Source organism: Mauremys reevesii, linkage group 6 (assembly GCF_016161935.1).
Source record: "Mauremys reevesii isolate NIE-2019 linkage group 6, ASM1616193v1, whole genome shotgun sequence".
In the NCBI taxonomy this organism is placed as follows: domain Eukaryota; kingdom Metazoa; phylum Chordata; order Testudines; family Geoemydidae; genus Mauremys; species Mauremys reevesii.
In genome coordinates this window covers 33,154,162-33,442,519 of record NC_052628.1, presented here as the reverse complement: position 1 = coordinate 33,442,519, position 288,358 = coordinate 33,154,162, and the positions used below count along the sequence as shown (strand labels likewise).

Here is a 288,358-nt window from a genome sequence, read left to right as displayed (position 1 = left end):
ATGCGACAAGACAATTGATAGGGGACCTGATCACAATCTTTAAATATGTTAAGGACTGAAACAAAGCTGACATGTTGGCTGAAGTTAGGACAAGACATAGTTTAAGCTGCAGTGACGGAGGTGTAAATTACATATTAGGAAAAGCTTTTAACTAGCAGGGTCGTTAAGCTCAGCAACAGGCTCCCAAGGGGGCTTGTTGAATCCCCATCCATTGAGGTTTTTTAGGAACAGGGTTGGACAAACACCTGTCAAGGCTGCTCTAGGGTTACTTCGTCCTGCCACTGTGCAGGGGGCTGGCCTAGACAATCACAAGAGGGCCTTTCCATTCCGGGGATAACAGGAAGAGGCTCCTGCCCAACCCGCTCTTAGGGGATGGGAGTCCCATGCAGAAGGTGACCATGCATCTGGGAGTGTGGGATGCTCTCAGAGTTCAGGACAGGTGCTGCAATCCCAGCTGGGTTGGCTAAATGAATTCAGCCTGCAGCACTGATTGGCCACAGTGGGTTTTTTTTAAATAGAAGCCTGGCTTTGGGATGAAATAGTCATAATTAGGCAGCTAATTGAGGGATGTGTTTGCTAACAAGTGCTGAGCAGCTGCTACTGCCTCCACATCTACCTGTTAAGATCCTGGCCCTACTCACTGCAGCTGCTGGGAGTGGGCAGGAGCCTCCTGTTCTCCCTAGTGACAGATCCTCCAACCTGCACCAGCCTTTGGATCAGGCCCAGAGATCCCACACCAGCACCCCCTCCCCATCTCCTTCCCACACAGAAGACCATCCCCTTCCTACCTTCCAACTCAGAGCCCTCTGACTTCCCCCGCAACTTTCCTTTCCTTGCTCACCAACCATCTCCCAGTGACTCCCCATATCCCCAACAGGTTCATCACAGATTTGACTGGCTGCCCTTCAGGCTCTTATCCGTCCCTCTTACCCACTAGCCACCCATTCCTGCTGCTATCCTCTTAGCCTTCCTAACACTCACTCAGCTGGGTTCCCTCCCAGCCTCTCACCATTCAACTTCCTTGGCATCTGCCCATCCTCCCTAGCTCCCACCCTCCTTCCCTGCCACCCAACAATGACGTCCCTGCAAAGTTTTCCAAATCATTGTCCAGGCAGCTGTTGGCTCCCGGAAGTGCTCCACAGTGCACCCATGCTAATTGTGACACCACTCACCTAAGCCCATGCCGGCCGGCACAACAGGGCCCAGGATTACCATGTTGAGAATCAAGTTGCACTAGCACCTTCTCCCCATATGAAGCCCTGCCCAAAAGAAGTCATGGAATAGGCAGGCCAGACACAAGAAGCCCCCACCCATTGCCATGCTGCCGGAAGGGGAGCAGAAGTCATAGGCCAAGCACCCTCTTCCCAGTCCAGTGAAACAACAACTTGGGGCTCCTGGCCTCTCTAAAGTGGCAGTAGGCCTGTGCCTTCTCCAGCAGCCCCACTCACTTATGCCGGCAATCCCAACCACCCCCACTGGGGAGCAGGCCAGTGCATCCTGCCGTGCAGGAATTGCCCCTCCCTGTCCCATCTGCAGGATATCGAACGCACAAAAGCAGCTGAGTCTGGAGATTCCATATGAGATTTCCCACGCACCAGCTTGCCACAGATGTGCATATCTATATTTAGCCTTGATGGTTTGCTTTTGCCATCAGCCAATGCATCACAGGTCACAGAGCTATGCTTTGTTGCCTCCCCTTTCAGGCACTAATCTTTTTAATTTAGCACACGTGTGTTCAGTTCTGGACAATGCCCACAGAGCTTATTTCCTACCCTGAGGCGCTGGCAGTTAAAATGAGGTATGGCTGGAAGCCCAGACCCATATGGGAATAATTTAGAAGGGATGTTTTGGTTTTGGTTTTAAACAAGCAATGTTTAAAAAAAGTCACTGGGGTCTGGAGTTCTTGCAAGACACAGGATGTTTACAAGGGACTTGAATGAAGAGAGGGGTGTCAGTAAATGGGTTTGAAGAAGATATTTCATCCACTGGAATAAAAGAGACGAAAGCGCAATGCTGAGTGTGGGCAGGAGGCACACCCCAGCCTTCAGCCTAGCGTAACTGGTTGAGCCGAGGATGTGGGCACCAGTGACAGTAGCTCAGGCTCAAGTCTAGAGGATCTAAGATCCTGTCTAGAAATGCAGGACTCCTCTGCTGACCTGAGTGCTAGAATCTAGTATAATGCTGGACGGTGCTTACTGTTAGGAGAAGCAGTTCAAAGTTAATGTTGTGCTGAAGGGGGAGCCTCCCAATGTAAGGAATCAAAGAGAAGGGCTGGTGACTGCAGCTTCAGAGGATGCCTTTGGTTAGAGGTGATAAGTCTGGTGCTCCTGGGAGATTGCATGAGAACACAAACTTGCAGAAGACCAGGCTTTAGATAACTAACAACGACCAGCTTAGCCTCTTGTAAGTGGTTTGGTGTCTTCCTGTTGATTTAATTTCTACAAGCCCTTGCATGGGGGTTTTGTATTCCTTACTGAATGACGGTGACTTCCATTTGTCTTCCTGCTGGACCTGTTCCTTCTGTCCATGAGACTCATGGATAAAAACCATACTAGGTGGGTCATATATAGGTCATAATACATGTTCCAGTGGGTCTATTTATTTAGTAGTATATATTAGGTCATTTGAATTACAAAAACTAGTCCGTTGCTGTTCACATAAAATATACAGAATAAGACTGTCACCGAGATTGCTGTGATGGGGCATAACACCATATCCCAGTTACACACAGACAACAAGCATGGGTGGAGAGTGATCTGGAGAGGCTAAAACATGGTGACATCTGACTTCCAGTGACAATGCCATTAGGAGTTGTAATCTCTGGGTTGCATTTAGTGTACTATTTATCATGGCATGGGTGATTTGTTCCATAGGCTGTGGAGTGAGGAGGCAAATTGTGCACAGCTAGACAGACCTATGGTTGCCTTTTTATGTGAGTTATGTACACACAGCCTGCAACAAGTGTGCTGCCTAAACTAGCAGCACACCCTTTCAGGTGGAAAGTTGGGAATGGCCAGTGCTAATGGCTAATAGAAGACAAGCAACTGTTCGCATTCTCGGATGGCACAATAGCTGAACCCATTTCTGGTGAAGATAGACTCATATGCAGTTTCACTTCCCGCCTTCAGCAACTAATATGAAATGTTATGTTGGGGGGCTGGGTGAAACTTTGATAGAGCTGATGAAATAACCAGTCACCCTTCCTCCAGGAGAAATGTAAAAGCAGTTATGCTCCTTTATGGACTAGATAGCAAAAACAATAGGAGCCTCTGCCCAAAACACAGGCCTCAGGCCAAGCTGGTTAGGAGTCTGAGCTAGGTGGGTGGAGGGCTTTCTCTAGGGGCTCACCAGAGGCTGGGTATTGTCTGGTGGAGCTGTGTGAGTGGGAGAGAGCAGCACCAGAAACACCGCTGAAGGCAGTGAGGTAGCACCAAAGACTGCTTGGAAAGCACTTGTAGCAGGCCCTTGAGAGAAAGTAAAGATAAAAAGCTTTTTAAGAAGAGTGCTGGCTAGAAAGAGGCATAGAACGGTGAGCAAAGTAAGTGTTTCCTGATATTTTATTCCTACTGTGTTCCAGGGAAACAGGACTTTGTACATTCTTTGTAGATAAACAGGGTTGCATAAAAAAATTAAGTGACCATCCTCAATCTCCCCTCCTAATCTGCCAGACCCCCAAAATTGGGTAACTGCTTGGTTTATAAGGGGTGACAGAAGCATAATCTAGACACCTCAGCTAGATATAGTAAAAAAAGTCTCCAATGAAGCAGATCAGTTGCTAAAATGTATTGCTTTATTTGGTACATTAGTGACAAGAAGTTCCTCTGCTTTGTAATTCTAGTGTTGTGCAATCTGCTATAAAATCAGCTTTTCATCCTGAAATATTTATACTTCTCCCTCCCTTGCCCTCTCAAATAGCTTCGATAAGTGATTTGTCTCATTTCCATACTCACCAGTGCGATGAATAGTTTCTATGGGTTTGTCTACACTAGAATTTTTTACCAACAAAGTAAACCAGGGGGATGGAAGGTTAATTGGGATGCATTTAAAAGATGAGTGCACTCACCAGATTGTGAGAGGGGGGAAGGGAGGGTTGATGGACAAGTGATGGAAGGAATGGGGTGAAGGAATGGCCTGCTGATTTTCCAACCCACCTCCCTTAATTTATTTAACCAGGGGAGTGATGAGAAGTTGCACCTATCAGAAGCTTTCAGTTGCACATGGCCTCCTGGGATGGCACAGTTGCCACCAAGAGGCAGTCAGGTTGGGTCTGGATTGACTTGGTAAGCCTGCCTCTGTTCCTTCCCCTTTGCCCAGCCTTGGCCCTTATCTATGGCATACTCCAAGTTTTTCCTTGCTTCAAAAGGCCACCACCCATACCTTTATGCCACCAGACATGCTAGAGCTGTAGACACATACACTCCTCTCTCCACAGGCCAAGAAAATCCAGACCCTTTCTCCAAGAGCAGGGATTCTCACCCTTCTTTTTTTCTGAGACCCCACCCCGCAAAAGGCTACAAAAACTTCACGACCCACCTGTGTCACAACAACTGTTTTTCTGCATATAAAACCCAGGGCCTACATTAGGGGGTAGCAAGCAGGACACTTGACCAGGGCCAGTGGTGAGCTGGAGCAGATTCCCACAGGTTCCCAAGAACTGGTTGCTAAAATTAGACCTCCGTGGAGAACCGGTTGTTAAAGGGCCAGGGGGTGGGCAAAGAACTCCTTTCTGTGGGCCGGACCATCCTGTTGCTCGAAGGATTCCCAGCTGGGGAGGCTGAGGCTCCCCAGTCCCGTCCCCCCGCTTCCACCCAGCTACAGTGGGACCAGCCTCCGGCACCAGCTGGGCAGCTCAGCTGAGCTCCTGAGACATTCTGCTGCTTTGAGCTGCCGGCAAGGTAAGGGGGGAGGGAGCTGCAAGCTCTAGGGTTGCCGGGGGGAAAGTGGGGCAATTTGCCCAAGGCCCTGCAGGGACCTCGGATCCCACGGGTATGTCTCCCCCAGGCCCGGCCCCTCACCCACTCCCCGCCCTTAAATCAGAACTTTTTAAAGTGAACCAGTTGTTACGATTTTCGCAGCTCATCACTGGGTAGGGCACTTGGAGCTAGGTTAAGGGTTCCTAAGGGTTGGGCACTTGGAGCTAGCGTTAGGGTTCCTATGGGTAGGGCACTTGTAGCTATGTTAAGGGTTCCTATGGGTAGGGCTTCCCTCCCTAGGGTTAAGGTTCCTACGGGTAGGAATTCCCGCCCTAGGGTTAGGGTTCCTATGCGTAGGGCACTTGGAATTAGGGTTAGAGATCCTATGGGTAGGTCTTCCAGCCCTAGGGTTAGGGTTCCTATGGGTAGGGTTTCCCGCCCTAGGGTTAGGATTCCTATGGGTAGGGTTTCCCGCCCTATACTTAGAGTTCCTATGGGTAGGGCACATAGAGCTATGCTGAGGGTTCCTATGGGTATGGCTTCCCACCTTATGATTGGGGTTCCTATGGGTAGGGCTTCCCGCCCTAGGGTTAGGGTTCCTATGGGTAAGGCACTTGGAGCTAGGGTTAGGGTTCCTATTGGTAGGGCACTTCGTGCTAGGGTTAGGGTACCTATGGGTAGGCCTTCCCGCCCTAGGGTTAGGGTTCCTATGAGTAGGGCACTTGGAGCTAGGGTTAGGGTTCCTATGGGTAGGTCTTCCCGCCCTAGGGTTCGGGTTCCTAATGGTAGGGCACTTGGAGCTAGGGTTAGGGTTTCTATGGGTAGGGCAGTTGGAGCTACCGTTATGGTTCCTATGGCTAGGGCACTTGGAGCTAGAGTTAGGGTTCCTATGCGTAGGGCTTCCCTCCCTAGGGTTAGGTTTCCTATGGGTAGGGCACTTGGAGCTATGGTTACGGTTCCTATGGGTAGAGCTTCCCTCCCTAGGGTTAAGGTTCCTATGGGTAGGGTTTCCCACCCTAGGGTAAGGGTTCCTATGGGTAGGGCCTACCGCCCTAGGGTTACGGATTCCTATGAGTAGGGCACTTGGAGCTAGGGTTAGGGCTCCAATGGCTAGGGACTACCCCCCTAGGGTTAGGGTTCCTATGAGTAGGGCACTTGGAGCTAGGGTTAGGTTCCTATGGGTAGGGCTTCCCGCCCTAGGGTTAGGGTTGCTCTGGGTAGGGCACTTGGAGCTAGGGTTAGGGTTCCTATGGGTAGGGCACTTGGAGCTAGGGTTAGGGTTCCTATGGGTATGGCTTCCCGCCTTATGGTTAGGGTTCCTATGGGTAGGGCTTCCCGCCCTAGGGTTAGGGTTCCTATGGGTAAGTAACTTGGAGCTAGGGTTAGGGTTTCTATGGGTAGGCCTTCCCGCCCTACGGTTAGGGTTCCTATGGGGAGGGCACTTGGAGTTAGGTATAGGATTCCTCTGGGTAGGGCACTTGGAGCTAGGGTTAGGGTACCTATGGGTAGGCCTTCCCGCCCTAGAGTTAGGGTTCCTATGGGGAGGGCACTTGGAGCTAGGGTTAGGGTTCCTATGGGTAGGGCACTTGGAGCTAGCTTTAGGGTTCCTATGGGTAGGGCACTTGTAGCTATGTTCATGGTTCCTATGGGTAGGGCTTCCCTCCCTAGGGTTAAGGTTCCTACGGGTAGGGATTCCCGACCTAGGGTTAGGGTTCCTATGGGTAGGGTTTCCATCCCTAGGGTTAGGGTTCCTATGGGTAGGGCATTTTGAGCTAGGGTTAGGGTTTCTATGGGTAGGGCACTTGGAGCTAGGGTTTTGGTTCCTATGGGTAGGGATTCCCTCCCTAGGGTTAGGGTTCCTATGGGTAGGGCACTTGGAGCAAGGATTAGGGTTCCTATGGGTAAGGCTTCCCACCCTAGGGTTAGGGTTCCTACAGGTAGGGCATACCGCCCTAGGGTTAGGGTTCCTATTGGTAGGGCACTTGGAGCTAGGGATAGGATTCCTATGTGTAGGGCTTCCCGCCCTAGGGTTAGGGTTCCTATTCGTAGGGCACTTGGAGCTATGCCTAGGATTCCAATGGGTAGGGCACTTGGTGCTAGGGTTAGGGTTCCTATGGGTAAGACACTTGGAGCTAGGGTTAGGTTTCCTATGGGTAGGGCACTTCGAATTAGGGTTAGGGTACATATGGGTAGGCCTTCCCGCACTAGAGTTAGAGTTCCTATGGGGAGGGCACTCGGGGCTAGGGTTAGGATTCCTATGGGTAGGACACTTGGAGCTAGGGTTAGAGTTCCTACGGTTAGGGCTTCCCACCCTAGGGTTAGGGTTCCTATGGGTAGGGCATTTGGAGCTAGGGTCAGAGTTCCTACGGTTAGGGCTTCCCACCCTAGGGTTAGGGTTCCTATTGGTAGGGCACTTGGAGCTAGGGATAGGATTCCTATGTGTAGGGCTTCCCGCCCTAGGGTTAGGGTTCCTATAGGTAGGGCACTTGGAGCTATGCTTAGGATTCCAACGGGTAGGGCACTTGGTGCTAGGGTTAGGGTTCCTATGGGTAAGGAACTTGGAGCTAGGGTTAGGCTTCCTATGGGTAGGGCACTTCGAATTAGGGTTAGGGTACCTATGGGTAGGCCTTCCCACACTAGAGTTAGAGTTCCTATGGGGAGGGCACTTGGGGCTAGGGTTAGGATTCCTATGGGTAGGACACTTGGAGCTAGGGTTATGGTTCCTATGGGTAGGTCTTCCCGCCCTAGGGTTAGGGTTTCTAATGGTAGGGCACTTGGAGCTAGGGTTAGGGTTCTGTGGGGCACTTTGTAGCTATGTTTTAGGTTCCTATGGGTTAGGTTAGAGTTCCTATAGGAAGGGCAGTTTGAGATTCGGTTAGGGTTCATATAGGAAGGGCACTTGGAGCTAGGGTTAGGTTTCCTATCGGTAGGGCACTTGGGGCTAGGGTTCGGATTCCTATGGGTAGATCTTCCCCCGCTAGGGTTAGGGATCCTAATGGTAGGGCACTTGGACCTAGGGTTAGGGTTCCTATGGGTAGGGCACTTGGAGCTAGAGTTAGGGTTCCTATGCATAGGGCTTCCCTCCCTAGGGTTAGGGTTCCTATGGGTAGGGTTTCCCACCCTAGGGTTAGGGTTCCTATGGGTAGGGCCTACCGCCCTAGGGTTAGGGTTCCTATGGGTAGAGCACTTGGAGCTAGGGTTAGGGCTCCAATGGCTAGGGACTACCCCCCTAGGGCTAGGGTTCCTATGAGTAGGGCACTTGGAGCTAGGGTTAGGGTTCCTATGGGTAGGGCTTCCCGCCCTAGGGTTAGGGTTCCAATGAGTAGGGCACTTGGAGCTAGGGTTAGGGCTCCTATGGGTAGGGCTTCCCTCCCTAGGGTTAGGGTTCCTACGGGTAGGGCACTTGGAGCTAGTGATAGGGCTCCAATGGCTAGGGACTACCCCCCTAGGGTTAGGGTTCCTATGAGTAGGGCACTTGGAGTTAGGGTTAGGGTTCCTATGGGTAGGGCACTTGGAGCTAGGGTTAGGGTTCCTATGGTAGGGAACTTGGAGCAAGTGTTAGGGTTCCTATGGGTAAGGCTTCCCGCCGTAGGGTTAGGGTTGCTCTGGGTAGGGAACTTGGAGCTAGGGTTAGGGTTCCTATGGGTAGGGCACTTGGAGCTAGGGTTAGGGTTCCTATGGGTATGGCTTCCCGCCTTATGGTTAGGGTTCCTATGGGTAGGGCTTCCCGCCCTAGGGTTAGGGTTCCTATGGGTAAGTCACTTGGAGCTAGGGTTAGGGTTTCTATGGGTAGGCCTTCCCGCCCTAGGGTTAGGGTTCCTATGGGGAAGGCACTTGGAGCTAGGGTTAGGTTTCCTATGGGTAGGGCACTTGGAGTTAGGGTACTTATGGGTAGGCCTTCCCGCCCTAGGGTTAGGGTTCCTATGGTTAGGGCACTTGGAGCTGGGGTTAGGGTTCCTCTGGGTAGGGCACTTGGAGCTAGCGTTACGGTTCCTATGGGTAAGGCACTTCTAGCTATGTTTAGGGTTCCTATGGGTAGGGCTTCCCGCCCTAGGGTTAGGGTTCCTATGGGTAGGGTTTCCATCCCTAGGGTTAGGGTTCCTATGGGTAGGGCATTTTGAGCTAGGGTTAGGGTTCCTATGGGTAGGGCACTTGGAGCAAGGATTAGGGTTCCTATGGGTAAGGCTTCCCACCCTAGGGTTAGGGTTCCTACAAGTAGGGCATACCGCCCTAGGGTTAGGGATCCTATGGGTAGGGCATTTGGAGCTAGGGTTAGAGTTCCTACGGTTAGGGCTTCCCACCCTAGGGTTAGGGTTCCTATTGGTAGGGCACTTGGAGCTAGGGATAGGATTCCTATGTGTAGGGCTTCCCGCCCTAGGTTTAGGGTTCCTATTCGTAGGGCACTTGGAGCTATGCTTAGGATTCCAATGGGTAGGGCACTTGGTGCTAGGGTTAGGGTTCCTATGGGTAAGGCACTTGGAGCTAGGGTTAGGTTTCCTATGGGTAGGGCACTTCGAGTTAGGGTTAGGGTACATATGGGTAGGCCTTCCCGCACTAGAGTTAGAGTTCCTATGGGGAGGGCACTCGGGGCTAGGGTTAGGATTCCTATGGGTAGGACACTTGGAGCTAGGGTTAGAGTTCCTACGGTTAGGACTTCCCATTTGGAGCTAGGGTTAGAGTGCCTACGGTTAGGGCTTCCCACCCTAGGGTTAGGGATCCTATTGGTAGGGCACTTGGAGCTAGGGATAGGATGCCTATGTGTAGGGCTTCCCACCCTAGGGTTAGGCTTGCTATTGGTAGGGCATTTGGAGCTATGCTTAGGATTCCAATGGGTAGGGCACTTGGTGCTAGGGTTAGGGTTCCTATGGGTAAGGCACTTGGATCTAGGGTTAGGTTTCCTATGGGTAGGGCACTTCGAATTAGGGTTAGGGTACCTATGGGTAGGCCTTCCCACACTAGAGTTAGAGTTGCTATGGGGAGGGCACTCGGGCTAGGGTTAGGATTCCTATGGGTAGGGCACTTGGAGCTAGAGTTAGGGTTCCTATGGGTAGGTCTTCCCGCCCTAGGGTTAGGGTTCCTAATGGTAGGGCACTTGGAGCTAGGGTTAGAGTTCCTATGGGTAGTGCACTTGTAGCTATGTTTAGGGTTCCTATGGGTAGGGCTTCCCACCCTAGGGTCAGGGTTCCTATGGGTAGGGTTTCCCGCCCTAGGGTTAGGGTTCCTATGGGTAGGGCACTTGGAGCTAGGGTTAGGGCTCCAATGGCTAGGGACTACCCCCCTAGGGCTAGGGTTCCTATGAGTAGGGCACTTGGAGCTAGGGTTAGGGTTCCTATCGGTAGGGCACTTGGGGCTAGGGTTAAGATTCCTATGGGTAGATCTTCCCCCCCTAGGGTTAAGGTTCCTAATGGTAGGGCACTTGGAGCTAGGGTTAGGGTTCCTATGGGTAGGGCACTTGGAGCTAGAGTTAGGGTTCCTATGTGTAGGGCTTCCCTCCCTAGGGTTAGGGTTCCTATGGGTAGGGCACTTGGAGCTAGGGTTACGGTTCCTATGGGTAGAGCTTCCCTCCCTAGGGTTAAGGTTCCTATGGGTAGGGTTTCCCACCCTAGGGTTAGGGTTCCTATGGGTAGGGCCTACAGCCCTAGGGTTAGGGTTCCTATGGGTAGGGCACTTGGAGCTAGGGTTAGAGTTCCTACGGTTAGGGCTTCCCACCCTAGGGTTAGGGTTCCTATGGGTAGGGCACTTGGAGCTAGGGTTAGGGCTCCAATGGCTAGGGACTACCCCCCTAGGGCTAGGGTTCCTATGAGTAGGGCACTTGGAGCTACGGTTAGGGTTCCTATCGGTAGGGCACTTGGGGCTAGGGTTAAGATTCCTATGGGTAGATCTTCCCCCCCTAGGGTTAAGGTTCCTAATGGTAGGGCACTTGGAGCTAGGGTTAGGTTCCTGGGTAGGGCACTGGGAGCTAGAGTTAGGGTTCCTATGCGTAGGGCTTCCCTCCCTAGGGTTAGGGTTCCTATGGGTAGGGCACTTGGAGCTAGGGTTACGGTTCCTATAGGTAGAACTTCCCTCCCTAGGGTTAAGGTTCCTATGGGTAGGGTTTCCACCCTAGGTTAGGGTTCCTATGGGTAGGGCCTATCGCCCTACGGTTAGGGTCTGTATGGGTAGGGCACTTGGAGCTAGGGTTAGAGTTCCTACGGTTAGGGGTTCCCACCCTAGAGTTAGGGTTCCTATGGGTAGGGCACTTGGAGCTAGGGTTAGGGCTCCAATGGCTAGGACTACCCCTAGGGCTAGGGTTCCTATGAGTAGGGCACTTGGAGCTAGGGTTAGGTTCCTATCGGTAGGGCACTTGGGGCTAGGGTTAAGATTCCTATGGGTAGATCTTCCCCTAGGTTAGGGTTCCTAATGGTAGGGCACTTGGAGCTAGGATTAGGGTTCCTATGGGTAGGGCACTTGGAGCTAGAGTTAGGGTTCCTATGCGTAGGGCTTCCGTCCCTAGGGTTAGAGTTCCTATGGGTAGGGCACTTGGAGCAAGGGTTACGGTTCCTTTGGGTAGAGCTTCCCTCCCTAGGGTTAAGGTTCCTATGGGTAGGGTTTCCCACCGTAGGGTTAGGGTTCCTATGGGTAGGGCCTATCGCCCTAGGGTTAGGGTTCCTATGGGTAGGGCACTTGGAGCTAGGGTTAGAGTTCCTACGGTTAGGGCTTCCCACCCTAGGGTTAGGGTTCCTATGGGTAGGGCACTTGGAGCTAGGGTTAGGGCTCCAATGGCTAGGGACTACCCCCCTAGGGTTAGGGTTCCTATGGGTAGGGCACTTGGAGCTAGGGTTAGAGTTCCTAGGGGTAGGGCTTCCTGCCCTAGGGTTAGGATTCCTATGCGTAGGGCACTTGGAGCTAGGGTTAGGGTTCCTATGAGTAGGGCACTTGGAGTTAGGGTTAGGGTTCCTAGAGGTAGGGCTTCTCGCCCTAGGGTTAGGGTTCCTATGGGTAGGGTTTCCCACCCTAGGGTTAGAGTTCCTATAGGAAGGGCAGTTTGAGATTCGGTTAGGGTTCATATAGGAAGGGCACTTGGAGCTAGGGTTAGGTTTCCTATCGGTAGGGCACTTGGGGCTAGGGTTAGGATTCCTATGGGTAGATCTTCCCCCGCTAGGGTTAGGGTTCCTAATGGTAGGGCACTTGGAGCTAGGATTAGGGTTCCTATGGGTAGGGCACTTGGAGCTAGAGTTAGGGTTCCTATGCGTAGGGCTTCCCTCCCAAGGGTTAGGGTTCCTATGGGTAGGGCACTTGGAGCTAGGGTTACGGTTCCTATGGGTAGAGCTTCCCTCCCTAGGGTTAAGGTTCCTATGGGTAGGGTTTCCCACCCTAGGGTTAGGGTTCCTATGGGTAGGGCCTACCGCCCTAGGGTTAGGGTTCCTATGGGTAGGGCACTTGGAGCAAGGATCAGGGTTCCTATGGGTAAGGCTTCCCACCCTAGGGTTAGGGTTCCTACAGGTAGGGCATACCGCCCTAGGGTTAGGGTTCCTATGGGTAGGGCATTTGGAGCTTGGGTCAGAGTTCCTACGGTTAGGGCTTCCCACCCTAGGGTTAGGGTTCCTATTGATAGGGCACTTGGAGCTAGGGATAGGATTCCTATGCGTAGGGCTTCCCGCCCTAGGGTTAGGGTTCCTATTCGTAGGGCACTTGGAGCTATGCTTAGGATTCCAATGGGTAGAGCACTTGGTGCTAGGGTTAGGGTTCCTATGGGTAAGGCACTTGGAGCTAGGGTTAGGTTTCCTATGGGTAGGGCACTTCGAATTAGGGTTAGGGTACCTATGGGTAGGCCTTCCCACACTAGAGTTAGAGTTCCTATGGGGAGGGCACTCGGGGCTAGGGTTAGGATTCCTATGGGTAGGACACTTGGAGCTAGGGTTAGAGTTTCTACGGTTAGGGCTACCCACCCTAGGGTTAGGATTCCTATGGGTAGGACACTTGGGGCTAGGGTTATGGTTCCTATGGGTAGGGCTTCCCTCCCTAGGGTTAGGGTTCCTATGGGTAGGGCACTTGGAGCTAGGGTTAGAGTTCCTACGGTTAGGGCTTCCCACCCTAGGGTTAGAGTTCCTATGGGTAGGGCACTTGTAGCTATGTTTAGGGTTCCTATGGGTAGGGCTTCCCACCCTAGGGTCAGGGTTCCTATGGGTAGGGTTTCCCGCCCTAGGGTTAGGATTCCTATGGGTAGGACACTTGGAGCTAGGGTTAGGGCTCCAATGGCTAGGGACTACCCCCCTAGGGCTAGGGTTCCTATGAGTAGGGCACTTGGAGCTAGGGTTAGGGTTCCTATCGGTAGGGCACTTGGGGCTAGGGTTAGGATTCCTATGGGTAGATCTTCCCCCCCTAGGGTTAAGGTTCCTAATGGTAGGGCACTTGGAGCTAGGGTTAGGGTTCCTATGGGTAGGGCACTTGGAGCTAGAGTTAGGGTTCCTATGCGTAGGGCTTCCCTCCCTAGGGTTAGGGTTCCTATGGGTAGGGCACTTGGAGCTAGGGTTACGGTTCCTATGGGTAGGGCTTCCCTCCCTAGGGTTAGGGTTCCTATGGGTAGGGTATCCCACCCTAGGGTTAGGGTTCCTACGGGTAGGGCCTACCGCCCTAGGGTTAGGGTTCCTATGGGTAGGGCACTTGGAGCTAGGGTTAGAGTTCCTACGGTTAGGGCTTCCCACCCTAGGGTTAGGGTTCCTATGGGTAGGGCACTTGGAGCTAGGGTTAGGTTCCAATGGCTAGGGACTACCCCCCTAGGGTTAGGGTTCCTATGAGTAGGGCACTTGGAGCTAGGGTTAGGGTTCCTGTGCGTAGGGCTTCCCGCCCTAGGGTTAGGGTTCCTATGGGTAGGGCACTTGGAGCTAGGGTTATGGTTCCTATGGGTAGGGCTTCCCTCCCTAGGGTTAGGGTTCCTATGGGTAGGGCACTTGGAGCTAGGGTTAGGGCTCCAATGGCTAGGGACTACCCCCCTAGGGTTAGGGTTCCTATGAGTAGGGCACTTGGAGTTAGGGTTCGGGTTCCTATGGGTAGGGCACTTGGAGCTAGGGTTAGGGTTCCTATGGGTAGGGCACTTGGAGCTAGGGTTAGGGTTCCTATGGGTATGGCTTCCCGCCTTATGGTTAGGGTTCCTATGGGTAGGGCTTCCCGCCCTAGGGTTAGGGTTCCTATGGGTAAGTCACTTGGAGCTAGGGTTAGGGTTTCTATGGGTAGGCCTTCCCGCCCTAGGGTTAGGGTTCCTATGGGGAAGGCACTTGGAGCTAGGGTTAGGTTTCCTATGGGTAGGGCACTTGGAGTTAGGGTACTTATGGGTAGGCCTTCCCGCCCTAGGGTTAGTGTTCCTATGGTTAGGGCACTTGGAGCTGGGGTTAGGGTTCCTCTGGGTAGGGCACTTGGAGCTAGCGTTACGGTTCCTATGGGTAAGGCACTTCTAGCTATGTTTAGGGTTCCTATGGGTAGGGCTTCCCGCCCTAGGGTTAGGGTTCCTATGGGTAGGGTTTCCATCTCTAGGGTTAGGGTTCCTATGGGTAGGGCATTTTGAGCTAGGGTTAGGGTTCCTATGGGTAGGGCACTTGGAGCAAGGATTAGGGTTCCTATGGGTAAGGCTTCCCAACCTAGGGTTAGGGTTCCTACAGGTAGGGCATACCGCCCTAGGGTTAGGGATCCTATGGGTAGGGCATTTGGAGCTAGGGTTAGAGTTCCTACGGTTAGGGCTTCCCACCCTAGGGTTAGGGTTCCTATGGGTAGGGCATTTGGAGCTAGGGTTAGAGTTCCTACGGTTAGGGCTTCCCACCCTAGGGTTAGGGTTCCTATTGGTAGGGCACTTGGAGCTAGGGATAGGATTCCTATGTGTAGGGCTTCCCGCCCTAGGTTTAGGGTTCCTATTCGTAGGGCACTTGGAGCTATGCTTAGGATTCCAATGGGTAGGGCACTTGGTGCTAGGGTTAGGGTTCCTATGGGTAAGGCACTTGGAGCTAGGGTTAGGTTTCCTATGGGTAGGGCACTTCGAGTTAGGGTTAGGGTACATATGGGTAGGCCTTCCCGCACTACAGTTAGAGTTCCTATGGGGAGGGCACTCGGGGCTAGGGTTAGGATTCCTATGGGTAGGACACTTGGAGCTAGGGTTAGAGTTCCTACGGTTAGGACTTCCCACCCTAGGGTTAGGGTTCCTATTGGTAGGGCATTTGGAGCTAGGGTTAGAGTTCCTACGGTTAGGGCTTCCCACCCTAGGGTTAGGGATCCTATTGGTAGGGCACTTGGAGCTAGGGATAGGATTCCTATGTGTAGGGCTTCCCGCCCTAGGGTTAGGGTTCCTATTGGTAGGGCATTTGGAGCTATGCTTAGGATTCCAATGGGTAGGGCACTTGTTGCTAGGGTTAGGGTTCCTATGGGTAAGGCACTTGGATATAGGGTTAGGTTTCCTATGGGTAGGGCACTTCGAATTAGGGTTAGGGTACCTATGGGTAGGCCTTCCCACACTAGAGTTAGAGTTGCTATGGGGAGGGCACTCGGGCTAGGGTTAGGATTCCTATGGGTAGGGCACTTGGAGCTAGAGTTAGGGTTCCTATGGGTAGGTCTTCCCGCCCTAGGGTTAGGGTTCCTAATGGTAGGGCACTTGGAGCTAGGGTTAGAGTTCCTATGGGTAGTGCACTTGTAGCTATGTTTAGGGTTCCTATGGGTAGGGCTTCCCACCCTAGGGTCAGGGTTCCTATGGGTAGGGTTTCGCCCTAGGTTAGGGTTCCTATGGGTAGGGCACTTGGAGCTAGGGTTAGGGCTCCAATGGCTAGGGACTACCCCCCTAGGGCTAGGGTTCCTATGAGTAGGGCACTTGGAGCTAGGGTTAGGGTTCCTATCGGTAGGGCACTTGGGGCTAGGGTTAAGATTCCTATGGGTAGATCTTCCCTAGGTTAAGGTTCCTAATGGTAGGGCACTTGGAGCTAGGGTTAGGTTCCTATGGGTAGGGCACTTGAGCTAGAGTTAGGGTTCCTATGTGTAGGGCTTCCTCCCTAGGGTTAGGGTTCCTATGGGTAGGGCACTTGGAGCTAGGGTTACGGTTCCTATGGGTAGAGCCTCCCTAGGTTAAGGTTCCTATGGGTAGGGTTTCCCACCCTAGGGTTAGGGTTCCTATGGGTAGGGCCTACAGCCCTAGGGTTAGGGTTCCTATGGGTAGGGCACTTGGAGCTAGGGTTAGAGTTCCTACGGTTAGGGCTTCCCACCCTAGGGTTAGGGTTCCTATGGGTAGGGCACTTGGAGCTAGGGTTAGGGCTCCAATGGCTAGGGACTACCCCCCTAGGGCTAGGGTTCCTATGAGTAGGGCACTTGGAGCTACGGTTAGGGTTCCTATCGGTAGGGCACTTGGGGCTAGGGTTAAGATTCCTATGGGTAGATCTTCCCCCCCTAGGGTTAAGGTTCCTAATGGTAGGGCACTTGGAGCTAGGGTTAGGGTTCCTATGGGTAGGGCACTTGGAGCTAGAGTTAGGGTTCCTATGCGTAGGGCTTCCCTCCCTAGGGTTAGGGTTCCTATGGGTAGGGCACTTGGAGCTAGGGTTACGGTTCCTATGGGTAGAACTTCCCTCCCTAGGGTTAAGGTTCCTATGGGTAGGGTTTCCCACCCTAGGGTTAGGGTTCCTATGGGTAGGGCCTATCGCCCTACGGTTAGGGTTCGTATGGGTAGGGCACTTGGAGCTAGGGTTAGAGTTCCTACGGTTAGGGCTTCCCACCCTAGAGTTAGGGTTCCTATGGGTAGGGCACTTGGAGCTAGGGTTAGGGCTCCAATGGCTAGGGACTACCCCCCTAGGGCTAGGGTTCCTATGAGTAGGGCACTTGGAGCTAGGGTTAGGGTTCCTATCGGTAGGGCACTTGGGGCTAGGGTTAAGATTCCTATGGGTAGATCTTCCCCCCCTAGGGTTAAGGTTCCTAATGGTAGGGCACTTGGAGCTAGGGTTAGGGTTCCTATGGGTGGGGCACTTGGAGCTAGAGTTAGGGTTCCTATGCGTAGGGCTTCCCTCCCTAGGGTTAGGGTTCCTATGGGTAGGGCACTTGGAGCTAGGGTTACGGTTCCTATGGGTAGAGCTTCCCTCCCTAGGGTTAAGGTTCCTATGGGTAGGGTTTCCCACCCTAGGGTTAGGGTTCCTATGGGTAGGGCCTATCGCCCTAGGGTTAGGGTTCCTATGGGTAGGGCACTTGGAGCTAGGGTTAGAGTTCCTACGGTTAGGGCTTCCCACCCTAGGGTTAGGGTTCCTATGGGTAGGGCACTTGGAGCTAGGGTTAGGGCTTCAATGGCTAGGGACTACCCCCCTAGGGTTAGGGTTCCTATGAGTAGGGCACTTGGAGCTAGGGTTAGGGGTCCTATGGGTAGGGCTTCCCGCCCTAGGGTTAGGGTTCCTATGAGTAGGGCACTTGGAGCTAGGGTTATGGTTCCTATGGGTAGGGCTTCCCTCCTTAGGGTTAGGGTTCCTATGGGTAGGGCACTTGGAGCTAGGGTTAGGGCTCCAATGGCTAGGGACTACCCCCCTAGGGTTAGGGTTCCTATGAGTAGGGCACTTGGAGTTAGGGTTAGGGTTCCTATGGGTAGGGCTTCCCACCCTAGGGTTAGGGTTCCTATGGGTAGGGTTTCCCACCCTAGGGTTAGAGTTCCTATAGGAAGGGCAGTTTGAGATTCGGTTAGGGTTCATATAGGAAGGGCACTTGGAGCTAGGGTTAGGTTTCCTATCGGTAGGGCACTTGGGGCTAGGGTTAGGATTCCTATGGGTAGATCTTCCCCCGCTAGGGTTAGGGTTCCTAATGGTAGGGCACTTGGAGCTAGGATTAGGGTTCCTATGGGTAGGGCACTTGGAGCTAGAGTTAGGGTTCCTATGCGTAGGGCTTCCCTCCCAAGGGTTAGGGTTCCTATGGGTAGGGCACTTGGAGCTAGGGTTACGGTTCCTATGGGTAGAGCTTCCCTCCCTAGGGTTAAGGTTCCTATGGGTAGGGTTTCCCACCCTAGGGTTAGGGTTCCTATGGGTAGGGCCTACCGCCCTAGGGTTAGGGTTCCTATGGGTAGGGCAATTGGAGCAAGGATCAGGGTTCCTATGGGTAAGGCTTCCCACCCTAGGGTTAGGGTTCCTACAGGTAGGGCATACCGCCCTAGGGTTAGGGTTCCTATGGGTAGGGCATTTGGAGCTTGGGTCAGAGTTCCTACGGTTAGGGCTTCCCACCCTAGGGTTAGGGTTCCTATTGATAGGGCACTTGGAGCTAGGGATAGGATTCCTATGCGTAGGGCTTCCCGCCCTAGGGTTAGGGTTCCTATTCGTAGGGCACTTGGAGCTATGCTTAGGATTCCAATGGGTAGAGCACTTGGTGCTAGGGTTAGGGTTCCTATGGGTAAGGCACTTGGAGCTAGGGTTAGGTTTCCTATGGGTAGGGCACTTCGAATTAGGGTTAGGGTACCTATGGGTAGGCCTTCCCACACTAGAGTTAGAGTTCCTATGGGGAGGGCACTGGGCTAGGGGTTAGGATTCCTATGGGTAGGACACTTGGAGCTAGGGTTAGAGTTTCTACGGTTAGGGCTACCCACCCTAGGGTTAGGATTCCTATGGGTAGGACACTTGGGGCTAGGGTTATGGTTCCTATGGGTAGGGCTTCCCTCCCTAGGGTTAGGGTTCCTATGGGTAGGGCACTTGGAGCTAGGGTTAGAGTTCCTACGGTTAGGGCTTCCCACCCTAGGGTTAGAGTTCCTATGGGTAGGGCACTTGTAGCTATGGTTAGGGTTCCTAGGGGTCGGGCTTCCCGCCCTAGGGTCAGGGTTCCTATGGGTAGGGTTTCCCGCCCTAGGTTAGGATTCCTATGGGTAGGACACTTGGAGCTAGGGTTAGGGCTCCAATGGCTAGGGACTACCCCCCTAGGGCTAGGGTTCCTATGAGTAGGGCACTTGGAGCTAGGGTTAGGGTTCCTATCGGTAGGGCACTTGGGGCTAGGGTTAGGATTCCTATGGGTAGATCTTCCCCCCCTAGGGTTAAGGTTCCTAATGGTAGGGCACTTGGAGCTAGGGTTAGGGTTCCTATGGGTAGGGCACTTGGAGCTAGAGTTAGGGTTCCTATGCGTAGGGCTTCCCTCCCTAGGGTTAGGGTTCCTATGGGTAGGGCACTTGGAGCTAGGGTTACGGTTCCTATGGGTAGGGCTTCCCTCCCTAGGGTTAAGGTTCCTATGGGTAGGGTATCCCACCCTAGGGTTAGGGTTCCTACGGGTAGGGCCTACCGCCCTAGGGTTAGGGTTCCTATGGGTAGGGCACTTGGAGCTAGGGTTAGAGTTCCTACGGTTAGGGCTTCCCACCCTAGGGTTAGGGTTCCTATGGGTAGGGCACTTGGAGCTAGGGTTAGGGCTCCAATGGCTAGGGACTACCCCCCTAGGGTTAGGGTTCCTATGAGTAGGGCACTTGGAGCTAGGGTTAGGGGTCCTATGGGTAGGGCTTCCCGCCCTAGGGTTAGGGTTCCTATGAGTAGGGCACTTGGAGCTAGGGTTATGGTTCCTATGGGTAGGGCTTCCCTCCCTAGGGTTAGGGTTCCTATGGGTAGGGCACTTGGAGCTAGGGTTAGGGCTCCAATGGCTAGGGACTACCCCCCTAGGGTTAGGGTTCCTATGAGTAGGGCACTTGGAGTTAGGGTTCGGGTTCCTATGGGTAGGGCACTTGGAGCTAGGGTTAGGGTTCCTATGGGTAGGGCACTTGGAGCTAGGGTTAGGGTTTCTATGGGTAGGCCTTCCCGCCCTAGGGTTAGGGTTCCTATGGGGAAGGCACTTGGAGCTAGGGTTAGGTTTCCTATGGGTAGGGCACTTGGAGTTAGGGTACTTATGGGTAGGCCTTCCCGCCCTAGGGTTAGTGTTCCTATGGTTAGGGCACTTGGAGCTGGGGTTAGGGTTCCTCTGGGTAGGGCACTTGGAGCTAGCGTTACGGTTCCTATGGGTAAGGCACTTCTAGCTATGTTTAGGGTTCCTATGGGTAGGGCTTCCCGCCCTAGGGTTAGGGTTCCTATGGGTAGGGTTTCCATCTCTAGGGTTAGGGTTCCTATGGGTAGGGCATTTTGAGCTAGGGTTAGGGTTCCTATGGGTAGGGCACTTGGAGCAAGGATTAGGGTTCCTATGGGTAAGGCTTCCCAACCTAGGGTTAGGGTTCCTACAGGTAGGGCATACCGCCCTAGGGTTAGGGATCCTATGGGTAGGGCATTTGGAGCTAGGGTTAGAGTTCCTACGGTTAGGGCTTCCCACCCTAGGGTTAGGGTTCCTATGGGTAGGGCATTTGGAGCTAGGGTTAGAGTTCCTACGGTTAGGGCTTCCCACCCTAGGGTTAGGGATCCTATTGGTAGGGCACTTGGAGCTAGGGATAGGATGCCTATGTGTAGGGCTTCCCACCCTAGGGTTAGGCTTGCTATTGGTAGGGCATTTGGAGCTATGCTTAGGATTCCAATGGGTAGGGCACTTGGTGCTAGGGTTAGGGTTCCTATGGGTAAGGCACTTGGATCTAGGGTTAGGTTTCCTATGGGTAGGGCACTTCGAATGAGGGTTAGGGTACCTATGGGTAGGCCTTCCCACACTAGTGTTAGAGTTCCTATGGGGAGGGCACTCGGGGCTAGGGTTAGGATTCCTATGGGTAGGACACTTGGAGCTAGGGTTATGGTTCCTATGGGTAGGTCTTCCCGCCCTAGGGTTAGGGTTCCTAATGGTAGGGCACTTGGAGCTAGGGTTAGAGTTCCTATGGGTAGGGCACTTGTAGCTATGTTTAGGGTTCCTATGGGTAGGGCTTCCCACCCTAGGGTCAGGGTTCCTATGGGTAGGGTTTCCCGCCCTAGGGTTAGGGTTCCTATGGGTAGGGCACTTGGAGCTAGGGTTAGGGCTCCAATGGCTAGGGACTACCCCCCTAGGGCTAGGGTTCCTATGAGTAGGGCACTTGGAGCTAGGGTTAGGGTTCCTATCGGTAGGGGACTTGGGGCTAGGGTTAAGATTCCTATGGGTAGATCTTCCCCCCCTAGGGTTAAGGTTCCTAATGGTAGGGCACTTGGTGCTAGGGTTAGGGTTCCTATGGGTAGGGCACTTGGAGCTAGAGTTAGGGTTCCTATGCGTAGGGCTTCCCTCCCTAGGGTCAGGGTTCCTATGGGTAGGGCACTTGGAGCTAGGGTTACGGTTCCTATGGGTAGAGCTACCCTCCCTAGGGTTAAGGTTCCTATGGGTAGGGTTTCCCACCCTAGGGTTAGGGTTCCTATGGGTAGGGCCTACCGCCCTAGGGTTAGGGTTCCTATGGGTAGGGCACTTGGAGCTAGGGTTAGAGTTCCTACGGTTAGGGCTTCCCACCTTAGGGTTAGGGTTCCTATGGGTAGGGCACTTGGAGCTAGGGTTAGGGCTCCAATGGCTAGGGACTACCCCCCTAGGGTTAGGGTTCCTATGAGTAGGGCACATGGAGCTAGGGTTAGGGGTCCTATGGGTAGGGCTTCCCGCCCTAGGGTTAGGGTTCCTATGGGTAGGGCACTTGGAGCTAGGGTTAGGGCTCCAATGGCTAGGGACTTCCCCCCTAGGGTTAGGGTTCCTATGAGTAGGGCACTTGGAGTTAGGGTTAGGGTTCCTATGGGTAGGGCACTTGGAGCTAGGGTTAGGGTTCCTATGGGTAGGGCTTCCCACCCTATGCTTAGGGTTCCTATGGGTAGGGTTTCCCGCCCTAGGGTTAGAGTTCCCATAGGAAGGGCAGTTTGAGATTCGGTTAGGGTTCATATAGGAAGGGCACTTGGAGCTAGGGTTAGGTTTGCTATCGGTAGGGCACTTGGGGCTAGGGTTAGGATTCCTATGGGTAGATCTTCCCCCGCTAGGGTTAGGGTTCCTAATGGTAGGGCACTTGGAGCTAGGATTAGGGTTCCTATGGGTAGGGCACTTGGAGCTAGAGTTAGGGTTCCTATGTGTAGGGCTTCCCTCCCTAGGGTTAGGGTTCCTATGGGTAGGGCACTTGGAGCTAGGGTTACGGTTCCTATGGGTAGAGCTTCCCTCCCTAGGGTTAAGGTTCCTATGGGTAGGGTTTCCCACCCTAGGGTTAGGGTTCCTATGGGTAGGGCCTACTGCCCTAGGGTTAGGGTTCCTATGGGTAGGGCACTTTGAGCAAGGATTAGGGTTCCTATGGTTAAGGCTTCCCACCCTAGGGTTAGGGTTCCTACAGGTAGGGCATACCGCCCTAGGGTTAGGGTTCCTATGGGTAGGGCATTTGGAGCTTGGGTCAGAGTTCCTACGGTTAGGGCTTCCCACCCTAGGGTTAGGGTTCCTATTGGTAGGGCACTTGGAGCTAGGGATAGGATTCCTATGTGTAGGGCTTCCCGCCCTAGGGTTAGGGTTCCTATTCGTAGGGCACTTGGAGCTATGCTTAGGATTCCAATGGGTAGGGCACTTGGTGCTAGGGTTAGGGTTCCTATGGGTAAGGCACTTGGAGTTAGGGTTAGGTTTCCTATGGGTAGGGCACTTTGAATTAGGGTTAGGGTACCTATGGGTAGGCCTTCCCACACTAGAGTTAGAGTTCCTATGGGGAGGGCACTCGGGGCTAGGGTTAGGATTCCTATGGGTAGGACACTTGGAGCTAGGGTTAGAGTTCCTACGGTTAGGGCTACCCACCCTAGGGTTAGGATTCCTATGGGTAGGACACTTGGAGCTAGGGTTATGGTTCCTATGGGTAGGGCTTCCCTCCCTAGGGTTAGGGTTCCTATGGGTAGGGCACTTGGAGCTAGGGTTAGAGTTCCTACGGTTAGGGCTTCCCACCCTAGGGTTAGAGTTCCTATGGGTAGGGCACTTGTAGCAATGTTTAGGGTTCCTATGGGTAGGGCTTCCCACCCTAGGGTCAGGGTTCCTATGGGTAGGGTTTCCCGCCCTAGGGTTAGGGTTCCTATGGGTAGGACACTTGGAGCTAGGGTTAGGGCTCCAATGGCTAGGGACTACCCCCCTAGGGCTAGGGTTCCTATGAGTAGGGCACTTGGAGCTAGGGTTAGGGTTCCTATCGGTAGGGCACTTGGGGCTAGGGTTAGGATTCCTATGGGTAGATCTTCCCCCCCTAGGGTTAAGGTTCGTAATGGTAGGGCACTTGGAGCTAGGGTTAGGGTTCCTATGGGTAGGGCACTTGGAGCTAGAGTTAGGGTTCCTATGCGTAGGGCTTCCCTCCCTAGGGTTAGGGTTCCTATGGGTAGGGCACTTGGAGAAAGAGTTACGGTTCCTATGGGTAGAGCTTCCCTCCCTAGGGTTAAGGTTCCTATGGGTAGGGTTTCCCACCCTAGGGTTAGGGTTCCTATGGGTAGGGCCTACCGCCCTAGGTTTAGGGTTCCTATGGGTAGGGCACTTGGAGCTAGGGTTAGAGTTCCTACAGTTAGGGCTTCCCACCCTAGGGTTAGGGTTCCTATGGGTAGGGCACTTGGAGCTAGGGTTAGGGCTCCAATGGCTAGGGACTACCCCCCTAGGGTTAGGGTTCCTATGAGTAGGGCACTTGGAGCTAGGGTTAGGGGTCCTATGGGTAGGGCTTCCCGCCCTAGGGTTAGGGTTCCTATGAGTAGGGCACGTGGAGTTAGGGTTAGGGTTCCTATGGGTAGGGCACTTGTAGCTATGTTTAGGGTTCCTATGGGTAGGGCTTCCCACCCTAGGGTTAGGGTTCCTATGGGTAGGGTTTCCCGCCCTAGGGTTAGAGTTCCTATAGGAAGGGCAGTTTGAGATTCGGTTAGGGTTCATATAGGAAGGGCACTTGGAGCTAGGGTTAGGTTTCCTATCGGTAGGGCACTTGGGGCTAGGGTTAGGATTCCTATGGGTAGATCTTCCCCCCCTAGGTTTAAGGTTCCTAATGGTAGGGCACTTGGAGCTAGGGTTAGGGTTCCTATGGGTAGGGTACTTGGAGCTAGAGTTAGGGTTCCTATGCGTAGGGCTTCCCTCCCTAGGGTTAGGGTTCCTATGGGTAGGGCACTTGGAGCTAGGGTTACGGTTCCTATGGGTAGAGCTTCCCTCCCTAGGGTTAAGGTTCCTATGGGTAGGGTTTCCCACCCTAGGGTTAGGGTTCCTATGGTTAGGGCACTTGGAGCTAGGGTTAGAGTTCCTACGGTTAGGGCTTCCCACCCTAGGGTTAGGGTTCCTATGGGTAGGGAACTTGGAGCTAGGGATAGGATTCCTATGTGTAGGGCTTCCCGCCCTAGGGTTAGGGTTCCTATTGGTAGGGCATTTGGAGCTATGCTTAGGATTCCAATGGGTAGGGCACTTGGTGCTAGGGTTAGGGTTCCTATGGGTAAGGCACTTGGAGCTAGGGTTAGGTTTCCTATGGGTAGGGCACTTCGAGTTAGGGTTAGGGTACATATGGGTAGGCCTTCCCGCACTAGAGTTAGAGTTCCTATGGGGAGGGCACTCGGGGCTAGGGTTAGGGTTCCTATGGGTAGGACACTTGGAGCTAGGGTTAGAGTTCCTACGGTTAGGGCTTCCCACCCTAGGGTTAGGGTTCCTATGGGTAGGGCATTCCGAGCTAGGGTTAGAGTTCCTACGGTTAGGACTTCCCACCCTAGGGTTAGGGATCCTATTGGTAGGGCACTTGGAGCTAGGGATAGGATTCCTATGTGTAGGGCTTCCCGCCCTAGGGTTAGGGTTCCTATTCGTAGGGCACTTGGAGCTATGCTTAGGATTCCAATGGGTAGGGCACTTGGTGCTAGGGTTAGGGTTCCTATGGGTAAGGCACTTGGAGCTAGGGTTAGGTTTCCTTTGGGTAGGGCACTTCGAGTTAGGGTTAGGGTACATTTGGGTAGGCCTTCCCGCACTAGAGTTAGAGTTCCTATGGGGAGGGCACTCGGGGCTAGGGTTAGGGTTCCTATGGGTAGGACACTTGGAGCTAGGGTTAGAGTTCCTACGGTTAGGGCTTCCCACCCTAGAGTTAGGGATCCTACTGGTAGGGCACTTGGAGCTAGGGATAGGATTCCTATGTGTAGGGCTTCCCGCCCTAGGGTTAGGGTTCCTATTGGTAGGGCATTTGAAGCTATGCTTAGGATTCCAATGGGTAGGGCACTTGGTGCTAGGGTTAGGGTTCCTATGGGTAAGGCACTTGGATCTAGGGTTAGGTTTCCTATGGGTAGGGCACTTCGAATTAGGGTTAGGGTACCTATGGGTAGGCCTTCCCACACTAGAGTTAGAGTTCCTATGGGGAGGGCACTCGGGGCTAGGGTTAGGATTCCTATGGGTAGGACACTTGGAGCTAGAGTTAGAGTTCCTACTGTTAGGGCTTCCCACCCTAGGGTTAGGATTCCTATGAGTAGGACACTTGGAGCTAGGGTTATGGTTCCTATGGGTAGGTCTTCCCGCCCTAGGGTTAGGGTTCCTAATGGTAGGGCACTTGGAGCTAGGGTTAGAGTTCCTATGGGTAGGGCACTTGTAGCTATGTTTAGGGTTCCTATGGGTAGGGCTTCCCACCTTAGGGTCAGGGTTCCGATGGGTAGGGTTTCCCACCCTAGGGTTAGGGTTCCTATGGGTAGGGCACTTGGAGCTAGGGTTAGGGCTCCAATGGCTAGGGACTACCCCCCTAGGGCTAGGGTTCCTATCAGTAGGGCACTTGGAGCTAGGGTTAGGGTTCCTATCGGTAGGGCACTTGGGGCTAGGGTTAGGATTCCTATGGGTAGATCTTCCCCCCCTAGGGTTAAGGTTCCTAATGGTAGGGCACTTGGAGCTAGGGTTAGGGTTCCTATGGGTAGGGCACTTGGAGCTAGAGTTAGGGTTCCTGTGCGTAGGGCTTCCCTCCCTAGGGTTAGGGTTCCTATGGGTAGGGCACTTGGAGCTAGGGTTACGGTTCCTATGGGTAGAGCTTCCCTCCCTAGGGTTAAGGTTCCTATGGGTAGGGTTTCCCACCCTAGGGTTAGGGTTCCTATGGGTAGGGCCTACCGCCCTAGGGTTAGGGTTCCTATGGGTAGGGCACTTGGAGCTACGGTTAGAGTTCCTACGGTTAGGGCTTCCCACCCTAGGGTTAGGGTTCCTATGGGTAGGGCATTTGGAGCTATGGTTAGAGTTCCTACGGTTACGGCTTCCCACCCTAGGGTTAGGGATCCTATTGGTAGGGCACTTGGAGCTAGGGATAGGATTCCTATGTGTAGGGCTTCCCGCCCTAGGGTTAGGGTTCCTATTCGTAGGGCACTTGGAGCTATGCTTAGGATTCCAATGGGTAGGGCACTTGGTACTAGGGTTAGGGTTCCTATGGGTAAGGCACTTGGAGCTAGGGTTAGGTTTCCTTTGGGTAGGGCACTTCGAGTTAGGGTTAGGGTACATATGGGTAGGCCTTCCCGCACTAGAGTTAGAGTTCCTATGGGGAGGGCACTCGGGGCTAGGGTTAGGGTTCCTATGGGTAGGACACTTGGAGCTAGGGTTAGAGTTCCTACGGTTAGGGCTTCCCACCCTAGGGTTAGGGTTCCTATGGGTAGGGCATTTGGAGCTAGGGTTAGAGTTCCTACGGTTAGGGCTTCCCACCCTAGGGTTAGGGATCCTATTGGTAGGGCACTTGGAGCTAGGGATAGGATTCCTATGTGTAGGGCTTCCCGCCCTAGGGTTAGAGTTCCTATTGGTAGGGCATTTGCAGCTATGCTTAGAATTCCAATGGGTAGAGCACTTGGTGCTAGGGTTAGGGTTCCTATGGTTAAGGCACTTGGATCTAGGGTTAGGTTTCCTATGGGTAGGGCACTTCGAATTAGGGTTAGGGTACCTATGGGTAGGCCTTCCCACACTAGAGTTAGAGTTCCTATGGGGAGGGCACTCGGGGCTAGGGTTAGGATTCCTATGGGTAGGACACTTGGAGCTAGGGTTAGAGTTCCTACGGTTAGGGCTTCCCACCCTAGGGTTAGGATTCCTATGGGTAGGACACTTGGAGCTAGGGTTATGGTTCCTATGGGTAGGTCTTCCCGCCCTAGGGTTAGGGTTCCTAATGGTAGGGCACTTGGAGCTAGGGTTAGAGTTCCTATGGGTAGGGCACTTGTAGCTATGTTTAGGGTTCCTATGGGTAGGGCTTCCCACCCTAGGGTCAGGGTTCCTATGGGTAGGGTTTCCCGCCCTAGGGTTAGGGTTCCTATGGGTAGGACACTTGGAGCTAGGGTTAGGGCTCCAATGGCTAGGGACTACCCCCCTAGGGCTAGGGTTCCTATCAGTAGGGCACTTGGAGCTAGGGTTAGGGTTCCTATCGGTAGGGCACTTGGGGCTAGGGTTAGGATTCCTATGGGTAGATCTTCCCCCCCTAGGGTTAAGGTTCCTATGGGTAGGGTTTCCCACCCTAGGGTTAGGGTTCCTATGGGTAGGGCCTACCGCCCTAGGTTTAGGGTTCCTATGAGTAGGGCACTTGGAGCTAGGGTTAGGGGTCCTATGGGTAGGGCTTCCCGCCCTAGGGTTAGGGTTCCTATGAGTAGGGCACTTGGAGCTAGGGTTAGGGTTCCTATGGGTAGGGCTTCCCGCCCTAGGGTTAGGGTTCCTATGGGTAGGGCACTTGGAGCTAGGGTTAGGGCTCCAATGGCTAGGGACTACCCCCCTAGGGTTAGGGTTCCTATGAGTAGGGCACTTGGAGTTAGGGTTAGGGTTCCTATGGGTAGGGCACTTGTAGCTATGTTTAGGGTTCCTATGGGTAGGGCTTCACACCCTAGTGTTAGGGTTCCTATGGGTAGGGTTTCCGCCCTAGGTTAGAGTTCCTATAGGAAGGGCAGTTTGAGATTCGGTTAGGGTTCATATAGGAAGGGCACTTGGAGCTAGGGTTAGGTTTCCTATCGGTAGGGCACTTGGGGCTAGGGTTAGGATTCCTATGGGTAGATCTTCCCCCCCTAGGTTTAAGGTTCCTAATGGTAGGGCACTTGGAGCTAGGGTTAGGGTTCCTATGGGTAGGGCACTTGGAGCTAGAGTTAGGGTTCCTATGCGTAGGGCTTCCCTCCCTAGGGTTAGGGTTCCTATGGGTAGGGCACTTGGAGCTAGGGTTACGGTTCCTATGGGTAGAGCTTCCCTCCCTAGGGTTAAGGTTCCTATGGGTAGGGTTTCCCACCCTAGGGTTAGGGTTCCTATGGGTAGGGCCTACCGCCCTAGGGTTAGGGTTCCTATGGGTAGGGCACTTGGAGCTAGGGTTAGAGTTCCTACGGTTAGGGCTTTCCACCCTAGGGTTAGGGTTCCTATGGGTAGGGCATTTGGAGCTAGGGTTAGAGTTCCTACGGTTAGGGCTTCCCACCCTAGGGTTAGGGATCCTATTGGTAGGGCACTTGGAGCTAGGGATAGGATTCCTATGTGTAGGGCTTCCCGCCCTAGGGTTAGGGTTCCTATTGGTAGGGCATTTGGAGCTATGCTTAGGATTCCAATGGGTAGGGCACTTGGTGCTAGGGTTAGGGTTCCTATGGGTAAGGCACTTGGAGCTAGGGTTAGGTTTCCTATGGGTAGGGCACTTCGAGTTAGGGTTAGGGTACATATGGGTAGGCCTTCCCGCACTAGAGTTAGAGTTCCTATGGGGAGGGCACTCGGGGCTAGGGTTAGGATTCCTATGGGTAGGACACTTGGAGCTAGGGTTAGAGTTCCTACGGTTAGGGCTTCCCACCCTAGGGTTAGGGTTCCTATGGGTAGGGCATTTGGAGCTAGGGTTAGAGTTCCTACGGTTAGGGCTTCCCACTCTAGGGTTAGGGATCCTATTGGTAGGGCACTTGGAGCTAGGGATAGGATTCCTATGTGTAGGGCTTCCCGCCCTAGGGTTAGGGTTCCTATTGGTAGGGCATTTGGAGCTATGCTTAGGATTCCAATGGGTAGGGCACTTGGTGCTAGGGTTAGGGTTCCTATGGGTAGGGCACTTCGAATTAGGGTTAGGGTACCTATGGGTAGGCCTTCCCACACTAGAGTTAGAGTTCCTATGGGGAGGGCACTCGGGGCTAGGGTTAGGATTCCTATGGGTAGGACACTTGGAGCTAGGGTTAGAGTTCCTACGGTTAGGGCTTCCCACCCTAGGGTTAGGATTCCTATGAGTAGGACACTTGGAGCTAGGGTTATGGTTCCTATGGGTAGGTCTTCCCGCCCTAGGGTTAGGGTTCCTAATGGTAGGGCACTTGGAGCTAGGGTTAGAGTTCCTATGGGTAGGGCACTTGTAGCTATGTTTAGGGTTCCTATGGGTAGGGCTTCCCACCCTAGGGTCAGGGTTCCTATGGGTAGGGTTTCCCGCCCTAGGGTTAGGGTTCCTATGGGTAGGGCACTTGGAGCTAGGGTTAGGGCTCCAATGGCTAGGGACTACCCCCCTAGGGCTAGGGTTCCTATGAGTAGGGCACTTGGAGCTAGGGTTAGGGTTCCTATCGGTAGGGCACTTGGGGCTAGGGTTAGGATTCCTATGGGTAGATCTTCCCCCCCTAGGGTTAAGGTTCCTAATGGTAGGGCACTTGGAGCTAGGGTTAGGGTTCCTATGGGTAGGGCACTTGGAGCTAGAGTTAGGGTTCCTATGCGTAGGGCTTCCCTCCCTAGGGTTAGGGTTCCTATGGGTAGGGCACTTGGAGCTAGGGTTACGGTTCCTATGGGTAGAGCTTCCCTCCCTAGGGTTAAGGTTCCTATGGGTAGGGTTTCCCACCCTAGGGTTAGGGTTCCTATGGGTAGGGCCTACCGCCCTAGGGTTAGGGTTCCTATGGGTAGGGCACTTGGAGCTAGGGTTAGAGTTCCTACGGTTAGGGCTTCCCACCCTAGGGTTAGGGTTCCTATGGGTAGGGCATTTGGAGCTAGGGTTAGAGTTCCTACGGTTAGGGCTTCCCACCCTAGGGTTAGGGATCCTATTGGTAGGGCACTTGGAGCTAGGGATAGGATTCCTATGTGTAGGGCTTCCCGCCCTAGGGTTAGGGTTCCTATTCGTAGGGCACTTGGAGCTATGCTTAGGATTCCAATGGGTAGGGCACTTGGTACTAGGGTTAGGGTTCCTATGGGTAAGGCACTTGGAGCTAGGGTTAGGTTTCCTTTGGGTAGGGCACTTCGAGTTAGGGTTAGGGTACATATGGGTAGGCCTTCCCGCACTAGAGTTAGAGTTCCTATGGGGAGGGCACTCGGGGCTAGGGTTAGGGTTCCTATGGGTAGGACACTTGGAGCTAGGGTTAGAGTTCCTACGGTTAGGGCTTCCCACCCTAGGGTTAGGGTTCCTATGGGTAGGGCACTTGTAGCTATGTTTAGGGTTCCTATGGGTAGGGCTTCCCACCCTAGGGTCAGGGTTCCTATGGGTAGGGTTTCCCGCCCTAAGGTTAGGGTTCCTATGGGTAGGACACTTGGAGCTAGGGTTAGGGCTCCAATGGCTAGGGACTACCCCCCTAGGGCTAGGGTTCCTATCAGTAGGGCACTTGGAGCTAGGGTTAGGGTTCCTATCGGTAGGGCACTTGGGGCTAGGGTTAGGATTCCTATGGGTAGATCTTCCCCCCCTAGGGTTAAGGTTCCTATGGGTAGGGTTTCCCACCCTAGGGTTAGGGTTCCTATGGGTAGGGCCTACCGCCCTAGGTTTAGGGTTCCTATGAGTAGGGCACTTGGAGCTAGGGTTATGGTTCCTATGGGTAGGGCTTCCGCCCTAGGTTAGGGTTCCTATGAGTAGGGCACTTGGAGCTAGGGTTATGGTTCCTATGGGTAGGGCTTCCCTCCCTAGGGTTAGGGTTCCTATGGGTAGGGCACTTGGAGCTAGGGTTAGGGCTCCAATGGCTAGGGACTACCCCCCTAGGGTTAGGGTTCCTATGAGTAGGGCACTTGGAGTTAGGGTTAGGGTTCCTATGGGTAGGGCACTTGTAGCTATGTTTAGGGTTCCTATGGGTAGGGCTTCCCACCCTAGGGTTAGGGTTCCTATGGGTAGGGTTTCCCGCCCTAGGGTTAGAGTTCCTATAGGAAGGGCAGTTTGAGATTCGGTTAGGGTTCATATAGGAAGGGCACTTGGAGCTAGGGTTAGGTTTCCTATCGGTAGGGCACTTGGGGCTAGGGTTAGGATTCCTATGGGTAGATCTTCCCCCCCTAGGTTTAAGGTTCCTAATGGTAGGGCACTTGGAGCTAGGGTTAGGGTTCCTATGGGTAGGGCACTTGGAGCTAGAGTTAGGGTTCCTATGCGTAGGGCTTCCCTCCCTAGGGTTAGGGTTCCTATGGGTAGGGCACTTGGAGCTAGGGTTACGGTTCCTATGGGTAGAGCTTCCTCCCTAGGGTTAGGTTTCCTATGCGTAGGTCACTTGGAGCTAGGGTTATGGTTCCTATGGGTAGGTCTTCCCGCCCTAGGGTTAGGGTTCCTAATGGTAGGGCACTTGGAGCTAGGGTTAGAGTTCCTATGGGTAGGGCACTTGTAGCTATGTTTAGGGTTCCTATGGGTAGGGCTTCCCACCTTAGGGTCAGGGTTCCTATGGGTAGGGTTTCCCGCCCTAGGGTTAGGGTTCCTATGGGTAGGGCACTTGGAGCTAGGGTTAGGGCTCCAATGGCTAGGGACTACCCCCCTAGGGCGAGGGTTCCTATCAGTAGGGCACTTGGAGCGAGGGTTAGGGTTCCTATCGGTAGGGCACTTGGGGCTAGGGTTAGGATTCCTATGGGTAGATCTTCCCCCCCTAGGGTTAAGGTTCCTAATGGTGGGGCACTTGGAGCTAGGGTTAGGGTTCCTATGGGTAGGGCACTTGGAGCTAGGGTTACGGTTCCTATGGGTAGGGTTTCCCACCCTAGGGTTAGGGTTCCTATGGGTAGGGCCTACCGCCCTAGGGTTACGGTTCCTATGGGTAGGGCACTTGGAGCTAGGGTTAGAGTTCCTACGGTTAGGGCTTCCCACCCTAGGGTTAGGGTTCCTATGCGTAGGGCACTTGGAGCTAGGGTTAGGGCTCCAATGGCTAGGGACTACCCCCCTAGGGTTAGGGTTCCTATGAGTAGGGCACTTGGAGCTAGGGTTAGGGGTCCTATGGGTAGGGCTTCCCGCCCTAGGGTTAGGGTTCCTATGAGTAGGGCACTTGGAGCTAGGGTTATGGTTCCTATGGGTAGGGCTTCCCTCCCTAGGGTTAGGGTTCCTATGGGTAGGGCACTTGGAGCTAGGGTTAGGGCTCCAATGGCTAGGGACTACCCCCGTAGGGTTAGGGTTCCTATGAGTAGGGCACTTGGAGTTAGGGTTAGGGTTCCTATGGGTAGGGCATTTGGAGCTAGGGTTAGAGTTCCTACGGTTAGGGCTTCCCACCCTAGGGTTAGGGATCCTATTGGTAGGGCACTTGGAGCTAGGGATAGGATTCCTATGTGTAGGGCTTCCCGCCCTAGGGTTAGGGTTCCTATTCGTAGGGCACTTGGAGCTATGCTTAGGATTCCAATGGGTAGGGCACTTGGTACTAGGGTTAGGGTTCCTATGGGTAAGGCACTTGGAGCTAGGGTTAGGTTTCCTTTGGGTAGGGCACTTCGAGTTAGGGTTAGGGTACATATGGGTAGGCCTTCCCGCACTAGAGTTAGAGTTCCTATGGGGAGGGCACTCGGGGCTAGGGTTAGGGTTCCTATGGGTAGGACACTTGGAGCTAGGGTTAGAGTTCCTACGGTTAGGGCTTCCCACCCTAGGGTTAGGGTTCCTATGGGTAGGGCACTTGTAGCTATGTTTAGGGTTCCTATGGGTAGGGCTTCCCACCCTAGGGTCAGGGTTCCTATGGGTAGGGTTTCCCGCCCTAAGGTTAGGGTTCCTATGGGTAGGACACTTGGAGCTAGGGTTAGGGCTCCAATGGCTAGGGACTACCCCCCTAGGGCTAGGGTTCCTATCAGTAGGGCACTTGGAGCTAGGGTTAGGGTTCCTATCGGTAGGGCACTTGGGGCTAGGGTTAGGATTCCTATGGGTAGATCTTCCCCCCCTAGGGTTAAGGTTCCTATGGGTAGGGTTTCCCACCCTAGGGTTAGGGTTCCTATGGGTAGGGCCTACCGCCCTAGGTTTAGGGTTCCTATGAGTAGGGCACTTGGAGCTAGGGTTATGGTTCCTATGGGTAGGGCTTCCCGCCCTAGGGTTAGGGTTCCTATGAGTAGGGCACTTGGAGCTAGGGTTATGGTTCCTATGGGTAGGGCTTCCCTCCCTAGGGTTAGGGTTCCTATGGGTAGGGCACTTGGAGCTAGGGTTAGGGCTCCAATGGCTAGGGACTACCCCCCTAGGGTTAGGGTTCCTATGAGTAGGGCACTTGGAGTTAGGGTTAGGGTTCCTATGGGTAGGGCACTTGTAGCTATGTTTAGGGTTCCTATGGGTAGGGCTTCCCACCCTAGGGTTAGGGTTCCTATGGGTAGGGTTTCCCGCCCTAGGGTTAGAGTTCCTATAGGAAGGGCAGTTTGAGATTCGGTTAGGGTTCATATAGGAAGGGCACTTGGAGCTAGGGTTAGGTTTCCTATCGGTAGGGCACTTGGGGCTAGGGTTAGGATTCCTATGGGTAGATCTTCCCCCCCTAGGTTTAAGGTTCCTAATGGTAGGGCACTTGGAGCTAGGGTTAGGGTTCCTATGGGTAGGGCACTTGGAGCTAGAGTTAGGGTTCCTATGCGTAGGGCTTCCCTCCCTAGGGTTAGGGTTCCTATGGGTAGGGCACTTGGAGCTAGGGTTACGGTTCCTATGGGTAGAGCTTCCCTCCCTAGGGTTAAGGTTCCTATGAGTAGGACACTTGGAGCTAGGGTTATGGTTCCTATGGGTAGGTCTTCCCGCCCTAGGGTTAGGGTTCCTAATGGTAGGGCACTTGGAGCTAGGGTTAGAGTTCCTATGGGTAGGGCACTTGTAGCTATGTTTAGGGTTCCTATGGGTAGGGCTTCCCACCTTAGGGTCAGGGTTCCTATGGGTAGGGTTTCCCGCCCTAGGGTTAGGGTTCCTATGGGTAGGGCACTTGGAGCTAGGGTTAGGGCTCCAATGGCTAGGGACTACCCCCCTAGGGCGAGGGTTCCTATCAGTAGGGCACTTGGAGCGAGGGTTAGGGTTCCTATCGGTAGGGCACTTGGGGCTAGGGTTAGGATTCCTATGGGTAGATCTTCCCCCCCTAGGGTTAAGGTTCCTAATGGTGGGGCACTTGGAGCTAGGGTTAGGGTTCCTATGGGTAGGGCACTTGGAGCTAGGGTTACGGTTCCTATGGGTAGGGTTTCCCACCCTAGGGTTAGGGTTCCTATGGGTAGGGCCTACCGCCCTAGGGTTACGGTTCCTATGGGTAGGGCACTTGGAGCTAGGGTTAGAGTTCCTACGGTTAGGGCTTCCCACCCTAGGGTTAGGGTTCCTATGCGTAGGGCACTTGGAGCTAGGGTTAGGGCTCCAATGGCTAGGGACTACCCCCCTAGGGTTAGGGTTCCTATGAGTAGGGCACTTGGAGCTAGGGTTAGGGTTCCTATGGGTAGGGCTTCCCGCCCTAGGGTTAGGGTTCCTATGAGTAGGGCACTTGGAGCTAGGGTTATGGTTCCTATGGGTAGGGCTTCCCTCCCTAGGGTTAGGGTTCCTATGGGTAGGGCACTTGGAGCTAGGGTTAGGGCTCCAATGGCTAGGGACTACCCCCGTAGGGTTAGGGTTCCTATGAGTAGGGCACTTGGAGTTAGGGTTAGGGTTCCTATGGGTAGGGCACTTGGAGCTAGGGTTAGGGTTCCTATGGGTAGGGCTTCCCACCCTAGAGTTAGGGTTCCTATGGGTAGGGTTTCCCGCCCTAGGGTTAGAGTTCCTATAGGAAGGGCAGTTTGAGATTCGGTTAGGGTTCATATAGGAAGGGCACTTGGAGCTAGGGTTAGATTTCCTATCGGTAGGGCACTTGGGGCTAGGGTTAGGATTCCTATGGGTAGATCTTCCCCCGCTAGGGTTAGGGTTCCTAATGGTAGGGCACTTGGAGCTAGGGTTAGGGTTCCTATGGGTAGGGCACTTGGAGCTAGAGTGAGGGTTCCTATGCGTAGGGCTTCCCTCCCTAGGGTTAGGGTTCCTATGGGTAGGGCACTTGGAGCTAGGGTTACGGTTCCTATGGTTAAGGCTTCCCACCCTAGGGTTAGGGTTCCTACAGGTAGGGCATACCGCCCTAGGGTTAGGGTTCCTATGGGTAGGGCATTTGGAGCTAGGGTTAGAGTTCCTACGGTTAGGGCTTCCCACCCTAGGGTTAGGGTTCCTATTGGTAGGGCACTTGGAGCTAGGGATAGGATTCCTATGTGTAGGGCTTCCCGCCCTAGGGTTAGGGTTCCTATTCGTAGGGCACTTGGAGCTATGCTTAGGATTCCAATGGGTAGGGCACTTGGTGCTAGGGTTAGGGTTCCTATGGGTAAGGCACTTGGAGCTAGGGTTAGGTTTCCTATGGGTAGGGCACTTCGAGTTAGGGTTAGGGTACATATGGGTAGGCCTTCCCGCACTAGAGTTAGAGTTCCTATGGGGAGGGCACTCGGGGCTAGGGTTAGGATTCCTATGGGTAGGACACTTGGAGCTAGGGTTAGTGTTCCTACGGTTAGGGCTTCCCACCCTAGGGTTAGGGTTCCTATGGGTAGGGCATTTGAAGCCAGGGTTAGAGTTCCTATGGTTAGGGCTTCCCACCCTAGGGTTAGGGATCCTATTGGTAGGGCACTTGGAGCTAGGGATAGGATTCCTATGTGTAGGGCTTCCCAACCTATGGTTAGAGTTCCTATTGGTAGGGCATTTGCAGCTATGCTTAGAATTCCAATGGGTAGAGCACTTGGTGCTAGGGTTAGGGTTCCTATGGGTAAGGCACTTGGATCTAGGGTTAGGTTTCCTATGGGTAGGGCACTTCGAATTAGGGTTAGGGTACCTATGGGTAGGCCTTCCCACACTAGAGTTAGAGTTCCTATGGGGAGGGCACTCGGGGCTAGGGTTAGGATTCCTATGGAAAGGACACTTGGAGCTAGGGTTAGAGTTCCTACGGTTAGGGCTTCCCACCCTAGGGTTAGGATTCCTATGGGTAGGACACTTGGAGCTAGGGTTATGGTTCCTATGGGTAGGTCTTCCCGCCCTAGGGTTAGGGTTCCTAATGGTAGGGCACTTGGAGCTAGGGTTAGAGTTCCTATGGGTAGGGCACTTGTAGCTATGTTTAGGGTTCCTATGGGTAGGGCTTCCCACCCTAGGGTCAGGGTTCCTATGGGTAGGGTTTCCCGCCCTAGGGTTAGGGTTCCTATGGGTAGGACACTTGGAGCTAGGGTTAGGGCTCCAATGGCTAGGGACTACCCCCCTAGGGCTAGGGTTCCTATCAGTAGGGCACTTGGAGCTAGGGTTAGGGTTCCTATCGGTAGGGCACTTGGGGCTAGGGTTAGGATTCCTATGGGTAGATCTTCCCCCCCTAGGGTTAAGGTTCCTATGGGTAGGGTTTCCCACCCTAGGGTTAGGGTTCCTATGGGTAGGGCCTACCGCCCTAGGTTTAGGGTTCCTATGAGTAGGGCACTTGGAGCTAGGGTTAGGGGTCCTATGGGTAGGGCTTCCCGCCCTAGGGTTAGGGTTCCTATGAGTAGGGCACTTGGAGCTAGGGTTATGGTTCCTATGGGTAGGGCTTCCCTCCCTAGGGTTAGGGTTCCTATGGGTAGGGCACTTGGAGCTAGGGTTACGGTTCCTATGGGTAGAGCTTCCCTCCCTAGGGTTAAGGTTCCTATGGGTAGGGTTTCCCACCCTAGGGTTAGGGTTCCTATGGGTAGGGCCTACCGCCCTAGGGTTACGGTTCCTATGGGTAGGGCACTTGGAGCTAGGGTTAGAGTTCCTACGGTTAGGGCTTCCCACCCTAGGGTTAGGGTTCCTATGCGTAGGGCACTTGGAGCTAGGGTTAGGGCTCCAATGGCTAGGGACTACCCCCCTAGGGTTAGGGTTCCTATGAGTAGGGCACTTGGAGCTAGGGTTAGGGGTCCTATGGGTAGGGCGTCCCGCCCTAGGGTTAGGGTTCCTATGAGTAGGGCACTTGGAGCTAGGGTTATGGTTCCTATGGGTAGGGCTTCCCTCCCTAGGGTTAGGATTCCTATGGGTAGGGCACTTGGAGCTAGGGTTAGGGCTCCAATGGCTAGGGACTACCCCCCTAGGGTTAGGGTTCCTATGAGTAGGGCACTTGGAGTTAGGGTTAGGGTTCCTATGGGTAGGGCACTTGGAGCTAGGGTTAGGGTTCCTATGGGTAGGGCTTCCCACCCTAGGGTTAGGGTTCCTATGGGTAGGGTTTCCCGCCCTAGGTTAGAGTTCCTATGGGAAGGGCAGTTTGAGATTCGGTTAGGGTTCATATGGAAGGGCACTTGGAGCTAGGGTTAGATTTATCGGTAGGGCACTTGGGGCTAGGGTTAGGATTCCTATGGGTAGCTCTTCCCCCGCTAGGGTTAGGGTTCCTATGGGTAGGGCACTTGGAGCTAGGGTTAGGGTTCCTATGGGTAGGGCACTTGGAGCTAGAGTTAGGGTTCCTATGCGTAGGGCTTCCCTCCCTAGGGTTAGGGTTCCTATGGGTAGGGCACTTGGAGCTAGGGTTACGGTTCCTATGGTTAAGGCTTCCCACCCTAGGGTTAGGGTTCCTACAGGTAGGGCATACCGCCCTAGGGTTAGGGTTCCTATGGGTAGGGCATTTGGAGCTAGGGTTAGAGTTCCTACGGTTAGGGCTTCCCACCCTAGGGTTAGGGTTCCTATTGGTAGGGCACTTGGAGCTAGGGATAGGATTCCTATGTGTAGGGCTTCCCGCCCTAGGGTTAGGGTTCCTATTCGTAGGGCACTTGGAGCTATGCTTAGGATTCCAATGGGTAGGGCACTTGGTGCTAGTGTTAGGGTTCCTATGGGTAAGGCACTTGGAGCTAGGGTTAGGTTTCCTATGGGTAGGGCACTTCGAGTTAGGGTTAGGGTACATATGGGTAGGCCTTCCCGCACTAGAGTTAGAGTTCCTATGGGGAGGGCACTCGGGGCTAGGGTTAGGATTCCTATGGGTAGGACACTTGGAGCTAGGGTTAGTGTTCCTACGGTTAGGGCTTCCCACCCTAGGGTTAGGGTTCCTATGGGTAGGGCATTTGGAGCCAGGGTTAGAGTTCCTATGGTTAGGGCTTCCCACCCTAGGGTTAGGGATCCTATTGGTAGGGCACTTGGAGCTAGGGATAGGATTCCTATGTGTAGGGCTTCCCAACCTAGGGTTAGGGTTCCTATTGGTAGGGCATTTGCAGCTATGCTTAGGATTCCAATGGGTAGGGCACTTGGTGCTAGGGTTAGGGTTCCTATGGGTAAGGCACTTGGATCTAGGGTTAGGTTTCCTATGGGTAGGGCACTTCGAATTAGGGTAAGGGTACCTATGGGTAGGCCTTCCCACACTAGAGTTAGAGTTCCTGTGGGGAGGGCACTCGGGGCTAGGGTTAGGATTCCTATGGGTAGGACACTTGGAGCTAGGGTTAGTGTTCCTACGGTTAGGGCTTCCCAACCTATGGTTAGGGTTCCTATTGGTAGGGCATTTGGAGCTATGCTTAGGATTCCAATGGGTAGGGCACTTGGTGCTAGGGTTAGGGTTCCTATGGGTAAGGCACTTGGATCTAGGGTTAGGTTTCCTATGGGTAGGGCACTTCGAATTAGGGTTAGGGTACCTATGGGTAGGCCTTCCCACACTAGAGTTAGAGTTCCTATGGGGAGGGCACTCGGGGCTAGGGTTAGGATTCCTATGGGTAGGACACTTGGAGCTAGGGTTAGAGTTCCTACGGTTAGGGCTTCCCACCCTAGGGTTAGGATTCCTATGGGTAGGACACTTGGAGCTAGGGTTATGGTTCCTATGGGTAGGTCTTCCCGCCCTAGGGTTAGGGTTCCTAATGGTAGGGCACTTGGAGCTAGGGTTAGAGTTCCTATGGGTAGGGCACTTGTAGCTATGTTTAGGGTTCCTATGGGTAGGGCTTCCCACCCTAGGGTCAGGGTTCCTATGGGTAGGGCTTTCTGCCCCAGGGTTAGGCTTCCTATAGGTAGGGTTTCCCACCCTAGGGTTAGGGTTCCTATGGGTAGGGAACTTAGAGCTAGGGTTAGGGTTCCTATGGGTAGGGCTTCCCACCCTAGGGTTAGGGTTCCTATGGGTAGGGCACTTGGAGCTAGGGTTAGGGTTCCTATGGGTACGGCACTTGGAGCTAGGGTTAGGGTTCCTATGGGTTGGGCAGCTGGAGCTAGGGTTAGGGTTCCTATGGGTATGGCGTCCCGCCTTAGGGTTATGGTTCCTATTAGTAGGGCACTTGGAGCTAGGGTTGGGGTTCCTATGGGTAGGGCTTTCTGCCCCATGGTTAGGGTTCCTATGGGCAGGGTTTCCCGCCCTAGGGTTACGGTTCCTATGGGTAGGGAACTTTGAGCTAGGGTTAGGGTTCCTAGGGGTGGGGGACTTGGAGCTAGGGTTAGGGTTCCTATGGGGAGGGCACTTGGAACTAGCATTAGGGTTCCTAAGGCTAGGGCTTCCCGCCCTAGCGTTAGTGTTCCTATGGGTAGGGCACTTTGAGCTAGGGTTAGGTTTCCTATGGGTAGGGCACTTGGGGCTAGGGTTACGGTTCTTATGGGTAGCGCTTCCCGTCCTAGGGTTAGGGTTCCTATGGGTAGGGCTTCCGACCCTAGCATTTTGGTTCCTATGGCTAGGGCTTCCGACCCAAGGGTTAGGGTTCTTATGGGAAGGAATTTTCGCCCTAGGGTGAGGGTTCCTATGGGTGGGGGATTTGGAGCTAGGGTTACGGTTCCTTAGGGTAGGGCTTCCCGCCCTAGGATTATGGTTCCTATGGGTATGGCACTTGGAGCTAGGATTAGGATTCCTATGGGTAGGCCTTCACGCCCTAGGGTTAGTGTTCCTAAGGGTACGGCACTTGGAGCTTGGGTTAGGGTTAATATGGGTTCCGCACTTCGAGCTAGGTTTAGGGTTCCTATGTGTAGGGCTTCCCGACTTGGGTTAGGGTTCCTATTGGTAGGGCACTTGGAGCTAGGGTTGGGGTTCCTATGGGTAGGGGACTTTTAGCTAGGGTTAGGGTTCCTATGGGTAGGGCTTTCTGCCCCAGGGTTAGGGTTCCTATAGGTAGGGAACTTAGAGCTAGGGTTAGGGTTCCTATGGGTAGGGCTTTCCGCCCTAGGGTTAGGGTTCCTATAGGTAGGGCAATTGGAGCTAGGTTTAGGGTTCCTATGGGTAGGGCTTCCCGCCCTAGGGTTAGGGTTCCTATGGGTAGGGAACTTGCATCTAGGGTTAGGGTTCCTATGGGTAGAGCACTTGGAGCTAGGGTTAGGGTTTCTGTGGGGAGGTCTTCCCGCTCTAGGGTTAGGGTTCCTATGGGTAGGAATTTCCACCCTAGGGTGAGGGTTTCTATGGGTAAGGCTTCCCGCGCTAGGGTTAGCGTTCCTATGGGTAGGGCACTTGAAGCTAGGGTAAGGGTTCCTATAGGTAGGCCTTCCCGCCCTAGGGTTAGTGTTCCTAAGTTTACGGCACTTGGAGCTAGGGTAAGGGTTCCTATGGATTGGGCACTTGGAGTTAGGGTTAGGGTTCCTATGGGTAGGGCTTCCCACCCTAGGATTATGGTTCCTATGGGTAGGGCACTTGGAGCTAGAGTTAGGGTTCCTACGGGTATGGCACTTGGAGCTTGGACTAGGGTTCCTATGGGTAGGCCTTCCTGCCCTAAGTTTAGGGTTCCTATTGGTAGGGCCCTTGGAGGTAGGGTTGGGGTTCCTATGGGTTTTGGCTAGTTTTGACACTTTTGGCTAGGTTCTGGGTTCCTATGGGTAGGGCTTTCTGCCCCAGGGTTAGGGTTCCTATGGGTAGGGTTTCCCACCCTAGGGTTAGGGTTCCTGTGGGTAGGGCACTTGGAGCTAGAGTTAGGGCTCCTATGGGTAGGGCACTTTGAGCAATGATTATGGTTCCTATGGGTAAGGCACTTGAAGCTAGGTTTAGGGTTCCTATGGGTAGGGCACTTGGAGCAAGGATTAGGGTTCCTATTGGTAAGGCACTTGGAGATAGGGTTAGGGTTCCTATGGGTGGGGCACTTGGATCTAAGGTTAGCGTTCCTATCGGTAGATCTTCTCACCCTAGGGTTAGGTTTCCGATGGGTAGAGCACTTGGAGCTAGGGTTACGGTTCCTATGGGTAGAGCACTTGGAACTAGGGTTAGGGTTTCTATGGCTAGGGCACCTGGAGCTAGGGTTAGGGTTCCTATGAGTAGGGCTTTCTGCCCTAGGGTTCGGGTTCCTATGGGTAGGCCACTTCGAGGTAGAGTTAAAGTTCCTATGGCTAGGTCTTCTTGCTCTAGGGTTAGGGGACTTATGGGTAGGGTTTCCCGCCCTAGGGTGAGGGTTCTTATGTGTAAGGCTTCCAGCCCTAGGGTTAGTGTTCCTAAGGATGGGGAACTTGGAGCTAGGGTTAGGGTTCCTATGGGTAGGGCACTTGGAGCTAGGGTTAGGGTTCCTATGGGTAGGGCTTCCCGCCCTAGGGTTATGGTTCCTATGGGTAGGGAACTTAGAGCTAGGCTCAGGGTTCCTATGGGTAGGGCACTTGGAGCTAGGATTAGGGTTCCTATGGGTAGGGCTTCCCGCCATAGGGTTAGGGTTCCTATGGGTAGGGCACTTGGAGCTAGGGTTAGGGTTCCTATGGGTAGGGCACTTCGAGCTAGGGTTAGGTTTCCTATCGTTAGGGCTTCCCGCCCTATTATTAGGGTTCCTATGGGTAGGGCTTCCCGCCCTAGGGTTAGGGTTCCTATGGGTAGGGCACTTGGAGCTAGGATTAGGGTTCCTATGGGTAGGGCTTCCCGCCATAGAGTTAGGGTTCCTATGGGTAGGGACCTTGGATCTAGGGTTAGGGTTCCTATGGGTAGGGCATTTGGAGCTAGGGTTCGGGTTCCTATTGGTAGGGCACTTGGAGCTAGGGATAGGATTCCTATGTGTAGGGCTCCCTCCCTAGGGTTAGGGTTCCTATGGGTAGGGCACTTGGAGCTAGGCTTAGGGTTCCTATGCGTAGGGCACTTGAAGTTAGGGTTAGGGTTCCTATGGGTAGTTCTTCCCGCCCTAGGGTTAGGGTTCCTATGGGTAAGGCACTTGGAACTTGGGTAAAGTTTCCTATGGGTAGGGAACTTGGAGCTAGGGTTAGGGTTCCTATGGGTAGGGCACTTGGAGCTAGGGTTATGGTTCCTATGGGTAGGGCTTCCCACCCTAGGGTTAGAGTTTCTATGGGTAGGGCACTTTGAGATTCAGTTAGGGTTCCTATGCTTAGGGTACTTGGAGCTAGGGTTAGCGTTCCTATGGGTAGGAATTTCCACCCTAGGGTTAAGGTTCGTATGGGTAGGGAACTTAGAGCTAGGGTTAGGGTTCCTATGGGTAGGGCACTTGGAGCAAGGGTTAGGGTTCCTATGGGTAGGGCTTCCCACCCTAGGGTTAGGGTTCCTATGGGTAGGGCACTTGGAGCTAGGGTTAGGGTTCCTATGGGTACGGCACTTGGAGCTAGGGTTAGGGTTCCTATGGGTAGGGCTTCCCGCCCTAGGGTTAGGGTTCCTATGGGTAGGGGAATTGGAGCTAGTGTTAGGATTCCTATGGGGAGGGCACTTGGAACTAGCATTAGGGTTCCTAAGGCTAGGGCTTCCCGCCCTAGCGTTAGTGTTCCTATGGGTAGGGCACTTTGAGCTAGGGTTAGGTTTCCTATGGGTAGGACACTTGGAGCTAGGGTTACGGTTCTTATGAGTAGGGCTTCCCGTACTAGGGTTAGGGTTCCTATGGCTAGGGCTTCCGACCCTAGGGTTAGGGTTCTTATGGGAAGGAATTTTCGCCCTAGGGTGAGGGTTCCTATGGGTAAGGCTTCCCGCACTAGGTTTAGGGTTCCTATGGGTAGGGCACTTGGAACTAGGGTTAGGGTTCCTCTCTGTAGGGCTTCCCACCCTATTATTATGGTTCCTATGGGTAGGGCTTCCCGCCCTAGGGTTAGGGTTCCTATGGGTAGGGCACTTGGAGCTAGGGATAGGATTCCTATGTGTAGGGCTTCCCACCCTAGGGTTAGGGTTCCTATGGGTAGGTCACTTGGAGCTAGGGATAGGATTCCTATGTGTAGGGCTTCCCACCCTAGGGTTAGGGTTCCTATGGGTAGGGCACTTGAAGCTAGGGTTAGGGTTCCTATGGGTAGGCCTTCCCGCCCTAGGGTTAGAGTTCCTATGGGAAAGGCACTTGGAGCTTCGGTAAAGTTTCTTATGGGTAGGGCACTTCGAGTTAGGGTTAGGGTTCCTATGGGTAGGCCTTCCCGCCCTAGGGTTAGAGTTCCTATGGGGAGGGCACTTGGAGCTAGGGTTAGGGTTCCTAATGGATAGGGCACTTGGAGATAGGGACAGGGTTCCTATGGGTAGGGCACTTGGAGCTAGGGTTAGGGTTCCTATGGGTAGGGCTTCCCTCTCTAGGGTTAGGGTTCCTATGGGTACAGCTTCCCGCCCTGGGGTTAGGGTTCCTATGGCTAGAGCACTTGGAGCTAGGGTTACGGTTCCTATGGGTATGGCTTCCCTTCCTAGGGTTAAGGTTCCTATGGGTAGGGCTTCCCGCCCTAGCGTTAGGGTTCCTATGGGTGGGGGATTTGGAGCTAGGGTTAGGTTTCTTTAGGGTAGGGCTTCCCCCCCTAGGATTATGGTTCCTATGGGTATGGCACTTGGAGCTAGGATTAGGATTCCTATGGGTAGGCCTTCATGCCATAGGGTTAGTGTTCCTAAGGGTACAGCACTTGGAGCTTGGGTTAGGGATAATATGGGTTCCGCACTTCGAGCTAGGGTTAGGGTTCCTATGTGTAGGGCTTCCCGCCCAAGGGTTAGGGTTCCTATGGGTAGGGCTTTCTGCCCCAGGGTTAGGCTTCCTATAGGTAGGGTTTCCCACCCTAGGGTTAGGGTTCCTATGGGTAGGGAACTTAGAGCTAGGGTTAGGGTTCCTATGGGTAGGGCTTTCCGCCCTAGGGTTAGTTTTCCTATAGGTAGGGCAATTGGAGCTAGGTTTAGGGTTCCTATGGGTAGGGCTTCCCGCCCTAGGGTTAGGGTTCCTATGGGTAGGGAACTTGCATCTAGGGTTAGGGTTCCTATGGGTAGAGCACTTGGAGCTAGGGTTAGGGTTTCTGTGGGAAGTCTTCCCGCTCTAGGGTTAGGGTTCCTATGGGTAGGAATTTCCGCCCTAGGGTGAGGGTTTCTATGGGTAAGGCTTCCCGCGCTAGGGTTAGCGTTCCTATGGGTAGGGCACTTGAAGCTAGGGTTAGGGTTCCTATAGGTAGGCTTTCCCGCCCTAGGGTTAGTGTTCCTAAGTTTACGTCACTTGGAGCTAGGGTAAGGGTTCCTATGGATTGGGCACTTGGAGCTAGAGTTAGGGTTCCTACGGGTATGGCACTTGGAGCTTGGACTAGGATTCCTATGGGTAGGCCTTCCTGCCCTAAGTTTAGGGTTCCTATTGGTAGGGCCCTTGGAGGTAGGGTTGGGGTTCCTATGGGTTTTGGCTAGTTTTGACACTTTTGGCTAGGTTCTGGGTTCCTATGGGTAGGGCTTTCTGCCCCAGGGTTAGGGTTCCTATGGGTAGGGTTTCCCACCCTAGGGTTAGGGTTCCTATGGGTAGGGCACTTGGAGCTAGAGTTAGGGCTCCTATGGGTAAGGAACTTGGAGCTACGATAAGGGTTCCTATGGGTAGGGCACTTGGAGCTAGGGTTAGGTTTCCTATGGGTAGGGTTTCCCTCTATAGGGTCAGGGTTCCTATGGGTAGGCCACTTGGATCTAGTGTTACGGTTCCTATGGGTAGGGCACTTTCAGCAATGATTATGGTTCCTATGGTTAAGGCACTTGGAGCTAGGTTTAGGGTTCCTGTGGGTAGGGCACTTGGAGCAAGGATTAGGGTTCCTATGGGTAGGGCACTTGGATCTAAGGTTAGCGTTCCTATCGGTAGATCTTCCCACCCTAGGGTTAGGGTTCCTATGGGTAGGGGACTTGGAGCTAGGGTTAGGCTTCGTATGGGTAGAGCACTTGGAACTAGGGTTAGGGTTCCTATGGGTTGGGCATCTGGAGCTAGGGTTAGGGTTCCAATTGGTAGGGCTTCGCGCCCTAGGGTTATGGTTCCTATGGGTAAGGCACTTGGAGCTAGGGTTAGGGTTCCTATGGGTAGGGCACTTGGATCTAAGGTTAGCGTTCTTATCGGTAGATCTTCCCGCCCTAGGGTTAGGGTTCCGATGGGTAGAGGACTTGGAGCTAGGGTTAGGGTTCCTATGGGTAGAGCACTTGGAACTAGGGTTAGGGTTTCTATGGCTAGGGCACCTGGAGCTAGGGTTAGGGTTCCTATGAGTAGGGCTTTCTGCCCTAGGGTTCGGGTTCCTATGGGTAGGTCACTTCGAGCTAGGGTTAGGATTCCTATGGGTAGGACACTTGGAGCTAGGGTTAGGGTTCCTATGGGTAGCGATTCCCATACTAAGTTTAGGATTTGTATGGGTAGGGCACTTGAGCTAGGGTTGGGGTTCCTATGCGTAGGGCACTTGGAGCTGGGTTAGAGTTCTTATGGGTAGGTCTACCCGCCCTAAGCTTAGGCTTCCCATGTGTAGGGCAATTGGAGCTAGGTTTAGGGTTGCTGTGGGTAGGGCAGTTGGAGCTAGGGTTAGGGTTCCTATGGGTAGGGCACTTGGAGCAAGGTTTAGGGTTCCTATGGGTAGGGCTTCCTGCCCTAGGGTTAGGGTTCCTATGTTTTGGGCACTTGGAGCTAGGGTTAGGGTTCCTATGGGTAGGGAATCCCGCACTAGGGTAACGGTTCCTCAGAGTAGGACACTTGGAGCTAGGGTTAGGATCCCTATGGGTAGGGCACTTGGAGCTCGGGTTAGAGTTCGTATGCGTAGGTCACCTGGAGTACTGGTTACGGTTCCTATGGGTAGGGCATCACTCCATAGGGTTAGGGTTCCTAAGTGTAGGTCACATGGATCTAGTGATAGGGTTCCTATGGGTAGACCACATGGAACTAGGGTTAGGGTTCCTATGCGTAGGGCTTCCCGCCCTAGAGCAACGGTTCCTCAGGATAGGGCACTTGTGTTAGGGTTAGAGTTCCTATGGGTTGTGCATTTGGAGCTAGGGTTGGGGTTCCTATGGGTAGGGCACTTGGAGCTGGGGTTAGGTTTTCTATGGGTAGGGCACTTGGAGCTGGGTTAGAGTTCTTATGGGTAGGTCTACCCGCCCTAAGCTTAGGCTTCCTATGTGTAGGGCAATTGGAGCTAGGTTTTGGGTTCCTGTGGGTAGGGCAGTTGGAGCTAGGGTTAGGGTTCCTATGTTTTGGGCACTTGGTGCTAGGGTTAGGGTTCCTATGGGTAGGGAATCCCGCACTAGGGTAACGGTTCCTCAGGGTAGGACACTTGGAGCTAGGGTTAGGATCCCTATGGGTAGGGCACTTGGAGCTCGGGTTAGAGTTCGTATGCATAGGTCACCTGGAGTTCTGGTTACGGTTCCTATGGGTAGGGCATCCCTCCCTAGGGTTAGGGTTCCTAAGTGTAGGTCACATGGATCTAGTGATAGGGTTCCTATGGGTAGACCACATGGAGCTAGGGTTAGGGTTCCTATGCATAGGGCTTCCCGCCCTAGAGCAACGGTTCCTCAGGGTAGGGCACTTGTGTTAGGGTTAGAGTTCCTATGGGTTGTGCATTTGGAGCTAGGGTTAGGGTTCCTATGGGTAGGGCACTTGGCGCTAGGGTTAGGGTTCCTATGGCTAGGGCACTTGGAAATAGGATTGGAGTTCCTAAAGGTAGGGCATTTGAACCTAGGGTTAGGGTTCCGATGGGTAGTGCACTTGGTGCTAGGGTTAGGATTCCTATGTCTAGGGAATCGCTCCTTAGCGTTATAGTTCCTAAGGGTAAGACACTTGGAGCAAGGGTTAGGGTTCCTATGGTTAGCGCACCTCACCAGAGGGTTAGGGTTTCTAAGCGTAGGGCACTTGGAGCTAGGGTTAGGGTTCCTAAGTGTAGGGCACATGGAGCTATGGTTAGGTATCCTATGGGTAGGGCACTTGGAGTGATGGTTAGGGTTCCTATGGGTCGGGCACTTGGAGCTAGGATTAGGGTTCCTATGGGTAGGGCCCTTCGAGCTAGTGTTAGGTTTCCTATGGGTAGGCCTTCCCGCCCTAGGGTTAGGATGCCTATGGTTAGGGTCCTTGGAGCTAGGGTTAGGGTTCCTATGGGTAGGGCTTCCCGCCCTAGGGTTAGGATTCCTATGGGTAGGGCACTTGGAGCTAGGATTAGGGTTCCTATGGGTAGGGCACTTGGAGCTAGGGTTAGGGTTCCTATGGGTAGGGCACTTGGAGCTAGGGTTAGGGTTCCTATCGGTAGGGCACTTGGAGATAGGGTTAGGGTTCCCACTGGTAGTGCTTCCCACCCTAGGGTTAGGGTTCCTATGTGTTGGGCACTTGTAGCTAGGGTTAGGATTCCTATGGGTAGCGAATCCTGCCCTAGGGTAACTGTTCCTCAGGGTAGGACACTTGGAGCTAGGTTTGGGATCCCTATGGGTAGGGCACTTGGAGCTCGGATTAGAGATCGTATGCATAGGTCACCTGGAGTTCGGGTTGCGGTTCCTATGGGTAGGGCATCCCTCCCTAGGTTAAGGGTTCCTATGTGTAGGGCACTTGGAGCTAGGGTTAGGGTTCCTAAGTGTAGGTCACATGGATCTAGTGATAGGGTTCCTATGGTTAGACCACATGTAGCTAGGGTTAGAGTTCCTATGCGTAGGGCTTCCCGCCCTAGGGCAACGGTTCCTCAGGGTAGGGCACTTGGGCTAGGGTTAGGGTTCCTATGGGTAGGGCACTTGGAGCTAGGGTTAGGGTTCCTATGGGTAGGGCACTTGGAGCTAGTGTTAGGGCTCCTATGGGTAAGGAACTTGGAGCTACGATAAGGGTTCCTATGGGTAGGGCACTTGGAGCTAGGGTTAGGGTTCCTATGGGTAGGGCTTCCCTCTATAGGGTCAGGGTTCCTATGGGTATGGCTTCCCGCCCTGGGGTTAGGGTTCCTATGGGTAGGCCACTTCGAGCTAGGGTTAAAGTTCCTATGGGTAGGTCTTCTTGCTCTAGGGTTAGGGGACTTATGGGTAGGGCTTCCCGCCCTAGGGTGAGGTTTCTTATGTTTAAGGCTTCCAGCCCTAGGGTTTGTGTTCCTAAGGATGGGGAACTTGGAGCTAGGGTTAGGGTTCCTATGGGTAGGGCACTTGGAGCTAGGGTTAGGGTTCTTATGGGTAGGGCTTCCCGCCCTAGGGTTATGGTTCCTATGGGTAGGGAACTTAGAGCTAGGGTCAGGGTTCCTATGGGTAGGGCTTCCCGCCCTAGTTTTAGGGTTCCTATGGGTAGGGCACTTGGAGCTAGGGTTAGGGTTCCTATGGGTAAGACACTTGGAGCTAGGGTTAGGGTTCCTATGGGTAGCGATTCCCATACTAAGTTTAGGATTTGTATGTGTAGGGCACTTGGAGCTAGGGTTGGCGTTCCTATGCGTAGGGCACTTGGAGCTGGGTTAGAGTTCTTATGGGTAGGTCTACCTGCCCTAAGCTTAGGCTTCCTATGTGTAGGGCAATTGGAGCTAGGTTTAGGGTTCCTGTGGGTAGGGCAGTTGGAGCTAGGGTTAGGGTTCTTATGGGTAGGGCTTCCCGCCCTAGGGTAATGGTTCCTATGGGTAGGGAACTTAGAGCTAGGGTCAGGGTTCCTATGGGTAGGGCTTCCCGCCCTAGTTTTAGGGTTCCTATGGGTAGGGCACTTGGAGCTAGGTTTAGGGTTCCTGTGGGTAGGGCAGTTGGAGCTAGGGTTAGGGTTCCTATGGGTAGGGCACTTGGAGCATGGTTTAGGGTTCCGAATTTGGAGCTAGGGTTGGGGTTCCTATGGGTAGGGCACTTGGAGCTGGGGTTAGATTTCCTATGCGTAGGGCACTTGGAGCTGGGTTAGAGTTCTTATGGGTAGGTCTACCTGCCCTAAGCTTAGGCTTCCTATGTGTAGGGCAATTGGAGCTAGGTTTAAGGTTCCTGTGGGTAGGGCAGTTGGAGCTAGGGTTAGAGTTCCTATGTATTGGGCACTTGGAGCTAGGGTTAGGGTTCCTATGGGTAGGGAATCCCGCACTAGGGTAACGGTTCCTCAGGGTAGGACACTTGGAGCTAGGGTTAGGATCCCTATGGGTAGGGCACTTGGAGCTCGGGTTAGAGTTCGTATGCATAGGTCACCTGGAGTTCTGGTTACGGTTCCTATGGGTAGGGCATCCCTCCCTAGGGTTAGGGTTCCTATGGGTAGGTCACATGGAGCTAGGGTTAGGGTTCCTATGCGTAGGGCTTCCCGCCCTAGAGCAACGGTTCCTCAGTGTAGGGCACTTATGTTAGGGTTAGAGTTCCTATGGGTTGTGCATTTGGAGCTAGGGTTAGGGTTCCTATGGGTAGGGTTCTTGGAGCTAGGGTTAGGGTTCCTATGGCTAGGGCACTTGGAAATAGGATTGGAGTTCCTAAAGGTAGGGCATTTGAACCTAGGGTTAGGGTTCCGATGGGTAGTGCACTTGGTGCTAGGGTTAGGATTCCTATGTCTAGGGAATCGCTCCTTAGGGTTATGGTTCCTAAGGGTAAGACACTTGGAGCTAGGGTTAGGGTTCCTATGGTTAGCGCACCTCACCAGAGGGTTAGGGTTTCTAAGCGTAGGGCACTTGGAGCTAGGGTTAGGGTTCCTAAGTGTAGGGCACATGGAGCTATGGTTAGGTATCCTATGGGTAGGGCACTTGGAGTGATGGTTAGGGTTCCTATGGGTAGGGCCCTTCGAGCTAGGGTTAGGTTTCCTATGGGTAGGGCTTTCCGCCCCAGGGTTAGGGTGCCTATGGTTAGGGTCCTTGGAGCTAGGGTTAGGGTTCCTATGGGTAGGGTTTCCTCCCTAGGGTTAGGATTCCTATGGGTAGGGCACTTGCAGCTAGGGTTAGGGTTCCTATGGGTAGGGCTTCGCACCCTCGGGTTATGGTTCCTATGGGTAGGGCACTTGGAGCTAGGGTTAGGGTTCCTATGCATAGGGTTTCCCGCCCTAAGGTTATGGTTCCTATGGGTAGGGCACTTGGAGTTTGGGTTTGGGTTCCTATGGGTAGGGCACTTGGAGCTAGGGTTAGGGTTCCTATGGGTAGGGCACTTGGAGCTAGGGTTAGGGTTCCTATGGGTAGGGCAGTTGGTGGTAGGGTTAGGGTTCCTATCGGTAGGGCACTTGGAGATAGGGTTAGGGTTCCTACTGGTAGTGCTTCCCACCCTAGGGTTAGGGTTCCTATGTGTAGGGCACTTGGAGCTAGGGTTAGGGTTCCTAAGTGTAGGTCACATGGATCTAGTGATAGGGTTCCTATGGTTAGACCACATGGAGCTAGGGTTAGGGTTCCTATGCGTAGGGCTTCCCGCCCTAGGGCAACGGTTCCTCAGGGTAGGGCACTTGGGCTAGGGTTAGGGTTCCTATGGGTAGGGCACTTGGAGCTAGGGTTAGGGTTCCTATGGGTAGGGCACTTGGAGCTAGTGTTAGGGTTCCAGTGGGTAGGGCACGTGGGGCTAGGGTTCGGGTTCCTATGTGTAGGGAACTTGGTGCTAGGGTTAGGGTTCCTAAGGGCAGTGCACTTGGAACTAGGATTGGGGTAACTATATGTAGGGCATCCCTCCCTAGGGTTAGGGTTCCTAAGGGCAGGACACTTGGAGCTAGGGTAAGGGTTCCTATGCGTAGGACACTTGTGTCTAGGGTTAGGATTCCTACCCGTAGGACACTTGGAGCTAGCATTAGGGTTCCTATGGGTAGGGCACTTGGAGCTCGGGTTAGGGGTACTATGGAATGTCTTCCCGTCCTAGGGCTACGGTTCCTAAGGGTAGGTCACTTGGAGCTAGGGTTAGGGTTCCTATGGTTAGCGCACCTCGCCATAGGGTTAGGGTTTCTAAGCGTAGGGCGCTTGGAGCTAGGGTTAGGGTTCCTAAGGGCAGGGCACATGGAGCTAGGGTTAGGTATCCTATGGGTAGGGCACTTGGAGCGAGGGTTAGAGTTCCTATGCGTAGGGCACTTGGAGCTAGGGTTAGGGTTCCTATGGGTAGGACACTTGGAGCTAGGGTTATGGTTCCTCTGGGTAGCGATTCCCATACTAAGTTTAGGATTTGTATGGGTAGGGCACTTGGAGCTAGGGTTGGGGTTCCTATGCGTAGGGCACTTGGAGTTGGGTTAGAGTTCTTATGGGTAGGTCTACCCGCCCTAAGCTTAGGCTTCCTATGTGTAGGGCAATTGGAGCTAGGTTTAGGGTTCCTGTGGGTAGGGCAGTTGGAGCTAGGGTTAGGGTTCCTCAGGGTAGGACACTTGGAGCTAGGGTTAGGATCCCTATGGGTAGGGCACTTGGAGCTCGGGTTAGAGTTCGTATGCGTAGGTCACCTGGAGTTCTGGTTACGGTTCCTATGGGTAGGGCATCCCTCCCTAGGGTTAGGGTTCCTAAGTGTAGGTCACATGGATCTAGTGATAGGGTTCCTATGGGTAGACCACATGGAACTAGGGTTAGGGTTCCTATGCGTAGGGCTTCCCGCCCTAGAGCAACAGTTCCTCAGGGTAGGGCACTTGTGTTAGGGTTAGAGTTCCTATGGGATGTGCATTTGGAGCTAGGGTTGGGGTTCCTATGGGTAGGGCACTTGGAGCTGGGGTTAGGTTTCCTATGGGTAGGGCAGTTGGAGCTAGGGTTAGGGTTCCTATGTTTTGGGCACTTGGAGCTAGGGTTAGGGTTCCTATGTTTTGGGGACTTGGAGCTGGGTTAGAGTTCTTATGGGTCGGTCTACCCGCCCTAAGCTTAGGCTTCCTATGTGTAGGGCAATTGGAGCTAGGTTTAGGGTTCCTGTGGGTAGGGCAGTTGGAGCTAGGGTTAGGGTTCCTATGTTTTGGGCACTTGGAGCTAGGGTTAGGGTTCCTATGGGTAGGGAATCCCACACTAGGGTAACGGTTCCTCAGGGTAGGACACTTGGAGCTAGGGTTAGGATCCCTATGGGTAGGGCATTTGGAGCTCGTGTTAAAGTTCGTATGCATAGGTCACCTGGAGTTCTGGTTACGGTTCCTATGGGTAGGGCATCCCTCCCTAGGGTTAGGGTTCCTAAGTGTAGGTCATATGGATCTAGTGATAGGGTTCCTATGGGTAGACCACATGGAGCTAGGGTTAGGGTTCCTATGCGTAGGGCTTCCCTCCCTAGAGCAACGGTTCCTCTGTGTAGGGCACTTGTGTTAGGGTTAGAGTTCCTATGGGTTGTGCATTTGGAGCTAGGGTTAGGGTTCCTATGGGTAGGGCACTTGGAGCTAGGGTTAGGGTTCCTATGGCTAGGGCACTTGGAAATAGGATTGGAGTTCCTAAAGGTAGGGCATTTGAACCTAGGGTTAGGGTTCCGATGGGTAGTGCACTTGGTGCTAGGGTTAGGATTCCTAAGGGCAGGGCACATGGAGCTAGGGTTAGGTATCCTATGGGTAGGGCACTTGGAGCGAGGGTTAGAGTTCCTATGCGTAGGGCACTTGGAGCTAGGGTTAGGGTTCCTATGGGTAGGGCACATGGAGCTAGGGTTAGGTATCCTATGGGCAGGGCACTTGGAGTGAGGGTTAGAGTTCCTATGCGTAGGGCACTTGGAGCTAGGGTTAGGGTTCCTATGGGTAGGGCTTCCCACCCTAGGGTTAGGATTCCTATGGGTAGGGCACTTGCAGCTAGGGTTAGGGTTCCTATGGGTAGGGCTTCCCACCCTCGGGTTAGGGTTCCTATGTGTAGGGCACTTGGAGATAGGGTTAGGGTTCCTACTGATAGGGCTTCCCACCCTAGGGTTAGGGTTCCTATGTGTTGGGAACTTGGAGCTAGGTTTAGGGTTCCTATGGGTAGGGAATCCTGCCCTAGTGTTAGGGTTCCTCAGGGTAGGACACGTGGAGCTAGGTTTAGGATCCCTATGGGTAGGGCAATTGGAGCTCGGGTTAGAGTTCGTATGCGTAGGTCACCTGGAGTTCGGGTTACGGTTCCTATGTGTAGGGCATCCCTCCCTAGGGTTAGGGTTCCTATGGGTAGGGCACTTGGAGCTAGGGTTAGGGTTCTTAAGTGTAGGTCACATGGATCTAGTGATAGGGTTCCTATGGTTAGACCACATGGATCTAGGGTTAGGGTTCCTATGCGTAGGTCTTCCCGCCCTAGGGCAACGGTTTCTCAGGGTAGGGCACTTGGGCTAGGATTAGGGTTCCTATGGGTAGGGCACTTGGAGCTAGGGTTAGGGTTCCTATGGGTAGGGCACTTGGAGCTAGGGTTAGGGTTCCAATGGGTAGGGCACGTGGGGTTAGGGTTCAGGTTCCTATGCGTAGGGCATTTGTAGCTAGGGTTATGGTTCCTGTTGATGGGGCACCACACCCTAGTGTTAGGCAAAGGGTTTGGCATATGGAGCTGGGATTAAGGATCCTATGGCTAGGGCACATGGAGATAGGTTTAGGGTTCCTATGGGTTATTCGCCCCGCCCTAGGGTTACGGTTCCTAAGTGTTGGGCTCTTGGATATAGGGTAACAGTTTCTGTCCATAGGGCGCACCTCCCTAGGCTTAGCGTTCCTAAGGGTAGGGCACATGTAGCTAGGGTTAGGGTTCCTATGGGTAGGGCACTTGGAACTAGGGTTAGGGTTCCTATGCGTAGGGCACTTGGAGTTAAGGTTAGGGTACCTATGGGTAGGGCATCCCACTGTAGGGTTAGGGTTCCTTCGGGTAGGGCACTTGGCGCTAGGGTTAGGTTCCTAAGGGTAGGGCACTTGGAGTTAGGGTTTAGTTTCTATGCGTAGGGCACTTGGAGCTAGGGTTAGGGTTCCTAAGGGTAGTGTACTTGGAACTAGGATTGGGGTAACTATATGTAGGGCATCCTTCCCTAGGGTTAGGGTTCCTAAGGGCAGGACACTTGGAGCTAGGTTAAGTGTTCCTATGGGTAGGGCACTTGTATCTAGGGTTAGGGTTCCTACCCGTAGGACACTTGGAGCTAGGGTTAGGGTTCCTATGGGTAGGGCACTTGGCGCTCGGGTTAGGGGTACTATGGAATGTCTTCCCGTCCTAGGGCTACGGTTCCTAAGGGTAGGTCACTTGGAGCTAGGGTTAGGGTTCCTATCTTTAGCGCACCTCGCCATAGGGTTAGGGTTTCTAAGCGTAGGGCACTTGGAGCTAGGGTTAGGGTTCCTAATGGTAGGGCACATGGAGCTAGGGTTAGGTATCCTATGGGTAGGGCACTTGGAGCTAGGGTTAGGTTTCCTTTGGGTAGGGCACTTGGAGCTAGGGATAGAGTTCCTATGGGTAGGGCTTCTCGCACTAGGGTAAGGGTTCCTATGGTTAGGGCACTTGGAGCTTTTCTTACTGTTCCTATGGGTAGGGCACCACACCCTAGGGTTAGGGTTCCTAATGGTAATGCACTTGGCGCGAGGGTTAGGATTCCTATGATTAGGCACTCGCAGCTACTGTTAGGGTTCCTGTGGGTACGTCTTCCCGCCCTGTGTTTAGGTTTCCTTAGGCTAGGGGACATGGAGCTAGGATTAGTGTTCCTATGGTTAGGACACATAGAACTAAGGTTAGGGTCCTATGGGTACGGCTTCCCACCCTGGGTTTACGGTTCCTAACAGTAGGACACTTAGAGCTAGGGTTAGGGTTCCTATTGGTAGGGTACTTGGAGCTAGGGTTAGGGTTCCTATGGGTAACGCACTTGGAACTTGAATTAGGGTCCTATGAGTAGGGCTTCTTGCTCTGGGTTTACTGTTTCTAAGGATAGGGCACTTGAAGCTTGGGTTAGGGTTCCTATACGTAGTGCACTTGGAGATAGTTTTAGGGTTCCTATGGGTAGGGACAGTGGTGAGCTGGAACAGGTTCCCACAGGTTCCCAATATCCTGTTGCTAAAATTAGACCTCCGTGGTGATGCGATTGTTAAAGGGCCAGTGGGTGGGCAAAGAACTCTGGTCCATGGGCCGGACCATCCTGTTGCTCCCAGAATTCCCAGCTTGGGAGGCAGAGGTTCCCCCGGCCCTTCCCCCACTTCCCCCCAGCTGCAGCAGGACCAGCTCCCAGCACCAGCTGGGCAGCTCAGCTGAGCTCCTGAGTTGTCCTGCTGCTTTGAGCTGCCGACAGGGTAAGGGGGGAGGGGGCTGCAAGCTCTAGGGTTGCCGGGGTGCAAGTGGGACAATTTGCTCCAAGGCCTGCAGGGGCCCCCGCCCCCACGGGTACGTCTTCCCCCGCCCCTTCTCCTCCCCCAGTCCCCCCCTCCTTACATCAGAACTTTTTGTAGGGAACCGGTTGTTGAGATTTTGGCAGCTCATCACTGCCCAGGGCCCCACACCACTGGAGCCCCTGCAAAGCTACATTGCTCAGGCTTCAGCCTCAGCCCCTGGTGTTGGGATTCAGTGCCCCAGGCATCAACCCTATGCAGTGGGGCTTTGACTTTCTGCCCTGGGCTCCAGCGAGTCTAATGCTAGCCCTGATTGGCGGACCCCTGAAACCAGCTCGTGGCCCCCCCAGTTGGCCCAGGACCCCTGCTTGAGAACCACTGTCCAAGACCACAAAGTAACACAAGGATGAGAGGGCGCCATGCTTGCATCACTTGTGAGAAAGGTAGCTGGTAACAGGAACACATGTAGCTGCAAACATGCTAGGTATTTCAAATAGGAGAAGGGGTTTTAGACACTGTCAGCAGAGTTCAAAACTTTGACCAGACAGGTCACAGCTGAAGGGACAGGTGCATTGTGGGATTGTTGTTGGAGGAACGTTTATAGCAGTAGGACACAAAATTAAGCGTGGACGCATGCCAGGTTGTACCAAACACAAGGCAAGTTTTGCCAGTCAAACTTTCTAGCGTAGACTCTGCCCCTCTCTGGGACTGCAAGCTAGGGCTCTCACTCTCTCTTTCCGAATACACTGCTATTTTGGGTTCACTTGTGCTCTCATATGTTTTCAATCTTTTTTCTTGTGTGGCCTGAGGTCACATTAATAGAACTGTTATTTACATTCTTTACCACAGTCCCAGACTCCATTAGACACACACTTTCACTCAGAGTCATGTTTCTCCTATAGATGTTTCTCTAACATAAATGCCACATTCCTAGACTACTCACTGTAGGCCCCCATTGTATAAATAATGTGTTCTCACAAATAGGAACTCAGGATAAAATGTTCCAACTTGGGTTTCTCAAGTCAGGCACCCAAGGCCACATCTGCCCCTAAACAAAGATTGGCCTGATGTTCAGAGGTGCTGAGCAGTTGCAACTCTCATTGATTTCAGTGTGTCGGGTCAAAGTACCTTGATTTGGAGGGCTGGTTTAAGGGTGAATGTATGGGGTTAGCTGGCAGACTTCAAGCACCCAAGTTTGAAAGTTTTGACCTCTTTGTTCTATTTGATTGGTTAATGTGTGAACAGCACTATGAAAATATGGTTATGGCTTTCTTAAGGAAGCACATAGATCACTCAGGTACTAGTGGCTAAAACAAGTTTAACTCAGCTCACCTTAGTATTCACATTACTCAAACCTTGCTTTAATTTGGGAGTATTTTCCACAGATACGCTCCTTGTAAAGAATTCATGAAGGAAGGGGAGACAAGAAAAGGACCAGGGGATTTTTAGGTACACCAGGAAAGAGTTGTATCATATTCAGCTTGTATTCTTTATACAATCTGGAGGGTAATGCCTTGGGAACATGTCTACACCATGTGTTTACACATCTGTTTTAGCCCATATGTTGACATTAAACAGTTTCCTTACAGAAGAGGCTCAGCCAAGAGGAAACTCCTCCTCTCCCCGCTCCCTTTAAAGTCTGTTTCCAGAGCTCATTTTCATGGTTTGATTAAAGGGAGATTTACATAACACCAGGGTTTTAATTAAATAGCAAAATGTCAATGCACTGGCTTTTCAACCTTGGAAACAAAAGGCAAATAACATAATTATCAAACAAGCATTGGAAAAGTTCATATACGTTTTAAAATTTTAAATACTGAAGCTCAATATACTTTGGCTACAGGACAGAAATTCTGTAATCAAATTGTAAAGATATCAAGTAACTTAAAGGAACTAAATGGGTATTATTTACTTTATGAACTGAACCAAGACAATAAACTAATCAACTGGAAGCACAAGGAATATCTGAGAAAGGTACAAAATTAGAATTCTGATAACAACTCGGGGTTCTGACTGAGAATAGTCTGTGTGACAATTTTCTTTAGGGTTGCCACCCATCTGATTTTTACCTGGACAGTGTGGTTTTTGGCTTATGTGTCTGGGTGCCATTTAGCATTGCCAGGTGCCTAGTTTTCAGGGATCTGGCAACCCTAAATGTCACCCAAACCAAAAACCTGGTTACCGCAAGGCAGGGGGAGGCACCAGATCATTAACTCACACCAGCTCCTGCTCAGCCAGGGCTGCCTCCCACCTGCAGGGCAGGTTCCTTGAGACGATCCTGCAAAGAGTTGGGGGGGTCGGGGAGAGAAGTGCGTGATGGGCAGGGCCTTGGGGGGGAAGTCAGAGAAGGGGGTGAGCCTGGAGGACGAGGCAGAGAAGAAGGCAGGACCTCAGGGGTCCAGTTACCAAGAATTAGAAAGGTACACTGGCAACCCTCATTTTTTTAGGAAATGAAAGATTATACAGGAGTGTTAGAACCTCCAAAGCCCATTGAGAATAAGGAGCTTTTATCTGGAAATGTTAACAAAGAGGTGACGAAGAGGAAGGACCAAATAAAATGGCAGCAAACAGGAGACACTAAGGAAACTAGGAAATCCAGCATTAATGTTACAAGAAACTTGAAAGAACACTAGTCTTGCAAACATTAAAACTATAGGAGCAAAGTTATGAAAATCATTCCAAATGATTTGAACGTAAGGAAATCCACAGCTCAGCTCAAACATCCCGAACTCTGCTCCCTATCTTCCCTTTATATTGGCTTGGTAAGGGTGTTATTTTTGGATCCAGGACATTTCCCTTAGAGAAGTCTATATCCTATGGCCAAGATGTGCAAAAGTTAGTATTGGTTTTGGCTGCCTCTAATTTTGGATGTCCAACTTGAGACTTCGTAAAGGGGCCTGATTTTCAGAAAGTGCTGAGTACCAGTGCCCACCCTCTGATAATCAGGTGTCAATTTGGGCAACCAAAAAGGGGAAATATGGTACCTATTCACTGTTGAAAATCCTGGTCACAGGCTACAGCCATCTTACATCTGGAGAATCACTGTACTGTATAATTTGTGGGTCACGCTTTTCAAATATGAACCAATTCATCGCTTTTAAAATTGGCTTCATACATAAATGTATCTGATAATAAGTGATATTTTAGCATGTAAAGATGAGGACAGTAAGTTCTGTAATTTCCTGATCCAGGCTATGGTTCCACTGATACACTAGCACCATGAATGAGGACACTCGTGTAATTGGTGGCACAGGCTGTTTGGATGAAATCCTGCCCCCAGTGTTTTGCCATTGACTTCAATGGGGCTAGGATTTCACCCTTGTGAAAATTTATAACAAACTGAATTATAAATGATATTTCTAAAATGTCTCACTTCAGAGTCAGAGCTGGTAGAGTAGCTTATTTGAATTTTACAATTTTACTAAAAGTGCTATTGGCAAAGAACAAAATATGGAATATAATAAAATATATCCAAAGTGGCAAACACTCTGTCACTACCAAAAATTACTTCCGTGTTAACACTGAAAAGTTTAGCATTCCAAAACATTAATACAGTTCACATTTCATATACAGAATCTCACATTGTGCTATTAACACATCAATATTAATTTTGTAATGCAACATTTTAAAACATAAGAATTATAATCCATGATCCAAAAATCACATGGCAATTATCACTGAGTCCCATTATTCAAACTCATTGAGGGTGCTTTCAAAATTACAGTGTTGGAGAAAGGGCTTCAGAGTTGGTTCTTTGAATGTAATAATAATGGGTGAATTCAACTATCATCATGCTGTTCGGGTAAATGGCACCTCAGGGCATGATGCGGAAATAAAATTTCTATCCACCGATAATGACGGCTTCTTGAAGCAGCTACTCTTGGAGTTCACAAGGGGAAAGGCAATTCTTGATTTAGTCCTAACTAGAGCAGAGGATCTGGTCCAACTGGTAACTAGTTGATCTGATTGATAATAGAGACCATAAAGTAATTAAATTTAGCATCCTTGTGGGGGGAGGAGGGGACCAAAAAAACCCATCACAGTAACATTTCATTTTAAAAGGGGAACTACACAAGAGTGAAGACTCTAGTTAGATAGAAATAAAAAAGAGCAGTCACAAGGGTTAAATGCCTGCAAGCAGCATGGAAACGACTTAAAAACACCATAATAGAGGCTTGGACTAAATGTATACCCCAAATCAAAAAGAAATGGGAGGATCAAAAGAATAACACCATGGCTAAATAGCGGAGAAATGGAGGCCATTAGAGGCTAAATGGCATCCTTTAAAATTTGGAAGTCAAATCCTAATGAGGAAAATAGGAAGGAGCACAAAGTCTTGCAAATAAGATATAAAAGTATAATAAGGCAGGCCAAGAAAGAATTTGAAAAGCAACTTGCGAAAGATGCAAAAATGAACAGTAATTTTTTTAAGTACATCAGAAACGGGAAGCCTGCCAAAGGCAGTGGGGCCACTACACATTAAAGGAGAACTCATAGATGACCAGGCCATTGCAGGGAAATCTAATGAATCCTTTGCAACAGTCTTCACTGCAGAGGATGTGGGGGAGATACCCACATCAGAGGTATTCTCTTTGTGTGACAAATCTGAACTACTGTCTTAAATTGATGCATCAAAAGAAGAGGTGTTAAAACAAATTGATAATCTAAACAGTAATAAGTCACAAGGACCAGATGGTGTTCCCCCAAAGTGTGCCAAAGGAACTCAAATATGACATTTTAGAAACACTAACGATAGTAAGTGTGGCATGTAGTATGAAAACACCAGATGACTGGACTGGAGCAAATATAACGCTGATTTTTAAAAGGGTCTCCAGCGGCAATCTTGGCAATTATGGACCAGAAAGCCTAACTTCAGTACTGGGCAAATTGATTAGAAACTATGTAAAGAGTAGAATGATCAGACATGTAGATAAAGATGATTTGTTGGGGAAGAGTCAATACGGCTTTTCTAAAGGGAAATCATGCCTCACCAATCTATTAGAATTCTTTGAGGAAGGCAACAAGCATATGCACAGGGGTGATCCGATCAATATAGTGTACTTGGATTTTCAGAAAGCCTTTGATACTGTCCCTCACCAAAGGCTCTCAGGGAAACTAAATAGACATGGGGTAAGAGGGAAGGTCTTCTTGTGGATCAGTAACTGCTTGAAAGATAGGAAACAAAGGTCAGTTTTTACAATGGAGAGAGATAAACAGTGGGGTCCCCCAAGGATCTGTATTGGGTGGAACCTGTGCTATTCAGCATATGCATTAATGATATGGGAAAAGGGATGAACAGTGAAGTTGCAAAGTGTGTAGATGATACAAAATTATTCAAGATAGTTATGTCAAAAGCCAACAGTAAGGAGTTAGAGAGGGATCTCACAAAACTGGCTGACTGAGCAACAAAATGACAGATAAGATTCAGCATTGATAAATGAAAAGTAATGCACAGTAGAAAAACTAATCCCAACTATGCATATATAATGATGGATTCTAAGGGCAGGTCTACACTAAGGGCGGGGGTCGAACTAGGGTACGCAAGTTCAGCTACATGAATAGCGTAGCTGAACTCGAAGTACCCTAGTTCGAACTACTTACCCGTCCAGATGCCGCGGGATCGAAGTTCGCGGCTCCAAGGTCGACTCCACCACCGCCGTTTCCAGTGGTGGAGTACCGGAGTCGACCGGAGCGCGCGGGGAGTTCGAACTATCGCGTCCAGATTAGATGCGATAGTTCGAACTCCGAGAAGTCGAACTCACCGCGTCGACCCGGCAGGTAAGTGTAGACTAGCCCTAAATTAGCTATTACAACCAATAAGGAGATCTTGGAGTCACCATACATGGTTCCTTGAAAACTTCCACTCAGTGCATAACAGCGATCAGAAAGATTAACAGTATGTTAGGAACTATTAAGAAAGGCATAGAAAATAATACAGAAAATTTCATAATGTCACTATATAAATCCATGATGCAACCACAACTTGAGTACTATGTTCAGGTCTGATCACCCCATCTCAAAAAGGATATAATGGAATTGGAAGAGGTTCTGAGAAGGGCAACAAATGTGATCCAGGGTATGAAACAACTTCCATAGGAGGAGACGCTAAGGAGGGATATGATAGAGGACTATAAAATCATGAATGGTATGGAAAAAGTGAATAAGGAAGTGTTATTAGACACAGACACAAAGAATGGGGTAGATTAGCTTGATTTTGCCAAACAAAATCCATTAACTACATAAAAATAAAACTTTACGCTAGATCAGATGAGTTGGAAAAAGCTTTCTGGGAAAACAGACAAATGGACCATCCCCTGAAGGATGAACTCACCATACAGAGCCTGCAGCTGCAGTGCAGCTTCTCAGCCATCACTGAAAGAAACCTACCGTTGAGCAATTAGTGGTGATCAGTCTCTCAGGCAAGTGCAGAGCTGTTAACTCATGCAATTATATTAAAAGTCTTATGATATTTGGTGGTGGGTGTTGTCATGCTTCTGCACCAGGTATGGAGTGGCTACAGAGATTGCTTATCCACACCAGATGTGTTCATCATAAGATCCTTCAGTGCTCTGCCAGGTTGCAGCTGAGGTTAGCTTAAATGAGGTGTTTTACAGACCGCACCAGCGAGTGGCTGAACAGTAATACAGTTTAGCATTCCATTACATCTCCCTTGTTAAGTTCAGTATGTATCAGTTTGTTAAGTGTGTCTCATTTCTAATTACATGACCTGAACATGCAATAACTGTGTCATCTGGTCGTCCATTAGCTGCAACGACTGGCTGTGATCAGTTTGAAATCCGAGTCACCTTGTTCTGCATCTGCCAGCTGTAGAATTTGCTCTGTTGACTGCTCTTTCCGAAGAACAAACTGTAGATGCCAACAGTTCCTGTTGAACTCTCCACTGTTGGTCTTGATCACAGATGGTGCATGCATTGAATTCTTTTTCTTTACAACAGTTGAAATTGTCCATCCCTTTTCTCCATCCAGTTTGACACACACAGTCACCAGGTTCTAGACCCAACAGTTCTCTAACTGAGTGATGTCTGTTGTAAAAGCTCTTTCAGCCTTTTAATTCAATTTGGTTAGTCTCTTCATTTTCTGGCCATTTTGGGCTGAGGGAGGGGCTCCTCTCCCCAGCAGCTCCGGTGGGCCTGGGCCGGGCTGAGGAAGGAGCTCCTCCCCTGGCTGACGCAGGTACATGCTGGTGCCGGGAGGCATCTCTCCCTGCCACAGCCCTAAGTGGGGCTTAATAGGCAGCTGCGCAGCCATGCAGCTTAGAGGGAACTTAGGTGCCAGGTACCAGGACAGGTGGGTCCATCCCGGGGGCTCAACTAGGCATGGAGGGGCGGAGAGCTCTGGAAAGGGAAGGTCAGGTCAGTCGGTTACACCCCATGTGAGAGAGGTGTACAAGAGAGTGTGTGTGTGTGTGTCAAGTATCAGAGGGGTAGCCGTGTTAGTCTGGTTCTGTAGAAGCAGCAAAGAATCCTGTGGCACCTTATAGGCTAACAGACGTTTTGCAGCATGAGCTTTCGTGGGTGAATACCCACTTCTTCGGATGCAAGCAGTGTGTGTGTGTGTGTGATCTCTCCCCATGTGTGCGTGTGTGGGGGTCATAGGGATGCGTATGTCACCCCTCCCCAGGTGAACCCTAAAGCCTTAAAGATAAGAAGGTAAATAAAAAGAATCCAACTATGCAATATTTCATTTTAACAGGGGCTCAGTCAACGTTATGTTAATTTGAACATTTATACAATTGATTGCCATTGAACTTGCTTGAATATGAGTAATTTTACCAGGTGTCCTGTACTCAGCATAGGGAAATATGGTCACCCAATCTTTAATACTCTCCCAGGTATGGCCGAGGTTCATTTCAATAAGATATTTTACACAAGGTGCCACCAAGTGGCCAAATAGTATAATACAGTTTAGCATTCTTTTACAGTTTGGGGGTTTGCTTCAAGTTTCACAAGGACTCATAGTTGCTGAAGTCAAACTCAAAACATTTCCTTTAGTTAATAGTGGCCATCTCCCATTACTTTCAGTGGGATTTAAGCCAAGCTGCCTATCAGTTCCCTGGTCTTTACACAAGGGTGCTCTAATCCAATGGTTCTCAACCGGGGTACACATACCCCTGGGGGTACACAGAGGTCTTGTAGGGGGGTACATCAACTCACCTATTGGCCTAGTTTTACAGCAGACTACATAAAAAGCACTAGTAAAGTCAGTACAAACCAAAATTTCATATAGATAATGACTTGTTTACAGGACTCTATGTACTATACACTGAAATGTAAGTACAATATTTATATTCCAATTGATTTTATAATTATAAGGTAAAAATGAGACAGTAAGTAATTTGTCAGTAATAGTGTGCTGTGACACTTTTGTATTTTTATTTCTGAATTTGTGAGCAAGTCGTTTGAGTGAGGTGAAACATGGTTTACACAAGACAAATCAGACTCCTGAAAGGGGTACAGTAGTTTGGAAAGCCACTGCTCTTATCAAGACAGGTGCTGCTCTCTGGCTACATCTACACTGTGAACTAAGAGTGTGACTCCCAGCTTGTGTAGACGTACTTGTGCTAGGTCTCATCTCAGCCAGTATGCTAAAAATAGTAAACGGTGTTTTTTTTCAAACCAGTATCTCTCTCTCTCTCTCTCACACACACACACACACACACACACACACACACACACACACACACACACCCTCAACTTGCCACCTCTGAGGTTCTCCAAGACTGAGAAGAATCTCAGGGAGGTAAAGTCACAAACACATATTACAAAAATGCTATCATGGCCTGTCTGAAAAATGAACAATAATCAGATTTATATCTATATCTATACACACACACACTCCAAAAGCCACGGCATCTGCAATGGCCAGGTCACCAAGGACAGGGCCTCTATCATATATGGAGTGCCTGGCCAACCTGAGGGGGCAAAAAAGAAAGTCTGGATGAGACATTTTCAGACTTCATAGCAGTGTCTTCCCCCAAAAATCAAAGCTGGGTGAGAAGTGGAGGCAGTACTGAGGACCCACTGGGAGAACGAAATGGAGCTCACAAACAAGACCGTGACAGTGGCCGAGGACAGCATTGCAATCACCAGGGAAAGCATTACCATAGCCAAAGAGAGCTTGGAAATGGACAGGGAGATACAGAGACAGCTCATGGAGGCTATATCAAGCCAACATTCACTGCTTCATCACAGGCTGATGCTAGGACAGCAGGCGCTGCAGCCCTGTGTACTGGGACCCAGCCATGCTCTTCAGTCCCTCAACAATACAATATTGGGACCACCCCGCAACTCCTCCCCAACCTACCCCTGCAGCAGTGATCCCAGAGGCCATTCTCCTTGTAGAGTCAACCTCTGGGCACAGAGGACAGTTGCACCTGGGAGGGACCCCAGCACCCCTGATAACTTTGCACCGTGCCACTCAATCCCAGAAGTCCTGTGAACAACAAGAGGCAGAACCAAGGCACGTACTCCCTGTGACTTTCAGGCCTTCCACCCCTTAACTGTTGTTCTGCCCTGTATTGCATCTTCAATTTTAGCTGCACTATTATTTTCTTAAATGTATGTTTGCCTACAAGTTGTTTTAATATTGGTTCTATAACAATTTTATTTTTGGTCTGTTCCATCACCGTTGTTTCATAATAAAAAATTTAAAATTCATACATTATGACTCATTACTGCATGAAAGTCAAACACTTTTAAACAAAGTTAAAATAATGTACAGGGTTTTTAAAAAGTACTTGAACAAGACCGCACTTGCATCACCCATAAGCAATGCACACAGTGAACCCAAATTCCACCTCCACGGGCTAATGGCTGATTGTACAGTCACACATTTTCAGGGATGAGACTCAAAATAAGAACAATAGGCATCCCTAACAATATTTCCCCGTGTGTTTCCATTTACTATGAGACATCTGCTGTTTTTACCACTGAGCAAATATCTGGACCACCCCCAGCAGTAAGGCTTTTTTCCCCTTATTCTCACGAATATCGTGCAGAGTACAACACAGTGATATAATGGTTGGCATGTTTTTTTCTGGTGCTTCCAAACTATTACACAAATAGCACCATCTCCCTTTCAGATAGCCAAATGCATACTTGACTATCATTCTGCAACTACTGAGTCCGCAATTAAAAAGTTCCTTCCTTCTATCCAGATGGCCTATGAATCGTACATTAACCAGTAGGGATTAAGTTAGGTCTCCCAGAATAACAGAAGGGTCTGGAGACACTTAATTCAAATTCATATGTCCCACCACTAAAACCTGGATCCTCAAAAACCATCAGTACAACTACATTTCTCATTGGAAATTAATGCTACTTTATATTTGACTTAGCACTTTTTATCCAAGGATCAAAACGTGCTTTAAAATTTAGTCTCACTACACATTTGACAAATGGGCATTTTACAGAGGAGGAAACTGAGGTATAGAGAGAGTCATCCAAGATTACACAGAAAGGGGGACAGAGCCAGGAAAAGAAAAACCCTGGTCTCCTAATTCCCAGTTCTGTGCCTTTCTCACTAAAATCCATCCTTCCTCACTTCTCATTGCTTAGAAAATTTAAGGGTGTGTATTCACATCCTCTAACAGTAAAAATAACGAACCAAACACAAAAACCCCACTACTGCCATAAAATTCTTACTGATTTATTTTTTCAAATAACCAATACAGAACAGATGCATTCAAAACTAAAGAAAAAAATCTGATTAAAATAGTGCATTAGATATGATAGTTGTGTGACTGCAGTCACACGGCATTTTTATACACAAGTATTTGACTGCATGGAAAGGGTTGCAGATTATTGGTCTTGTTCATGCAGTACATACATTAGTGCATGCAGTCCAGTATTTAATAAAGATTATGTGTAGACTTTCCTATGTTTTAGACCAGTTTCTCTAATTGGTCCATGAACCAATGTTGATCTGTGAAGCACTTACTGGTGGTTTGCAGAAAGCTGGTCACATGTTTATGTCTCCTTATTTCCAGCAGCTAAATTACATTAATACTTCCCTAATATCATTTCTCCATGTAAACAATTGATACAGATGCCACAATGATACTATTTGATGGTCAATGGGAGGGAGGATGTTCCAGGAGACAATCTCTGCATTCACAAGGAATAAATTTGAGCAACGTTCTAGGCAATTTCGTGTTTACAGGAATATGTTTTCAAAGTTTTTTTAAATAGTAAATGTTAGTATTCATTAATAATACTCAACAGGCAATGCACACCTTCCCCCAGTCTCAATAAGCAGCCTCAGCTCTGATTTGGAGGGATCCTCCCTAAGAGTAAGAGGATTAAGTTGACTCTCCATGCACATTCAATATCCCAGACCAAGAATGCCGGCAAGGGTGATGATTATGATGATTACTGTCGTGCCTAGGAGTCTTAGGATGCCAATTAATGCAAATTCTGGTAGCCAGCAGACCAACAATTCATTTCACATTGGTCTCCCAACCCTTTTCACATTGTAATAACTTCTGGGTACTGCTAATGTGGACAACATTCAATTCACTCATTTCAGAATTAATGGTTTAATAGCCCATTATCAGTCCCTGGCACCATTTAGAATTTATCTGCACTGCAGCTGGGAGCATGCCTCCCAGCCCAGGTAGACAGACACACACTAGCTCTGCTTGAGCTAGCATGCTAAAAATAGCACTGTGGACACTGCAGCACAGGAAAGCCACCCAAATACAAGCCCACCCAACCCCTTGGGTCTTTACACAGGTGACTAGCCCATGCAGCTACATCTGTGCAGCTATTTTTAGCGTGATTGCTCAAGGAGATCTAGCACATGTCTGTCTGTCCGTCTGGGCTGGGAGGAACACACTTAGCTGCAGTGTAGACATACCCTCAGTCATCTTTGTTGTGCTATTGGGATAAAAGACAAAGAAAATAAAAATGGTTAGTATTATCTTGAAAATGATCAAAGGACAAGCCACATATCTCATTAGGCCCAGCTGCCCAAACAGTGAATGGGGACTTGAACACTTGTCATTTTAAGTTTTAATATTTTTTACTGAGCTCTGTCAGTGTGCTTGGATCTATACAAATATAGAAGTCAGCTTGGCCTTTATTCTAACGGACTTTTTGATTCAATTTTTCTGGTCTATAAAGAACCAGTCCCCTTATGAACATTTTTTTTCTTTTGATTATTAATATGCCTCTGGTGTAACCACAAGAGTTTCCCTCTTCCGTGATCAATAGCTTTGCTTATTTTGATTTGTCATTTTTTAAATGTTTTTGCAAATCATCTAATTCTCATCAGAATTCTCTATGGGACTGATTCTGATCTCATTTCAAGAGTAACACTACTGAACTCAATGAAGTTATATACTGCAAAATTGAGCTCAGGACTGAGTCCTACTTGCCTGGACACTTCTAAAGATGGCCATGCTCAAAAAAAGATTCTAGGATTTCCAAGTGTAATTTCCAGAAATTCTAAGTTTAATGATCAGAGGGGTAGCCGTGTTAGTCTGGATCTGTAAAAGCAACAAAGAATCCTGTGGCACCTTATAGACTAACAGACGTTTTGCAGCATGAGCTTTCGTGGGTGAATACCCACTTCTTCGGATGCAAGAAGAAGTGGGTATTCGGCTTGCATCCGAAGAAGTGGGTATTCACCCACGAAAGCTCATGCTGCAAAACGTCTGTTAGTCTATAAGGTGCCACAGGATTCTTTGTTGCTTTTAAGTTTAATGAGATAATCTTCAAGGGACTCCTTTGACTACTCAGTTTGATTCAGCATTTTCCTTTAGTTAGAGGAGAAGCACTGTCTTAAATATAGATTCAGTGCCCTTTTCTACAGAAGAGGCTGGGTTCAGTTAAGCCATTTCAGTCAAGGAAGTCAATGCATCAACTGGAGAAGCAGCTGGAGGGCCAGGAGAGATCTACAGTGACAAAGGAGTAAGATGATAGAATGGGGCACACGGAGTGACAATGAGTGACAAATAACCAGGAGAAATGAAAAACAGAGTAAAATACAGAAGATAAAATCAAGAGAAAATGAAACAGGAGAGTGACAGAGAATCCAACCAAATCTATGGCCACAGACAAAATCTTGTTGACACAAACAGGAAGCATAATATCCAAACCAGATGACCGAAGTGGCAAGAGGAACAGCAGAGCCTCCAGTTACTTGACAAATAGCAGGAACACTACAAATAGAATTGAAAACAGAAGTTAAGGGAAGGAAGAATGGGAAAAGAGAAGTTCTATTTCTTGTAACTTTAAGAAAGAAGAAAGGAAGGGATTTGAAGATCCTGGCGATGTTTGAGTAAGCATGCCTGGCCTTAGCAACAGCCTGCTTCAGAAAGAGACTGTCAGGAAGGAAATCAGCATCCTGCTTGCACTGATGGATACTGTCATGGTAAAGATAAATTTGTTTTAATAAACTGGAAGGGGAGGGATAAAAAGAATTAAGTGTGATTCCTTTGCCTGGCTACTGGCGCATATTTCTCTATGTCTGTCTGTTAAAGAGAACAATAATATGAAGTCAAAATTAACAGATGATGAAATGCATTAATTCCTTCAAAGTAGTTCAAACAAACTGGTAGTTTTCAGTGAAGTAAGTGATGCTAAGAGAAATTGAATGCATTTCTGTATGGAAGGCAACACTCCCTCAAAGAGAAAGCAGCAGACCAGCGGGACAGTACAATACCTCAAAATGACTTTGCAGGTATGCACTGATCAGCTGTGGTCAGTCCAAACATGTCCAGTGTCACATATGGTTGCCCTATAGTGTTTCGCTGGAAAAGGGCTAAGACAAGCAATTGGTTTTTGGCTTCCTTATTGTATTCTGGCAAATTCTCAGAAATTAGAAATTCCCTTGTATTAAAGAATTCTTCAGATATGGATTGATTTTAGTTTCTTCTTCGAAATCTGTATGTTCTAGAACTTCCTCCTTTTCATTCTCTTTGGAATTCTCAATTGAAGAATGCAGGGACTCACATAAGCCTTCTTTTGATATTTCTAGATGCTGATGTTGGATTCTTCTGGTAGGCATCAAAGCTGAAAGCAACATTTGACTCCTGAAGTCTTGTTCTGTAACTATATATGGAATTGATGGTGATAGTGGTTTTACAACTTCATATTCTTCACCATACAAAATCTTTTTATGTCCATTACCCATCTCCTTTTTACAAACATTTGTATGTTTAGAATCATAGTTCTCATGACTCTCTACTAATAATGCAGTATGGTCTTCAGCAGGAAAGCATGATTCCAAAACACAGATGCCTTCAGGATCTACTGTTCCATCCTCAGATTGTACTTCCTTCAGAGGCGAATTATTCTGTCAGTACAAAAAGGAAACACTTGAAACTTACATCAGGACAAAGGAAGATACATTACAAAGATCTTTTAAAAACACCCGCACCACTTCAGCTCTGTTTAAGTCTGTATGTTTAAGAAGCCACTTAATGAAACCTTGAAATGCATTTCTCTTGAAATACAGTTTTCAGAAAAGTGACTATGAAAATGGCAATGTAAAGCTCCACGTTGATTGTCTCAATGAATCCATATCAAATTTTCTCAGTTTACTAGTAAAATGACTGTTTTCTAACTCACAAGCCCTTCAAACTCAATCTGTGCCAGGAATCACGTTAGAGTATTTTCATTTTGCATATGATGACCAGTAAATTCTACAGGAAAAATTTTCCCTGAGTTATACCCGCAACCCCATTGTCTTTAAATTACCCTTTTAGTGACATCTGTCCAACTCTATTAGATTTCAATAAATGAAAAAGGATTCAGTGACAAAACTGAAGCTATGATATGATAATATGATGGGCACTAAGAAGGAACAGGTAAGTTGGATTCACTCTGCTCTCTATGCCATTGGGTAGGGAAGGTGAGGGCTGAGGATAAGCAAGGCACAGACACAGCTCAACGGACATTGCTGGCCAAAAGATTCTGATCTCAAAAGAAAAATATACAATGACAGGCACTCAGAGAAGAACCTTTATCTTAGTCCTCCACAGGAAAGCTGAGAGGGGGCCTGGGAAATTGAAAACTGAGGACTAAGGGTGACAGAGAAGCACACTCAGACCCTCTCAGAGACAGGAATACAGACTCCTGCATACCTGTCATCTCCTGTGATGGGTCAGGCTAGGACATTTTTCATGGGCGTTTGTCAGTTTTTTGTTAAGTTTGTCTTTCTCTGCAACAAAACTTCCCAAAGTATAAACATCTGTCAGTTTTTGTAATATGGTTTTGTTTACACCTATTCTATATGAATTTTATCTTGTAAAAAAGAGTAATAAATGCTATAATTTTAAACATGCTACTCTGACTCATATTTTAGGATGTCAACTCTTAAGATACATTGTAATCTAATGAGGATGGGTGAATTACTTTAGAGATGACTGCCCACTTAACTGGGCAGATAGATGAGCATCTGGAACATAGGCCCCACCACAGGCAGAAACTCATCTCATTCAAGACAAGTTGGGGAAAATGAACTACAAGAGTACAACATATCATGCTATATAAAAAGTAGTAAATATAGGTGCCTATGGAGGTATCTATAAAAGAAGGTTACATTTGGTCAAATTCACTCCTGAGAGAGCACCATTATAATCATCACTGATTTAATGAATCTAGTCCACCATGCTTCAATTGTTTATCAGAAAATTTACTCTCATCACATATTTGTTTTTCTTAACAGGAATCTGATGTTACCTTAAGCTTGTCAGTAGGCCACTCCACAGCAATGCTCTCTGCAGGATTTGGTATATCAGGCCAGCAAACCTTTTTCAATCTGCAATTCAGAAAAGAGATTTGGCCTTTTGATGTAGGAATCAGATGACTGACATGATGAATGCCGTAGGAATACTGTACCAGTACATGAATGGATTCAATACAGAAAATGTTTAACCAGGAATAGAATGGCAAACATTTATCAAGGGAAGTCCTTTCCCTGTATTCATTATCTAAATTATTATAATAAGGGGAACTGCTTTCCCTCAAGTCAATTCTTACGGGCTAGAGAAAAATTGTTTAAAAGTAATAGCAGTGTGTTATCTGGGACCGGAGTTTTTGGTTTAAAGCAATGTTTACCATTAAATACAGAAAATAAAGCTGCAGTTGTAACTATTCAAGCTACATAAGCCAAATTTTTCTTACGACATGCCTACATTAGGCTTGGAATGAAGAGTGTCTGGGTTATTTTATAGAGTATGTCCTCATTGTAAAGTTAACTTAACTCCTCTTGAGTTAACCTAGCTCACGTGACAGCAGCCGCAGTGCAAAACAATACAGGAACTCCACACTGTGGTTTTATTAGCAGCTGATGAGTTGTGCTGACTTGAGCTGAAGCCATTACCTACGATTCTGTCACAGATTCTGGGCAGGGCTTGGGCTTTGGCTTCAGCCTCGGGTGCGGGGCTCAGGCTTTGGCTTCAGCTGAAGCCTGAGCCCCGCCACCCTTAACTTAGCTTCACAGGGTCCCCTGTGGTGTGGGGCACCAGGCAATTGTATTGATGTAGTGAAAACTGCATTAGTGTGTGTACATTTCTGTGATTATTGTTTATTGCCCAGGTCCTCTTCATGCCTTTTATTAAAAATACCCCGGGCCAAAATCATAGCCTTACCAATACCCCCGAGAGGCAAGCCAACTCGAGTGAAGGGTTTGTGTGTGTGGATGACATTTGAGTTAACTCTGCAGCAAAAATATGCCCATTGTTTTTTGTTTTTTTTAACTGCAACATAATTATCCGCCTATTTCACAGAAAAGATTGACTGCATTCAGGACACTGTCTCCAAATCAATACTGAGCAGACTGTGGCAGTCAGAAAAAAGTTTAAAATTAAAATGTACATGGGAACACAAGCTGAACAGTAGGATCTCCCAGCCAAAATAGGGCACAGCCAATTCCTGTATTTATATATAAAAAAAGTGCCAGAACGACTTTAATAAAAATTAGTAACCAAAATTAGCTTTGTGAGTGCTTTAAACAGAATTGCTGCCGGTACCAATTATATCCTTGAACCCACAATTATTTACATGTGTGCATAACTTTACTCACATGAGTAGTACCTTTGAAGCCTGTGGACTATACATATGAGTAAAGTTATGCAAGTATTTAGGTTTTTGCAGGCTCAGAGCCTCATAAACATATTAAGAGAGAGTGCCAAATATAAAAGACAAGAGAATACAACAGCGTTGAGGCTATATAAGCTATATGTTATAAGTACTATAAGTGGAGCTGGAATTGCTACCTAACATGACTCAAAGCTTCCTATTTTAACCCTGTTTTCAATCACATATAACTTTAACAAAATTTTAACATTTGGGGGCTGAAATTTTCCACATCAGGTGTCTGCCTTACGCAGATTTTTAAGTTTCAGCCTAAACAGCTCAGCCTTTTCTGACAATAAGTTTAGGGGGACAATATGGTGTTTTGCAGTGTTAAGAAGTCTTAGGACCATTTCTTTGTGAAGTTCTAGGAAGCCTGTGCTTTGGAGCAGAGACTTGAAATTTGGCCAGGGGTGGCCTTTATGTCAGGGATATGTTTTGTGCTCTTCATATGAAAATCTGCCCAAATTTGGCTAAATTGTAACCATTTAAAAAAAATCAGTTTGCACATGCTCAGTAGAGACTTCTAATGGCTTAGTAGCTAAAGTCTCCAAAGATTTTGTCTTCAGAGAGGATGTGCCACACCTCAAAGCATCTACATGTGACCAGACTGCGCATGCACCAGTCTCACAGAGCATCTGAGCATGTTCCAGCCCAGGACTTCAGGTGCAAAGCCACACTTTCCTTGTAATTCTGGTCCAGGCCAGGGTTGGGGCAGGCACCAAATATGACAGTAGAGAGACTCTCTTCTGTGCTCTCAATGACATCCTCATCAGCAGTGTGGAAGAGGACAGTGCCTAACGCAAATGCAGAGGACCAAGAACCAGACAGAAGGTGAGAGAAGGAGTAAATGGGGACAAGAAGTGTGAGGCAGGAATAACTGAGATTGAGGCTGGCAGGGGAAAAGAGACATTGGGACTGGTAGAAAGTTGCGGGGGGGAGAACATAGGAGAGGAACATATCTGATGAGAGGTGTGGTCCAGGCCAAGAACTGGGACTGGCTGGGCAGAAAGATTGGGACAAGGAGCTAGGAAGGGAGAACTGGGAGCCAGTGGAGGGAGAAATCAGGGACAGGGAGAGAGAGTTTGGATAAGGAGCCAGGAGGGGGAAATTGTGACTGACTGGGCAAAGAATCTGGGACTGGGATGAGGAACCGGGGTGGAAAAAGACTGAACTGGAACAACAACAGGTTGGAGGGGATGGGGCAGAAAGTGTGACGTGTGGTACGAATAGGCAAAAGAGTCTGTGCCGTTTAGAGCACACTCCCATTCAGAGACTGGAATGGAACCCAAGATTTCCGAGACTCAGCATTCCCCTGCTGTCAGCAAATATCTGGGAAACCCACTGCAAAGGGTGTGGCATTATATTCCCCTCCAGTGTTGGTCCACACAGAGGATGACAGCCTACTACTGCTATCAGTTATTCCATTAGCTGACGTGGCAGAGATGGAAATGTTCCTACCTTGCTTATGAACCATATGGGTATCAGTATGATACTACATGATAGAATCTCTGCTTTTTCCATTTGCTTTATTAAAAACCTAGGAAATTGAACAAACTATGTTAAAAGAATATGCCAGAATTAAGGTTGCCTGTGTAACCTTAATCTAATACCTTGTGTGTATGAATTATGTTACAATTTTAATCACATGAGCACTTACTACTTTCCCACACACACACAGTTCCCCAGCCTCATTTGGTCCATAGGATGGACAATGCTCACTTAATAAGGCGGCCCATTACAGACAGTTGACAAGAAGGTGTGAACTTCATTTCCCCAATACTAATTTCTCCCTACTGTTACTTGCACCTTCTTGTCAACTGTCTGTAATGGGCCACTTTCTTACCACCTCAAAAGTTATTTTTCCTCCCTTGGTATCCTGATTTCTCTCATTAGACTGACCTACCACTTGGTAAAGCACCCCCATCCTTTCATGTATTTATACCTGCTCCTGTATTTTTTACTTCATACAGCTGATGAAGTGGGTTCTAGCCCATGAAAGCTTATGCCCAAATAAATTTTTTAGTCTCTAAAGCCTGGTCTACACTAGGCGTTTAAACCGGTTTTAGGAGCGTAAAACCGATTTAACGCCACAACCGTCCACACTAGGAGGCACCATATATCGATTTTAATGGCTCTTTAAACCAGTTTCTGTACTCCTCCCTAATGAGAGGAGTAACGCTAGTATCGGTATTAACATATCGGATTAGGGTTGGTGTGGACGCTGATCGACGGTATTGGCCTCCGGGAGCTATCCCACAGTGCAGCAGTGACCGCTCTGGACCGCAATCTGAACTCGGATGCAGTGGTCAGGTAGACAGGAAAAGCCCCGCGAACTTTTGAATATTTCCTGTTTGCCCAGCGTGGAGCTCCGATCAGCACGGGTGGCGATGCAGTCCGAAATCAAAATAAAGAAAGAGCTCCAGCACGGACCATGTGGATGTGATCGCTGTAAGGGCAGGCAAATCCGTTCTATCAGCGCTCCGTTACAGAAGATGAAATTCAGAATCCTTTTAAAAAAATCTCCAGACAGACGCCATAGCAGGGACTCAGCGCACTGCAGCGTGACAAGCGTAACGGAAAGCCAAAGAATCAAATGGACGCTCATGGACTGGAGGACTGAAGCTATCCCACAGTTCCTGCAGCCTCCGAAAAGTATTTGCATTCTTGGCTGAGCTCCAAATGCTTCTAGGGTCAAACACAGTGTCCGCGGTGGGTCAGGGCATAGCTTGGCAATCTACTCACCCCCCCACCCACCCCCAGAAGCGAAAGGGAAAACAATCCTCTGACTCTTTTACATGTCACCCTATCTTTACTGAATGCTGCAGATAGACACGATGCTGCAGCCGTCAACACCAACATCCTCACTCCCCCCCTGCCATGGGTGGCTGATGGTACAAAAGGACTGGTAACCGTCCTCGTCATCAGCCTATTGGCACATGGGGCAGTAACCATGCTGACTAGCATCCGTCAGGTCGATCAAGGGCGCCTGGCCCTAATTTTTTCTGGTGGATGGTGCAGTATGGCTGGTAACCATCGTCATCATAGCAACAGGGGGCTGAGCTCCATCAGCCCCCACCCTTCATGTGTAAAGAACAGATTCAGTTGCCCCTGGACTAGCAGAGGGATGCTGGGCTTCTCTCCTACACACTGCTTAATGTCCTGTCTGGACTATCATAGCAGCTGGAGGCTGCCTTCCACTCATTTCTCACTAACAAGTCACCATGTCTTTTTATTCCTGCATTCTTTATTACTTCATCACATTCTTTATTACTTCAACAAGTGGGGGGACAATGCTACGGTAGCCCAGAAAGGCTGGGGGAAGAACGGAATCAACAGGTGGGGTTGTTACAGGAGCACCCCCTGTGAATAGCATACAGATCATAGTTTCTGCAGGATCTGACACAGAGCAGCTGTGCTCTCTGGTTCTATGATACAGTGGTTATCTAGTACACTTGCCTATATTCTAGGCAGGACTGATTCTATTTTTAGATACCAAAAAGGAGGGATTGACTCAGGGAGTCATTCCCAATTTTGGCTTTTGCGCCCCTGGCTAAGAGCAGCCAGGGGCACTTATGACAGCAGCAAATGGTACAAAAGGACTGGTAGCCATGATCATCCTTAGTTCCAATTTATGGAAGGGTTTGGATGGTGCAGTATGACTGGTAACCATCTCTGCTGTCATGCAAAAGCAAAAGCATGCTTCTGTGTAGCGCTGCTGAATCGCCTCTGTGAGCGGCATCTAGTACACATACAGTGAGAGTCACAAAAGGCAAAACAAGCTCCATGATTGCCATGCTATGGCATCTGCCAGGGCAATCCAGGGGAAAAAGGCGCGAAATGCTTGTCTGCCGTTGCTTTCCCAGAGGAAGGAGTGACTAACGACATTTACCCAGAACCACCCGCGACAATGATTTTTGCCCCATCAGGCACTGGGATCTCAACCCGGAAGTTCCAAGGGGCGGGGGAGGCTGCGGGAACTATGGGATAGCTAGGGAATAGCTACCCACAGTGCAACGCTCCAGAAGCCGACGCTAGCCTCGGACCGCGGATGCACACCACCGAATTAATGAGCTTAGTGTGGCCGCGTGCAATCGATTTTATACAATCTGTTTTACAAAACCGGTTTATGCAAATTCAGAATAGTCCCGTAGTGTAGACGTACCCTAAGTGCCACAAGGACGCCTCGTGTTTTTTTTTTTAGATGGAAAGTGTGAAAAATCAGGACGGGAGGGGGCGTAATAGATGCTTATATATAAAAAAAGCCCCAAATATCGGAACTGCCCCTATAAAATCGGGACATCTGGTCACCCTATTCAGCAGATCGAGGAAGTTCAGGATGAGACTTGAGGGCAGGATGACATGTAGAAGAGACTGGAAAATCAGAATGCTCTGGGGCCGACCAAAATGTCCATTGCTCTGTTTCATCAGCTCTTGTGCATCACTCCAGGCAAGAGTGGTAGTGGAGGGAAGGCATAGTTGACTTGGTCTGATCAGGAGTATAGGAACAATGGCCGAGGGCTCCCCAGAGCATTACGTGGTGCATCTGGGAAGCGAATAGGTCTCTGGTTGGAGTCTCCCATCATGTGAACATGTCATATACCACTGTAGCCCTGAGGATTAATCTGTTGGTCTGTATAAAATGTCTTTTTGATAAAAGTGTGTAGGCTGCATAGATTAATAGAATTATTTACAATAAGCTGTAATGCAAGATACCTAGAAGCTTCTAGGCCAGACATCCTGGCCAATTTCCTCTGTGACGCTGAAAGCAACCTTTAAGACCCTTACTCAGAAAAGTAATAATAGGATACAAACCTACGCAAATTGTCTAGGGACCTTTTGAATGTCTGCTAACCTTTCACCTAAATAGGGTGAAAACGGGGGAATTTCTGCCCACAAATTTCACACATATATACCGCAGATGCGTACATATCTGTCATCCATACGCACATAAAAGGTCAACCTATGAAAACAGGTACCCTCACCTTTCCATGGGCAAAGACAAATTTGGGCATAGGAGGAAGGATTTCTCCCTATAAAAAGGGTGATAATCCACCATTAGATGGGCGATACATCTTTTTATTCTTATCGTCTCAACCTACTTCGAAGCCTCTTTCTCCTACGAAAGCTGTCAATACTAAGTCGTAGTATTAATTCCTTTCACAGATGTAAGTATGAACAAATTCTTATTTCTGCTTCACCTCTAAGTATTTAGTTTATAAAGGGTTTAACTCATAACCAGTTTCTTTATAACTTCCTCTATCAGAGGTGTGAAATTCACTCTAGTGCTATTTGCTACAGAGTGCATTTAGAACTGTGATATTTGTAACTTTGTAATCTCAAAGTGCTTTTAACATTTTACATTTACTTATTGTTTCATTGATTTTAAATAAAAGGTCTTGATTGACTAAATTTTGTCTCAGTGTAATTTTCTGTCATATTCTCCCAATCTCCTTGTATAAATTCTGTGAAGCCTGATTCAAGACGAACTTTATCTTCTGATCACACATATTGGCGAGCCATACCCATATTATTAATATCTATTAATATATATTAATTATTATTAATAGTATTAATTAATTAGAAAAATTAATTATTAAATAAAACTAAATTAAGTGGATAAATTCCACTGTCCCTACTAACCCTCCCCAAATTAGGCTACACCACTGAATTGTGAAGTTCCCACCTGACAGTCAATAGTGTGTCTGATGAGCGAGTCTGTGACTACCTTCTGCATCCCAGGAAGATAGGCTGCAGACAGGAGGATCTGGGGATTGATGCACCAGTTTCAGAGATTGACTGCTCTATATGCAGAGGTGATCAATCTTGTTCCCCTTCTTTGTTGATATAGAAAACAGTGGTGGCATGGGTGTGCCACTCTGTCCTGGCTGGTTCCAGTATGGCTTCATTAATCAGTAAGGCTATTCTTGCCAGTCCCGATGACACTCATTAAAAAAATAATGCATTAATTAAATTTGTGACTGCACTCCTTGGGAGAGAATTATATATCTCCTGCTCTGTGGTTTTACGCACATTCTGTCATATATTTTGTGTTATGGCACTCTTGGATGATGACCCAGCACATGTTCGATTTAAGAACACGTTCACTGCAGATTTGACAAAAGCAAAAAAGATACCAATGTGAGATTTCTAAAAATAGCTACAGCACTTGACCCTAGGTTTAAGAATCTGAACTGCCTTCCGAAATCTGAGCAGAATGAGGTTAGGAACATGGTGTCAGGAATCTTAAAAAAGCAACACTCCAATGCAGGAACTACAGAACCCTAACCATCAAAAAAGAAAATCAACCTTCTGTTGGTGGCATCTGACTCACGCTCATTTTCATCATCTGTGTCAGTACACACTGCTTTGGACTGTTATTGAGCAGAACCTGTCATCAGCATGGACGCATGTCCCCTGGAATGGTGGCTGAAGTATCAATGGGCATACAAATGTTTAGCATATCTGGCATGTATATACCTTCCAACATCAGCTACAACAATGCTATGTGAATGCCTGTTCTCACTTTCAGCTAACACTGTAAATAAGAAGCTGCCTCCCATAAATGTAAACAAACTTGTTTGTCTTAGCGATTGGCTGAAGAAGAAGTAGGACTGAGTGGTCTTGTAGGCTCTAAAGTTTTACATTGTTTTATTTTTGAGAACAGTTATGTACATAAAAAAATTCTACATTTGTAAGTTGCACTTTCATGATAAATAGATACACTACAGTATTGTTATGAGGTGAACCAGAAAATACTATTTCTTTTGTTTATCTTTTTTACAGGGCAAATATTTGTAATAAAAAATAAAGTAAGCACTGTACACTTTGTATTGTGTTGTAATTGAAATCAATATATTTGAAAATGTAGGAAACATCCAAAAATATTAAACAATAATAGAATACTATTTATTTAAACAGTGTGATTAAACCTGAGATTAATCTTGATTTTTTTTTATGCAATTGATTGTGATTAATTTTTTTAAATTGTTTGACAGTCCTAATCTTAACGCATACACACAAGTAGGCCAAACTAAGGCAATCCTAGTTCTGACATTTCCTAACTTTTGATTGTCTGACTTTGCAACCTACACAGTCTTTAAACATAGGGTGAATGTGTGTGAGTGAGAGAGTGTGTTAACAGGCAGAAAGCCATTCAATTTCTCTTAGCTCTTTTATTCTGGCCTATCACATTTTATATAAATAGTATTTGGTTTTGCAACTATAGTGAAGAAATACATCTATTGGCTGAAGTCACAATAATTCTAAACATATGGCTATTTGTTTAATTTCAGCAAAACAGGACATTTTCTTATCTCCATACAGATTTGAGTCTAACAAGCCAGCATTGTTTTTAAATAAAGATACTAGCCTTTTATGTGTTAAAATGCATTATTTTCACCTTTAAGAAGCACACAAAAATTTACTTACGTGTGTTTTTTTAGAGTACAGGTTATCCCAAGGATTAATAATAAGAGCATACAGAATCCAAATGGTATTGTTATAAAAATAAAGTCTTCTTTACCTTTAGAGAAAGAACAAGCATTGAAATATTGCTCAGTACTGTATATTACACTACGGAGCAAATTTTCACTTTTAGACTATATAATTAAAGCCATCTTATTAGCCCAAGTTATAAAAGCTCTGATTGTCACATCCTTGACCAACTGATTAAGGTACCGTATGCCACTATACAACACATGCTAAGGCCTTGTCTACGCTATGGGGGGAGATCGATCTAAATTATGCAACTTCAGCTATGTTATTCACGTAGCTGAAGTTGACATACTTAGCTCTACTTACAGCGGAGTCCACACTACGCTATGTCGATAGGAGATGCTCTCCCATCGACTCCCCTTGCGCTTCTCATTCACGTGAAGTACAGGAGTTGACGGGAGAGCGATCTGCGGTTGATTTAGTGGGTCTTCATTAGACCTGCTAAATTGACTGCCGATGCATTGATCGATGTGCATTGATCCCCAGGTAAGTGTAAACAAGCCCTAAGTGATGTGTATTTTGCAGATCAAACCAGTCACGACTAGAGTTGGGCAAACAACTGATTTCTCGGTTTGGCCAATGAAAAAACAAACAAACAAAAAACAGAAAAAAATATTTGGTTCATTTCCTACAAATGTTCAAAATCTGTCATCAAACCGGAAAAGTCTGGGTAGCTTCAGCAAACTGTCTCTCGGCATATCCATCACTCATAATGTTTAGTCCAGTGGTTAGGGCCGTTCCCTGTGATGTTGGAGATCCAGGTTTGATTCTCTTTGCTGGAGCAGTAACTCAAACTCAGCATTCCCCACTCCTACATGAGCATCCTAATCACCAGGCTACATGCTAATCTGAAGTTGGTTTCTCTCAGTATCTCCTTTTGAAGCTGCTCTACATTGTATAAATACTTTAATATTCACAAGACCAAAGAAAGAGAGAGTGAGACTGACTCTATAGTCTGGTGATCATCTGGGAGGCAGGAGATGTAGATTTAAACCCCGCCTCTGAATCAGGCAGAGAGCAGCCCCCAAATAGCCTTTAGCATTGCAGTTAGACTGCTCATCTTGGATGGGGGAGATCTGAGTTCAAGTCCCTGCTCCAGAGTCAGGATTCAAACCTGAGTCTCCTACACTCTAAGCAAGCATTCTAACCACTGAGCTAAAGGTTATGAAAGGATAGACACATTCACCCCAACAGTTTACTGAAGCTGGCCCTGTAAACTTCCTCCCAGCTGCAAGTAATTGAATCAAATTTGAGAAGTCAACCAAAACGACATATTTTGGTGAATAATCTATTTGTCAAAAAATTTTTGCCTAGCTCTAGTCACAACTGCAGAGCTACAGACAATACTGTGTAATGGGGCTTTCCTAGGATCTCAAAACAGCTGCTTTCAGTTTTAGCTGCTGCTTTATTCCAGGAGCTGATCCAATGCCACCCCTCCTTCACCCTATGAAATGAACAGAAAGTCAAATACAGGGGACATGTCTCAGAGTGTTCTGCCAGCAGAAATGAGGAAGTGTTGGCATTCATTGTTTCTTCCATTTAACATCTTGATATAACAATTTTAACTTCAATTCATAGCTATCCTATGATATCCCTAGGAGAAAGATACAAATATAGACAGTAAGAAAATAAGAAAAAGATTATTTTATATTAACCCCAAGTGTGTATTGAGTATGCTACTGGCCATGTTCAATTCAGAGGAACATGCGGTTTGTTAGCAGGGAGTTTTTCCATATAGGGAGGGAAAAAAAAAAAGACAACAAGAAATCACAATGTATAAATATTTTGAACCCAGTTCCTTAGGGTACGTCTATACTACCCACCAGATCCGCGGCCAGCGATTGATCCAGCAGGGGTCGATTTATCGCGTCTAGTCTAGATAAATTGATCCCCGAGCTCTCTCCCATCGACTCCTGTACTCCACTGCCACGAGAGGTGCACGCAGAGTTGATGGGGGAGTGGCAGCAGTCAACTCACTGCAGTGAAGACACCGCAGTGAGTAGATCCAAGTACGTCGCCTTCAGCTACATTATTCACGTAGCTGAAGTTGCCTAACTTAGATCGATTTCCCACTCCCTCCACAGCATAGACCAGGCCTAAGATAGACATTTTCCCCTTCTGGTGACATAGTAGGCCCCAGTCCTGTAATTAACAGCACAGAGGCAGACTACTACATGTGCGCAGAGCCACAATCTTCTGTGGCGATTCATGCGAGCACAACCGTCTGCCTGTGCATCGTCACTTGCAGTATTGGGACCTTAGTTTTTAAAACTTTTAATCTATTGTAGATTTGGCTTACAATGTCTTCCAATGAGCTGAATTAAATTTAAACTAATTTTTGATTATTTTTCTTTGTTTTGTTCAAAAAGTCAAAGGCAGAGTAGACTAGGATTGGCCTAAGAAATGCCTAAATCAAAAAATGATATTTCTTACACAAAAATACTATAAAAGCAATCACAGTTAACATGGAAAATTACTTACTGAATTTCAAAGTGCTGAAGGTTATTCTGTTTCCATGGGTTCCGCCAGCTTTGGTGGCTGCCATGACATGAGCAGTATACTGGGTGTTTGCTTGCAGAGACTTCAGTCTGTATTGCAGAACATCAGAGTTCACAGTTTCATCTTTTCAGACAAAGATATTATATATATATATTAAAAAAAGATATACATATTAAAGAAAAGTAAGTGTTAACTACTACAATTTTACATTTATATAGCACTGGTCACACTGAAAGATCCTCAAATGCTTTAGAGACAAGCTGAAATACAATATAATCAAGGGGATCATCAGTGTGGAACACTGAAATAGTTAAACAGAGCATAACAATGCAACATCACAGTTCAGGACAGAAAGTGAATAATTCTATATCCAACTGAAAATTCACTATTGAGTTTAGATATGTAAAATATAATAACCAGAGCCAATATTTTACCCTTAATAAAAGTACTATGGCATCTCTATTATTGCAAGCTGTAGAACGTTGGTTTTCTGTCTGAACTAAAAGACAGCATTACCATCCCACATTTGTTCAGCACAGCACAGTCCAATCCAGACTCAAGAGGAAGATTACCACCCTACATGCTTGACAACACCATTATATGCCACACCTACGTGTTTCTTGGATGTCTTCCATCCAAGTACTGACACAGCCAAAAAAGTTTAGTTTATGAGAGCTCAGAGAATTACAGAAAAATGGTAGGACTGAAAATATTTAGACCCATTAACACAAGGAAGGTCAGGCTGAATTTCAGAGAAGAACTCAAAGAACTACAAAAATAATGATCGTTCATGTTTGTATAATTTCCTTTGTTAGACTATCCACTGTCTAAACATTAATTAGAAATGCAAAATTAAATTGTTGTTAGGGACAAGTGAATTGGTTAAGAAGCTAAGATTTTTAAATATTTGGTAAACTATGTGTTGTATAATTTTCACAATCCTGCAATTTAATTGTTTCTGTGAGAGATTCTGCAGTCTGCCACTGAACCACCCACAAGATGAGAACTCCAGGTCTGAGTAATGAAGGATGTGAGACATAGGTGCAGACTCTGTGGGTGCTCCAAAAAAATTAGTGGGTGCTTAGCATCCACCGGCAGCCAAGTTCCTCCTCCCCGCCCCCAGCTCCTCCGATCTGCTGTGGATCAGCTGTTCCGCAGCAGGTAGGAGGCACTGGGCCAGAGGGGAAGGAGTGGGGATGGGACGCACTCAGAGGAGGGGGAAAAAGAGATGGGGAAGAGGCGGGATGGGGCCTTGGGAGGAGGAGTGGAGTGGGGGCAAGGCCTGGGGCTGAGTAGGGGTTGAGTACCCCCAGGGAAAATTGAAAGCCGGTACCACTCATCTGAGAGTAACAGAATTGTCTTGAAAGCTGAGTGGTCTTCAGGGATAGCATGGCAGAGGGCATACTGCATAAAACCAGACAGGAAATAAGATAGCAAGAATAAGTGTGGAGAGATCTACATCATATAGTAATAGTTGCAACTTCCTTCTTCCATTTACATATTGGCAAGTGTACTCTTTGCCCCTACTGTGATTTGGGCATCCAGAAGCAAATGAAGTTCGAATAGGACCCACTAGTTTGAGATCTTAAAAAACAACAACAACAACAAAAACTAGAATGCCTGAAGCGGCTACAGACCAAGAGAGAAGCTTAAAGCAAAAAGAGGAAAGAACGCCTAGCAATGAAAATGGGCCTCGACATAACAAGCATTTCTGAAATATGGAATGACAAAAAGCAGTGGGATTCAGCAATACCTATCTACAAAATAGGCAGGAAGAATAGGCTAGGTCACAGAAGTCAGAGAATAGCACTATACCTAAAAGATTCCATTGAAGTTTATGATATGAAAATTTGAGTGGACAGGATCATAAAGAAGACTCTGTAGGGATACAAATCCCAAGTGAGAAAAATATGAATGTACTAGAATGGTTGTACTACCAGTCTTCAAAACAGGAAAATGTACTGAGTGTGTAATGTTTAGCAAGAGGGAAAAGGCATGTAAGTCTAATAAAAGAACTACAATTGGGTGACTAGTTCAGAAAAGCAATTTTTTGACAGCTTAAATGATTGCTTCTTGGATTGGCTAGTTATGAAGCACACAAGATGACAGGCTATTCTTTACTCAGTCCTAAGCAATACACAGGAGCAGGTTCAAGAAATAGCTACAGTTGACCACTACTAATACCGACCACAATATAAATAATTGCCACATCCTCAAAAACTGACATTGATACACCAAACTCTAGAAAGAGGATTTTTAAAAATAAGGAAGATTCCTATATTGAAACTCCAATATATATAGTTTTTCATTAAATCGTTACTGTCAATTTTTCATTTATTCATTCACTCTTGTATTTATAATACCATCTTAGAAGCCTGAAAATAAGTTTGCTCCCCATTTAGCTAACATCTTTTTCTATGTTACATTGCTGCAGGGGCCACTGACCCTTTTGTTGACTTCTGTGTCTGACTGATGCTAGCAGATGTGTAGAATTCTGAGTATAGCATTGCTACTCATCTATTGTTACCAAGCTGTAAGACTTGAGCAATCTGCTTATAGCTACTTAGTTTTAATATGTCACGTTAATGACTGGAGGTTTGGTTGGCTGGATTTTTTTTAAATATCTTGGCAACAGTTAGATTTGTTTATAGAAAAAATGTTTGTTTATAGAAAAAAATTTACCCTAATTGTGAGTTCAACTGTAAAAAATGACTAAGTTCATGAGAGGTTACAGTAACTTAACAACAAATGCTGATGGGAAAAGTTACGAAAGGGAGACAGAAAGACTGACTACAGTCCAAACAAAAAGGCCTGAAAAAAAAATCAAGGACTGTTTTAAGATCATGCTTAGTAAAAAAGAAAAAAGTGTGGAACCAGACATCAGTGAACCCAAATTGATGAGTCAGAAACAAGGCTTAATTGGTAGACAAAAAAATGAGGGGATGGGCTCTTCCACCCATCATTCCCTCTGTGGAAAATGAGACTTTGGCGAGAAAAATTGGCTATTGGAGCAAGCTTCGCCATCATGGATGCCACTGCCTCGTGGAACCCTGGGGCTTTGTCATCCTGATTCAGACAGATGTCCTGACCAGAAAGAACCAAAGAGAGAGGGAGCCAAATGACATTGCCACCTCCACTAGCTGAAACCCAAACACTTCCTGGGATGTGAGACTTTGTCTCTCTCTTTTTTTCCTCTCCCCTCTACTCTCTACTTTATTTCTTCTTTCCTTTCTCTCCCCTTTTTCCTTTGGCCTAATAAGATTCTGGCGTAGCTGTCCAAGACAGTGTATTTTGCAACATTGCTGTAAGCCTGTGATCAGACAGGCAACTAAAAGCAATACCATAAACAGCTGGTACAAGTTTGCCAGGTCTCAGAGTGGCTGGTCAGACCATGTGCTGTGCCTGTGTTTTTCCAGCAATGAGGTTGCAAGTCAGAGTCAACATCAGAGACAGAAGCTGCATTTTCTATTTTTGCTGTTTCCCCCCGCCCTTTTGTGGGTGTTTCTCTTGTTTTGTCTTCCAGGAAATGGATCCAGACTTTAACAGCAGCAACCTCAGTTCCAGCCCATCTCTACTCATGTCTGTCTCTTTCCCAAAAGGACAGTTACCAGAATCTTTGCTAACAGGACCGGCTCTAGGCACCAGCAAACCAAGCATGTGCTTGGGGCGGCACAATTCCAGGGGTGGTATTCCGGGAGGTTTTTTTTTTTGCTTCAGCAATTGCGCACTCAGAGGTTTGTTGTTGTTTTTTTTTCCCTTGAGGCAGCAAAAAACCTAGAGCTGGCCCTGCTTGCTAACACCTAAAAGACTGTCAAACAAGAGTTTTTTCCCTTCTAAAATCTCTCTCCAACTAACGGGAACAAGGAATGTTAAAATTAAAAGCTTATTCAATACTTTACATTTCAAATACTTTACCTGTTTTTCTTTACTGTATCTTTAATAAAAGGTTTAATGGATATTTAATGGTGTGTTTGCCATGGTATACAGCAGGCTGAGGTCTCTGTATGCCAATCCCCGAATCTTGTTTAAAACTATTTAATGTTGGACAGCGACCGGGTTATGTTAACGCTTTTGGCCAATATATTCCTCTAAATTAATACAACAGGTCATATTCTTCAACAGAAAAAAAAAACAAGATTCAATTTGGGCTTATATAAATTGAGTAGGTGCCTTTAATAAATATGTAGTTTAATCTAGAATAAGTAGCTAATCATACCGGACTAGATCATCCACTATACAGGAAAAATCCACGAAGTAGACAGCAAATACCACAAGTTCTGACTCACAAACTTTCCACCACATTGATCCAGAAACTAGGAGCAGCTTCCAAGAACAGGCAAGAAATTTCTAAACCCACTATTCCCAAGAGCCACATTAGATTCCTGAAAACAAAGAGGGTCTATATATTCTGGCCCTAACCTTTAGACATTTTACTGCTCTCATGAACATCTCCACTAACTGGGAGATGGAGGGGGGATGGTAATAGTGGTCACACACATCAGAGAAAATCTGTGAGTATCTGTATGAGAATGTCAAGTATCAGAGGGGTAGCCGTGTTAGTCTGGATCTGTAAAAGCGGCAAAGAGTTCTGTGGCATCTTTTAGACTAACAAACGTATTGGAGCATGAGCTTTCGTGGGTGAATACCCACTTCATGCATCCGACAAAGTGGGTATTCACCACGAAAGCTCATGCTCCAATACGTTTATTAGTCTATAAGGTGCCACAGAACTCTTTGCCACTTGTATGATAATGTTGACTGAATTAACAAAATCTTAAATAATTGATCCTTTACTGCTGTGTGGGTGAAGTTGCCACCAAAACCTCCCTAAACATGAGCTTCCATAGGTCTGGGGAAGGGAAGGAAAATGCTTTAGAGCCATCACACCCTACCACCACATTGCAGATCCATTAGCTTTGGGTCCTCTCTCCTTATGGAAGCAAAGAGGATAATCTGAACAGCTGTAATTATTACACTACTATAACAGAGATTCAGGTCCATTTCACCAGGATCAAGTGCAACTATGGAAAATGAGACAAACTAAGTAAGAAGAACTAAGACAGTCCTACATAATGTAATATTAAAAGAAAGAAATTAAAAAAAAACAAAAAACTGTTTACAGCAAATATTTTCCAAAAATTCTTCATAAATGGTGATTTTCTTTCAGTTACATCACTGACATACATGGAGACCATAAAATATACACAGATCCTGTAGGAATTATTTTGTTGGAATACCCCATTGTGAAGTATAATTCTAAAAGATATCATATCCTATAAACTTTAGGTATTATAGCAACAGATACTTTCAGATATATAGCTGTGACATGCATCAGCAAAGAGACTAACCGGACAATTTACGTAATGTTCGCCAGTGCAAGCTAGGGTTCTATTCTATTCAGGCTTTGTCTGAATCAGAGGCGGGATTTGAATCCATATCCCTTACCTCCCAAGGTGAGTGCCTTAATCACCAGGCTAGAGAGTCATTTCACTCGCTCTCTGTTTTGCCAAATGAATATTTATACAAAATGAAACAGCTTCAGCAGGAGAGACTGAGATCAAAATAGTCTATAGCCTGGTGATTAGGGCACTTACCTAGCAGTGAGGTAAGGGCACTCACCTAGCACCCAAATCCCTGCGCCCATGAAATATTTAAGTAGTTTAAGTAATATTTAAGAACAAAGTGCAACAGCTTCAACAGGAGAGACTGAGAGCAATACACCCAGTTTAGCCTATCAGCTGATGGTTAGAATGCTCTCCTGGAAGAGGAGAAGGTGGAGTTAAAGTCCCTGCTCCAGAGTGGGGATTCAAACCTCAATTTCCCATATCCCAAACAAGTGTGTATACACACACACACACGCGCGCGCACGCCAGCCCTGATAAACCTCTTCTCAGACAAAATGTGTGGAGTCAATCTCACTGATAATTTCCAGTCAATTGAAACTATGTTTTTTGGTAAATAAACTATATTAGTCCAGAAAATTTCACACAGCTTTAGTCATCACTTTAGTATCTGAATGCCTTCCAGAAGTGCATTAAGCAACATGACTACATCTCTCACATTTTTGTTTGTTTTGGTTTTTTTTACTATGTAGACATACTTTTAGATATTCTGGGCCTGGGTTCTACATAACTGAGCACTTAGCATTATATAATTGTGAAGAGAATGACAGAGAACAGCAAAGCGCATTCGGTGACCATGATAAAACACACAAATCATAGATAAACTCTGCTGCTCCCCCACCTGTAACATACAACATTATCTGGAAAGTGATCAGTCACCACTTTATCCTACAAAGATGTGAAATTCTCTCTGGCAAAACTTCCTGGTGTTGTAAGCGGCAATAGGTATTGTATGCTAATATCTTCATAAAGTAACAGACATCCTGGGTCAGCACACTGGTGTAACAGAGTGGAGAACTTTTACTTACTTAATTCTTTTCCACCTTCAGGTTTATAAAATATTGTATAGTTAATAATAAAGCCATTTCTTTTATCTTTTGGAATCTTCTTCCATTTTATCATAGCCTCATTTTTTCCCAGATTGTTTGTTTTAGCCACAGGACCAACTGATGGACCTACAAAAAAAAATACAGAAATGCAATAAATGTACATAAAGTATTTTAAATGGCACAACTTTACTAATCCATGCAGAGCAGTGATATGAGAGACAGGTATGATTTACCTAATATACCCTTTATCAAAGACCAGACACTATTCCTAGCTTTTCTCAGCTTTTCAGAAATGCCATCTACTCAGGTGATGTTTGCATCTTCTCTCGTTACTTACTATGGTGGTGATGGTATGTATCTGAACACCTCACAATCACTGAAGGATTTTATCCTCAACACTCATGTGAGGTAAGAAACTATTACATCCATTTTACAGATGGGAAACCAAGGCAAAGAACAGGTTAAGTGACTTGCCCTAATCACACCGGGCGTCTGTAAGTGGGGAACTGAACTCAGGATTACCAAGTCCCAGTTCAATGCTCTGTCCACAAGTTCAACCTCCCTACCTATGTAATCAAACCTCTATATGCACAATTCAAAAACTATTTAGCAAGATCTCTGTATGCTCCAGTCTACTCTAAAGGCATAATGTCTCCTCCCTCTCTCAATCAACCACCACTACCATCAAAGCATCTTAACAATAACTAAATAGCATTCAAAACCAGCCAGCAATTGTCCCTTCATGAATAAGCCAATACATCTAGGTTTCCTTAACAATTATATGCTCTATTATCATTGTACTGTACCCAGTTCCCTGGAGTCTTCACCAGTCCACAGCCTGAAATCTTGAATCTACTACCAAACTTGGTTCTTACAATTAGCTGTATAATTCATCCAATTCACGTTCTAGTTCTACTAAAAACAGAATCTGTGCGGAAATCATGCATTAAGTGAAATGGCAAGATTTTCTACTATTAAAAAAAATATTAATATCGCAGGAACGTATATTTTCCATTACACCGTAAAAAGAGAGCAAAACACAAATTTTTCAAACTAGCCATTTAGTCTGTTCCCCAAAATAACCCTTCTACTGGAAAAAGGAAATTTGAACATAAAAACGTTTACTCAGTTATATCCTTAAGAAACAGCATAAACTATGTCTAAATGAGACTGCAATTTTTAAGATTTGACCCATATTTACAATAAAAAAACAATTTTAATACATTTTGTGGCAGCTTTCTTCTGGTTCTCAAAGTGCTTTACAAACATTACTCAAGCCTACAACAAACCTGGAAATTGAGCTCTATACCCATATCACAAAATGGGAAAACTGAGGCACACAGATTAAATTACTTTCCATGAAATACACAGCAAGTCAATAGCTGAACTGAAAATAAAAACCAGGAATCCTAACTCATAGTTCTATGCACTAATCACTACTTCCTTCCCTTAATAACACAGGTCTTAAGCACATTGCACAGATGCTATTACAAGATAGAGAGTAATACAGAGGGTTTGACTGAATTGATCGTTTCATATACATACGTCCTTCTTGAACATAAGCTTGTATGGAATGTGGAGTTCCTATTTTATTTCCATAGAGAGGATACACTGAGATATTATAGCATTTGAAGGGTTTAAAGGCATCTGTAAGAAAAAAATATTTTTCAGATATAAATCTTAAATGAAGGACATGTATTTACATAAGGAACATAAAGTTATATTTTCTTGCTAGTATTAGATGAATTTAGGAATGCTCCTGATTGGTATTTTCCCTCAGTTTTGATAAATGCAATCTATGCTTATTCTCTTGCATACCCACTGATGTACTTAAGCATGGAGAGAAAACACAGAATGAACTTTATTTGGTAACTTTTCTAAAAGCATTTGAATTCAGACTAATTTTTCCACTATTAATATTTTGACTAAGGAATAATAATTATACTTTTTCTTACGTTGCAATTTACATGTTCACAGTATCTTACCATCACTAGCATTTGACAAGGCTAATTATTGTACATTTATTGAGTAGGATTGAGGATATCGAGTAGCTGATGATCCTTCAGTTCTTTTTCGGAAACTATTTCTATCTTTTTATTTTTATTTCTAATCAAAAAGAGGTATTCTTTAAGATGTAATAAAAGCATTTAAAAGTAACAAGGAAGCTCCTGTTGGCTCCAGCTGTGCAGAATGCAGCTGCTCATCTTGTAAGCAGCTTGACATCAGGACACCTGTAACTGAAGTCTCTACAGTGGCATCTTATTTCCAGGTATAATTCTTGGCAATTATCGTTCAAACCCTGATGGTCTAGCAGCCAGTGATGTGAGAGGGCATCTCCCTCCTCAACCCCTATTCAGTCAGTTGAAATTTAATGAGAAAGGCTTACCCCTGGAATTAATGTTTGAACACTCTGGGACAGATTCTCTAGTGTAGCCACACCACCAACCTAATCTTATCTAAATCTACAACCAGTTTATTCAGGTTAAGGAGGATCACCCCATGATTTATCATCAGTTGTGTAAAGCCAGAGCAGAGGCTCTTGCTCTGATGCCACTCCCTCTCTGTGTGTGACTAGTATAGCAGGGAAAAGTGGACATGGCCAGACCCTCGAACGATGTCAATTCTCCACTGCTTTTTCAGCTCATTGAATCCATTGCTGACCATCATAAATTAGAGCAGTCTCATGCTGCTAAAATGGTGCAGGGAGATGTGACTTTACAGAGTAGCACCAGAATCAGGGAAGTGCCAAGATGAGCTTTAAGCCACCTTTGCATACACAAGCTGACTTGTGCTCTGTGTATTTCAGCCATATGCACAGTTCTACCCCATATGCCTAATGGCAGGGCCTTTTAAATTGAGATCCTCCCTTCATGACATTTGCTCTTAACAGGAGTCTGTCAGTCTGAGTGTAGCAATCCTCAGAACAAGAATTTGGGACTCACTTAGCTTGTTTAACATTTGATTGACTGTTCTTGTTTTGTGTTGTTTTCTGTAATGGAAGCATCTAAAAGGACTTTATAAACTAGTAAAATCAAACAATTGCTTGGTCAAAGTGCTTTTCTGACAAGTCAGTGATGTCATTTGCAGTTGTGTGTTCTCATACTTTTAAAATCTGGAGTGCTAGTTTGCTGAAAAGAGTTTGCTATTTTTAATTGTGCAATTTTATATAATGGAAATCAGAAAAGGACCCACTGATCAATTAACAGATTTCCAATTTCAGTTTACCACCAATGAAGAAATGGTTTAAAAACTAAGAAATAATAACTTAATTTAATGATAACAGATCATATTCTTTTCACTATACTTCCCATACATGTAAAATAAAAGTACAGCAAGATTAGCAAGAATCTCTGTGGCCCTTTTTGCACCCACTTCAGTGAAGTAGTGGTTTTTAAAAATTGATTTAGTTCTCATTTATTGTACATAATATGAACAATACTGGGGAAAGATTTAAACAATCACAAATATATACACTAGACAGATAAATTTCTGTATCTGCAGATAAGGAGCATGAGTTATTCCAGATAAGACTGACATTAACATGGAAGATTTCCCCTTCACATGTTGGTTGATTTCAAATCTAGATACTATGATACAGATTAATGTTTTATGAGGATTACATATACTTATAACCAAGCCATGATTGTTTGGGGAAACTGCTCAGCAAAATTATGAAATAGAGCTCTGTTGAAGGGAAGGATCACATCAGATCTTAACTACTTATCACAGCTTTGGGCAGCCCCTAAATGCACTAAAACTTCTGAGATTTTTCATGTGGATCTGATGGTGTCATATGGCTTTAACTAGCCATGTACCAGATGGACCAATAATATTTCTTTGTTTCTTCTGGTCTTATTTTCACCCTGTAGCAGTAGTATGTGCTGTATTACTACTTCTCTTTCCTTCTTTGGGATCTATTTTTTAATCTCTTTGTTATTCTATTGCATATGGTTGTAATTTTCACTATTTGCAATTTCACTTTTGAAAATCAGGCCATTTAAGTGCCTAAACATGAACTTAGGAGTCTAACTTTAGGAACCCAATTTAAAAAATGTTGCCCTTAAATCACAGATGGATAAATTTTCAAGTGCATCTCCTAACGTGCATTAAAAGTACAATCTTGCAATAAGCATGATGTGTAAAATTGCAAGAGACGAAAAAATATTTTAGAATTATATGTACAGACTTCAATAAAACAAGGCAAATGTTTTTGTAGTTATTTCTTTTTATAAAAAGACCATATGACAAACTGCATGAGCTCAAACCCAATCAGACAAGCTTGTGAAAAAATGTAAGATCTTTTAAAATTAGTCCTGCTTTGCTTTAGTGTTGAGTCTGCACTAAAACCTTGATCCAGCAGAGAAATTTTCAAAACCACCAAGTATAGTTAGGTGCCCAACTCCGATTGACTTTCAATGTTTTGAAAGTCAATAGGAGTTGAGCACCTAAAACCCCATCTGAAGAAGTGAGGATTTTTACCCACGAAAGCTAATGCCCAAATAAATCTGTTAAGTCTTTAAGGTGCCACCGGACAACTTGTTTTTGTGGATACAGACTATCCCGGCTACCCCCTGATACTTAAATCCCCTTTATGCCTTTGAAAGTCTTCCCCCTCTTAAGTACATGCTTAACCTTAAACATATGAATAGTCAGTGGGACTACTCAGTTAAGCATATGTTTAAGAATTTTGATGGATTGGGGTTATTAATTACTTTCTATTTGACATAATAATGTGAGTTTTATTTTCAGTTTGACAGTCTGGAAATTCATTCTTCTTGATTCTGTTTCCTAAAGTTATTTTGACACTTAGATTAAATAGTTGTACTTTGAGGGTGAAATCCCTGCCCCACTGAAGTCAATGGGAATCCCCTGTTGTTACTGAACTGAAAGACATCAAAATATTTTTCATTTCTTTAGAACAGAGACAAGTATACAGACAGCAACAAAACTGCAGAAGCAGTTTACCAACTTACTGAAAGGAAAAAGGGAAACAGACACTCAGAACTGCTTAAAAAGAATCTTTTCATGCTGAGAATTCTGAATCACCATCACAGGAAGACAAAATATTGCATCAAAGGATTACGTCAAGTGAACATATTGAATGGGAGGAATATTACCACAGCATTTATGAAAGTAGTTCAAAACAAATGCCTCTTCTCAACCTAATAATGAGTTAACATTGAAAACACTGTATCAATGGATTTTTTTCACAAAGCAACTTTATTAAATATTCCATTTTTATAAATGTTTCTTTACCTCATTAAAAACACAATATAATGTCAGAGCATATGAAATGAAAGCTGTAGATAGGTCTTCTGATCCTAAAATATGTCCTGTTTTTCCTCTAACATTCCCAAGCATTCCAGCAAGGCCTGAAGAGCGATGAGGAAAGCCTTTTAGGAAAGCCCCAGAGTACAAGTCTTAATTTCCTTACAACTCCCCTATAGTGAGTTGGAGAAGACGAGTAGGAGAGGTCAATTGGAACTGCCTCAAGACTACCTCAAGGCACTTTTAGTAACTAACATATGTACCATCTGATGTGCTACTTTCCCATTCACCTCCCAAGCCTAAATCTATTTAGGTGGAGTGGAAGGGCAGCATGTTGGATTAGTAATACATTGTCACACAGTTGGACACCAGGATAAAAGTGGGATGGGTGAGATTTTAAGGAAGTAAAAAATTAAGACTAACAAAATATTTACAGGTTTTATATTTTGCTTCCTTGTTGTCTGCCTATTACTGTTTGTCTGTCTTGTCATATTTTCCAGATTTAAGATATGTGAGCAGCGCCAGATTAATGCAGGGGCTTTAGGGGCTGCAGTGCGGGGCCCCAGGCTAAGGGGAGCCCCGGCGCAGCAGGGCTCAGGTAGGCTGCCTGCATGCCGCGGCCCCAAGCCGCTCCCGGAAGCGGATGGCTGCTGGCACATCTCTGCAGCCCCTGGCAGTGGGGGAGGTGGTTCCACGCACTGCTCCTGCCCTCAGCACTGTCCCCCCAGCTGTCCCCCCAGTTGATCATCTTGTTTTAAATTAGGAAAAAGACTTGTATACAGGGACCCCGCAATTTCTAATAGCCCTGGGCCCACAGGAGAGTTAATCTGGCCCTATATGTGAGGCAAGGACCATATCTTCCTATATATTTGTACCAAATCTAGCACATGATGCTTTTAGATCTGCTTTTATATATATAAGGAGGAAGAAAGAAAAAGGATTTTTTAATTTGAACAAGCTGAAGAATCTTGAATATTTAGTAAAAAGACAGAATACTCAGTGTCATATTGTAGTTCTTGACTTGTGCAATTCTGTTTTTATGTTCAATAATTTCCTGCTGCCATGTGTTGCCAAAGAGATTCAAAAATATGTTCATTTCTCTTTAACTAGAATACAAATTTCCACTCCAAAACTACCTGTCTTCATTTCCCAAGAACTGGCAGGCATTCCATTTTGTATTTTCTTGTTGCACTCAGGTGACCACACCTAAAGAACTATATATTTTGTAATTGCCCCTAATAGTACTGAAGTTGAATTTTTATTAAATATCTGTTGTGTTGCTATTTTAAACTACTTTCTAGTGATGTCAATGTTTTGTTTATGTTTTCAAAAGATTAATTGAAATTAAAATGATTTATAAGTCACTACTTGTTTATATTAGTCAATTTATATGCAAAATAGCTGCTGCTACAAATATTGAATGGAAAGGTTCAAAGGCTACTATCCATTTCTGCTTCTGATTACAATTTTGTCCACTGTTTGCTGTCATGCACTGGTGACTCTCAGGCTTATCATCTTACTAAGCAGTGAAAAAAATTGTGTCTGTGTGTCACCATACATTAACTAGACACACGAGTATGTTGGCCACATCTCAGAGAAAGATAGCACAGTATAATATACAGCCTATGTTACATAGAGAAACAAAATACTTTTTCTTGATCAGAAAATCTGTTTTCTAGATTTAGGTTAAGAAGTAATTGATAGAGATGTGAAAATTATACGGTCACGCAAGCATAGTAAACTTACCTTTCTGAGCTGTCCACTTTGTAGTATTTAATATATATTGCCATGATCTACCCAAGGGCTCAGTCTCCAACTCCTCAGACCATTCAATGACATATCTGTTTATTTCTGAAACTGATGCTTCCCATTCCACAACGATTTGTTCATTTAAATTAAGTGTCCTCACTGTATCAATCCATTTGGGAGCTGCAAAATAACAAGACGTAAAAATTAAACAGAAATAGTTATAAAAATTTTAATATAGCAAACATCCATAATAGTGTAGCAATTCAGTGATGAGCGATTTAGATTTTTATTTATAGAACAGTGTTTGACTTAGCAAAAGTCAAACAAGAAATTCAGTTTAATTGTGTAAAGCATTGTTTTATTTATTTATACATGTACACACATACGCACAGAGTATCTGATAACACAGCAAACAATAATGGAATTGTTACAATAAGATGTGAAAGTAGATGGGGTGCATTCACAAGCAGAGACATGAAGAATTGGAATATATATCCATACAGAGACCTACTTTACATTTTATTGGCTGTAGTAGCACAGAAAAGTAGGTTTTGACTTGTGTTTTAATAGGAAATAAGGAATCAATGACCAGGGGCGGCTCTACAAATTTGGCCGCCCCAAGCAATCATGCTCGGGAGGCGCCCTCGAGCCGCGGGAGCAGCGGACCTGCCGCGGGCATGACTGCGGAGGGTCCGCTGGTCGCACGGCTCAGCTGGACCTCCCGCAGCTGCGGACGGTTCGCTGGTCCGGCGGCTCCGGTTGAGCTGCCGCAGTCATGCCTGCGGGAGGTCCAGCCGAGCCGCGGGACCAGTCATGCCTGCGGCAGGTCCGGTCGTCCCGGGGCTCCGGTGGACCTCCCGCAGGCATGACTGCGGAAGGTCCACCGGCGCAGCCTGCCGCCCCCCTGGGAAAGGGCCGCCCCAGGCGGGTGCTTGCCCCGCTGGGCTCTAGAGCCGCCCCTGTCAATGACAGAGGCCAATTAGTTATAATAAATAACATAATAAACATAAACATAATAAAACAGTGACTCCTATTAATGGCCTTATAAACAGGAAGCACTATTACTAATAGGAAAATATATGACAAGCTGAAGTACAATGACATACCAATGCTTTAATACATTCTCTTCCTACCCAGAGTATGCTGTTCCATTAATCTATTGCACTTGTGTTAAATAAAGTAGTGAAACTAGACAATCCTGTACTGACATAATGAGAATCTAGATGACTTACTAGGTCTTCTCCACCTGTAGAATCCAGGACAAAAAAAATCTCAACCACAATTTCACTTTCATTGCAACAGTACTTAAAACAGGCAAAATGAATAAGCACATGGATACAGAAAAGGCTGTTTCAGTGATCCAAGGGAATATCTACCAAACAATTTTAAAACAACGTACTTTTTTCACCAATAGATGGAATTCTTAGAGTAGCCTCAGGAGACTCTCCAACAGAGTTATATGCAACAACAGATATCACATAGGCTTCCCCCGTTAAAAGGAGCTTGGCCACCTTGTCAGTAGTGTTGTGTGTCATTTTAAAAGAAGCATTGTTTTCTGGACAGTACTGTATTTTGTAGCCAAGTAGACACTCCGAAGATGGATATTCTTTTAACACCTGTTTAAAAATTAATACAAAAGTTGTGTGTGTTTTGTAATACTGCTTCTATAATCAAAAGCACATTGCCAGGACTCCAGAATTTTTCCCTTCTCTACTTCTGGATTATTTTCAAGCAAACATATTTTAGTTTCTCAGTAATCTGTTTTCCAGTTTGCCTCATTTGGTTACTCAGAAAAGATTCCTGAAAAATATTTGGTGAGCCCATCAGAGGGTCAACATCCAGAATGTTCTTCCAACTGCTTCATAACAGAAATTCTGGAAACAATTTGAAATGTTAGAATATGCCAGTGGGTATATTGGATTACTTTCTGGATAATTAACAATGTTGAATTCTAAAAACAGATTTTATTGGATTCTAATAAATATAAAGGCTTAAAAAGTCTGTTAAAATTACAATTGGTCAAATAATAGCAGCTGAAAATATTTATACTATGAATATTACTGTTTTTCTATCAAATTTATTCAAGGAATTAAGTTTTTGGAATAAGTTGTTCAACAGATAACTGCAATACTCAAATTATTCATTTTTCTTGCATTTGACCAGCTCAAATTAAAATATATTTTATGAGTATTTCAATCAAGATTCTAAAAGCACAATGTTACCATTCAGTTCTTATCTCCAGCTTAGTCAAGTGGTGATAATTTAATGGAGGTTTCAAAACTGCAAATTAGAATAGAACAATGAGAACTTATATTAACTAACTAGCTATATTGACTATTGACCATCATGGGTTAGCAGTCAGTTTTTGTAGATCATGTTGAGTATGATGTCAGCATGGTCATAGGGTAAATTCTGACTGCAAAGTTGTAGTCAACATCGTGTTACTTAACAGAAAACTTCTGTAGGTTCTGTTCTAGCTTTGTATGGAGCTCATCTGAGCCAGACTTGACAGACCTTTATGTCCTATAACCACAGATGATAAAATGCAATTTCTACTGGAAGAGACAGTTTGGATTTTAAAATCATGGCTGTACATACCTTCCACATAAGATGCACATATCTATTTTCAGCTGACGGTGAAGGTTCAATTACTCTCCACAAATCCACTTTTCTTGAAGGAGCTAGTAAAACAAACGATAAAAAGTAGAAAACTTGCTGTTGTTTTTTAAAGAAGATTAACAGCAGTGTTGAATTTTTTTTCCCTTATTGATCCTTATATACCTTCTCTCTATGTTGCTATCGGTTTCTTATTTCCATTCTTTATGGTCATTTCGCAATTCTTTCCTAGCTCTAGATTTTTATTTCTTTTAAACAATCCCTTTTTTTCTCCTCCATTCCATATTCCTCACTGATCAGATCTCTCTGTCCCTTTCAGTTTATCTCCTTTTCTGCCCTCCCCCTTTCCTTTTCTGCCCTCCCCCCGCCATCTTTAATTGAATGTATTTGTTTTCACAATTTCAAAGCAAAACTATGACATCAACCAACTGACAATATGCTGAAAATAGTCTGCTAATATTAACTTCTGTGCCAAAAGATTCAAAATTAATCCTGTGAAAAACTATGTTGTAAACAATTAGCCTGCCTTGTTGTTCTGTTCTTCCTATTTCCTCTTCACTCCATTCACTCCAGATTTCTGATTCAACACCAACACATTGAATGGCAATAGCATACTCTGTAAAATCCCATAGATCCGTGAGATTAAATGATGTTCTTCTTTTATTTTGATTCATAGTGAAAGTAACTGTTTTCTAAAAGTGAAAATATGAACACAAAATATGTTGTCTTTATTAACAAAAAAAATAAACCTCAGCAGATACTTTATCTACTTAAAAACCTCAAAGACCATATCTATCATGCCTCCCCGATCACCCCTCCATTATAAATCAAAGGGAAAGCAACTCATCTTGTAAATAGTGCTTCTGGGTGTAGCTTTCTCATTTCTGGATCTTTGCAATTGTTTCACAAAATCGGCACCAGTTCTTAAGGTTACATTTTACCCTTAATGACAGTAGTAATGGAGTAGAGAGCATAAGCTAGGCTCTCTGTTGACCATTGCGCCCTGCCCTCTCTGAAGCATCAATGCTGCCCTACAACTGTGTCAGTCATCTCCAACTGCATGGGAACCAAAGGTCCCAGCAATAAGACAATCCAAAGATAATCAACATAGGATCAAAATATCTGTACCAATGAAAAAACAGAAAAACCAGGTGCCAAGAGAAACTCCCCCTGAAAAATTATCCTCTAAACTCTGAGGGGAAACATGTAGATGAGTGGCAATAATGATCACTTTGAAGAAGAAGAATGATATGGTTTGTAATTTTCACCTACTCTAAAGAGGTAATCAGAACAAGAGTCTCAGCCCAGGAAAGCAGGGAAGTTCCATGATTGTCCCACAATAAAAATGAGAGCAAAGCTAAAACATGCAGTAACCACGAGCCCGACACCAACAGTGGGAATAGGGTGGATTTTTTTAAAATGTATACTGAAAGGGGGTAAAATAACCTCTTAAATCAACATTGAAGAAGATAATGAAGTGTGACAATCAATAAGGAAAGGGGGAAACACTCAAATCTCAGCCAACTGAAAAGAGAAATGCATAAAACACTTTTGGGGTGGGAGTGGGGAGTTTGGCTACCCCTACGTTGGAGACAAGCTTCAGAGTACACAGAGTCTGAAATCAAAATTACCACCTGGAGGGAAAATCCAAGAAATAATGCTTTGTAAATCTGTGGAGAGAGGACCAGAAATCTACAACAGCACCCCTGGTGGCTGCCTTGTCTCTTATTAAGTGAGCCTTGATATGGCTTCTTTGTTTCAGCTCAGCCAAATAATAGCAATACAATCTGACAGCCCTGAAATGGTCTCCAAAACAAAGAAAGTTTTGTGGATCTTCTACAAATTTTAATTCACTCCAGTTAGAACCCCAAAGACTTAACACTGAGCATATGAAAAAGCGCTTCCCTGGGGAAGGACATGTGATTATAGGAAGAATGTTGGCTGATAGGTTCATTAACAAGTGGAACTTCAACACTACCTTGGAGAAGAATGTCAGTTAAGTCCACAGCCCCATCTCTGTCCTATAAAATCTAGTTAAGGTAGATCCATCACTAGGGCATGATGCTCACTCATTGTGCAGATTGAAGCCATTGCAGCCAGGAAAATGACTTTCCATGTAAGAGACTTAAACTCACAGGAACTGGGTGGTTCAAAGAGCTTTCTTTCATCAGCTATGTCAGGACCACATTCATAACCCCGTGACAAAAGGGTTTTTTTTTAATGGAAGGTTTTAAAAGTATCAAGCCATGCAGAGACCTTCAGCTAGTTTATGATAGGCTCAAATAGCTGCTAAATGTATCTGGAGTTATTTTTATAAGTTGGACTCAAACAGGTGGACAGCATGGACAAGCTATTTTTGTGAAGGGCAAACAGAGGGGCCCACAACCAACCATTTCCACTTAGAATTGTAGGTCAGATGGATTGTGAGATGCCAGGAAGACATAAGCCACCTTCTCGAACACACTGCTTACACATTTCTACCCTGCCAGGAGCCAGGCTGTCAGAGAACCATCTCCTACTTTTGTTCTAATCTAATCTAGAGTAAACATAACTACTGTATTTGCCAGAAAATAATAGGAAGAAAAACATGTTTGATTGTTGGTCTGACTGAGGGTACCTCCAATGAAATTTTCCTAGGACAAGTAAGGAGTAAGATGGCTCTGAAACAGACAGAAGGGCAAGAACAATTTACCTTTGACAGTGAAACAGAAGGTCTTATCCATCTCTATTTTTTAATATTCCAATATCATCCATGCTTATACTACATTTGATATGTGTATGAGTTATTAGTGATCTTACATCCTTGCCTTTTGTCATCAGCATTTAAAAGGATCAACATTTACGTCAGTGACAAATGATCTAATATTCTGAAAATAATGATGTAACTTACCGAAGTATTTGAATTTGTGTTTCTGTATCGAAGACGACAATTTAAATCTAGTAATGCTGGATCAGGTTTGTCCCAGGTTACGTTAAGCGATTGCTTTACACCAGCAATTTTTTCTACTGAAACTATCTTAGGAGGCTCAGTTTTCACTGAAATTAAGAAAAAAGACTCATACTTTTAATAGAAAAAACATTCTACAACTTGACTTCAAATAAAAGTTTAGAATAGTTTGAGTATGTAAATTCTAGGAATAGTTCTAGGAATAGTTACTTTATTATTCTAACAACGCAAGTTGTAACAAATTTGCACATATCAATGCATATTACATATATACCAACTGTAATTATGAAAAACTACATATAGGACAGAGATTACATACACAGCTAAGTATACTGTTTGTAGACTAACTTGCACACATGTGCAAGTTTCTTTCAAATCAATACATTTATAATGTGACCACCACATTTTCCTCTCAAAGGCAGGGGACAGAAAATAATACAGCTGCAGCTGAGTCCTACCTGGAGAAATAAGGGAGAACTCAGCTGGAAGATGGTTCAGGGGTGACAGGAGTTTGAGGGAAGGACTGGCAGAACTGTTAGGGATTGGACAAGTATTGAGAGGAGAGGAGAGACTAGGCTAGAAAACTGCTGCTGATGTAATGGTGGATGTTACAGTGGGAAGTACCCACTGAGGAGGTTGTACTTTTTTTCCTCAGTAGGATCACGACACAGGCAGAGTTTTCACATGAATAAAACTGTACTGTAATTCACGAGTCTTTATGTAGATATAAAAATGTGGATTCTATCCTATTCAGATTCTAACCTAGCTAAGCTATGACAAAGCATGAACAGAGGAAGAAGTGGAATCAGGCAGGATGGAGGGAGGAAGAGGTACACAACATGTTATAGTTGCTTGGTTTTGTGATAATGGATTTATTTATTTTAAATAATTAACTAGAAGAATGGCACAGTGGAGTGAGCAATGTAGGTATTCTGGGAAAAGATAAATCCATCTGTTTACTTAGAGCCAAATCCTAAAATCCTTTTGAATGCTGAATAGCACTTCAAATCATCCAATTTAAGTCAAAGTGCTACTTAATATGCCTGATGGTTGAAGAATCTGACCTTCATTTACTAATCCATAAAATTTCAGTAATTTACACCAGTTCTCCCAGTCATTAGTTTAAATATTGCAGTAAATAAATGTACTGCATTACATGTACAAGACTGGAAGGGCGTTTAATCACACATTGGTAATGCACTAATGAGAGTAAAGTTTTTCAACACTACTCTGTGCAATATGCTGAGAGAATTGATATGGAAAGGCAAGGAAGCACAACAGTAATCAAAAACCTTTTTCAATTAGAGACATACAAGTCTTAAAACAGTTGATGAGCTCTCACTGGACAAATCTGAACATCAGAGAACCACAGTGTTATTTGACACAACTGACAGTTTCTGTTCAGGAGATACTTAAGTTAGAGAAGTGTTGAGGTGACTGGGTAGGCAATATAGTAAGAGCAGGGACTGCTCCAGGCACCAGCACGCCAAGCGCGTGCCTGGGGCGGCAAGCCACGGGGGGCGCTCTGCCGGTCGCTAAGAGGGTGGCAGGCAGGTTGCCTTCAGCAGCATGCCTGCGGAGGGTCCGTTGGTCCCGCGGCTTCAGCGGACCTCCCGCAGGCATGCCGCCGAATCCGCGGGACCGGGGACCACCCGCATGCAAGCCACCAAAGGCAGCCTGCCTGCCGTGCCTGGAGTGGCAAAATACCTAGAGCTGCCCCTGAGTAAGAGTCAGACTGACACAGCTTGCATGTATCTGGTTACAAAAAGAGCTTTTGCCAATATGCTAATCTTTTCAAATATATAAATACATTTTACATGAAAATATTACTTACAGTATATATTACACTTTAGGAGGGAACAGCAAGGTAATGTACTTTGATTAATAAAATTTTGTAAAATGTTCATACAGTAATGCAGATTCAATTCTGGCTTTTGGGTGGAGGGTGCATGTGAAGGGTTTGTTTCTTCTTTAAATAGCATGTTCTTGCCATCAATTGAAGAACACGGCTGCTTTGATTCTGCTTCCCCACTGAATCATCCATACAGCCCTACGCAGATACAAAATGTGTATCTACATCCAATCCGCAAAAATGATCCATGGACATAAAGCAGATTTGCTGGGTTCTAATAATCCATATCAATGTATTCCATTGCTAATTTTTAATGGTAAAGGTGCAAAACCAATGTACGAGAAAAGGGTGGGGCTTTTGCGGTATTTCTTTTATATAGGCCAAAATTTTCAAAAATAAAAGACCTAAACTTTGGTACATAAATCCACATTGAGGCACTCCAATAAGTAGCATGATTCTGAAAAGTGCTGAGCACCCACTAACTTCAATCTCCTGGCTAAGGGTCTCTTTCTCTGCTACTTCTCCTCTGTGCCTATGCCCTCAAACCAGTAGTCCAGCTGTGGACTGCTGACCAAGGCTGAAATCTGACACGTATATCCCCTAGTGCTGTTCCCCTTTCTCCTCTAGGAACACCCACAGTTGATAGTGCTGATCCCTTCATGAGGAGCACAATTACTGAAATGAGGACATTTCTGGAAGGGAGAGGTAGAAATACATGCAGGTGCACATGCCTTGGAGTATAACTTAGGGAAAGTATGATCAGGATCTTGGGGGTTAATAATGTGGAGAAGGGATACAGAGGGGCAGATATTGCGGTCTTAGCCAATAAATCAGCTGCAGAGTGGGGCACATTGGGGGGGAGGGCACCTATATAAGGGTAGAGAAGAGGGGAATATCTGTTTATAAAGTTAAGGAGGTTTACTGGCTGAAGGAGCTGTCAAAAGACAACAGAATCAGTAGATTCACTACTATCTACATACTACACAGACCACAGTGAGAGATTATGCCGTACTCTATCTAAGAAACTGAGGAACCACCTGATCAGCATCCTATACAGCAAACAGGAAAACATCAAAAAAGAGTTCTCCAACCTAGAGACTCTCATCAATAACCAAACTTCCATATAAACGGACTTCACTAACAACATCGCTTGCCTCACAACCTAAGTCGTGCAGAACGCAATGCCATCCACAGCCTCAGAAACCATCCTGACATTATAATCAAAGAGGCTGATAAAGGAGGTGCTATTGTCATCATGAACAGGTCTGACTACCAAAAGGAGGCCGCCAGACAACTCTCCGATACCAAATTTTACAGGCTACTTCCCTCAGATCCCACTGAGGAATACACTAAGAAACTGCACCATCTACTCAGGACACTCCCTACACTAACACCAGAACAAATCGACATACCCTTAGAACCCCGACCAGGGTTATTCTATCTACTACCCAAGATCCACAAACCCGGAAATCCTGGACGCCCCATCATCTCTGGCATTGGAACTCTCACTGAAGGACTGTCTGGAAATGTGGACTCTCTACTCAGACCCTATGTTACCAGCACTCCCAGCTATCTCCGTGACACCACTGATTTCCTGAAGAAACTACAATGCATTGGTGACCTTCCAGAAAACACCATCCTAGCCACCATGGATGTAGAGGCTCTCTACACAAACATCCCACACACTGATGGAATACAAGCTGTCAGGAACAGTATCCCTGATGATGCCACAGCACAACTGGTTGCTGAGCTCTGTGCCTTTATCCTCACACACAACTATTTCAAATTTAATGACAATATATATCTCCAGATCAGTGGCACCACTATGGGCACCTGCATGGCCCCACAATATGCCAATATTTTTATGGCCGACCTGGAACAACGCTTCCTCAGCTCCCGTCCACTCACGCCCCTTCTCTACCTACGCTACATTGATGACATCTTCATCATCTGGACCCATGGGAAGGAGACTCTGGAAAAATTCCACCATGATTTCAACAGCTTCCACCCCTCCATCAACCTCAGCCTGGACCGATCTACACGGGAGGTCCACTTCCTAGACACCACGGTGCAAATAAGTGGTGGTCACATTAACACTACCCTATACCGAAAACCTACCGACCGCTATGCCTACCTTCATGCCTCCAGCTTCCATCCCGGGCACACCACAAGATCCATTGTCTACAGCCAAGCACTGAGGTACAACCGTATCTGCTCTAACCCCGCAGACAGAGACCAACACCTAGAAAATCTCCACCAAGCATTCTCAAGACTACAGTACCCACACGAGGAAATAAGGAAACAGATCAACAGAGCCAGATGTGTACCCAGAAGCCTCCTACTGCAAGACAAACCCAAGAAAGAACCAACAGGACTCCACTGGCCATCACATACAGTCCCCAGCTCAAACCCTTCCAACGCATCATCAGGGATCTACAACCCATCCTGGACAATGATCCCACACTTTCACAGGCCTTGGGTGGCAGGCCAGTCCTCGCCCACAGACAACCTGCCAACCTGAAGCATATTCTCACCAGCAACTTCACACCGCACCATAGTAACTCTAGCTCAGGAACCAACCCATGCAACAACCCTCGATGCCAACTCTGCCCACATATCTACACCAGCAACACCATCACAGGACCTAACCAGATCAGCCACACCATCACCGGTTCATTCACCTGCACATCCACCAATGTAATATATGCCATCATATGCCAGCAATGCCCCTCTGCTATGTACATCGGCCAAACTGGACAGTCTCTAAGGAAAAGGATAAATGGACACAAATCAGACATTAGGAATGGCAATATACAAAAACCTGTTGGAGGACACTTCAACCTCCCTGGCCACACAATAGCAGATTTTAAGGTGGCCATCCTACAGCAAAAAAACTTTAGGACCAGACTTCCAAGAGAAACTGCTGAGCTCCAGTTCATCTGCAAATTTAACACCATCAGCTCAGGACTAAACAAAGACTGTGAATGGCTTGCCAATTACAGAACCAGTTTCTCCTCCCTTGGTTTTCACACCTCAGCTGCTGGAACAGGGCCTCATCCTCCCTGATTGATTTAACCTCGTTATCTCTAGCTTGCTTCTTGCTTGCTTATATATACACCTGCCCCTGGAAATTTCCACTGCTTGCATCCGAAGAAGTGGGTATTCACCCACGAAAGCTCATGCTGCAAAACGTCTGTTAGTCTATAAGGTGCCACAGGATTCTTTGCTGCTTCTACAGAACCAGACTAACACGGCTACCCCTCTGATACTTAACAGAATCAGTGTAAGGCAGCTCCAGAGTGGATGTTAGGGCAAACCATACATCAGTTCAGGTGCGTAGTGTGGACTCACTCAAATCAGTGCAATGCAACCAGCTGAAGAACAATTATTCAAGTGTTAAGACAGAAAAGTCCCAAGAGGTAGAGCCCTCTACCATTCTCCTTGTAAACTGGTTTCTTATAATGCTAGAGTACTGAGTGACACCAAAGTATAGTCTTTACAGCCAGGATTTGAATTTGGTTCTCCCACGTTGTAAGAGAGGGCTAGAGGGTAGTATGGAGCCAGTCTCTGTCAATCTCTCCTGCTTAAACTGTTCCACTATGTGTAAATACTTAAATAGTAATGGGGAGAGAGAGAGAGAGAGAGAGACTTTATAGCTTGGTGGTTAGGGCACTCACCTAGGGGGTGGAACACCCAAGTTCACATCCTTGTTCCAATGGTTAATTATTTAAAACAAAGTGGAACAGCTTCAATAAGAGAGATTGAGATCACCAAAATATCCCACAGCCCACTGGCTAGGGCACTCACCTGCAAAATAGAAGACGCAAGTTCAAATCCCGGCTCAGGCGGAGGGGGAAACGACCTTGGGTCTCCCGCATCCCACTGGGCTAAAAGGGAGGCACCACCACCATCCTATTTGGCAAATGCCACCTCCTCACTCTCTCCCTTCCCCTTCCCACTTGCCCTCCCCCACCAAAAAAGTTGGCCAAAACTATTCAGCAAATTCACGAATAGCTTCAATCAATCACAAATGGCATTTTTGGCAGATAAACTATTCATCCAAAAAATATTGCTCATTTCTAATCTAAAGGCCTGAGACCCTCAATTCTTTGCAGGTTCAGTAAGATGTAGTGATCAGGAAAGACACATGGAAATTGTTTTGCATAAAATTCATTATACCTTTGTGCAAATGTGAATTTATTAAGTTAAGGTTGAGAAAAATAAGCATCTGTATAATTTGAATGATTTTTTTTCAGTTTAGGTATAGTAACAATGACAAAAAGTTGTTAAGAAATACGAAATTCTTCAGAAGAACATTTACTAATTCAGTTACATTAAACCTGACCATGCCGACAGACTATTGAAATGTGTAACAACATTGTCATTTAGTAATAATCTACCTTTCCACTTGATATTTTTGATACATATTTCCATGTGTTGCAGAAAAATATGGTATGACATTCACAAGCGACTTAGTAAGAGAAATTTAAATTAAAAAGCTTTTCAGCAGGTCTTCTTACACTTTCAAGTTATGTTTGTTCAACTGAACTCTTCAGCACATATGAAATCCTTACCACTCAAGGTACTTGTGTTGACCAGGTCTGCCTTAAACTTAAGTGGGAAAGAGACATAATATTTAATACTCAAATTGTAAGCTCCTTCTGGCAGGGACTGTGTTTTTTGTTATCTATTTGCACAGCACCTAGAACCAAGAGGTGCTCGGTCTATGAATGGGTCCCATAAGTGCTGCCTTTTTACAAATGAAGAACATACAGAATGTAATAAGGCCTAGAGAGAATTTCTAAAGAAAAATAAATTGATATAGAAAGATTTCTGTTTTGGCTGATATACAAGAAACTCAATAGGTTATTATCCCAATTACAATCTGAGGAAGCAAGGTAGAATGCCCTAGATCCAATGTATACCAAAGAGACTCCCTTTCAGTCTATTTCACACTTGCAAACTTTCCACACTTTTTCAGGATTCAGTTAATCTTTTCCCAGAGCAAACTGAGGACTGTTATGTGCTTGCTCAGAATGAAAAGCTATAAAAATGTGGATCACCCCATTTATTTCCTATTCTAAAAAGCATGCTGTATCCTCAATTTGATATTCTATTTTTATTTTTTGTTTTAAGGTGTTTCACTTGATTTTTATAAGAAAGCTATTTTGTGTAATTAAATGTCAGCATGGTTTTATTTGATCTCGTTATGTAGTACTTTATCTTTAAGTATTTTACGAAAGAAGTTACCTATTTTATTCATATTTATAGGAACGCAATCAGATATGCCTACACCCAAGACATTTTCAGCTTTCACCTGACAACAATAGTCTTCAGCAAATGGAATATCTGGGGAGAAAAACGAACATGATCCGTTGTTGCTTTGACAGGTATCCTCTTGAAATGCATCCATCAAATTTTGATCCCTGTCATTACAAAAAACAAAGAAAATTGAATTTGCAACCCTTTCTTAAATCAAGGACAACTAAAAGAGTTAATGGGCTTAGTTTTAATTAGAGAGGCAAGGTGGGTGAGGTAATATTTTTTATTGAACCAACTTCCGTTTGAGAGAGAGAGAAGCTTTCGAGACCTGAAGAAGTGCTTTGTGTAAGCTCAAAAGTTTGTCTCTCTTGCCAACAGAAGTTGGTCCAACAAAAATATTACCTGACCCACCTTGTCTGTCTAATATCCTGGGATCAACACCGCTACAACAACACTTCATAAAATGTTAGATTCAATTAGCAATTACAGTTTAAAACAAATATTCACTAAATTCTATACAACAAGCTATGTTCTTCTAGTGAACTTCTCTTAAAGGAAGCTTAACTACCAATAAATGCCATTCCCTTAATGTATTGCCCCTGCAAATCCATGCTGTAGGATTTTGTTCAAGTCTTAGTACCATTTAAAAGCTGTTAACTGTTAAGGAGGCATATGTGCAGCCAGCACGGATCCAAACAGATGTAATTGCAGTGAAAACAGCCACGTTCAAGGTGCAGCAGTGAACAGAACAATCAATTTAATGGGGAATCCATAAGCCTAGTTAATAGCAGGTTAAAATCCTAAGCAGGAGTATTACAGATAGATGTACACACGCAGCACCCCTCTTGAAAAGCATTTCATAGCAGGATGCATGAACACAGAAGCATCCTCCATAAGAAAAAGGCAAAAAGCAATGAACTGCCACATACATTTCAAGTATGGAAAAAGAAAAGCCCGACTGTACCAGTGACAAGATATACCATGGGAGTAGGAAACAAGAGAGACTTTTTGAAAGAGTTTGTTCCATTTCAGCACATGCTTTCCTCATAGATAGTATGTGATGTGAGACTAACAAAACCTGTTTCATTTCATCTGACCATAAACAAAATTCTTCATCAACTACAATGCCTCTCAATCTACCCACGTTCTCTCTCCCAGTCCCAGTTTCCTTGCCCAGCCAGTACCAGTCTTCCCCACCACCTCCACCAATTCCTTCTGACTAGAACAGGCTGCTTGTCCTAATCTACTCTTTTCCCTCCCACTAGGTCCAGCTCTCGTCTCCTCTGCATTTAAGTGAAGTGGCTTCCTCCTCCATGCTGCCTGGATAAAAGCAAGGGAGTCACTGAGAGCACAGAAGAGAAAGGCTGACTGCCCTTCATTCTGGTGTCCAGTCCCACCTTGGCCCAGAGTGGACAGGAGCAGCAACTACATGTCTAGCTTTGCACTCCTGGGCTGAAGAAGTTTGCTCCACTGTGTGAGGGTAACGCAGGCACAGCCCAGTTAGGCCAATGAGAACTGTGGGGGAGGTGCCTGTAGGCGGGGCAGGAGGGCCCCTCCACCTAAGATCCGGAAGAACATGTCACCACTTCCTGGGAGCTGCCAGAGATAAGCGCTGCCCGGAGCCCACACCCCTTACCCCAACCCCTTGCCCCAGCCTTGAGCCCCCTCCTGCCCCCAAACTCCCTCCCTGAGACCACACCCCCTCCCACTCCCCAACCCCCTGCTCCAGCCCCCTCCTGCATCCTGAACCCCTCATTCCTAGCCCCACCCCAAAGCCTGTATGCCCAGCCCAGAACCCATACCCCCTCCCACACCCCAACTCCCTGCCTCAGATGAGAGTCCCCTCCCACACTTCAAACCCCTTGGTCCCACTCACAGCCCGGAGCCTGCACCCTCAGCCAGAGCCCTCACCCCCTCCCACACTCCAACTCCCGTCTCAGCCCAGAACCCCCTCCCATACCCGAAACACCTCGTCCCTAGCCCCACTCCCCCAGCCAGAGCCCTCACTCTCTCCTGCATCCCAACCCACTGCCCCAGCCCGAGGGTAGGGGAGAGCAAGTGATGGAGGGGAGGTGGAGCAAGTGCAGGCAGGGCCTCGGAGAAGGGGCTGGGCAGGGGCAGAGCTTTGGAGAAGGGGCAGGGTGATCGTGTTCAGTTTTCTGCTATTAGAAAGTTACCTAAGCCCAGTAACAAGTGAGCTGGTGAAACATGCTCAGTCACTCTGTGGGGATGGTGCATGTGCAGTCTGGTCAGCACCAGAGGATGGAGCATACTTGGTGAGGATGGAATATTCAAAGATTTTAGCTGCTAACCGTAAACGGAGATTTTTCAAATTCTTATAATTTGGCCACATTTGGAAGATTTTCATAGGAACAGCAAAAAGTTACATCTCTGACACAATGGTCATCCATTCTGCCAAATTTGGAGTCCCTGCCCAAAGCATGGGGACACTAGAGAATCCCAAAGAAAAGGTCACTAGAATTTTTTTAACATTGCAAAACAATTTATTTTTTCCTAACCTAGTTTTCAGAAATGGCTGAAATGTTTTTGCTGAAATTTTTAGTAAATAATAATAAATAATAATAATAATAATCAGCCCAAGGCAGACAACTAACAGAAAATTTCAGCCCAAATGGTTAAAGTTTGTCAAAGTTAGGAGCAACTGAAAATAGGGTATTATGTGAAGTGTTGGTCAACCTTTATAACAGGTGTTGCTACCAACCCTGATTATATGTTTTCATTATATTAAAATTTTCAGAGAAAAAAATCCCAAATCTATCAACACAAAAGCTGGATTCAATGTCAAGGCTGCAAATACAAGAGAAAGGCTGAAATGTCAGGACTGCTGAGAGAAAGCAGGTTATCAGGTAAGAAATACTGATTGGTGTCCCTCTATACAAATCCTGACATTAACCCCCTCAATAGCAGTATCCAGTGCTGCGGCGGTGGTGGGGAGGAACGGAGGGAAATTGGCCTAGCTAGCCAAAAAGAGAACTGAAAGGATGGGCTGGTCAGGTTCTCATATATGATAAATGTCAGTGTTACCCAGGGTTTTCAGAACCCACAGCAGGGGCAACTGAACTATTGCACTCCAGACGGTGTCAGGAATAAATCAATGGGAACAGAGCAATTCCATCTGATAAAAGATTAAAGCAAGTAAGCATGCTCTATCTAAAACTGCAGTTTTTTAGATTCTAGCACACAGACATAAGCAATAGGTTTAGAACAGGGGTTGGCAACTTATGGCACGCGTGCCAAAGACAGCACGCAAGCTGATTTTTAATGGCACGCTGCTGCCTGCCAGAGCAGCGTGCCATTAAAAATCCTGCCCAGCCTGGCCCAGCCTGCTCTTCTTTGCCCTCCACCCCCCCAGCAGAGGCAGAGCATAGGCGTGCGAACGGGGTGTGCCCAGGCACACCCTAATGCAGGGGTGGGCAAATGGCCCCACTCTACCGGCGCGGCAAGCCGCAGGGTCTGCGCTCCCGGGCCGGAGCGCCAGCTGAGCACAGCAAGCCGCCGGCCCCTCCCCTGGAACCATGCCGCCACGTGCAGCACTTTGGGGGCCGGGGCTGCGTGCTTCTGCGGGGCAGTGTTTGGCTCCGCGGGGAGGCAGACACACTTCCCCCTCCCCTGGAGCCATGCCACCTCGCGTGCAGCACTCTGGGGGCCGGGGCTGCATGCTCCCATGGGGAGGCATGTCTGGTTCTGTGCGGAGCAGAACATGCTGCTAGGAGCCTCATGGTAAGGGGGCTGGGTCCAGGGGGGTTGGGTAAGCGGGGCACAGTCAGTGGATGGGGAGCAGGGGGGGTTGGATAGGGGGTGGGAGCCCGGGTGGGGTGGTTAGGGGCAGGGGGTCTCGGGAGGGGGCAGTCAGGAAGCGAGGGGGTTGGATGGGGCATGGGAGTCCTGGGGTCTGCAGAAAAAAGTGGAGTGGGGCCGCGGGGGTGGGGTGGTGGTGGAATAGGGGCATTTCCCCTCCAGTCCCCTGCCCTGTCCCCCCCCCACACACACAGCCCTCTGCCCTAAGCCCTGTGCCCTGCACACACCCCATGCCCCTGCCTTGAGCCCTGCACCCCCCTCATACACACCCAGGTCTCTGCTTGACTCCTTCACCCTCCCCCCATGACCCCAGCCCTGACTCTGGCACCCCCAACATACCCAGACCCCACTCCACGCACCCCTCACATCCTGACTCTTGCACCCCCACATCCCCACCCCCACCCAGAGCACCAAACGGGAGCTGCCTAGGTAAGTACCCCACACCCAAACCTCTTGCCCCAACCCTGAGCCCCCTCCCTCACTCTAGCTCTTGGCCAGACCCTTCACCCCCAGCCCTGTGCTCAGTGCACTCCCACCCTCAGCTCAGTGCAGACAGAGGAACAGAATGGGCCAGAACCAGGGAGAAGGTAGGTACTCACTGTATGTGGGCAGGGCCGGGACCCCAGACCGGCAGCGGGCTGGGCGGGTCTGGCTGGCAGGAGCCAGTGGATGGAACCCCTGAGCGGCAGTGGGCTGAGCCACTCAGCCCACTGCCAGTCTGGGATCCCAGCCACCAGCCCCGCCTAGCCCGCTGCTGGTCTGGGGTTCTGGCTACCGGACCCTTGCCAGCCAGGGTCCTGGCTGCAGGCCCCGCTCAGCCCGCTGCTGGTCTGGGGTTCTGGCTACCGGACCCTTGCCAGCCGGGGTCCCGGCCGCAGACCCCACTCAGCCCGCTGCCGGCCTAGGTGAACAGAACCTTAGACCAGCAGCGGGCTGAGCGGGCCAGCGGTGTAAGATCAACATTTTAATTTAATTTTAAATGAAGCATCTTAAACATTTTGAAATGTTTTGAAAACATTTAGAGACCTTCTAAAACACATTTAAATGTATTACCAGCATGCGAAACCTTAAATTAGAGTGAATAAATGAAGACTCAGCACACCACTTCTGAAAGGTTGCCGACCCCTGGTTTAGAATATTCCAGATATTTACCTAAACTCTGGATTGGTATTGAGTAATTAACAGTGGCAGTTGCTTACCCACCGGGGAGATAAGGTGTCAGGAAAAATGTCTCTCAATATGGCTTCAGAGGATTGCTCCAAAGTATACTGTATTAGCTAATCTTTTAAAACTAATTTTTACAAAACACACAGGTCATAATGACCCCTGCTAAGTCATCATTTTTTTAAACTTTCAAAAACTTTTAATATCAGATGAGCTGAGACTCAAGGTCTTCTAACCACCAAGATTTTCAGTCTTACTTGTTTACTGTTCTTTCCCCTCTTCCCATTCTGCTTAGCAGAAACTGCCAGTTAGTTTTGACCTTGCAACTAAAAGCCTACTTTCCAATTAACCCTTAACTATGTGTTGTTCTATTTTATTAATTCCTGATGGCTGAATGCACATAACATAGTTGCAATTGGCTTAATTATATGCTGGGGTACACACACCCCTCAAATCCAGGGTAACACCAGCACAAGACTTTTGCTTTTTTTTCCTGTCCATCTGCTGGAAGGAGGAATTATACCCATTACACCTGGGTTGGCAGAGAGGTACGCTGAAAACGTGCCTAGTATTGACCAATAATTTTTTCCTTCTTTGTACTTAAGCAAATAACAGGGGGATCTTACTGTAAGTATTTCAGTCAATATTGAAATTAGGCTTGTCAGCAATTTCCTGCAATTTTTTTTCTGGTTTTAAGGACTCTAATTTACTGACCTGAAATCCTATGTAATATAATTAGTGACAGAGATGGCAACGTCCGGCCACATCCTTGGGAGACCATATTGAATTAAGTTTAAGTATCTTTGGAGTACACTGTATTAAATGAATTGTGTATGTATTACTAGGGGCCAGGATTGTGTGTAACCTCTCTAGGGCAGAGATGTGATAGATGTGAGGCCTGGGAGTTTAAAAGCCAGGCAAAAAAATGACTTTTGGGACAACAAGTATTCAATGGATTTCCTGGAGAATACTTAGAGAGGTTAATGCAAATTCCTAATCTCTGGCTTTCAAAAACCCAGCCTTTTGGAACTACACCCTGAGGAGATGGTGATGGGCTTCTGATTACTTCTTGACAGAGACTGTAAATTAAAGGTTGTAGCTGTATAAAGAATTGGCTGAACTGCCCATGGGGCAGACAGCTATGAACTTATAACCACAGGGAGAACCCAGCTGTGGGTTTTGAAGGACTGACACCTACCAGAGCTTGAGGGTGGAGTTAGGGGTGACCTTTGGTAAGCTTTTTAGTATGCATACAGGTTATTTATTGTTTTCTCTGTAGCACTTTCACTTTAAGAATAAACGTGCTTACTTTTATAGATTATTTTAATTTATAACTGGAAGCAATACACTGGAGAGAATACTACGGAGAGATAGCAAAGTGCAGATGCTAGCCTTTTAGGCAGTCTGGCTTGCTGGGGATATCACACCTTAGGATATGATGCAGCTTTAAAGATTGCCCAGTAAGAAGGGACTGAGATGAAGGTCTCTGCTCTAAAGAGATGGTGGCTGGAAGCCAGAAACCTAAAGCAGGTTTCTTTGGTGGACCACAGACGGGTTAAAAATTATCTCTAGTGGTTTCTCAGTTTTCTCTACTAATTCTTTACACTTATATCATCCACCTCTGCTATTTCATTCCATTTATCTAGGAACTGTTTCACTACTCTGTCACCAATCTTTTCAACAGAATTCTCCAGACACTCACTATCAATTCTGCACTTTTCATTCCAAAAAAGATATTAGCTGCTGTCAATATCTGTTACTTCCATGTCCTCTATAAAGTGGTTTCTTTACTTATTTAGTAGTGATCCTACCCATTCTTCTGTTTTTCTCTTAATCACAAACTCTTTGATTACTAGAGACCTCAATATTAACAGCATAAACTGACCTTTGCTATACCAATGCAAGTACCATTGAAGCCAAAAGACGTTGTACGTGCATATCTGAAGGCAGAATTAAGTCTATGGTATTTAATTTTCCAACTAATTGTATTTATCTAACATAAAACATTAAACAAAGTTGTAGATTTACCAAAGCAAGTATAAAACTGACTACTAGGAGATTTGTACTGCATTTATCCTTGATGCCAGCAGTTTTGTTCTTTCATCATTCCACCCAAATCTGCATTTACATTGGATATGTTGGTGTTCATTTCTCAGCAACCTCAATTCCAGTTTAAACAGATAGGGTTAGGGCATGGAAATATATTGCATAATGAATACCAGAAAACTGGTAAGAATAAAGAAATGCATAAAGACACATGAAAGACTGCAGAGGAACAATAAGCAGCACTGTTTCATTAGCTGTGCAAAGTGCTAAGAACTAGATAGTTCTGAATTCCAAATTTAGCTTTGCCATTGATTCAATGTGTGCTCTCGTCAACCATTTTATCCTTCTGCATGTTTGCCCATTTTATAATGAGGATAATACTTGCCAATCTACCTCCCAGGTATGTTGAGGGTTAATTAGTTAATTTTTTACAGCAGTCTGAAAATGTAAAGTGTGTATTAATGCCAAGTACTGTTACTGCAAATTAAATATGTACAGTTAGTTTCTACTTCAATCATTCCAAAACTTTCTTATGAGAAAGGTATTAGATACTTACTGAATATTAACCTGAGCATATTTTGTTTTTTTAAGATAGGTAACTTTTCTTGCAGTCCATCTGCGAACACAACGGTCATCATAAAAATAAATGCAGGTAATATTTTTTATCTTGTCTGCAGAGACTGTAAAATGAGATAAAAACAAGAACTGATCTTCAGAAAAATAGCATGTTGTTATAGTACATTTAATTTTTTATTTTAGTACTTCTAATCTCCTGTAGATAACTTCCATAATGGCTTTACTTGTCTTAAGCTAATGGATTTCCTTCTTTAATTGAACCAGCAGAACATTTACCTAGGAAAACTTTTAGTTATCTAGTGAATGAAAACTATCAAGATAAAAAACAATCTCTGCCCAAACCTGGTATAAAAATACTAACCAATGATGTAATGTAAACTGCATCTACTCTGCATCTAAGTTCGGTCTCAGGCATTAAACAAACAAGTCAATTTTGGATTTGGATATTGTGGCATAGCCAGTTTTCCAGTAGTGGGGAAAAAGAAAAAAAACAGTTACTCACCTTCTCATAACTGTTGTTCTTCGAGATGTGTTGCTCATATCCATTCCAATTAGGTGTGTGCACGCTGAGTACACAGTCATCGGAAAGTTTTTCCCCTAGCAGCACCCACTGGGTCGGCTGTGGAGCCCCCTGGAGTGGTGCCTTCATGGCATTCAATATAGGACCCTGCCAACCCGGTGCCTCCTCAGTTCCTTCTTGCCGGTTACTCCGACAGAGGGGAAGGTGGGTGGCTTTGGAATGGATATGAGCAACATATCTTGAAGAACAACAGTTACGAGAAGGTGAGTAACTTGTTTTTCTTCTTCGAGTGATTGCTCATATCAATTCCAATTAGGTGACTCCCAAGACTTACCTAGGTGGTGGGGTCGGAGTTATGGAATTGCTGATTGGAGCACCGCTCTGTCAAAAGCTGCATCATCTCTGGCGTGCCAGACGATGGCGTAATGAGAGGTGAACTTATGTACTGAGGACCAAGTTGCTGCCCTGCAGATTTCTTGTATTGGGACCTAGACCAGGAACACTGCTGTTGAGGCCTGAGCCCTCATGGAGTGTGCCATAAGAGCCGGGACTGGTATTTTGGCCAGCTCATAGCACATGTGGATGCATGATGTGATCCAGGAAGATATTCTTTGAGATAAGACTGGGAGCCCTTTCATCCAGTCTGCCACCGCTATGAACAACTGGTTCAACTTCCTGAATGGTTTAGTGCGCTTGATGTAAAAAGCTAGTGCTCGCTGAACATACAGGGAGTGCAGCCTCTGCTCACGGCTACTGGCATGAGGCTTAGAATAAAAAACAGGCAGGAAAATGTCCTGACTAGTGTGGAAGTGTGACACAACCTTAGGAAGAAAGGCTGGGTGAGGTCTGAGTTGCACCTTATTCCTGTGGAAAACCATACAAGGTGGGTCTGAGGTAAGGGCCTTTAACTCAGACACCCTCCTTGCTGATGTAATGGCGACCAGAAAGGATATTTTCCATGACAGATAGAGAAGGAAGCGAGTCACCAGTGGATCAAATGGGGGGCCCATTAGCCTGGAGAGGGCCAGGTTAAAGTCCCACATGGGGACAGGCGGTCTGATCTGGGGATGTAGGTGTTCCAGACTTTTGAGGAACTGACCAACCATAGGGTTGGTGACGACAGAGCATTCAGATGCTCCCGGGGGGAAGGCTGAGGTAGTAGCAAGGTGTACCTTAATGGAGGATGCTGTTTCAGGTGCAGAAGGTACTCTAAGATGAGGGGTACAGGTGCCTGACAAGGGGGTGTACAACGCTGGTCGCACCAAGTAAATCTTTTCCACTTTGCCAGATATGTGGCTCTAGTGGAGGGCATCCTGCTGATGAGTAGGCCCTCCCTTACTCCATGGGGTTCAGCCATGAAGCTTCCAAGCCATGAGGTGGAGGGACTGCAGGTCAGGGTGATGAAGGCGATGGTGGTCCTGAGTGATCAGGTCGGGAAGGAAAGGCAACGTGACCGGAGAGACCACTGATAGTTCCAGGAGCATGGTGTACCAATGTTGTCAAGGCCACGCTGGTGCTACCAGAACCTCCTCCACCGCTACCCTGGTGAGAAGCGCCCGCACCTCCTGGATAAGGAGTTGCTCATGAGAAGGGTCCCTGAAGAGGGATGGTGAAGGGCAGTGGGAGGGAGGGTAGGAGCAGAACTGGAGAGAATATCCCACTTCTACCATATGGAGAACCCAGCAGTCCAATGTTATTCGGGACCAAGCATGATAGAAGTGGGACAGATGATTCAAGAAAGATGGGGAAGGATCCGGAATTGAGGCTGGTGCACCATCCTCGGGCGCAACTTCAAAAGGTCTGCTTTGAACCCAACAATGGGTTAGTCAGGACCTGGCCCTGCCCGGGTGGGGGTGTTGAAGGCTTTTGTCTGCCATTCCTGCCCCTTCTCCTATAAAATTCCTGCCTCGGCTGAGGAGGGTAGAAGCGCTGCTGCGGCTTGAAATGTTTACGTTGGGTTGCCGGGTTGTGCATACTCAAAGATTTCATGGTAGCCCTGGAATTCTTTAGGCTATGCAGCCTAGAGTCACAAACAGGTCCCGCATGGTCTGTTGAGCATCAGGCAGGAGTCCCAAGGCCTGCAGCCATGAGCTACGCCTCATGGCGATGCCCGAGGACAAGGTACATGCTGATTCCGCAGCATCCAATGAGGCCTGTAAAGAGGTTCATGCCACCGCCTTGCCCTCCTCCACTATCACTCCAAACTCCTCCCTAGATTCTGTTGGCAACAGCTCCTTAAACTTGAGCATCGAGTTCCAAGAGTTGAAGCTGTATCTACTCAGAATTGCCTGCTGGTTGGCAATCCTGAGTTGCAACCCCCCCCTAGAATATACTTTGTGCTCAAATAAATCTAGGCACTTGGCATCCTTGGACTTAGGTGCTGGGGCTTATTGTCCCTGCCTCTCCTTTTCATTTACTGCAGCCATTACAAATTAGCAAGGTGGGGCTGGGAAGGAGGGCCGTCTCTCCCCAGCAGCCGAAGCCCTGGAGCTGGGGAAAGTCACCTCCATCACATTAGAAAGGTAAGACTACTGATATTATTATATGAGTTGTGTGCTTTTATTAGTAGAACAAAAAAAATTTTTATTATTACGTTTTTTTTTATATAGTGCTTTTATCCAAAGCGCATTACAATAGTTAGCTAATGGTACAAACATAATTTGGAAAGGTCATTACATGGTTTGCCGAGATACTCAGCAATTTTCAGGTGTTCCACACAAAAAAAAAAGTTCGAGAACCACTGTTCTAGATTAAAGAGCCCATTATCAAATTTATGTTCCCCATGTAGGTACTTATAGACTAAGCAAATCCCATTCACCTTTTCTTTGTTAAACTAAGCAGATTGAGTGCTTGCAGTCTTTCACTAATAAGGCATGTTTTTTAATCTTTTAATTGTTCTTATGGTTCTTTTCTGAACCTTCTCCAGTTCATCAACATCCTTCTTGAACTGTAGACAACAGAACTAGAAATTGTATTTCAGAAGCAGTTACTCCAGTGCCAAATCCAGAGATAACATAACCTCCCTACTCCTACTTGAGATTCCCAGTTACACATCCAAGGATTACATTAGCCATTTTGGCCACAAAGTTGCACTCAGAGCTCACGTTCAGCTGATGCCAAATCTTTTTCAGATCACTGCTTCCCAGGATAGATTCCGCCATTCTGCAAGCATAGCCTGGATTCTTTGTTCCTAGATGTCTGACTTTATATTTGGCTGTATTAAAAGCCATATTGTTTGCGTGCACACAATTACCAAGCAAACCAAATTAAATGAAATAGTAAAAACACTCCAATTGCCCAACAGTCGCAGGTTTTATTGAATGTGTGTAGTCATCCCAAAGACTGAACTAGACATCAGGAAGTTGGTTTCAGAAAAGTAGTTCCAGTCTTAAATAGCACATTTTGTCTTGGGGTGGTCTTTAAAAAGATGGTGGGCAGATTTTCAGAGGTAGTGGGCACCAAAAGCTCCCACTGATAGTCAGGATGTGCATACACTTATGATATACATTATTCTATCAACAAAATAGAACTGCACATTAAATTGCCCAGTCAAAACACAACGGTTATGGATTACTTTTAACATAATGATTAATATATGGACACAGTGTTCGCAAGAAGTGCCTTACTGAGTATTTTTCACTAGGGCTCAGCGGAGGATGGAATTTCCATTTCACAAAAGATTTTGAGATTTTAAAGTTTGGTTTCATTCTGAATTGGAACAAAACCTGAAAATTTCAAAATTCTTTTGCAAAAGAAAATTCTGGAAATAAAAATAACTTCAGATTGACTTAAATGTTTCATTTTGACAAAAAATAATTGTTTTGATTTTTATATAACATACAATACAAAATTTTAAAAAATTCAAAACAGTCATTTCAAAATGAAAAACCAAAATATTTTCTTCCAAAAATGTTGAAATGTAATGTTTCAATATTGTCAGAACTTTTCCTCATTTTTCTCCCTAACCAAATTTTTGCAAAACGGACATGATTTTGCAAAGCATTTCAATTTCAATCAAACTACATATTTCAACAGAAAATGGTTCAAAGTTTTTCCAGCCAGCTCTATTCTTATCTTATCCTGTGTGGGTTCCTTTTAACTGTAACCTTAACTGTGAATTTCCTGCATTAGTAATACTTGGTTTTGGGTTAATAACATCCCAGTAATTTATTTATTTTTTGCCTTTAAGGAGCTTATCAAATATGTACTTTCAAAACAGGCTCCATCTTAATGTAGTTTTTGTCTAGGAATACCCAGGAAATGAAGTTATTAATAACTTAATGAATCTACTCTATGGTCATCAAATACTGATATGTACATCAAATTACCTGATTTTATATCTTGCATAGAATGAAAATCCAATTGGTCTTCAACTAAAGCATCTTCCTCTCTCACATTAACATAGTTTCGATCAGTGCGTGGATAAAATAAAGAGCATATACTGTGATTTGTTTGGCAAATATTATCACAATATGTCGCCATAAAAATGGGTCTATTACCAAAAACAAAGAGCAGAAAGAGGAAAACACTTAAAATCATTCTAAAATATAGGGAAAAAAATATTTAGAGGCTATCTTCCAACAGCTCTTCATTAAAATTCATTTTGCACCAAGTGTATATTTTCTCTCTAGATAATTTAATCTTGACAACCATAATAGGAAGCATTTTATGAGGTACTTTCCTAATTCTTCTGCAGAATCTATTGCAGAAGTTAATGGATTACTTTACCAAAGAAGTTTTTCCACTCACTCTGTTGTGTGTCTTCTGTATATCTATATTTTCTAAAAGTCACCACGTTTTTCATTATTTAAAACATGTTAATCATCTTCATGTTTAATACCCTCAGTTGTAACCTACTTACAATTCATAACATACTGTCTCAGGAGGCTTATTAGAAGACCAATTAAAATTACTTAATTACTGGACCAGACTAGACCAGGGTATCAAGACCCATTTTAGACATAGAATCATAGAAATGTAGGGCTGGAAGGGACCCCAAGACATCACTTAGTCCAGTCCCTACACTGAGGCAGGACCAAGTATACCTAGGCCATCCCTGATAGCTGTTTATCTAACCCAGGGGTTCTCAAACAGGGGGTCAAGACCCCTCAGGGGGTCATGAGGTTATTATGTTGGGAGTCACGAGCTGTCAGCCTCCACCCCAAACCCCGCTTTGCCTCCAGCATTTATAATGGTGTTATATATATATAAAAGTGTTTTTAATTTATAATGGGGGGGGAGGAGTCGCACTCAGAGACTTGCTGTGTGAAAGGGGTCACCAGTACAAAAGTTTGAGTATCACTGGTCTAACCTGTTTTTAAAAACCTCTAATGACAGGGGTTCCACAACCTCCTGTAGAAGGTTATTCCAGTTCATAACTACCCTTATATAGTCAGAGTTTTTCCTAATATCTAACCAAAATCTCCCTTGCTACAGATTAAACTGATTACTTCTTATCCTACCTTAAGTGGACATGGAGAGCAACTGATCATCATCCTCTTTATAACAGCTCTTATATTTGAAGACTGTTCTCAGGTGCCCCCTCAGTCTTCTTATCTCACAACTAAACAAACCCAGTTTTTTTTAAAACTTTTCCTGATAGGTCAGGATTTCTAAATCTTTTATCATTTTTGTTGCTCTTCTCTGGATTCTCTCCAATTTGTCCATATCTTTCTTAGTGTGGGACCCAACACTGCATACAATACACCATACCAATTACAGCAAAGCAATTATCTCCCGTATCTTAGGGCTGTTCTACACTCCCGTGGTAAGTCAACCCAGGTTACACCACTTCAGTTACAGTAACTTCTCGCTTAACGTTGTAGTTATGTTCCTGAAAAATGCTACTTTAAGCGAAACGCTGTTAAGCGAATCCATCTTCCACATAAGAATTAATGTAAATGGGGGTGGGGCGGAGGGTCAGTTTCAGAGAAATTTTTTTCACCAGACAAAAGAATATTACACACACACACACACACACATACACACTCTAAGTTTTAAACAATTTAATACTGTACACAGCAATGATGATTGTGAAGCTTGGTTGAGGAGGTGGAGTCAGAGGGTGGAAGAGGGTGGGATATTTCCCAGGGAATGCCTTACGGCTAAATGATGAACTAGTACTCAGCTGAGCCCTCAAGGGTTAACACACTGCTGTTAATATAGCCTCACACTCTACAAGGCACCACGAATGGAGAGAGGAGACACAGCATGGCAGAGAGAGCCAGAGACACACACCGTGTGTGTGTGTGTGTGTGTGTGTGTGTGTGTGTGTGTGTGTGTGAGAGAGAGAGAGAGAGAGAGAGAGAGAGACACACACACACACACACACACCCCGCGTGAGAGACAGAGACACACACCACGTGTGTGAGAGAGAGACACACACAATGCCCTTTTAAGTACCCTGACTCCACTCTACGTACACTGCCTTCTTAAGTAGATCAGCAAGCTCCCTCTGTCCTGAACCCTGTCATGTCTCCCCCATGCTCTGTGGAGATGAGGTACAAGAGCAGAGGCAGGAGTGTGTGGGGGAACAATACGCTGACATTAGCACCCTTCTTCCCCCCTGCTCCCCCACACAGCAAGCAGGAGGCTCCCGGGAGCAGCTCCAAGGTAGAGGGCAGAAGCAGCACATGGCAGTGGTGGGAGGGACAGCTGAACTGCCGGCAATTGATAGCCTGCTGGGCGGCTGCTGCACAGGGAACTTAGGGGAACGGGGAGCTGAAAGGGGGATGCCAGCCAACCCCAGTTCCAAGCCCCCACCACTAGCTCCAACGGGCTGCTCTTCCTGCAAGCAGTGGACAAAGCAGGTGGCTGCCAAACAACGTCATAAGGAAGCATTGTGCATCTTTAAACGAGCATGTTCTCTAATTGATCAGCAATGCAACAATGTTAACCGGGACGACATTAAGTGAGGAGTTACTGTACATAATAACAAGTTGATGTCGCTTTGGTCGACTTACCGCAGTGTCTACACTGCGCTGTGTCGACGGGAGATGCTCTCCCGCCAACTTCCCTTACTCTTCTCAGGAAGGTGGAGTACACAAATCAATGGGAGAGCGCTCTCATATCGATTTAGTGTGTCTTCACCAGACCCGCTAAATTGACACTCACTCCATTGATCGCGGCAGTGACGATCTATCGATAAGTGTAGACATGGCCTTACATACAATACTCCTGTTAATACATCCAAGAATATTAGCCTTCATCACACGGTTGGAGTTACAATCAAGAACTACACTATGTGTTCTAACAAAATACAAATACATTTATAATACTTATAATAAATAGTGGGATTTACACTAGTTATGCTCCAAAGTGCTACAATGTACCCTTCTTATGAGTAAGCCCACAAAAGTTCAAGGCTTGAAATTAGAGATTTGTTGGTACTGCTTTGAGCAGTGGATTGGACTATATGACCTCCCTTTGGCCTCTTCCAACCCTAATCTTCTATGATTCTATGACTTATTCCAAAGCATTCTTATGTGTAAGACATATTACTATAAAATAATCAAATTTTGTGTAGCCAGACAGGATGGTAGGGAGCATGTTTTAAGTGATTTTCAGTTGAAAGCCTTGAAGAAAAAAATCATTTATTTATTCCCATAATAGATGCAATGACAAGGAAAGTTTCTTCACACTACTCCACCAAAATGCCTCCACCCTGACTTTGAAGCACAACATTTAGTGTGAAAAGGTCAGTTAGGTCTCCATATACATTCAGTTCTTGATTTCTTTGGTGAGATTGCAAATAAGGATATAAATGCCAAATTATTATATGGATATTTGCTCATTAAATAGTGGATTAAAAGCATTAATTTATTTCACAGAGGAGACTAACAAGATAACAGAGTAGAATAACTTTTCTCATTACAGGCCTCAAGTTAAACTGGTGACCAAACAGTGACAGTCTTCATCCACCATAGCCAAAGTCCTATACTTACCGCTTTCTAACAAGAGTATATTTTGTTGTAAGATAGGTTTCTTTTCCTGGAATCCAACTGCAAGTAAATTTAACATTGTAATGGTAAATGCAGGAAATATTCCCTGGTGTGCTTGGTGGAACTATAATCAGATAAAAAAAGAGAATTAAACTCTAAGACAGAAACATATAATTGAATACTGTACAGAAATAGTATGATCTCAGCCAGTCAGAAGGCTTAGCTTCATGGCAAATTTCAGTAAATTTACAATATGCATATCCCTACTTTGACTCACTACTGCCCTTAGAACTCAAACAAATGTTTTTAGCCAAATCAATTATCAAAAAATATATAACTAAGCATTTTGGTATAATAAAAAACAGCAGGCTTGAAAGTACTTTCAGTAGCAATCTTATCTTGGGCCAATAAACACATAGACCTTCAGTCTCAAAGTTTATTTTTCTCAGATATATATTTGTGATTATCTCTTTAGATATAGATATACAGATAGATATAGATATATCTTACTTGCCTTGTAAATAAGATGCACCCTCAAGTTTTCTACTATATTACAAAATCAAACCATAGAACCAGTGATAATATGATGCAAAGGCAGGGAATTAACTCCCTTCTTAGACTTCACACATGTATACTGAGTTGGGGCTGAAGGCCAAATTAGCTGTTTGGAATAAAGGAAGGAAACTCCTTAAAAGTGTAGTAGTCAGAGAGAGAAGCAGCCAGCTTCTGAAAAGGCAGAGTTCCTACTGGTTCCTTCTAAGCATCTTTGACTCCACATCCAGTAATATCACTGATCTAAGGACCTTGCATGAGCCTTTGAGGGTTGGGGGAGTTACCTATATTATTTGTCAGCATCTCACACTAAAGAGAATGCTGATTTCCTCCATCTCCTAAGAGCTAGAATACCCCTCCCCTAAAAAGGAAACCCGCTGTAACCTTTACAGTCGGGAGGCATCTAGGATAATATGAGACTCCAAAGAGGTTTCTGTGCCAAAACCAGGCTCCCCATACGGAGGAATGGGAGCTGAGTAGGATGGAACTAGTCTCAATGGAACAACCCAACTGAAGTACTCCTCAAACTAAAGCTGCCCTCCCCCACCCAAGGTAACAAAAGCAATGGACCTCTCCTTTAATAAAGTGCTTGTGGCACACTGGACTTCCTGCCTTCTACTCTCCTCTCTAGTGGTGGACTTCGCTGCACTGATCCTTGGATCCAAACTTTACTGAAGCATTGGCCCCCTCCAATGCTTAATTTGTACTGAAAGAGGTGCCAGAGCTCAAGCAACTAGATGCCAGGGCTCAAGCAACCTTTTTACTTTCATAGCTGATGCGGCAAGCCCAGAGGTGCCATGACTCAGCCCCAGCAAGCCCTGCCAGAAATTAAGCACTGGCCCCCTCTCACCCTTAAGCAAGAATCTGTAGATCCTGCCTTAATTCATCCCCAGTCACAGGAGCTTTAGACTGAAATGCATGTTTGTGCAAATGGTCATCACTTTCAGACAGCTTATAGGACAATTATAATTTGCTGGACAAGAGGAGCTTACTCAGTATCTTCCCTGGAGATTGTTAGGGTAGGGTAGACTAGATGTAACACTTTAGCATTTAAGAGCTTGAACAAAAGCCCACGGAAGTCAAGAACTATGAACACGCATCAGCAGGGGAAGCAGGTATTCCTCTGTTGTTTCAGAAAAATAGAAAAAATGCTTGTACGTAAATGTCCTAAAAATACAACAAACTAACAAATGGACTAATAATTTTAAAACATTTAAAAGTTGTCCACTATAACTATTAAGGGTATCATTTACATTAGTATCTTTTAAACCCATTTAATTTCAAAATCATGTAATTCTACTTACAGCCAGATTTAACTTTGGTGTGAACCAGAAGTTGTTCTTTATCTGGATATTTAATTAAGCATTTCACATGTGCACTTTCCTGGGTGAAATTATGGATGGTTACACCAGCAACAGTTTCATTGATAATGTTGTAGTTTTCTTGTGCAATCAAATTCTGATTCAACTTCCAGATAACATGACTTGCATTTCTGTAAGGCATGTCATAGTTTCCCAGAATGCAAAGAAGTTTTAAGGTTGAACCTCTTTCAATTTCAGCAGACTCAGGAGAAATGTAAGCATTTCTCACAGAATTTCTATCTAAAAAAAAAAAAAAAAAAAAGTCAGACTATGGGTATATCTACACTGTAATTAGACTCCTGTGGTTGGCCCGGGTCAGCCAACTCAGGCTCGCAGGGCTTGGGCTAAGGGGTTGTTTAACTGTAGTGTAGATGTTTGGGATCTCTGGGCCCCCACAAGGGGTGATGGTCCCAGAACTTAGGCTCCTGAACATCTACACTGAAATTACAAATTAAATACTTCATTAGTTTTATTTTTCCATGTATGTAATGGCGTTAGTTGCCATTGGATCATTAGATGATCCTGAATGGGAGAACAAGCAGTTCACATCATAATCTCCATTAAAATGCATTCCTTACTACAGTAAAGCTTGAGAACTCCTGGTGTCAAATTTACACAGTATCCTACTTCAATTCATTCAAACAGGTGGAGCACCTTGTAAGTTAAACTATTTTTCTACTCAAATGTCATTCCCAGATCTCAAGGAACAGTTGTCACCACAATCAGCAACCCAGGTCCTGCATTAAGATAATTCATTCATTAAAAGGTGAAATACATTTCTCATACTAACACAGAAGTGAAAGAAAAAACTTGAAACACCAAACTAAAGTAGCAATAAGTACAGAACCATAATACATTGTTGAAATAGTATGTCCACAGTCTGATTCCAGAAAATCCTCTTAAATATATCTCCTATCCCTCTGTTCTGGTCCTATTTGCCAATTAGGGATTAAATAACGTGCAAAGCAAAAATTGCAAGAGAACTAGGTGGCAGGCTGGAACAAACTAGTGCCTCAGAGCCCTGTGGACCAGCATTCAAGACCCATAGGCCCTGACATCACCCGCATCCTCAATAATAGTCTAAATACTAAGATGGGTGAACTTGAGTGCCTGGTATTAAATGAGGATATTGATATAACAGGCATCACAGAAACTTGATCTAATTATGACAATCAATGGGACACCATAATATCAAGGTACAAAATATATAGGAATAACAGAATAGATTGGGCTAGTGAGAGAGTGACACTATTTGTGAAAGAAAGCATAGTGTCAAATATAGTAAAAATCTTAAATGAATCAAACTGTCCCACAGAATCTCTACAGCTAGAAATTCCATACTTGAATAATAAGAGTAGAGCAGCAGGAATATACTACTGACCACCTCATCAAGATGGCAATAGTAATTGTGAAATCCTCAGGGAGATTTAGAAAAACTACAAAAATAGAAAACTCAGTAATAACGTGGGATGTCAACTATCCCCATATTGACTGGATACATCATCTCTGGACAGCATGAAAAAATAAAGTTTCTAGACACCATTAATGACTGCTTCTTGCAGTAGTTAGTCTTGGAACTCACAAGGGGAGAGGCAATTCTTGGTTTAGTCCCAAGTGGAACACAGGATCTTGTCCAGGAGGTGAATATAGCTGAACCACTTGGTAAAAAATATATATATATATATATAATTAAATGTAACATCCCTATGGGAGGAAAAATACCAAAGAAGCCAATCACAGTAGCATTTAACTTCAGAAAGTGGAACTACACAAAAATGAGGAAGCTAGTTACATGGAAATTAAAAGGAACAGTCACAAGAATGAAATGCCTGCAAATTGCATGGGAACTTTTCAAAAACACCATTATAGAATCTCAAATTAAATGTATACCCCAAATTAAAAATAATAGTAAGAGGACCAAAAAATTCCACCATGGCTAAACAGAGTAAAAGAGGCAATTAGAGATGAAAATTTGAAGTCAAATCGTGCTGAAGAAAATGGAAAGGAACAAACTCTGGCAAATCAAGTGTAAAAGTATAATTATGCAGTCCAAAAAGAATTTGGAGAGGAACTAGCAAATGACTCATAAACTAACAGCAAAAAAATTTTAAGTACATCAGAAGCAGGAAGCCTGCCAATCAGTGGGGCCACTGAACAATCAAGATGCTAAAGGAGCACTCAAGAAAGACCAGGCCATTGAGAAGAAGATAAATTACCATAAATCTTTGCATAGGTAATCACAGCAGACCATGTGAGGGAGACTCCCCACCTGAGCCATTTTTAAGAAACAAATCTGAAAAACCGAATGTAAGAGAATACACTCCTATATTCACACCATACACCTTATTGTAATAATCTTTGTGCAAGGCATGCCTTTCAAGATATCATTTCAAAATCCATAATTTGCTGGTCAATATTGTCCCAGTACATGTGTGGCAACATTGTATGTGAAGTTATAAAATTCCCCTGCACGGTGTTATTAACACATGTTCCAAATGTCACAGCCCTGCCCAGATGGAAGTTGGTAAACAGGTCTGTCATAAACAAAGGAATGGGTGCTCTACTTAATTTGCATTTAAGCAGCAAACAGAGTCATCAAGCAGGAAGTGAAGATGAAAAAGTTCAAACAGGTGAAAAAAAAACAGCAGAGAATATCCATCCACATAATCTCTTTGGCTCATGTGTCTCAGGTGGAAATGTTTTTCAAGAGGGGGCCTGAAACTATACAAAGGAGGGACAAACACACCAAGGCATCCCTCTTTCTCCCTCCCCCCTTACCTATCGCACTCACTTCACCTGAAGAGACAAAGGAAGCAGGGGGAAGGGTACAGAACGAAACCATTTGTGATCATTGTATTACAGCTAGCTGAGCCATGCATCCTGCCCCTAGAGGTTGCCATATGTTTCATATCTCATTATAGGTGGGGTTGGTATCACAGTATATTATTAAGGTTGTCTGATACTTCCTATTATAATATCCTGTTTCAGTTGCTTATAACTTTGCCAAACTAATTTAAGATGCACAGGCAATCTTAATTCTGACAATTCCTAACTTTTTAGTACTTGACTTTGCAACCTCAATAATGTTCTTTTAACATAGCTGATTTTATAAACACACACACACACTCCTTCATTAGAATGACTAGCTCTATGAATATGAAAATAACAAGCAGATTGGGTGGTGGTCTGGCACTTTAAGAAGTGCTCATTATCTAGTTCATTCAGTGAAATAGTCAAATTTTGTCCCAAATGTGTGTCATTTCCCTCTATACTACACACTATTAACCCAGCTCTCCTCTCAAACACCCTGTTTGTTAGGGAAGTGGCAGAAAGCAAATTTCCTTTGCTTTTCAGTGGTGTTTGTGCCCCATGGTACAGGACAACACTAATGTGACTAAAATGCAAAGCTTCCAAAACTGCTTTCATATGTAGGTGATCTTTTATTCCTTTTTACCCCAGCAAAGGAACTCATCTCTTCCATGCTTTCTGCTGTTTTTTTCTAATGCCATATGTTAACCTACATGTATGCATTTAGGTAGGTTGAATCGTCTATTTACTTCTTTTGTTACACAAGTGTCCAAATCAAAGATTTTAAATACTGGTTGCATAGTGATGTATGTGATAGGTTACTGTTCAGCTGTACAGCTGTACATTCTGTATCCCTTCCATAGAGTGTTCCGGCTTCTGAAGACATTTGTATATTTCTTGCATGCAACTCAAAGCCAAAAAGAGACAAAAAATCCTTTTAAACGTGACCTTGTTGCCTGTCTTGTGATTACTTTAAAATCTTTGCAAAGTGATGCATAATAATTTGCATGTGAACTGCCAATTTAGCCACTAAAGACTCCCTATTTTGCCAAATTAGCAGTGTTATTTCCTGTTCTAAGGATAAAGGAAAATTGGAATCTCAAATACTATTTTGCACTGACGACAAATACCAACTCTTTAAATTGGGGGCAATATATGAGCATTAAGGTTTATTAAATTTATCTCTGAATAGGGAATATTTGGCTGTACACATCTTGCCTGTAAATATTAAATACTGTTAGTTCACATTTGTTTAGTTTAAAATTCTCCAAAAAAGCTGCATCCTGACTGGCGGACAATGAGAAGCTTTGTCATGGCTTTTCGATACAGATGTCCTCTTCTTCCCTAAGCGAAAGAATTATCTAATTAATGTGGTTTGGTCTGTGAGTTTATAATGAGATTAAGCAAATACTGATATTATATTTATCTGCTTTCTAACTGTAAATTGAGATCAGCTACAATATCTGTGATTACTTCATTTGTTGCTCTATGCTACTCCACAAGTACCATTTCCAATTAACTGGGATACAGCTGAATACAATTAGATATTTAGTACATACCGAATCGAAATTCTAGTGTTTTAAGTGTACTTTTTCTATTCAGTTACTCTTGAAAAGATAGCAGATTTTCTTTTTCTTTGGAAAGATTTCTTAAAATAAAACACAAGTTAGTAATACAGAAGTGTTTCATCCTACCTGCTTTATAGATTCTGCAAAGCACAGTAAATATCCAAAGCAAACAGTAGAACATTTTCTTTACAATAACTGGGAGCAGGGAACACTGTAATAAAATAGACATAAAAAGTTATTTATTTCAATTGATAGGGCACCTCCTCCACCTCTCTCAGTGCTGTACACCACTACAATAATCCAAACATAAAATAAATACAAAGGTAAACTAACATTTATTTTTAAGTCTTTTTTCCAGTTGACTATATTTCCCAAAGGAGGAAGTCAAATTAATAATGTTTTGCCTTATTGGAATCCCTAATGTTATGCCTACTAATTTAGAAACTTCCTCACATCATCTTATCAACAAACCTCGACTCTGTTCAGAGAATCATACTTTAACAGGAAGGATGTGGTACATGTGTCCCAATATATGCATTAATAAGCATTATGAAATCAGTTACTCTATTGGGTATTATAGGTCAATACTGCAGTGTAGTTACTGTACAGTAATAAGCTTAGGATAGGCACTTTTTAGGAAGATATAACTCAAAATAAAATCTCTTAGAAGGGTTTTCTTTTCTTTCTATAAAAGGGGTTAGCGCCATCCATTAAGGTCTTAATTCAGCAAAGCACGTTACCATGTGCTAAATGTTAAGCATAACCCCCAAAGTCCCACCAAAGTCAGTGGAGCCATTCATCTTCATAAGTGCTTTGTTGAAACACAACTCAGATGAGTTACTGATGGACAGTAAAAGTTCAAGTGTAACATGCTGATAATAATGTTGTTATTTCCATGTTATATTTATTTCTGCATACACTGAAGTTATCCTGGATTTTAAGGGGCATATGTTATTTCCACTCTCTCCCGTGTCAGTAATGGATGATTTTTTGCCTTGACTATTTCCTGTCTACTAAATCCTCTGATTTTTTTTATTATTCATTCATTAGCATTTTCATCACTGAGGGAGCCAATCAGAATCAGGGCCCTGTTGTGGTAGGGGTCATACAAAAGCATACGAAGACATAGGGAGTTCACAATCCAACAGCTTGCAACCATGCCCATCTGAATACAGATCACTGTGGACCGATTCAATTTTAGATGCATATCTACAGAATTTAGTGACAGATCTCCGTAGCAAAGAAGAGTTGAGTTGATTTACCAAAAGGCTTGGTACGTTCTAAGTAAAAAGCCAAGGCTCTCCGGATGTCCGGAGGGCCTTAAGACGCCTCTCTTCACTGGTTTTATGCAGTTTTGGGACAGAATACTGGGAGGAAGATGTCCTGGTTCATACGGAAGGTGGAGACCACCTTTGGCAGGAAGGCCAGGTGGGGCCTCAACTGAACCTTATCTTTATAGAAGACTGCATACAGAAGTTCTGAGGTCAAAGCTTTAATTTCAGAGACCAGATTCATCTTCCAACCTTCAGATGAGAGCGGCCAACCACCAGGCTCTCCTTGGCTGATATGACTTTAATATGTGGCAAGCAATGGCCAAGTTTGAAGGGTTTCTCCCCGAGGCTTCGACAGGACTCACGTCACCTTGCCCGACAGGTGGGGCAGGAAGACTCCGCACACCAGCCAGACTGCTTGGAGCTCTTTGATGTTTATGTGCAACTGCGCCTCCTCTGTGTACCACATCCCAAGTCTGGAGGACACTGAGATGTGCACCCCAGCTGACGTCCAAGACGTCCGACACCAACTCGATAGAGGAGGGTTGTTGAACGGAACCACCTTCAGGACTGTCCTGTGGTCGGTCCACCATCGCAGTGAGGTAAGTATCGCCTGGGGAATGTTAACTATCTTTTCCAGGGGGGTCTCGGGACTGGGAATAGACCATCCCCAGCCATTGTTGCAGGGGCCACATCCGGAGCCCAGCATGGCAGACCATGTAAGTGCACGCTGCCATGTGACCCAGCAGGTGCAGGCAGACTCTGGCTGTTGTCAGATACTTCCATGATGAGGTTCGTTAACATGTGGAACCTTTCCAGCAGCAGGAACACTCTGGTGCAGTTCGAGTAGAGAACTGCTCCAATTAACTCTATCCTCTGCACCAGCACTAATGTCAACTTTTTGTTGTTTACCAGTAGGCCCAGAGAGCGGCACGTGGCTTGAAGCACCGTGACATCCCTTTGGACTTGAGACCTGGAGCTGCCTTTGATGAGCCAGTCATCGAGGTACAGGTAGATCTGGTTACCCCAACACCTGAGGTAAGCAGCCACTACCCTCATGCACTTGGTAAACACTCTGGATGCTGTCACCAGGCTGAATAGGAGGACCGCAGACTGGTAGTGGTGGCGTCCCACCACAAACCGGAGGAAGCATCTGTGCCCTTGAAAGATGGCTATGTGGAAGTATGTGTCCTTCAAGTCAATGGTGGCATACCAGTCTCCTGGATCCAGGGAGAGGATTGTGACGTTGCACGCTATATGATTTTATGAAATGAGTTTGAATATAATGTAACTGAAATATGCTTCATGCAAAAGGTCTCTTGTAAAGTATCATTACAAAGCTTACAATCTATGGAGTGTGATCATCCTATTTGTATAAATGTATTGGGGTTGGGGAGAGAGGAATAACTCAGTGGTCTGAGCACTGGCCTGCTAAACCAAGGGTTGTGAGTTCAATCCTTGAGGGGGCTATTTAGGGAACTGGGGTAAAAATCTGTCTGGGGATTGGTCCTGCTTTGAGCAGGGGGTTGGACTAGATGACCTCCTGAGGTCCCTTCCAACCCTGATATTCTAAGATCACTCTTGTATCAAACCAGAAATATAACTCTGAGGGCCTATTGTAATTATGCAAAGTGTGGGCCATTAATGGTGGTTTGGAATCTTGATGACTCCCATTAACCAGGACAATTGTCTTTAGATGGCTCTGTTTTACTGGTAAGTCTTCCTGTATACATTTGTGCTGGCAAGCAAGTAATGAAGTCTTACAGTGACATGTGATGTCACCTGAACTGGAATCCATCTTTAACCTGGTGCTTTTCCATTAAGGAGGGTTGGGAACCCAGAGGGACAAAGGATTCCCACCTTATGCAAAAGATATATAAATGGGTGGAAGAGAACAGACAGGGCAGCCATCATGAGAAATCCCCTAGCTACCACCTGAGCTGGAACAAGGGCTGTACCAGGGGAAAGGACTGTGCCTAGACTAGGAAGGCATCTAGTCTGTGAAAGAATCTTATTGAAACATCTCTGAGGGTGAGATTTTATCTGTATTCAGTTTTCTACTGTATTAGGCTTAGATTTGCATGTTTTATTTTATTTTACTTGGCAATTCACTTTGTTCTGTCTGTTACTACTTGGAACCGCTTAAATCCAACTTCCTATATTTAATAATCACTTTTTAATTATTAACCCAGAGTATGTATTAATACCTGGTGGGGGCAAACAGCTGTGCATCTCTCTCTATCAGTGTTATAGAGGGCAAACAATTTATGAGTTTATCCTGTATAAACTTTATACAAGGTAAAACAGATTTATTTGGGGTTTAGACCCCATTGGGAGTTGGGCATCTGAGTGTTAAAGACAGGAACACTTCTGTAAGTTGTTTTCAGTTAACTCTGCAGCTTTGGGGCACGTGGTTCAGACCCTGGGTTTGTGTTGGAGCAGACTGGCGTGTCTGGCTCACCAAGACAGGTGCTGGAATCCTAAGCTGCAGACGGCAGGAGAGCAGGAGCAGACGTAGTTTTAGCACATCAGGTGGCAGTTCCCAAGGGGGTTTCTGTGATCCAACCCATCACAGGGATGATAGAGGCCAGGGAGACCATGCACAACTTTAGCTTCTTTAGGTACTTGTTGAGGTCTTGCAGGTCCAGGATGGACTGTAGACTGTCCTTGGCCTTTGGGATTAGAAAGTACGGGGAATAGAACCCCTTGTTCCTGTACTTGAGAGGAACTTCTTCCACTGCACCCAGCTGTGGCAAACCCTTTACCTCCTGTGCAAGGAGACTCTCCTGAGAGGTGTCCCTAAAGCGGGATGGGGAAGGTGGGTGGGAAGGGGGGATAGAAAGGAACTGGAAGGCATCAAGGATCACCCAGAACTCCTTCTTGGAAGCCTCGGGGAGAAACCCTTCAAACTTGGCCATTGCTTGCCACATATTAAAGTCATATCAGCCAAGGAGAGCCTGGTGGTTGGCCGCTCTCATCTGAAGGTTGGAAGATGAATAAATCTTATATCCAGAGAGATCCAGGCTCCTCGAGTCTTTATTTTTGGGGGGTGGTCATGGGTTGTCCTTGCCTCTCTTTGTGGTTAACTGCCTCAGCCACAAGGGAATTGGGTGTAGTGTGGGAGTATAAATACTCATGCCCCTTGGTTGGCACAAAGTACTTGCATTCGGCCCTCTTGGATACAGAGGCCAGGGAAGAGGGGGTCTGCCACAGGGCATTAGCGATTTGGAAACCCCTTCATGAAGGGATAGAGCCACCCTGCCAGGAGCTGAGGTGCAAAGGACATCAAATAAAGGCCTGGTCTACACTAGGAGTTTATGTCAAATTTATCAGCGTTAATTCGATTTAACCGTGCAACCGTCCACACCAGGAAGCTAATTAGTTCGACCTAGAGGGCTCTTTAGTTCGAATTCGGTACTCCACCCCGACGAGGGGAGTAGCGCTAAATTCGACATGGCTATGTCGAGTTAGCCTATGTGTGGACGGAAATCGACCTTAGTAGCTCCGGGAGCTATCCCACAGTGCACCACTGTGTTGACGCTCTGGACAGCAGTCCAAGCTCAGATGTTCTGATCAGCCATACAGGAAAAGCCCCGGGAAAATTTGAATTCCTTTTCCTGTCTGGCCATTTTGAATCTCAATTCCTGGTTGGACATCGGGGCGAGCTCAGCAGCACTGGCAGCGATGCAGAGCTCTCCAGCAGAGGAGTCCATGCAATCTCAGAGTAGAAAGAGGGCCCCAGCATGGACTGACCGGGAAGTCTTGGATCTGATCGCTGTGTGGGGCGATGAGTCTGTGCTTTCGGAGCTGCGCTCCAAAAAACGGAATGCAAAGACCTACGAGAAGGTCTCCAAAGCCATGGCACTCAGAGGATACAGCCGGGATGCAAGGCAGCGCCGCGTGAAAATCAAGGACCTGAGACAAGGCTACCAAAAAATCAAAGCGGCAAACGGACGCTCCGGAGCCCAGCCCGACATGCCGCTTCTACGAGGCACTGCATGCCATTCTCGGTGGGTCTGCCACCACTGCCCCACCAGTGACCGTGGACTCTGAGGATGGGATAGTGTCGACGGGCAGTTTCTCGGCGATGTTCGCGGATGGGGAAGATGAGGAAGGATTTCTGGAGGACGAGGCAGGTGACAGCGGTTACAATACTGCTTTCCCCGACAGCCAGGATCTCTTCATCAGCCTCACAGAGATCCCCTACCAACCCTCCCCGGCCGTTAACCCGGACTCTGAATCAGGGGAAGGATCAGTCGGTAAGTGCTATAAACATGTAAACATTTATTTTTTTAAAAACAGGAATAAAAACTATATGAAAAGAAGGTCAATACATATAGGGATAGAACAGAAATCCTCTTGGGAGAGTTCCACGAAGCTCTCGTAGAGGTACTCAAAAAGCCTCCACAGGAGGTTCCTGGGGAGAGGTGCCTTATTGGGTGCTCCGTGGAAGCACACTCTTCCGCGCCAGGCCATCCTGAGGTACAGTGGGAGCATTGCCTCGACGAGCATGGCAGCATAGGGCCCTGGTCTGTGCAGGGATTCACGCAGCATGCGCTCTCTGTCTCTCCTAGTGACCCGCCTCAGGGTGATCTCGCTCAGCGACTGCTGCATCTAATTAGGGGAATTACTGTAATGTTACTATTGTGAATGCTTGACTTTTCCTTTGCATAACAATGACCGTTGTTTAACAGCCATGTGGTGGAGGCTGCAGAGGAAAAGCATACAGGGATCTTTCTCGGGGACAGCCGCGAGGGGCTGGAACAGGGTCAGACTTTATGCTTTCCAGATTGCCTGCAGCAGGAGGGCACTGCTATCCATTAACTGTTAAGCAGCCTAAAGTTTAAGGCTTACGAGGCCTGGCTGCCACACGGATTCTGCTGTCCTGTCCCGCTTGTCTGATCTCCAGTGCAAGACCCCAGGCAATGAAAGCGAATGCCGAAAATTTGAACTTGTCCTGAGAGCACATGAGATAGGTGCCCTGTATGGTCTTGTTCACAGAAACAGACTAGACTGTGTTCAGTGTTCGCAAACATGTATCTTTGCAAGGAAATCACTTCCTTTTTCCCATCACACAGCTGCGGCTCTTTCCCGAACTGCCCCGGCATCCCCCCCACAGAGGCTGGCGCAGATTAAGCGGCGAAAGAAAAAGACTCGGGACGAGATGTTCGCTGAACTGATGGCCTGCTCCAGAGCCGAGGCGGCCCAGCAGAGCCAGTGGAGGGAGACCCTCTCTCAGCAGCAGCGCTCACACAGCGAACAGGAGGACAGGTGGCGGCAGGAAGACCAGCAGGCGACTCAAACGCTGCTTGGACTAATGAGGGAGCAAACGGACACGCTCCAGCACCTTGTGGATGTTCTGCAGGACCTCAGGCAGGAGCAGAGAGCCCCCCTGAACTGTATCTGCAACCGCCCTCCCCCGCCACAAAGTCCTGTCCCCCCTTCACCCAAAATCACAAGAAGGAGGGGCGCTAGGGGCCGTGAAAACTGTCACTCCACCCCAGCAGAGCGCTCATGTAACAAACAGCTCTCATTCCCTAAAGTATGAGAATTGCTTCCCTTCCTGGCTCACCCAATCCAAAATCCCAGTTTCATCCCCCAACTGTGTAGTTGAGTATTAAAAATAGTTTGCTGTTCATTACTGTTTCCGTCATGTTTCTTTGCAGAAGATTTTTTGTGAAGGGGAGATAGGGGTTTGTTAATTGCATAGGACAGCCACCATTACCAGGGTACAGACATGGGGGCAGGATCAACAGCAGGTCACACACAGAGTGCAGTCACTAGGCACCCGGGTCACTCTGGGAGGTGTCTGCTGCCCCAGGGTCCGAGCGCCTGGCATCCACAAATGGCAAGGCAGGCTGCCCTTACCATGCCCTTCCACCCTAGCCATGAGCCTCTTCGATGCCCTGAGCCCCAGCCAGAGCCCTCATCCCCCTACACCTACTCACCCTTCCCACACACCCCTCACCCCTTCCTTCAAACCCACCCCTTCCTGCACACCCTCCTGTAACCGTCCTCCCCCCAGAGACCGCTGTAGGAGCAGGAGCCTGTCAGTCCTCGAGTGTAGAAGCGGTCTGTACATCACTGTACACCGTACCCACCACAGTCTGCGTCCCTGTTTGAACCCTTTAACGTGAATTCATTAGTAAAGAAAACTTTGTTAATTAAAAATGTTCCAATAACTTTATTTTTAAACGTCTGTTGGAAGGGGGGAAACCTGGTGAACGGGGTATGTAACCGCTGAAAAAAGTCAATAGTAACTGAAACAGGGGCAGGTTCATCTTCTCTGTAAAGAGACTGGACAGTCATAGGTTACCCTGCTCTCTGAGGAACCTAGCTTTCAAAGCCTCCCGGATGCACAGTGCTTCCTGCTGGGCTCTTCTAATCGCACGGGTGTCTGGCTGAGCGTAATCAGCAGCCAGGCGATTTGCCTCAACCTCCCATCCCGCCATAAAGGTCTCCCCCTTGCTCTCACAGAGATTGTGGAGCACACAGCAAGCTGCAATAACAATGGGGATATTGGTTTCGCTGAGATCCGAGCGAGTCAGTAAGCTCCTCCATCTCCCCTTGAGACGTCCGAAAGCACACTCCACCACCATTCTGCACTTGCTCAGCCGGTAGTTGAAGAGCTCCTTGTCACTGTCCAGGGCGCCTGTATAGGGCTTCATGAGCCAGGGCATTAGCGGGTAGGCTGGGTCCCCGAGGATCACTGTAGGCATCTCCACATCCCCAACACTTATTTTGTGGTCCGGGAAGAAACTACCTTCCTGCAGGCGTCTAAACAGACAAGAGTTCCTGAAAACACGCGCGTCATGAACCTTGCCCGGCCACCCGACGTAGATGTTGGTAAAACGTACCCTATGGCCCACCAGTGCTTGCAGCACCATTGAAAAGTAGCCCTTTCGGTTAATATACTAGCTGGCCTGGTGGGCCGGTCCCAGGATAGGGATGTGAGTCCCATCTATAGCCCCACCGCAGTTTGGGAATCCCATCGCGGCGAAGCCATCTATGATGACCTGGACGTTTCCCAGGGTCACTACCTTTGAGAGCAGTAGGTCAACGATTGCGTGGGCTACTTGCATCACAGCAACCCCCACGGTAGATTTGCCCACGCCAAAGTGGTTCGCTACTGACCGGTAGCTGTCTGGCGTTGCAAGTTTCCAGAGGGCTATGGCCACTCGCTTCTGCACAGTCAGGGCTGCTCGCATCCGGGTGTCCTGGCGCTTCAGGGCAGGGGCCAGCAAGTCACACAGTTCAAGGAAAGTGCCCTTACGCATCCTGAAGTTTCTCAGCCACTGTGATTCATCCCAGACCTGCAGCACTATGCGGTCCCACCAGTCTGTGCTTGTTTCCCGGGCCCAGAATCGCCGTCCCATAGCATGAACGTGACCCATTGCCACCATGATCTCCGCGGCGCGGGATCCCGCGCTTTGTGAGAGGTCTGTGCCACTCTGACACTTCATGTCCTCACCGCGCTGCTGGAGCCTCCTCGCCCGATTTCTCAGCAGCTGACTGTGGAAGAGGTGGACGATAAGGTGCGAGGAGTTGACAACGGCCATAAGTGCAGCGATGATCGCAGCGGGCTCCATGCTCACAGTGCTGTGGCGTCCGCGCTGTCACTGACCAGAAAAGTGCGCTAACAGATTTCCTGCCGGCGCTTTCAGGGAGAGAGGGCAGGAGTGACGGTTGAATGACGACAGTTACCCAAAACCACCCTCGACACATTTTTCCCCCAGCAGGCATTGGGGGCTCTACCCAGCATTCCAATGGGAAGCGGGGACTGCGGGAACTGTGGGATAGCTGCCCAGAATGCACCACTTCCAATGTCGACGCTTGCCCCGTTAGTGTGGACTCACAAAGTCGAATTAGTGTCCTTAGTGTGGATACACAAATTCAAATTCATAAGGTCGAATCCACAAATTCGACCTAAGTTAAATCGAACTACTCTTGTAGTGTAGACATACCAAAGAGTCTGAGGGCCAGAGTGAGTGCCGACTCCATTAGGAGTGCTTTCAGATGGATATCACACTCCTTCTTTGTCCTAGGTTTAAAGAATTTGCAGATATGGCACTTGTCGCTTATGTGCCCTTCACCTAAGTATCATATGCATATGCCGTGGGTGTGTGGATCACTGATGGGCACAGGCCTTTTGCAGCAATAGCAGGGCTTAAAGCCTGGGGACCGAGGCATGCCCTGTCCCCCAGCTGAGACCTGTTCAGGACTAATGAACAGTTGAGAACTACTCCTAAGGATAACTAAGAAACTACTAACTATATACAACTATACTACAGGTTTTCAAAGTTCACAAGAACAGAGAATGAAACAACACTAGCCAAAGCAGCAGATGTTCAGGCATCATCACTGGCGGCAAGAAGGAACTGAGGGTGGGGGAGCCGGTGGCGCCCCTTATACCACACCATGCGGGAGCCACTCTGGGGGATGCCAGAGTCGGTCCCCTACTGATTCTGCTGAGGAAAAACTTCCAGCACTGGTGCATGTGGCGAGCACACACACACCTAATATAGAATGGACATGAGCAAGCACTCAAAGAAGAAACAGACATGATTGCTATAAAAAATGCCACATTAATGTTTAGAAAGTAATGTGGCACCTTCAGGAGTGGCTCAAACAGAGGGCCCTACTAGCACCGAGAACCAGGCAAGATCCCATAAAAGAACTTTATGCACTTCAGGAGGAGGATACTTTCATAAGAAAAAAAACACTGGATATCTTGTCTGCTCCACTAAGGATGCTAAACAAAGCACCAACTTGATTTTTGAGGGACTGAACTGCCAGGCCTAGCCTGAGTCCATATTGAAGAAATGTGAGAATCTGTGGGACCTATGTAGTAGTGGGGGGTGAGAGCTTTGTCCTGGTACCAAGGGGTAAGCCTTAACCTGGCCCTTGAATACATAGAAGATATAATAAATAGTAGATTTATTTCCGGAAGGTAAAATAGTGGTTATTACCTCTCTAAATAACCTCTTTGACTTAAGAGGCTTTGATTAAGCACCAGTCAGCTACATTCAGAGTGTCTGGATTCAGATGCATGATTGCACTTTGTAATATCTACCATCTGCTTTCTGTCCAGAATGGAGATGATATTTGTACCATGTCCAGGAAATCAAAGAACTAAGATCTCCTTAGCCAGAATGAGGCTACCAGAATTACCAGTGCTGCAACACTAATGGTCTTCAGTAGCATTACGGTGAAGAGAGGACAAGGGAGTGAAAGCATATAAGAGTCCCTTTTGATCATCTTTGGAACAAGGCATGTGTTGCCTTCGCTTTATGATCCCATCAGCAAGAGCAGAACATTGAAATCTTGTTCATTGAGGTAGGCAAACAAACATCTGTTGCTAGAAGACCAAATTTCTTTACCAGGAAATGGAACACCTCTGTGTAGTTCACTTTCTGAATGATCCAACTTTTGCCTGATAAGCCAGAAGGCCATTAACATTCCATTTTCCCACAGAAGTGAAGGGAGTGAATTGACTGCATATTATTCTCTGTACAGTCAATAGGAAGTGAGCTTCTCTCTGCAGGACTGTAGACCTTGTTCTCCTTTGTCTGTTATGTAACATGGCTGGGTGTTATCTGTCACGATCAGTGCATGAGGGGAATCAAAACATGTGAGTAAAGCCTTGAGAACAAAGATTGCCCTGAGCTCTAGTCAAATTATGCTGTGCTTGCTCTACTGTTTGGACCAGATCCCTTAGACAGTTCTTGATCCTGTGTGAGTGCCCCTTGCCTCCAGGCTTGCATCTCCGATCATTGTCCTGACTGGTTTGCCTATTTGAAAGCCTGACTTTAATCTACTTGGACTCAATCACCATCTGAATGAGCTGAGAATCCTCCTGGCAAGAGATACCTTTGCTGAGGCATGAATAAGAGATAGGTGAGAGAGTTTGTATAAGGCATAAACAACAAGGAGTCCTTGTGGCACCTTAGAGACTAACAAATTTATTTGGGCATAAACTTCCGTGGGCTAGAACCCACTTCATCAGATGCATGGAGTGGAAAATACAGGAGCAGGTATACATACATGAAAAGATGTGAGTTGCCTTACCAAGTGTGAGGTCAGTCTAATGAGACAAATAAATTAACAGCAGGATACCAAGGGAGGAAAAATACTTTTGAAGTGGTAATAAGAGTGGCCCGTTTCAGACAGTTGACAAGAAGGTGTGAGTAATAGTTGGGGGAAATTAGGTTTAGGTTTTGTAATGACCCAACCACTCCCAGTCTTTATTCAGGCCTAATCTGATGGTGTCCAGTTTGCAAATTAATTCTAGTTCTGCAGTTTCATGTTGGAGTCTGTTTTTGAACTTTTTTTGTTGAAGAACTGCCACTTTTAGGTCTGTTATTGAGTGATCAGGGAGATTGAAGTGTTCTACTGGTTTCTGAATGTTATGATTCCTGATGTCAGATTTGTGTCCATTTATTCTTTTGCGTACAGACTGTCCAGTTTGGCCAATATACATGGCAGAGGGGTACTGCTGGCACATGATGGTATATATCACATTGGTAGGTGTGCAGGTGAACAAGCACCATGATGGTGTGGCTGATGTGGTTAGGTCCTATAATGGTGTCCCTTGAATAGATATGTGAACAGATTTGGCCCCGGGGTTTGTTGCAGGGTTTGGTTCCTGGCTTGTTTTGTGTTTTGTGTGTGTGGTGTGTAGTTGCTGGTGAGTATTTGATTCAGGTTGGGGGGCTGTCTGTAAGCGAGGACTAGCCTGTCCCCCAGAGTGTGTGAGAGTGAGGGATTGTCCTTCAGGATAGGTTGTAGATCCTTGATGATGCGCTGGAGAGGTTTTAGTTGGGGGCTGTAGGTGACAGCTAGTGGCGTTCTGTTACTTTCTTTGTTGGGCCTGTCTTGTAGTAGGTGACGTCTGGGTACCCTTCTGGCTCTGTCAATCTGTTTCTTCACTTCAGCGGGTGGGTACTGTAGTTTTCAGAGTGCTTGATAAAGATCCTGTAGGTGTTTGTCTGTCTGAGGGATCAGAGCAAATGTGGTTGTATCTTAGAGCCTAGCTGTAGACAATGGATCATGTGATGTGGTCTGGATGAAAGCTGGAGGCATGTAGGTAAATATAGCAGTCAGTAGGTTTCTGGTATAGGGTGGTGTTTATGCGACCATCGCTTATTAGCACTGTAGTGTCTAGGAAGTGGACCTCTTGTGTGGACTGGTCCAGGCTGAGGTTGATGGTGGGGTGGAAATTGTTGAAATCTTGGTGGAATTCCTCAAGGGCCTCCTTCCCATGGGTCCAGATGATGAAGATGTCATCAACGTAGCACAATGTAGAGTAGGGGCGTAAGGGGATGAGAACTGAGGAAGCATTGTTCTAAGTCAGTCATAAAAATGTTGGCATACTGTGGGTACCAATAGCAGTCCCCTGACTTGAAGGTATAAATTGTCTCCAAATCTGAAATAGTTGTGGGTGAGGACAAAGTCACAAAGTTCAGCCACCAGGTTTGCTGGGATGCTATCGGGGATGCTATTCCTGATGGCTTGTAGTCCATCTTTGTGTGGAATATTCATGTAGAGAGCTTCTACATCCATAGTGGCTAGGATGGTGTTTTCTGGAAGATCACCAAAGGACTGTAGTTTCCTCAGGAAGTCAGTGGTGTCTCAAAGATAGCTGGGAGTGCTGGTAGCATAAGGCCTGATAAGAGAATCTACATGGCCAGACAATATTTATATCTGCTCCTGTATTTTCCACTCCATGTATCTGATGAAGTGGGTTCTAGCCCACGAAAGCTTATGCCCAAATAAATGTGTTAGTCTCTAAGGTGCCACAAGGGCTCCTCGTTGTTTTTGCTGATACAGACTAATATGGCTACCACTCTGAAACATGTATAAGGCATGCAAAGGAATCCACATATTGCAGTATTTGGGATGGCAGACACTGCACTGAAATACAAACCAAAAAACCTTTTTGATTGCTTTTACAGAAATAGTTAACAAATCTTAATGTTAGATGGAGGGGAAATATTTGCAAAAGCTAACAAAACCTATGTTTTTGTTGTCCTAGCTCAAAGTCTTGCATTAGCACATTAGTTACAAGCCCATTGTTTCTCTTCCTCATTTGCAGGAAGAGAAAGAGAAATCTGCAAATGAGGAAGAGAAACAATGGGCTTGTAACTTTTTTTTGCTTGTTAACATTCTCTGATTTTTAGTTTGTTTTTAAATAAGAAATTAAGGTAATCTGCCCTGGAACACACTACAATGACTGGAGAACCTCACAAGAGTCAAGAGAACTAAATTTGAGCAATTGCTTAAAATTCTTGGTTTGTTTTTTTAATACATATTTAATTTCAATTACTAACATTTTGGATACAGGATACTCTTTTGTAAAGAGTGAAGAGTTAGAGCTCAAAATAAACATACTTAAAAACCCCCAGAGGTCATTTAGCAAAAATAGGAAGTTTAGACATGATGTTGCTGATATTTCTAAGATAAAAAACAAGCAAAAAGAAAAGTTAAGAACCTTTCAGGTTTTCATTTTGCATCATAAAGAGGCAAAAAAAAGGCACCCTTTTAGTTTTTAACAGACCCTTTGGATGTCAATTACAGGTTCTTTTTATAGAGGTGTTTGTATCCTGGTCAAATTCCCACTTGAGTAATTATCTAAATTCTCACAGAAATTTCAGCTAAATACCACTCTTCACTTCATGTCAAAGTGCTCTATAGTGATAGTGGTGTTATCAAACAGTTGTGTTCTACATCAGAGGCTGTCTTTCAATACTAAGTGGGGTGGTTCCTGTACCACGTGTTCAAAAACTATGAAAATAACTTTTGATTCCTTCAATTAGTACTAAATAAATAGGTTTATAAACATTACCAATGCTTACCTAGTTAAATGTAAACAATTTTCAAAATGCTCATTACAATTATTGTGGCACTAATCTTGCAAACATTTATGTACATGAGGGGATGACTCCTCTGTGTGATGTTAAATATGTGTGTAGCTGTTTGTATGAAAAAGCTTGATAAGCAGCCAGTATTCAACAATGAAGATAAGTGTAGCTCTTCTCTAGTTTTTGCTCTTGCAAATTCTTAATGACTAACAGCACATACAAAAATGTGGGGAAAATTTTGTTCTCAATTTACTGCATTTGCTTTTCCAGTAAATTAAGACTTTTCAGCTAAATATGTACAACAGATTTTTGTATCAACTGGGTTAACCATTTGAATTTCACAACCTTTGACTAAAAGAAATAAAGTTGAGTAACCGGATTTCCCCCTGATGTTTTAAGTCACTGAATAACTATATTTAGTGACAAAAAGGCATTTAAGAGCTACAATAAGAGTAAGAGTTAATGACATGCCAGAATCAACTGCCAAATTTATAGGAGTAGTTCAAAAATATGCAGGTATATAAAGGGGGTTCTGAGAGAGAGATTAAAAATAAAACAGAAGGAGCAACACCACCTGCAGGAGACAGCTTTTGTACCTATTGCTCCATGGATAAAGTGTTAATTGGATTCCCTACCTTAAAAAGCCACCCCAACTAATCAGAAAGTAATGCCTAAAGGCCAGCCCAAGGAACTTCAGATGCTCGGCTCTCCCTGTGCAGGATATACACAATCCTCACTGAAGTTCTAGGAGTGGGAGAATTTGACCTCCCATACCTTGGAAACAGTTTCAGAAGCATGAATCAAAGAAGCGTATGGAGATTATGAATGTCGACAAAAGTTAGTTCAAGACTTTCAGCAAGCCCACAAAATGTGGTAGGTGGACGCTGACACCAAAGATGACAAACCAGTTCATGCAGAGGATGACCTCTGCTGGCAGCATATGCCCTTCTTCATCTGGGAATCAAATTACTAATTCTGCACAGGTCTTTGATTAAAGTGTTGCAAAAAAACCAAAACACCACACACGCAGCCCCATGGCTGGTACCTGAACATGGGAATTGTCATACTGGATCAAACCCATAGTTCTAGTCAAGTACCCTCTCTCTAAGAATGGCCAGCACCACATGCTTCAGAAGAAGGTGCAAACAACTCTGTTAAAGGCTGCCTTAAACACTGAAGAATGAAGTTTAATATCCAATTAAAATCTATTTTTATTATTACAGGCTGGGCTGCTAGTACTATTATTAATGCAGCCTGACACTTCTCATTATAAAACTCTATTTTCAATTGGTTATACCTCTGCCAAACTAACTGTTCGGGCTGAAATTTTATATGCTAGTTATCTACCTCAGACTGAATTATTCTGGAAAATTTCAGCTAAAACAGTTTAGCGATTTCTGAGAACAAGCTTAGGGATATGTAATTGTTTTGCATGTTAGAAATTCTTTAGGGATCTTCTTTGAACAGCTCTAGTGTCCCCATACTTTGGATCAGGGACTTGAAATTTTGCAGGGAAGTGGCCTTTGTATCAGAGATGTGTCTGGTGCTGCCCTTGTCAAAATTCTGCCCAACTGGCCTGTAGCGAGGAGTAGGGTTGACAACTTTCTACTTGCATAAAACTGAACACCCTTGCCCCACCCTTCCTCTGTTGCTTGCACTCCCCACCCTCACTCACTCATTTTCACCAGGCTGGCTCAGAGGATTGGGGTGCAGGGAAAATCAGGAAACTAGTTGGGTGTTGAATAAGTATGAGAGTTCGTTTACCTCTTCCAATCTATGAATAAGAATGAGGTATGACAAGATGAGATCTACAATTTTTAAAATCTTTGAAGGACACGATGGCCAGAAATAATCAGTTCAATTCACTAGTTACAGATAATACTTCCTTCATTTAATAAATCTGTTAATTTTAAATGCAAAGCATGTTTTGATAACTTCCTTTTTTTAATATAGCACATTTAAGATTATTTTTATTCGTTAAATAATACTATATTTAAAAGCTTCTGTGCATTTAATTGAATTCCAATTTCCATCCAAATGTACTTTGACAAAACATCACAAATAAAATATTAAATCAGAGTGCATAAGAGATATGTCAGTCACTATTTTTTAACATAAGAAATGTAAAAATTAAGAATCTGAATAATTATATATTTTAAACTATATGACTGCTTAAATAAATGTATACAGAATAAACATAATGTACCCTGGTCATCAAGAAGTACCACCTAATTTAGTTTAAAGGCTATATTTAGTTGCAGATCAACACGTTTCAATGGCTATAGCTACCAATGAGAATCAACCAATCTTTAGGAAGATAACTAAAAAGTACAAATGCAAAACAAGATTAAAATGATTTAAATTAAGATTTCCCGTTTGATTTAAATCAATGATTTAACTCAATCCACTCTGCCTGACACTGATGATGCTAATCCTACAGAAGGCAAAGGTGCCAATGCTAATACATGGCAGGAGGGAGAAGGATAGCTCAGTGGTTTGAGCATTGGCCTGCTAAACCCAGGGTTATGAGTTCAATGTAGGGATCTGGGGCAAAAATTGGTCCTGCTAGTAAAGGCGCAGTGGGCTGGACTCAATGACCTTTCAAGGTCCCTTCCAGTTCAAGGAGATTGGTATATCTCCAATTATTACCTATTACATTGAATCACAGAAATGTAGAAGTGGAAGGGACCTTAAGAGATTATCAAGTCCAGCCCACTGTGTTGAGGTAGGACCAAGTATACCTGGATCACCAAATAATTGTCCCGTTCTGTTCATTCCCTCTGAAGCATCTGGCACTGGCCACTGTCAGAAGACAGGATATTAGCTAGACACATCATTGGTCTGACTCAGTATGGCTGCCTTATGTATGTTGATCATTTTAGACCATCCCTGACAACTGTTTATCTAACCTGTTCTTTAAAAACCCGCAATGATGGGGATTCCACAACCTTCCTTGGTAGCCTATTTGTCTTTAACTATCCTTATGGTTAGAAAGCTTTTCCTAATATCTAAACTAGGTCTCCTTTGCTGCAGATTAAACCCATTACTTTGTGTCCTACCTTCAGTGATTAATTGTTTTCCATATCAGCTGTTCTCTTTATAACAACCCTTAACATATTTGAAGACTTAGCCTTCTCTTGGGCTTCTTTTCTCAAAATTAAACATGCCCAGTGGTTTGGGTTTTTTTAAGCTTTTCCTCATAGGTCAGGTTTTCTACATAACATTGGTCATGCTACCAAAGAGTGTCATGAAACTCTTATCTTCATTGTTTCTTCTCCTTTTATCTATGAGAAGGAACAATATTTCTGAAAAAGAGAGTCTTACGAGTATGTCTACACTTCAATTTGACACCTGTGGCTGGCCTGTTTCAGCCAACTTGGGCTAAGGAGCTGTTTAATTATGGTGCAGGCTTGGGCTGAAGGACCCTGTAAGATGGGAAGGTACCAGAGTTTAGGCTACAGCCTGAGCCCAACAGCAGGGCAGCCTGAGCCAAGCAAACTGGCATGAGCCAGCTGTGGGTTTTCAATTGCAGTGAAGACTTACCTTAAATGATTTAAATGACATGTGGATTTTATGTCAGTGTTCAATGGGTGCTTGATCTTGGAGCTAACCCCTTCTTACTCACTGGGTTGAACTGGGGGGAACCACATGTTCAAAGGACAGTTTAGTATGACCCTCAGCATTGGAGTCTGTCCCATAAGATGATTTAATTAAGTCCTTGCACATCATGCTTCCTTTGTGTATGAAACCCACCTGGCACCCAGTAGCTGGCTATAGATTGAAACAGAAATCTAGTCATGAACTCTTTTAGGCAATCTGCCTCAGGAGACAACACTCACACAGCCAACTCTAAAAGGAAAGTTTAAGGAAGTTTTACTAGGTTCTACATGTGGTGTTTGTGAAAGCCTTATATACAAGCATCAACTCATTACGTGTTCCTCTCCTAGGGAAAGCAGCACCAAATATGTTTTTCTGCTCTAGACACTGTATCATTATAGAAATGAGTTGTCTAGATGCTCCACAACAGCCAGAAGCAGCTCAGTGGAATCATAAGCAAAACTAAAATGCCCTAAACAGCAAACGTCTGGCAAAAAGCCTACACTACATAAAACTATAGCAATTAAACTTTTTAGAAAAACAGTGCTCAAAAAGAGACTGACAATTAGTGACAGAGCTGAATTTCAACTTTTACTGATATAGGCAGTGAAAAAACTGAATAGATGCTTGAGCTGCAACCTTCTTATATAGCCTCTGGTCAGAACTGAAGATATAATCAAGCTGCTCAGCACCAAGGGAGACTGCTATCTATTCTAGAGTGTTCTGAACTCATGCAGGCATCATTTCCAGCAAAGATCAGTTACTTTTCCACACCGGACATCCTACAGATTTAACAGAAACACCACTATTCATAAGTCTAACTTATTGTAGCTGTACAACAGGGATTTCTCTTTAAGCGAGTGCATCCTCCCTCCCCCTCTAAAGATTAAAGGAGGCTATAATGAAATAGGAACTTACTAAGCAAAGTACAAGTAACACTTTTTCCTGTTTGGACCCAAAGACAGTTAAAAAAAATAAAAGAAAAAGAAAGAACGTCTGGGCCCCTGGGGAGCAGAGGGTATTTAGGAAACAAAATCCCGCAGAGATGCTGTGTATTGGGGGTTTGGGCATTTAGGAAACTAGAATTTTCCTCCATATGTGATGGATGCTATGCCTTAGGAAACAAACACAATATAACTAGCATGTATACATCATCTTTCATATAAATTACATCCCAAAGAGATTACAGAGTTAAATAACTGGAAGAGAGAAATCCAGAGTTCGTAGGAAAGATTTTCAGGTGAGATTTGGAGAAGTGACAAAATGTCAGTGTGGTGTCAAGACAAAGAGGTTCTTCCCCAGGACAGGAGCTAGAGCTACACCCAGTGTGCCCACAGTGTTACAGGAGCACGGTAGACTGGTACTGGACATAATGAAAGAGAGGGAAAGAAGCAGAGAAAGAACAGGGCAGGTGAAGCAAGTGTACAAGCATACTCCACAAATGACACTCAGACCTTATAAAGATCACAGTCCCTGTGCATTCCTCCAACCCACTCGAGACACGCCGCCTCTGAGTGGATCCCAGCCCCCCATGCATCCCTCCAACCCACCCGAGACACGTCGCCCCTGAGTGGATCCCAGCCCCCCGTGCATCCCTCCAACCCACCCGAGACACGTCGCCTATGAGGGATCCCAGCCCCCCGTGCATCCCTCCAACCCACCCGAGACACACTGCCTCTGATGGATCGCAGCCCCCCGTGCATCCCTCCAACCCACCCGAGACACGTCGCCCCTGAGTGGATCCCAGCCCCCCGTGCATCCCTCCAACCCACCCGAGACACACTGCCTCTGATGGATCGCAGCCCCCCGTGCGTCCCTCCAACCCACCCGAGACACACCGCCTCTGATGGATCGCAGCGCCCCATGCATCCCTCCAACCCACCCGAGACACACCACCTCTGAGTGGATCGCAGCGCCCCATGCATCCCTCCAACCCACCCGAGACACACCACCTCTGAGTGGATCCGAGCCCCCCATGCATCCCTCCAATCCACCCGAGACACACCGCCTCTGATGGATCGCAGCGCCCCATGCATCCCTCCAATCCACCCGAGACACACCGCCTCTGATGGATCACAGCCCCCTGTGCATCCCTCCAACCCACCCGAGACACGTCGCCTCTGTGTGGATCCCAGCCCCCCGTGCGTCCCTCCAACCCACCCGAGACACACCGCCTCTGATGGATCGCAGCGCCCCATGCATCCCTCCAATCCACCCGAGACACACCGCCTCTGATGGATCACAGCCCCCCGTGCGTCCCTCTAACCCACCCGAGACACACCGCCTCTGATGGATCGCAGCCCCCCGTGCGTCCCTCTAACCCACCCGAGACACGTCGCCTCTGATGGATCGCAGCCCCCCGTGCGTCCCTCCAACCCACCCGAGACACGTCGCCTCAGAAGGATCGCAGCCCCGTCGTCCCTCCAACCCACCGAGACACACCGCCTCTGATGGATCGCAGCCCCCGTCGTCCCTCCAACCCACCGAGACACACCGCCTCTGATGGATCGCAGCCCCGTCGTCCCTCCAACCCACCCGAGACACGTCGCCTCTGATGGATCGCAGCCCCGTCGTCCTCCAACCCACCGAGACACACCGCCTCTGATGGATCGCAGCCCCGTGCGTCCTCCAACCCACCGAGACACGTCGCCTCTGATGGATCGCAGCCCCCCGTGCGTCCCTCCAACCCACCGAGACACGTCGCCTCTGATGGATCGCAGCCCCGTCGTCCCTCCAACCCACCGAGACACGTCGCCTCTGATGGATCGCAGCCCCGTGCATCCCTCCAACCCACCGAGACACACCGCCTCTGATGGATCGCAGCCCCCGTCGTCCTCCAACCCACCGAGACACGTCGCCTCTGATGGATCGCAGCCCCCCGTGCATCCCTCCAACCCACCCGAGACACACCGCCTCTGATGGATCACAGCCCCGTCGTCCCTCCAACCCACCGAGACACACCGCCTCTGATGGATCGCAGCGCCCCATGCATCCTCCAACCCACCCGAGACACACCACCTCTGAGTGGATCGCAGCCCCATGCATCCCTCCAACCCACCCGAGACACACCACCTCTGAGTGGATCCGAGCCCCCCCTGCATCCCTCCAACCCACCCGAGACACACCGCCTCTGATGGATCGCAGCGCCCCATGCATCCCTCCAATCCACCCGAGACACACCGCCTCTGATGGATCACAGCCCCCTGTGCATCCCTCCAACCCACCCGAGACACGTCGCCTCTGTGTGGATCCCAGCCCCGTCGTCCCTCCAACCCACCGAGACACACCGCCTCTGATGGATCGCAGCGCCCCATGCATCCTCCAATCCACCGAGACACACCGCCTCTGATGGATCACAGCCCCCGTCGTCCCTCTAACCCACCGAGACACACCGCCTCTGATGGATCGCAGCCCCCCGTGCGTCCCTCCAACCCACCCGAGACACGTCGCCTCTGATGGATCGCAGCCCCCCGTGCGTCCCTCCAACCCACCCGAGACACGTCGCCTCTGATGGATCGCAGCCCCCCGTGCGTCCCTCCAACCCACCCGAGACACACCGCCTCGGATGGAGCGCAGCCCCGTCGTCCCTCCAACCACCCGAGACACACCGCCTCTGATGGATCGCAGCCCCCCGTGCGTCCCTCCAACCCACCCGAGACACGTCGCCTCTGATGGATCGCAGCCCCCCGTGCGTCCCTCCAACCCACCCGAGACACACCGCCTCTGATGGATCGCAGCCCCGTCGTCCCTCCAACCCACCCGAGACACGGCGCCTCTGATGGATAGCAGCCCCCCGTGCGTCCCTCGAACCCACCCGAGACACGCCGCCTCTGATGGATCGCAGCCCCCCGTGCGTCCCTCCAACCCACCGAGACACGCCGCCTCTGATGGATCGCAGCCCCGTGCGTCCCTCCAACCCACCGAGACACACCGCCTCTGATGGATCGCAGCCCCGTCGTCCCTCCAACCCACCCGAGACACACCGCCTCTGATGGATCGCAGCCCCCCGTGCATCCCTCCAACCCACCCGAGACACACCGCCTCTGATGGATCGCAGCCCCCCGTGCGTCCCTCCAACCCACCCGAGACACGTCGCCTCTGATGGATCGCAGCCCCCCGTGCGTCCCTCCAACCCACCCGAGACACACCGCCTCTGATGGATAGCAGCCCCCCGTGCGTCCCTCCAACCCACCCGAGACACACCGCCTCTGATGGATCGCAGCCCCCCGTGCGTCCCTCCAACCCACCCGAGACACACCGCCTCTGATGGATCGCAGCCCCCCGTGCGTCCCTCCAACCCACCCGAGACACACCGCCTCTGATGGATCGCAGCCCCCCGTGCGTCCCTCCAACCCACCCGAGACACGTCGCCTCTGATGGATCGCAGCCCCCCGTGCATCCCTCCCACTCACCCACGGCTCACAAACCTGCCAAGCCCCGCAACAAGCCCCAGCCTCGCCCCCGAGACGCGGCCCGGGCGCCTACCCACCCTGCGCCGAGAGGCGCTTGGAGCCGCCGCGCGGGCTGACGGGCGGGGCCGCGCGCTCCCACCTGCGGATAGCGGCCCCCGAGCCGGGCCTGCGCGGGGGAGACAGCGCCCCTCAGCCACAGCGCCTCAGCTCGGCGCCCCCTGCGCGGCCCCCGGCTCCCGCCCAGCCGCGGGGCTGAGGCTGGGATATGCCACCCCCTGGGGAGGGGCAGGACCCGCTGCCGGGAGAGAGACCCGAAGGGCCCAGCTCGGTGCCGCCAGATCAAGAGACACGAAACCGCTGCGGGGCTGGGGCTTGTCTCCACGCGCAGGACCAGACGCTTAAGTCCAGGCGAGCTGTGATTGCCGTGGCCCCGCGCCGTGAGACCCCAGCGCGGGGGCTTCCCCCACAGACCTCCCCCTCCGAAAACGATCAGGAGAGCGGGTAGGACCAGGGGGGGCCGCGCAAAGTACTTACGAGGTATCAACACTGTAAACCAGAAACTATCAAAACCGAGTCTAAGCTTAAATTGTTTTACAGTAAAAACCCTTCGTTTTATGAATAAGGAATCACACTAGGTACCGCACACGTTGCAGGATGCATTTGTCATACTACTCCAGAGATTTCAAATGCATTGAAAGAATTAGACTGGGAAAGGATGTTAAGCTATTCTTCCTCGGGAACATTTTGTGATTTCCTCACCACCACGCCCCAGGGAAAAATGATTCATACAACGAGGCGTGCACAGGAGTTATGTTGATAAAATTGAGGTGGTAGGGTAATTTTTTAGAAGGCTTATGCCCTGATCTAGGAAAAGGATCCATCCTTCAGCATCACAAACAATGAAAGGCATATGACTCAAGCAGACGTACAAAACAGGGGAGGAAAGGACTATACATGCAAGGATGTAGATACCCTTACCCTTTTTAATCCGAGCGTTTAGCGCAGCTTCAATGCCCCGTGGATTGTTTCCATTAGGAGAAATTGATAGAGTCCTGCTTATTTACCATGGTGGTTGAATTGTTCAATGAGACTGAGGATTCAGAAGGCTCTCTCTATACACCAGCAGTAACGGTAGCCTACTGAAACCTCAGAGTGATTGAACTACTCAACCATCCCACCAGATTGTCAAGGGGTGTGGTTTTTGTCACTTCCAAGAAACTCACAACCTGCTGAAACACTCTGGATTCAAAGTTTCTCCCTTGATTTGTGTGTAATTCACCTAGTAGGAGGGACCCCAACTCTGATGAATTCCTTCACTAGAACCACTCATGCTTTTACAGCCTCTTGGTTTCTTTGGATATGGCTACACTACAGGATTATTCCGATTTTACAGAAACTGATTTTTGGAAACAGATTGTATAAAGTCAAGTGCACACGACCACACTCAGCACATTAATTCGGTGGTGTACATCCATGTACCGAGGCTAGCATTGACTTACAAAGCATTGCACTGTGGGTAGCTATCCAATAGTTCCCGCAGTCTCCCCCGCCCATTGGAATTCTGGGTTGAGATCCCAATGCCTGATGAGGCCAAAAATTTGTCATGGGTGGTTATGGGTAAATGTTATCAGTCAATCCTCCCTCCATGAAAGCAACGGCAGACAATCAATCATTTTGAACCCTTTTCCCTGGATTGCCCGGGCAGATGCAATAGCACAGCAACCATGGAGCCCATTCAGCCTTTTTTCACTGTTACCATACGTCTACTGGATGTTGCTAACAGATGCAGTACCGCAGCACTACACAGCAGCATCCCCTTGCCTTTGCAAGTTAGCAAAGACAGTTACCAGCTCTACTGTACCGTCTGCTGCTTTGCAAGTTGACAATGATGGTTACCAGTTATAGTGTACCATCTGCTCCTGTCATGGGTGAGGTCGGTTGGGGGACACATGGACAAAAATGGGAATGACTCCACTGGTCATTCTCTTCTTTAAGCTTTGTCTAATGGAGACTCAGTCCTCCCTAGAATCTCAGGCAAGACTACTAAAAAACCAGAGACGCAAATAGCCACTCTGGGTCAGAGCCCCAGATATCCCACAGAAATGATGAGCTGCATGCCATTCTAGGGGGTGACCCTGCCACAACCCCACCCATTGCTTCCCTCCTCCCCCTGGCCCGGGCTACCGTGGCAGTTATCCCCTCATTTGTGTGATGAAGTAATAAAGAATGCATGAATAAGAAACAACACTGACTTTATTGCCTCTCTAAGCAGAGATCAAAGGGGGGGGGGGAGGGCAGTCTCCAGCTGCCATGATATTCCAGGCAGGAGTGAATCTCCATTAGAGAGAAGACGAGAATGACCTGGAGTCATTCCCATTTTTGCCCAGGTGCCCCTAGCTGACCTTACCAAGGCCAGCCAGGAGCACTCACAGGACACTGATGACAGATACCAGTCCTACTGTACCGTCGGAAAGGGAAGGGAAGGGGATGCTGCAGTGTAGTGCTGCAGCACTGTGTCTGCCAGCAGCATCCAGTAAATATACAGTGACATTGAAAAACAGCAAGTAACTATTTTTTCCCCTGTGCATTCACGGGAGGGGGGGGGGGGCTGACGACATCTACCCTGAACCACCCGCGACAATGTTTTTTTACCCTTTAGGCTTTGGGAGCTTAGCCAAGAATTCAAATGGTCTTCGGAGAGTGCAGGAACTGTGGGATAGCTACAGTCGTCAGTCGCCCCTCCCTCCGTAAGCGTCCATTTGATTCTTTGGTTTTCTGGTACGCTTGTCTCAGCTTCTTAAGTTTCACGCAGCACTGTGTTGAGTCCCTGTTGTGGCCTCTGTCTCTAGCCTTGGAGCTTTTTTTCAAATGTTTTGGCATTTCGTCTATTTAGAACGGAGTTCTGATAAAACAGATTCATCTCCCCATACAGAGATCAGCTTCAGTACCTCCCCTATGATCCATGCTGGACCTCTTTTTTGATTCTGGGACTGCATGGTCACCTGTGCTGATCAGCTCTCCATGCTGTACAAACAGGAAATTAAATTAAAAAGTTCACAGGGCTTTTCCTGTCCATGCATCCGAGTTCAGATTGCTGTCCAGAGCGGTCACAATGGGGCACTGTGGGATAGTTCCCAGAGGCCAATACCGTCAAATTGTGGCCACACTAACCCTAATTCGAAATGGCAATACTGATTTCAGTGCTACTCCCCTCATCGGGGAGGAGTACACATATTTATATTAAAAGCCCTTTATATCAATATAAAGGACTGCGTTGTGTGGATGGGTGCAGGGTTAATTTGGTTTAACGCTGTTAAATTCGAGAAATTCGTAGTGTAGACCAGGCCTAAGTGGGCAAACTTCAATCGCTTTTGTGAAGTCAGTAGGAACTAGCAAATATTCATTGTCATCCTCAGTCTCAGACAGAAGCCCAAGCACATAAATAGCAATGCACTGCACCAGTACACCCACAATATATGGCTGCATTTGGGCTCTTCCTGTCTTAGGGGAATCCTCCTTTGAAATTCAAGCATCACATTGGTGCAAGGAATTAATCTCTACATCCTGACAGCATTTCCCCAGTAGAAATCCTCCCTTAGCTTGGCTAAAGTTTTTGAAACCCCAAAATGTTCAACAGTTTTAAAATCATGACAACCTCAGAACCTCTCTTTTCCTGTTACAAGCTGCTATCCCCCTGCCCCCCCATACAATATTTCATTTTTAAAGTCCAAGCTTTCTCACTGTGACCAGAAAGCTTTTATTTTATTTGAGGTGATGCTACCTTCCAAGATAGTTGCATTTGTTAAATGATTTTCCAATCACACAGTATCAAGTTCCTCTCTCTGGGAAGCTTTTAGCTATTCTGCAGTCCATTCCTGCAACCTCCGCATGCACTGTCCCAATGGATGAACCAAGAACATTTGCACTTCTACAAATTATGTGAAGGGAGACAGACATCTCTTCCTGAGTACACACATTCCCTTGAGCAAACAAATCCCTTCCTCTTTTTATTACAGTAGTGTCTGTAATTAGCCTCCCATCAAAGTCTGGACAAGGCATGAAGCACTATCATGCTTGTAGCCAGGTCTGTATGCGACAGTGAAACCATAGCACTGCAGTTCTTCCAGTCACCTAAAATCGAAAGAGGCATGGCAAGGGTGCATTCTCTGTCCTAACCACAAACTTCCCCTATAAATAATATTGTAAGTGTTCTACAGATTTAGCCACTTAAAGGGATTCAGTTTTGATGGTGCAATAATTTATATCTGGAGAACTTAGACTTTTGATGTAATAAACCACTACCCTCAAAGTCCTTTGCGTTTGTCACAGGTTCCGCTCACTGCTTGTCTCCTGCTGGTTGTCCTGGGAATTAGCTCTGCCAATTTGTGCTCTCCCTGTGGAGGCCCCACATCCTGTCTCGGTCTGCAGCCCCACTCACTCCTGGATCTGCAGCCTCCTCTTCATGGCTTGGCCATCCGGGCAGGTCACCAAGATCCTCCCTTTCCAGGGAATTCAGTCTTTCAAGACCTGCTAGCCGGCATTTCCCACGCCCTGGCCTCTCCAGTGGTAGATAGGGGAACCCAGGCTCACCCTCCACAGCAGCTTCCAGTCCAGGGACCCTCAGCTCAGCAGTCCTGGGCTTTCCTGTCTCAGCCCTCACTCCTCCTTCCCTGGACTGCTTCCTACCACTGGTACAACTCATCCCCCTTCCCAGGGAGTGTCTACTCTTTCCCAGTAGCCTGTCTGTAGTGCACTACCTGATTTTATAGACCAATTTGTTCCTGCACAGGTGAGCCTCTTTCTAATTAACTGCCTCCAGCCTAAAACTCTTCTGTTTGCAGCATAATTAGCTGAGGGCCCTCCTGGTCTAATTCAGCTCTTGCAGGGCTAGTGCAGGGAGCACACCCCATCAGTGTTCTTCTTTCAAAACTGCCACCAAGCCACAAATACAAGCATCTGTGTCAAATATGAAAAGGGATTTGTAACATGTAATTGTAAGGTAAAATGGGAGCAGTCACAAGAGCCTTTTTTTAAAACTCTGAAAATGCTAATTGGCACACTGTTGACCACAGAAATGGTTTTCCTGTCTCATGCAACCTATACAGTGGTTTTGCAATTTTGCAACAGATAAGCCTTCTTGTAATAGGAGCAGGGTCCTATTCTGCACAGAGTGGGGAAGTGACCATTTCTGTACAATTTCAATTTTCTCTTTCCTCAGTGGAAATTACTGATTGTGTGCCCACAGTAAATATTTTTGTAATAACTTTTCTTTGGGTTCAGTTTCAGATTGCCAATCATAAATTTATCAAAGATTATTTGTAAGTATTAGCTCTTGTTCAAAGGTTTTAGCATGCACCAAGGTATCATCTAGGCATAGCAAACCAGCTAAGAGGAGCATGCCATGTAATACCCTCTCCATTAGCCTTTCAAATGTGTCTGGTGCATTGTACAAGCCAAAAGCCAGCACTTTAAATTCCCACAGGCCTTGTGCTGCTGTGAAGCAGTTGTTTCACTGATCTTTGGCTCAGTTTCCACTTGCCCATGCTCACTTTTAAGATGCAGTGTGGAAAACCAGATTGGACCTGTAACAGCATCCAGGGTATCCTCTGTTTGTGGCACTGGATAAATCCTTTAAAGTGACTTCATTTAATTTTCTCTATTTCAGAGTCTGGTGCTGCCACTCTTTTTCTTAACCAAAACTATAGATGAGACCCAAGGACCAGTGGGAGCCTCAATCATGTGTTGCTAATATATTTCCTCAATGACTTGTGATGCCTCTTCCCTCTTAATTATTGGTAAACAATAAGGTGGCAGTTTAATTGTCCAATTTTTCCCCAGTATCAATCTTGTGCTGGACCACTGCCATACAACCTACATCTTTCTTGGATTGGGAGAACTCCTGATTCTCAGCCAGAACATCTTAGACCATTCTACTGTTGCTCATTTAAATGAACAGCACTGCACTGGAACAAGTCCAATAGAAACTCTGGGAACTCACTTGCTAAGAGTAAAACTATAGAGGGGAGGGGTGCATTTACTAGATTCATTGGTTCACATTTTGTAAGCATGGTTCTCTCCTCCCCCCTTTTTTTCCCCCCAAAAAACTATTTACAGCTGGTCAAAAACCATTCAGCAAATGGTCAGGAATCTGTTCAGGATCTGAATGCAGAATTTTAGCAGCTAAAAGTTGCCTGAGCTCTAGGTGGCAAAACGGATTACAACTACTCGCCATGTTACTTTTGCTGGAAAGCTACCACAAAATGCCTACAAATCATCTGCTGCACCTCAGCCACATTTTTAAAGGGAATGTCCACAGACAATCTGTAAGACACCATTCCTGGTATTTATTACATTAGCCATAATAAAATCCAAACCAATTATTAGCTAATGCACCATCTTAGCTATCTAGACGTCTGACTATCTAAATTCCAGAGATCCAGTTTTCAAACAAGTGCAGGTTCCCCATAGTTTCCATCTGAAACCAATTAGATAGTAGGTTTTGGATCCCCTATTCCCTAGCCTTTTCAGCAGGTCTTATGTCTTAAATTTACGTTTAACCACCATCCACTATCTCCATACCTTTCACAGATCCTATTACACACTCAATAGTCAGGCTCTCATTATTGTTTAACTGCCCAGATCTAAAACTGTTGGGCTGATCCTTGTACCTCCCCACATCCCCCATTTCCTGAACTGGATGAAGGATCTTCATAAGCACTTGTGTTGCTCTGCCCTAGCCAGTCTAAATTTATAACAATCCTTTCTGTGGCCATTTTCCACAGTACCAGCACATTTAACTCAATCGCTTCCCTTCATTTTTGCATTATTGCCAATTTCCCTTGTTTAATAGAAAAATTGATTACTTCAGCTTAATCCTTCAAAAGCAAACCAGATTAGAATCCCTTCCCCCCCCCCCTCATCATACATATTAGACATGGAGCTGTATATACAAGGTTCATGGCAATCAGATTTCATCTTCCTAACTAGAAACTGCTTACTCTTCCGGTGCACTGCTGCAAGGAGAGTCAAGTTAAATGGAAAATTCTACAGCCTTTCAAAGTGCCTTTGACCGCCTTTTGCTGAACCTGATCTGCAAGTCTAAATCCAGCTGAGTGTCTATAAATCTGTCCATTGCAAATTAATCCCGGAAGTCCTTGGTGGAATCGGGATATTCCAGGAAAACAAAGTCTCCTCCAGTCCTCTGCCAGTGCAGGTGAAGTATCTTCTTTCCCTCACCTCCTATCTCAGTTGAACCCCAGCCAGCTTCAATTGATGGCTGGCCCCAAACTGCATATCAAGAGTTTGTACCAAATCTAGATAACAAGAACATCAATTTCACTCTGCAGCTGCCCAGGCTCCCAAAGTCTGCAGCTCCAGAGAAGTCCCACCATGCAGACTCACTCAGACTTTGCAGAAAGTGAAATTGACAAGAGTTGTCCAGGCAAGCAGTCAGGGAGCCATCATTTTTATTTTGATTTTTTTTGGAAAATGAGTATTTTTGGCAAAAGTTGTTTTCTAGTACAAAATTTCCATTTTGCGAAAAGGACTTTTTCATCAGAAAATCATTCAGATGAAAATTTTTTGACCAGCTCTAATTCTATGATTCTACTGCAGGGCAGAGTTAAGTTTGTTTGGGTGCACTAAGTGGACATGTTTGGGTCACATGCTCCAGGAGATACAGAAACAAAACAGAACAAAAGTATTAAAATATATTAAAATACTGCTAAACAGTATTTTAATATGATAGTGTACCCCAACATTTTAAATTTCTTAGTTTTTTTATAACTATTTAGATACTTTGCAACCAAGAAACTCTTGTGAATCAATAATTTAATGAGCAGTGCTGACCAAAATCATGGACTAAACCTGAACTCACTACTTATTCAGACAAAACTCCCCTAGACATCACAAAGTTTTGTCTGAATGAGGCATGAGCAAGAAGTTCAGGGTTTGGTCCTATGTTTTTATTTTTGTATCAGCAGCAGCTTTATCCTGGATTTTGTCTAATGATTCCCTGTGCTAACAGACAATGTATTGTTTTTAGTTAGTACCATCAACTCAAAAATGGCTCAGTCCTGCAGAGTGCTGAGCACTCTAACCAAATCTAGCAAAGTTTTTAAGCATGTGCTTAACTTAAAGGAATGCGAGTCATCCTTTGACTTCTATGGGACTACTTAGATTCTTAAAGTTAAGCACATACTTAAATGTTTTTCTGGATTGGAATAGAGTGCTTATCACATGACAGGATAAAGTCCAGAAGCAGTTAGTGAAATCAGCATAAGTTATCCAGGCTGTTGAATCTATTTGTAATGATTCAATGGGAAGAAATTAAGTCTTTTTCCCCCCTTTTTTAAAGTGTATTATGTGATTTACCAAATGGAAGCACTAGTATGTATCAGATTGAAGGACATTTAGAAACAAATAAATAGACTCACACAATAAAATTAAATAGCAAATATAGAGAAAAAAGTATAGTCATTGAAATCAGTACCAGAAACATGTTTTCTGGTCCACAGTGTGCACTTTGGCATTTGGGCACAGCTACACAGTGATGTGTGGGAATCCCCTCAAATGGGCAGACATCTCCTCCCATCCTGAAATTGTCCTAGCTGCATGGTGGGCAGTCAGGCAGGAACTGTATCGGCTAGGTTGCTGTTCCTGCAATGAGGGGGAAGAGGGTAACCTTGAAGGAGAAGACCCAACACACAAACTCCTTCTCTCCACTACCCCAGTAATGTCTTAGCTGGAAAGTAGGGAGTGGCTGGGCCATAACCATGTTAGTATGGCTGCTGGATCATGGCTGCTGCTCCCCTCTCCCAATTACACCCTTTAAAAAAGGGCAGACCCCATCTACTAAAACTGGCTCTACTAGGTCAAAATCAGCATCTGCTTGACAATTTTTATCCTAAGGCCTAGTCTACACTACAAGTTTAGTTCGAATTTAGCAGCGTTAAATCGAATTAACCCTGCACCCGTCCACACAACGAAGCCATTTACTTTGACATAAAGGGCTCTTAAAATCAATTTCTGTACTCCTCCCCAACGAGGGGAGTAGTGCCGAAATAGACATTGCCATTTCGAATTAGGGTTAGTGTGGCCACAATTCGATGGTATTGGCCTCCAGGACCTATCCCAAAGTGCACCATTGTGACCCTCTGGACAGCAATCTGAACTCGGATGCACTGGGCAGGCAGACAGGAAAATCCCTGTGAACTTTTGAATTTCATTTCCTGTTTGCCTAGCATAGAGAGCACAGGTAACCATGCAGTCCGAGAATCAAAAAAAAGCACCAGCATGGACTGAACAGGAGGTACTGGATCTGATCGCTATATGGGGAGAGGATTCCGTTCTAGCAGAACTACGTTCCAAAAGACAAAATGCCAAAACATTTGAAAATATCTCTAGGGGCATGATGGAGAGGGGCCACAATAGGGACTCACTACAGTGCCACGTGAAAGTTAAGGAGCTCAGACAAGCCTACCAGAAAACCAAAGAAGCAAACGGAAGGTCCGGGGCAGAGCCGCAGACATCCCGCTTCTACGCTGAGCTGCATGCAATTCTAGGGGGGGTCTGCCATCACTACCCTACCCCGACCGTGGATTCCGAGGTAGGGGTAATCTTAGCCATGCCTGAGGATTCTGCAGACAGGGAAGATGAGGAGGACAACGACAACGACGAGCTTGCAGAGAGCACACAGCACTCCGTTCTCCCCAGCAGCCAGGATCTTTTCTGAGCCTGACTGAAGTACCCTCCCAAGGCATTATCCCAGACCATGAAGCCATGGAAGGGACCTCTGGTGAGTGTACCTTTGTAAATATAAAACATGGTTTAAAAGCAAGCTTTTTTTAATGATTAAATTGCCCTGAGGACTTGGGATGCATTCGCGGCCAGTACAGCTACTGGAGAAGTCTGTTAACGTGTCTGGGGATGGAGCGGAAATCCTCCAGGGACATCTCCATGAAGCTCTCTTGGAGGTACTCCAAAAGCCTTTCCCGAAGGTTTCTGGGCAGTGCAGCCTTATTCCGTCCTCCATGGTAAGACACTTGACCACCCCATGCTAGCAGCAAGTAATCTGGTATCATTGCATGACAAAGCCTGGCAGCGTATGGTCCCGGTGTTTGCTGGCATTCAAACAACATCCGTTCTTTACCTTGCTGTGTTATCCTCAGGAGAGTGATATCGTTCATGGTAACCTGGTTGAAATACGGGAATTTAATTAAGGGGACAGAGGTGGCTGTTACTACTGGGCTGTTTGCCTGTGGCTGAAAAGAAATCCTTCCCTGCAGTTATCCAAGTGAGGAGGGGGTGGTGCGGAATTGGCACTGAGCTTTTCGTGTTTGGCTAGCAGGGATCTTCCCTGATACCAGCCACGCGGTGGTGGGAGGGGTAAAGCGATCATCCCAGAGAATTGGATGGTGAGGGGGGTTAGTTTAGTTTAGTTTCTGCTGCTGCATGTTAACAGGAAAACCACAGCACTCAAGGGGCTTTGCTTGGTATGTGGGAAAGGAGGGCGCTGCTTTTATGAAGGCTGCAGAAGCTGAAAGACAATGGCTTACCATGGCCGCATGCAAGCCAAATTCTGTTGCCCGGACCTGCGTCTCTGATCTCTAACACCAAAGCCGCAGGTACTCAATATTAAATGCAAAATGTAACCTTGTACTGAAATCATATGTGCTATGTAATGTGAAAAGTGTTGCTCACCGTGAAAGAGTATAACCATTGTTCTGTAAAATGTATCTTTTTAAATACTTTTCCCTTTTTTTCCCCACCTCCAGCTGCAAATTTTTCAAGCCTCCCTTCTCCGTCCCGAAGGCTATCTCAGATAAGGCGGCAGAAAAAAAAAGGACGCGAGACGAAATGTTATCTGAAATCATGGAATCGACCCGCAATGAAAGAGCTCATCTGAATGAGTGGAAGATGCAGTATCAAAGTACAGGAAAGATGCCAGTGAACGTGAGGACATGAGGGACCAATGTGAGGACATGAGGGACGCTCGAGATGAGAGGTGGCGGCAGGAAGATATGAGGTGTCGGGATGCAACGCTAGGGCTGCTGTGTGATCAAACTGACATGCTCCGGCGTCTGGTGGAGCTTCAGGAACGGCAGCAGGATCACAGAGTGCCGCCGCAGCCCCTGTATAACCGCCCTCCCTCCTCCAAGTTCCATACACATCTGGGTGAGGAGGCTAAGAACGCGGGGAGGAGGCTCCGTGCACCTGCCCACTCCACCCCAGTGGACAGCCCAAGCAGAAGGCTGTCATTTTTTTGAACTTTTGAAGTGCCCTTTTCCTTCCCTCCTATCCTCCTCCCAAACGCCACCTGGGTTACCTTGTCAGTTCTCTCCCTCTTTTTATAATCAATTAATAAAGAAGACATGATTTTTAAAGGTTAGTGACTTTATTTCCTTAGAAAGCAAGCTGTGATCAAAGGGGGAGGTGGGTTGCTTACAGGGAATGAGTCAATCAAGGAGAAACAAACAACTTTCAAACCGCAGCCTGGCCAGTCACGAAACTGTTTTTCAAAGCTTCTCTGATGCGCAGCGCTTCCTGGTGTGCTCTTCTAATCGCCCTGGTGTCTCGCTGCGCGTAATCAGCGGCCAGGTGATTTGCCTCAGCCTCCCACCCCACCATAAACATCTCCCCCTTACTCTCACAGAGATTGTGAAGCACACAGCAAGCAGCAATAACAATGGGGATATTGGTTTGGCTGAGGTCTGAGCGAGTCAGTAACGTGCACCAGCATCCCTTTAAATGTCCAAATGCACATTCTACCACCATTCTGCACTTGCTCAGCCTATAGTTGAACAGCTCCTGACTACTGTCCAGGCTGCCTGTGTATGGCTTCATGAGCCATGGCATTAAGGAGTAGGCTGGGTCCCCAAGGATAACTATAGGCATTATAACATCCCCAACTGTTATTTTCTGGTCTGGGAAGTAAATCCCCTGCTGCAGCCGTTTAAACAGATTCGTGTTCCTGAAGATGTGAGCATTATGAACCCTTCCCAGCCATCCTACGTTGATGTTGGTGAAACATCCCCTGTGATCCACCAGCGCTTGCAGCACCATTGAAAAGTATCCCTTGCGGTTTATGTACTGGCTGCCCTGGTGCTCCGGTGCCAAGATAGGGATATGGGTTCCGTCTATCGCCCCATCAGTTAAGGAATCCCATTGCAGCAAAGCCATCCACTAGGACCTGCACATTTCCCAGAGTCACTACCTTTGGTAGCAGCAGCTCAGTGATTGCTTTGGCTACTTGCATCACAGCCGTCCCCACAGTAGATTTGCCCACTCCAAATTGATTCCCGACTGACTGGTAGCTGTCTGGCGTTGCAAGCTTCCAGAGGGCTATCGCCGCTCGCTTCTCAACTGTGAGGGCTGCTCTCATCTTGGTATTCTGGCCCTTAAGTAAGTACCCTTATGCATGCGAAAGTTTTGCAGCCACTGGGAATCGTCCCATACCTGCAACACTATGTGGTCCCACCAGTCTGTGCTTGTTTCCTGGGCCCAGAATCGGCATTCCACGGCTAGAACTGCCCCATTAGCAGCATGATCTCCAAAGCACCGGTGCCCGCAGTTTGAGAGAATTCTGTGTCCATGTCCTCACTGCTCTCATTGCCGCACTGCCGTAGCCGCCGCCTCCTCCCCTGGTTTTTCAGGTCCTGGTTCAGCATAGACTGCACGATAATGCACGAGGTGTTTAAAACGTTCATGACTGCTGTCTTGAGCTGAGCGGGCTCCATGCTTGCCGTGGTATGGCGTCTGCACAGTTCATCCAGGAAAAAAGCATGAAATGGTTGTCTGCCATTGCTTTCACGGAGGGAGGGGTGAGGCTGTACCCAGAACCACCAGCGACAATGTTTTTTGCCCCATCAGGCATTGTGATCTCAACCCAGAATTCCAATGGGTGGGGGAGACTGCAGGAACTGTGGGATAGCTACCCACAGTGCAACGCTCTGGAAGTCGACGCTAGCCTTGGTACATGGACGCATACCGCCGAATTAATGTGCTTAGTGTGGTCGCATGCACTCGACTTTATACAATCAGTTGCCCAAAATCAATTTCTGTAAAATCGGAATAATCCCATAGTGTAGACATACCACTTAAGTGGTAATAAGTCAATGAGAAGTTAAGCCAAGAAGCAGGAACAGACCTCAAATGTCACATAAAAATGTACGGTAGAACCAGGAATAGACACCAAGTCTCCCACTCCAAGTTGTTGTTTAAAACAGTTTTAGCTGAGTAGGCTTGATGGGGCCAGTGATTTTTCAAAAGCAAAGGCCATTGCTCAACATATTGTGGGGTGAGTGTGCTTGTGGTCACATACTTTTGAATCACAGTTGCTAATCTCAAATTAATGCTGGGTTCCCTTTTCCTTTTAATAAAAGTACTCTCTTATACGCAAACTCGTTGCTTGTGAGTGGGGAAGTACTGCCTCTTAGAGGTGCTCAGTGGTTGGTATTTAGTTTTCCCAGATTACTGGGTGGAGGCTTGAGTTGGTTTGGGTTTCATATTGTTAAAAGGTACCCCTGGATATTGAACCAGGCAAGTGTTGCTATCAGCTCTACCTGGCAGAAGGGTTACACAGATTGAAATACTGCTTTCCCAAACTTGGCATCAGACCTAGCTTCCATGTCAAAGGCATAATGTTTCACAAGAGTCAGTGGATTGCCCCACATTGCCGTTTTACAGATCTCACATACTGGCATGTTCCTGAAGCAAGCTGGAGGTACCACCTGATCCCTGGTGGAGAATACCTTGACATTCAGAGCAAGAAGCTCACCAGCTGATAGGGATCATGCAATGTATCTCCACATCTTGGAGATTCTCTGTGATGAGATGGCTTGGTGTTTCAAAGAGCTCAATATAGCCACAAAGACAAAGAGGCTATCTGTCCCATCAAGGTAACAGAGCAGGGTGGGAAACATCCAAAGTACGTAGCTTCTTCTCTTCTGGCATCAAGTGTAGCTTTGGGAAGAAGACTAGTAGGTTAATCGGCTGAAAGTCTGTGGCCACCTTAGAAATGAACTTAGGATGCAGTCTCAGAGCCGCTCCATCCCAGGGAAAGGATGTGTACAGAGATCTGGCTTGGAGCTCACTGACCTCCACACTGCGGTGATGGTAACCAGAAGGATCACATTAAGGATGTGGCAACATATTGAACAATCCAATAACAGCTTGAATGGAGGCTCCAGGAGTTTCAAGATAACGATGTCACAATCCCATGTAGGAGCTGGGTCTCTGACAGCTGGGTAAGGATGTAGGAGGCCATCTTGGTACTGTTGGATGTGAGAATACAGAGTATGACTGCACTGAAGCATGACAAGCAGATATTGCCACAAGGTGGACTGTCAGAACTGTTAGTCCAGTGTGTTTCAAGTGCAGTATATAGTCAAGGATCTTTGACTGGGTCCAAATTACCTTGGACTGTCCAAATGGAGAACTGCTTCCATTTGGAGGAGTAGGTCTTCTTAGTAGATGGCTTCCTGCTCTGTATGAAAATTTCTGAGCCTGTCAAGAACCTTGTCAATAAGGCTCAACCATCCAACATCCAAGCCATCAGGTCAATAACTGTGGTTTTGGGTACAATAGACAAGAGTGGTATTGAGATATGTCTGGGGGCAGTGCACTAGGTGGTAGGCCAAATGGACATTTGCAAGATGCCTGGCAGCCAAAATGCCTTAGCCAGTTATGATCAATGTGGCTCTGATGGGGTGTACTGGGTCCTTTGAGGCCCCTTGCTGGAGTCCTCACAGTCCTACCACATGGTACCCAACATAGGGAACAGTGAAAGTGGGTCCTCCAGGACTGCTTAGAAAGGCTGCAGGAAGGCAGCCAGAGTGCAGCAGGCTCCGTTAAACGAAGCTTCAGGGGCTGAGCACATCAGCTTCTGGCTGGGACCAGAAGGGTGAAGCAGGACTAAAAGACTGTGAAACTCCACAGGTAACGAGACTGGGGAGAAAGGACAGACTGTGAAGCTCTCCAGGCACATAGGCCTGTGAGAGAGAACCCTGACTAAAAGGGGACGGACAGCAAAGAGGCCTGAGAGACGACCCTGAGAAGTCAGGTCAGAGGCTGAGGAAACTCTCCAGGCAAGGAGGTCTGGGAGAGACCCTGCACAAACAGGGAATAGACAGAGGATCCAAGGTGGTGATGGGACAGAGTGGGAATCAGTCCAGGGAATGCAGCAGCAGCAACTATTAAAGATAGCAGCAAGGGACTTTTATTTGTAGAGTCCCTGCGTTGGGACCTGGAGTAGTGGGGAGGCCCAGCCCCCCCCCCCCAATCAGTCACTGGGGAAGTGGCCTAAGCCCCAAGAAAGGGGCCACAATTTAAAGCTGACAGAGAATCACTGAGGACAAAGTCTCCAGGGAGAAAGCCCTGGGGGACTGCTCTATACAAGGGCAGGCACGGGCTTAGAGTTAGCCCAGAGACAGGGCTAAAGACAACAACAAGGGTTCAGGGACAGACCCTGTTGGACCCTTCACCCTGGAAGGGGTTCCTTCATGCATTTAAACTATGTGCAACTTAGCCGGAGGCTGAGCAACTGAGGACCTACCTGATAAGGTTAACAGCCAACAGGGAACACCGGGAGTACACATGTTCATGTGATACTTGGACAGGAGTACACTGACCTCAGCCAAAGTTGCAAGGCTGACAGGTAAAAGTTTGGCAAGCAGCATCATATGCATGCATGCCATGTGGCCTAGTAGCCTCATATGTATGAATCGTTGCTGTCAGATTTGATAATAGGACTTGTGTCATTGACTGGAGACTACAGAACCTATCCTCTGGTAGATAAGCGCTCACTGACTGAAATTTGATCATGGCTCCTATAAACTCTGCTTTACATTGTCTGATAACGCAAGACAAGATTTCATATCATTCACAGGAGTCTTACTTGGGAGAAAAGGGAAAGGATGTATTCTAGGGCTGTTGCAGTCTCTTTCTGGATCCTACCTCTGACCAGCAAGTCATGCATGTATGGTAGACATGAATTCCCTTTCTCCTTAAAGGCACTGCTATCATGGGCAAGCATTTTGTGAATACTCATGGTGCCATGGAGAATCCAAAGAACAGTTCTCTGTATTGGTAATAGCCAGGTCCCACTGTGAATCTTTGGTACTTTTTGTAGACTTGGTGGACGGCTATGTGGAAGTATGCATCCTGGAGGCGGAGAGCCACAAACCAGTCTTGAACTTCACAAAATGGGGTCAAGCATTACCATCCTGAACCAGGGATGGTATGATGCATTTGTTTAGACTTTGCAAGTCTAGGATAGAACAAAGACCTCCTTCCTTTTTTGAGATAAAAAAATACCCTGAATTCTGGGGGCACCTTTTCCCTGGCTCCTAGATGAAGCAACAAGGCCACTTCTGTTTGCAATGGTCTCTTGTGAGACAATCCCTGAAGAGAACTGGGGAAGCAGATGGATAGGGAGTAGAGAGAGAAACAGGATAGGGGAGTCATGGCAATGATCTATGAGCTAAGGCTGGCTTGCTTAGTATTGATTAGTCCAATGCCATTCCTGACAAGACAGTGGCTGTAACTGAGAGCCAGCAGGCCTTTCTGTGGTGTCATCCACCGATCTCAGAGGAGAGGGTTCTCTGTTTAAAGGTGGTAAGAACATTTGCCTCCCGAGTCTGAGGGGGGCGGAAAGAGACCTTCTTTAGGGCTGGTGCCAAGGTATATGATGCTCTTGGTACCAGTAGGTGCCTGGGTAGCAAAGATCACCCTATCTCTTCCAGAGATAAATTTTCAGCTTGGGTGTTGATGCCAAAGGTTTATCGCCAGAGCTGGGGTCTGTGTGAGAGGGGGTCTTCCTCTATGCCTCAGGCTGCTCCTTGTCACCAACCCTTGGCAGAGCAGGGCTTGGTGCTTCTCCCACAAAGCCATAAGTAGTTTGTTCTTATGGGATTACATAGAGGTCTGCTTGAAATGTCTGCCTGTGTTTGGAGTAAATTTCATTCCAGAGGTATCAGCAGCAGTGCTGGGGAGCTTGCTTTGGTGCCAGGTCTTTTCTTACACGAGTCCTCTCTGTGCTGGTTTCAGATGTCACTAGCCTATTAGTTGGAGTGCTGAATGAAGCTGGTGTGTCCACTACCAGGATCGAGGAGCTTGTCTCCTCAAGACCCAAACAGACCTTCACAGATTACTCCAGGAGATGAAGCTTCAACCAAGCATCCCATGATTTGCACATTGAACACTGATTTGGTATAAAGGACTCTAAGGGCTTTGTCTACACTTACTGGAGGATCGATGGTATGGCGATCGATGCATCGGCAGTCAATTTAGCAGGTCTAGTGAAGACCCGCTAAATCAACCAATCGTTTTCTTGTCGACTCCTGTACTCCACCTGATCGAGAAGAGTATGGGGAGTCTAGGGGAGAGCGTCTCCCGTCGAGGTTGTGTAGTGTGGACCCCATGGTAACTAGAGCTAAGCTACGTCGATTTAAATTACACTATTCACATAACTCAAATTGCGTAGTTTAGATCGACTTTTCCCTTTAGTGTAGACAAGGACTAAGCAGTAGAGGCAGAACTGTATCCATCCTTTAATAGAATTAGTCCATCACAGGATGTGCAGATTGAACCATGCACGTTTTAAGTGCCCCATGTTGAGGTGCCCTGTACAGGGGATTGTGTACAGTGGCGGGTCTGATCATCAGTATTAAGTTCAGACAGGTAGATATTCATGGCTGTCATAAACCAATAAATTGGAGAGTTCTGAAGGTTTTTGAAGAGTGAGGTTTAGCCAAAGTTAAGAACTAGTGGGTCGTACACTCACCAGTTTCTGCCCTGCTGCCATGGGCGGTAAGTGGGAACAAAGGGAGGGGCATGGCTGCTCTGCCGTTTATGCCTTTATACAAGAACACAAGGCTTACATGCGACCTCCATGTGTACAACTATGCACATGACAATAATCTTATACACATGAGCACCTGCAATGGAATTCATGACACATACTCTAAAGAGAATATGCTTACCTACATCCAAACTGCTCAAACTAATATTTGGTACCATTATACTAAACATTTAGTTTCAATTAGGCTCCAAACACTTGTCACCTGATTATCTTTTTACACGCAATGCTATATTATTACAATCTTTCAATGAATAAAGATGTGACCTGAATCCTGAATAGTTAATGTATTTTTCAGTTCATATAAAATATCTTCTTTAAACAGAGCAAATCATTTCAATGTACATAACTAAACAAACACTCTGTACAATATCTTCCTGGGTACTGCAAACAGACAAAAATAAGTCAATTTCTTCTGATTCAGCATATTTCAGAAAAAAAATTACATGAACAAACAATCACCCCATCTCTTAAAATAATGTGTGCATCCTCCATTTTGCTGATGGTAGAAAAAGCAAGATAAACAACATCACTTAAAGTTCACAGCTATTAATAGGGATTAGATTAGACATTGTATTTAAATCAGTTTTAGCTTACTTAGTTAAAAGGAAGGAAACAGAAAAACTGTAGTGCAAGAAAATTCCAAATTTATAGTGTTAAGGTGTAAATCAATCACCAAGTAGTGCTGACAATTTAATGCTCAAAATTGCTTAATCACAGTCACTTATTGCAGTTTTCTCAGCTAGTACTATCTCTAGCAGGTCAGAGGTAGATTTGGGGCATTCCACATATAGCATATTTGATACAGGAAGGAGAGATCACTTATCTGTACAGTAATTTGAGTTTGAGATGTTTTGTCCCTATGGGTGCGCCAATATATGATGTGCAGATGACCATGCACTTTTGATTGGAAACTTTAATTAGTGTCCTTAGATCAACACAGCACAACAGATCTGGCTGCCTGTTTCATTTCAATGTTTTTCCCCATTCATTTAACTTAGCTTTAGAGATTACACAGAGCTCTTCCTTCAGGTCATTTCTTAATACCTGAAGAAGAGCTCTGTGTAGCTCAAAAGACTGTCTCTCTCACCAACAGACATTGGTCCAATAAAAAATATTACATCACCCAACTTGACTAATATCCTGGGACTGACATGGCTACAACTCAATGTATTATCTTGAGTATTTCTATGCCCCCACTGCTGTTGAATCTGAGCACTTCATAATCTTTAGTGTACGTATGCTCACAACCCCATGTGAGGTAGGGAAGTACTATTATTTCTATTGGAGGGGCAGCGACACCAAGGGCCAGATCTTTAAAGATATTTAGGTGCCCAAAGATGAAGAAAGGTGCTTCTGAAAATCCCTATCGGCATCGTTAGGTCTCTAAAAAACCTTTCAAATATGGCCCCAGGTAACTTGCATATGGGCAAACAATGTCTGTGGCAGAGCAGAGAACTTAATGTCAGTTACCCACAGGCCAGGCTAGTTCCTCCATCTTTTGCCCTCACTGTAACTTTTTTTTTACTTCTGTTCAATGAAAAGAACAAAAACATACCTATATTTAAGGGTAGTACATAACATACTGTAGTTTTGAAGATTAATAATATGACCCATGAAACAATTTTAGTAACACCTGGCACAACCTCTTTGTATTCGTCTGTGCTTGGAAACAATCACACACACTTCATTTTAATATTTCCGTAAACTTAGAAGATAATTAGAAAGTTACAGGAAACAAAGCTGGGGCTCAGTTTTAGAAGAACGCCATTTGTATTCAGAGGATGATACATTCTTGGTAGTTCACAGAATGTGGGTGAATAGCTGGTTTGGTCTCTTATTGCTATTTAATACCTACTGCAAGTTATAAGGTAGAATGCAACTCCATCTCATGCAGAAAATTCATTGTAAAAAATGAAAAATCAAGGCTAAACATAAGTAATATATTCTAGGGAAAGCCAAATCTACGGCAATAGAATAACTACTAGGTAAAAACACAGTCCACGTGGTAGAACTGGTAATATTCAATGATTTTTAGCACGTCTACGCTTCAAGATGGGGATGTAATTCCTAGCTCAAGGAGACATACCTGTGTTAGCATGCTAAAAATAGAGTGTAGGCATGGCATTTTAAGAAGCGGGAGGGGCTGACCAGCCTACCCAACTAGATACCCATCCTAGACACTAGTCATGTATACATATGGGGGTGAGGGATAGCCCCTCCCACTGATTGCAACACCCCAAAGTTATACTATTTTTAGCACGCTAGCACAAAGCTAGCACAGGTATGTCTCAAACTGGGTATTACAACCCCAGCTTGAAGTGCAAACATACCCTTAGTGGGAAAGATCTGAGCTAAAGAACACTCACACCGCTCAATGGTCTTGCCGAGAACTACTTACTTGTGACAAAGGGATCATTTCATCAGCTCTATGCCACCAAGGGAATACACTTGTTCCAAAGGAATTGCCTGGTGGCCAATTCAGGCAAAGCTAGGGTAAAGAGTACACAGAACCTAGAATGAGAGCCCTGTATTGTTCTCTTGTGAGCCAGTATTTGCATGTTGACCGGGGGTGGGGGGAGAGAAGCTGACTTAGCAGCATATTTTGGAGAAGGGAAAATATATAAATATAAATATCTTTTTAATGCCTTTACAGAGAAAGACTATAAACATTCCCCACTGAAGAGTGGTTTTTAAGAGAATTGTTTATTTTATTAGGGGTTGCTTTCCTGTGCTGCAAACAAATAATCATGGAATAGACAATCTTCAGTGAAATGAAATGTTGCCAGGCAAGACACTTTGAAATTAAGCAACTATTTAAAAATATTTATATTACTTTATTCCATATGCTTTTAAATAAATCTTCAAGTCTGTTACCTCAGTAAACCAAATTTTACATCCAAACACCAGAATTATCCAAATGGTGCAATTGCAGATCTCACACTGGTTCAATCAGGCCTGGCATTTTCACTCAAGGCTGGCAAGAGGTTGCAGCATTGACTGTGCTGTTGCAGGAGATGCGGATGACAGCAGTTAGTAGTATTCCATGTGCTGCTGAAGCACAAGTAACATTTTGCAAGTGACAGAACTCCCAACCCAACCTATGTGCTTCAGAATGCAGGCCTCTTTGCAAAAGCAGCAATTTTAGTGTAGCCAGTAGAGCTGGAGTTAGCAGCACTTACTGGTATTGTTTCAAAAAAAACTAGGAAAAGATCATGCATCATTCAACATAGTACTGAAGCGGGACTGGTGGGACTGTACAGCAGCAGCCAGACAGGTGCCTGCAATATATCACAGAACTACTTTGTCAATGAAAATGAGGAGGAAGAATTAGCACAAGTCACTGGATAGAGCAGAGTCAACATAAGAGTAAACCAATTATTGTATTGTACATAAGTCTTCATTAAAGTTGGAAACTTGGTGGTTGAACTTAAAATTGGTCTAAACCAGGGGAAGGCAAACTATGGCCCACGGGCCACGTCCATCTCATCAGACCTTTTAATCTGGCCCTCAAGCTCTTGCCAGGGAGCAGGGGCTTGTCCTGCTCCGGTGCTCCAGCTGGGGAGTGGAGTTGGGGGGCTTGCCCCGTTCCACCCACCCAGCACCCCAACTCAAATTCCTTGATGCGCATCTATCTTCACACATGCAGAGCCACACTGCATGGGCATGACCAGCACCACTTATCCAGACTTCACCATGCTGTTTCTGGGATTGGAACCCCACCCTTACACGGCAGCATGCCCAATCCCTGAAGCACCATCCTCCTTGCACCAACCTCCACCTAAACTAGCCCATGATCAAGGCCAGCAGCATAGCAGGATACCGCCCCTAATAGAGTCCAATTAGGAACCATGAGCTCCTTCATCTATCACTCCCTGAGGCACCACTCCTCCCAGAGACTCCCCTCATTTCTTATCAGCCAATCATCTAGGCCCAGACCCTCCCCGTCTCCTATGGCCCCACCCTCGAGACTCTCGAAACCGCCCAGGCACTGCACGCATCCCAGCTAGGGTGCCTCCACCTGTGGTGGTGCCTTGGTGGGTCACTGCCGGCAGGGCCCCCTAGAGTCCCTTGTACTGCCCCTGTAGAACACTCCCCCACCCCACCCCACAAGTCCCCTTTCCCCCACCTCGGTAATTTTGTGAGCTTTCATGGCCCACCATACAATTTCCATACCCAGATGTGGCCCTCAGGCCAAAAAGTTTACCCACCCTGATCTAAACCCTTTGAAAAAAATACCATCCTTACTCCCATATATGGGTCAAATGCTGCCTCCATTATACTCATGAATAATAGCCCTGTGAGCATATGACTCTAAAGGAAACGATATGTTTAATCAGACAAAAATTTGTGATAGCAAGACGATAAATCAGATTCATGCTTCAAGTAAAATATCTTCCTCTTAGCAGAACTCTTTCCCAGAATCTTAGTGAGGTAATTATTTTTACCAGATTGGACACAAAACTAACAGCAAGGAGGGATCCTTCAAAAACAAAACTCACATGCTGAAGATACTACTTATTAGACCAGAAACAGAGCTTTAGACATGTCCGTTTTTCCTTTGGTTCAAAACACCAATCCTCCTCTCCTCCCACTGGTTCCAAGAAAAAACCCAAACAGGCAAAAGTCAAATGTGTTGTCACCCAAATGTGTTCAGAAATAATCAGCAGCTACTAGTTTCTCCGTAGATGAGAAACTAAGTAGTTCTATAAGGGGACAGAGCCAAAACCAGTGCAAGTTCTTTCGGTACAGAGGAAGGTGCAGTCTATGTAAGGGAATACCAACTGTTACAATTTTTATTAATTTTATTTCCTTTGCTAAAAGCAGGATAATCTTCAAATGCTTATGAACCCTGTTGCCTCTACAGTACTAGCCAGACAGATGCTCTACCCTACTCTGGGCTCTATAACGTCTCTCAATTTGTGTATTTTGTAGGTTCCTGGCTCTGACCAAAAGGGAAGAGTACAAGACATCTCTAATGATCAATGTGGGACCAAGTATGCCTCCAGGTAAGTGGTATCTTCAGCTAGGTGCTATTTTTATATTTCTGAAAAGATCCCTGATGTTTGGTTAATGCCTCTGATAAACTAGGTATTTCCTTTAAAGGCCTGTGCCTATTTAGGGAAGAGCAGTGAAAAGGAACGCAGTCCACAAAACCTTGAAGATTATCTTGGTTTTACAGAGGAGGCATGATTTATTAAAGCATCATGTGTGAACAATTTGCAGTTTCAAAACAGAATTTTGTGTCCTGATAAGACATATCAAGGAAGTTTCTGCAACACTGAAGCAATCCCGAAATAAACAGGACAAAAAAATTAGAATGCAAGTGTGCAGGAGAAAACAAGTTACAGCTAGTGATTTGGAGCTGAGACACCAAAATTAAGGGTACAGGACAGACATTCCTTCTGTAATGACATAGGTGAATACACACACACAATCTCATGCCCCTTTACTTTTCAAATACCCGCCTCTTCTAAACTGGCAATAAAGAAACACACATTTGATTAGGATAAACAGAACAAGACAAAAGAAAAAGGTATAATTATGGTGAATTGCCTTTTTCTGGTTGCCCATTTAGTCAGTTTTTTTTAATTCATACATGAAGCCAAAAGAGACAACAGTGACCATACTGCCTGATCTCCTGCATAACACAGGCCGCAAGACTTCCCTGAAGTTATTCCTGTTTGAACTAGAGCAATTCTTTCAGAAAGATCATTAAAACAATCTTGTCTGGCAGTTAAAGCTCGGGTTCTTTTGTACTGCAAAGCAACTGGACAAAAGGAGGGTCGACACTAAGTCTCATCTTTCTAGGGTATGTGGTCTTGGTGTCAGCCTAAGTGTGGTATACCCAGCAGCTGAGTGCATGAGCCAAGGGAGGGAAAATGGGAAAGGTTTGTTAAATCAGATTTGAGAGAGAGAGAGAGAGAGAGAGAGAGAGAGAGAGAGAGAGAGAGAGAGATCCCAGATAGCTGCTCCTTGGACAGGGCAATGTTACTACCATCCACTAAAATTACAAACATTTAGGTCAACATGAAGGCAAAATGATGTTTAACATCTAGTAAAAATCAAGATTTAAAATGTGAGTCTTGCTATTTTAAGAGAGAAGGTTTTTTTAAAAAATCCCTGTGATTAGCTGTTTTGTAAAACAACTTCAATACAGCCAGACTCAGGATGGACCCACTGACCTTTTGTTTTGTACGGAAATAGTGTGCTTAGAATACAGCATGTGATGTTCAGTATTTAGCTGACAGACTTCATGTGTCGGAAGTGGATATCATAAAAGCCTACATCATAATAAAGTCAAGATAAAAGCAATCAAACAAGACATAATCCTCAAGTTTTTATTAAGTATGTTTACAAGCAGTAATCTGTAATAGCTCTTTACAGGCTAACGTGACATGTCATCTGGTGCATACAGTATTTTACCTTTGACATATTTGAGAAGTTAAATTATTTTGCAATTCCAATTTAAATGTAAGTAAGCCCTTTATAACGGAGTCTATATTCTCAAAGTGTCTTTTTGCAACATTGTGTAGTTCACATATAGACTACGGACTTGTAACTGGTAACTTGGACCAATTTACTAGTTTCTTTTTAAGAACAAAAAATTAGAGAAAAATGTAAGGGGAATTTCACATTCTGCAACAAAGAATACTCACCGCCAAAGTATCATCAGTAAACACTCTTAATGATACTTTTTGTAATATATTTTCAAGAGTGCAAGTCTTGGACCAGGACATACGAAACTTGTTAAAATTCCTTTCACAAAGTATACCAAAAGTAGCAAGCAACTCTTGGAACACTGTACGTTTAGTAGATCCACATTTCTGATGGAACCACCACTTTTCAATAACACCAACAGTTTTTTAAACATTTTAAGTATTTTACTTAACTAGCCAGTAAAGAATTTAGTTATGTGAACATCTCTCACTTTACAAGTCTTTAAAAAACAAAAACTTTTGTATCAAAACCAAAATCTATAACTTGGTACGGTTTTAGTCTTAGTCTTAATCCCATGACTCATCAGCTGCACTTGTAGTATATGACATAGTAAATCCTCCTGTGTTCATACTGTCTTTGCCTTGGTAAATCTAGAAAATAAAGTTGATACTAACTTGTAGACATTTTAACTTTTTTTAAAAAAAGTTCGTTTGTTTTAATCTGAGTCAAAGCTATATAAAATCTTACCCTTACAATGACTATGTATATATACATATACACAGTAGAAAATTTGTTAGTGATTTATTTCCCTTCTGGGACTGATCTCTCCCCCACAGTCAGACATTTGGGCTGTGGCTGCCTCCCTGCAAATACAGACAGTTCAGATTTGTCCATAGGATTATGGGGTTTGGCCATGTCCATTTTGCTATTAGACCAGACAAATTCTTACAAAAGTTATATGGAAACAGTGAATTCCTGGGCTCAAACGCCGCCCACTGCAATCCCTCAAACAGAATACTTACATTTCCTGGTCTAGTCTGTAGCAAATAGGTCTATTCTTGGATATTCCCACCTTTGAAAGATGCTGTTCAGGATCTAGTTGTTGACAGAACACTCATGATCACCTGAAAATTGCCTATTGAGCTGATCTTCTAGGACATTCTGTAAGCCTGGTAAATACAGAGCCACTTGATGGGATTTTATGATTGTGCCAATTCCAGATATTAAAACCTTCTTTATAAAGGGAAAGGGGAGAACTGTGCTCCTTCCTGACATAATTCAGTGCAGTTATGTTGTTTGTCATTGTTTGACTTGTCTAACCCTGCTGCATGGATCAACAACTACTGTGCACACTGGGCAAGTGGCTCTGCGTTCTAGAACATTTACATGGAGGTGACTTTTCAAGTGAATCCAGAAGCCTTATGTCTGAGGGTGGTCTATATGAAAGGAATTCCCAGGCAACCTGTACCCTCATGTCCACATGATATCTGCTGGTAATCAGCTTCCTTTGAATGGATTGTAAGTGAAGTCTGATATGTGGTATGATAAGTATATAAGTCTGAAGTATGCTTATACAGATGTCTGTGGATAAGCATGTAGATGGCGGAGGAGGTCTACCAAAGTCTGGAACCTCTCCTTCAGTAGATAAATTCTTGCTGTTCTAAGATCTAATCTGGCTCCTATTAATTCTATCCTTTAGGCCGGCAACAGTGTGGACTTTTTTGTTGATCCCAAGACCCAGTGTGAAAAGAAAGTTCTAGTATCAAGTGGAATTATTCACCTATTGTTGTGATCTTCCTTGAGTGACCCAATCATCGAGATTCACGTATACTGTCCCTTGTCTCCTTAGGTGACCTGACAACTGCTAAACATTTGAATACCCACGGTACTGTTGAAAGGCCAAAGGAAAGGTTTCTGTTCTGGTAGTAGGACGATTCTACTTTGAATTGGCGATATTTCCTATATGCTAGATGTGGAAGTAGGCATCTTGTAGGTCAAGAACCATAAAACTGTCCTGGGGATCTAACAAAGGAATTATCAAGGCACGGGGTATCATTCCAAATCTGAAACTTGAAATGGCTCCAGATTAGCTCTTGAAAATGACATCAAACTTGCTGCTGTGAGGCTGATATGGGGTGTGCAGTAGAAGAAGAAGTCAGAGGACCCGCTTATGTTGAAACCTCTGCTTCTTCCTTGACAACTTCGATTCTCTTTGTGGATTACAGTAGTAAGCAAAGGGCCTCTATTTGGGATCTGGCCTGCCTTATTTAAAGAGCTGGCATAGAGGCTCCAAACAAGCAAGGCATGGCTCTTAAATCTGAGAGAACCAAGGGTTACATCAGTAGGCACCTTAAGCAGGTCACAACATTCAAATGGGAAGTCTTCAATGATTGTTTGGACCTCTTTTGGTATTCCTGAATATTGCATCATGGAGCCCTGTATGGGCAACAGAAGAGACCATTCAGCGTGACACTGTATCAGAAGTGTTTAATGGTCTACAGTAATATTTGGACCATTAGCTGTCCATCAGATACAATGGATTTCAGTTCTTCCCTATATTCTTGTGGGAGTCGTTCTATAGACAGTGACACCTTGTCCCAAATGAGGTAATATTTTGACAGACGTGCCTGGTGATTTGAGATGTGCATCTGTAGACTCAAAGGCCCAGTTATTTAGTATGGAAGTCTTCCTGCCAAACAAATCAATGTTTTGCTGGATCTTTGACTCTTGGAGTCATCTTTGGAAGCCTTTGTTGTTTGTATAATCACCACTACCAGCAATCCAGGAACCGGATGGGTACAGAAATATTCAAAATTCCTTAACCAGGACTTGATAAAGTCTACCTAATTTTTAGATGTGAGTGCCAAAGATTGGGGTGGGGGGCACTTTTATTTGCTGGTTCCAGTAGCCCTGTGTTAATGAACATGGCAAGACTTTCAGGCCTGGAGGAGTGCATGATGTCCGATCTTCAGCAGGATTTTTCTTGCACTATCTCCACAGAGATCTCCAAGGTGTCTGCCATATGATGTAAAAGATCTTGAAAGATTTAAAAAATGATACAGGTAACTAGAAGAAGAAACTATAACCTTTTCTGATGAGGAAATGGATATTGCTGATAGAATCATAGGCTCTTCCATTTCCTGTGGGTATTCTTCCTCACTGTCCTGTTTTTGCTGATGTAGGCTGTGGAACAGTACCAACAGACTCTTTAATAGACTCCTGCCACTGGATAAGGGAGGGAGACTGAACTCTAGAGGGAGCAAGCAGAAGTCTTCCTAGCTAGCTACACATTCAAAGAAGGCCAATAAGGCCAAGACTGTATATTGTAGGGGTAAGAGGCTGGGGCCATCGGAGTGGATATCAAGATGACTGCTCCCCATGAAAACCTTGCAGTCTGCTACAAATTTCCTATGAGACCAGTAAGGCCCATTTAGAGTGAGACTTAAGTAATTGGATGGAGCATTCCTCCCTGCTGCGTTCAGAAGGGAAGGAAGAAACAAATACTCTCTCTCTAAGTGAGGACTACTCTTGACTGGTGTCCTAGGGAGTTCTTGAATCCCCACCACAATCCGAGCAGCAGCTTTCATCGGTGCTATGGCAAACAGTTTTCTAATGGCAAACAAGAGCAGCAAGGGTGATTCCGTCTGTGCTGTCACTGTGTGATTGCTGAGTACAAAGAAATGTCTTCAATGCCTAGAAAGTAAGTGCCTGAAGTATCAGCAACAGAGCCATTGGCACAGGAGTCATCAGCACCTCATGCACTAATAGTACCACGGTATCAGATACAGAGAAGTGTGGATTGACACTTCTGGGTACTTGGTGACTGGTTTATGCCGAGATATTAGAGGAACCTAATGTGAGCCATGAACTGCCTTTTGGCTGAGCAGTGAGAGAAGATACTGTGGCATGGTTAGGTTTTTGCTTCATTTTACTAGGCCCCACGGAGGATGACCTAGGGCTCTGCTTGGTGTGTGAAGTGTTCTTTCTTACCCCTTTCTGAAGGCTGGATGTGAGGGGAGTCTTAGCTGCTCTACCTGACACTGTAGTTGAAAGTTTCAGTCTCCTGGATGAATGACCCCAGGAGCTTAGAATAGGGCCACAGTCCACAGAAGCACCAACCAAAGCTGTTCAAGTTTGGTAGGGCCTTTTGTCTAAAGTTCAGAGGAGGCTTTTTCTAACCTCTCCAGAAGAAAGTTCAAGATTGACCTCTCTTGCTTCCAAGAAACTGCAGAAAGAGGAGCAGCAGACCTGACTAAATATTGGGGATATGTCCCTCTCCAAGGTAAAGAGACACGTAGGATTTGTGTTTTTAAGTGGAATAGCCACATCACAAGAGGGGCCAGCTTTGAACCATGGGGACAACAATTCAGACACTGCTACTTGATCCCAATATCATGAGTTCTCTAAATCTAATAGAAAAAGGGGTGGGGATGGGTTTTGTTGGTTTTTGTTTGTTTTTTAAGGCAATGGGTAAACCAAGAAGACTGCTAAACAGCATCAGGGGAAAAAAGATGCACAATGTCCAGAATAACCTGACACTGCAAAGGCCCCATCTTGCTGTCATGAGAGGTAAGAAGAAACTGAGGAATGGGTGGGCCCACTCCACCCTTTATGCTCACAGGTGGACAGTACAAATGCAGACGTAGGTCAATAGATACTGGCCAAAAAAATCCAATCTTGAGTACATGTGCACCATAAGTAGAAATCACATGGCCAACCACTCAAAGAACTAAAAGATAATTTTCTGACTAGCCTGACTCTAAGGTATATTTTAACTGCTCATTTCATACAGTCATACCTTCTATTTGGGGTGTTAATGGTTTTGAATAAAATGGGAGAAGAATGAGCTACCCTTGTTTATGTATGAAGTAAACCTGGTTCTTGAAGATGATCTACCAAGAATCGTGACCGCTAAGAACAGTGATACTGGAAATTTTTGCTGCTGTGATTGCAACTAAGTATGTCTTGAAGAAAATAAATACAGGGCATTAGATGCCACTGGTTTCAATGGGTGAGTCTTGGGATTTTGCAGCCTCATAAGTGGATCCTAGCTATGGCAGACAAGGCAGAAAAGAGCCTGTATTTATAATACTGTTTAACTCAGACATAAGATCTGATGGTAGGAAAGCCAAACCCAGGAGGAGCTGGAAAATACATTTTGTTAAAATCAACCTGAAAACACCCCCTAATAATTCTGTTCAAGTTCTTGATAAGCCATGAGTGTGGGAAGACTGTACAAGGGTAAAGGCATATTACTCTGTAGAGCTTAACAATCTCTGGTCCTTTTCCCTAGTGAACACCCTCAACTTTGTGTTTCAAATGTATCTGAATATGTCCACTTAGCAACTTGGGTATCTAGAAAAGTGGTTCTCAACCAGGGGTACCAGAGGAGAAATGGATTTTGGCCATTGCTGCCCCAAAGTTATGCTATGGAAGTGACAATAATAATGGATGAGGTGGGAACACTGAGCCATTACTTCATTTGCACAGCTGGAAGTAGAAATCTAACACAAGAGTGAAATGAAAGGTGGCCAAGCCCTGAGTCTCTCAGACAAGTCTGAACTGCTCCTGTATGCACGGAAAGACAGGCATAGCCCAAATGTCTTGAAACCAGAAAAGATGTCCGGATCCAGAATATATGTTCTGCAACTTTTTTTAGCATGGTCATGGAATTATTTTGCTCCCATAAATATCATGTCTGGATAAAGAGCACAGACAATGTGCTCACTTCACCAGTCTGAGCGGGAAGGGGATTATATGTAGAACATGTGACCCATACCAAAGCAGCTCAATGAAACTCAGCATGCACCTCCTTCATGGAAAGCAGATTCAACACTTCCACAAATGTAGGTGCCTCTGCTTCTAGATTAGAAGCTTCAGTAAAGCTAAATGTCAGAGCAAAGGAATGAGAAAAACAACTAAGGGCTGGGGAGGGGAGAATGAGGACACCAGGCAAAACTAGGAGATTGAAACAAAGAATGAAAATCAGAAATGGCACTGTCAGTTAAAACACAAAGTTGCCTTGAGAAAGGCAGATTCACACTTCTAGATGTCATAGAAGCAATTGGAAAAACTTGACTGTCTCCTTTAAAGGCAGAAAAATCAACAAAAAGAGCCTCTAAAAAGGGAACAATTTTTGGTATTAATTAGGGCTGTCGATTAATCGCAGTTAACTCACGCAATTAACTCAAAAAAATTAATCGCGATAAAAAAATGAATTGTGATCAATTGTAGTTTTAATAGTACTGTTAAACAATAGAATACCAATTGAAATTAAATATTTTTGGATGGTTATCTACATTTTCAAATATATTGATTTCAATTACAACACAGAATATAAAGTGTACAGTGCTCACTAATTTATTACAAATATTTGTACTGTAAAAATGATAAAATAGTATTTTGCAATTTGCCTCATAGAAGTACAGTAGTGCGATCTCTATTGTGGAAGTGCAACTTATAAATGTAGTTTTTTTGTTACATAACTGCACTCAAAAACAAAATTATGTAAAACTTTAGAGTTTACAAGTCCACTCAGTCCTACTTCTTGTTCAGTCAATCGCTAAGACAAACAAGTTTGTTTACATTTACAGGAGATAATGCTACCAGCTTCCTATTTACGTCACCCAAAAGTGAGAACAGACATTCCACTTTTGTAGCCAACATTGCAAGGTATTTACATGCCAGATATGCTGAACATTCGTACATCCCTTCATGCTTCAGCCACCATTCCAGAGGACATGCTTCCATGCTGATGACTCATTAAAAAATAATGTTTATTAAATTTGTGACTGAACTCCTTCGGGGAGAGTTGTACATCTCCTGCTCTGTGTTTTGCCTGCATTCTACTTATATTTCATGTTATAACAGTCTCCTATGGATGACCCAGCACATGTTTTCCTTTTTAAGAACACTTTCACTGCAGATTTCTCAAAACATAAAGAAGGTATCAATGTGAGACTTCTAAAGATAGCTATAGCACTCAACCCAAGGTCTAAGAATTAAAAGTGCCTTCCAAAATTTGAGAGGGACAAGGTGTGGAACATGCTTTCAGAAGTCTTAAAAGAGCAACATTCCAATGCAGAAACTACAGAACCAGAACCAGCAAAAAAGAAAGTCAACCTTCTGCTAGTGACATCGGACTCAGATGATGAAAATGAACATGCGTTGGTCCACTCTGCTTTGGACAGTTATCGAGCAAAACCCATCATCAGCATGGATGCATGGTTGAACGGTAGTTGAAGCACAAGGGAAATATGAATATTTAGTGCATCTGGCACAAATATCTTGCAACTCTGGCTACAACGGTGTAATGCAAATGCCCGTTATCACTTTCAGGTTACATTGTTAACAAGGAGGGGGGAGCATTATTTCCTGCAAACGTAAATAACCTTGTTTATCTGAGTGATTGGCTGACCAAGAAGTAGGACTGAGTGGAGTTGTAGGCTCTAAAGTTTGATATTGTTTTATTTTTGAACCGTTTTTTTTGTGCATAATTATACATTTGTAAGTTCAACTTTCATGATAAAGAGATTGCATTACAGTACTTGTATTAAGTGAATTGAAAAATACTACTTTTTATTTTTACAGTGCAAGTATTATATTTATTGTTTATTATAAAAGTTAGCACTGTGCACTTTGTATTGTGTTGAAACTGAAATCAATACATTTGAAAATGTGAAAAACATCCAAAAATATTTAAGTAAACGGTATTCTATTATTAACAGTGTGATTAATTGTGCAATTAATTTTTTTAATCGCTTGACAGCCCTGGTATTAATATTTGTCACAAAACTGTTCTTGAAGAAACCTCCCCATCCAAATACAGAATTTAAGTTCAGCCTCTTTTGGCAACTCCTGATAACCAGCTGTAGTACGGGTGTGTCTCCCTTCACCTTCTCTCACCCCTGAATTCTACACACATTGCTAACAGTTCTTACTTCAAGGGCCGTCTTGACCAAACTGTCCTACCCACTCAAACTACAATACTAAAGGACACAAAAAAGACATTTTACACTGTCATGGACCTAGCTTATAAAACATTTCCAAAACCAACTATTTAATTTCTTTGTTCCAAACTTACCTTTCGAGTATCAACAGATGCAAAGATATTTCCTCTTGGATTGCTAAAGCCAGTTCCCTGAGCACTAAACGCAATTTCTTCCAGCCATGATGGAACTTCCTGCTGAGCCTACAGAAGAATAATTGCAAATTTAAATACTGACTTGATTGCCAAATTACGTATTAAGAGTTTTTCAAGTGCAATACAGGACTAATGGCTAGTCTATGCATTAAAATGAAGTCTTAGTAGTATATGAAATGAGAACACATTTAATTTTGAAAAAATTGGGCAACGTACATCTGAAAGCACTTTAACCAGAGGTTGGGCTATGTGGCTGTCTGAAATAGAATCGAAGAAAGAAATTGCTTTTCCAATATTCCCACAGCGTCCAGTTCGCCCAATCCGGTGAACATATTCATCAATAGTGGAAGGAAGATCAAAATTAATAACATGTTGAACTTTTTCAATATCCAGGCCTCTTGCTGCTACTGAAGTAGCAACAAGAACAGGACATTTTCCAGAACGAAAGTCCCAAAGAGCCTCTTCTCGCTCTCTCTGTTCCCGATCACTGCAAACAAAGAAAGAATTGGTTAGAATACAGATTTTTCTCTAAAGGCAAGTGAACGTTACAGATTAAGATATTGCAAGTCAAAGATCAACAAGATATGGATAGTAAGACACATGGACAATACTGGTATTTAAGAAAAAAGAATGTTTCAAATTTTATAAAACCAAATTGGCAACATTTCACTGAGAAGTAAAACTATTAAAATATACTGCGGGGATCCTTAACTTGCACATCTCAATTGTGCATTGCAGTAAAGATGGGGAATCACTGTCTCAGGACAGCACCCCACTGGTGCAGTGTACAAGGAAAACCACTTTGTACATGCTATATGTAGATAGGGCTCTTTGTTTTCAGTTTTTATTTTATTTAATTTTCCCCAGGAATGTATCGGTTTTTATTACCACAACAAAAAAAAAAACAGGTGAAAATCAGTGCAAAAAACTTAATTTTTCTGGGTAAATATCAGGGTTTATTTTGGTGAATGGAAAGACGGGGGGAAAGCATTCAGTAGATTAATGTTCTGAATTCCATTAATCAACGTGGCTTGCTGTAGAACTAAAACCAAACTCAAAACACAATGCCACCTATGAGTTTAAGAAAACAATACATCTCTAATACCCAAATAAAACTTTTCATTTGAATAAACAGCTTATTGTTGTAGCTTAGAACTATTAGCCTATAAACATTTAAATTTAATAATTGGGCCACACCATTTGCAGCATGTACATTCAACTTCAAAAGTTTAAAAAAAAAAACAGGAGAAAAGGATGAATATTTCCTTGTGCTCTGAAATGTATTCTGATACAGATTTCGTTTTCTTCCCATTTTAGTGCGTCAAATTTTTAAATCGTTATCTAACAGCTTGAAATCTGTACACGATGGGTGTGAGATTCATCAGGACATTCAGATGTGCACGCACTTCAGAGCTTGCGTGCGTGCCTGTTTGTTTATTGTGTGCATCTTCCAGACTAATACATAGCCTTACTTCAACAGGCAGCTTTGCATATTGTGATAGATCCAGGCCAGTTGGGTACAGCAGAGAGGTAGAAGGCAGATATACTGGCCATTGGATAAGCTGTCTTCTATTCCCTGATTGACCAGAGTGGGGGCTGCTCCAGGCTATGGTGGACACGTGACTCCAATTAGCCTGCAAAGAGTCAGTTGAGGCCGTTAAGCTAATCTGAACACCTGACTCTAATTAAGGCCCCTCTGATACTGTAAAAGAGCTCACTCTGGTCAGGCCAGGGAGAGCCAGGGAGTCAGAAGAGAGGAAATGTGGCTGAAGAGCTGGGTAATGAAGACACACTCAAGCCACTGGAAAGGGAGCCCTAAGGTAAGGGTGAAGAAGGCGTTAAGAGAGAAGCAGGAGAGCTGTGGGGAAGTGGCCCAGGGAAGTGTAGCAGCTCTGGCCGTGAAAGGTTGGCTGCCAACAGTTCTTGCCACTAGGGTCCCGGGCCTGGAACCCAGAGTAGAGGGAGGGCCCGGATCCCCACAACCCGCCACTACAGAAACACCTCCTGGGAGGGGAAGACAGGTCCCTGTCAAGAACAGTTTAGCCTCCTGTCCTTGAATAAGCCCATAGGGACAACAGAGACTGTGAGAATTGTCTCACCAACCTCCTTGTTGGCTTATGATGAAAAAGGCTCAGCAGACTGTAACCCTGGCCCTAGAGAGAGAGAGAAGGGCTACATGGAGGGTCGCAGTGAGCCTCTGAGGCTAGCATAAACCACCTGGAAGCATGGGACCCACGCGACAAGGTTGGAGCTCTGCCACAATATACACAGACTGATGTATTATAATACATACATCTCATGCAATGTATTGTATTTTCCTAATAAGTTATTTTTTATATATTTGAATGATACAAAAGGAGGGTGAAAATTGGAAAAAACTGAGTAATACTTTTTTTTACAACCCCAGAATATTTTGGTAAAAATCAGTTTAAACTGAAAACGAAGAGGCTTTTATGTACAATTTATCCCAGGGAAACAACTGAAAAATATTTAGCCATTTAGCAGGGGGAACAGGATTCCTGCCACCCCCAACTCTTACATTGCCCAGTAAGCACTGAGAATCAAAATCCTGGTTCCAAGTGTTTTGGTCCAATAATGGTTTTGCTCATGACAAATGAGTTAACAGAAGAGGTCATTTTTAATTTAAATAAACTACTGCAGACCAAAAGAATTTATTCAGTAAAATATTTACCCATGAATACTGGTGGTTGGTATTTTTTCTTGACAAAGAAAGGTTGCAATGAAGTCTGCTTTCTTCTTTGTTTCCACAAACACCATAGTTCGCTCATCTCCTGCAATGGATTAAAGACACATTCTGGTAAAGGAGGAACATTACAGACTTCCTACAGTCTCAAAAGCACTAATGTGTTTTTATCATTTATACCATGAACATATTGCCATCATTTAAATAGATTCAGTGTTTAAGACCACAGGGAACCAGTCTGATCATCTTGCTTCATCTCCTACACAAACAGGCCACAGAATTTCACCCACTAGTTTCTGCATCAAACCAATACCTTTGGGGTAAAACATTCTGTATTGCATTTGCCAAATCCCTAAGCCCCATGATCCAACATCTGCAGCTCCTTTCCTATCACCCTAACCTTTGCTCACTAATAGCAAGAGTAACAATTAGGGTTGTCGATTAATCACAATTAACTCACTCAAATAAATCAAAAAAATTAATCACGATTAAAAAAATTAATTGCAATTCATTGAGGTTTTAATCACACTGTTAAAACAATAGAATACCAATTGAAATTGAGGGAGGGATAACTCAGTGGTTTGAGCATTGGCCTGTTAAACCCAGGGTTGTGAGTTCAATCCTTGAGGGGGCCATTTAGGGATCTGGGGCAAAAATCTGTCTGGGGTGTGGTCCTGCTTTGAGCAAGGGGTTGGACTAGATGATGACCTCCTGAGGTCCCTTCCAACCCTGGTATTCTATTAAATAAATAAATACATAAACACACACACACTTATATTTTGGATGCTTTTCTACATTTTCAGCTATATTGCATTCTGTCCTGTAATTTAAATCAAAGTGTATATTACTTTTTATTACAAATATTTGCACTGTAAAAATGATAAACAAAAGATAGTATTTTTCAATTCACCTCATACAAGTACTGTAGTGCAATCTCTATTGTGAAAGTGCAACTTACAAATGTAGTTTTACATTGTTTTGTTTTTGAGTGCAGTTATGTATCAACAACAAAACTTCAGAGCCTGTAAGTCCACGTAGTCCTACTTCTTGTTCAGCCAATCGCTAAGACAAACAAGTTTGTTTACATTTACAGGAGATAATGCTGCCCTCTCCTTATTTACAGTGTCAGCAGAAAGTGAGAACAAGCATTTGCATGGCACTTTTGTAGCCAGCATTGCACACTCGACACCAGCAGGACAACAGCACCTCCCCACTTCTCAGAAAAGATTTAATAGGACATGTGTTGAGGCCTAACATTAGTAAGAATTTATTACATTTACAAGATACAGAACACATTTAATAATGTAGTATGAAGTATCACATAATTGAACAACACCTATCAATTGGATAAACTCAATTTTGTGATAGAGGTATTTGACTGTATCTGTACTTTGCATTTCTACAAGTGGACCAATGATCTGGAAACTGGGATGTTCTTGCTTCGGATAGCTTTCCCAACCAATTGGCAGAAACCTTCAGTGCCTTTTCCCCCCAACTAACAACTTGCCATCACTAACTAGTGGTCAATATTCCCCCACAGAATTCCAGTTCCAAAGAATAAACTAAAATTGGACCAGAGTACAAAGTAAGACTCGCAGGTGGAATTGTAGAGTTCCTTCACAGAAATGACAACAAATCCTTATTTTTGCTCTGGGGGTGCCAGCAACCTGGGAAACTTTTTTTTGTCTAGCAGTACCCAATACTAGTGGACTATCTAGAGAACACCTATATACAACATAAATATGTTTAAAACAAAATTACTTACATTAGGAAAGGCAGTGAAATTTGCTAAAGAAAGAAAATACTCTACTGAAATGGATACTGTATTCTACTAGATAACAGTACAGTGCCTAGAAAAGTGGGGCTCTGGGCCTGGCTGAGTAGCAGAATCAAGTGCTAAAATAAATTCCTATTAACTTGATTCTCTCTCTCTCACTGGAAAAGGCAATTAAAAAAGGTAACAAAGAAAGTTACTTATGCTTTGTAGAATTTCAACCAGTTTCTCTCTCTTGGAATATTGGGAAACTTGAAGAACCGTCTGCTGAACATCACTGCAGGCTCCACCCACTTGTCCAACAGCAACAAATAAGTATTCAGGTTTCAAAAATTCTCCAGACAGCCTTCAAAAAAAACAAGGTTTACATTATTGCAGTGGTTCTTAAAACTACTTATAATTAGCACAATACAAATCAGGTAAGTTGCATAAAGCTTTTTATTATATATAAAAACTAATCACCACAACACAGCAAAAGAATATACATTTAGACTTAAAAATTAGACCTTTCAGGCCAAATTATATCCTGGGATATACAGTACTCCCATTAACGTTACAGGAATCCTGCATACATATTCCAGGGCAGAATTTTTGCCTTAAGTTTTAAAAATAATCGACACTAATATTTAGTAAGAAAAATTAGCAGTTAGTGCTTTGCATTCTCAAATTGCAGGATTAGACATCAGGATTCCTGAATCTCAGCAAGCTCAGCAGTCCACCAGACCACACTGATTCTAGCACAAGTCAGCATCTCCTCTGCTTATGTGCCAAGGAGAGACTGACTTATGCAGCAATAATTGAAGTTAACTCTTTTACATAGTGAACACACAAACCACACAAAATGAGCTCAACTTCGGGTCTTTACAATAATAAACTTAATATCCTATTAAGTTTGTTACGTTAGTGCTCAATTTATTACAACAGTACTGAGTAGCAACTTCAAATATTTTTATTTGATTGTCCAAATAAGCAAAGTCTGATCACAGATCTTAAAAACACATTTTCTTCACTACATTTCCAGCTTCATGCAAACTGTCACACACCTTTGAATTTCTTCCGGGAAAGTGGCACTAAACATTAATGTTTGACGCCTGTCTTTTGATGGCATGCCTGGGCAAGAGATTAATTTCTTCATCTCTGGACCAAAACCCATATCGAGCATACGGTCGGCTTCGTCTAACACCAAATATCTCACTTTACGCAGTCCAATCTTTAGCGGATTTTTATTTAAGTACAAGAAAGAAAGAAAACAGCTTTAAAATATTTCAGTAAAGACATATTCAAAACAGAAGAAGCTAAAAACAAATAACTTTTCTGCCAATGCCATTTTCTGAGATTATTTTATCAGTGATAATGGTAAGATTCCTCCTCTCTCAGACAGCAGGTCAGTCACATTTAAAATACTTCCTGTTCTCCCCAGAATCCCCTTATTCCTGTTCATTTCTATTCAGTACACAACTTAAAGATCTTAACTTACTTTACCTCTGTACTATCTATCTACTCTACAAAGTGTCAGGGAATTTCAGTACAAAACTGTTTCCTGATCTAGTTCAGCATAGTTAAAAATTTTAGTCTAGTTGGAACACATCCATTTTCTCATAACCATACCTCTAATGTTTACTAGTGACAGGCACACAACACATCCTTTGTTCCCTGACATGATCCCTTGGTGTCACTAATACAGACCTCCACCAAGCTACAAAACGAATTAGTAGCTACAGACAGAAGTTATTTTGTGACTACTGTCACCAATCAGGAGCGAGGTTCTGACCAGTAGTCCTAGGAAAACAGATGGAAAACCAACACCAGATGCTTCCTTGGTAGGAAGGAAAACACAATTCTGTAGGAGGGACTGAGGTATCTTCACCTGCCCAAGGGCCCATTTACTGCGCACTACTTTAACACTACACCATAGGTTTTGTGTTTTTCTGCCAACATAATCACCAAAGTGCAAATAGTCACAAATTTACAAACCGATTAATGGAAAAAATAAGCTATTTTCAAATATGTTAATTTATTTCATATTAAGAAAACAGTTCCACAAAGACAATAAAAGCTGCTAATCCTAATACGAAGGATTTTACTACCAACGGAAGACTAAGCCAGTGCAAGTCAGATGGAGATTTGCCCTGAACAGAGACACCACTACGGAGACCTGAGTTCATGTCCCTGCTCCAAAGTTTTAATTTTCTGAAAATCAAAACGAAGAAGACTGAGCCCATAAGTAAACAAGACTGTCGTTATCTTTCACTTCTGTAATCCTTTTCTTGCCACATAACCTTCCGAACAGTTGCCTGTCTCCCTGGCTGGTGGTATGACCGACCCCTCAGGGAAAGAATACTGTCACAACTAGATGTCTTAAAGTGCTATGTACATTTATGGTGTTACAAAAGAGTCCAAATATAAATCCTGTAAAGTGCTCTAAATATGCATCTATTTACAAACATATATTTTACACTGGCTAGTTATACTACTGCAACAAGTTTAGCATTTATTTAAAAATGCTACCTAGTTAGGTCATGCAAATCAGGGCCGCCCAGAGGGGGGGGGGGCAAGTGGGGCAATTTACCCCAGGCCCCGGGCCCAGCAGGGGCCCCCACGAGAGTTTTTCAGGGCCCCTGGAGCAGGGTCCTTCACTCGCTCCGGGGGCCCCGGAAAACTCTCGCGGGGCCCGGGCCCCCGGAGCTTCTTCGCTCCTGGTCTTCGCTGGCGGGGGGTCCTTCCTCTCCGAGATAGAAGGACCCCCCGCCGCCGAATTACAGCCGAAGCGGGACCCGCCGCCGGAGTGCAGCCGGGTCTTCGGCGGTAATTCGGCGGCGGGGAGGAGGGTCCTTCCATTCCGGGACCCGCCGCTGAAGTGCCCCGAAGACCCGCGGTGGGGGCTGCACTTCGGCGGCAGGTCCCACTTCAGCGGTAATTCGGCGGAGCGGGGTCCCCGCCGTGGGTCTTTGGGGCACTTTGGCGGCAGGTCCCGGAACGGAAGGACCCCCCGCCGCCGACTTACCGCTGAAGCGGGCCCCCCCCCGCCAAAGACCCCGGGTCCCCAGAATCCTCTGGGCGGCCCTGATGCAAATGGAACCACTGCAACCTCATCTGACTGCCAAATTCATCCATTCTAATCGATAGTGACAAGTTTGCAAATCTGTCTTTGCTTGCATCAAGTTAGACTGACTAGCACTGATCTGTAATAAAAATGCTGCAAACTGTTTTCAAGGAATTGAAGGTAAATTATATTCTTAAATGTAATCGAAACTTTAGATAAGATCTTACCTTTTCTTTACCTATGATGTCCATAAGCCTTCCCGGGGTAGCACATAGTATATTACAGCCTTGCATAATCTGACGAATTGAATGACCTGTTTGCGTACCTCCATATATCACAACTGGCCTTATGCAAGTTCTGTTAAATTGGCAAGAAATTAAGAATTGACTTGTGAACGTAATCACAGTTACACACCTTCATTTATAACCCCCCCTCCTCCTCAGCCCAGGAATTACTGTCCTGTTTCATAGTTACAGCATTTAAAGCTTTTCCACAAACTGCTCAAGTCAGGAACTTAAATAATGGGTGACTGTGGTTAATGCTGAAAGAATCAAGATTTTGTGTGAGGATGTAGTATGACAAGCACTACCATTTAGTAATTCTGCATTCTCTCAGTTATTTGTTAATTAATCTTCTGTACAATTACTATAGAGCTAAGTCTAACAGCTGCTATTTTTAAAATCCTGATACCAGTCCTCTGAATATTGTTTGGCCTGGTCTACATGGGGGGACGGGGGGTGTCATCGATGTAAGATATGCAACTTCAGCTACGGGAATAGCATAGCTGAAGTTGAAGTATCTTATTTCGACTTACCTCCTGCCCTCACGGCACGGGATCGACGGCCGTGACTCCCCCATTGACTCTGCTTCCACCTCTCGCCCGGATGGAGTTCTGGAGTCGACGGGAGCACATTCGAGGATCAATTTATCGTGTCTAGACAAGACATGATATATCGATCCCCGATAGACAGATCGCTACCCGCCGATCCAGCGGGTAGTGTGGACGTACCCATGGAGGCTTTTGTAAATTTCATATATTACAGAATTAAACCATGACAGCTTTAAGGTCATATTCTGAGTCAGAAAATGCCAGTTAATTTTTCTTGCACAACTTATCTTGCCCCTTTGTGCATATATATCATGACTGTATTGCATGGTTACATTACACCTTTTCCCATAGCTGGTTATGCAGTGGTTAAAGCAGCAGTTCAATATCCATTTGCTACATTTTGGACACTCAGTTCATCGTGGGCTTGCACTTGCTCTCACTTACACCTGTGAGAACTGGGACTGAATCTGCTGACAGATTTACTCCAGGCCTATGCTATAATAATTGTAAGTAGAATTTACCCACAATAACATAGATCCCATTCATTATGTCCTTGCTTTATTCAATATGCACCATCAACCCACAAGCTGAATGAGTTAGGCACTCTAAGATTTTACCCAAGACTCCTAAGTAACCTTGCAGTTGAAGTCCCACTGAATAAGTCTCACACATGCTTGAAAAATTGTACTCCCTTTTAACAACATCCATTATACAATCATTACAACTACGGTAACAAATACACACAAAAGGACAGATTTAATGCTGTGCAAGCAACCTTAACTGAGGCACTTCTGAGTGTCCATCTTAGGTGACTTGCTTAAAAAGGACAATAGAAAAAATTCTATAGTGTGGAACTTTAAAGCTACTGCACTTAATGAGCTGTTTTGTACAAGATGTACCTTTAATGAAGCAAAGGCAGTAAGTGCATCAAATGAGAGATTTGTTTTTTAAAAAAGCATTTAAAATTCTATTTAACTGTTATGCATACATATGTAGTGCCAACTGAACTTTGCAAGATTACAAAATTAAAAGTGGTTGTGTGAAACATTTTTCCAGCTATTCCATTTGCCAAGACATGGGACTTCATTTTACTAAATATTAAAAAAAACAAAAAACCCTCCACCAAACACCAAAGACCCTTATCTAACCTAAGAGCTGAATTTCTATCCCTCTCCTCTGAGGCAACAGAACTGCTGTTAAGAAAAGACTGAAATTTTTTTAAAAAGAAATAGCAAGAGTGTTTTGCCTCAAAGGATTCAAACCAAAAAAAAATTAACAACCATTTTTGCTCAGACTTTCAATCAGATCTCTCTTTGAACCTTAATTTAGACTTGATTAGAAACACTGAACCGTAGCTACTTTATTTTTATTGTCAAGATAAGTGAATGCCAAAAAAACCTTACTATAAATTATGAAAGCAAACTAGATTAAATTAATTACTTAATTTCACTAACAAATTGAAACACATTTCATAGGAAGACTCTTTGTGCTTCTATAAATATTTGTCACAAATCACCTTATAAACTCCTTCTGCCCATTCTAACTTCTTATCCATATATTAAATGTCAACTAGACTACAAAAACAAACAGTCTTCTGTGGCCTAAATTCAATTCCTTGCTGAAGTGAATGTAGACAAATTGAATTGGATAAAACATGTGTGTTTTTTAAGGCAATGCCGTTGTAGCAATTCTTTGATTTTACAGTCATTAAATTAAGCCTCATACTTTTGCAATGTAGCCTGGTGGTGGTTTTTTTTTTTTAAAAAAAAGCTTACCCATATGAAAACTTTCTTGCTTCCAGAAAGATCTGGTTTATCAGTTCTCTAGTTGGAGCTACAATAATACATTCTGGTTCCTGCTGCTCTCTGAAGTGACTGGCAGTTACCCCATCTTTCATCATGTGAGCCAAAATTGGCAAAAGAAAAGCTGCCTGGAGAGCAAACATGAATACTTTATTAGCATTGGGTTTAAAACATTTGTTTCAATAGCGTGAGCAATTTGTGAAGCAATGAAGTTAAAGGAAGTTAAGTTATTTGAAGATTGAAAAGTTATAATAAACCTAGCAAGTTCTACAGAAATTCAGAGACGGGGGCGCTGCAGGTGGGCCGCAGCCCGGGGAGGCGCCACAAGCTGCTTGGGAGGGCCGCAGGTACTCATCGGTGCTATCCGGGGGGGGCGGGGGGGGGGAAGGGGGAAGGGACATGCAGCCTGAATTGGCAGGGCTGGCAGGCTTCCTACCCGGCTTCTCGGAAACGGCAACATGTTCCTCCCTAAGCTCCTCCATGCGCTGCCAGCTCTGCAGCTCCCATTGGCTGGGAACTGCGGCCAATGGAAGCTGCGAGGTCAGTGCCTGCAGCTAGTTGCTGAAGGAGGGACATATTGCTGCTTTGGGGGAGGCCCCCTACAAGGTAAGCAGCACCCAGATCCCTCAACCCCTCCCATGCCCCAACCCCCAGCCCTGAACCTCCTCCCACACCCCAAACTCCTCCTCAGGAGGGGGCAATGGCCTGAGACTGGCACTGCTTGGGCAGCCCCAGAGCCAGCCATGCCAGCCGCTGCAGAAGTCACGGAAAGTCACAGAATCCATGACAGACTCTCAGCCTTACTTGTGAGGTATCAGTTGAAAACTAAACTCACTGATCATTAATATTCTTGAAAGATGTATGCATGCAGTGGGTATTGAGAGTTATGGACATATGCTGGAATGATAACTAAAATGTATTCAAGCCAGGCACATCAGGAGAGTTAGTAAACAGTCCTGCTTAGACAAAGGAATGCGTATTTGAGTCTGACCAGCCCAATCTTCAGGCAAAGACACTGAAAGTCCATTTTTACGTATAAGCAAAAATAATAATAATAATAATAATAATAGGAGATATACCAATCTCCTAGAACTGGAAGGGACCTTGAAAGGTCATCAAGTCCAGCCCCCTGCCTTCACTAGCAGGACCAAGTACTGATTTTGCCCCAGATTCCTAAGTGGCCCCCTCAAGGATTGAACTCACAACCTGGGGTTTAGCAGGCCAATGCTCAAACCACTGAGCTATCCCTCCCCCTTAAACAGGACCATCAAGACAGCATGAGGAGGAGATGACAGGAAAATGAACAATTTGCATTTCAGCAAACACAAATGGGGGAAGAAAGAGTATGGAGCTTCCTTCACCACCAGATTCCATGTCACCTTCCTCACAGCTTAAATAAACTTTACTTTGAGTGGTAACCGTCAAAAGAATCCATTTAAAAGGTTTACTGGTCTATAAAGACAGTGGGTCTGAACCTCAACCGAGAAGCAACTGAGGCAACTTATTGTATACAATATTACTATATTAATCAGAGCATACAGAGTGAAGTCTTTTCTCAAAGCTAATTACACTGGTGATTTGTATCATTGTGAAATGTATGTATTAACACTATGTAAGGAATTATGGATACTCATTGATATTAGGCTGTACAATCTGTCCAGACAGGAGGGAATGTCACAGCTATCTTCCTGTCTCCTGTGTAAATTAAGTATGGGGGCATTAGAAACAATGGAAGCCCCCTTGATACAGAGGGGTGGGAACTTACCGTTTTTCCAGATCCTGTCTGGGCACATGCCATTAAATCTCTCCCTGCAAGTATAATAGGAATACTATACTTCTGCACTGGCGTAAGTTTCAAATATCCAGCTTTAGCAATGTTCTTGTTTAATGTTTGACAAAGATTAGCTTCTTCAAAAGTCTAGAAAAGAGAGAGAGAGTCTATAACAGTATAGGACCATACTAAAATTATTCAAATTCAGAAGTTGAGAAATACTGGTAGTAAGTAGTCTAGATGCTTGAAACACCAGAACTACTCCACTGCCCCTCAGGATTCAGAACTTTTAATGTCTATGGGTACTTGAGTGTCCCATTACCTATTTAATTTCCCCCCACCCCCCGCAACAATATCTTGCAACTACTGCAGTGATCATTCCTTCATATGAGTGCCATTCACAAAAAATTAAAAGGATTGCCAGAGTGACATGGAGCATTTCAATGGCTGAACAGTTAGGGATTTCAAGACAAGATTCAGATGCCATTTTGGTTATCTGAATAGGTAGAAGCTCAACTGCTGTATCTGGCTTCAGAAATCTACAGACAGATTGGAAAGTAATTTCTTCAGATTGCAGCACTTTACTGAATTGACAGATTTCCCACAGTGCAAGTCTCACTGTCCCAAGTCCAAGTGAATTTATGCTGATTCTGCCTTTTGAATCTGATCAACATTCCCCAGACTGATAAGTTGCCCAGTTGCTCCAGAGTCCCTCAGACTGGCTTCTGCAGTGCAGTATCAAAGCAATTTCTACAACAATATATGGGAGCATAGAAATTACCATACTGGATCAGTCCAGGCGTCCATCAAGTCCAATATCCTATCATCAACAGTAGCTAGCAAAAATATTTTAGAAGAAGTGCAAGAAACTCTGAAGCAAGCAGTTATGGGATAACTTGGCTCCAGGGAAAGTTTCTTCCTATCTCATCCACCACCAAAAGTCAGAAGCAGACTTAAAACCTGAAGCATGAAGGTTTATATTTCTTCCAAACCTTATTTAATATTTACAACAACTCTGGATTATTCTGGTTCTCTCTATCAATGTCTAATCCCTTTCTGAACCCTACTAAGCTTCTGAAGCTCTTGGCCTCTGTATCATCTTGTGGAAACAGTAGATCTGGTGTCTTAGCTGGTCTAGAACCTTGTCTGTTCTAGATTTAAACAGCCCTTCACCATCAAGTGGAGTCTTTTACCTGCATTCTTGTTTCTACAGCAAGTACTGACAAACATAGCCACAAGAGGTACTTCAAATTAATCTCAGCTGCTACAATTCTAGAGGCCCCATCAGAAGCACCCTTAGCAACTGACTGACCTTCAGAAATAAAAGCTTTGGCTAGTCTTGTATTGTCTTTCAGCAGTGACTGGGCAAACAATGTTATTTTCTCCCATAGGTAATACTGGCAATTGCATATAATCACCTGACAGTTTATCATTCTAATGCCCAGAATGACAGAAGAGAACATATTTCTGCCTAAAATTCTTATCTTCTCTATCCAAGTATTAGAGTGGATTTAATCCGCTTTAACACTTTGACCTGCAGTCACATCACTATCAATGAGACAAGAAGCAGCCAATATAATGGTAGTAACGAGTGACTTACAACAGATGTCAGGGTAGTTAAAGTAGTACAGCAAAACACAATTTCCAACCACCATTTATTTAACGAGCATCATCAGCATTGAAGCAGGTCCTCTGGAATGGTGGCCGAAGAATGGGGAGGGGGGCATATGAATGTTTAGTATATCTGGCATGTAAATACCTTGCAATGCCGGCTCCAAAAGTGCCATGCAAATTCCTGTTCTCACTTTCAGGTTGACATTGTAAATAAGAAGCAGCCAGCAGTATCTCCCGTAAATGTAAACAAACTTGTTTGTCTTAGCGATTGGCTGAATGAGAAGTAGGACTGAGCGGACTTGTAGGCTCTGAAGTTTTACATTGTTTTGAGTGCAGTTATATAACCAAAACTACATTTGTAAGTGACACTTTTATGATAAACAGATTGCACTATAGTACTTTTATGAGGGGAATTGAAAAATAAAATTTTTATTATTTTTACAGTGCAAATATTTGTAATAAAGTTTTAAAAAGTTAGCACCGTATACATTGTATTCTGTGTTGTAATAGACATCAATATATTTGAAAATGTAGAAAAATATCCAAAAATTTAATACATTTCTATTGTTTAACAGTGTGATTAATCACGATTAAAAAAAATTAAATCACAGTAAAATTTTTTGAGTTGTGTGAGTTAACTGCAATTAATCCACAGCCCTAGTAGAAATGTATAACTTAAAAGGGGAGATATAATAGAATGCTAAACTGTATTATATTGTTCAGCCACTAGAGGGTGCTGGGTGTAAAATACCTTTAAAAGCTAACCTCAGCCATACATGGGAGACCACTAAAGGATCTTATGAACACAGCTGGTGTGTATAAGCAAGCTCTGTAGCCACTCCATATCTGGTACAAAAGTACATGACAGGAAAATTACTACTGTACGTCCTACATGAAGAATTAGGAAGAGCTTAGGAAAAGTTCCATGAGAAGCTTTTGGATGCTTTCTTCCAGCAGATGCATCCTTATCAAGGGAGAGGTTTCCTTGTTGGAATTGACTCTTCACTACCTAATAACTGCAGGGGAGGAAACTGGACAATATTGCTTAAGAGAATGCAGAATCAACCCGTCACAATGAAAAAAAATTGAGTCTAAATAAGTTTGGCATCTGACCCTTCTGCTAGCATACACCTGTAACGAATTTCATTTCTGACATGTTAGTATGGGAGCCCTATTTAAGATGAAGCTTTTGTCCAATCTGATTAAATAGTTGAAGAGTTTCTTGCATAGGGCGCTCACACTGCTAGTTTGTTAAATGAGGCAACTTTTCAGCACTATCATCAAATCCAACTACAGACTCAAATGCCAGTTGTAATTTTAGAAGTGTTTAAACACTAATAGTGAGAATTGTAACCTTGAGCTCTCTTGTGGCTAGCCTGAGCAAAATGGGTTCAATCTTTTTTCTTAACCTAATAAAAAGTTACTCAGAGGAGTAGTTTACTAAAGATATTTCTCCAAAACATTTTTACATTTTTTACAGCCCTTTTCAAGCTTTTCATGGTTTATAATTTGGGTTATAAAAATACCTTCCCAGAACACCTGGACCTTAAAATAGAAATTTTTTTTCAATAAGCAATTTTAAAATCCAGTTCTTTATGCAATTATGACCTGCATGCAACATCAAAACCAGAAGAGAACAAGACTGCAATAAATACCAAACAAATTGTTATATAACTGTTGCCACATTTATTGACCGAAATATGAACAATTTTTAAAAAGTCAGTTCCAGTGGTGTCACTTGGAACTGTGCTGCCTTTTATTTATTTTTTAAAAAACAAACAAAAAATAAAAATCAGGTATATTAATTGGCTCCACTATGGGGGGGAACCCCACAGCAACAAATAGCCATAAAGTTTTTGGCCAAAATGTTGTGAGCTGTACTATACTAGCAAGGTCTGGACCTGGCTCTCAGTTACTCTTTTGTATCACTACATCACCCTCTGAAGTTTTGGAGTTTTCTTTCTTTCTTTCAACTTAAACACACATCTGTAACATAGCCACATTAGACCAGTCTTAAGTATCAGCCATCAATAACCAATTACAAACACCTACTTCATTAACATCTTACCAAATAAGATATATTTACATATTGGTTCTCTAATGCTGGGAAGACACCCAGAGAAAGAAAGTTTACTGTATTTCATACAGCACTGCATTCACTGCCACAAAATAGGAAATACCCAAAACAGACAAAAAACTGCTCCTTAAACAACAGCATTTCTTGAAGTTGACGGACCACACTATCACATGTAGAAAAATAGTTTAAATTATATTTACTCTTTCCAGTTTTCTGTAAAAAGCGATCTTTTCTGATCACAAAAACTCTTATGCTTACTATTTCCATTCCTCAGTGTTGCAGCTTTTTATATATGGCATCAATGAAAAAAAGCAGATCTCCTCAGGCAGCATATTGCAAGTATTTGATTTAGAGATAAATTAGTAGTATGTATGTATTTTTGCAGAGCAAACAAAACAAAATTTTAAATTTATATAATGTGGAACATTAAAATCACCATGTTAGAGATCTAATACTGACAACTGTACATCATCTTTACTTTCTCAAAACATGCTATTTTAGTTTTTTCGTTTCTCTCATTACGGACAATGGAAACAATCAAAGGTGAAAAAATACTAAATTTACTCTAAGGATTCTCATTTGCTTTAAAATGAACAGATTTCAGAACACCTTTTACTAAAATGTTCCTAATGATTTTCTAGAGATCAGTATTTTTTTTTTAAAGAAAAAATTTCAAAGGAAAAAAAATGGGCTTGTACCTTTTGCTTCTTTGCAATGTCTAAAGAAGGCCCCAAAGGTTGCTTTGGTTTTTTACTTTAAAAATTAGAGTCCTATTAAACCTGGAAGAATATTATGGAGGAGGTAATGAATTTTCACAACACTCAACGGACACAACACAGAGCAACTGAGAGGTGAAAGGATTTTTTTTTTTTTAAGTCAGGCTTTGGTGTGTTTCACAGCTATTTAAATTTCACAGTAATTTGGAAAAAATTAAGATTTCACACTTCCGTTTTGTAATCCTTCACAGTTGTGAGAACTAACAAAATAAATCCCTGAAACTCTGTCCGTCAAAAGAGATCTTCCGACAAAAAATTCAGAGCTCTATTTTGCCATTCATTGTATTTTTTTCTTTTGATAAAACTTTTTATACATCATAAAGCAGCAAAAAAGGGAACAAACTCATTTTTAAAATACCTTTTGTCACTAACTACGTAATAGAGGACAAAAGTTCACTAACCAGTATTGCTGGTGGAGGATCAAGCCCTGACACTTCCACAAGAATTGTGTCATATTTATCAAAATTAATTCCTGTCTGGTAGTGTGCAAAGATGGCTTCTTCATTGTCAGGTGGAGGTGGAGGCACATAGGTCACCTTTGGGCCTTCAGCATACAAAAGAAAACCAATGGTTCAGATACATGAACAATAATCTGAGGGAGCATTTTCGTTAAAGTAATTTGTTCCATTTGGAGCAGCCAAACAATTGAGTAGAACTTCATTAACTTGCACTTTATAATTTATGTATGAAAAATCTCTTCCCATTTCTCAGCAAAGATTCAATAGTGTGCTACACTGAGGTTACCTTTTAAAAAAAATATATATATATACACATACATATATACATATACACATACATATACATATACACACACACACACACACACAATTGTATATTTATTGCACATCAAACATTACAATTAAAAAAATCCAAAACTTGACTGCAGTTGTCAAAATCCAAGTTTTTGTGAAATATTCTATTTGCTTACCATTTGTTCACTTTTCTCACAAATGGCTCTTCTAATCAATAGAGAGAATTAGTAGAGTTCTACTGGGTAACTAAGAAACCAGAAGCTGAATTTTACACCTTTAAAGTCTTGTTTAAACTACCAAGTTTACATTCTGCTGAAATCAAGTCTAGACCAAACTTTGTCTGGCACATCAGTAAGCCGTATGGAGCACTTCTATGTGGACGTGAGGTGTTCTTCAAGTGCATTAGAAACGTGTTTGTGTGACAGAAGAGAATGTCTTCCCTACAATTAATACATCAGGAAATGCACACACAGCATAATACTTACAAAGAAGTAGCAGTAAAAGCTATAACAAACTGAAAAAAAATTTCCAATGTCTAGTACCCAGCTTGGTCACTGATAATGCTGCAAATGTATCCAAGATGAGAAGAAATTATTTAGAAGAGAGTGAAGAGAGTCCCAAGCTAATAACATGGTTGCAGTGCTCATTTGATGTACCCTCCTAGCCAAAGACTTCAGTGTTCCATAAATAAAGGCTAATGTTGAAATTGCAAAATACTTCCGTAACAACCACTTTGCAGAAGCTGCTCTGAAAAAAGTGAGAGGAACCACGCTAACTCTCCCACAAGACATGCGATGGAACTCAGTAATGGACTGTTTTGAGCACCATATCAAGAATTGGCCTAATCTGATTACAGTTTGTGAACAAAATTGTGAAAAAATAGATGGCACTGTCACAGCCAAAGTTCTCAACATTGGGCTTAAAAGAAATGTTGAACACGTTGAGTACCCTGAAGCCTATTTCTGTAGCCTTGAGCAAAATGCAGGGAAATAGCTGTTTTATTGCTGACGCTGTTGAAATTTGGAAGGAACAAAGTGAGATCTTAAAAAGAGAAATATGCAATCAGAGTTAAATTACAAGCATTAAAAAAATGAATGGGACAAGCACTATCTCCAGCTCATTTTTTTACAAATATTCTCAATACTCAGTACCAGAGTCAATCCCTAACTGCTGAAGAAGAGAAGTTTGCTTGATGTCCGTGTCATAGCCATCATCCCTCCATAATACCAACTACCATATATACTTGTATACTGGGAGGAGGGATAGCTCAGTAGTTTGAGCCTTGGCCTGCTAAACCCAGGGTTGAAAGCTCAATCCTTGAGGGGGCCTTTTAGGAATCTGGGGTAAAAATCTGCCTGGGGATTGGTCCTGAGCAGGGGGTTGGACTAGATGACCTCCTGAAGTCCCTTCCAACCATGATATTCTAAGCCAAATTTTTTTAGTAAGAGGGAAGCACCAGAGAAGGGTGTCAGCTTATGAACAGGTATAGAAAGGGAGAAGTGGGACATAGCCCCGCTCCCCAACAGAGGGAGGAAGGAGAGGCAGCACAGCCAGAAAGGAAGAGGCGGGGCCAGAGTCTCTCCACTTCTGGCCACGCTGCTCTCCTCCCAGCCTCCAAAGCAGCTGCAGCTCCAGGGCTGGCAGGCTGCAGCCATGCCGCTCGGCCCCGCCCCCCACAGTAGGCTGTGGCTGCACCACCCAGCCTGCTGGAACATGCTGCATTCATGCCACCCAGCCTAGCCCTCTGGAACATGCTGCAGTCATGCTGCCCAGCCTGCCGGAGCAGCTCCAGCCAGGTCAGAGTCATCTGGCCCTCCCCAGATAAGGTGGGAAGGCATGAGATGGGGAGAGTGTGGGGTTCCCAGGCTAGGGATGGGGTCATGTGGGGGTGATCACAGGGGTTACTCTCCTGACCCCCAGCTTCTTCTCCCCCCCAAAAAAAATTTCCCCACCAGTTGCTGTCCCAGCCTGTCAGGGTAAGCAGCTGGCACGCCGGGACACTGTTTAATTAGGTTTACCTCCGTGCCTGTGGACGCTCGAGGTAAACAAACCATCTTGACCCACCAGTGGCTTATCCTGATGGCGCGGGAGCCAAAGTTTTCTGAACCCTGAATTATAGGGTCGGCTTATGAACTGGTTATAAAAAATGTCCATTTTTACTTATCCATCGGGGGTGGGGTGGGGAGGTGAACCATTCAAGAAATATATGTTTGCTGATGATGTTTTAAAGAAAGTCACACCAGTGAACTGGTGGAAGTTGCTTAAGCACTTGGATTCAGAGACTGTTGAAGTGATGTCACTTAACAGCAGTAACTTTCTGCCGGTGTAGAAGGAATAGTTTCTTCCTTTGGACTAATTCATTCCAAATTGAGAAATCGTTTGGGACCTGAAAAGGCAGGAAAGCTTCTTTTTCTTTTCCAGATTACAAACAAACAGGAAAATGAAGGTAAGGACGACTGAGTTAGCTCCAGAAGTCAATATTTTAAGTTTCTATGTTGACCTGGCTGACATAGTCGATTTATATTTTTATATATATAAATATAAAATCTCATTTAACTATTTTAGTTAACAATTTTAACAAAAACAAACCTGATTAAAAAAAATTGAATGTTTAACTACATTCAAAAATTCATATGCTTGTTTTGTTAAAATATTATATGCTTGCTGTTGAAGAAAAATATTCAGAATACATAACGTTGTTGTTTTAGTTAAATAAAACAATTTAAATGTCTGTCTGGTGATGTTCTCCTCCTAATGCAGCATGGCAAGAAAATCCTCCAAATATTAATGATTAACCTGTTGATTTGGTGATAGTTCACCTCCCAATGACTTCATAAATATCTGCTTCAAATAACTTGGGTAAATGAAATAACCAAACAATCCTTCATTTTCTGATATAGCTGTAAAACTAATTTGAAAAGTTTTCAAAATAAATCACCTGTTTAAAAGCATATCATGTGTACCTTCTAAAAAATGAAACCTACATCTATCTGAGTTGTGAAGAATATGTATTAAGATTGTAATAACCAACAAGAATGTGCTTTTATGTAGAAAACCATGATTAAATAGCATCTTCCTGACTAGTGATTTAAATCAAATCCACCCTGAAGATAAATATAACATTTAAAGTTATTTTAAGTTGGCTACGGAAACATATATGTATTGTAAAGAAATGCTCCAACTAGCAAGTAGAAGAAAGGCCTTGAAAATAAAAAGCGATAAGGCCAGAAGGAATAAAGTAGGAAGGATGTCTGGTTCAAAGAATAACTCATTGGATAAGGGTAAGTTTCTTAAAAAAAAAAAAAGGCCTCTAACCGACAGGGGCGACTTCAGATGGTTTTAAATCATCAGCTCTTCCCACTCCACACTCCAATATTAAAGCTTATATGAAGCCAGGTGCAATGGGAAAAACTGTTGGACAGCCAGGAGGAGGGGAGGAAAGGCAGTTGTAAATCTTATCTGGATTAAGACTGGAAATAAGGGTGAACTGTCTCCAATTGGTTTTTAACTAAAATCAGTAATTGGCAGTGTGACAGACCCAGACCAGTGGGGTACAGGAGTCTGGTAGAGGGCAAATATACTGGGCACTGGATGAGTAGTTTTCTGTTCCCTAAGTGACCAGAGCAGGGGCTGCACTAGAGTAATCAGGAACCTGCTAGAACCAATTAAGGCAGACAGGCTGATTAGAACACCTGCAGCCAATCAAGGCAGGATAATCAGGGCACCTGGGTTTAAAAAAGAGCTCACTTGAGTTTGTGGCGCGCATGTGAGGAGCTGGGAGCAAGAGGCGCAAGGAGCTGAGAGTGAGAGGGTGTGCTGCTGCTGGAGGACTGAGGAGTACAAGCGTTATCAGACACCAGGAGGAAAGTCCTGTGGTGAGGATAAAGGTGTTTGGAGGAGGCCATGGGGAAGTAGCCCAGAGAGTTGTAGCTGTCATGCAGCTGTTACAGGAGGCACTATAAAACAGCTGTGATCCACAGGGCCCTGGGCTGGAACCCGGAGTAGAGGGCAGGCCTGGGTTCCTCCTAAACCTCCCAACTCCTGATCAGACACAGGAGGAGTTAACCCAGACTGTGGGTTCCACCAGAGGGGAAGATCTCTGAGGCGAGCAAATCCAACAATAAGCGCAGAACCCACCAAGGTAGAGGAGAAACTTTGTCACAGCAGTGACATCGCTTGTTTGTTAAAGGGTAATAAAAGCAAACTCTTAAAGGGTTCATTGCTAATACAGTAACTCCCCACTTAACGTCCTCTCACTTAACATTGTTTCGGTATTACGTCCCTGCTCCATTACAGAACATGCTCATTTAAAGTTGTGCAAAGCTCCCTTATAACATCGCTTGGCCACCTCTCCTATAACATCGCTTATACACCCTCCCCCTCCTCATCAGCTCCCCTATGCCGCCCCGTGCCTCATGCCCACCGGACCCCACGGATCAGCACCTTCCTCCTGCTCCCCCCACAGCAATCAGCTGTCTTGTGGCATTCAGGAGGCTGGGGGGAGGAGCGAGGATGCAGCACGCAGCCCCCCCACCCCCTCCCGCAGCAATCAGGTGGTTTGCAACATTCAAGAGGCTGGGGGGAGGACATGCGCTGCGTCCTCGCTCCTCCCCGCAGCCTCCTGAACACCACAGGCAGGAGGAAGACATTGATCTGCAGGGTACACCAGTGGTCAGGAGGTGCTGGAGGGGGGTGTAGGGGAGCTGATAGTGGGGCTGCCAGCCTATTTAATACCTGTATTAAATTGCTTGTTTAAAATTGTTTTAAAAGTATATAATGCCTTTTGTCTGGCAAAATCATTTCCCTGGAACCTAACCCCCTATTTACATTCATTCTTATGGGGAAATTGGATTCGCTTAACATCATTTTGCTTAAAGTTGCATTTTTCAGGAACATAACTACAACGTTAAGGAGTTACTGTACCTGCCTGACCACATTGGAGCTGACCAATATGGGTCTAAGCATCCCGTGTTTAGCCTATTTGTAAGTATATTGATCAAATACTTATAAATGTTTTGTTATTATTTGGATGTAGTAAATTGCTTATTATTTGGGCTTTTTAGGCATGTTATGAGCAATTGTATACCTTTAGATTTAATAAATGAATTTTTGGTTAAGTTAGTGCTTGGTATTTTCCCATATTAATAATTTCAAATATTAATAGTTCAAACAAATCCCCTTCCTCCAGAGAAGGAATTATAATTGCCAGAGTCACCTTCCTGAACTCGAGGCTTCACAATCTTGCTCAGTCTTAGCTCGAAGATATGCCTGCAACCACCATTCTTTTTTTGTACTAGGAATTATTCTGAGTAGAACTCTCTGCCCCTCTAAAGGGAAGCTCGTGAGAGGAGTCCCTGAAGAGGGACGGAGAAAGGGATGAAAGGGACAGAGTGACAGAAACTGAATGATGTAACCTAATATTATGACCTCCAAAACATTCGTCTGAGGTGATCTGCTCCCAAGCCTGATGGAAATGGACAAGAGAGTCCCTAAAGGAAGGAAGGTGGACTAAAGGACGCAACCTTAAAATCAGAAGAGTGAAGGCATAGGGACTGTGCATGGGCCAAATGAAAACTGCTAGCTAGAAATCTCCTATTCGGGGATCAAGAGGCACATGTGCACCTGAAATGCAGCATCCCTAGAGGGACTACTCAAGAAGGACTTCTGCCTTCCTTTGATCATGGGACAGGAAGGATCTCAGAGAAGATGCCTTAGACTTCTTTCTTCAGCGTGCTTCAGAGTTCCCTGAAGTCATCTACTATCTGTAAGATATCCTGTAATGAAGTGTCATTTGTGCCAATGTGACCCAACACCAGTGGATCCTTGCCCATCAACTTCAGAAACCTACCCAATGTAAGAGCGATGTCTTTCGTCTTGGCTTCAGGAAAGCAGCACATTGGCCGGTTGTCTGTTTGTAGCTTGCAGAATTTTCTACTCTTTTATTCTGAGTAGAATCTCCAGCAAGGATCATGTGTCTTCCTTGAATGGTTGGAGAACTCTTTATGGGCAAGCCTGATCTTCTTACACGTTGCAACAAGCACCACACATGTCCTAGATCTCTTTCCAGTCCCTTAGACCTGCTGGGTCTCACTTTATCAAATCTTGCATCACTCCTATGCTCATCTTTGTGTCTGCCTTTCTCCATGATGCCTTTTAAGCCTGGAATACCATTACCTATCCTGTACAGCAACTTTCTAACCTTTTGTCTTTCAAGTAAATTCAATACACTTAAGTGAATCCTATTAATCTAACAACTAGAGAAATAATACTTTAAAAATGTCACAAGCACTATTGCACCAATGTGACAATTCCAAATTCTGGTCACATGGTACTCTGTGCAACTGAAATGTTTTGAAAACTTAAAACAGAAACAAAACAAAAAACCAGTCTGTGGATAACCTTAGATTATAAATTCCAAGATGAGCACCGTGTGTACGTTGAGGCATTTATAGTATGTTTTTTATACTATTTGCTTAGTACTGTTCACTGTCACTTAATTATATTTATAGATTAATGAAATCTAAATCAGAATCAAACTGTACAAGTTGGGTCTTCTTGCCTTGTAAGTAACCCTATATACATGTATCCCAATGAATTTATTAATTTACCTTGATTATCACCACTTTCTGTTTTGCCATGTGATTTCCAAGAACCTTAAGTAGAAAAGAAATTGATTAGGAAAAAGAAATAGAAAAGTCAAGCAAAAAAAAAAAATACCGAATTCTTGACAAGCTACCTTATAGCGAATCTACTTACTTCTTCCTGAACCTGCAATTACTTCTTCGTTGTAACCTCTGTATCCTCCTGTTAAAAGGTGTCACATTTATTTACTTTGATTTCCAAAATAAACGAACACTTCTCTCAGGCTCTACTGCTTTTCAAAAATTAAAAGTACAGTCACAACAGGCAAACATGCATGAGGGACAGCATGGAAGAGTCTTAGGTCCTTGTAGAAGTAAATAAATGGGTGATAGAGCTGTACAGTTGGCAGAGTAAACACAGTGAGCTAAGGGATCAGGAAAGTAAGGTGAGCTAAGCTACTGAAGACAAGGACCAAAACTTTAACACAGTGGATAAGGAAGAGTGACCTGACCAAAGCACTGAGTTGAGGAAAAGGATTCTGGCAGCAGCATTCTGATCGGACCTGAAGAGCAATGTTGCAGTGATGACGACCAGAGGAGAGATGGATGCAGTAATCAAGAAGCAACAGGAGGGCATGAATAATAATTTGGTAGTATGGTCAGAAAAGAGACCAGATGTTGATCCTTTGACCAGAGGTGAGGAATCACCCACGTAGTCCAGAATGGGGGAACAAACCACAGAAAGGAAAAATCTATCTTTGGATACCTCAAGGCCAGGGTGGACAAAAATCAATGATTTTTTAAAAAAACCTGACTTTTTATTTAAATTGGATATTTTTGATAAAATGCTTTTTGAGAGAAAAAACCTTTCTAAAGATAGCTCCTCATGGATCTTAATTAAAACTATCTTTGAGCTATAATGTAATAGGGATTATAAATTTGAATTCTAACGTATGAGACAATATATTAATGTAATGTTTAAGAAAAGTTTTGTAAATGAGTTCCAATAGTTCATGGATTAGGGACCCAATCTTATCGGGTTCCACAGGCTTCCGTGTAGATTTAAGGTTAATCTATCTATCCAATAGGACTCAGCACTAGTCTAGAAGATACCATCAGAGATGCTTAGTTTTGCAGTTCTCAAACTGTGGATTTGTGTCTCCAGAGGTAACATGCTTGTTAACAGCAAAAATGTTTTTAAATAAATATATAGAGGTGAGAAACAGACCATAACTCTATTGTCCCTCTGCAAATTTATGTACACACAGTCAATCCCTTACCTCTCTCGGGCCTGGTCTACACTATGGGTTTATACCGAATTTAGCAGCGTTAAACCAAATTAACCCTGCACCCGTCCACACAACGAAGCCCTTTATATCGATATAAAGGGCTCTTAATATTGATATCTGTACTCCTCCCCGACGAGGGGAGTAGCGCTCAAATTGGTATTGCCATTTCGGAATAGGGTTAGTGTGGCCGCAATTCGACGGTATTGGCCTCCGGGAGCTATCCCACAGTGCACCATTGTGACCGCTCTAGACAGCAATCTGGAGTTGGATGCACTGGCCAGGTAGACAGGAAAAGTCCTGCAAACTTTTGAATTTCATTTCCTGTTTGCCCAGTGTGGAGAGCTGATCAGCACAGGTGACCCCGCAGAGCTCATCAGCACAGGTAACTATGCAGGCTGAGAATCGAAAAAGAGCTCCAGCATGGACCGCACGGGAGGTACTGGATCTGATCACTATATGGGGAGAGGATTCTGTGCTAACAGAACTATGTTCCAAAAGACGAAATGAAAAAACATTTGAAAAAAATTTCCAAGGCCATGATGCAGAGGCCACACCAGGGACTCAGTACAGTGCCGTGTGAAAGTTAAGGAGCTCAGACAAGCCTACCAGAAAACCAAAGAAGCAAACGGAAGGTCCGGGGCAGGGAAGCAAACATGTCGCTTCTACGCTGAGCTGCATGCAATTATAGGGGGGTCCGCCACCACTGCCCCACCCCTGTCCGTGGATTCCGAGGTGGGGTAATCTTAGCCTTGCCCGAGGATTCTGCGGACGGGGAAGATGAGGACAACGACGACGAGCTTGCAGAGAGCACACAGCACTCCATTCTCCCCAACAGCCAGGAGCTTTTTCTCAGCCTGACAGAAGTACCCTCCCAGCCTTCCCAAGCCACTATCCCAGACAATGAAGCCATGGAAGAGACCTCTAGTGATTGTACCTTTGTAAATATAAAACATGGTTTAAAAGCAAGCTTTTTTTTAAATGATTAATTTGCCTTGAGGACTTGGGATGCATTCGCGGCCAGTACAGTTACTGGAAAAGTCTGTTAACATGTCTGGGGATGGAGCAGAAATCCTCCAGGGACATCTCCATGAAGCTCTCCTGGAGGTACTCCAAAAGCCTTTGCAGAAGGTTTCTGGGCAGGGCAGCCTTATTCCATCCTCCATGGTAGGACACTTGACCACGCCATGCATGTAGCAAGTAATGTGGTATCATTGCATGACAAAGCCTAGCTGCGTATGGTCTCGGTGTTTGCTGGCATTCAAGCAACATCCGTTCTTTATCTCGCTGTGTTATCCTCAGGAGAGTGATATCGTTCATGGTAACCTGGTTGAAATACGGGAATTTAATTAAGGGGACAGAGATGGTTGGGCTGTTTACCTGTGGCTTAAAAGAAATCCTTCCCTGCATTTAGCCAAGCAGAGGGGGGAGGGGGATTGGCGCTGAGCTTTTTCGCGTTTGGCTAGCTGGGATCTTCCCTGCTACCAGCCACACGGTGGGGGGAGGGGTAAAGCAATTACCCCAAAGTATTGGATGGGGGCGGTTCTGGTGCTGCACCTTAACAGGAAAGCAGCAGCACTCAACGGGCTCAAGGAGGGCGCTGGATATATGAAGGCTGCAGAAGCCGAAAGACAATGGCTTACCATGGCCCCATGCAAGCCGAATTCTGATGCCTGGACCTGCGTCTGTGATCTCTAGCACCAAAGCTGCAGGCGCTCAATATTAAGATGCAAAATGCGACCTTGTAGTGAGATCACATGTGCTATGTAAGGTGAATGGTGTTGTTCACCGTGAAAGAGTATAACCATTGTTCTGTAAAATGTATCTTTTTAAATACTTCTCTCCCTTTTTTCCCTCCCTCCTGCAGCTGCAAATTTTTCTAGTCTCCCTCCTCCGTCTCGAAGGCTATCTCAGATAAGGCGGCGGGAAAAAAAAAAAGACGCGAAACGAAATGTTCTCAGAAATCATGGAAGTGACCCGCAATGAAAGAGCTCATCTGAATGAGTGGAAGGATGTGGTATCAAAGTACAGGAAAGATAACAGTGACCATGAGGACAGGAGAGATGAACGTGAGGAGAGGAGAGACTCGCAAGATGAGAGGTGGCGGCAGGAAGATCTGAGGTGTCAGGATGCAACTCTGGGGCTGCTGCGTGATCAAACGGACATGCTCCAGCATCTGGTGGAGCTTCAGGATCACAGCAGGATCACAGAGTGCCGCTGCAGCCCCGGTATAACCATCCTGCTCCCTCACCATGTTCCTTAGCCTCCTCACCCACCAGACGACTAAAAACACATGGGGGGAGGCTCCATGCACCTGCCCATTCCACCCCAGTGGACAGCCCAACCAAAAGGTTGTCATTATTTTGAATTTTTTTTAGTGGCCTTTTCCTTCCCTCCTATCCTCCTCCCAAACGCCACCCGGGTTACCTTGTCAGTTCTCTCCCTCTGTTTATAATTAATTAATAAAGAATACATGATTTTTAAACGAGTGTGACTTTATTTCCTTAGGAAGCAAGCGGTAATCGAAGAGGGAGGGTGGGTGGCTTACAGAGAATGAGTCAATCGGGGAAGAGATGCATCAAGGAGAAAAACAGCAGTCACACCATACCCTGGCCCGTAATGAAACTGGTTTTCAAAGCCTCTCTGATGCGCACCGCTTCCTGGTGTGCTCTTCTAATCGCCCTGGTGTCTGGCTGCACGTAATCAGCAGCCAGGTGATTTGCCTCAGCCTCCCACCCCACCATAAACGTCTCCCCCTTACTCTCACAGAGATTGTGGAGCACACAGCAATCAGCAATAACAAAGGGGACATTGGTTTGGCTGAGATCTGAGCGAGTCAGTAATGTGCGCCAGCGCGCCTTTAAACAGCCAAATGCACATTCTGCCATCATTCTGCACTTGCTCAGCCTGTAGTTGAACAACTCCTGACCACTGTCCAGGCTGCCTGTGTATGGCTTCATGAGCCATGGCATCAAGGAGTAGGCTGAGTCCCCCAGGATAACTAAAGGCATTTCAACATCCCCGACTGTTAATTTCTGGTCTGGGAAGTAATTCCCTTGCTGCAGCCGTTTAAACAGAGTAGTGTTCCTGAAGACGCGAGCGTCATGAACCCTTCCCGGCCATCCCACGTGGATGTTGGTGAAACATCCCTTGTGATCCACCAGTGCTTGCAGCACCATGGAAAAGTACCCCTTTCAGTTTATGTACTGGGTGCCCTGGTGCCAAGATAGGGATATGGGTTCCATCTATCGCCCCACCACAATTAGAGAATCCCATTGCAGCAAAGCCATCCACTATGACCTGCACATTTCCCAGAGTCACAACCTTTCGTAGCAGCAGCTTAATGATTGCTTTGGCTACTTGCATCACAGCAGCCCCCACAGTAGATTTGCCCACTCCAAATTGATTCCTGACTGACCGGTAGCTGTCTGGCATTGCAAGCTTCCAGAGGGCTATCGCCACTCGCTTCTTAACTGTGAGGACTGCTCTCATCTTCGTATTCTGGCGTTTCAGGGCAGGGGAAAGCAAGTCAAAGTTCCATGAAAGTGCCCTTACGCATGTGAAAGTTTCGCAGCCACTGGGAATTGTCCCACAGCTGCAATACTATGCGGTCCCACCAGTCTGGGCTTGTTTCCCGGGCCCAAAATCGGCGTTCCATGGCTAGAACCTGCCCCATTACCAGCATGATCTTCAAAGCACAGGGGCCCACGGTTTGAGAGAATTCTGTGTCCATGTCCTCATCACTCTCGTCGCCTCGCTGCCATAGCCACCTCCTCCTCGCCTGGTTTTGCAAGTCCTGGTTCAGCATAGACTGCACGAGAACGCGCGAGGTGTTTACAACGTCCATGACTGCTGTCTTGAGCTGAGCAGGGTCCATGCTTGCTGTGCTATGACGTCTGCACAGTTCACCCAGGAAAAAAGGCGCGAAACGGTTGTCTGCTACTTGCATGGAGGGAGGGGTGAGGCTGTACCCAGAACCACCCGCGACAATGTTTTTTGCCCCATCAGGCACTGGGATCTCAACCCAGCATTCCAATGGGCGGGGGAGACTGCGGGAACTATGGGATAGCTATGGGATAGCTGCCCACAGTGCAACGCTCCGGAAATCGACACTAGCCTCAGTACATGGACGCACACCGCCGAATTAATGTGCTTAGTGTGGACGCGCGCACTCGACTTTATACAATCTGTTTTAAAAAATGGTTTCTGTAAAACCGGAATAATCATAGAATTATAGACTTGAAGGTCAGAAGAGACCATTATGATCATCTAGTCTGACCTCCTGCACAATGCAGGCCACAGAATCCCACCCACCCACTCCTGTATCAAACCTGTGTCTGAGCCACTGAAGTCCTCACATCATGGTTTAAAGACTTCAAGGTGCAGAGAATCTTTCAGCAAGTGACCCATGCCCAAGGCTGCAGAGAAAGACAAAAAACCCCTATGGCTTCTGCCAATCTACCCTGGAGGAAAATTCCTTCCTGACCCCAAATATGGCGATCAGCTAAACCCTGAGCATGTGGGCAAGACTCACCAGCCAGACACCCAGGAAAGAATTCTCTGTAGTAACTCAGATCCCATCCCATCTGTAGGATCCGCCGTCAGGGGAGGGGCTCTTCGTCCTCTGGGGAGGCTGGGTATCAGGCCGCCTCACCACGCAGGGGTGACACCACTGGCTCAGGTCTCGGGCCCTCCAGCAAGGGTCGAGCAAGCAGTTCAGTCTATAAAGCCCAGGCCCTGGATCAGGGCAGGGCAACAAACACTGGTGCAGGGCTCAGGAGCCTCAGGTAGGGGCTGAGCAAGCAGTTCAGTCTATAAAGCCCTGGGTCAGGGCGTCGAGGCAAGGGGGAGACTGCCACCCGTGAGTGGGGTGGCAGGGGGGACGCAGGACCGCCCACTCCTCTGCGTCCCAGCCCGGGGCCCTAACAGCAGCAGGCAGGCTGTTAGGGGCAGGCTGTTAGGAGCAGGCTGCTGGGGATCTTGGCCGCAACACACTGACATTGGCTCTGGGTCTGCTGCAGTCAGACTAGGGTCGACTGCCCCCAGGCCACTTCCAAACTCCCCCTCGGGGCCTACCTGGATCCTGGGGTCATCCTCCACCGGGTCTAGGTGCATGGGTTCGTCACGGCCGCGGCTGGGTGGCAGGTCTGGCAACTCCTCCAGAACAGCGGTCCAGGGTGGCTCCGGCAGCTCCTCGGGGTAGCGAGCCCGGGGGAGCTCCAGCAGCTCCTCTGGGTAGCAAGCACGGGGGAGGGTAGGAGCCTCCCAGCGCCGAGCTCCCGGAGGGATGCCCACTCACTCCGGTCGCTGGCCTCTCACTGAGCTCCGAAGGCCCGCCTTTATACTTCCAGGTCAGCTTGACCCTTTTTGGCAAGAAGGCTCTTGCCTCGTTTGCATCGAGGATATCCTCTAGATGGGCGTGAGCATGGACTTCTGCTCAGGTTCTTGTAAGTGGACCGTACAATCTGCACGTGCTGTTTCACTAACTCCCTGGATCCACCTCTCACCAACCAGTTGCCCAATTATGGGTAGACCTGCACCCCTCTCCTTCTGAGGAAGGCCACCACCACTGCCATATATTTTGTGAAGGCTCTCCAGGCCACCAATAGGCCAAAGGACAGAACCTTGAACTGAGAGTGGTCCTCATTTACTACAAACCCAAGGTATCTTCTGTACCGCTGGAAGATGGCTGTATAAAAATATACATCTTTCAAGTCGAGGGCCGCATACCAATCCCCTGGATGTAGGGAAGGAATAATTGCGGCCAGAGAGACCATGCAGAACTTCAGCTTCTTCAAGAACTTGAGGGGATCCTGAGGTCTAGGATAGGGTCTGAGATCCCTGCTGGATTTTGGGATCAGGAAATAGCAGGAATAAACCCCCTTGCCTCTTACTACTATGGTAACCTTCTCTACTGCTCCTGCCCTTAGGAGTAACTGCACCTCTTGGGCCAGGAGATTTTTGTGAGAAGGGTACATGAAGAGGGATGGGGAGTGGGAAGGAGGGGAGGAGAAACTGCAAGGTGTATCCCACTTCTACCATGAGGAGCACCAATCCAACAGACATGATGTTGGCCCACGCCCAGTAAAATTGGAACTAACAGTCCAAAACCATACGGGTAAGATATAGGTTATGGACTGTTGCATCGTCCTTGGGCGCATCCTCAAAAGTTTTGTCTGTTGCCCGATGATTATCTCGTGGGTGCAGATGTTGAGGCTGTTGAGGAGTGAGGGCTCTGTCTTTCTGAAACACCTATTCCTCCTTTGCCCAAAATCCTGCCCATAGGCTGCGGCTTAAAATGTTTCCGGGATGGGGAGAGAAGACCCAATGATTACAAGGTTATCCTTGAGGCTGTGAAGCCGGGAGTCTATTGTTCTGAAAACAAGGACTGCCCCTCAAATGGGAGGCCCTGAAGCATTTGTTGGACCTCGTGGGAGAGGCCTGACGACTGTAGCCAGGAGCTCCTCCTCATTACCACGCCCATGGCCCTTGCCCAGTCCGCCACATCCATGGCATCTAGAGCCACCTGTAGGGACGCCTTGGTTATTGCTCTGCCCTCTTCAGTCAAGGTCCCAAATTCCTCCCTAGAGTCAGCTAGCAGGAGCTCTTTGAACTTCTGGATTGCCAACCAGGAATTAAAATCATAACAGTTAAATTTTTTATTTTTTTTTAAATTGGAGATATACCAATCTCCTAGAACTGGAAGGGACCTTGAAAGGTCATTGAGTCCAGCCCCCTGCCTTCACTAGCAGGACCAATTTCTGCCCCAGATCCCTAAGTGGCCCCCTCAAGGATTGAACTCACAACCCTGGGTTTAGCAGGCCAATGCTCAAACCACTGAGCTATCCCTCCCCCCAGGGTGGTTAGCAATTCTAAAATGAAGGCCCCTGTGGAGTACACTTTTCTCCACAGGGACCGATCCTCTTTCGGAAGGGAACAGAGGGAGCACCCTCCCCTCTCAGGGTGCCAAAAGACGGCATCACTCTGTGGGAGACCTGGACCACTCGCGGCCAAGGGGTCTACACTGGCCATTGAGGAGGCATCTGCCATTGGGCAGACCCCACCCTGTTGGGACAAGTCGCTGGGTCCTGCCCGCAGGGCATCTGTGATCCACTCTGGATCCAGTTCCTCATGAGGCATACAACTCTGCCTGCGATTCTGAGCCAGAGGACCCACCCTTAGATGACCAGGGCGGTGCCGTGCCCTGTGGTGCCGAGCAGCGTCTCTGAGGAGAATGGTGCTACAATGAATAATGGTGCCACCATGGGGAGCTTTGCCGTATAGAGCAGTGTCTCAATGACAAGTGGTGCAGACTGCAAGCAGTGCCATGGCAAAGAGCAGCATGGAGATTGTGATCAGCGCCTGGAGTATGACAGGTGCCAGGAGTACGACCGGTGTCTAGGTGAGGTGCCGCGTCGCTGCGGTGAGTGTGGTCTCCGTGCCAACTCTCCCGATGATGAGCGGGATGGAGAGCAGTGTCCTGCCATCATTGCAGGCTTACTCAGGGCTGGTGCTTGCCCTTTTGTGGCCGGAACCAGTGGTGCCTGGTTTATTCCCTGCAGCCCTCAGCTTGGGGACAGCAGTGCCTGGAGAGTGAAGAGGTTTTGTAACTCCTCATATGCCTCTAGCGTCAAGGGTGCTGCCAGGGTCGTGTCCACTTCTTAGCTCACCCTATGTGAGGAGCCTCTTGGTACCAGACTCAATGGTGCCGGTTGAGCTGCCTCCAAATGGAGAGTCGTCTGCCACAGATCACACTCTCTCAGCAGTTTCTCTCAAGGGGGAACGTCTCCGATCAGACTTTTTTGACCACTTCAGCACTGGTGATGGGGATCGATGCCAAGTCGTCAGCGCCGGAGAAGCATGCCAGTGCCAGGAGGATGGTACTGGGGAGCCCAAGCCATGCTGGTATCCCAAACAGACACCTACACATTCCTGGTAGAAAAGGTGCTTGGTACCAGGTCCGGTTGCTGCTCTGAAACGGGACTGAGTGCTGCCTCCATAAGTAGGAGCTTCAGATCAAGGACCAAAAAAGAAAGATGATCAACTCAAGTTCCTACAAATCTGGCACTTACTCTGAATATGACCATCTCCCAGGCACTTTAAACAGCTCTTGTGAGGGCCACTGACTGGCATGTGCTTGCGGCATATCGCACACAGTTTGAAGCCCTGGGATTGAGGCATGCCCCGAGTCCTGGGCAGGTGCTTACCGACTATCTATCTTTATACTTATGCTAACAAACTAGTTACACTTATCTACTATCTATTTACAGGAAGACTACCACTACGGGGATCACTTGCTGAGCAAGAGATAGAGTGTTCCAGTGACCGCCATAGATGGAAAGAAGGAATTGAGGAGGGGACGGGCTAGTAGGTGCCTATATACCGCACCATGGAGGCGCCACTCCAAGAGCTGACCCGACAGATAGCACTAGGGGAAAAAAAGTCTTCCAGCAATGGTGCACACAACGCACGCATGCCTACATTGGAACGGACATGAGCAAGAATCATTAGAAATCTCTTTCTTAAAAGGTAAATAAAGGTATTCCAGCAAGTTCTAAAAACAAAATACGAAACAGTGCTCCATAGTTGCTAGTGACAAAATGATCTGGTATGCTTGGGATACTAAAACTATCCTACACCTGTTTGGAAATGACTAGCTAAAAAGTTAAATTGTGAAGGAATCTTGATGGACGGAACTAAACATTTGGAGAACTAAGAATCATACCTTTTTTAATTACATACAGCGACTAATCCTAATGGTTTGGTGGAAGGAAAAAGATGGATAACATCCAGGACTAGAGATTAAGCATATAGACAGTACCCTGTACTTTTAGCGTAGTATCTATTAAATAGCTAGTTTGCCCTGCCTGAACCCCAAACACTGCAGCCACATTGCAAACATTGGTCTAGTGTTTGAAAACCTAAAACAGAAATGGACTGAACTGATTAGAAATCAAACTGGCTACTATATTTTCATTATCAAAGATGAGCGAAATGCAATAGTAAGTAAGTAAGAATGAAAAGTAAATTTACCTTTTTTAAAAAAGTTTCAGTTTTAACGAAGTTATTTGGTACAAAGTGGACAAGGAAATTTAAGACACCAGTGAAATGTAACTTGACAATGTCACTTTAAGATGCTTCTGCCAAATTCTAGCAAATGCATCTTAATATTTTTGTTTTTCTGCATTTAAGGAGCTCACAAGCACTTTCCAAAAATTGATAAAATAAATCTGTTTTTCAAAATAGATATTATCCCATTTACAAACGAGGAAAATGAGGCATGGAGTGACACATGATTTGCCCAAGTTGTCAAAGAAAATGAGTATCAGAGCTAGGAATACACGACCCAAACTTCCTGACTCCCTCCCTTCCTTTCAATTACTAGTTAATACACACAATCTTTGTATAACCAATACATAAGAAGCTGACCTTTGCTTCCAAATCCTCTGCTTCTATTACTGCCATTATCACCTGAAAAACAAAGGCAGAATTGTTTACATGTAATTGGTTGTAACAGTGCTTCACAGATCTTAATACAATATCTTAAAGCTGTTATGACTACAGGTAGCAGAAAGCAGGATCTCTTCCCAGTAAGAAAAATCTGGCAGTGGTTTTGTCAGTCCTTCATTATCCATCCACCCAGTAATTCTTTATGTAAGAATGTCAACTCCTGCTTTCAAGCAGCAAAGGCTAAAAAAAGAAAAATCAGTAACATGCAGTCCATAAACTCATTCCATGCCTTCTCTATTATAGTGTCTTTTAGGTCACAGTATCAGAGGGGTAGCCGTGTTAGTCTGGATCTGATGCATCCGACGAAGTGGGTATTCACCCACGAATGCTCATGCTCCAAAACGTCTGTTAGTCTATAAGGTGCCACAGGACTCTTTGCTGCTTTTAGGTCATATATAGTTATGGGACAACAGAGAGGACTTACGGCTTGTCCAAACTACAAAGCCCTTCACAACACAGTTATTCCAGTAGAGCTCTGTAGAAGAGACGCAGAATAAGCAGACCGGAGTTGTTCTTCTGCTGGCATAGCTACACCACATGCCAGACTAACACCAGCTAAGCCGAAAGAAACACACTGTTGGTATTGTGGTGACTACACTGAGGGTTTTGCCAACATAGCTATGTAATTTTTTCACACTACTAGCAGACATAGCTGTGCCAGCAAAACTTAATCTACAAAGTCTGAATGGAAAGGAAGGACAATGATAAAAGTACTTCCAATTCTTTGTGTCCAGTTGTCCCATCCTATAAGGAATACCTCAGTTCATGTGACAAAACAAACCCCCACCCAAAAAGCAACGCTGCGTTTAATTATGGCACTTTTTTTCATTTTGTTCACTAACATTTTTCATCCCAAAATGTCATTGAAGAGAACCAATGGTCCATGCAATGTTAAATGTGTGGCAAATATCATGAGGGTCTCTTACTGAGAATAGAAAATATAGTACAACGATCATTAACTTGAACACCTACTAGAGTAGGGACCTCCCACCATTCTATGTCTACTACATTAAAAACTACTTTGATTATCCAAAGCATTTCAGATTACTCAACATCAAACTCCCCTAAGACACATGAATAAACAATTCTAACATGGAGAGGGGGTATAATAGGCAGCCAGGTCCCCAGCTGCAGAGTTTTAGGGGAAAATTTGTGTTTTATTATGCCCCACACAGAGCGGCTGAGGAGATGGTATGTGCTATTCAGCTTCCCTAGTTCATCGGTAATCTCCCTGGACTCCAGAGAGGTTACTGATGAATCCAAAAAGCTGAGAAGCAAGCACTGCCTCCTCAGCCACCCCAGAACGCTTGCTTCAAGTATCCAGTCGGAAAATAAACTGGAAGCTACAGCAACAGCTCGCCTTTCCATGCAGAAAGTTATTTTACAAGTTAAGCTAGACCTCCCCACCAAGAAGTTTTGCCTACTAGTATCCATACCAAGAATCACTGGAATGTTAAAATAACTGTATACACTATTAGGAAAGAGTAAGTAGAAGCAGAGGGGGGGTGGTAGTGCATCAAGGATGCCATTACCTGGTTTAGTTATTGACGATTAAAGACAGACCCTAGAATATGTTCCTTCTATCTGATAAATCGCAAGATGGGGTATAGGCAGGAGATCTGTCACTGACCACCAAATCACACATAGGAACAGTATGTGAAACTCCTTAAATAAATCTATCTAGAATATATAGAAATAATTCTATGATCATGAGGGACTTCAATCTAGGGAGCATATACTGCCACTTCTAAAATATCACTGGAGTGCCTAAAAATTATAGGAACACGAGTACGTGGAGCACCTTAAAGACTAACAAATTTATTTAAGCATAAGCTTTTGTGGGCTACAGCCCACTTCATTGGATGCATGCGGTGGAAAATACAGTAGGAAGATATAGATACACACACACAGAGAACATGAAACAATGGGTGTTACCATACACACACTAACAAGAGTGATCAGTTAAGGTGAGCTATTACCAGTAGGAGAGAAAAAAAAACTTTTTGTAGTGGTAATAAAAATGGTCAACTGCTGCAAATGGACAAGAAGTTGTCAAGAACAGTAGGGTGGGGTGGGAGGATAAACATGGGGAAATAGTTTTATTTTGTGTGATGACCCATCCACTCCCAGTCTTTATTCAAGCCTAATTTAATGGTTTAATGATAGCTAGGAGTGCTGGTAGCATAGGGTAACCCAGGAACCTATCCTTGCAACAAAGCCCGTTGCCAACTCTGTCCACATATCTATTCAGGGAACACCATCGCAGAACCTAACCACATCAGCCACACTATAGAGGCTCGTTCACCTGCACATCTACCAATGTGATATATGCCATCATGTGCCAGCAATGTCCCCCTGCCATGTACATTGGCCAAACCGGACAGTCTCTACGTAAAAGAATGAAAGGACACAAATCAGACATCAAGAATTGTAACATTCAAAAACTAGTTGGAGAACACTTCAATCTCCCTGGTCACTTGATTACAGACCTAAAAGTTGCAATATTACAACAAAAAAACTTCAAAAACAGACTCCAATGAGAGACTGCTGAATTGGAATTAATTTGCAAAATGGACACCATTAAATTAGGCTTCAATAAAGACTGGGAGTGGCTGGGTCATTACACAAAGTAAAACTATTTCTCCATTGCTTTTAGCTAATCGATTTTAAATTTTTTAATGGCTCGATTTGTAAATACTCCTGCCCACAGAGAGGAATCGCGCTTACGTATTATATTTAATTCGGAATAGGTCGGTATTGGTGGCCCGTTAATGTGTCGTAATCCGAGTAGCACAGATATCAGTGGGTACTGACACGTGGCATCACTCAATGGACCTCGATTTATGCACAACATCAGGAAACGGGCTGAAGCGCTCCGACAGCATTTCACACTCGACAGCGTGGAGCTCACAGCCACAGGCTCCAGGTTCATTTGAAGCTCGCACAGCGCAGGCAGCAGCGACAGCATATCATCGCTCCAAGCAGGACACAGGTCATCAAAGCAGGTGACCACGCGCACAGCTCATCAGCACAAGTCATAACCAAGCTGATCTCCTGAGAGCAAAAGCAGGAATCAAAAGGGAATTGAAACTGAAATGAAAAATATAGTGCTAGAAATTTAGCGTTCCAAAGACAGTAAAGGCCAAAGCAGAAACAAAAAGACAGCAAAAAAAAAAGCTATGAAAGGAGACAAGCCTAGCAGAAAACCAAAATGGAGAAAAGGGCAGATGGCAGGTAAGAAAAGCAGGCAAAACAAAGATGCTCCAATGAGGCTGTGCTGCATGCAAAGGCTATGCTGAGCTGCACCATGCCTGTGGGGGCGAGTGGGGGTCTGCCATGTCTTGGGATTATGCAGAGGGGAAGAGGAAGGGGAAGAAGAAGAGGAAAGAGAAGAGAGAGCTCTCAGACTGGGAAGAGCAGAGGAAGAAGAAGAGGAAGAGGAAGAAAGAGCACCCAGCCACTGCACCCCCAGCAGCCAGGAGCTTTTGATCAGAAGACCTCCTGGAGCCCTGCAGCCACAGCAAGCCTGCTTTGCAAGATTTGTGGCAGAGGAGGATGAGTTTGGAGACCTGATTTTAGCATAGACTTTTACAGTGAGGCCTTTTTATTGTAGCAAGTTTTTGATTTGATTGATTGCCCCTGGTGATTTGGGCAGTTTCCAAGTTTGTTAACATGAAAGGGGGATTGAAGAGAAATCCTCAAGGGACATGAAGTTGGCACGCAAGCTTCTGTTGCGAGGCAGCCCAGGACTCTTTACCAAGGCATGCATCCAAGTCATGCAGAGCATGTGAGTGTTGGTCATACCATGCCATGCATAGTAATCAGGACATTGGGTAATGTCAGGCCTGGCATGCATAGCGTATAGTCTATCTCACTGCTGTGCATTCAATTCAAGATAGCCTAGTCTTGTTGTTATATTTAGCAAAGTGATATGGTTTCGGATACAATCTGGTTAAAAATGCAAGATTTAAAATGGGTGGTTTTAATTTTCACTTGGCAGGGTGGGATGCAGAAAAAAAAAACTGCCGGGGAGGGGGAGCGGGAGGGAGGGTGGGAAATGATCTGTCACCTTTGTTTGTGGGGTGGGCGGGCTGAGGGTTGAGGCGCAGGAGCTGGGGGGGTAGCAGGGACAGCAGAGGGGGGGGGAGTAGGGTAGCCAGCTGGGTGGCAGGGGAGCCGGGGCTGGTGCTGGCCTGATTGGCCATGCATGCTGTGATCTCTACCTGCCTGATGCAAGTCTGACCCTGGATCTGGAGAAATGTAGATCAGAGATGCACTATAGAGAAAAAATGATGAAAGATAAAATCTTCTGCTATGTATGTGAAAGTAATATGTTGAAGAGTAAAGAGTATAATCATTGTTCTGTAAATTTTCATATCTAAAATGTATCTTCCAAGCAGCAAATACTATTTTCATGCAGCCTCAATCCCAAAGCAGCAAAAGAAAAAAGAAGACAAGGAACAGACAAGAAGATGAGAAGAAAAGAGATATTAGAGAAGAATGAAAGAATGAAGGATGAATGAATCTGAATGAGTGAGAAGACGTGGAATGAGTGGAAGGACAGGAGGCCAGTGAACGTGAGGAGAGGAGGGGTGTGAGAAGACAGAGAGGAAAAGCAGTGAGAGGGCAGCAAGAAGGCAGTATGGCGGCGACAATCAGATGGGCGCTGGTGGATGCAACAGAGGTGGATGACATGCTCCTCTGGTGCGTGGCAGTGAGGGCAGCAGGATGCTCCAGTGCCGCTGCAGCCCTGTATAACCACCCTCCCCCTCCCAACGCCCCCCCCCCTCACCCACCCTCCCGTCGCCTCCTGTAAGGCAGGCACCCCTCTCACCCACCACCCTCCACCGCCCCCCCAGCCCCCCCGGATGGATGACAATTTTCTCTTTTTTCTTCACCCCCTCTCCTTTCCTCTCTTCCTCCTCCATCCCTCCTTCCTCCCCTCCTTTTAAAAAATTTTTTTAAAATAAAAATAATTAAAAAAAAATAAAGAAAAAATGAGTGCTTTTATTAAGGAAAGTAAGGGAGGAGCGAAGGGGAGGGGGGACAGTCAATCAAAGGGCAGGGACAACATCAACAAACAGGGCAACAAACACAGCAGTGATGAAGTGACACTCACAGCTCAAAGCTTCTGAAGCTCGTTTCGCTTGTGCTCTTCTCTTCTCCCTGGTGTCTCTGGTGTGCTCCTCTAATGCCAGGTGCAGCGCTGCAGGTCAGCCTCTTTGCCGCGCCCCCCCACTCCCAGAGACAGTGGAGATATCTGGAGAAGAGAGCACAGAGAAATAGGCAAGCAGCAATAACATAGGGGACTGGGGTCTTGCTAGCGTAGGCTGCGGCTGAGGCTTTAATTAAGCCGCACAACAGCCCACCCACCACATTCTGCCATGCACATTTCCTTACATGAAACAGATCCTGACACTGCTCCCCTGCTGCCTCCAGGCTGCTGGTATGGCATCATGATGGCATCAGAGGGTGGTCCCAGGGGGGTAGACAGGCATAACGACAGGCATTTCAACCATTTCCCACTGTGGGAAGTAAGTTTCTTGTGCTCTGCCGCGGCTTGCTGCTAAACAGTAGACAGGCATCATGAATCATGAACCCTCCTGGCCCTCCATCCCCGTGGATGTTTGCGCGTTTGTGTTGCTCCCAGCACCACCACCAGTTGCAGCAACCCCTTCCGGTTACCCGGTGCCCTGGTGCTGTGGGTGTGCCAAGATAGGGATGGGGGTTCCATTCATCCATCTCCCCCCCCATCCCCCACAGTTAGGGCATCCCAGCCCACATCCACACTATGGCCTCAGCCTTTCCCAGAGCAGCAGCTAGCAGCAGGCAGCAAGTGATTAGTCACAGCAGCCCCCAGCCAGCCCCCATTTTCCAACTCCAACCCAAATTGATTCCCGACTGACCGGTAGCTGTCTGTTGCTTAGGCTGTCAGCTATCGCCACAGCTTCTCTCTCTACTCTCTGCTCTTCTCATCTTGGTATTATGGCGTTTCAGGGCAGGGGCAAGTTGTCCACAAGTCCATGAAAAAGTGCCAAAGTTCCATGAGCCACTGGGAAGCACTGCAGCCATCTGCCAATGCGGTCACACCATGTCCCACCAGTCAGTGCTTGTTTCCAATGGCAAAAAATGGATTCAATGGATGGAAATCCCCCCATTACCATCATCTCCATCCGCGTTTGCCGGTTGATTCTGTGTCTGTGTCCTCATCACTGTCATCGTCATCGCGTCGCCGCCGTATCGCGCTTTCCGCGCGGTTCCCTGGTCCTGGTTCATATACTGCACACGAGTGCGAGGTGTTTAAAACATCGATTATTGCGGTATGGAGCTGAGCAGTCCACCATGCTGCTGTGCCTGCTGCGCTGTCATGCAAAGGTTCGCAAAGGGCGCGAAAGCGGCGTCTGTCTGTCAGGGGAGAGAGGAGGGAGGAGGGGAGACACCCAGAACCAACCACTTTGCCCCCATTTTTTTTGCCCCATCATCTCGGGGGATCTCAACGGCGGGGGAGGGGGGGGGGGAGCGGGGGGGGGCTGGGGAGGCTACCACCACTACAGTCTCCAGAAATGCTCCAGAAATCGAGACGGGGGCGACACACCACCGACACCATAATTTTTAATGTGTTTAGGCACACCGCACATTTTTTATAAAATCTGTTTTACAAAACCGGTTTATGCAAATTCGGAATAGTCCCGTAGTGTAGACGTACCTCATGTTTATTCCCCACACACACACTGTTCCTGACAGCTTCTTGTCAACTGCTGCAAATGGACCATTTTGATTACCGCTACAAAAAGTCTCTCTCCCCCATTGGTAATAGCTTACCTTAACTGATCACTCTTGCTAGAGTGTGTATGGTAACACCCATTGTTTCTTTGGGGGGGGGAGGGTGCGCGCGCGTGTGTATTCCTACTGTATTTTCCACTGCATGCATCCGATGAAGTGGGCTGTAGCCCACGAAAGCTTATGCTTAAATAAATTTGTTGTCTCTAAGGTGCCACAAGTACTCCTTGTTCTTTCTGTGGATACAGACTAACACAGCTGCTACTCTGAAACCTAAAAATTATAGGTAACTTTCTAACACAAGAGTATTGACACCATCTTGTGGTAATTCTATACTAAACCTGATTGAGAAAGAGAGAAATTGATCACGGGAATCAAAATTGATTGTTGCCTACATACAAGTGATCATGATCTATTTATGTGCAAACAGAATATAGTCCTACCCAGGAATAATTACTTGTACTTTAAAAACACAGATTTCTCAAAGCTGAAAACAATCATGTGCAAATCTGAATGGGACAAAAAAAATAAAACAAAAGGCATGAATAGTAATTGGGAATTGTTTAAGTATGCTTTCAGTGCCTAAAAACAATTCCAAAATAATCACAAAACCAGCCACCTTTGGGTAAAATGACTAGTCTAGTCAAGAGGGGAAGCAAAAGCAGCAATAATAAATCAAAAAATTATAATACATGGTAAAATGGGAAGCTGATACCAGTGAGTACAAATCAGCAGTTAGGATATGCAGACAATTGGTAAGGGAAACTAAAGGTATCAATGAAAAAGGTACTGCTAGTATATTTAAGGAGGAGGAATTCTTTAAATACATCAGTAACAACCAAATTCTAGCAATGGTATAGGTCTGATACTAGATAAAGATGGTAAAATCATCTATCATGATAAATAAAAGAAAATATTAAATTCATATATCTGTTCTGTATTTGGAAAGAAGGATAACAAATTAGTATTTTATAGGGGGAAATGAATACTACCTATTCCATCAGTGACCAGGGAGAATGTTAAACAGCAATTAAACATTTTTTAAAAGACAGTAATTTACATCCAAGAGCATTAAAAGAATCAGTCAGTTCTCTGAACCAATAATATTGGTTTTTAACAAATCCTTGAACATTGTGGAAGTTACAGAGCACTGGATAAAAGCAAATGTCAAAAGGGTAAGCCCAGGTTAACTATAAGCCAGTTAGGGTATGTCTAAACTGCAATTTGACACCTGTGGCTGGCCCATGTCAGCTAACTCAGGCTTGCCCAACTTAGGCTAAGGTGCTGTTTAACTGTGGTGTAGACGTTCAGGCTCAGGCTGGCACCTGGTTCTAGGACCCTGTGAGGTGGAAGGGTCCCAGAAGTTGAGCTGCAGACGGAGCCCAAACATCTACACCGCAACTAAAAAGTGCCTTAGCCTAAGCCTGGCAAGCTTGAGTCAGCTGACCTGGGCCAGCCGCAGATGTTAAACTTCAGTGTAGACATAACCTTAGCCTCACTTCTATACCAGGCAAAGGCTCGTATGGACACAATCAGTAAAGAATTAAAGGATGGCAGCATAATAAATGTCAATCAACATAGTTTTATGGAAAAATAGGTCTTGTCAAACCTGTTTTTTTTTAAATGAGATCACAAGCTTAACTTTATCAACTAACTCTCGACATAATATACTTTCATTTAGTTCTTCTGCATGACATTCTGATAAAAATTATAACTCTATAAAGTCAATATAGCCCATATTAAATAGGTTAAAAACTGGTTAAACAATAGTTTCCAAAAAGTAATCATAAAAGTGGGGAATTCTCAATCAATGGTGGTGTTTCTAGTGGAGTCCCATGGGAGCCATTCCTGGCCCAAAGTCAATCTATATCTTTATCAATGATGTGAAAGAAAATATAAAATCATTGTGGGTAGGATTTACCATTTTACCAATTTTTGTCATCTGCAAATTAATGATAGGGACAGGTCAGTTATACAGGCCAACCTGGACTGCTTGGTGAGATGGATTCATCAAAATATCAGGCTTTTTAACACAACCAAATACAAGGTCATACATCTAGGAACAAAGAATATAGCCACACATGCAAGATGGTAAAGAGTATCCTGGAATGCAGAGACACAGAAAAGGATTCCAGCCAAGAAAGATAAACTGAACATGAGCTCTCATTGAAATGCTGTAGCTAAGAAGGCAAACACAATCCTTGGTTGTATAAGCAAGGAATATCAGAGGAGTAGAGAGGTGTCATTCGCTCTGAATAGCAGAACCATTACTGAATACTGTATCCAGTTCTGGTGTCCATGCTTCTAAAAGGATGTTGGAAAACTGGAAAGGGTTCAAAGGCTGGTTCTATAAGGCCCATCAGAATTACATTAAAGCTACAGGGCAGGAGACACTCCCAAATGCAGAGGATATACATGAACTAGTCCTTTTAGAAAATTTGAAACAAGAGGAATGAGAGACTGTGGTATATATTTAAGCAAAGGTGTATAACTATCAGACAACAGTTTCCAAATCCAGTCACTGTCATGCAAAGTAACTAGAGTCCCTGGAGGACAAATACTCAGAGATCCTTGTAAAATCTTTTCTTTGGCAACTAGACTAGAACCAGGAAAAATCTAAGAGGTGGGCCAATTGAGAGGGCACCAAGGAGCTCCTGAAAACAGAAGACAACCAGATATATGGGTCAGGATGTACAGATATTATCTGGTACAAATGAATTATCAACAAGTAATTTCTGACCCATCGTAAACTGGCCATCAGATACACCACTGCACTGGTGAAGAAAAACAGAAGTCAAAGGGCATAACCTGGAATTGAAAATGGGTTCGCAAAGTTGCAGGTTGGATTGGTGGCACAGACACATGGGGACAGCCTTTGTTGTAGGACAATGAAAAATGCTGACAAATCAGAAAGGCCGGGCCTCAATGCAGAAATGACTCTTGCACACAGTCAGCCTGGGCAGAACTAGTATTCGGCTAAACTTGTCTGCTCTCTTTCCCCTAGGATAAGTCTTAACTGAAAACCCCAAAATGTCCTCAGAAAAAGGAATAATTGTTTCTGGTGAAATGAGGCTTGCAATGCTGTTCTTCACTAGCTTTTACCTAGACCAAATGAAGGAGGGCAACAAGATGGATGACAGAAAGGAACTTAAATCTATGGGAAGACCGTTCATTTTGAGAGCCAATTTGTCCAATAGGGATTTTTAATTTGATGTGGAAAGCTTGAAAACTTTGAAATAAAGTTCTGTTAAAAGGGGGTGCGGTGGGGTGCACAGGAATGGAGCAGCCTAACTGAGTGTGGGGAAAAAAAATTGTTTTTTTATTTTTCTTTCCTTTTCTCTTCCTGTTTCCATCCTAGGATGCTGATGGTGTGTGTGTCATGGTACACCAAAGCCTCTTCTTGAAAACGTGAACTAATCACTTCAAACGTGATAGAAACTCCCCTAACCTACAGGGCTATCCACCTCACAGTTGCTAAGTCTCTGCTGCTTCTGCAACAGCTACAGCTTTGTTGCTCTTGCAGTCTATGACTTGCTCCTTGAAGACACAGAGGAATGCCTTTTTATTTTTATCATATGTATAGAAATAGAGGTGATACGTAGAGAGGGGAGGAGAGCAGGGCTGACCATGAACACTCACGTTTGAAACCACTTCCTCATAAAGCTCTAAGCTTAAAATCCTTACTGAAGTAGCACACCTGTACCACAAAATGATATATTCTCCTCCCTTAATGGCGGGACTGGTACTCTGCTGCGTTTTCTCCTAGAACATAGGTTTTCTACAAGCTTCTGTCCTCCAAAACTCGCCTCCTTATTGGTCGGGCACCATGAAGAGGGATAAAAATTAGAAGTGTAATGGAAAAAAAGAGCGGGACAGAAGAACCGCATGCTTCAAGTGGAGGCAAGACACCAGGGAGTTAGCAAGACAGTCCCAGTTCTCTGAACAGCTTCATCAGCTGGCAATAAATTTTAACAGCTCACAGAGCACTTAAATAAATAATCAAATCTCACCCGAACTCTGGCTTGTGTATTTCCAATTATTGGAATCTCGCATCATAGTGACGCTTTTTCTTGGCAAATTGTTCTATGATACTGTTCCGCTCCAATCTTGCCGTCTCATCTTTCTCAGGTGCAAGGAAAGCAAGGTCACTCAGCTGTGTCTGACACTGTGCTGAATGCATTGGTGAGAGTCAACACATTTCCAGAAAAGCATCAAGAAAACTTGACATTATGAAATTCAAGTAGCTTTGGACTCCAAATGACAAACTAAACACCTCCACGGCATTTGCAAAGTAAGACATTTTGAAAGACTCATGAACCAAATCTAAAGAAAAATATGACTATTTTCCCATGAGTTTAAGAATTTCCTCCTTTGACTCTTCTAAAGCTATATTTTGAAGTCGCCAGGGATGGAGGAACCAAATAGCGTAGCTACCTGTTGAAATCCCTCACATTCAAATGTTAGTTCCCCAATCATATTGCCAAAACCTTGAAGTATTTGCCTTTGATGGTTATGCTTGACTTAACACAGAATCATGTGAAATTTTGTCATCCTTGCAGCATACATGTCTATTCCTGTGGCTTGGATAGACTGCATTTTCAAAACCCATTGCTTCCCACTGTTCTGAGATTCTTTTACAATTTCCTTCAGATCTGAGTTTGCTGAAATCATTCACCATGTTCTCAAATATCTGTAGGACTTGGAAAAAGGTAAATTTTCTTTGACTGAAGGATTCCAGAGACTGCAGTCCTGATAACTAAGCTCCCATGCCATAACAGATTGAGGAAGATCAAATCCAACAAGGACAGTTTGCTTTTTGCTCAAGGTGTGTCCTCACTCCTCCTGCATTGAGTGACAGTTTTAATCTTCTAGGCATTCAACTATACTCTGAAAATTTACTATCATTGCCTCAGCGGCTTTCATTTGCGTTGCCCATTTAGTCTTGCCGAGTACTTTAGATGTAAAGTGTAGAACTGATGAATGAAATTGTTTTTAATTGTTCACTTTATCAATGTAACTTCTGTTCACCATTTCATTACACTTGTCTATATTGTAACTTCTGTTCACTGTTTGCCATATTGTAATTCAAACCCCATTTTAAAACGCTCACTCCATTTTGTAAAAGCTGCCTCCAACCTTCATTTTTGCAAATCCTGCTGTAACCTTATTAGTTTAGTTTAGATGTGTGAATGAGGTATGTATGGATGATGGAATCAACCTCCAGCCCCAGCCTGTCCTGATGAAATGGCAAAGAATCCTGTGGCACCTTATAGACTAACAGACGTCTGTTAGTCTATAAGGTGCCACAGGATTCTTTGCTGCTTCTACAGAACCAGACTAACACGGCTACCCCTCTGATACCTGATGAAATAGAGTTCAAACACCACCAGCTGAAGATGCAGACAAGAGCCCTAACAAAGTAAAAAGAGTCCACCCTAAAAAGAAAAGGTACAATAGAAGGAAGATCAAAGCCAAGTCCCAGGCTGAAAGTCACGCCTGCAATTGACGAGTGATCAATCACCAAACCCAGAGGCAGCGTGACACAGCAAGACCTATAGCTTCTGGATTCAAACTAAAGCCTACAAAAAGGATGGGTGAGATGGAAGATTTTGGAGGGTAACATTCTGTTGCCAACATGGAAGGGCATCGGTGCATGCCCAACAGAGACCCAGCTTGTCCTTGTGCCCAGCTTTCCTGGCCAGTTAGCTGCCACAAGCTATGAACCCAAGCTGCAAAATCAAGCCACAAATTCAAGCTATATTCAGGACTGGTAACTATGCAGCAGCTACACAACATCTGATGGGGGGGAGGGTGTGTGTGTAGGTATTAGGTATAATGTGTGTGTATAAGGATCAACGTATTAATTATCATAATAAATGTGGCATCTTTGTCTTGCCCCCGAAAAGATCCTGTGTAGTTTTGTCTGTACAACAAAAGGTGGTCTTTGTTCTTCAGAAGCCTGTTCAATTTATTCTGCTGCATCAATCCTGTCAACTTCTTTAGAGGCCTGAAGTACATCAAGTTCCTTTACTCTTTACAAAACCGTACTCTCGAGTAAGAGTTTGAAGATAAAGACGATTTTAGACTTCATTAGTTTTTGCCCATTGATAGAGTCTGAAATATTTATATATTTCCTGCAAAGCTGTGAAGAAAACCTTCAGGTCTATACTGGCTTTACATTCACCAGCATGAATCAAAACTAGGATAATCTGATGTCTGGGCAATGGTTATATGGTGCATACACTATCTCCCTTGCCTGAAAGATATTCTCTCATATTTGCTTGCAATCCCCCATGAGCTCTGGCCATAACACTAGCCATGACATCCCTGGCCAGACATGTATTTGGGGTTTAATCTATACTTGCAGAATAAAACAGTTAGCTGATCAAACAAGGATTCAGCATCTGCCTCACTTACTGCTACAAAGTGCTCTTTTATATCCACTTTTCTTTTGATTCGATCAATATTAACAAAGTTAAGCAAAATGGCTATTTGATCAACATGGCTAATATCCATGGTTGCATCTGCAATGACAGTAAAAAGAAAACGGAACCTCTTTGCAACTAATAAGTATGTGTCTCCAAGTATCTGATGTTAAGAGACTTAGTTCATCAGTAATTGTCTTGCTCAAGTACTTGATTCTCTTGGCGTCACTGATATGATGGGCAAAAGTTGTATTAGGTCTGGCAAGTAGCTTAAGGATGCTCAAGTAAACATCACAATTGTTGCTCTCCAGCACTCCATGGTGGCTGTGGAAGGACTAAAATTTTGACTGTGTCAAGCAATATTTTAAGTATTTCTTGCCACTTCCTAATATTGTCAGATCTTTGTTTATCAAAACATGCATTGATACTATGATCCTATGAATATATTAAGCCACTGGATATGCAAGCCTTCAAGCAGTGCATTTTTCATTCTGTAAATGAAAATGAAAAATGGCAGTTTGTTTGGGCTGGCAAGGACCAATCATACAAGGATACGCAATCCTTCAGGTTATAAAGCTGAATCTTTAAAGTAGCTTATCAGATGAGGACTTGAAACCTAATTTCAGCAGGGAGACTGGTTTGTCCTGTTTCATTGCTGACCTGCTCATCTACAAGGCCTTTGGTTTTGTTCCCTTCAAGTTTGTCTACAGGTTTTAAACAATTAGCCTACCAATCAGCTTTTAAATCTCACACCTGAGGCTTCAAATTCTGTAACAGGAATATACGAAGACACAGGGATCTACAACACTTCCAAGAGAATCAACACGAACATAGGCAAATTACCAAAAATAGCTAATTCAAGATGGGAGTGGGGGAGAAAATCTTTCAGAAAAAGAATGTAGGGACTGAAGAGGAAAAAAAAAGTTTGTAGGCCACAGACATCAAACCTGTGAAGTTCAGCCCTAGAACAGTAGCTAAGGGCTATGGCTGCCAATAAATCACAGTTAACTCAAGCTAGTAACTCAAAAATTAATTTGATTAAAAAATTAATCGCAATTAATCGCAGTTTTAATCACACTGTTAAACATAATAGAATACCAACTGAAATTTATTATACATATTTTTGGAGATTTTTGTGCTTTTCAAATATATTGATTTCTATTACAACACAGAATACAAAGCATACAGTGCTTACTTTATATTTATTATAAATATCTGCACTATAAGGAAGATAAAAGAAATAGTGTTTTTCAATTCACCTCATACAAGTACTGTAGTGCAATCTCTCATGAAAGTGCAACTTACAAATGTAAGTTTTGTGTTACGTAACTGTACTCAAAAATAAAACAATGTAAAACTGCAGAGCCTACAAGTCCACTCAGTCCTACTTATTCAGCCAACTGCTAAGACAAACAAGTTTGTTTATATTTATGTGAGATAATGCTGCCCGCTTCTTATTTATAATGTCATCTGAAAGTGAGAACAGGAGTTCACATGACACTTTTGTAGCCAGCGTTCCAAGGTATTTACATGCCAGATATGCCACATATTCGTATGCCCCTTCATGCTTTGACTTTTTATCTTGTTACAGTGCAAATATTTGTAATAAATATAAAAAGTGACCGCTGTACACTTTGTATCCTGTGTTGCAATTTAAATCAATATACCGTATATACTCGTTCATAAGCCAAATTTTTTTTAATAAAAAAGGGAAGCACCAGAGAAGAGGGTCAGCTTATGAACAGGTATAGAGAGGGAGAGATGGGACATAGCGCCTCCCCCAACAGAGGGAGCAAGGAGAGGCAGCACAACCAACAGAGACAAAAGGGAAGAGGTGGGGCCAGATTCTCTACGCTTCTGTCAAAGGGCCTGTCAGGGTAAGCAACTGGCACGCTGGGATACTTTGTTTACTTAGGTTTACCTCTGTGCCTGCGGACGCTCGAGGTAAACAAACCATCTCGGCCTACCAGCAGCTTATTCTGATGGCCCGGGAGCCAAAGTTTGCTGACCCCTGAATTATAGGGTCGGCTTATGAATGAGTTATACAAATTTTCTGTTTTTACTTATCCACCTTGGCAGGGTCGGTTTATAAACGAACCAGCTTATGATCAGGTATATACGGTATTTGAAAATGTACAAAAACACCCAAAAATATTTAAATAAATGGTATTCTATTATTGTTTAACAGTGCAATTAATCGTGATTTTTTTTAATCTCGCAATTTTTTTAATTGTTTGACAGCCCTACTCAACAGCAATGCTAATAGTTCTACTGTCTGATGATAAAGAATCAGACCACCAGCTCAGATATCCACCACCACCACAACCAATTGCTACACCCTGCTGAACAAACATTCTGAAAAACTGACTAAGCTAGTTGCCACCTACAATTTAAAGGCCTGAAACACTGATTCTCGGAGGACCCATAAATTTAAAGTACTAATTCTAAACCAGTGATCAGGAAGGTGCTGTTTCAATCTTTAGAAAGTGTTGAGTAGTTAAAGGAATCCAGCCTGCTTTTTTGGGGGTAGAGGACATCATCATTCCAATGAGTGATTCATGTATTCTAGTAAATAGAAACCAGCAGGGCTGGGAGTATACATATCCAATGTCAGTAGCAACAAAATAATTCTATAACCTGGCTTCTGCATGTGATACCACAGTTGCAGACACCCTGCTTTTCTCTTTGAAAAGAGGCAAGGCTAAAAGCTTTGCAGACCCCTCCCATGTCTGTTAGTTTATCTCTACACTCAAACACAGAAGAAACCTAAGTTAATACAACTGTAGGCTAAAGAACGTTTAGGGTTAGTGAAGAGGAAGAGAATGAGCCGAGGAGCAAGCAGCGCCAAATAAGTCACAAAAAAAGATTTAAATACTTTACAGAAAGTATAAGCTTACCTGTAGGACCTCCAAACCCTCCTCTCCTAGAGATAAAGACGTTACCAGATTGTTGTCCTCGTTGCTCATTTTCAGTATCTGTAGTAATTCATACCCAAAGTAATCAGAAAGTAATTATACAAAGCGTAAGTGTTCAAGCCTGAATTAGCAATTTCAACTCAATGAACTAAAAAAAGTGGCAATACCATCAAGTTATCATTTATAAAACTATATTATTCCTAAAAAACTCCCACTCCGCAATACCAGAAGTGAACCTGTTCATGTACATTTTTAGTTTCTGTATATTTCTGAAGCACAAAGACCATTTCATTAACTTGTACCTTCATTTATTCCTTAAATCTTTTGGGAAAGCCCTCTGTCTACTCAAGTAGTAATTGAATTGAATTTTTGCTCCATGATGAATACAAAAATCTGGATGACATACAACTTACTTTGACTTTGTCCAAATCCTCCACGGCCACCTCTGAAACCACCTGGAACACCTCTTCGTGTGCCAAGACTTCCTGAATAGCTTCCTTCCTGAAAACCTACAATACAAAATAATGGCAATTTAGCACCTTAGTTTACACTATTATTTTGCATCCACAGACTTCAAAAAACTTTTTAGAAAGGAGAATAAACATCATGATCCCAAAATTACAAGTGGGAAACCTTAGGTGTAGTGATTTGAAGTGACTTACCCACAGTCTCAAGAATCAAGTCCTTTTCAGTACGCTACTCTTTACGTACAAGCAAATTTATATAAAAGCTATTCCGGGAGAAAACTTGTTCATCTTAGCCTCTAAGGATAGAACAAGAAGCAATGGGCTTAAACTGCAGCAAGGGAAGTTTAGGTTGGACATTAGGAAAAAGTTCCTAACTGTCAGGGTGGTTAAACATTGGAATAAACTGCCTAGGGAGGTTGTGGAATCTCCATCTCTGTAGATATTTAAGAGTAGGTTAGATAAATGTCTATCAGGGATGGTCTAGACAGTATTTGTTCCTGCCATGAGAGCAGGGGACTGGACTCGATGACCTCTCGAGGTCCCTTCCAGTCCTAGAGTCTATTAATCTATCAAGCAATTATTACAGTTCACAAGACAACAAAAGTGAAAAGCTACCTTTTCTGTTGGTATTCCTTCTTGGTACTACACAGTGACATATATACAAGTGGAAGGAATTAAGGCCTTGGAGTATTCTTCCACACTGCACTTCTACATTTGTGGATTAAGATACACAACTCCCTACCCTCCAATCTTCCACTTTGGTACAGATTCTTCAATGGTTAAACCAGAAGATTGAGTCAGATCAGGATACTATACCTATCTCCATCACAGTACATGACACTTCTAATGAATCACTTACCTCAATGCACCAATGTAATGAAGTAGTCTCAGTTTAACAACTGTCTAATCCTGTGTACCTGTACTTTTATTTGATTTTACTTGTGAAAAAAACAGCTAAGAATATGGAATACAGTTCAGCAGATAATTTCAGATTTCTGGTAACAAAACTTCTTGTCAAGTTAGGGTTTCAGATGACACCATCAAGAAAAGCTTGCTCCACTTTGCAAGGTTAAGTGTGTCTGGTAGTCCTTTCTGCTGTTCACTAGAAAATTCCAGACAGGAGAAGAGCACAACTGCAGCAGATGAGCTGTGAGAGGAAGGAATTTGAGATCCCTTCACTCTGACACCGTACATCTAAGAACACAGGCAAGGTCTTTGGCTGGGAAACCAAAAGGTTCACAACATCTGGGAATCAAACTGTCTGGACCACGCGGAAGCGATTCATATCAGCTTGGCAGAGTCCTGTATAATCTTGAAGAACACTCTAGAAATCAGTGGGACCAGTGAGTAAGTATACATCAGAGATGATCACATGATTAAGAAAGCATCAGACAGGAATTCTGAACTCAGACTCTCCCTCAGGTCCACTCAAGAGTAGCCCACTCTAAGGAGATGTCCTGGAGAATGGAGTTTGATCTCATACCTGTGACTGGAAAAGAAGAGCCTGCTCAACTGGTCTGCTACACTGTCCTACAGGCCAGTATGCATACTATCAAAAGGGAGATTTGGTATCTGATGCACTAGCTCCATAGTTGGATTGCTTCTTAACTTAGGGGGGAAAATCTCACCCAGTGCTGCAGGTTGGCACAGACCATGGTATGCATATTGTCCATTGTTATTAGTATAGAACAAGTGATGGAAAAAACTCAAGAAGCTTTGTGCACTGCTCTGAGTTCCCACAGATTGAAATGCATCTGCGTCTCATGCAGTTCGAAGGCCCTGCACTTGCAGACCTTTCATGTTAATTCCCCACCCCAAGAGCATGATCACTTGATTCTTGGATGGGAGGGAGAGGTGCAAAGGAGACTCCTCTTTGCAGACTTTTTGGGGTCTACCATTTCAAGGAGAACTGTGTTATTGGAGAACAGAGAGGGACGTATCCACATGATGCTTGGTGGGGGCATATACTGACCTCAGCCAGACCTACATGCATCCAAAGGCATAGTCTAGCATGTGGCACAACAAAGAGCACAAAGCCATGTGCCTAAATGTGAGAAATCCTCACTGTGGTCTCTGGGTTAGATTCCAATTGTGCTAAGATATTCAGGTTCTCAAACCCATCCACAGGCAGAAAGGCTGTGGACTTGTTGAAATCCAACACTGGAATCTTTGAGCAGTAGTTAGGTTGGACTTCTGCATGCTGACTTTCAAGACCAGATGCATCGTAACTGTTAACACCTTGGTGAATGCCCTCAATGCAATCAATAGTCCAAAGGTAGCAACTCAATACTGAAAATGTTCATGACCTGCCACCAACCCTTAGGTACTTCATGTATGATGGAACAGATATATGGAAGCATGCATTTTGGAGGTCAAGAGATGCAAGTCAGTCCCCTGGATCCAGGGAGATAATCATCAAAGCAAGCATAATCATCCTGAACTTGATTTTCAATCTATGAACATGTTAAGCATCAAGTCCAAGATGGACTGTCATCCCCCTTTTCTTTTTTGGGATGACAAAGTACTTGCTGTAGAATCCCCTCCTTAGGTATTGAGGTAAGATCCTTTCTTTCACTCTAAAAGAAGCAAGAGGACCTCTTGATGTAGCAGATCCTCATAAAACAGACCCTTGAAGAGAGATTGGGAAAGAGGGTTGGGAGCAGGCACAACATGAACCTGGACAAAGTATTCTGTTGTAATCATATCCATAACTCACTGGTCTGAGGCGACACAGGAACATGTGTGCCTGACAAGGGCTAGATGGTCCCCAAAAGAAACTCAATGGTTCTGGATCAATGGGAGTAAGTTTGAACCTTCTGACAGTCCTATCAAAACAAACGTAGATACAGAACATTGTGGGTTCTATATTATGTTTTGCTGGGATGAAGACTGCAATGAGTGAGCTGCAAAGGTTGTCTGTGTCCTCTGGAAACTGGAGAGATGTGTTTCTAGAAGGGTCAGCTAGTCTTTGGTGACAGGAAGATGATGGAGCTGATCTTTATGAGATGTATAATTGTGGTCTGATGTGCTTTCTTTTAGGGACTAAAGTGAAGACCCTGAGGGATATAAGTTGCCTTGGAGTGCTTCAGTGTGTGAAGGGTTTCATAAGTTTTGGAGCTGAACAACACTGATCCTTCAAAAGGGCAAGTCCTCGACTGTAAATTGCACCTGCAGGTTAAGCCCCATCCTTGCAGCCACAAACTCTTCCCAACTACACCTCTAGTCACCGAGTAAGATACTGTATGCAACACATCCAGCCCAGCTGAGAAGCTGGTCTTGGCAATTAGATGGCCTTGTCTTCCCTTTGCATCTGCTAGTAGCTTGTTCATAAAACACATGAATTTTTCAATTCAATTCAGGAAGTCATACTTGCCCATCAGGCCTGGTAATTTTTAATACAGCATTGCAAACTAGTGACCAAATAAACCATCTTTTAGGATCACAGTCTTTTATTCTGATGTGTATGATGGGTTGATATACTGATTAATCAATCTGAGACCACAGTGATCAATAAAGGTTTGGTCTCCTGAAGGCTACCGCATCCGGAGTATTATCATCAATGTCATTAAAATGAGAGACCCTAGAAGTACATGAGAAACTGGAATTTATCAGAAGTCCCTTTATTAACGTATCTACCAAGCAGATAAACAATCCCACAAACAATGAAATACAGGAGCAGAGAGAGAATAAGCCAAAAGGTGTTCAGCCCTACAACTGGCATCCATCACATCTCCTGCTAGGGGACCCCAAGTATGAGTCATTATCTTCCTCATTAGTCATTACTATCCTCACCTGTAGTTGTCATGCTAGCATCTCCCCAGGTGTTCCCCCACAGCAGAGAGGCTGGGCAACACCTTATCCTGAGTTACTCTTATGCCTACAAAGGCTCATACATATGTGTAAGGGTTCCAACCCTCTTTTCCTTATCTATACTTCCACATACCACTCATTTTAGGAGTGCCCCATTTTCATAGGCTACCTCGTGAGTTCCTTCTTTGCTCATTAACATTTATATCAAATAGTTACCATTGCAACTTGTGGTCAAGCTAAAATTCTCTAACATGTTACTACTGATCATATTGGGATATAAAACGGTTACTTACCTCTCATAACTACTGTTCTTCGAGATGTGCTGCTCATGTCCATTCCGATAGGTGTGTGCACGCGCCACATGCACGATTGCCGGAAAGTTTTTCCCTAGCAATACCTGTTGGGTCAGCTGTGGAGACCCCTAGAGTGGCGTCTTTATGGCGGTGTATATATGTCCTCACCGACCTGCTCAGTTCCTTCTTGCCGGAGTACTCCGACAGAGGGGAGGCGGGCGGGATTTGGAATGGACATGAGCAACACATCTCTAAGAACAGTTACGAGAGGTAAGTAACCATTTTTTCCTCCTTTGAGTGATTGCTCATGTGCATTCGAATAGGTAACTTCCAAGCAGTTACCCTGGGGGAGGGGTCAGAGTTCACCTAATCGCCAAGTGCAGGACAGCTCTACCGAACCCAGCATCATCCCTCACTTGCTGGGTAATGGTGTAGTGGGAAGTGAAGGTATGAACTGAAGACCAGGTTGCTGCCTCGCAGATATCCTAGATAGGGACCTGTGCCAGGAATGGTGCGGACGCCACCTAACCTCTGATAAAGTGCACCGTAAGCAGAGGGGCTGGAACTTTAGCCAGGTCATAGCAAGTCCTGATGCAAGACGTGATCCATGGCAAAATGCAGTACGAGGAGATCGGGAGCCCCCTTGTTCTTTCAGCGATAGCAATAAAGAGCTGCGGTAACTTACGAAACGGCTTTGTGCATTCAATGTAAAATGCTAAGGCAAGTGTAACATTCAAGAATGGAACATGTGCTCCATGTTAGTGGCATGGGGTTTAGGAAAGAACACAGGTAAAAATATATCCTGGTTCACATGAAACTGGGAGACAACCGTAGGCAGGAACGCAGGATAGGGGCGTAGCTGCACCTTGTATTTATAAAATACCGAGGTTGTCGGCCAGCTTGTTCTGCGCTCCCGGAAGGTGCGACACCTGCAGGTGAATGGAGTGGGCAATAAAAAGGTCCCACAGCACGAGGGATTCCCAACAGAGGGGAGAGGAGCAAGCACCACCCTGTTTGTTTATATAGAACATTGCTGCAGTATTGTCTGTGAGCACTGATACGCACCTGCCCTGAAGATGGGCCTGGATCGCTTGGCATGCCAAGCAAACCGCCCTCAGTTCCCTCACGTTGATGTGCAGTGATAGCTCTGCATGAGACAGAGGCCCTGGGCTCGGATATTCCCAGATGCGCTCCCCAACTAAGCGCCAAGGCGTCCATGACCAGGAAGAGCGTAGATTGGGATTTTGCAAAGGGTACTCCCACATAAACCAGCTGTGGTTGCAGCCACCAATGTAGAGTGGAGAACCCGAGGCAGGCGGGTCACTATTGAGTCCAATGAGTCCCTGCCTGGTCTGTACACCTGCGCTAACCACACCTGGAGGGGCCGAAGGCGCAGCCTGGCGTGCTGTACCATGTATGTATAGGCTGCCATGTACCCCAGTAGTCCCATACAATTTCTGGCCGCCGTTGTAGGGAAGTGGAGTAGGGTCTCGATAACGTCCATGAGCCCTTTGAAATGCAGTTCCAGAAGGTACACCCTTGTGTCCATGGAGTCCAAGAGAGTGCCGATGAACTCTATTCTTTGTGTGGGCATCAATGTGGACTTGGGCTCGTTCAATACAAGTCCCAACCTGTGAAATGTAGCCCAGGCCAGGGATACGTGCTCCGCCACATGTGCTGGGGCCTCGGCCTTTATGAGCCAGTCATCCAAATATGGGAAAACCTACACTTGGTGCCTGTGGAGAAAGGCCACCACTACCGCCATACACTTGGTGAACACCTGGGGGGCCACTGAAAGGCCAAATGAGAGCACCCTGACCTGGTAGTGCTGGCCACTGACCACAAATCTGAGAAAGCATCTGTGGGCTAGGATAATAGCAATGTGAAAGTATGTGTCCTTCAAGTCAAGGGCGGCATACCAGTCTCCCGGATCCAGGGAGGGAATGATGGTGACCAGAGAGACCATGTGAAACTTCACCTTTTTTATTAATGTTTTGAGGTCTCGTAGGTCCAGGATAGGCCAAAGCCCACCATTGGCCTTGGGAATGAGGAAAGTGGGGGTAGAACCCCTTGTCTGAATTCCTGAGGAACCTCCTCTATTGCCCCTAGAGCTAGGAGCGATTGCATCTCTTGTACAAGGAGCTGTTCATGACAGGGGTCCCTGAAGAGGGACAGGTAAAGGGGGGGTCGGAGGGCAGAAGGGAACAGAATTGGATAGAATATCCCACCCTACCATGCTGAGGACCCAGCGGTCTGATGTGATCTGAGACCAAGCATGGTAGAAGTGGGAGAGCAGATTCACAAAGAGGGGAGAAGGATCCAAGATGGCAACTGATGCGCCGTCCTTGGGCGCATCTTCAAAAGTTAGGCTTGGAGCTGGGGGGCTGTTTGGCTGAACCCTGGCCTTGGCCCAAGGAGGACTGTGGTGGGTGCCTCCTATTATTTATGCCCCTCCTCCTAGGTGGATCTCATCAAGGAGGCCTCGGGTAGAAGCAGGACAGGGGCTGAGGTCTAAAGGGCTTTCTCTGAGGCGCTGGGGCGAACAGGCCCTCACTGTCAAAGGGGAGGTCCTGTATGGTGTTCTGGACCTCTGGCGGGATACCCGAAACCTGGAGCCACGCACTGCGCCTCATTGCTATGGCGGTGGCCATGGTTCAAGCCGCAGAGTCCGCTGCGTCCAGTGCTGCCTGGAGGTGGTCCTAGATACCGCTCTACCCTCCTCCAGGAGCGCACTAAACTCCTTGCGAGAGTCAGCCGGGATAAATTCCTGGAACTTAGCCAACTAGCTCCAGGAATTAAAGGCATATCGGCTAAGCACTGCCTGCTGATTCGCTACTCGAAGCTGGAGCCCACGAGTTGAACAGACTTTATGGCCAAAGAGATCCAGCCTCTTGACGTCACGTGACTTAGGTGCGGGTCCTAGTTGTCCTTGCTGCTCCTTGTGGTTTGCTGCATCAAACCACCAGAGTCCCCAGTTGGGGGTGGGTAAAAAGGTGCTCATAGCTCTACTGCGGCACAAAGTAGCGTCTCTCGACCCCTTTAGCCGTTGGTGGTATAGAGGCTGGGGTTTGCCAGAGCACCTTCGTGGTGTTCTGAATTGTCCTTATGAGGGGCAAAGCTACTGTAGAAGGACCCTCGAGAGAGTGAGGATGTCCACCATCAGATCGGAGTTCTCCATAACCTCCTCTGCCTGGAGGAGAAGGTAAACTATCACCAATGGATACCAGGGGCCACCAAGACCTGCTTAGGAGGGTGGCAGAGTGGTGGAGGTGCCCGCCACCACCTCGTCTGGCAAAAAGGAGGAAAAGGTTTCCCAGATGGGGTCTTCCTGCCCCTCAGGTTCTCTGGAGGTTGGGTCAGGTACCGTGGAGCTCCCTGTGACTGGAGGTTCAGGTGCCACCAACGTCAGTGGAAGAGGGGCTGTGCTTGTCTGTGGCTGTTCAACAGCCCTGTCCCATACTGGGTCCTCAGGGGCCCTAGAGGTTTAGTGTGCCATTGATGTCGCTGATGGAGGGGCACAGGGGGCTGATACCACCGATACTGTCCTAGAGCCCTGACCCTGAGCCTGGTGGTAGGCCCAAAAAGTCCAAAAGGGCCATTGCACTGGGCCCTGCCGCTGGGGTGGCCAACTGACGGCTGGTGCTGGTTGTTCTGCTGGCCTACAGTGCCGGGATCAGTGCTGGGACGGGGAGCGGTAGTGGCTGTTGCGGGACACAGATGATTCTGCCTCTGACGAGTATTCTGTACCTGACCATGGGGGAGCAGAGCCAGACAGTGCCGGGGAGCAGCAGCAAGGAGATCGAGATTGGCGCCGCAACATCATGAGTTCCCCCCTCCGATGATGAATCAGTGGTGGTGCCACCATGGGTGCCGCCCTTGGTGCGGTGTCGTAATCGTCCACGGTGCTGGGCATTACACCGCAGTCGGCGCCGGTGCGACTGGTGGTGCCTGAGTTTGCAAAGTCAGGCCCTGCAACTGCAGGGCCGGGTACTACACTGTCATGGCAATGAGGTCTCGAGCCGCCTCATGTGCGTCCAGAGTGGAGGGGAGATCAAGCTCTTCCTCCAAATCGTCCCAGGTAGGAGAGTCCATTCTCATCGAACTCAACGGCTTTGCAACTGGAGCCGGAGTCAATGGTGCTGGTTCTTGGGGACCAGATCAAGGATGTCCTGCCAGAGGATACGCCCCACTGGAATCCCTCCTCATCTTTCTGACAGGGAAACATCCCGTCTGGTTTCTTTTTCTTATGCAGCACCAGGGACTGTAAACGGGGCCACTGCGTGGCACTGGCCTTCCGGACCATGGAGCGGTGCCCAGTGCTCCCTGGTGAAGTTCTTCCTCGGTGCTGGGACATCCCGCACTGAGGCCGGTGTGCTGCACACCGAGGATGCTGGTGTCGGCTCAGGCTGTGGTTGAAGGGCCAACTCCATCAAGAGGTGCTTCAGATGATAGTTCCGCTCCCTCTTAGTCCTGGGTCTGAAGTTCCTGCAAATAGAACACTTATCTGTCTGATGGCCCTCCCCAAGGCAATTGAGACAAGCAGCGTGCAGATCACTTGTTGGCACAGGTTTTGCACACGTCTTGCACGCCTTAAACCCCTGCGACTGAGGCATGCCCTGGCACTGGGGAGAGTAAAACGGAGGGAGGGGGAGCCCCTCTAAGTAAGCTAAACTAATCTACGACAACTAACAACTATCAAACTATTTACACAGAAATAAGGGAACCACTAGGTAAGGCACTTGGCAGAAGCAAGAGACTGAGCTGTTTTAACGACCGTCATGGGCGGTAAGAAGGAATTGAGCAGCTGGCGGGTTGGCAGGGACATATACACACCACCATGAAGGCCCCACTCTAGGGGTCTCCACAGCCAACCCGACGGGAAAAGATTTCCGGCGATCGTGCACGCGCGCACACATCTATTGGAATGCACATGAGCAATCACTCGAAGAATAACTGATACACTAAGACATTCTCCAGTCTATTGTTGCACAGCTTCCAGAACCTCAGCACTTCATCTTTCACTGTAATTTTATATTTTACTGGTACAGGGATCTCAGTCAACTAATCATGCCAACCTGTTTCAGCCCTGAGGCCTATGGCCAAGCTACATATCTTACAGACCTAACGCCTGTAGACCTTGTGTTACAGCCTTGTATTACTTACACAATATACAATCAGTGATACAAACTTATTGGTTCTATATCCCTGTAGTGAAAGTCAAATCTAATCCATTACTCATACATTGATCACATATTGTATTTAGCTGCAGATATGACTTTTCATTAGCAGCTATCACTACTACTGAGGACAGTGCTGCATAATTATAAAATAACTCAGCCCCTTCCTCTCAACATTTGATATTTTGTCTGCTTTGTAGGCAGCAGGGGCACTATAGATGGTGTCAGCCAGATCACTTGTGCAGGGTCCATAATGGCCTCGTTCATCAGAAGTGCTATCCTTCTCTGAAAAAACAGATTGTTGAATATCCATTAGTTTATGCATAGTTTCCGGGATCTCCTCCACTGGGATTTGTAAGGAATCAGACTGAGTCCTGAAAAAACTGAAAGTCATCCCACTGAGGCATACTGGGGATGAAAAGGAAATCATAGTGGTTCCCAATAGATCCACCAAGGAAGAAACTGTGTTTGGTACATCCTAACACTGGGAATAAGGCTGAGCAGGTGGAAGTTCAGAGGCAGACTGCATAGCCAGGGCCTTAGGAAGAGTATTAGCACTATCCAGACCAGCCTTTTGTTACCCTTTCTGCCAGGGAAAGACCAAGGCCTCCCAGTATGGCACATTGACAGATGGATAAGGGCCTGGTGGATATGGTGTTAAACTACGTCCCACATCCAGGACCTGGTGCGCAAGAGTATGTGTCTCACAATGAGTACTTTGATCCCTTATTCAAAACCAAATAAAAGTGGAAGAGAACTACTAGAAGAATAATTATGGGAGTTTTCCATTCCCTGCCTATTGTCTGACACCAGAGAAGAAGCTGACAAGAAGGAACATATCCACTCTAAGTAGGTCCCATAGACACAGGCACTGATGGCAGCACCATCAAGACACTCTGGGCCACAGGGTGTGGAGCCTATGAAGGTAGTTCTGGCATCAATGGAGATTCCAGCTCCGGCGGCACACCAAGGTCCATCGGTGTCATAAATGTCAATGGTGCCCCATGGCACTGAGGAAGAGACGATGCCATGGTGTTCCCCAGGCCAGTATAGATGCTGAAGTCTGTGGCACTGGATGCAGTGGCATCAAAATAGCCTTTGGCCTCCAAAGAGCCGTCATCAGTCTTCGATAAAGCAGCTTTCAGCAGTGGCACTCTCAATAACTAATCCAAGTATAGTCTGCTTGGGCCAAGGACTCCACACAGTCATGAGGTCAAGCTTCAGTATAACCACAAATGACCATGAAGTCTCAGAATTGGAGAAAGAGGGTAAAGCTCTTCTTTAAGCTCTTTGTTTGGAATCTATTCCTGGGACTCCTTGTGACCTATTCAATTTCTGAGAGTGTCTTGTCAGATTTGGTTGATCTTGGAAACAGGACTGAAGATGAAGCACTGAGTCAGCACCCACACTCTTCAGAACAAAGATCATGTTTTGGGGGTTTAGTGGGTTTTTTGTGTGGGGGAGGGGGAAGTGCTCTCCTGTGATCCAGGGTTCAATGCCAGCCTCATGGACTTGCCCATTAAGTGGATTTGTAACTGGGTTGTGATGATTTTCCTTGGATCAGCTAGTTATTCCTTGTTTTCTGAGGCAAGCAACCACCACTACTAGGCATTTGTTGGAAACCCTTGTGAATGCAGACAAACTCAAGAATCAGACCCTAAACTGATAGTGGTTTTATCCTTCTTGAAACCTTAAGTACTTTATGCACAGTGTGTATGGCGATATGAAAGCAAACATGCAGGTCAAGAGCCACAAACCAGTCCTGTGGCTCTAATGAAGGAATTATGAAGGCTAGAGTTACCACTCTGAACCTGATGCACCAAATTAAGGCATTAAATGCCCTCAGCTCCAAGACAGGGCAGCATCCTTTTTTCTTGAGGATTAGAAAACAACTGGAATAAAACCCCTTCCCTCTGTACTGAAGCAGTACTTCCTTTACTGCTGCCAGAGAAAAGCAATTCCACTTCCTGCTGAAATAGTCTCTTTGAAAGAGTCTCTGAACAGAGACAGAGAAGGGAGTGGGCGATCGGGCTAGAATTGTAGGAGGTATAACCTTGTTTCTATAACCCAGACATCTGATGCTACCACGTTCCATGTTGAAAGGCTGCCTCCAAATAGAGAGTGGATGAAGATTAAAGATCCATCTCCATCCTTGTACAGCAGTGGTCTCCAAACTTTTTATGCCCAAGATCACTTTTTGAATTTAAAGGCAACCCAGGATCTACCCCACCCCTTCCCCTGCTCACTCCATCCCCCTGCTCACCATCGCTCGCTCTCCCCCACCCTCACTCACTTTCAGCAGGTTGGGGTAGAGGGTTAGGGTTCAGGAGGGGGTGCAGTCTCTGGGCTGGGGCCAAGGAGTTGAGGTGCAGCACGGGGTGAGGGGTGCAAGCTCTGGGAGGGAATGTGGGTTTAGGAGAGGGCTCCAGGCTGGGGCAGAGTGTTGGGATGAAGGAGGGGGTTGGGGTGCAGCCTCCCATGGGGTGGCACTTACCTTGGGTGGCTCCTGGTCAGCGGCAAAGAGGAGCTGCCACTAAGACAGGCTCCCTGCCTAGCCAGGCCCCACGCCGCTCCTGGAAGGGGCCAACATGCCCCTGAAGTCCCAGACAGGGGCTCCGCACACTGCCCCTCTCTGCAAGCACCACCCCCAAAGGCCACAGCTCCCTGTTCCTGGCCAACGGGAGCTGTAGGGGTGGTGTTTGCAGGCAGGAGCAGCGCGCAGAAGGAGACCCCTGCCGCCGGGGCTGCATGGGCCACTTCCGATAACAGCTGGACTGGGGCAGGCAGGGAGACTGCCTTACTGGCAGCCCTGCTGTGCTACTGGAGATCGCGATCAATTGGGAGATTCTCTAGGATCGACCAGTTGGTGACTACTGTTATAGAGCACCTGTAGACCAATCGGCAAAGTGATTGCTTCAAAGTGGTGGCAGGACGGGGTGTGGATGTTGAGGCCAAAGGACTCCTCTTTTGAAAGCATAATCTCCTTCCATGGAGGGTCAGTGGACATGATAGAGGCTATTACCCAGTATCTTTTACTATGTGGTGCAGGGCAGCTTTCCCTGCTTCCTTCTAAGAGTTAGTGTATATATTCCAAGAGAACAAAGTGAAGCCCAGGAGTCCTTGAACAAATGAAGAGCCTCATCTTTCCTTGCAGTGAAAAGAGCAGGACCCTCAAAGAGAAAAATGTTCCACCACTGACTGTATCTCCCTTGTGATGCTGGAAGATGTAAGTAGAGCATCCCGGCTCCAAACAATTGAAATTTTCATGGAATGGTGTCAGAGGCATCCAGAGCTTCCTGAAGGAATGTCCTGGTTATCCACTGTACCTCAGAAATCAAAAATTTAAATTCTGCCATGCCTCTTGCAGTAGTTTGTCAACAAAATCCAGGAACTTATAATAGCAGGATATGATTATATGAACTAAAAACACTTGGTAGTTAGTGATCCTAAATTATGTGCTGGCTAATGATTAACACCTAACAAATCAAACTGTTTTGGTTCTATATCCCAGTGGTTCTCAACCTTTCCAAACTACTATACCCCTTTCAGGAGTCTGATTTGTTTTGCATACACCACATTTCATCTCACTTAAGAACTACTTGCTTAGATACTCAGATATAAAAATACAAGTGTCACAGCACACCATTACTGAAAAATTGCATACTTTCTGATTTTTACCATATAAATTATTTCAATTTCTTTATTTTATATAAATATTGTACTTACATTTCAGTGTACAGTATGTAGAGTAGTATAAACAAGTCATGGTATGAAATTTTAGTTTGTACTGACTTTACTAGTTACTTATGTAGCTTGTTGTAAAATTAGGCCGATATCTTAGATGAGTTCATATACCTCCTGGAAGACCTCTGCGTATTCCCAGGGGCACACGTACCCTGGGTTGAAAACTACTGCCCTATCCCATCATTAAAAGGGATAGTCCCCTTTAAGAGGAACAGTTTTAAATCCCAGGGATTTAGAATCAGACAGGGCTAAATCCCCAGGAAAAACAAACAATCTTCCTGTCAAAACAAAACCAAAAAGAGCTGAACTATACAAAATATTTACAAACTCATAAGCTATCCTATGTTAAATCTAACCACACTATTATATTCACATCTATCTACATATCTACACTAAGATTAGAAAAAAGTGTGTTGTGACATGGACACTGGAGTGCCATCTCACAGCCCTGAGTAGTAACAAGGAATGAGCAAAGGAGGGCTTTTGGAGCGCATGCGTGGCCTCAGACTCCAATAGTGAAAAGGCTGAAATCTCTAGCACATGGGAGCATGTGCACCAACAGTAGAATTTATATGGACAATCACTCAAAGAATGTTAGACTCCCTTGGAGATAGCAGATCTGTTTGTTCTATCAGTGTCACTTCATCTTCGTAGTCTTACCTCCTCTCCTTGAAAGCGCTCTTGATTGGCCATCTTCAGTAGATTCTTCAAGACAAATGCATTAAAATTAAAATTTAAACAAACTTGTCAGGTCTCCGTGCTGTGCTTAATTGTACACACCACTAAGAATTTTGGATCTTAGCCTTCAAAATATTAAACTGGGTTGAAAGGTACACATTAACAGCTAGCGTAATTGTATCAGACAAAACAAACAGTACGTTATTTGCAACACACAAATCACTTGCCACAGCATAGCAACCAACTTTCTACAGCCTTGCTGCATTAAGGTCCCACTATCAGGAAACACTGGGAAAGGATGCAAGCAGCATTTACACAAGCGTTCCTGCAAAAACCTGATCATTTAATTTAATTGTGTGTGTTACAAGTTTGTAGAGTAGATGGGATGTACTGGAAATTAGGCCTGAAGAAACCATTCCACTACTACAGTCAACCAGAATAATATAATTAGAATGATTTCACTAAGAGACTCTTTTATAGCTGGCTTTTAGTAAGCGAACAATTGTATGTTACCTTTAAGCACTGCGGAATATGCTTGATTCCTTCTTCCTATTAATAATTAAAATAACCACCCACTTTTACAATGTTTAACCATCTTTGGTTTAAACCGTTGTAGAATACACGCTTATGGTCAAAATAAGACTTGCCAAGTACATAAAACATTTAAGTTTACCCATGTTAGTTTTTTCCCTTAATTTGAAATGGCAAATTAGTTACCTAACTTATTTATTTATTTATTTAAATAGGACTGAGCTCTTACCTCAATATGAGAAATTGGGGCTGTACTTGTCTTCCTGAAAATACTAAAGGCAATTCAGACTCATCCATGAGGTTCTGAATCACATTGCTTTTTCCCCCCCTCACAGAGTATAATAGAATAATTTAGTAGAGCTACCTGCAGGACTTAGCTGGGATGGATGGTGGAAAGACCAGCCCCCAGAAAAAAATAAGTAACATGTTCTTCATTCTGTATCTTGAACTCTTTCCACTTCCAGGTGTCTGACTAACAAAATGCATAAGGAAGGAGAAAGAGAAACCCACATTCCCTCCTTTCCCCCCTAAAATCAGTAGCAGTATTCTATTTTGGGACCATCCTTTGAAGTGCCTTTCTGCTAAAGGATGCTTTTGCAAAGCAGTAATGATCAAGCCTGATGGATGATCAGCTGAGAATTTTAGCGATTTCAGCTCTGATGGCTGACACCTTTTCTACAGAGAATGCTAATGTGAAATATACTGAATGGGTTCTAATAGCTTCTGAAATTGGTTAATTAGGGGCTGCATATGCTTGAGTGACAGCATTTAACTCTTAGCTTTGGAGGATTTGGATGCCATCAGGCACTAGATTTAAGGTGCATGGAAACAAATAGAAGTGATGTTCTTGTGAACTTAATAAGGCACATTTCAACTTCTTTTTACATAGATGCTTTTTCTTTCAGATATTGAAAATCTGGGTAACAATGAAAAGTGAGATGAATGAGATCAGAAGACCTAGGAACTTCAAGTGAAAATTGATGGAGACCCTCTCCCACAACACTTAAGTAATCAGTGATAGGATTTGGCAAATTTTACCTCTCAGGAAGAGTGGCTCTTGCATCAACTCAGAAACAAGGTGCAACTATTTTTATTTATTTAGAGTAAGGGTAATTAACCATTGGAATACCTTACCAAGAGATGTGGTGGATTCTCCTTCCCTTTAATCTGTAAAGCAGGACTGGATGTTTTTAACTAAAAGATAAATGCCTTTGATTCAAACAAGTTACTGAGTTTGATCCAGGAATTACTGCATGAAATTCTGACTTCTTTTTTGCATAAGGTCACGCTAGATCAGTGGTTCTTCAACCTATTTACCATTGTGGGCCGCATATGCAGTTCTCTGTGTGTTATGTGGGCCACATCCACACAATATTATATATTACACACACACACACACACACCCCCTATATGGATGTCACATTGGTTGCAACTGTGTGCTGATTGGGCTGCAAGTGGCCTGCAGGTTGAGAAACGCTGCATTAGATGATCAAAATGGTCCCTTTTGGCCTTAAAATCTATTAACCTTTCTTGATTCCTAGGAGGATAATCCTGAGAGGGGAATCAGAGAGCTATTTTAAGTTACTCAACAAGCACACATGCTAAAAGTAAAGATCACTTTCCGCAAGGTCCTTGGGGACAGTGCCTCTGACTAATAAGTTGAAGAATAAGTATAGATGATTCCCTAAAGTCCTATGAATATCTTAAGGATCCTGGGAATTGACAGTATTTTTTTTCTGTGGATACTGGAAATTTTCACAAGTAAACTAGGCATAAGCAAATTATTTGAAAATTCCATATTAGATCTAAACTTCTATCAGATCCACCAATACCAGGCAATCTCCCTGAGAAAGTACAGAGAGAATGAAAGCTGGGGTCTCCATTTTGAATTTAATCTTCACTGCTCTATTTCACTTCTTTTGGTCTTAGGCAGCCTAAGGGAAAGGATATCCCTTAGGTCTATTTTTGTAGGGAGACAGACACAAATGGAGTCATGCTGTTGGCAGGGTTTGAAAGTAGTCTTGGATCCATTCTCTGATCAAAGTTTTCGCATACAGGTTTTATCCCAGACCTGATAGCTCTCTTGTGGGTATCTATTTAAGATACATATAAGGCCACCATTACCATTCAACTGCCTCTATCTTTTTAATATATTTATCCTCAGCAACCTGTGAGATAGGCATAACAGTTCTTCCCTATTTTACAGATGGGGAACTGAAGGGCAAAGATCAAGTGATTTGCTCATGGTTGCATCAGAAGACTGTGGCGGAACAAAAAATTGAACCTAGACCCATGGTGTCGCAAGCTTGCACCTTAACCACTGGACTATTCCTCTCTCAGAACAAAAAAAAGCAGCTTTTGCCCATATGAGAAATCTTAATTCCTGGATTTCATCAGAGGTGACAGAATACTTGGGTCCTTAGTGGTGGTAGCTACCACTTTATGAAGCTTCTCTCCAAAGAGGATTTCACCTGAGGATTTTGAAGCAGAGGGGTTTGATGAGAACAATTATCTACTGTCCACAGCGGCTATGGTCTTTGCTGCCAGCCTTGAGTCTATGAACTCAGCAGCTAGGCATATTTTCTCTAGTACTGACTTAAATTTGCCTTGGTCCAGAAAGTACAGGTTCTTTCGGCTGTCACACCAGGACAAGGTGGTTCTAGTCAATGAGGTGGTTGCCAATGAGTCCATGACGAAGCTTTTAAGTCCATCAAAGGTGGAGGGTGTCTTTTTTTTCTGTCTGCAAGGCTTTTTGCAAAGATATCACCTTCAGCATGAAAGATTTTGCTTGTTGCTGCCTCAAAACCAGATTTAATAGCTAGAATAGGTAAGTTGGAAGTCCTAAACAGTCACAGACAGAATCTGGCATAAAGGCTGAAAGAACGTGGCTGTCTGAGCTACACTGTTATTTGCAGGAAGAGAGGTACTATCCACATGTCTGGAGGAGAGTTCAGGACCTATAAAAATGAGTGGACAAATCCTGAAGATAATGGCATACAGCTAATTCAGTTACAGAAGGAAGGTACAATCATTCTGTATTTGATTCAAAACAAGACAGACAAGACTATAGCTGACTATCACACGGAACTTCCTCTGAACCACAACCTCCAGAGTTCACTTTTAAAAGTTAGGAATATTCTTTTCTGATAAGCATTAGCTTAATTTTATGCTTTTCTCCAACCAGCAATTAAGGCATGTTTTTGCTAAAAGGTTACATTTTATTGACGTGTGGAACAGCGAGTTCTCTAAGTTTACTGCTAAACTGCAACCTCAGCTCTGACCATATTAACCTTTTTTGTCCAGATTAAGAATACAGTTTTACACTTAAGATTGGTACTATGAAAAACTGCATTTTTAGCATGTCTAAAAATGTCCCAGTCTTTCAGTTTAAAATTTTAATAGACATGAAAACACTGTCAAAGAAGTCTGAACATGAATGCTTTAAGAGGGAACACTGACATACTTTTAATAGGAATTACAAAACACACTGCATAAAACAGCTCAAAAACTGCCCTGTGAAGTATTTAACACGGGTTCATATCTACACACCAAAATAATGTCAGGCACAGCCATATCAAACCACCTACCACACTGGAAAGAGACTGACTGAAAGCTATTATAATTCAACATGACATCTCTACAATATGTAGAGATGTGCTGATGGTGAATTATGCTACAAAAAACAGACTGGAAGAATCAAGCTTACCTCTCTCAAATCCAGAGTTTCTTCTTTCTTCAAATTTATTTCCTAGTGCAGTTACAGAGAAGAACAGACAAATAAGCTATAGCAGAAGAATCAACATATGTATTACCATAGATTCATATTCATAGTGTTTAAGAGTCAGACGGGACCATTATGAACTAGTCTGACTATCCAGATAGCCCAGACCACAGAACCTCACCCAATAATCAGAATGGAATATTAGGATCAGAGTAACCTGTACTTGGAAGCCTTTATCAAACCTTTCCACATCGGAGGTACTGAAGACAAACCAAACAGAATTTTGGCCTGGCAATCAAGACTGCAGGCATCCCAACATCTTGTGTAAAAGTGATGGACGTTTTCTTTTCTTTTTGGGAGTGGGGGATAGGGGCGGGAGAATAGACAAGTCTATGGCATGTCAACTCCATTTTTGGAGACCAACTCTAAAATCTTTGTCCTTCAGAGACCACTCCCCCAGGTACTATCTCAATTTACATACTCTAGCTTCATCCATGAGAACAGCAATAGTCTCCCTAAAGGCTTTTGCAGCTAGTAACTTTCTGGCAATTGATGCATGTCACTACTGTTGTATTGACCATTCCTAAGAACACATAATAACTTTTTTGCATGGGTCGTTCAGGGTAATCAGGGCTAATGGCTGCTTAAATTATTTACCACAAGTCTCAAGGTGACCTAATTTCACAAATGAAACATACCTCTGGGTTCAGCAGCAGTTGTGAAATTTAAAATTGTTAATTTCACACTGCTGCTTACAGTTTTGCCAAAACAGCAGTAGATGCAGCCACTGGATTTAAAGAACTCAGTTTATTCTTAAGATTTCAAAATATTATGAGGAATTTAAGTTGCAGTAACATTGCACCCACCATTAAAAGCCATAAAAGTTGAATGAAAAGGATTCTAGAAAGCTCTTTTCACCCCCACTTTATATTTTACAAATTTCCACTAAGGCTGAAGTTTCTTACATAGCCTCAGCCCTAAAAGTCTTTGGAATACAATTTCAACAAAAGGTCAGTCAAGTTATTTTGGTCTTAGGGAGAGAAAATGCAACATAAAAAAAAACCCACACCAAAAACCCACCACACTCCTCATCCCTGATGGACAAGAGAACCAAGGACGGAACCCTATCTAAACCATATACATCTATCAACGTAACCTGTTCTCTGTACACTGATCCCTCGAAGCTACCTCTGCCCTGGAACCCTCCTCCCTTTGGCCAAATTCACATCTTGGCCTGTCTTTCTGACATCTCTTCATGAGTCTTTCAACTCAGCCGCCACATCACTGACACCCTCAATCCAGTCATCCAGGCCCACATTATGGGTGTCAACTTTAATGTTGCACTCTCTCTCTACACCTACACACAACCAGGTGTCAAAACCTTGTAGCTCTCTCTTACAAAAGATCCAAGACATATGGTACATACAGCATTTAACAGTCAGGTCTCAGTAGATGCCCATACACCTAATAAAAAGGAAACAACACATCAAAGTACCTTCCTCTCTCTATATGACCAAAACTCTTGCCCGTGTCATCATCTTATGCCTGGACTCCTAATCTGTCCCTGAGTACTGCAACCTTGTCTCCACATTTAAAAAATTGCCATTAATCTCTTCCTGGCTACGCCACCCTCTTCTGAATCCTTCCACTCACTCCCTATCTCCTCCATGTCAGATACCTGCTTCCCTTCTTTTACCACTTAGCCCTATCCTAGCTAGCTGTTCTATTAGCTTATTGCTACTTCAAGCACCTTTCCTCCACACTAAGATTCCCAGCTTTCACTAGACACCAGTTAGCACAAAAGCATTTGAGGGAGGAACTTTCCCCAATATAGCCCCAATGCATATGTGATGCTCTGTACCTCAAAGCAGAACCCTGGAACCTCCGTATTCACCACTGTCATACAATTATGATACATTTTGTACAAAGTATGCCTTGTGAGGCATCATTTTAAAAGGTTTGATCGGTTGAATATTAATATCCTGTTGGATTAAATGTGCTTTCACTATATGTGAAGTTATGAAGCCAAATTGCCGTGTATGTTAGGTTGGGAAATGCCCACAGCCAACCTTTCAATTGCAACAAAGACCCAGCCAGAAATATGCTGATAGCCCATTAAAGGAATCCACTCTCCCAGTGGCCATCCCTGAGACGTCTCAGAGAAAGCACATATGCAATGGAGACTGCTTGGGGGATCAGGCAGTCCAGATTGGTTATCAGAGCAAAGATTTTTTTCCAGCAAGCTGGAAGAAAATATGAAAGAGGAGTAGTGACAACACTTAGCCTCTTCTTCCCCCCCCCCCCATTTCAAGGCCTGGAGGAAGGTCTGGAAGAAAAAGACCTTGAACAGGGGAAGGGTGGTCCCAGGCTGGAAGTTTAGTTCCAGCCTGTTTATTGAGAAACTGTAATCTGCTTTGTAACATCAGTCAAGGTGAGAAAAGCTGTTCAATTCAACTCTTATGTAGACTAAAAGATTAGGATTTAGAAAGCATTATTACTTCTTATTTTCTTAAAGGTAACATCTCTGAACTTTATGCCAATAACTTAAAATCTTTCACAGTTAATAAATCTGTTTTATATTTTACCTAAAACAGCGTGTTTTAGTTGAAGTGCTTGGGAAATCTCAACTCAGTTTACGAAGACTAGTGTGTGTCCTCTCCACAGTGAGGGAGTGGCAAACTGCTTAATGAACTTCCACTGCCCAAGGGAGCCTTGAGTAGCCTAAGACAGTATAGCCCTGGGGTGAAAGACCAGGGAGCTAGGGGGGAATGGCCAGAGCCTCTCTACTGCTGGCTCATGAGTGGCTGGGAGGTCATTATCTAACTCAGCTGGGTGTGTCCCTGCCTATGGATGTCTGCATAAGTGCAGTGCTTGTCAGAGGTTTGAAGCTTGACATCAGCATCACAATGTAAGGGACAACCCAGGCTGGTGGGACAGAGGGCTCAGCAATCCCACAATCTAGGTTGCACCCCAGGGCCCCAGTTACAGAATGGGAAAACTTCCCTGAGAAACAGTGTAAAACAATCACCTCATTGTCCTTCAAATCCCTGTAGACCTCTCTGCAAAACCCTGCTTCATGACCATAACTCAACAAACGGCAAACAGACTCTATGCTGGTGCAAAATATACTTATTTCACTGAAACCTCATCCTCTTTCTTCACCCCAATGCTTGTTTTGACCACCTGTGTTGCGTTATATTTTGTCATAAACCAAGGGTATGGCTACACTGGCGATTTGCAGCGCTGGAAAGCGTCCACCAGCGCTGCAATTAGTAAGTGGCCACACCTGCAGGGCACTTCCAGCGCTGCAACTCCCTGGCTGCAGCGCTGGCCATACACCTCACTCAGCATGGGGAATAAGGATTCCAGCGCTGGTGCTGCAGCGCTGGTCATCAAGTGTGGCCACACACCAAGGCTGTGATTGGCCTCCAGGGAATAAGGATGTATCCCAGAATGCCTGTTCAGCCACTCTGCTCATCAGGTCAGACTCTACTGCCCTGGCCTCAGGTGACCTGCCCTTTAAATGCCCCGGGAATTTTAAAAATCCTCTTCCTATTTGCTCAGCCAGGTGTGGAGTGCAATCAGTGAATCTTTACAGGTGACCATGCCTCCACATGGCAAACGAGCCCCAGCATGGAGCAATGGCGAGCTGATGGACCTCATCAGTGTTTGGGGGGAGGAATCTGTGCAGGCACAGCTGCGCTCTAGCTGTAAGAATTATGATACCTTTGCCCAGGTATCAAGAGCCATGCAGGATAGGGGCCATGAGCGTGACGTGCTGCAGTGCAGGGTAAAAGTAAAGGAGCTGCGGAGTGCCTATTGCAAAGCACGCGAGGGAAACCGCAGATCCGGCGCTGCCCCCACGACCTGCTGGTTTTACAAGGAGCTGGATGCGATTTATGGGGGTGACCCCTCTGTAAATCCAAGGACCACGATGGACAGTTCAGAGCCGGTAGAGGAGGGGGAGGCAGACAGTGAGGCTACTGTGGTGGGGGAAGACACCCCGGAGTCCCAGGAGGCATGCAGTCAGGAGCTCTTCTCAAGCCAGAAGGAAGCTAGCCAGTCTCAGCCCCTGGGACTTGGTGCAGAAGAATCACAGGAGCAGGTCCCAGGTAAGCAGCTTTTATTGCAATGCAAAGGTTTTGGGAGAGGAGGGGGGGTGGTATGGCTGCATGCTTGCATGCCTAGACATGGAATATCCCATTGATGTGGTCTATCATTCATCATCATTCATGCCCGTCACCCCAACCGGGGTATGGGCCGCCAACCACAGATCTCCATAGTCTTCTATCCTGGGCCATTCACTCTAGCTGGTTCCAGGTATAGCCCATTTTTTTGCTATCAACCTGAAGGTCGCGTCGCCAGGTATTTCTTGGGCGGCCTCTTTTCCGCTTGCCTTGGGGGTTCCACTGCAGTGCCTGTCTGGTGATGTTGGTTGGCTGCTTGCGTATGTGGTCTATCACGTCGCGGTAATCTGCCTCTGTAATCTCTTCAAAAGTTTCTGCAAGAGCATAGGCAATTCGCGTGACCAAGTTTAAAGGGAGAGCCAGTGTGGTCCCTGTCCCAGTCAGGCTAACGCGTCCGCGCCATTGTTCCAGGAGGGGTGGGGAGACCATTGCTGCACACAGGCAAGCTGCATAGGGGCCAGGGCGGAATCCGCATTGTTGTAGGAGACCCTCCCTTGCTTCCCAGGTAACCCGTAGCAGGGAGATATCTTCAAGTATTAACTCCTGTGGGAAATGGAGGGAGTGTTTCAGTGCAGGTCTCCCAACTTCTGCTTGCTTCCTGCCTTTACCAAAGCCCCAAAAAAGCAGTTCACCCATGAAGAAAAAAGCACCCTGCCCAGGCAAACCGCGGCAGGAACCCCAGGTTTAATTCCTGAGGGACATGGAGGGAGTGTTTCCCAGCATATCTCCCAGGTTTTATTGACTTCTACTTCTACTATGCCATACCCTCACTTACCATTTCTGGGAGGCTGTGAATTCTCTAGCTGTGTTTGAAATGTCTGAGGAATGCTACAGTGTGAGACTTGAAACTAACTTCAGATTATATACAATGCAGGCTCTCTTTAAATGTATCATTTGCTGAATTTTTACAGTGTCCTTGACCGGTCTTATCAGTGACTGAAAGAAAGCTTCAGAACCTGAGAAGGAAGCCTAACAAAAGCAAGGAAGATTTGGTGAAGGCAGTTATGAACCAGTGTGCAACAGAGAATAAAACTGCGCAGGAATGGAGAGAAAAGATGCAGCACTGGAAGGAAACAGAAAGCAGGAGAAAGGCATTGACGCTGAAGAAAACCACGAGGCAGCTTATAAACCTCATGGCGCGCCAAACAGACTGTATGCAGTCACTGGTAGCAATGCAGGCAGAGCACTACCGTGCCAAACCCCCACCCTCCCAAACCTCTTTCCCCTATGCACCAATGTCAGCTCCAAGTCCCGTTCCCCAGCATCCAGGTTCTTACCTACACCATCACCAGCTGCCCCCGACACCTGTACGGTCACCTATGAGCCCAGAGAACTACGACCCTTACCCTCTGCACTCAACCCCCATCACCATGCAACAGTACAATCCTGAGGTGCACAGCACTCCTGGCAGTATATATGCAAACCTATGAATGTACAGTTCAACAACCAACCCCCCTGCCTGTTTACTTCCTTTTTTTAAAATAAATGATTTCTTTGATTATGAAACAGTTTTTATTATTGCATAAAGTGAAAGATAACAAACACCAAGGAAAACACAGGCAATTAAAAGCACTGTAACCAGTGCACGTCACTCCTGGGCAAGGCAAAAAACACTACTGTTGGCTTTCAGCCTCAAATTCCTCCCTCAAGGCATCCCTAATCCTTGTTGCCCTGTGGTGGGCGTCTCTAGTAGCCCTGCTGTCTGGCTGTGCAAATTCAGCCTCCAGGACTTGTACCTCATTGGTCCATGCCTGGCTGAATGTTTCACCCTTCCCTTCACAAATATTATGGAGGGTACAGCACGCGGATATAACCGCAAGGATGCTGCTTTCCCCCAAGTCTAGCTTCCCATAAAGGGCTCTCCAGCGCCCCTTTAAACGGCCGAAAGCACACTCCACAGTCATTCGGCACCGGCTCAGCCTGTAGTTGAAACGGTCCTGGCTCCTGTCCAGCTTCCCTGTATAGGGTTTCATGAGCCAAGGCATTAATGGGTAAGCGGGGTCCCCAAGGATCACAATGGGCATTTCAACATCCCTTACTGTGATCTTTCCGTCTGGGAAAAATGTCCCTTCCTGCATCTTCCTGAACAGGCCACTGTTCTGAAAGATGCGTGCATCATGCACCTTTCCAGGCCAGCCTGTGTAAATGTCAATGAAACACCCACGGTGATCCACAAGCGCCTGGAGAACCATAGAGAAATACCCCTTGCGATTAATGTACTAGTAGGCTAGGTGGGGTGGTGCCAGAATAGGAATATGCATCCCATCTATTGCCCCTCCACAGTTAGGGAAACCCATTTCTGCAAAGCCATCCACAATGTCCTGCACGTTCCCCACAGCCACGGTTCTCCTTAGCAGGATGCGATTAATGGCCCTGCAAACTTGCATCAAAACGATTCCCACGGTCGACTTTCCCACTCCAAACTGGTTCCCGACCGACTGGTAGCTGTCTGGAGTTGCCAGCTTCCAGATTGCAATAGCCACATGCTTCTCCACCGTCAGGGCAGCTCTCAATCTCGTGTCCTTGCGCCGCAGGGTGGGGGCGAGCTCAGCACACAGTCCCATGAAAGTGGCTTTTCTCATACGAAAGTTCTGCAGCCACTGCTCGTCATCCCAGACTTCCATGACAATGTGATCCCACCACTCACTGCTTGTTTCACGAGCCCAAAAGCGGCATTCCACGGTGCTGAGCATTTCCGTTACCGCCACAAGCAATTTCATGTCACCCGCATTAGGCAAATCCAGATCATCGTCGGACTCCTCACTGTCACTTTGGAGCTGAAGGAATAGTTCAACTGCCAAACGTGATGTGCTGGCGACAGTCATCAGCAAAGTCCTCAGCAGCTCAGGCTCCATTTCACACAGAAAGCGTGCTGCACTCACAATGGCTAGAAACGTGGACGGGGAAACTGTACTGCTGGGAAGTGAAGCGATGCACCACGGGGCGTTGGAACAGGAAGCGGAATGACCCACACACTTCCTTCCCCTTCCCACAATACTCAGCAGCAAAACGGCGCCAAAACAGGACAAGGTGCTCTGTGGGATAGCTGCCCACAATGCACCTCTCAGTACAGCGCTGCAAATTCTGCAAATGTGGCCACACTGCAGCACTGGTAGCTGTCAGTGTGGCCACACTGCAGCGCTGGCCCTGCACAGCTGGACGACCAGCGCTGCAAACTACCAGCGCTGCAACTCATCAGTGTAGCCATACCCCAAGACTGTAAGCTCTTTGAGGCAGGGACTGCAATTCTTGTCTGTACAGCACCAAGTACAACTGAGTTCTTATTCCCAACTCGGGCCGCTAGGAACTACTATAATACAATAACTAATTTTATTTTCCTGCATTAAATATTTTCTATCAATTTGATGTTCGTCCACTTGCCCAATCTTCCCCCTACCCACCAGTAATTTGTTTCTACTGCAGCAAAGATGGATTCATGAAAAAACACTACATGGGAAAGGAAAACTCCTACAACAGGAAGAAGCCATTCACATACTTCCCTGCATATGTACAATAGCACTTTTCCAGCAGCGCGATATTACAAACTATTATGCATTCATGATTTTTTCAGATGACGACAAAACTACTATTGTGAAGGGTACAAATGTGATCACATTGATTAAAATGGACACATTTATTTTGAGTCATACAGCACCTTTTAAAGGTACAGAGGCAATAAAGACACATTAGCTCCTAGAGTAATAAAACATACTGCAGTGTTAGTGATCACCAGGGCCGCCCAGAGGGGGGGGCAAGAGGGGCAATTTGCCCCAGGCCCCGCGTCCCGCAGGGGCCCCCACGAGTGTTTTCCGGGGCCCCTGGAGTGTTTCCCGTCTTCCCGCGGCTCCGGTTGAGGTCCACCGGAGCCCGGGACAAGTGGACCTGCCGCAGGCATGACTGCGGAGGGGGTGCTCGTCCCGCGGCTCGGCTGGACCTCCCGCAGGCATGACTGCGGCAGGTCAAACCGGAGCCGCGGGACCACGGCACCCGCCGCAGTCATGCTAGGTCCGCTCGTCCCGGGCTCCGGTCGACCTGCCGCAGGCATGCCTGCGGGAGCTCAACCGGAGCCAAATGCCGCCCCCCAGGGAAAGGGCCGCCCCACGCGCCTGCTTGGCGCGCTGGGGTCTAGAGCCGCCCCTGAGCGGGGGCCCCCCGCCGCCGAAGACCCCGGGCCCCCGGAATTCTCTGGGCGGCCCTGGTGATCACTGTACTTTGTATGGAAAGGTAATACCCGACTTTGCAATCAACCAATTTTTAATAGCAATGAGTGTAAATGAAGTATCTGAGAGCTGTATTACTCTAACAGAAATATTAAATTAACCTACTTGAAAAGTGAACCAAATGAAGGAAGCAGATACATTTTGTCTTGTGACAAAATCAAGGTAATTAAAGTTCTCAAAATGTTTTCACATTAAGCTACAACTATTTCACAGACATCAGTATTAATAAGTTATCAGAGTTTACAAAATAAATTAAATTTCTTCTGCTCTCAGTAAACAAGGAGCAATTTATTTAAACAAGTACAAATTGATTTTTGTACAAGCAAAAGTTCTGGAGCACCAGTACCAAGGCCTTTGTTTTTAATTACCATGACAATGAGGGAGGTAGCTCTCTTTTATGGACATCCAGCTAGTCAGTAGCTATAGAATCCTCCTTAGCAGCTGTACCCTAATTGCCTTAACTGTAAAGGGCTAAGAGAAGCTTAACCTGAGTAGGCACCTGACCTGGGGAACCAATAGGGAAGCTGTACCCTTTCAAATTGGAAAAACTGCTGTGTATGGGGGGGCGGGGTCTTTGTCTCTTGGCTGGAGAGAGGGGAAGGCAGCAACAAGCTCTAAACTTTAAGACAGGTATGGGAAATCATCAGCATCAGACTTAGAAACGCCTCATTTGGAACCCCAGATATGCAAGTAGCACAGGAAAAGTTAAAGACAGATGTGATTAGGAACCGTTTTGGTTTGTGGATTCCTCTGTGCTAACCCCAGGCGCTTTTGTTTTGCTTGCAACCTTTAAACTGAACCCCAAGAAAGTTATTTTTGGTGTTTAATCCCTAAAACATGAAAACTCAGGCTTGTTTCTTTTTTAATAAAATTTACCTTTTTTTAAAGAATCCTTTGATTCCCAAGTCCTTAGACAAGCGGTTGGCCTGTGCTCACATTGCTAAGGCAACCGATTAGTATTTTATTCTCAGGCCTCCCTAGGAAAGGGGGTGAAGAAGCTTGGGGGATATTTGGGGGGGGGATAGGGATTCCAAGTGACCCTTCCCTGAATATTTGTGAAAATCACTTGGTGGTGGTGGCAGCAATATCTGTCCAAGACAGAAGACTGTGTCTTGGAAGAGTTTTAACCTAAGCTGGTAGAAGATAAGCTTAGGGGGTCTTTCATGAAGGTCCTACATCTGTACCCCAGAGTTCAGATTTGGGGTGGTATACCCTGAAAATTACACATTAAGAATTTACGTGAATACAACATGACTTTAAACTAACATTAGATAATACAAAAACTACCTCTATTCCCAAAACTCCTTCCAGTACCGAAGTTACCCCTCATGAGTTGACTTCTGTTAGGTTCCACACCAGCCTCTGGGGGAAAAACAAAAAGAATTATTGATTCAGATATCAATACATTAAATTTTCCTATTTCAAAATATCCATGTTAGGACTAAGCTATTCCTACAGCCATTAGAGAGATATCAACCCTCAACTCAAGAAATAATCTACTGGCAGTTACTAGCCATGCTAAGAGGAAACTCCTCCTTTCACTTGTGTCACAATATAGTAATGTATAATGGGCTAGGTCTCAGACTTTCATTTTGTGATGTATCAAACAGATCACTTTTGATATAGAACACCAGACCAGATGGACCCATAGTCTGTTCTAAGAAGTTTTTTTTTGTTTTTTTTTTTGTTCTGAACTACCAAATCCAAAAGTTGTTTAAAGTTCTCACTGGAGACATTTACTTTAAATTGCCATGTGCACATTCCCAGGCAAGATATACCAACAAATATGACTTCTGGTTGGAGTCATTTGTGCATAAGAGTGAAAGAAAATTAATCTTGATTTTAAAAGATGCAAAATGTGCATAACCAGAGCATTAAAAACTGCATTCTGTTATGTGTTAAGCTGCCCTATCACTAGGTGTTTTGGTGCTTTTATTAATTATCTCAACACTGCTCCTAATGTGTATTGCCTTAGAGTATGGATAGGGTGGATAAAGTATAATGTTGGTGTAATTATTGCAAAATATTGTTGAGATGAGTTCCTGTCTGCATCCTGTAAAACTTGCCCATACCGGTATTGCCCTGGCCTCTTCTTTTGTCATTCAGTGTTGAACGCATTCTAAAACAATATGCATTTCCTCACCTTTTGGGGGCGAAGCCAGACTTTAAGGCACCTGCTCCCCTACATGGTGTAAACTTTGCTTGTGCCAATCAGAAACGGACACAAACAGGTTTTGGGCCCCGTCCCCTATGACACTTCTATGATGTCATAGTTGGTACTTTAGGCCTGCCTGCCATGTGCAGGCAGGGAGAGGAGAAAGAAAAACGAATCCTGCGTATACCCGTGTATCCTGTGTATACCCGTAACCGAGCCTGATCACCTCGAAGCCTCTCTCTCAGCTCACGTGTTTCAAACAGAGCTTCTACGTTTGCCGGTCGTTATGCGTTGGTTTGTATTTGTAAGTATCAGTTATTACTAAATGCTGCATCTTTGTTTATAAATATTGTTAGTAGATATTTTAGTCATTGTGTGTTTTAAGTTTCATTAACTCTATTAGCTAATCATACACTGCTCCCTTACCCCTTGTAATTATCCCCAATAAAACTTTTAAATTGATTAAGTTTAGTGTGTGTGTGTGTGTGTGTCTGCAGTTTGCATCGTGACCCACACTCTCCTTGCATCCCTTACCAATATAGTCTGTTGCCACGTGCAGCCTGGTAAATAACAGGCCTGCATTTTCTTTCGCCCCTGCGAGTCCGTGGCAATCTACATGGCGTCACGAACAGGATGCAAGGGAGTTGGGCCATGCCCGTGGCACGCTGCAGACCGCGCAGATAATGAAACTGAACAGTTCCAACATTTGCAGTTTCACCTTTTTACTAGCCAAAATTCGACCAATCCAAAAATAGAATGGATCTGTTCCCTTGGCTCGGGCAAAACTCTAAAAGGCTATACTGTGTCATTAACCCTGGCAGATACTCTGAGGATATTTCCATCCCATCTTCAAAAGGCCTACTTTGAGCCCAACAAAGGTTTGGTCGGGCCCTGGCCCTGACCGGGAGTGCAACCATCTGCGCCTGCCATTCCTACTCCTCTTTCTATAGAAGTCTTGTGTGGGTCAAGGAGGGTACAACCGCTGCTGTTGAGGCTGCAGTTTGAAGCGTTTACATTGGGTTGCAGGGGGGTGCATACCCAGCGACTTCATGGTCGCCCGGGAATCTTTCAGGCTGTGCAGCTTGGAGTCCATCTGCTCCAAGAATAACCGTGTCCTCAAATGGCAGGTCCTGAAGAGTTTGCTGCACTTCAGGGAGCAACCCAAATGCCTGCAGCCACTGAACAGTCATTGCCATGACAGCCCTACCCTTCTTGAAGGAGGGTGGTGGTGGTGGTTGGGGACGACTCCTCAGGGGAACCGAGTCATCTATCTGCTGCCCTGACCGAGAAAACCGAGAGGTCTTGCTTGTCAGGAGCTAGGATTCACAATGTGACAGAAAGACAGCTGAGACTCATCAAGCCCTTGGGTCACTACCCCTTCCTGCTTCTCTACGTGGGCACCAATGATACTGCCAAGAATGACCTTGAGGGGGATCACTGCAGACTACGTGGCTCTGGGAAGAAGGATAAAGGAGTTTGAGGCACAAGTGGTGTTCTCGTCCATCCTCCCTGTGCAGGGAAAAGGCCTGGGTAGAGATCATCGAATTGTGGAAGTCAATGAATGGCTACGCAGGTGGCGTTGGAGAGAAGGCTTTGGATTCTTCGACCATGAGATGGTGTTCCAAGAAGGAGGAGTGCTAGGCAGAGATAGGCTCCACCTAACGAAAAGAGGGAAGAGCATCTTCGCAAGCAGGCTGCTTAACCTAGTGAGGAGGGCTTAAAACTAGCTTCACCGGGGGAAGAAGACAAAAGCCCTGAGGTAAGTGGGGAAATGGGATACTGGGAGGAAGCACGAGCAGGAGAGTGCAAGAGGGGAGGACTCCTGCGGGATAATCAGCGAGTTATCTTAAGTGCCTATACACAAATGCAAGAAGCCTAGGAAACAAGCAGGGAGAACTGGAAGTCCTAGCACAGTCAAGGAACTATGATGTGATTGGAACAACAGAGACTTGGTGGGATAACTTGCATGACTGGAGTACTGTCATGGATGGATATGAACTGTTCAGGAAGGACAGGCAGGGCAGAAAAGGTGGGGGAGTTGCATTGTATGTAAGAGAGCAGTATGACTGCTCAGAGCTCCGGTATGAAACTGCAGAAAAACCTGAGTCTCTGGATTAAGTTTAGAAGTGTGACCAACAAGGGTGATGTCGTGGTGGGAGTCTGCTATAAACCACCAGACCAGGGGGATGAGGCTTTCTTCCGGCAACTATCAGAAGTTACTAGATTGCAGGCCCTGGTTCTCATGGGAGACTTAATCACCCTGATATCTGCTGGGAGAGCAATACAGCAGTGCACAGACAATCCAGGAAGTTTTTGGAAAGTGTAGGAGACAATTTCCTGGTGCAAGTGCTGGAGGAACCAACTAGGGGTAGAGTTCTTCTAGACCTGCTGCTCACAAACAGGGAAGAATTAGTAGGGGAAGCAAAAGTGGATGGGAACCTGGGAGGCAGTGACCATGTGGTCGAGTTCAGGATCCTGACACAAGGAAGGAAGGAGAGCAGCAGAATATGGATCCTGGACTTCAGAAAAGCAGACTCACTCCCTCAGGGAACTGATGGGCAGGATCCCCTGGGAGAATAACATGAGGTGGGGAAAGGAGTCCAGGAGAGCTGGCTGTATTTTCAAGACTCCTTATTGAGGTTGCAGGAAAAAGCAATCCCGATGTGTAGAAAGAACAGTAAATATGGCAGGCAACCAGCTTAGCTTAACAGTGAAATCCTTGCTGATCTTAAACACAAAAAAGAAGCTTACAAGAAGTGGAAGATTGGACAAATGACCAGGGAGGAGTATAAAAATATTGCTCAGGCATGCAGGAGTGAAATCAGGAAGGCCAAACCACACTTGGAGTTGCAGCTAGCAAGAGATGTTAAGGAGCAACAAAAAAGGGTTTCTTCAGGTCTGTTAGCAACAAGAAGAAAGTCAAGGAAAGCGTGGACCTTACTGAATGAAGGAGGCAACCTAGTGACAGAGGATGTGGAAAAAGCTAATGTGCTCAATGCTTTTTTTGCCTCTGTCTTCACAAACAAAGTCAGCTCCCAGACTGCTGCACTGGGCAGCACAGTATGGGGAGAAGGTAAGCAGCCCTCTGTGGAGAAAGAAGTGGTTCGCGACTATTTAGAAAAACTGGACAAGCACAATTCCATTGGGCCGGATGCGCTGCATCCAAGGGTGCTAAAGGAGTTGGCGGATGTGATTGCAGAGCCATTGGCCATTATCTTTGAAAACTCGTGGTGATCGGGGGAGGTCCTGGATGACTGGAAAAAGGCCAATGTAGTGCCCATCTTTAAAAAAGGGGAGGAGGAGGATCCAGGGAACTACAGGCCAGTCAGCCTCACCTCAGTCCCTGGAAAAATCATGGAGCAGGTCCTCAAGGAATCAATTCTGAAGCACTTAGAGGAGAGGAAAGTGATCAGGAACAGTCAGCACGGATTCACCAAGGGAAAGTCATGCCTGACTAACCTAATTGCCTTCAATGAGGAGATAACTGGGTCTGTGGATGAGGGGAAAGCTGTGGATGTGTTATTCCTTGACTTTAGCAAAGCTTTTGATACGGACTCCCTCAGTATTCTTGCCAGCAACTTAAAGAAGTATGGGCTGGATGAATAGACTACAAGGTGGCTAGAAAGCTGGCTAGATCGTCGGGCTCAATGGGTAGTGATCAATGGCTCCATGTCTAGTTGGCAGCTGGTTTCAAGCAGAGTGCCCCAATGGTCAGTCCTGGTGCTGGTTTTGTTCAATATCTTCATTAATGATCTGGAGGATGGCGTGCACTGCACTCTCAGCAAGTTTGTGGATGACACTAAACTGGGAGGAGTGGTAGATATGCTGGAGAAAAGGGATAGGATACAGAGGGACCTAGACAAATTAGAGGATTGGGCCAAAAGAAACCTGATGAGGTTCAACAAGGACAAGTGCAGAGTCCTGCACTTAGGAAGGAAGAATCTCATTCACTCTTACAGACTGGGGACCGAATGGATAGGAAGCAGTTCTGCAGAAAAGGACCTAGAGGTTACAGTGGACGAGAAGCTGGATATGAGTCAACAGTGTGCCCTTTTTGCCAAGAAGGCTAACGGCATTTTGGGCTGTATAAAAGTAGGGGCACTGCCAGCAGATCGAGGGACGTGATCATTCCCCTCTATTCGACATTGGTGAGGCCTCATCTGGAGTACTGTGTCCAGTTTTGGGCCCCACACTACAAGAAGGATGTGGAAAAATTGGAAAGAATCCAGCGGAGGGCAACAAAAATGATTAGGGGGCTGGAGCACATGACTTATGAGGAGAGGCTGAGGGAACTGGGATTGTTTAGTCTGCAGAAGAGAAGAATGAGGGGGGATTTGATAGCTGCTTTCAACTACCTGAAAGGGGGTTCCAAAGAGGATGGATCTAGACTGTTCTCAGTGATAGAAGATGACAGAACAAGGAGTAATGGTCTCAAGTTGCAGTGGGGGAGTTTAGGTTGGACATTAGGAAAAACTTTTTCACTAGGAGGGTGCTGAAGCACTGGAATGGGTTACCTAAGGAGGTGGTGGAATCTCCTTCCTTAGAGGTTTTTAAGGTCAGGCTTGACAAAGCCCTGGTTGGGATAATTTAGTTGGGAACTGGCATTGCTTTGAGCAGGGGGTTGGATTAGATGACCTCCTGAGGTCCCTTCCAACCCTGATATTCTATGATTCTTCAAACTTTCCTTTGCCAGGATGCCTACAAAAAATGTAGTGCACTGATGCCACTGCCTGCCATGCTGACTAATACTGTATGATTATACTCCTCATTCTTTTATCATACTCCCATTAGCCTGTCTGTATCAATCTTTTGTCTTATATTTAGCCTATAAGCTCCATGGGGCAAGGACCATCTCTATTCTGTGTTTATAAACACTAAGGTCCTGGTCTATGATTAGAGCGCCTAGGTACTATGGCAATACAAATATTGTAATAGAACCTCTGACCCTTTTAATGAGATCTGAACTAGAGCTGGGCAAATAATGGATTTTTTCAAGTTACTAGCCATTTTGCAAAATTGAAAAAACATTATTTTGGCTCAAAATAAACATTTTCTGAAATTTTTGGCAAATCAAGAAATCTAAAACATGTTGAGTCAAAATGTTTAATTTCTACTTTCAGGCATTTTGAAAAGAGGCAAGGATTTACAAAATCAGGATAGAGGGGAAGCGATGGCTTTTATAAGCTTTAGCCCTGTGGTTACGGCATTCACCATCATGGTGTGTCACTGAACTAGGGAAAGCATAAGAATGACTCTTACCGCCTGGTAGTTAGTATGCTCACCCAGGATGTAGGAACTCCCTGTCAGCTAACCTGTGATTAGCTCACATGGATACCCGACTACACAAGAACTTGTAGTGAGCCATGACAGCCTGGTAGCTGGAAGCTATAGCAGCTGCTAATTAGCAAATCTTTCTGCACAAATCATTCTGCTATCAGAACTCCTTGCTGCCTGTAACAAAGATTATCAATGGTCATGGAAATCATCAGTGAACATAATAAAATCAAACCTTTCTCTTGGAACCTAATGAATAAAATTTCTAAGCAGTCCACAGAAGTAGGGTGCCTCCAAATACCCTTGCCCAGGTCCAGTAAGCTCTTAATGGGGCGGGCTGCTCCACCCTTTTCCTAAAGCTCCAGGATATCCGAGAGTTTATGGGCCTTCCTCCTTCAGTGATGTCAAAGAAGTTTTCCAGAGTACCTGCCATCATACACACAATTGCATGAGGGTGAAAAGGAAGCAGTGATGACTTCATCTGGGAAAGATTTAAGAGAGTAGCCTCAAAAGATTCTCCTCCCAATTCTAATCCCCTTCCAGAGAGTTATGGTGAGGAAGCATGGGTGATCCTGACCAATCATGTGGCTAGGCACTACCACAAAAGCCCTCCCAAGAAGTGAAGAACTTGTCCTAACCCTAAACTTGCTGATTTGACAGAGAAGATATGGGGTACACCCAAACAGTGGAGAGCCAGAGCCAAAGGAGCGTGGGCCTTCTAAGAATGGACAGCAAAAGAACACCAAGACACAGATTTTCCCAACCCCAGTCCTCCTTGGCATCAATCCCAGCACAGAGAACACCATTAAATATCCAAAGGCTCTCACAGAAGAGGTAGACCTTCAGAAGAGACCTAAGGGACAAAACTCCAAAGGGGAATAGATCTGGCTCAGCATCAAACAGTGCTAAAACTTCAGAGATTTCCCCCTCTCCCCCAGTATGAAACCTTGTAACATGATTCTTAAAGATCACAGTAGATGAATCTGACAAAGACCCTGGAGTATTTCAAACAGCTTGGATCCAAAGGGCTGCTTTACTTGCCACAACTCCTGATATGCGCAAAGGCGGATACTGAGGCTCAGATAGATCTTTCCTGCAAACAGCTCTTGGAAGCCACTGGTAACTGAGTAGAATCCCCTAGCTCTAAAGGAGATTAGATTTCAGGGCCTCCAGCATTTTTTAAGAGGACTCTTTTTAGGGCATTATCCCCCCTACAAGAATGACTTCGCATCCCACACTGAAGAAAGCAGGCTAATCCCATTTGATTCTGAAGCAGTGCCCTTATGCCCTAGAGAATCCTCTTTTCCAGATGTTCTCTCTGAAGCTATACTTGATAGTGACCCTCACGAGGAGAGTTTGGAGATCTTTTTGCACCCTCCAAGGAGAAGCCATGCTTTTTCCTGCAGTTTGCTCTACTAGACAAAGAAGAAAGTGTTCGTGGGCACAAAAAAACACTGGTTACCTCACAAGGCATGCTTCTTAAACCCATTTCCTCAATGCCAGGTTCTCCACAAAGTAGGAAGAAAAAAAAAATCTACCCAACTGATTCTAATTTAATAAAAAATAAATACTAACTATTCATACTATTTAAAATAGAAAGTGTTTGGCAACCTTGGACTATAGGTGTCAGCACTGCATAAAAGTTTTTAAGGTCAACACCACACAATAGAGAAAGTATGGGGTATTCCTAAACTGCTTTGTTTGAAAGAAAGGAACTACTACTGGCCAACTGCAAACCCTCTTTATATACTTAGCCCAGGATAGGTAAGAGCCTGCAGGATACAAGCACACATTTCTCAAAGTTTCACAGCCATCTCCCTAAGCATGTAAATCCTAAGGTAGCTCTGTGAAGGGCAATGTACGTAGTTAATTTTCTGGTCGTTTACATTAACTAGTGCAATCTGATTTAATGTGTCAGGAAAATATTCTTACCCATACCACAATAAATAAAAGGAGAAAGAACAAGCACCCATATCTGCTGCATTTTATCTGCTTTTTTCATATCCAGATTTATGAACATTTACCATGTCACCCAGGATTCTAGATTCCTTGAAATTTTAACGAACAAAAGTTCTGCTATACTACCACCAACCAGCATCAAATGTACTGTGCATGACTTACTTACCAGTCACCAAAAATGTCCTCAGAATGCCATCTGAGCAATTCTCTAACTAGCACTTTACAACACTATGTACGGGTCTTGCAGTCATCTGTTTTAAGACACGCTAATACAATACAATCAATCTTCTTCAAAGGTTTTTCTGTTGAAGAGATTTCAAACCCAGCTTAAACTATCAAGCTGATATGGGATAACACCATTTTTTTAGCCACATTCACATAAACAATTGGGTCCTATCCAACAACTATCTCAACATGTAAAATCATGTTCGTTTTAAGCAATTTTTAAACTGGGCTTAATTTTTTTCAATAAACAATTAAAATACAAATGTGAACTGGAGACAATGTTACAAAAAAGGTCTAGAGTGGTAGAGGTGAAATTTTACTCTAGCACCAACTAGAAATGATCTTTCAAAATTCCGTCATTGGTAGAAGGGAAGATTTAAAAAAAAAAAGGAGAGCAGGAAACTGACAGCTAAGCACTACTCAGTACCTTTCTATCTCACAGTGCCTCAAGAGAATAAGCAGCAACTACATGTCAGTATGGCATGAAGATGACTGCTACAACAGAAGGAAGAAAGTTAAATTCACTTTAGAATTGTTTGCATGAATATTAAGTTCAAAGCCGTGTCTTGCTTCAGTAAGATATGAGCCATACAAACATAACTATCATGTATAGACCGCAGCACATTTCATAATGAAACAGAGTACATTTCAAAAGATGCATATAGCAGCCACCTAACAACTTAAAAGCTCATCACAAAAGCGGGTTGCAAACAACCGGTACACGATATACTGCACAACCAGGTGAAAGGAAGTTGATTCAGGGAAGTTGTGACATGGGAAAATCTGGCCAGTTGAAAGCAGCAGAGAAGAAGACTGCTGGAGGATGAAGGAAGTATGCCTGATTTTTCATATGAAGTGTGTCACTCCCATACTTTGTCAGTTATCTACATCAAGTCATTCTATTATTACTGTCTTTAAAATGGCATAAGTAGACACTCAGGACACGTCTACAATATGGGGACTAAATCAGCATAGCTACAGCACTGGAGTCATAATGTAGACGTAGCTGACATAGATAGAAGGGATTTTTCCCATTGGTATAGCAGTGGCACCTCCCTGAGCGACAGTAGCTAGGCCGACAGAAGCATTCTTCTATCAGCCTAGCTGCATCTACACTTTAAATTTAGATTTGCATAGCTACATCGTTCAAAAGTGTGGATTTTTCAGCACTTTGTGCATAAATAGTTTCTCTTTGAGGATATTTCACACAGCAGCAAGAGAGAAAACAATTACCATTAAAGAAATTCTTTAAAAGGAACACTAATGTCTCTTACAGCTCTCCTAAACATGGTTCCACTCAAAGTCACCTCCACTGAAGTTCCACAGAAATATAAAAATTGTCACAATAACTCTCAATTTAACTTTTTCATCTTTTCTCTTATTATGTCCGGTATCAGAAGCTTCAAAGAAGGATACACACCTGTCAGCAGTCGGACCTTAACGGGAAGATTTTTCAAAAGCACCTAAGGATTAGTACAATGAGTCACACTGTTTTAGGGATAGATTTTTCCATAATCTGGTCTCTCGGGGTATGTCTACAATGCAACTGAAAACCCGCTGCTCGCTTGCGCCAACTGACTCTGGCTCAGGCTGTGGTGCAGTTTAATTGCGGTGTAGATTTTCAGGCTCGGGCTGCAGCCCCAGGCTCTGGGACTCTTCTACCTTACAGGGCCCCAGAGCCAAGGTTCATGCCTAAGCCCAGAAGTCTACATTCCAATTAAACAGCCCTGCAGCCTGAGCCCCATGAGCCCGACTCGGCTGGCATGGACCAGCCACAGGCATCTAATTGCAGTATAGACATACCCCAATGAGTCCTGACCTATATGTTACCCTGTGATGTTAATTCTCTATACCTAGTGTAATTCCTTGTCTGTTCAGTATTGTTACATGCTAGTACAATTTTCAGAACTTTTAAATCCTGTTGCTTTTCAATGAGAACATTGGGCTCCTAAGTTAGTCAGGTGCTTCTGAAAATTCCACATGCTAAGCACAAATTGACACAATACTGAAAAATGGTTGAGACCTCTACTAAACTATACTAATGAACAGCTTTTATTATGCAATTTTCAAAAGTTATACCATCAACTTTTCTTGTAGGGTTCAAATGAGATTTCTTGAATAATGATGTCAAGTCAGGCAAGCACAATTAATGCTTAAATAATGTTACTTCTATTAAAGTATTTTAAGCTACTATGTACAGTGCCTTACAGACTTATGCACTCCAGACTAAGTTTTCTCTGTGCATCCTTTTGCTACCGGCAGTAGTTAATTAGGTGCTTAGCTGTTGCTTTGGGAAAAATTCTAAAATGCGCAATATGCACAACTGAAAAATAAATATATTTTTCTCTACTCTTTCACTTAAAGCAATCTTAGATATTACTTGTTTTTACTGTCTAGCGTAACAGAGTTCAGTGCAATTTTTAAGTTGGTTTCTCTCTGCAATAGTGTTAAATGTAAAAGTTCCAAAATGGGAAACATGAATTTATACTGATTAATCCCCAATATGTTACAACATTTACAAGCAGTTCTTTAAACTTCCAAAGTCATCCCCTACTTTATGTATTATAAATTAAACTGACAAATATCGATGTTTCCTTTAATTTCAGCTCTTAAGAAAAATAAGAACCAACCCAACCTCACTGCATCTGTTTATATTCTTTAGAAAACAGATCATAAGTTTGCAAAATTACAGAGGAATGGCTGGTTTATACTGAATTTTCTTTACTATATTATCATGTACTGAAATACACATGGGATTGTATGGCTGAAAACCTCCTGCATCTCTTAATCCACTCAAGTGATCTAAAACACAAGTGCTTACAATTAGAAATTCTGTAACACATACCTGCTGAATTTCTGCTTTGATTGCAACTAAATGAGGGGTCATCATTTGCTCTTCCAGAAAAGTTATCCTACAACAGACAGCAAGACACATTAGACCTATTATAATAGTTTTGGACCAAGCAAAAAACAAAAAAAACTCACCACACTTCAGTTGCAAATGCATCTATCAATGAGGAAGTTACACAAAGAATAAATATTATAAATGCTCTTTTGTTTAACAAAATCATGTTTCGAGTCGAAATGTTTTGCATTAATATATGCTAAACCTATTAAAATCTCTTTCAAAATCTTTATTTTCTACAGTTGTTAAATGATTAAACTGAGCAACATTTTACTTTTCACACACTTCCAGGACACAATGTATAACACCCGAATGCATATTTATTTTTAACATGTCCCTTTAACACAGGAATATTGTCAATTCCCTGGAACAAGTGCTACATTATTTTTTTTAAAATGGGCCTGTACTCTGCTTTTTGATGCACAAAATTCTGAAAGTTGTTTGGATTTTCTTTCTTTTTTTTTTTTTTTTAAATGAACTGGAAGGAAGTTCTTACTTTTACTCTTTAGACAGATTAGGAACGTTATGCCTGATCATCTTTGGTTCTGCTGGATAACATCATGGAAGTATGTTTATTGGGAGCTTTAACAATTTAATTGAAACAGCAGAGCTGTTGAACATTTAACACATTTAATCCAAACTGAATGTTTGCTAAAACAAACCAGCGTAAGAAGTCTAACCAAAATTCCAATTAATCCTTTAACATTCACTCTTGATTTCTGTGATGTCATCACTGGCTGTACCTCCACTGAGAATTCTCTATTATACCACCTCTTGTCAAGCACGGTGCAGTTCCAACAATGTTAACAGTGGCAGTGATAGAATAGACTATTTGCAGGGTTGGGGTTTATTTGTTTTACAAAGTGGATTGATTTAAGTCAAAGCAATCTAAATTACAGAGTTTAATGATGATTTATATCATCAAGCAGGAAACCTTGATTTAATATTAAACTTGTTTCACCTTCAGAAAAATAACTAAAAATACAAAGAAAAATTGGTCAGTAACCATATTAAATGTGTTGACTGGCAACTACATATAGTCTTTACACAAAATTTGGTATTAAACCTATATCCATTCAATACACATTTAATCAATTATATAGCTTAATATACATTTATTCAGAAACTTAGTTTTTATATCATTGTTAGAAAATGGTGAATGATGCATTTCTTGTTTACCTGATTAATTTTTTTATTTATGATTGCATTAAGCTGTATCTGGATGGAAACTGGAACTCAAACGGACAAACACAGCATTTTAATTTTTGTATTAAATAAAACTGCCTTAAGAGTGCTTAATACCCAAGAGAAATTATCAAAACATATTTAAAGTTAACTGATTTATTAAAACAAGTATTAGCTGTAGTTAGTAAACTCGACGGTTTCTGTTCATCGTGTCCTTCAAGATTTTAGAACTAACAGATCTCATCATCTCACACCTTGTTTTTATCCATAGACTGAAAAAGGAAAAACAAGCTTTTGTCCTTTTTTCCCCTTCAACTCCCAGTTTCTCAATAAACTAGTCATTGAACTAAACTGGCTGCATAAACCGAAATGAAGAAAATAGTTCTGCACTTGCAGAAGAGACTACTGCTGTCAAAAGCTGGTTTAACACTTCACCGGCTTAGAGGTTTGGCCCTCTTTAAAACTTCAGCAGTAAATATGCTCTGCTTAATATATTTTTTATTTAATACAAATTATTTTAGTATATTATAGTAAATTTAGGCCTTAACCAAAGCTACCATAATTTCAATTAAATTTTAAAATAATTTTTATAAGCAACATTTTTTAAATTAAACTATTTTCAACATCCATTTTATCTTCCCTGCTTTTCTACCATATCATCTAACCCTTCTCAAAGCAGACATACTGCTGACCACTAAAGCAAAACAAATTTAAGATGTAATTGCTACTTTGAATGTCAAGTTACCGGTACTCCTGAGGGAATTCTGCCACCACTGCGCAATGCAGAATTTTGCAGAAATTAAAGTTGTGCTTGCAGAATTTCCTCCCCGCCCCCATCCCCCACAGAAATGGGTGGCAGAGCTGTTGGCCACCACGGTGCTGGGGAGGGAGGGGGGCGCTGAGTGTGTCTGGGCCAGGGGGGCCTGCAGCTGGCCTCTGGGGGTTAGGAGATGTGACTGTCTGGGCTGGGGGGGGCATGGCTGGGCTCTGGAGGAAGGTATGAGTGTCTGGGCTGGATACCCCCCAAGCCTTCCCCTTCGGTTGGGGGCAGGGCAGCTACTGCACTGGTTGGTCCCAGGGTGGCCTCCATAGTGATCGGTGTGGGGGGAGGTTTGAGGTATCTGTGGGCAGCCAAGAAATCCCCGTGGGAGATACATATATATATATATATATAGTGTGTGTGTGTGTGCGCACGCGCACACGTGTTGCACCTGCCCTGCCCCGACTGCTGCCCCTTTCCCTGGTCCAGGGACCTTCCCCCTCCCCAACCCTTATCACACTGCAACACCACCCCCACTCAGGCTCCCTGCGGCCCCTGTGTTTGCATGTTAGACAGTCGCATCCAATCCCTTCACACTGCCCCTCTTTCCCCTCCCCAGCTTAGTTCATAGCCCCAGAAAATCCCTTCAAACTGTCCCCCTTTTCCCCTCCTCTTATTTCATGGGGGGATGACAAGCCGGGCGGGCAGGCAGTGGCAGCGAGGCTTTATACTTGGGGGAGGGGGTGAGGAAATGAACAGCAAGTTGGTGGCTGGAGGGGGCATCCATTTTCAGTATTTTAATTTTTGGTATTGCTGTGTGCAGTAATATAGTGACCCTTGGGGAGTTGAAGAAGGGTGTGATGGTGGGGCCGAGCGGGGAAGGGACGGGTCCTATTTTACTGCTGTGATTTGGTCACCCTATGTGCACCATTTCCCCCCCCCCCCCCCCGCCCCAATCTTCCTTTTCGGCCCACAGCTTTCTCACAAGGGCAGCGCTGGGAAAGGAGGGTTTGTTTCCGTGGGGCAGGCGGCACTGGGGCAGGGTGTGCGTTTTGGGGGGAGAGGGGGGCTGTTTCGGCAGGGCCAGGGGGTTTCGGCCCTCAGCTGTTTTCTTTGGAGTAATATGGCCCGCGCCGCTTTACGAATTGTGCAGGCCTGCTGTAGAGCATGCATGTTCATATTTTGAACATTTGCACCAACTACTGTAGATGGCATCTTTGTGGGTAGAAGCTGGAAAGATACAAGGGATTTTTCCCACCTATTCAACCCTGCTTATAAAAAAAGAGCTTTCTGAAATAAGAAGTGCACATGTGCCAATTCGGCCTAAAATTCTAAATAAAACCTGCCCTGGAACAAACAGTATAAAGCTTCTCTAGCTCAGATCATGAGCCTCAACACAACCCATCCAAAGTCCAGTCGGGTCAAAACTAGGAGAATTGTAATCACAGTCCTCCAGACATAACTAAGCCATCGCAAAGGCTGAAGTTACAAGACAAGGGACTGAGCAATCAGGGTCACAGCTGAGACATCAGAATAATTAGGTAGTTCATAGGAAGCTCATTCAATGATCAAAGTCCAAATGGAACAATCAGGACAGAACCCTCAAGATGCCTATAGGTCAGGGGTCACATCCCTTCAGATGTTTTAATCCAGCCCTCAAGCTCTTGCAGAGGAGCAGAATCTGGGGTTTACTCAGCTCCATGCCATGGCTCAGCACGGCTCCCAGAAGCAGCTGCATGTCCCCCCTCTGGCTCCTATGCCTAGGGGCAGCCAGGAGCTCCGCACACTGCCCCAAGCTCCACCCCCGCGGCCAATGGGAGGGAGCTGCAGGGGCAGTGCCTGAGGATGGGGCAGTGTGTGGAGCCCCCAGGTGCCCCTATGCAGAGGAGCCGGAAGGGGGACATGCTGCTGCTTCTGGGCACTGATTGAGATAAGTGCCACCCAGAGCCTCCACCCCGACCCCCTCCTGCGCCTCAACCCCCTGCCCTAGCCCTGATCCCCATCCTCCCCTCTGAACTCCTCCGTTCCAGCCCAGAACACTGTCCTGCACCCCCAACCCCTCACTTCCAGCCCCACCCCAGAGCCCTCACCCTCTTCCGCACCCCAACCCCCAATTTCATGAGCATTCATGGCCCGCCATATAATTTCCATACCCAGATATGGCCCTTGAGCCAAAAAGTTTGCCCACCCCTGTTATAGGTGCTTCAGAGGGTCAAAAATAATACGAGCTAAAGGATTTTCCTCAAAGACAACTGCTGGAGACACAAAACTCTAAGGTAAAAATCCTATATACAGTATCTTTAAAGAAAAATGCTCATTTGATGTTTCTCCACTTGTGCTAAAATAATGTGCCCTGAAACAAAAACGTTTGATTATTTACAATCTGTTTATAGAACCCCATAGGCAGAGATTGTACTTTACAGAAAACAAAAATTCAAGTCCCTACCTAAAACGTCATATATTTACATAAAGCTTTACGGAGTAACATTTCCCTATCTCAAATGTAAGACTGTATATACTATTCTCATCCCTAGGGCCCTACCAAATTCATGGCCATGAAAAATGCATCACAGACCATGAAATCTGGTCTTGTGTGTGCTTTTACCCTAGACTATATAGATTTCACCAGGGAGACTAGCGTTTCTCAAATTGGTGGTCCTGACCCAAAAAGGGAGTTGCAGTGAACTGCAAGGTTATTGGGGGGGGGGGGGGGGGAGGCTGTCGTGGTATTGCCACCTACACTTCTGTGCTGCCTTCAGAGCTGGGCAGCTGGAGAACAGTGGCTCTTAAGGCAGCGCCCCGCCAGCAGCAGCACAGAAGTAAGGGTGGCAATACTATACCACGCCACTCATAATTCTGCACTGCTTCTTTCAGAGCTGGGCAGCTGGAGAACAGTGGCTCTTAAGGCAGCGCCCTGCCAGCAGCAGCACAGAAGTAGGGGTGGCAATACTATACCATGCCACTCATAATTCTGCACTGCTTCTTTCAGAGCTGGGCAGCTGGAGAACAGTGGCAGCTAAGGGCCCCTTTCTGCAGGAAGCAGCACAGAAGTAAGGCAATACACCATACCATGCCATCCTTACTTCTAGGGTGCTGCTGGCAGCAGTTATGCCTTCAAAGCTGTGCTCCTAGCCAGAAGCCACAGCTCTCCAGATGCCCAGCTCTGAAGGCAGCACCACCAGCAGTGCAGAAATAAGAATAGCAGTACCACCCCCACCCCCAATAAGCTTGTGACCCCCTCAAAAAACCACTTTGGTCAGGATCCCTACAATTACAACTCTGCGAAAATTCAGATTTAAAAAGCTGAAATCATGAAATTTACTATTTTTAAAATCCTATGACTGTGAAACTGACCAAAATGGACCCTGAATTTGGTAGGGCCCTACTAATCACTATGGTGTCCAAGTGCTATGAGCATACAGTAAAAATTTGAGACACAAAATTCAGTGATTGAAGTAATGGACAGTGAGAGAATGGATGACAAAAATGAAGGTAAGGACTTCTGAGAAAAGTGGGTTTACGACAAAGAAAGAAGACACTTGTGGTGGATGGAAAGAGAGACTGTTCCAAGTACAGAAGTAAACGTCTCTGGAGAAAAAGCTGAAAAATCAGAAATGAAGGGAACAGTAAACTGGTATTATTGGGAAGGACAGCACAAGAAAGAACAGAGGAACTAAAACAAAAGATTGAGCGAGCAGGATTGGGTAGGTACCCTGCTTACAGACAAAGTCAAGTTGTTAAAGAGACAGGAATCCAACAGAGATCAAGAGGAAGGAACTTGACTTGCTCAGCAGGAACATTTTCTCAGCACTTCTGAGACTGGAAGGATAAGAGTATTTTATTTACACAAGTCATGGCAAACATGGTATAAAGATTAGAAAAAGTCTCTCCCTACTAACACACACTTAAGAAATCTAGATAAATACTCCTTTGTCGTTCCATAAAACCTTGGCCTCTAACACAGTCGTCTACCACCAGTCTATCACTGCAATGCAAGGGAAGAGGCATATGTGACCGTGTTTGTCTCCCCCCTGGCCGGGGTTTAGTTATAAAGAGCTTGTGCAGGGCAAGCTGAAGTGTAACCGGGACCCAGCCTCCCTTTGCCTCAATTTCATGGTCTCATACCAGCTGCTGGAAGTCTGGTACGAAGGATGCCACGCGGTCCTGGATCTCGGTGTCCCAGTCCTCATCTCCCATGCTGCAGGCTCTCAATCTGCGCGGAGAGGGCAAGACCTTGTTACTGGCGGCGGCGGGAAGCGGCCGCGGCCAGGCAGAGCCGACAGAGGGGCCGCGAGGTCCCTGAGCCGAACCAGGACTGGAAGAGCCTGTAAAGCCCAGACCCGCCACCACCCGCAGCACCGCACGAGTCCCACACCTCCTCCAACCCGGAATCGCCCTTCCCGGCGGCCCACGCCCCGCAACAAGCTCTTCTCCGCGGTGCCCCATGTCTTCTACTCTCTCCCTCCGGACTTCCCACTAGTTGCTGGCCCGGGCGGGCCGCCGCCCAGCTCCCTTCCGCGGGGCTTCCCACCCAAACGCCGCCCGCTGCCTTAGGGAAGCTATCGACCCCGCTCCCTCTCACCTCCTCCGCTCCACGCCGCACAAGCCGTCACGCGCCACAAAGGCTGCGCGCGCGCCCCTACAACGAGGCTTCTTACACTCAGCAGCCGCAGCACGTGTCGCTACCTACCAACCGCCGCGCAGCGCCCCGTCTTTGTGTCACGTGCCACGCCCACCCACCAATGGGAACGCAGCACCGTAGCGCCCTGGGCGCGGAGCGCTGCTAGAGGGTGTGAGTCACTCTCAGCCCTGAGTTTGAGTTTGTGCACGTGGTGCTGGCTCTGTGTTAGTCTAAGGCTGAGCCGCGAGCTGGCAGGGCTCCAGGGCCGGTCCAGGGGCTCGGCGCAGTGTCTGGCGAGGAGCTCGGGGGCGGTGGGCAGGTAGAGCTGTATGTCTCGCTATGTAATGGGCTGCGGGTCACCGTATTGTGTTATTTGTATAAGCATCGAGCTATTGGCCCCAGCCAGGGACCAGGACCTCCACTGTGCTAGGTGCTGTTCAAAGCAGAGAGACAGCCCCTGCCCCGTATGACACTGTGCAATGCTGGTGGTCTGGAGAAGGTCATTGTACAGTTTGTGAGAGAGAAGGAGAGAATGTGCAAATACAATGTTTCTGGGTGTGTGTGTGCCAGAGTACAAGAGATTTCTATCGCAAAAAGTAGAAACGTCACTACAAATAGCTGTGAATGGGTTACTGTACATAGGTTGCGTGGGCAGGGGGTGTCATTGTCCAAGGAGCATTATGTGTGACAGTGTCAGTGCACAAGTGGTGGAGGGGATCACAGGTCAGCTCTGTATATGCTTGTGCTGCAGAGCATGTGCAACATGTTGGAAAGATTACTGCAATTATAGAGTCTCAAAGTTCTTTGTCACTGTGCAAGGAGCTGTTACTGTGCAAGGAGTCCTCTGCATCACTGTGCAAGAAATAGTAGGGAGCTCATAAGGAACTGTAGCCCTGATCCACAGAGATACATAGGTGCATCTAAACCCCAGTTTTAGGCTCCCCTGACATCCACAAAACCCCCACGAAACCTTATAGGCATCTAAACTCTCTCAGTGCCTACATTTTTAGGGTGAATTTCCCACAGCACCAGTGTTCTTGCTCTCGGTTGCCTACCTCCTGCCCAAGCCCCAGAGCAATCCACAAATTGGGGGAACATTGGCAGACTAACCCCTGTCTCACATAGGGTTGATCAGTGGGTGTTCTCTCAGAGACCACCTACCAGATCAAGCAGGGCCGCCCAGAGGATTCCGGGGGCCCGGGGTCTTCGGCGGCGGGGGGCCCTTCCGTTCCGGGACCCGCCGCCGAAGTGGCCCGAAGACCCGCGGCGGGAGCCCCCCGCCGCCGAATTACCGCCGAAGCGGGACCCGCCGCCGAAGCGCAGCCCGGTCTTCGGTGGTAATTCGGTGGCGGGGTCCCGCCGCGGCCTTCAGGGCTCTTCAGCGGCGGGTCCCGGAACAGAAGGGCCCCCGCCGCCAAGACCGGGCTGCGCCGGCGGCGGGTCCCCGCCCGCCCCTTACCCAGCGCGTCTCGGCGGGGCCTGAGCTCCGTCCCGCTCAGAGCCGCGTGGTGAGGGGCGGCTGGGAACTCAGCCGGAGCTCGCAGCCCCACCCCTCCCTACGCCGCTCTGAGCGGGCGGGGCTCAGGCCCCGGCCCGTTGGAGCTCCCAGCCCCGCCTCACCACGCGGCTCTGAGCGGGGCGGGGCTCAGGGGCTCGGCCGGAGACTCGGCGCTTGATGCGCTGAGGCTCCAGGAGAGGGGCGGAGGCGGGAGCTTCCGCTCTTCTCTTGGGGGCCCCTGCGGAGCCCGGGGCCGGGGCAAATTGCCCCCTTTGCCCCCCCCTCTGGGCGGCCCTGAGATCAAGTCCCATTCAAAATCTGGGGGGAGGTAGCAGAGCTCATGAGATAATTTTTAGCCCAATGGTTAGAGCACTCATCTGGGATGTGCAAGACCCAGGTTCAGTTCCCTTCTCTGCATAGGATCAGGGCCGCCCAGAGGGGGGGGCAAGAGGGGCAATTTGCCCCAGGCTCCGCGTCCCGCAGGGGCTCCCACGAGTGTTTTCCGGGGCCCCTGGAGTGTTTCCCGTCTTCCCGCGGCTCCGGTTGAGGTCCACCGGAGCCCGGGACGAGTGGACCTGCCGCAGGCATGACTGCGGAGGGGGCGCTCGTCCCGCGGCTCAGCTGGACCTCCCGCAGGCATGACTGCGGCAGGTCAAACCGGAGCCGCGGGACCACGGCACCCGCCGCAGTCATGCTAGGTCCGCTCGTCCCGGGCTCCGGTCGACCTGCGGGAGCTCAACCGGAGCCAAATGCCGCCCTCCAGGGAAAGGGCCGCCCCACGCGCCTGCTTGGCGCGCTGGGGTCTAGAGCCCCCCTGAGCGGGGGCCCCCCGCCGCCGAAGACCCCGGGCCCCCGGAATTCTCTGGGCGGCCCTGCATAGGATGGAGAAAGAATTTACACAGAGGTTTCCCACACCGCTTAAGAGAGGTGCACTAATCCCTGAGCTTTTGGATTTTCTGATGCAAGCTTACCTCATTCTCTCCCTAACCAGCAAGCTTCAGAGTCATTTCCCTTTCACTCTTTCTAGACCAATACCTATTTAAGTATCCACAATGGAACTGTCACTAGGCAAGAGAAAGAGGGGGAATGACTCTATAGCCTGCTGGTCAGGGAACCCTCCTTCCTGGTAGAAGACTCAGGATTCCCTCTCCCTGTTCTAATCACTTTTTTGTTAGTTATCCACAGTGGAATAGCTTCAACAAAATATCCCATAGCTGGGTGGTTAGAGTATGCCCATGTGAGATAGGAGAACTCTGTTTAAATCCTTACTCCCCATCAAGCAGGAGAAGAATTGAACCTGGGTCTCTGACATCCCATGTGAATGCCCTAACTACTGGGCTAAAGTTAACAAGATGGTGCTGCATCCTCTAGCCATTTTGCATCAAGCAGGGCAAGTGCCTTTATTCATTATAAGAATTAACAACAATAACAACAAAAACACCTTGGCAAAAGCCTAGTATTTTGCAACTGACCTTTGAGAAAACATTATCAACCACAGGCAGTAAAAAAAGGTACTTAGGTGCCTAAATCCCAGTTATAGGCTCCACTGGAATCCACAAAACTATTGCTCAGTTGTTGCCTAACCCTGCAGGCGCCTAAACTCACTCAGCACCGACATTTTTACAGTAAAAGTTCTCTAGGTATGTACATTTCTGCATGTGGGCACACACACTGGTTCCTCTCTACAGGTATCCAGATGCCCATCTCCCACATAAGCCCCCAAGTGATCCACAAACCAGGGAAGATAGGTTCTCCCACAGGCGCTGACTTTCCAAAGTGCCAGGGGGTGCTTGACCCCCAGCTCTGCTTAGTGTTGCCAGGTGTCCAGTTTCCGACCGGAACGCCCAGTCGAAAAGGGACCCTGGCGGCTCCAGTCAGCACTGTCGATCGGGCCGTTAAAAGTCCAGTCAATGGTGCTGCAGGTCTAAGTCAGGCTAATCCCTACCTGTCCTGGCACCGCACTGCACCTTGGAAGTGGCCAGCAGGTCCAACTCCTAGGTGGGGAGGCCCCGGGGCTCCATGCACTGCCCCCACTCCGAGCACCGGCTCCACACTCCCATTGACTGGGAACCACAGCCAATGGTAGCTGTGGGGGCTGTGCCTGCGGGTGAGAGCAGTACACAAAGCCTCCTGGCCCCTCTGCCTAGGAGCTGGACCTGTTGCTGGCTGCTTCTGGGGCGCAGCACGAAGCCAGGACAGGCAGGGAGCCTGCCTTAGCCCCATTGCGCTGCTGACCAGGAGCCACCCAAGGTAAACCCATGCCCCAACCCCCTGCCCCAGCCCTGAGCCCCCCAACCCAGAACCCCCCCAACACCCCAAACCCCTCATCCTCAGCCCCACCCCAGATCCTGCACCCTGAGCCCTCACCCCTCCCAAACTCTTACCCCAGCCCAGTGGAAGTGAGTGGGGGAAGGGGACAGCAAGTCACCGAAGGAGGGGGAATGTAGGGAGCAGGGCCTCAGAGAAGGGGTGGGGCATCAGGGAAAGGGCAGGGCTAGGATGTTCAGTTTTGTGTGATTAGAAAGTTGGCAACCCTAGCACTGCCCCAGGCCTTGCTCCCACTCCACCCCTTCCCCCCAGGGTCTGCCCTGCCTCTTCCCTCCCAGTTCTGCCCCCTCCCATGAGCAAACCACATCCCCCCTCCTCCTCCCTGCCCCCTAGCCACCTGCACACCGCAAAACAGCTGATTGTGGCAGGCGGGCAGCACGAGGAGGGAGGGGGAGGCACTGATTTGTGGGGCCTGTCGGCAAGCGAGAAACACTGGGGGTGGGGGAGGAGCTGATAGCAAGGCTGTGGGTGTGTGCTCAGTGCCCATCATTTTTTCCCCATGGGTGTTCCAGCCCCAGAGCATCCACGGTGTCAGCGCCTATGGATTCTCCTCCATCTGTATCACCCATGAGTCACAAACCTATAGCTATGCTCAAAGGAGGTTGTAATACTGTTAACTACCTTATAATTTTTAGCCCACTCAGCTGGTATGGGGAGACTCAAGTTCAATTCTCCTCACTGCCTGAAAGGAAGAAAAGATTTTAACAGGGGTTTTCCCCCACCTGCGAGGAGAGTGCATTAACCACTATAGGATTATTGAGCTATAGGATAGTCTGATATGGGTATCCCTCAGTCTCTCTTGCTGAAGCTGTTCCACTGTGTATAAATAGGGGGAGTAGGCCATAGGCCTTCCATCTCTCCAGTGGGTACCCTAACCACCAGACTATAAAGTCATTCTCACACTACTATCTCTGTTCCAATGACTATTTAAATATTTATACATAGCGGAACAGCTTCAACAGGAGAGACTGAGGAAGCTCGCACATCAGAGTTGCACATAGCTCAGTAGTTAGGACACTCACTTAAGAGGTGTGGGAGTCTGTAGCAGGGTGGTGGTCACCCACTCTTGCCCTGAAAGGGCTTGAAGCTAGTCCTGGGAGAGGGCTGGGGCTGTGAGCTAAAGACTCGCCGATTGGGGAAGCACCTGCTTTGCCATGCCCCAATCAGACCGTAGCTGGGCTTATAAAGGCCAGGAAGCCAGAAGCGAAGTGTCTCTCTCTCTAGTTTGCTGAGGGAGAGGGGCCTGGCTACTGAACAGAGTACTGAAAGTGGAGTAGGTCTGGGGGAAGAGTAGAGGAGCTGGGGGAGCTCCAGCCTGGAACCACCCCCGCCTGCAGGCCCTGTTAAAGGCTGGAAAGGGTCCTGGGGTTGTAGAGGGGCAGCCAAAGGGTAGGAAGAGGCAATAGGTCCAAACCCCTCCTTGCTGGTGATGAGTGGCATTTACACTGCAGTCTGCCCCAGTGAATGGGGGCTAGATCAAGATTGGCAGTAGCCATATACTGAGGTGAGGTGGGGATAGGGAAGGGGAGACCCAGAAACTGTGGGGGTACTGCCAGGAGGCAGCACCCCAGCCTGAAAGGGGCACTGGTTTCCAGGAGGGACTCAGACTCAGCGGCAAGTGGGATACTGGCCTGCAGAGGGTGCTCCAGAGCTGGAAATGCTAATTCCCTGGATGACCAGCAGGAGGCGCTGCAGGGGCGAGTCCTGCCCTGTGCCAGAGACCCCTGTTCAAATTCTTTTTCCTTCTCCTAAAGAAGGGGATATTGGACTTGGGTCTTCCACATTGCAGCTGAGCACTCTAACCCACTTATAAAGTGGGCAGCACTCCTCTTTCTTGGGCCATTTTTATGGAGTGAGGAAGGTGCCTGACTTATTCTTACAAGAAATAACTTAGACTAGTGGTTCTCAAACTTTTTTTTTCTGCAGACCACTTGAAAATTGCTGAGGGTCTCAGCAGATCACTTAATGATCTTTCCAAATGTTGTTTGTACCGTTAGCTGACTATTGTAAAGTGCTTTGGATAAAAGCGCTATATTAAAAAAAAACAATGTTTTTGTTCTATCAATAAAAGTACACAGGGATAGCTCAGTGGTTTGAGCATTAGCCTGCTAAACCCAGAGTTGTGAGCTCAATCCTTGAGGGGGCCACTTACGGATCTGGGGCAAAAATTGGTCCTGCTAGTGAAGGTAGGGGGCTGGACTCAATGACCTTTCAAAGTCCCTTCCAGTTCTAGGAGATTGGTATATCTCCAATTATTACCTTTTATATTTTAGAAAGGTAAGCCTACTGATATTAATGTGATGGATGGGTCTTCTCTCCCCTGTTATGGCAGCCCCCGAGTTGGGGCTGGAAAGGAGGGGGGGTCTCTTCCTCTGCCGCAGCAGCCCCCAAGCTGGGGAAAGCCACCTCTTTCTTTGGCCACCACAGCCTTGCATGTCCCAAATTTCCTCTACCCCCCTCTTCTCACTCCACTGCCCTCTCCCACCTACCCCCATTCACCCTCACCTTACATGTGCATCTTCTCCAGGGTCCAGGCACCTAATTACTCGAGCCACATCTGGATGGCTTCACTAAGTAGGTGGGTGGTCCTTCATTCTCTCATGTGCAGCCACCCAGGCATGCACCTAAAAGGGAACTGTCTGCGGACCACTGGTGGCCTGCGGACCACAGTTTGAGAACCTCTGACTTAAACACCTAAGCTACCTGACTCCAAGAAAAGGAGTTCCCACTAGTGAATCACAAGCATCAGTAGGCACCTCCCTGCAGCCTGGATTTCAGCGCCTTTCTCTGTCAGAAGGCTCAGGACACACCACTCTCATGGGCATCTCTCATTGGCTAGTTTAGGCAGATTCCTGACTAGCATGCTGGCTTTGTGGATTTCATGCTAAGTCACCTCTTTCTCCCCATTCATTATCT

The 288,358-nt window shown here is 45.5% G+C and overlaps 2 protein-coding genes across 5 annotated transcripts; both read right to left on the bottom strand.

Annotated features, from left to right (window-relative positions):
- Positions 1 to 67,607: 67,607 nt before the first annotated feature.
- IL31RA (interleukin 31 receptor A) lies at positions 67,608 to 161,162 on the bottom strand. The gene is given in 19 exon segments (XM_039543823.1): positions 67,608 to 68,747; positions 68,750 to 69,206; positions 70,595 to 70,673; positions 79,421 to 79,514; positions 81,968 to 82,108; positions 88,416 to 88,562; positions 89,982 to 90,083; positions 95,451 to 95,633; positions 96,853 to 97,069; positions 98,052 to 98,134; positions 98,596 to 98,761; positions 100,960 to 101,105; positions 108,119 to 108,294; positions 115,716 to 115,839; positions 120,584 to 120,747; positions 124,199 to 124,319; positions 126,052 to 126,348; positions 130,611 to 130,695; positions 161,116 to 161,162. Coding segments are annotated over 19 exon segments (2,964 nt in total). The 5' UTR covers positions 161,125 to 161,162; the 3' UTR covers positions 67,608 to 68,574.
- A 15,646-nt stretch (positions 161,163 to 176,808) lies between these two features.
- DDX4 (DEAD-box helicase 4) lies at positions 176,809 to 281,701 on the bottom strand. 4 transcript variants are annotated; one of them, XM_039543827.1, is made up of 21 exons: positions 281,578 to 281,701; positions 281,121 to 281,208; positions 274,991 to 275,057; positions 263,820 to 263,894; positions 254,111 to 254,158; positions 249,856 to 249,900; positions 236,118 to 236,213; positions 235,687 to 235,764; positions 219,504 to 219,545; positions 208,964 to 209,011; positions 208,816 to 208,860; positions 201,857 to 201,999; positions 196,983 to 197,135; positions 195,191 to 195,345; positions 192,814 to 192,943; positions 190,587 to 190,753; positions 189,744 to 189,889; positions 187,758 to 187,857; positions 185,282 to 185,552; positions 185,006 to 185,113; positions 176,809 to 177,572 (listed from the first exon to the last, which is right to left on the bottom strand). In XM_039543827.1, exons 2-21 carry the CDS (start codon positions 281,190 to 281,192, stop codon positions 177,489 to 177,491), a joined length of 2,073 nt encoding a protein of 690 aa, XP_039399761.1. In that variant the 5' UTR covers positions 281,193 to 281,208; positions 281,578 to 281,701; the 3' UTR covers positions 176,809 to 177,488. The 4 variants fall into 4 exon arrangements, with proteins under 4 accessions (XP_039399761.1, XP_039399762.1, XP_039399759.1 ...); XM_039543828.1 differs by lacking the exon at positions 281,578 to 281,701 and adding an exon at positions 281,470 to 281,534; XM_039543825.1 differs by lacking the exon at positions 281,578 to 281,701 and adding an exon at positions 281,371 to 281,393.
- Positions 281,702 to 288,358: the final 6,657 nt, after the last annotated feature.

What these genes read in the sequence shown, in the direction of transcription:
- DDX4 (XM_039543827.1), bottom strand. Translation starts at nt 281,192, where the DNA reads ATGGGAGATGAGGACTGGGACACCGAGATCCAGGACCGCGTGGCATCC. An exon ending in TACCAGACTTCCAGCAGCTG is followed by an intron (nt 275,058 to 281,120) that starts GTATGAGACCAT and finishes TGTCTGTTGTAG; the next exon opens with GATAACTTTTCTGGAAGAGC. An exon ending in AGCGCTTTCAAGGAGAGGAG is followed by an intron (nt 236,214 to 249,855) that starts GTAAGACTACGA and finishes TTTGTATTGTAG; the next exon opens with GTTTTCAGGAAGGAAGCTAT.